Source organism: Dromiciops gliroides, chromosome 4 (genome assembly GCF_019393635.1).
Source record: "Dromiciops gliroides isolate mDroGli1 chromosome 4, mDroGli1.pri, whole genome shotgun sequence".
Lineage (NCBI taxonomy): Eukaryota > Metazoa > Chordata > Mammalia > Microbiotheria > Microbiotheriidae > Dromiciops > Dromiciops gliroides.
In genome coordinates this window covers 263,219,789-263,508,146 of record NC_057864.1, presented here as the reverse complement: position 1 = coordinate 263,508,146, position 288,358 = coordinate 263,219,789, and the positions used below count along the sequence as shown (strand labels likewise).

Here is a 288,358-nt window from a genome sequence, read left to right as displayed (position 1 = left end):
TACTGAGTTTGTTCTCTTAGTTCTTCTTACTTCACTTTGCATCAGTTCATATGTTTTCCCAGATTTTTCTGAAAATATTCCCCTCATCATTTCTTATAGCACAATAGTATTCCATCACAATCATATACCAAAACTTGCTTGGCCCAAATTGATGGACATCTTTTCAACTTCCAATTCCTTGCCATTACAAAAAGCTACTATAAACATTTTTGTACAAAAAGGTTCTTTTTCCTTTTCCTTTGATCTCTTTGGGGTACAGATAAATGTACATAGTATTCATAAACCTAAGTAAATAATTAACAAAATTATACAGTGATGGCACCTCAACATATGTAGTGCTTATGTATATAAAAATTGGAGTAAGACTACAAGGGCTATACAAATTGGAATAAGAAGAAAAAGATAGTATGATTTATATAATTATGGGACTAAATGCAAAAAAGCTAAATGTTTCCCATTCTCTTATCACTTTCTGGGACAGCATCATTGTTGCTGTTCAGTTGTACCAGACTCTTCGTATTCTTGGCAAAGATACTAGAGTGGTTTGCCATTTCCTTCTCCAACTCATTTTACAGATTAGGAAACTGAGTCAGGCAGAGAATTTAGAGGAAAGTTAGGTGTCATTTAAGACTTGCTCAGGGTCACACAGCTAGGAAGTGTCTGAGGTCAGACTTGAGCTCAACAACATAAGTTTTTCTGACTTAAGGCCCAGGTTTCTATCAATCGCACTTCCCAGCTGCCCTAGGACAGCATCAGAAAAGCATAAAATGTAAGAAAAAACTAGAAAATTCTTCAGAATTCATGGAGTCCAACTCCCTTATTATAAAGAAACCGAGAGTCAGAGAAGAAGTAACTCATCCAAAGCCAAATACCTAATTAAGAATTAAGAATTGTCCCTTGTTTTCTTATACAGACCTTTTCCCTAATTTACCCCATTGCCCCTGAGAAGGAAGTCACAGAGACAGAATATTAGATTGGAAGTGTCTCAAGAGACCCAGCAACCCTCACTTTCCAGATGAAGAGCTTAACCTTCTATACTTATCTCATGATTGTCATCCTGATTTCCATCAAATAGAAACACATACTGTAGGATGCTTTTTTTTTTTTTTTTTAGTGAGGCAATTGGGGTTAAGTGACTTGCCCAGGGTCACATAACTAGTTAAGTGTTAAGTGTCTGAGGCCGAATTTGAACTCAGGTACTCCTGACTCCAGGGCCGGTGCTCTATCCACTGCGCCACCTAGCTGCCCCTGTAGGATACTTTTTAATACCATCCTCCTACATTTTTTTGTGGCACCAATTTTACTAGAATAACAGGGACCCGGGTTAAGAAATATGTCCCCTGGGCAGCTAGGCGGCACAGTGGATAGAACACCAGCCTTGGAGTCAGGAGTACCTGAGTTCAAATCCGGCCTCAGAAACTTAACACTTACTAGCTGTGTGACCCTGGGCAAGTCACTTAACCCCAATTGCCTCACTAAAAAAAAAAAAAAAAGGAAAGAAAAGAAAAGAAAAGAAAAAGAAATATCTCCCCTGCAGTACATCACCTTGTCTTGCAATGAAACTGGAGGTATTTTTAAGAAAGTCAGCTTTTCACAGGTGGGAGTCACTCTCTTTTGAATATTATATATATATGTATGTATATATGTATATATGTGTGTATATATGTATATATACACACACATATGTATATATATGTACATATGTATATGTATATGTGTGTGTATGTATGCGTGTGTGTATATATATTTATTCTTTTTCTATTTCTCAATGGAAGTCACTCCCAGAGAAGTGAATGAATACACTTCTAAGAGGCTGTGGATAGATTCAGATTTTGGTGAATGCCTAGAATGTTACATCACCAGCCCAAAGTCTCAAAGAGAAAGCTGACTTACCTTCACAGGAGCACAGAATCATTATCCTGTACTTACCTGTCTTGAACTACAGGGGGAGAACTCTACCCAAGAAATGAGAGCCTGGGTGGAAGAGGCTTCTGGTTGCTGCAGGAGGGTTTGGAATCTTTTCTTAAAGCAACTAAGAATGACTGATTCTTTAATCCTGCTAATCTAATTAGGAACGACCCAAATGTTGCTGTTTTGCTCTTTATAATGAGAGGGATTAGGGAGTTGAGAACATAATGACTCCCCTTTCAGGATGGCAAACAGAAGGCTTGATTTACTGAGCCCATGTCAGAAGCTGCCAGGGAGTGCCAGGAAACAATGCCCCGGAGGTTCCAAGCAAAGCAGGAATGAGACTCTTTTCTGTCATGGGTTTCCACCTGTCAGAAAAAAAAAAGAAAGAAAAAAAAAGCCCAGGCTTTTGTTTGATTTTGAGCTGGGCTAACGGCATCATATATGATTGCAGCTGTCATTTTTTCCAGACTCTGATCCAAAAACTGATCTGAAAGATAGTCTGTCTTCAGAACCCATCACTAGAGGTTTTTTGTTTTGTTTTGTATTATTATTATTATTATTATTATTATTTTGCTAAGGGCCACTAAGCCAGGGTGGGACATTTCATCCAATTTGGACTGTTGCGCTTTGGGGGAAGAACAAACCAACCTCCTAAGCCCTGTTCTGTGTCCAGAGTTCTGAAATAAATCAGAGGCAGAAGAGAAAACAGAAATCTAGGCTCCTGACTCCCATTCTTGAGGGCATTCCTTGTCTTATCGCACCAGCTCAGTCTGGACTGAGTCAGTCTTGGCTTAAATCTTTGATTCTTATGCGTTGTTGCTCAGGTTTTTGGAAAGCATTACACATAGGCGTCAGAAGATGTGGGCCTTGGAGACAAAAGTTAGGAAAATTTGTCTTTCTAAAAATATCTCCCTGTGGAAGCACCCTTGGCATCTGAAATTCTGTCAGTAATAAATAATGATGATAATAATAACATCTATAGGAAAGTTAGGTGGAAAAGACACTTTTTCCTGAATTCAAATCCAGCCTCAGATACTTCCTAGCTTTGTGACCCTGGGCAAGTCATTTAACCCTATTTGCCTCCATTTTCTCATCTGTAAAATGAGCTGGAGAAGGAAATGGTCAACCATTCCAGTATCTTTGCCAAGAAAACCTAAAATGGGATCACAAAGAGTCAGATACAACTGGAAAAAAAAACTGAACTAAACATATCTAGCATTTATATAGCTCTTTTAAGGTTTGCAAAATACTTTCTAAATATTACCTCATCCTATCCTCACAATAATTCTGGAAGGTAAATGATATTAATATCCTCATTTTACAGTTGAGAAAACTGAAACAGTCAGAGGATAAATGACTAGCCCAAGGTTCATACAACTACTAAAAATCAGAGGTTAAATCTGAACTCAGGTCTTTCTGACTCCAAATCCAGTACTCATTACACCTTTCCACCTAGCTGTCACTTAGAGAGCCATTGCTTAAGATTAATCATTGGATTGTGCAGTTTACTTTTTTTTTTTTTTGGTGAGGCAATTGGGGTTAAGTGACTTGCCCAGGGTCACACAGCTAGTGTCAAGTGACTGAGGCCAGATTTGAACTCATGTCCTTCTGACTCCAGGGCCACTGCTCTATCCACTGCACCACCTAGCTGCCCCTAGTTTACTTTTAAAATGAAAACCTATTAGATGAGAAAAGCATTATATTTCATATACCCTAATATGAATAAGCCGATAAGATTTAGAGCTGGAAGGGATTTTCATAGTCACTTAGAACATCTGATTTTATAGATGAACAAAATTTCCCAGAGAAGAAAAGTTATTCACCCAATACCTTTCCATCTCCCGAGCTGCTTCCCCTCTGAAATCACCTTCAAGCTGTAAATATCTTATACTTAGTTATCTCTATGATGATTCCCTCATTAGGATGGAAGCTCATTGAAAGCAGGGTTTTTTTTTTCTTTTTCTTCTGAGACTCTCTTTATATCCTCAGTGCTTAACATGGTGTCAGGTAGTAGCAAGTACTTAATAAATGAACTAGCTGGCACAATCACATGACAAGGTGAAATTGTCATCTCTGGAACTCTTCATATGGTAAAGGTCAGGAGTGGTAGAAAGTAAAGAAAGATCATAGGAAAGGCAGGAATTAAAAAGACAGCTTCTGGAATTCAAGCCCCACTCTCAGTCCACCAGAGCATGCTGTGTCTGCCTGGAGTAGAGGTGTCAAACACTCTACCTCACCCCACAATGCTGCAACAACCAGATTAAAATGTAACTAGGAAATATTTAACAAAATAAATTAAAGTTTCAATATATTGTCATTTATTTGTTTTGGTGTCTTCATAACCCCATTTGGCAGTTACTGGAGTGGTTTGCTATTTAGTTCTCATTTTACAGATAAGAAAACTGAGCCAAACAGGATTAAGTGACTTGCCCATAGGTCACACAGTTAGGAAGTAGCTAAGGCTGGATTTGAATTCAGGAAGATAAGTCTTTGTAAAGCCTAAAATTCTATCTGTGATGTTTAAAATCTAATGTGTGGTCACCTGACCTGACCCCAGTGTGGGGGAGAAACTAACTAAGATTTACTGATCAATTCAATAAGAGTTTAGGCTTTAAAGTATTTATTAAAGTGTATTAGAAGTTAGTGAAGAGAGAGAGAGTTTGAAAATTTGAGATAGCCAGAGATAAAACCTTGCCTTTCCCTAACAGCCCATGTGAGGTTCTCTGTCTGCCACCAAACCGAAGTCCTGAACGAAAAGAGTGCTTCTCAGATGCTTCTCCCAGAAGCCCTCTCTGAAATAGGAAGCATGGCCGTCCACACACACAGCTTCAAGCTAATTGGCTGTTAGCACTGACTGACACAACTAACAGGCTGTAACTTGTGGATGCAGGCTGCTTTTGTATGCTAAGTCACATGTTTTCTTTTCAAGCCTGGTTCTCATAATGTCCCTCTCAGCAGGGGGTGGCATTCCAATTCTCGTATCTTCCAGATTCTAGGCCTGACACTCTATCCATTATGCCACCTACCAGCCCTAGGTTCAATATAGATTCAATAGATAGGTAATGTTAATATGCGGTTTTCTAAATCAATATGTAGCCTTCAGGAATCCTTACATGCAAGCTATCTCTATTTGAATTTGATACTATTGGTTTAGAGGAGACCATTCTTATCATCGCCAATCTTACCTCCACCCCCTTTATAGAACTTAATTCCTAGCAATATATCCAATAATAATAATAATAACATCTCTAATCAATTTGGTTTTTAAGACTACAATTTTCAGAATTGAATTCAGGAAGATCTGGCTTTATATTTTACCATAGAAGTAGATTATGTGAATGTATGCAAATTGTTTATCTCCTCTAAGTCTCAATCTTTTTTTTAACAATAAACATCTTTATTTAAAGTTTTGAGTTCCAAATTCTATCCCTCCCTCCTTTCCTCTCCTCCTCCGTCCCTGAGGCAGTAAGCAATCAGATATAGGTTATACATGTGCAGTTGTATAAAACATTACCATACTAGTCATTTTGTATAAGAAAATGAATAAAAGAAAAAAATGAAAGTGAAAAACAGTATGCTTCAGTCTGTGTTCAATCAATATCAGTTCTTTCTTTGGAGGTGGATAGCATGTTTCATCATTAGTCCTTTGGAATTGTCCTGGATCATTGTATTGCTAAGAATAGTTAAGTTATTCATAATTCTTTGTCCTACAATGTTGCTGTCCGTGTGCACAATATTCTCCTGTTTCTGCTCACTTCACTATATATCAGTTCATACAAGTCTTTCTAGGCCTTTCTGAAATTTTTCTCCTAGTCATTTCTTATAGTGCAATAATATTCCATCACAATCATATATCACAGCTTGTTTAGCCATTCCCCAATTAATGGGTATTCCTTTGATTTCCACTTCTTAACTACCACAAAAAGAACTGTTATAACTATTTTTGTACATACAAGTAGGTCTTTTTCTCTTTTTAGGATGTCTTTGGGATATAAATCTATCAGTGGCATTGCTTGATTAAAGGGTGTGCAGTTTTATAGCCCTTTGGGCAAAGTTCCAAATTGTCTGAGTCTCAATCTTACTATTTGTAAAATTATGCTAATACCTGAATTATTTATCTCAGCACATCATTATGAAGCTCAAAGGCAGCTAGGTGGCGCCATAGCGCTCAGACCATTTGGCTCAGAGTCCGGAAGACTTGAGTTCAAAACTGTCTTCAGAGTTAGTAGCTGTGTAAGCCTGGGGAAGTCACTTGACATGTTTGCCTCAGTTTCTTCATCTGTAAAATGAGGAACAGAATAGCATTAACCTTAATGGTTAAGAAGATCAAGTGAGATAACATACATAAAGTGTATTGCAAATCTTAAAACACTGTATAAATGAAAGGGTAGTAAATAGTAGAACCAGGAAGATGCTCCTTTATACCAATTCCACAATCTCTTTGACAATGAATGGAGGTCTCACTCCATCAGTGCCTCAAGAATAAGGTTACTCAGTGTCGTGCTTTCCCCAGTCAATTAGGATTCACAATGATAGCTTGCTGTTTGGCACAATAACTCTGTGAAACAAGGTAAATATATATTATTCTTTCCATTTTATAGATAAGGAAACTTAAACACTCATGTTATCTGAATAAATCTGGATACTGTGTTTATGAAGCCCCAACACTGTGACTGAGATTCAACACAAAGTAAACACATGAAGAAAGGAAATCCACAGTTTTTATTGGCATTGAGTTGTCAATGATGGTATTGTCTGAAAATGGGAGGACAGTTATAACATGATTTATAATCAGGGAGAGAAGAATGAAAAGACTGGGAATATATTGGCCTAGTCAGACCAATACCTAGAGCATTGTGTTCAGTTCTGGGTGCCACATTTTAGGAATTAAATTAGTGGATAGACTGGGAATCATGCAGAGGACGGTCTGGCCTAACTATCCCAGAGACCAAAGGTCATACAAGTGTAGGGTCTTACATCCAAACTTTTAGCTCTATGGGAAGAGCTACCATAAAGGGGAAACATACTTCCTTATCTCCAGGTAGAAAGAGGAGGCAAATGGTAGAGTCACCATAAACCTAAGTAGATGTACTTGAGGAATGCAAGGAGAGAGTGTCAGACCAGGCCTAGAACTACTGGGACCATGTACAAAGTACATCTTATGCATAAAGGGGATTTCTTCTAGAGTTGCAAACACACCAGGAGGTTCTCCTCATTTGGGCCAGTTTTAAGAGCTCTGGTCCCCAGGGAAGGCAGTAAGTCCCATCTGCTGGAGCCTCAGAGGAATGGCAGGTAATCACCAATAGTCAGAGATAGAATGCCCATCCTGCTGGAAATTTCTAGAGGGAGGTGGGTGGGAGGTAGGAATATAGAAGCCAGTAAATGAAGCTAGAGACAGCCTGATTATCCTTCTATTGGGCTAAAGAGAGTTCAGGAATGAGGACTATGGAAGATACAACCTGGAGGAGTGAGTGGAGAAACCAGCTGAAAAGTGCAGAAAAGAAGCAAATCTGTAACCTCAGCTCCTCCTGATGGAGACAAAACCAGCCATAGCTAAAGTAGTCCTGTAGGTTATTCTAAGGTACCTGGAGCAGAGAGTAGGTTGTTCACCAGTGAATGTTATCACTTTATTGGGCTCACATATAAGCTCTATCTGTTTGCATTAACCTGTAAATAAAGTTGTTCTTGGGTCAAGCCAAAGACAGAAAAATCTTTGAGAAGAAATTGGATAAGTACCCTTGGAGTATATTTCTAAAGAAGGGGGACCAATACTGTCTTAGGAAGAAAAGTATAATTGTTTAAGAAGTTTTACTTGATATTTATCCTAAACCCATTTTTCTGCAACCTCCACTCATGGCTTTAGGTTCCTCCTTTTGGGGCTAAACAAAGCATAACTAATCCCCTTTTCACATGATATATCATTTTAAATACTCAAAGATAAATCTCATATCATCTGGGTGGAGACAAAGAACCAGAGAAGTGAGGAATCCCTATGATGAATCTGAATCTTTCATTTGAAGAGAAATTGTCCAACACAAGGCTGAGAGTGGTTTCATTGACTTGGTCAGTTCCTTTGGGGGTAATGGAGGCTTCTTCCTGAGAAAACTGGAATAACAAGCACAGCATATGGATTTGCTAAGGTGCCATCCTGCTTGGCAGGTGTCCTGTACAGAACTCTGCCAACAACAACACCTACGACACATAACAAACTGTATGGCAATACCCTCTTTGAAATTTCAACCTGCTGCTTGAAACTAGAACGGATGACAGCCTCCCTCTGAAGTGCTGCCAAGGGACACATTGGTTCAGTGCAGAAGATTAACTCATTCTTTGTCCACAACTGCTTCACTCAACAGGGTGAAACGCAGGCAGCTGCGGGTTCTGTGACATGAAGCTGGGCACTGCCAAGGACAACTGTGGGCTGTATGAAAAGGCCTGTCTGGTGTAGGTGATAATGTGACCTTGGCATTCCCTGGGGGGATTTAGTGCAGCCCTTCCTGTCTGCTATCTCAGCTAACTGTGGAAAGTTTATGCAGAGAAAATAAGAAATTACAATAATATTAGATAAGAATTCTATAAATCTAAGGGACTGATTCTTTTCTAGACTTCTCATTTGGAATAATATAAAAATCTGGAGCAAAATAAATAATTTATGAAATAAAGTTTGTTCTGGCACAAAGAATGACTATAAGAGATTATAAAAGAGTGATGGGTGGAGGTCTGAGGCTGGATGCCATGCTCATTGTCTCTGATCTTTCTGAAAATTAGCCCACTTACTGAATTTTCAGCTGCCAAAGACAGCCATCTGTTCTGAATGGTAGACACCTGCCTAAGGGGTTAAAAGATCCCATGATGACCCATGCTTCATCCCTCAACTGCTATAATTCTGTTTTTTTAGGGCTAGAAAAATGTTAAGTCATTCCTTAACCTTTATTTTATTTTTTAATCTTGCCATCAGATTTCTACAATAGCCTAAAGAAACTGTTAGTGACCTTTGACAAGTAAGAGAAAGGGTTGGAACTCTCTCAAGTAGATTTCAGAGAAGGGATAATACAGGCAAAAGATAGACTTTTGCTTAAGAATATTAGTCATTCATTTATTCAGTTCACAGAGAAGCAATATGATAAAATGGAGGATGCCCTTGGAGTCAGCAGCTTCAGACTGACTTCAGGGCTTCAGGCTCTGACCTGACTACTAGCTATGTTGCCACAGGCAAACCACTTAAACCTTTCAATGTCCCTAGACAACTCTAAGGCTGCAAGTTGCTGAGCAGCCAGTATGTATGATATAACTCCAAATGTTAGTATAATCAGAAGAGAAAATCATTTTCATGATAAAAATTTGCCATTTAGCAGATCATAAGATTTCAGTGATCACCTAAAGCCTTATGAAATACTCTTAAATCTACAAATTCCAATAATTATATGGACAGCTAAGTGGTTCAGTGAATAAAGTGACAGGCCTGGAGTCAGAAAGACTCCATCTTCCTGAGTTCAAATCTGGCCTCATACACTTACTAGCTGTGTGATCCTGGGCAAGTCACTTAACCCTGTTTACCTCAGTTTCCTTAATTATAAAATAAGCTAGAGTAGGAAATGGCAAACTACTTCAGTATTTTTGTCAAGAAAAATCCAAATGGAGTCACGAAGAATTCGTTGGACCCAACTAAAACAATTAAACAACAACAATAACAACAACAAAATCATATGATCTTCAGGTCTCCTTTTTTCCTCCCTCTAAACTGGAAAGGTGTCTTTTCTCCACCTTGTATGTCCTTATCCTAACATTATAGATTTTGGTTTTATTTCAAATTTGATAACACAAGAATATGTATTTAATAGATTGTATAAAAGAAGCAATAGAATTGTAGTACAAACAAAGCAAATGAAAATTGATTGTCAAGTAATTAAAAAAAAGATTCTTTTTCAACAAAGACTGTTACTTCTACATCCAAATGAATGTTGTCTCTTTCAAAATTGCCTCTCATTGACTACTTACTCTAATTCAAACACTATTGTCATGGTTCAAAACATTTTTGGAGCCCCTATTTAGGAACTGACCTTTTTTTTTTTTCCAAGTGAGGCAATTGGGGTTAAGTAACTTGCCTAGAGTCACACAGCTAGTAAGTGTTAAGTGTCTGAGGCCAGATTTGAACTCAGGTCTTCCTGACTCCAGGGCCAGTGCTCTATCTACTGTGCCACCTAGCTGCCCCCTATACAAGTTTTATTGTTGTTGTTTTGTGGAGCAATGAGGGTTATGTGCCTTGCCCAGGGTCACACAGCTAGTGTCAAGTGTCTGAGGTCGGATTTGAACTCAGGTCCTCCTGACTCCAGGGCCAGTGCTTTATCCACTGTGCCACCTAGCTGCCCCAAGAACTGCCCTTCTTAAATACAACTTATGAGCAGCTGACCACATAAGAAATTCAGTCTTGTTATTTCATAGAGTTATATTTCATGTTTCTTTGGTTATCTGTGTTCAAGGTAAAATAGAATTTTTAGCCTGGTCACCTATCTTCTTCATCAAACTTGGCTTCCAATGACTTTTCACTATTTCTAAAGTTCAAATCCATCGTCAAAGGATGAAGATTTGTAGTAAATGATGATATTCAGAAAATGTGCCCTGGGATCTGAAGGCAAATCCAAGGGGAGTTTCCAAAATGTCTTCAGCAATATCAGCTTCTTCGGAATAAGTGTCATCTTCCAATGGGGACTACTTTAAAGAAGGCAATATGATAATATTCATGAGGAAGCATAAACTGTCATATGTCTGTTTAAAAAAACACTCTCACCTTATAGTCTATTTCATATACATTGTATGATATATAATAAGCACAAGTATGCATATGAAAGGGGGCAGCTAAGTTGCACATCCTGGCCCTGGAGTCAGAAAGACTGTCAATAAGACCAGCTTCAGGACACTTACCAGCTGTGTGGCCCTGGTCATTTAACCCTGTTTGCCTTAGTTTCCTCATCTGCAAAAATGAGCTGGAGTAGGAAATTGGAACCATGCTAGTAGCTTTGCTATGAAAACCTCAAATGGGGTCACAAAGAGTCAGACATGAAAAACAATCGATAATCTAGTTCAACACTTTCATATTATGTCAATGAGGAAACCAAAGCACAAAAATTTAAAGTGACTTGCCTATGTAACCCAAACATTTTCACTCTCTGTGTTAGTTATCCAACTTGACCTGTAGTCATGCTGGCTGATTCGGAGTTTCCAGAGAGGAATATGTTATGCTGCTACAATTGAAAACTCTGAGTTTTAGGAGTAACTCTGGTGTGTGAAGGAATACAGTTCTACTACTTGTCACTGTATCTCCTGAGCCCCCATCACAGTTTCCCATTTACATAAAATGTCACCATGATAATAGTAACTATTAAACCATAAAACATTTACTAAACAAGGGTGAAGAACTAGAATAATCATAGGATTTATTCAATAAAAGGCAAAAAGGAAGAATAATCAAAATATTAGTCCATCCCACAAACCTGTATCACTAATGAACCCAGGTTACGTGGATAACAGTAGGCATACATTTATAGAAACCCAGAAGGGAGGCATATGAGTGAAGAAACATTTGGATGTGTGGCTATTCATAACTTTAGACTATATCTTGATACCATTGGCCTCTTTAAAAACAAGCTGTATAAATATTAAGCCATTTCTCTGCCAGCTGCTCTCCTTCTGGTTCCCACTGCTCTCTTGATATACAAAGCTACTTAGGTAACTTTTTAACTCATGAGCCAAGGAAGCATTGGCAAGCTCTTTTAACTCATAACCACCCTTAACAAGGTACTGAGAGTATGTTATGTTACCATTATAAGAGAAAGTTCCCTTAAGCTAGAAAACTGCCAAGCTCCTTAGAGTTGTAAATAGCATAGAATTCTGCTCCACCCAATCATCTTTTCTCACAATAAAGCCTTTTCTCCAGTAAAGCATGGTTTATGGCAAATGAGATGCAAAGCCTTTCTTTCCTTCTGCTTATCCCTCAAAAAAAGAAAGAGCAGTAGAGACATAGGCACACCTGAGAAGTATCTCCTCTTCCAAATTGAAGATGGCATTAAAAAGCAATAATCCCTGAAAGTTCTTCATACAGCACCAGGATTTGGCTCTTTTTCAACAAGGTTCCAACAACTGCTGCAACATTTCTCCAATCAGCAAAGAGATGCCTCTCTTTTAATTAACTGGTTAATTAACAGTCTGATTATGTGTCTATCATGAGATGACTAGCTTAGCTAAGTATCTCTCTCTCTCTCACTCACTCACTCTCTCATTCTCTCTCTTCATTGATTCATTCAAGCATTTATTTATTTATCTATTCTTTCAATCATTCATTTACTTTTACATTTGCTTATTTGCTCATTTATTCATTCATTCATTTATTCCTTTCTTTGCTTATGCACTCATTTAATTTTTTTTACTGTGACTAATTCTGAAGACCATCTACAATTTTGAGAAGGGTTCTTGCTTTGATGGAAGGAACACGCTAGTGAAATTATTGATCTCTTTTATAGCCATGTAGACAGGTGGCAAAATGTAGAGTTGTGTGGAGAAATATGGGGTTTCTCATGAATTAAATTACAGACTTTATCATAAATGGAGCCAAAGCAGGCCTCAGAAGCCATCTGGTCCACATCTTTCATTTTAAAAATGAGGAAATCGAAGCCTAGATAGATAAGATGGTATGCCCTGTGTCATGTGGGTAGTAATTGCCATAGCCAGAATGATAACCAAGATGCTCTGATGCCATATTCAACACTCTTTCCTAAGATCATAGACCTAGCACTAGAAGGGGATTCAGAAGTTATCTTGTCCAACTTTCCTCATTTTACAGATGTAGAAACCGAGGCCCATGGAGGTTAAGTGACCTGCCAAATCAATTTACAGTTAGTAAGCATTTAAGTAAGTATTTAAACTCAAGTCCTGGGGAAGCTAGATGGCACAGTGGATAAAGCACCAGTCCTGGATTCAGGAGGACCTGAGTTCAAATCCAGCCTCAGACACTTGACACTTAGTAGCTGTTTGACCGTGGGCAAGTCACTTAACCCTCATTTTCCCCACAAAACCAAACCAAAACAAATAAACTCAAGTCCTCTGAACACTCCCTTTTTTGACTAAACTCCTTGAGAAAGCCATGTAGAATTAGTGTCTGCAGTTCCTTTCCTCTCTTCTCACTCTCTTCTTAACTCTATGGTCTGGTTTCAGACCTCATTATTCACGCGAAATTGCTCTCTCTAAAATTACCAACTCAAATGGGTTCACAAAGAATCATACAGGATTCTAAACAACAACTGAACAACAAAATATCTTCTTACATCGTTGTTTGCATCTTGCTTTCTCCATTAGTTATGAGTTCCTTGAGAGCCCGGAATGTGTTTTGCCTTTTTATAATCCCCAGTTGTTAGCACAATGCCTGGCACATAATAGATACTTCATAAATGCTTGTTGACTTGACTTCTTCCCCTGTACCATTCTATTTCTCCTGTTAAGAGAAAGTCAAGAACACATTAGATCATAAGACTGCTTCTTGTCCAATTAAATGCATCCCTTTTCTCCCTTCTCTTTGCAGAAGCGGGAAGCCATAATTATGGAATGTTCCATATGCTGTCAAACCAAATATTGATTAGCTTGGTTGAATTCCTTTTTCTTCTGTAGCCAGAGAAACTTGGGAGAGGCCACTCCCAAAGAGCAAGAGTTCAGAATCCAAAACAACAAATATATATATATATATATATATATATATATATATATATATATATATATGTGTGTGTGTGTGTGTGTTTCTCTACTCCTCTAAATAGAGGGAGGAGGGATAGGGCTTTGTTAGACTGGTAGAAGATGTACCCAGATCTCTCATTTGAACCTGTTCTCACCATTCTGGCCTTGTAGGCCCCTGGATCCAGGCCCTGCATTTGTAGAGATCTTCTGATCCACTATCATGGATTTTCTCTTGGCAAGTTCTCAGTTCTCTCTTCTTGCTTTTCTGGTTTTCAGTTTCATCTTCCCACAATTATTTTTTTTTCTCCCAAAGGAAAGAAACTTGTTGAGTTTTGGAGTCTCCTGCCCCCAAGTGTCTCTACCTCAAAGGCAGGCTACATTGTAAAAAAAATCTTGGTTACTGGAACTGATTCATTTGGCATGGGGAGGAATATATTCAGAAATGAAAGTGATGGGAGAAACAAAAAGGAATATAGAGAAGCATGGGAATACTAACAGGAACTGATACAAAGTAAAATAAGCAGGGAAATATTATATACAGTAACTACAGAAATATAAATATGAAAAAGGAAAAATGGAAAAAAGTAGAAAATAAATGTTGCAAAATTGTAAAAAAATAAGCATGGCTCCCAAAAAGAGATATGAGAAGACACCTCTCCCAAACTCATGAGCAAAGGTGGCTGGTCCAGGGCTGTGGAACATTGCACATATTGATAGATTTTTTAAATGGTTTGCTTGGTTTTGCCAATTTTTTTTTTTTGCAGGGCAATGGGGGTTAAGTGACTTGCCCAGGGTCACACAGCTACTAAGTGTCAAGTGTCTGAGGTGAGATTTGAACTCAGGTCCTCCTGACTCCAGGGCCGGTGCTTTATCCACTGCGCCACCTAGCTGCCCCTTTTGCCTATTTTTCATTTTTTTAATTTTAAAAAACTTGGTTTTTTAAACTAGAGAATGGCTTTTGAAAGTAGTAGGGGAAGAATATAAGGAGAAATTTAGGCAATGTAAAAACAAATAATAGCAATGACATTTATTTTGAAAAGATAGTTATCAAATAATGTTTAAAGATACTTAAAATTAAGTTAAGTGTGCATGTGTTAAATGAGATGACAAGGATTTGAAGGATAAAAAATAAGTCCCACTTGTCATCTATTCAGAGATGAAGGAAATAGCAACATTTCCCAACCAAAACTTTATGGTAGTGAATGTTTTTTTGGGCTATAGATAGGAAATGACATGTTTTGTCATTTAATAATTGTGTGACTTTGAGTAAGTCACTTCCTCTCAGCCTCAGTTTTACAGAATCACAGAATTTGGGAGCTAGAAGCACCTACCTCAGTAGTCAACCAGTGCACTTTTAAGTTAAAGGAATTCCCTCTGCCCCCCACCTCTACCCCAATATAATATAATCAGTCCAGCCTCTGTTTGAAGACCTCCAAATAGCAGTTTGGGCTGGGTAGGAGGACTCATAACTTTGATCATTTCACTATTAGATAGCTCTGATTGGAAGTTGGTCCTTTCCCCCACAACATCATGCCTAATTTTGTCTTTTTTCCAACTTCCAACATTTTTTTTTCCTTCTGGGACCAAATAGAATAAATCCAGATTCTTATTTCATCTGACAGTTCTTCAGATCCTTGAAGACAGCTATCATCTCTATTAATCTCCCCTCTCCCTTCCCTCACTCTCAGTTTTCTTTGCTCCAGACTAACCATTCCCTTTTACCATCCTTTACATAAACTTTACTATCCCTTTGCCTTTGGATAATCTCTAGCTCATCAACGACCATTTCAAATTGTGCCACCCAGATCAGAACATCATAGCTGTGGTCATTTATTCACCTTTAAAATGAGGGAGTATGACTTGGCCAACTCACAGGGTCTAATCATCTTTAAAATTCTGTAATTATGTGACTCTCAGGATTCATCTGAGGTAAGAAGCAGGGATAGCACTAGGCAAAACTGGAAAATTGATGAAAATGATCTTTTGTACCTTAGTTATCCCTATTCCTGGCACCCCTGGTATTTGTCCTGTTTCTCCTTCTCACAAAGTCTTGTTTTTAATTTAGCAGACAATATTGGCAAGCAAATAAACAAACTAATTCTGACACAGATGCTAAGAGATTTTAAAATATAGATTGTCTCTAAGTACTCACTCAGGTATATTTGCATTTCAATAAAAGATTCTCAAAGATTCAAAGGCCTTGAAGACCCAACAGGATGAATCTCTAATGATAGGATCAGTGTTGGTGAAGGAGAAGATAGTTCTGGGGTAGAGGATCCATTCTGCTGTCCCTTAAATCATACCAAGAAAAACCATCTCTATCTCCCTCTGTTCATAAAGGCAAACATGGTGAAAGATGACTTGAAATACTGGATACAGGGTTAAGAATTGAGGCTACTGATGGCTGTGTCTGCTCTGATCTTCAACAAGTTGCTTAATTTTGCTAAGTCCCATTTACTCACTTGTGTTTCCATTATTTCCCCTACCCCCTCCAACTACCAACCTATAACCATCCCAAATTTTTGAATATGCAATGACTCTTGGGAGTTGTGTAAGACATCTATAAAGCATACCAGTCAAATTCTCATAATATCAGGGCACTGGGCAATGTTTTCAGGTATGGAAAAACCACTCTTGTTTTTCCCTCTAAGAAGATACAAAAAGTCAGATAATTCCAAAGTCCGCCAAGAAAATATCCAATTATACTCTAGGACTATCTTCAGTATTGAGGAAAAGATAAAATAGTCTCAGACTCAGTGAATGCTCATCAAACATTACAAGATCACAGAGAAAATGAAGATAGAAAGGATGAGAGACTATGCTATAGCTGATGATATCACTGTGGATACACTCAAAACATTTTTAGGTCTCTAATTGGATCAGCGCTGATTGAGGAGATTGTTCCTAACCCTCAAGGAACATGCTTTTCAGTTTTGGGCCAGACCCTACTTAACTAGGATTCTGTTAAGAGTAAAAACAGAATCCAGTCTGGGTAAACCATTACCCTAGGGAAAGTAGGGTCTGTCCTTGATTTCCTCCATTAGAGTTTAGGGTGATCCTGCTTGTGAAAGACACAATCATCCAGAGTAGTCTGGACAGAAATGGCTTCCTCTGCCCAGATTGCTGGAGGCTTCTAAGACTCATGATCTTGCCACATTCACAGCAGGAGGAGCTGAAGACTTTTAGCCCACTTCCTCATTAAATGCCCACCAATCAAGGTTGGTGTTCACTTGTCAGGGGCATTCATTTTCAGAAGGGATTTTAAGGTATTTCAGGGTCTCCCTTGAAATTTTTGGTTGCCAAGAGAAACCACTGACCCATCAATTTACTGATTGCTGGATAGCCTAATTAATTAATTGACTGACTGATTACTAATTACCCAGAAACTCTGTCTCTCCCAGTTTTCATTCATCTCATTGTCTTAGAAAACTGGCATGGGGAGCAGCTAGGTGGAGCAGTGGATAAAGCACCAGCCCTGGATTCAGGAGGACCTGAGTTCAAATCTGGCCTCATTGCCCTGCCTTAAAAAAAAAAAAAACTGGCATGGGACACAGAGTCTAAGTGCTCAAGGTGACAGAGCAGAATGTATCAAAAATGGAACTTAAACACATCTTGGTAACCCTATCCCCTATGCCAATCAATCAATCTACCAAAGAGCCTTTATTAAATGACTTTAGTATCATTCATTGTTTGAGGTTCTGGAGGTATCACAACAAAAATGGCATAGTTTCTATCATCAAGGAGCTTATAATCCATGGTGGGGAAAAACATGTACATAAATAAATAGATACAAAATAAATATAAGATCAATCAATGAAAATACCCCTTCCCATTTTCTGGGGGATCAGGAAAGGTTTCACATAAAAGGCATCACTTGAGAACAGTTTTGAAGGAAATAAGGAATGCTAAGAGATAAAAATGAGGTGACTACATTCCAAGAATGAAGGACAGTTATTGCAAAAACAAGAGCATTATAGATGGAATAGTGTGTATGAGGAACATCATGAAGGCCAGTTTGGCTGAACCAGAATGTGGGAAGGAGAGCAATGAATAGGTTTACAAAGGTAGACTGGGGCACAGTATGAAGGGCTTCAAAAGGTAGATGAGCTTATACTTGATCTTAAAGGTAACAGGGAGCCTTCAGAGTTCAATTGAGTAGAATAATATGGTCAGGGGCAGCTAGGTGGCGCGGTAGATAGAGCACTGGCCCTGGATTCAGAAGCACCTGAGTTCAAATCTTACCTCAGACCCTTGACACTTACAAGCTGTGTGACCCTGGGCAAGTCACTTAACCCCAATTGCCTCAACCAAAGAAACAAAAACAAAACAAACCAAAAAGAATAATATGGTCAGATCCATACCTTTGTAAGATCACTTTGGCAGCTGTGTAGAAAAGGCCTTGATAGGGTATTTACCTACCTTAATAGGGCAGCTAGAAGGCGCAGTGGATAGAGCACTGGGCCTAGAATCAGGAAGACTCAACTTCCTGAGTTCAAATCTGGCCTCAGACATTACTAGCTGTGTGACCCTGGGCAAGTCACTTAATTGTATTTGCCTCAGTTCCTCGTCTATAAAATGAGATGGAGAAAGAAAAATGGTAAGTCACTCCAGTGGTTGTCAAGTGTGAGAAAATAATGGGTTTTAGGATGCCCAGAGACACTCCCCCCCCCCCTTTGAGGGGATAATATTAAGATTGATTGGGTTGATTTTGGCGATTGACTCACTTGAAGTTGTCTTAATTGAAACAATACCTCCCTGAGAGCTTGGCCCTCAGGGGGTGTGTTCTCTGAACCTCTGACCTCTGCACATACTGTTCCGGACCACCCTCAAATCCAGTGAACCAATGGATTTGGGTGAGGCTGGCCAATTAGCTTGGAGCAATGTGTAGGGGCTGCTTCTCCTCTCGACCCAAAGGTAGCTTCGATTCTCACATTCTCTCTTCTTTTTGGCTTGAGACTCTGAGGTGATAGCTTAACTTTCTGAGCCAGGTGTTCTCTTTTTACTGCTGCTTTAATAAATGCTTAATGCCCCAAAACTGGTGCTAAATCTTCTAATTTATAAATAACAACTACATTAGGAACCCCAGCTAATTTTCCCCAAACTTGAGATGGAAATAAAGAAACCACATATAGTTTTACTCGCCACACAAGAAAACCTCAAATGAGGTCATGAAGAGTTGGACCCTCCTGAAATGATTCACAACCACCACCTACTCCAATAATAAGAACTAGCATTAATATGAAGATTTACAAAGTACTTTTTGCCAAGAATGGAAAAGATTCTATTTGATCCTTAAAGCAACACTGTTATTATACCCATTTCACAGCTGAGGAAACTGAGCTAGAAAGATGAACTAACTTGATCATAATTCTAAAGCCCTTAGCATCAATACCAACTCAGATTTGTACACAAATCTAATATCCTTCTACTACTCTATGCTGTTCCTGTTATCGTTTCCTGAAGGGCTCATGGGACCAAACAGGTATGTCCACAAACCCAAAGGAATACAAAGCACTGATGTGAAGATTCTTTTGTTTATTTGACCAGTATTTTCTTTTTCTTCCTTCCTTTTTTTTTTTTTTTTTTGGCGGGGAAATGAGGGTTAAGTGACTTGCCCAGGGTCACATAGCTAGTAAGTGTCTGAGGTCGGATTTGAACTCAGGTCTTCCTGAATCCAGGGGGCCAGGGCTTTATCCACTGCACCACCTAGCTACCCCTTGACCAATATTTTCAGAGGAGAAATTTGACATGGGAAAAGTTAAAAAGAATGGCAGGAAGATGTGTTTGTCCCCGTTAAAAAGACACAAAATAACATGGCTAATCTTGGCTTTAGCACAAAGAATTTTATAGGATTGCAGGTCAATTTCATGCTATGAAATCACAACTCCTCCCATTTCCGCCTTGCTTTAATTTAGACACATCTCTCCAGCTTATGAGTCCATGCTTCCTGACAGCTGATGAGGTCCCTCAGATCTTGCTCCAGGTCCTACCTTCTTCACAGGCTACTGAAATGAAGCCAGTAAATTCAGCCTTGCCAGAAACTCAACTCCCTTCCACCTCATATACTGAACCCTTGGAGTTCACTGCTGTGAGAGGGCAACAAAGCAGTGAGTCTGTCTAGGCTTTTAAAGAACTAAACATTTTTATGACCTTTATGAACATTTGTAGTCATGCTAACCTTGGAATGAACAATCAAACTGTATGCCTCATAGGTTTAAGGAGGAAGTAAATGAGTTCATGAAGGGATAATTTAGCCCCAAGGACATGATCATCTAACTGGCAGGGTACAGCATGATAGTGTCAGCTCACACTAAAGGCTGAGGTCTTGGAAACTTAATATCTAAGTTAAAGTACCAATGGCCTGAGCTATTCCACGAAGTATTTCCCCTTCCCTTCATTCCCCACAGAACTGCAAGAGCAGCTCTGAACAAAGGCTGAGGATGTGAGATCATTTGGAATTGGAACAAAGAACCACTATATTATAGTCTTTTGAATTTCCCTCCCCAGCTCCCCAACCCCCCAGGACTGGTGAGAGTTTTTGACACTGTGGTAAAGAAGGCAGTGTAGAGTAGTGGGAAGGGAACTCATTAAGGTAGCAGGAGACTTGAGTTCTAATCCTAGGTCTGTCCCTGGCTGTGTGACTTTGGAAAAGTCAGTTAACCTTTCTGGCCCTCTATTTTATCATCTATAAAATAGTAGCTATAATTTCTATATAATTGATGCTACTTAAAGTCTTATAAAACCTTATGAGCCTATGAGGTAGGTGGTGCTACTACTACTACTACTACTACTACTACTACTATTACTACTACTACTACTGCTACTACTATCACTGCTGCTGCTGCTTCCACTAACATTCCTTCCTCCCTCCCTCCCTCCCTCCCTTCTTTCCTTCCTTCCTTCCTTCCTTCCTTCCTTCCTTCCTTCCTTCCTTCCTTCCTTCCTTCCTTCCTTCCTTCCTTCCTTCCTTCCTTCCTTCCTTCCTTCCTTCCTTCCTTTCTTCCTCTCTCCCTTCCTTCTTTCCTCCCTCCCACCCTCCATTTCTTCCTCCCTCCTTCCTTCCCTTCCTTCCTTCCTTCCTCTTCTCCCTCTATCCACAAAGGGAGTCATACACATACAATCATATTCTCTGTCCAAAGAAATATAAATTTTGATTGCTGAAATCTTGCAAGATATCTAAACATTTTTATGACCTTTATGAACATTTGTAGCCATGCTCACCTTGGAATGAATGATCAAACTATATGCCTCAGGTTTAAGGAGGAAGTAAATGAGTTCATGAAGGGACAGATTTTTTTTCCCTTCCCTACTTATTTATTCTATTTTTTTCTTCAAAAAACTGGGACAATTAACTCTTTTGTCCCATGGGGTTTCATTTATGATTTCTTGAAATAGAGCTCTAGAAAACCAGGTTTTGATAAAGTCCGTTGATATTCAAATGGAACTACTTGATCATGCCTTAAACCCAGCAGAAGCCTCACTTGGTCATTGTTTAGGTTTTGGTGAGTGTAAATAGCAATTCTTTCCTTCTCTCCAGAAATCCTGAAGGACCCCCCCCCCCCATGCATTGTTTGTTTGTTTGGGGGGGTGGTTTCTTCAAATCACTGAATCACTTAATGGGTATTGCCTCAGACAAAATGAGACCTGGGAAAGACCTTAACTTGAAAAGGTCAAGGTCTCCCACTGAATCTCCAATCTTCCTGACCTATTGCTTGCCACTGTACTCAGATGACTTTGGAAGAAACAGTGAGGCTGATGACTGCACACATCTGCCTTGCTTAAATCCAATTCACTTGCAAGATATTACCCTCCTAATGTCATTAGTCCTCCTGGAAAACAAAAGACAAACAACTACTGCTGCTGCCACTACTACAAATACCAGTACTACTATCACTACCACTACCACCTCTGCTGCTGCTGCTACTACTACTAGTCTATGCCACTTTTCTTCTTCTTCTTCTTCTTCTTCTTCTTCTTCTTCTTCTTCTTCTTCTTCTTCTTCTTCTTCTTCTTCTTCTTCTTCTTCTTCTTCTACTACTACTACTACTACTACTACTACTACTACTACTACTAAATGGCAAACTACTCCAGTATCTATGACAAGAAAACCCTAAATAGGTCAAGAAAATTCCAACAGTGAAAATTGTTTTTACATATAATCAAGGGAAAATAAAATACCAAATTAAAAAAAAAAGATTCCAATAGGACTGAAAAATGACTGAAGAACAATGGTGTAGTTAGTGCAGCAATGTCAAACTCAAATAGAAACAGATTCCTGAAGGCTACATAACAACTTGGAAAGTCACAAATTTATATTATTTCTGTTGTATTATATTTTTATTTATATTGTTAAACATTTCCCAGTTACATTTCCCTCTGGTTCAGGGTGCACTGATGAATTGGGTGACTTCCTTGCAGGTCTTCCAGTTTAACACCTCTGGCATAGTGGATAGAGTCAGGACTAGCTGAGAAAGAAAGAAATCATCATTTGTAAAACCGGGGTGATAATATTTGTACTACCTGAAATCAAGTTCTATCTCAGATGAATACCGGCTTTGTGAGCCTGGGCAAGACCTCTCAGTGCCTCAGTTAACTCTTCATGACTACTAGGTGTAGAGAAGATACCCACCTCCATTGGTAGAACTCCCCTCATCTGGGAGCTCTTCATAGCAATGAAACTGCAAGTTTAGTTCCCTCTCCCTAGGGCACAATAATATTCTCATACATTCAAATGACCACAGGTGGTTCAGTTACTCCCCCCAAAATGGATATTCAGTTTAATGTTACTATAAAAAATGCTATTAAAGATATTTTAACAATACAAAGAGTTTTCCTCACAACAAACTCCTATGGGCACTCCAGGCATTATTATAGTCATTTTATGGTGAAGGAAACTATCATAGAAGTAAAATATCTTGCCCATGGTCACGTAGTTAGTAAGTGTTACAGTCAGGATTCAGACTCAAGTCTCCTCACTCTATAATCTCATAAGGGTACAGATCATGTATAGTTGTTATTTTTCCTTCATTCTAAAAGAGGACCATGACATCAGGGTGATGTCATGACTTGCACTGAATTGGATTTAAGTGAGGAAAGGCTGTGCAAGGTCACCAACCTCATTCTCTGTTCCAGAACCATCTGGGTCCAGTGGCAAGATTTATACATCAGGATGACTGGAGACGGTCCTGGATGTTTAAAGCAATTGGGGTTAAGTGACTTGTCCAGGGTCATACAGCTAGTAAGTATCTGAAGTGAGATTTTAACTCAGGTTCTCCTGACTCCAGGGCCAGTGCTTTATTTACTGTGCCACCTCACTGCCCAGGTCATGTATTATGCTCTTTTGGTATCTCTCATCATGCCCATGTTTCTTGTTGTTCAGTCATGTCTGACTCTTCAAGACCCTGTCGACTACTACTCAGGGGGTTTCTTGGCAAAGATACTGTAATGGTTTGCAATTTCTTTCTGAAGTGAATAAGGCAAACAAAGGTTAAGTGACTTGTTCAAGGTCACACAGCTAGTAACAGTCTGAGACTGAACTTGAACTCAAGTCTTCCTGATTCTAGACCTAGCTCTATATGCACTGAGTCACCTAGTTTCCTATCTTGCCCATTAGTGATGAACATATGCTGGATGAGTGTTAAGATTCCTTTTTTATAATTAATCTAATTAGATGTGCATGCAACATTTGAGGCCTTGAGGAAATTCAGTGACTTGTTAAGTAAAACACATAATCCAGACCTTGCATTCTTTCTTTTCATCACCAGAATTTAGATGCATGTATGGGGAAAGAGGGTGGAAAAAGGTGGATGATTTTGCTTTGGTTTAGAGGAAGTTAAGGATTCTTAGGGTGGCATAATGGAGAAAGTACTGTGGTCTGGAGCCAGGGAATCGTCCTGAGCTCAAATCCAGCTTCAGACACTAGCTGTATGACTCTGGGGAAGTCACTTAATCCTGTTCTCATTTTTCTCATCTATAAAATGAGCAAGTCATTTAACCATGTTTGCCTCATTTTCCTCATCTGTACCATTCTAGTGTCTTTGCTAAGAAAACTCCAAATGGGGTTACAAAGAGTCAGCCATGGCTGAAATGACTGAACAACAATAAGGATTCTAAGAGGAAGCAATGAGGAGGGTGCATTTCAGATGTGGGGTGTAGCTTATGCTACACCAAGATGGGAAACAGAATTTTGTGTATAGGAAGCAGAAATCAGGCCAATTTGATTAGGATAGAGAAAGCCTGAAGGGAAGCAATATGAAATAAGATTGGATGGGTAGTGGGAGCCAGATAGTGGAGGATTTTAAATGCTAGATGGAAGATTTTAAGTTTTATTCTAGAGTCAATAAGGGAAAACGGAAAATGATTTTTCAATGAATAAATCACATATTTACTGGAGAAATGGAAACTAGAACCAAATAAATCACATTTCTCAAAGTCTAACTCGCCTCTCCCCTTTTTCAAAAAGAAAAACAAATTTCATAGGGACATGGGAAAAGACACTAGGATAATCTTCTTGTCATCACTGCCCCCTCAATAGCTTTTTGAATTATAGTACAATTAGGAATTCGTTCTCCCTCCCAGTTAGCAATCACCAGCAGAAAATCCCTATTAAGGCTTTCTGCTCTACCCAAAGCTGAGAAGATTTAGGAGCCAAAAGAAGACTGAGGAATGTAGGACAAACATGCCTTAATGAGTTGATGCAATAGTCTCACTTTAAGACCATTGCATCTTGATGGAGTGGGAAGAACTCTAAGTAGACCTAGGTTTAAGTTTTGCTGTTGTTTTTAATAATATTTGATCCCCCCCCCAATTACATGTAAAACAATTTTTAACATTCTTTAACATTTGGGTTTTTTTTTTTTTTTAAGTTTTGAGTTCCAAATTCTATCTCTTCCTCCCTTCCCTCTTCCCCAGATGGTAAGCAATCTGATATAGGTTATGCTTTTGCAATCATGTGAAACATTTTCATGTTGGTCATTTTGTGCAAGAAGAGAAAGGAAGAGAGAGAGGAAGGAAGGAAGGAAAGAAGGAAAGAAAAGAAAGAAAAATAGCATGCTTCAGTCTGCATTCAGACTTGATCACTTCTTTCTCTAGAGGTGTATAGCATTCTTCATCATGTGTTCTTCTGGGATTGTCTTGGATTATTGTATTGCTGAGAGTACCTACACTTAAGTTTTAAATGGCACATATAAGGTTTTTGACTTTTGGTAAAGTATTTCTCTTGCCTGGGCTTCTTAGTTTCTCCATTTGTAAATCACAGATAACAACATTTCCACTACCTATTTCAGAAGAGTGTTCTGAGGAAAGTATTTTATTAGTCTTATTGTACTACAGAAATGGAAGTGGTTTTTAATATCTTGCCCAAGGCCATTCCCCACCCCCAATTACAAATTGGCTAGTTTGTTATCAATTGCCATGTCTTCTGCCCCCTTACCCTACGAATTTTGGATGGACATATTTAGACCAAACAACAACCAACATTAAAAAATCACCCCCTCAAAAAAAGTAACAAAAAACCTTCCTAAGTGAAGCCCAAACAATTTTAAATGAAATTGGGAAATAGTTAATGAAATAAAAATAAAATAACCATATATAATGGTAATTTGTAGTTTTCTATGCCAATATAGGACCTATCAGAATCCATTTCCATTTGAGTTTGACACCATTCATGTAGAGAATATACAGAGTGCTAGACTTGAAATCAAGGAGACCTGTATTCAAATTCTACCTCTGAGCAAAAGATTGAAATAGTAGGGGTTTTTGTTTTGTTTTTTGTTGAGGCTATTAAAGGATAGGTACATCAATATGCTTTCATTTAATTTCATTCATTTATTTATTTTTATTTTTAATTTTGTTTATATCACTTATTTTATTTTTAAACTTTATATTATTTAGTAGATCTGTGACTTGGTTCAACCACTCTGGAAGGTAATTTAGCTCTATACCTCAAACCAAGTTACCCGGGCATATCCTTTGACCCAGTGATACCATTACTAGTCATTTTCCCTAAGAACATGAAACACAGAAGAAAAGGACCCACGTGTACAAAAATACTTATTGTAGCACTTCTTATTGCAGCAAAGAATGACTGAACAAATTGTGTTATATGAATGTAATGGACTATTATTGTACCATTTGACAAATAGCAAATATGAAGAATTAAGAGAAACTTGGGAAGACTTGCAAGATCTGATTCAGAGTAAAATGGGCAAAACCAGGAAAACAATTTATAGAATGATCACAAGGAATGAAAGGTAAATGACTATTAGAAACTTCAGAACTGATCAGCACAGTGATCAATCATGGCTTTAGAAGACAGACAATGAAGAAGGCAGATATTAGAGGTTTTGGGCTAGGGGTTCAGAATAAGATAGGCAATTGTAGCCATCCAATGTGTGGATTTATTTTATATGACAGTACTTAGTGATGGGTTACAGGGGAGATATAGGTTATGTGGAGGGAAGGATAGAAAGTTAGAGAAAAAGTTAGTGAGTAATGGTAAAGGTGCCCCTCATGCCACTACCCTTGACCCTCCCTCACAAAGAAAAAAAATAGTAAGATGTTTCAAACACATAGAAGAAAAAAAATAATGAGGAAACACAAACAAGACAATTTTAAAACCAACTTGTTAAATTTAATATGTACTAGATGAGATATTGAATAGAATGGTGGGCCTGAAGTTAGGAAGACCAGTTCAAATTCAGCCTCAACACTGACTAGCTGTGTGACCTTATGCTAGTCATTTACCCTGTTTGGCTTAGTTGTTTCATATGTAAAATGAGAATAGTAATAGTTTTTCTAGCTCCCAGGCTATTTTTGATCATCAAATGAGAAAATAACTGTAAAGTGCCTGGCACATAGTTCAATACTATATAAATGTAAACAATCGGTGGTAGTGGTGGTGGTGGTGGTGGTGATAATAGTAGTAGTAGTAGTAGTAGTAATAACAACAACAAATTGTATGGAATAGAACTATGGTGAACTATACAATTCTCCTTTCTTGTTCTTTATATGATGAAATGTTTGTGTTTGCTGATGATTAAGTTCATAATAAAAAAGAAAATTTAAAAGAAAATTTCACTTCTGACTCTTACTTTGCTATTCACTCTTTTTTCAGTTGTGCCCAACTCCTTTTGACCCCATTTGGGATTTTGCTGGAAAAAATACTGGAGTCATTTGCCATTTCCTTCTCCGGGTCATTTTACAGATGAGGAAACTGAGGCAAATGGAGTTAAATGACTTGCCCAGCATCACACAGCCATAAATGTCTGAAGCCAGAAAACTCAGGAAGATGAGTCTTCCTGACTTGAGGCCCAGCACTCTCTCCACTGTGTCATATACTAGTTGTTAAAAATCCTGGACAAGTTACTTAACCACTATAAGCCTCAACTAACTCCCTGAGTTTTAGCTAAGCCATAGGAAATGTATTTTCATTGACTGAGGGAATTCCTCAGGTTGACAGAGTAACAGGTGCTTCCTGTAGTCATTTATCTATATATACTACTCCTTTTCTGGTGTACCAAGAATGACCGTTATGAAATTATATGAATATATAAATATATTATATATAAATGAATATAAATTATAATGAAATTATAAGAATACAGCATGGTGTTGCAGAAACAACTTTGATTCCATAAACAGAAGACAGCTTCAAATCCCAGTCTTCTTTTTGATTTTGGGAAAGTCATATAATTCAACATCCACTGAGTTAGCATCTATTGTGTACAAGTACTGTGTTAGATTCAGAAAAAAACAAGACTGTTCCTGCTCTACTTCTTTTTGAAGAGTATAAACATTTTTTCTAAATAGGCTTTAAAATTCACAAACTATTTTTTGCATTACCTCATATACATTTTTAAATGACCATCACTGACCTCTCCCAGCTCATTTTTCCCATCTACAAATTTTGAAGTCCCTTTGTGGTCTAAATCCTATGACCCTAAATTCCTATGTGTTCATGTCTCTAAGTGATATGCCTACTTTACCCAGTTTTTCCCGGCATATGGGATAAAGAGCTTTTCACCTGGAAAAGCTATAGCTAGGAATTGTTCTCTTAGGGAAAGGGCCATAAACCACACCCAGGGAAAGTCTCATTAATGCCTGGCAGGGTCACCAACTGGCAAATGGGAAACCAAGATCTGAGTACACCAGAAAAGTCCACTGGGAGGGACACTAAAGTCTGGCAGAGGGGAAACAGTACATTGGGGAGGAGTTTATACTAATATGGAATCTAATTATTTCCTATTGTTGTTGTTGTTCAGTTGTTTGAGGTGTGTCCAACTCTTTGTAACCCCACTTGGGAATTTCATGGCAAAGATGGTGGAGTGGTTTACTATTTCCTTTCCAGCTCATTTTACAGATAAGGAAATTGAGGCAAACAGGCTTAAGTGACTTGCCCAGGGTCATTCCATTAGTAAGTATCTGAGGCCAAATTTGAACTTAGATTTTTGTGGCTCCAGGCCTAGCACTCTATCTACTATACCACCTATCTGCCCCCTATTACTGTGAAGATGTTAAAGGCTTGTTCCTCTTCAGAATGGACCTCTAAATTCATTGCCCTGGGGAAAAGCCCAAGTGATCTAACCTTGTTATGGTCCTGCCCACTAGGTGCCCCCAATTCTACCACCATTCTCTCAAACTTATGGTTTTATTAGTGAATTTGGAAAAATCTAATGTGAGGAGGGGAAGAAAAGAAAGACTTGGATGCATTAGGGAAAAAAGAGGTATGAGAAGATGAAAGGAAATTCTATTTATTTACTTTAGCTCTTAAAACTTTCTTGTATATACCACCACTGAGAACCCTGCACGTATCTTTTTTCTTCTTTAACACCAGATGAATGCTTTTAAGTACATTTCAAATATTTTTCCATCCATTGTTTGTACTGCTCTTGTGGAACAGGGAAAACAAAATGCCTTCCTCTCTGAGTTGCTGTTTGGTCTGTCTAGTTGGCTGACAATCAACATTTCCACCCACACCACTGTGCTCTGAATGGAGTACAAAATGCAAAGAAGAATTTTGTTTTTAAGTTAGTCATCCCCATGCTGACTTATAATGGTACAAAAGTAAATGCTTGTATCTCCACCAAAGAGAACCTTCTCATGGTCTGGATCTAGTAGCCAGGTGAGGTGGGGTCAGAGACAGTTTTCCAGGCATCCCAGGGGGACATGCTGCTGGGAGAATATTGGAAGATGTCTCATTTGTGTGAGCTATAGGTGGCACAGTAAATAGAGTGCCAGGCTTGGAGGCAGGAAGACTCATTTTCCTGAGTTCAAATCTGGTCTCAGAAATTTATTAAATGAGGGACCCTGGGCAAGTCCCTGATTGTCTCAGTTTCTTCAGCTGGATAAGGAAATGGCAAACTACTCCAGTATCTCTATTAAGAAAATCCCAAATGGGCCGCCAAGAGTCGGACATGACTGAAAGTGATGGAACAACAGAAATATTGTGAATACAGAAATAAAAGGAGCTGAGAGGATTTCCCCACAGATTCAAATCTTCTCCCTCCAGTGGATGGAAGAATCTATAAATGCATTCTTCATTCGTCTCCTAACTCTGCATAGAAGGTTAACATGGGCCAGGAGGTCAGAAATTCATCCTACTAGTGATTCTCCTCTGTATTGGAGAAAAGTTTTAGAATTGAGAGGTTGAATTTTGGCTGCAGGTGTTTGCTTTTTAACTAGACCTCTAATTTAATCCCTATAGGGAATTCATTTTATGGATAATGAACCAGCAAAATTTCTCTTATTGTTGTTTAATTGTGCCTGATTCTTGGTGATCCCATGAACCATAGCACACCAGTACTGTCAATGAGGTTTTCTTGACAAAGGTACTGGAATGGTTTGCTATTTCTTTCTCCAGTGGATTAAGGCAAACAAGAGTTAAATGACTTGCCCAGGGTCACACAGCTAGTAAGTTTCTGAGGTTAGATTTGAACTAAAGTCTTCCTGATTTCAGGCCCTGCACCCTATTCACTGAGCCACCTAGTTGCCTTAGGAGTTGCCTATATGGATTAAATTATAGGTCTAATTTAAAAACAACAACAACAAAAAAACCCAACAACCACCAGGAACCAAAATCCAATCTCTCCAAACCTCTACAGTCTTACAGAATTGCCTGGGGCTCCGAGACATTAAACTACTTGCCCAGAGTAGCAAAGGTAGAATGGATTTAGAAAAAGGACTTGAATCCATGTCTTCCTAAATCAAGGCCAGACCTTTAAATCCTTGTTACTAACAAGTGTCACTGTGGAGGCAAAGCTTTTGTCTGGGAACTCACTCCTTTTACCAGCTCCTCCTTTCATTAGGAAATGGAAAAAGCTGATTCCTCTCAAATTATGCCCTTTTCTTCCCAGTGGGTTGCCCCATGTCCTTTTCTTTTCTTTAGTCCCTGTCTCTATTTTATCTTCCATATCTGGGAGGCTAGAGAATTGCCTAGAGTACCCAGTTTCAAAGTACCCTAACTCTGGCTGCTACACAGGCCTCAAGAACTTTTAGCTGAGATATAAAGTGTCCCAGATCCAAAAGAATCCCTTTCACTGTTATCTTAGGAAGTCAACAGAATAGAGGTTATTAGTAAAAATCATCACTGTAACATTCTCTCATACATTGAGCCTGTCAAGTCCCCAGTTCCTTAACATTCAGAGAAAGATTGAGATCTCTGATATATTTAAATTCTTGTTATTGCCTAACTAGCCACTAGTGTTTTCCATTACCCTCCCTGTACATAAAAAATATGTATGTATACAATGCAAAACATTCATGATCAGTCATGAATTTTATGTTGGGCAAAATACATTTAAAGATAAAATTAAGTCATATCAGCAGACTGTAGTGACTAAAACAAAACTAGAAGGAACTGTCTACTATTTTTAAGATGAGAAATAGACATTTTTAACATGGAAATAGAAGAGGAGGGATGTCACCAGTTCCCTTAGAATCTCAGAGAGCAATAGTTATCAGGAGAGTTTTTGCAATAGTTGGAATAGTGGGCAAGAAAAGGGAAAAAGACCCACATGTACAAAAATATTTATATCAGCTCTCTTTGTGGTGGCAAGGAATCGGAAGTCCAGGGATTGCCCATCAATAGGGGAATGGCTAAACAATTTGTGGTATATGAATGTAATGGAATACTATTGTACTGTAAGAAACAATGAGCAGGAGGAGTTCAGAGAAACCTGGAAGGACTTATATGAACTGATGCTGACTGAAAGGAGCAGAACCAGGAGAACATTGTACAAACAGCAACATCGTGTGATGAACAATGGTGATAAACTTGGCTCTTCTCAGCAGTGCAATGATCTAAAACAGTTTAAAAGAACTCATGATAGAAAATGTTCTCAACATCCAGAAAAAAGAACAGTGAATTATGAGGTTATTTTCAGCAAGGCAATGGTCCAATATAACCCTGAAGGACTTATGAAATGGCAACCCATCTACAGAGAAAGAAGTGATAGTATCTGAAAATAGATGGAAAGACATTTTTTTTCTTTTTTTTTTTTGTGAGGCAATTGGGGTTGGGTGGCTTGCCCAGGGTCACGCGGCTGGTGGGTGTTGGGTTTCTGGGGCTGGATTTGGGCTCGGGTGCTCCTGGTTCCAGGGCTGGTGCTCTGTCCACTGCGCCACCTAGCTGCCCCTGGAAACACATTTTTTTTTTTCTCTTTGACAATTCCTCAGCCTGAAGTTTTGGGAGTTTTTTGACTGTTTTCTCTCACAACCTAGCTAATGTGGGAATGTTTTCCATGACTACTCATGTATAACTTATTTTGAAATGCTTGAGTTCTAGTGGGTGGGGGGTGGGAATGGAGGAGGAAGAGAAGTTGGAACAATTTTTTTTTTAAATTGATGTTAAAATTTGTTTTTACATATATTTTGAAAAATAAAATTCTATTATAGTTAGTTAGGAAAAAAAAGTTCCTGCTCTCTAGATGATGTTGAGCTGCATAATTTTAAGAAATTTTACAGGAGGCATTTTTGTACAGTGGAAAGAGCAGTAACCTGGGAGTCAGAGGGCTAGGTTCAAGTCCCATCTCTGATGCTTACTACTTATTTTACCTTGGCACAATGGATAGAACACCAGACCTGGGGTCAGGAAGACCTGAATTCAAATATGGTGTCAGACACTTACTAACCCTGGGCAAGTTACTAACCCTGTTTGCCTCAGGAAAAAGAAAATGGCAAACTACTCCACTATCTTTGCCAAGAAAACCCCAAAAGGGGTCATAATGGGTTGAACACAACTGAAAAATAAACAAAGTCACTTAACCTCTGTTTGCCTAGGAGGCAGCTAGATGACTCAGTAGGTAGAGAACTAGACCTGGAGGCAGTAAAACCTGAGTTCAAATCTGCCCTCAGACACTTACTACCTGTTTGACCCTGGGCAAGTAAGTTTTTAAAAAAATAATTAATTAAATTTTCCATATAGATATTTTTTTTATTTTCCAGTTAGAGATAGTTTTCAACATTTGTTTTTATAAGATTTCTAGTTTCAAATTTGTCTCCCTCCCTCCCCTCTCCCCCTTCCCCAAGACAGCAAGTAATCTGAAAAAGGTTATATATGTACAATCACATTAAACATATTTCTGCATTAGTCATGTTATGAGAGAAGAATCAGAGCAAAAAGGAAAAACCTCAAAAAAGAAAAACAACAACAAAAACCAATGGAAATAGTATGGCTTGATCTGCATCCAGATTTTTTTCTGGATTTGGAGAGCATTTTCCATCATGAGTCCTTTGGAACTATCTTGGACCATTGTATTGCTGGGAAGAATCAAGTCTATCACAGTTGATCAACAAGCAATGTTGTTGATACTGTGTACAATGTTCTCCTGGTTCTACTCATCTCACTCATCATCAGTTCATGTAAGTCCTTCCAGGTTTCTCTGAAATCTGCCTGCTCATGGTTTCTTATAGCACAATAGCATTCCATTACATTCATATACCACATCTTGTTCAGCCATTCCCCAATTGATGGGCAATCCCTCAATTTCCAATTCCTTGCCACCACAAAAAGAGCAGCTATAAATATTTTTGTACATGTGGGTCCTTTTCCCTTTTTTATGATCTCTTTGGGAAAAAGACCTAACAGTGGTATTGCTGAATCAAAGGGTATGCAAAACTTTAAAGCCCTTTGGACATAGTTCCAAACTGCTCTCCAGAATGGTTGGATCAGTTCACATCTCCACTAACAATGCATTAGTGTTCCAATTTTTCCATAGCTTCTCCAACATATATTATTTTCCTTTTTTGTCATATTAGCCAATCTGATAGGTGTCAGATGGTACCTCAGAGTTGTTTTAATTTGCATCTCTCTAATCAGGGCAAGTCACTTAACCCCAATTTCCTTCAGAAAGAAAGAAAGAAGGAAACAAAGAAACAAAGAAAACCCCATGAAAAGTATGGTTCACAGGCTCAAAAAGAGTCAGGCAAGACATAACAACAAGTAACCTCCCTCATCCTCAGTTTCCTCATCTGTAAAATAACACAGGCTAGACTAAATGCCCTTATATTTCCCTTTCAACTCTAGAACTGTGATCACCACTGTAAGTTTAATTTTTTTTTTATTTTTGTGGGGCAATGAGGGTTAAGTGACTTGCCCAAGGTCCCACAGCTAGTAAGTGTCAAGTGTCTGATGCCAGATTTGAACTTGGGTCTTCCTGAATCCAGGGCTAGTGCTTTATCTACTGCCCCACCTAGCTTCCTCTCGTTACTGTAAATTTAAAAAGGAAGAAGCTTAATTCTAGGCTCTGCCATTTATAAGATGGGATCTTGAGGGTAAGTCACCTCTCTAGGTGTCAGGTTCTTCATCTACACAATTAGGAAGCCAGGAAAATCTTTAAAGTCTCTTCCAACTATAAATTTCTGTGAACTTCTCCAAATAGTGATTGAAATAGTCCCCCACTAGTAGGAGATGAGGGCAGCTAAGTGGTGCCATGGAGTGCCAAGCTTGGAATCAGGAAGACTCATATTCCTGAGTTCAAATCTGACCTCAGACACTTACTAGCTGTGTGATTGTGGGCAAGTTACTTAACCTTGCTTGCCCCACTTTCCTCATCTGAAAAATGAGCTGGAAAAGGAAATGGCAAACCACTCTAGTATCTTTGCCAAGAAATCTCCAGATGGGGGTCGCAGAGAGTCAGATATTACTGAAATGACTAAATAGCCACAATACAGCTCCTATAGTTCAAAACTCTCCTGACCTCTGTCTTTAACTATCTTGTATTTATCTAGCATATGTAGATATGTGTGTGTGTGTGGTAGTCTTGTCTTCTCCAGCAGAATTCCAGCTCCTTGATAGACAGCATGTGTCATTTTTTTTTTTTGTCTTTGAATCCCCCAAACCTAGCATACTGCTTGGCACAAAGTAGGTGCTTAATGGATACTTGTTAGTTGATTATGAAATTTTTTGGTGTTAAAAATCTTCCCAGGCTTGATCCTGAAGAAGAGTGAGGAGAATGCACACCCCTCCCCTCTTTTGCTAGACTATGGACTTGGGCTGTTGCCTATTCTGTCAGACCCAGTTGATGGATTGCTGGTTTTGTTGAACTGCATTTCTTCCTACTGCTTTTCAATCTTTATCATAAGGTATGGCTGACTGGTTATAAGAGATAGGATAGATGCATACAGACATGAAGATGCTATAAAAACAAAAGATATCAATGAAATGAGATTAAAGATTTTAAAATACAACTTTTCATATCTGAAAAGGTTCCGAACCAATTATGTAGGAAGAGACTAGTCCACCATCATAAATGTATAAGAAAAGATTTATCCTGATTTATCAGATTTATCAGAAAGATGTTCCTTTAATCTCTAAGTCTAATGTGTTTCCCTGACTGGATTGTAAGTTTCTGCCTGAAAAGTCTGTTTTTGTTTGTTTGTTTGTTTGTTTTTTTACCAACCCCCTCACCCTGGGTTTCTTTCTCCTTCTGCTTCTATTTGAGAAGAGGCAGCTAATATTCTGTTCATCATGAAAAACTAAAGTACATTTTATGAGGCCCATTCCTGATGGGAAACAACTGTCTTAAAGTAAACACTGAACCAGATTCTTCATTTTCTTGAACAAGAGGGAGTTCTGAATTTGCCTCCTAGACGGCAGGGTGCCTATTTGCCATAACAGAAAATGTTATTTATTTGGGTTATGAGAGACCAGATGAGTAACTCCTCTGTCTTGGTTACTGTGTTGCCTTCAGGCCCAGTTCTTTTCTGGATCAGAGAGTTTGACTTCTGCTTCTAAATGGGTCGTGATGTTTTCAAACAATTTCATCTCAGGAGGCCTGACTGTCCCCCGCCTCTCCCCGCCAAGTTTCCAAAGGTCAATGTCTCTTGTCTATATCTGTCACACCTGACAGAACAGTCCTAAGCATGAAGTAGGTGCTCAATAAATATTTATTCTTGATTAATTGTATTCAAATCCTATATTTTCATAAAATAATTTGGATGAATCAAGGGTTTAAGAGACGTTGACTTAACGTTAAACAAGCTGTGATTGGAGGAGAGAGGCCAAGGTTTTGCTTCAAAGGCACCAAAATTCAGAAGCGGCAAAGGGAAAGGGAAAGTATTAAGTAAGTTCCTTGAGAACAGGTACTGCCTTTTGCCTCTTTTTGTATCCTGAGCAATTAGCACTGTGACTGGCACATAGTAGGTGCTTAATAAATGTTTGTTGATTAAGTGCCCACTATTCTGCTAGGCATTGTGCTAGAAGCTTTACAATTATAATCTCATCTGATCCTCACCACAACCCTATGAGGGAAGTGCTCTTTTACAGTTCAGAAAATTGAGAAGGTACTGATAGCAATTAATTTTTTTCAGAAGCTAAAAAAATATCTGAGCTTATCATTTAATGAGAAATAATCATTACGTGGGCAGCTCTAGGTGGCCAAATGGACAGAGTTCCAGTACTGAAGTCAGGAAGATTCTTCTTCCTGAGTTAAAATCTAGCCTCAGACACTTACTAGTTGTGTGGCCTTGGGCAAGTCACTTAACTCTGCCTCAGTTTCCTCATCTATAAAATGAGCTGGAAAAAGAAATGACAAGCCATTCCTGTATCTTTGTCAAGAACACACCAAATGGGGTCACAATAATTCAGATGCCACTGAAAATGACTGAACAACAGCAAATCATTACTTAAAATGTGAATCTATAGGATGGTAAACTTCCTGTTTTGCCTTTGAGTCTCATGTCCTCAGAATCTCCCAAACCTGACAAACTGAATGTGTCTTTAAAATTGTTTTGAGGATTGTTCTGGGCTAGGCCTCAATCAGGCCAGACCTTTGGTAGTTTATGTTCAGTATCAGAATGAAATAAGATACTCAAGGGAACAAGACACCATTAACAAAAGGAGATTTACTTAGCCATAGAAGGAAAAGGATATTCAACAAAGATTGACACTGAGGATACCCTAAGTTTATTCAAGAACCTCTTCCTGAATTGTCCATCATTTTCCACCAGACAAACATCAGAGTGCTCTTTGAGGTTTTTGTAGATGTTTTATGCTCAGGTGATATAGAAGTGATGTCAACAACTTTAGCTTTAGGCTCCTGAACCAATCAAATGTTCATTTTTTTTTTTTAAGAAAAAACAAACCAACCTAACTTGCATGGGAATAGGTGTTAAGATACTGCTCCCATAACATTTTTGTGAAGCTTGCCCCAGGCACCAAAATATCTACTTAAAGCTCTGGCCATCCTAAACTTCTAACCCAGAATGTGATTCCCATCACAAAGTTATTAGGTCAATAAACTTCCTTCCCATGAAGACAGTGCCTCTTCATATCTCTCACACTCCACTCAGTTATAAATCTAGTCTAATTTATTCTCTGAAATGTTGTTTTTATTACTAATACCCATTTCTCTTTGTTGTTGTCTATTTTACTTTTTTTTAAGTTTCATTTCCTATAAATTTTATATTTGATATATCTATTTTTGGGTGACCCAGCCTTCACAGATGCCCAGTACTTTACTGACAATTCTTTTAACTAACTAGCTTTAAGTCTACAATAGAGACTAAAACAGCACAGTCTGTTTTTACCTCTATTTGACTACTTCTGAAGTACAGGTCTCCTTTTCTTGAAATGTTCTTGTTATTCCAAATCCCCTTTAGAAAAGACAAGGCTCTTTGAAACATCAACACTCTTTAAGTTCTCTCATTTCATAGGACATTTAACTGATGAACTGTGGAAGAGTTTTGTTATGTCTCATTTAAAAACACTTCTCCTATAACTACTTGCTCCTGGGAGACCCACTTATGAGTGCTTTGAAGCACTTCAAATGAACCAATTCCAATCTCAAAGTAGCATGTCCTTCTTTCTAATCATGACTGAATTAAGACACAATAAACTATCTTCCTGTTGCCATTAAGGCTGGAGGCAGGAGAGGAGGTTCACCAGTTACTTTTTTTAAAGTATTTTATTGTTTTCCAGTTACATGTATGGATAGTTTTTAGCATCTGTTTTCATAGGATTTTTATTTCCAAAGTTTTCTCCCACCCTTCCTTCCCTCCCCCATCCCCAAGATAGAAAACAATCTGATATAGGTTATATATACCAGTTACTTTCAATGAAACACTAGGGGCTACAATATTTACAATGAAATAGAAAAATTCAACATTTTGTTGTTTTTTACTTCTTCCCCTTTATGAAGGGACTTCTTCCTCTAGGTTGTGAAGTAGGTATTCTAATCAACGCTTGAATTAGACCAGGGTTGGGTGGGAGGAAAAGATGGGAGGGGGTGGTAGCTTAGGAAGTCTTCCCACTTCTCTCTCTCTCTTTTGTTATCCCACTTCTTTTTAATAAGTGGGATCATAAGGTGTGAGTTGAATGTGAAGGGATGATGTCTATAAAAAAATTAAGGGGTGAGAAGAATGCACTAGGAGAAATGAAAAGGGAGAGGTGGAATGGGGTAAAGTGTCTCACATAAAAGAAGCAAGAAAAAGCTTATGGAGTAGAGAGGAAGATGGGGGAGTGAGGAAGAAGAGTGAGTGATCCTTACTCTCATCAGAATTGGCTCAAAGAGGGAATAACATACACACTCAATTGGGTATAGTAATCTATTTTACCCTGTAGGAGAGTAGGAGGGGAAAGGGATAAGGGGGGTGAAAGATGTGAGGGAAGATTGGGGGGAGGGGGCAGTCAGAAGCAAAACATTTGAGGAAGGATCAGGTGAATGAGTATAGAAAATAGAGTTAAATATCATGGGGAGGAAATAGGATGGAGGGAAACACAGTTAGCAATAGTAAATGTGAAAAAAAACTTTGAAGCAGAGGCAAGAGCAATGTAAGGTGATAATGAGGAGCAGGATAAGGATGCTGTTGCTGAAGAAGAAGAAGAAGAAGAAGAAGAAGAAGAAGAAGAAGAAGAAGAAGAAGAAGAAGAAGAAGAAGAAGAAGAAGAAGAAGAAGAAGAAGAAGAAGAAGAAACATATGGTACTTTGCTATTGTGAAGAAAATTCTTTGTCAGGTATAAGGTACTATATACATGTTATCTATTATTGTTGTTGCAATAATCAACATCATGGGTTCATTGTAAGGCAATCCCTCTTTAAAGTACTATATAAATGCAATTTAGTATAAAAATGATGAGGAGGATGCTATCAGAAAAACCTGGAAAGACTTACATGAGCTGATGCAAAGTACTGCATACAAAATAACCACAATATTGTAAGATGATCTGCCATAAATGACTTAGTTATTTTCTGCAATACAATGATCCAAGACAACTCTGAAGGATTTCTGAAAAATGCAATCCATCTACAGAGAACGAACTGATGATATCTGAATACAGATAAGTGAGATCATACCTCTTACTTTTGGTTGATTTTATTGTAAACTGAAAATACTTCCATTTCTTTGTTTTTCTCATTGAAAGGGATTCTAAACCATTTGCTTCCTTTTAATGCTTGTTTCAAGCATAAAATCTAATGATACTACTGTCAAAATGCCAAGGTACCATAGTAACAGATATGGCAAGGATCAATTAATCAATAAACATTTGTTAAGCAAATGCTTGTGCCAGGCACTGTACTAATCATTGGTGATACAAAGAAATGTCAAAAGACAGTTCCTGCCTTCACGGAGCTTCCAGTCTAATGGGGGAGAGAAATGCAAACAAATATATACAAAGCAAGCTATATGGTGGGGGGAGGGGTGAGAAATAATTAACAGAGGGAATGCACCAGAATTAAGGAAGGTACCAGACCTTCAAGAAGACTGGTATAGCAACAGAGATGTACAGCACTTCTGGTGGTGGGGAAGTATGCTGGGGAGCCCTGGGAAGTGGAGCTATGTCTTGTTGGGTATGAGGAAACTCCTCTATTTGAAGGCAGTGTGGTACAATGGAAAGAATATTGAACTGCGAGTAGAAAATCTGGATTATAATCATTCTGACACTATCTTTGTGACTTTGGGCAAATCATGTCATTTCTCATTTCCTCATCTATAAAATAATAAGTTTGAAAATATATTCTACTTTTAAAATCCTAGGATTTAAGAGGCTATGTATAGAAAATAAATATGGAAACTATTGAATATTTACAAATGCCAAAACTATCTGTCCTCCATACATACAGACAGATGTGAAACTAGAAGACAATTGCTCTAGGATATTCCCTTCTTTCACAATTTAGAAAGATCTCATGTGTAATCCTTCCACACAAAAATGCTACTCAATTCTCTCTAAAGTCACATCCCTCTTCCTCCAAACTTCAGCTATAGATTCATCTCCTTCCTGATGATTTCCTAAACCATCAGCCATTTTGGGGTATGCTTACTTCCAGTTAATAGTGGTCCACAAATTTAAATACCCTTTGCCCCTAAAGTAGATTCCTAACACACAATGATATTAACAGCTAACATTAGTAGCTATTATAACAATAGCAAAGTGTTACAATATTTATTGCATCTATAAAATTTTAAGGTTCACCAAAGTGTGTTACAATTATTATTTCCCCAAAACCCTGGGAGCTGAATGCTATTATTATTCTCATTATGTAGATGAGGAAACTGAGGCAGACAGAGGTTAAGGCCACACAGTTAAAAAAGTATCTGAGGCAGCATTCAAATACATCTTTTTTTTGTGGGGCAATGAGGGTTAAGTGACTTGCCCAGGGTAAATGTCAAGCTTCTGGGGCTAGATCTGAACTCAGGTCCTCCTGAATCCAGGGCTGGTGCTTTATCCACTGTGCCACCTAGCTGCTCCTCAAACACATCTTTTTAACTATAAGTCCAGTGTTCTATCTATTACACTTCCAAGTTGCCTCTAAAAATATGACTAAATGCCACAGAGTAGGTGGAAATGTCTTAACCTTATATTAGTTTTAATGGTCTTTAGGACCTCCTCCATGTTTATTACGAGGAGTCCTAATTTTCTGGAGTCAGGAAGATTCTTCTTCCTGAGTTCAAATCTGGCCCTCAGACACTTCCTAGCTATGTGACCCTAAACAAGTCACTTAACCCCATTTGCCTCAGTTTCCTCATCTTTAAAATGAATTGGAGAAGGAAAGGGCAAACCACTTCAGTGGCAATGGACTGGGAGGCACCGGATGACCTTGGAGTCTTCAATGCCTGACCAGGCTCTAAGCACTTCACAGTGCCTGCTTCAGAACCCCAATGGGGTTGTGGACCAGCCATTTAGCTTGGAGCTGTGTGTGTGGCCTGCCCTCTTCTAGTTCGACAGGGGGTTTCTGGGAGAACTGAGGGGATTCACTTTCTTGGATAGCTAGGTGAAGGCGGCTTTTCCTCTCTCTCTTTGCTAATCCCTAATATACTTTAATAAATGCTTAATGCCCCCAAACTGGTGCTAAAGCTTCTAATTTAAGGAGACCACACATTAAATTTTTAGACATCACAGTTAGATTTTTTAAGCTTCACAGTTATGAAGAATCATATGCAACTGAAAAACAACAAAAAAATCTTTGATCCTTTTATAGAATACAATGAACACTATCATTATTAAGAAATTCTCATCATATATAGTTCATGTAGAAATAGTTCAGGGCCAAATCACAATCCCATTATTATCAGTCACTAAACAGGTATTAATTAAAAGCCTACAGTGGCCTAGGCAATATACAAGGCACTCGAGATGCAAAAAAAGGCAAGTCCCTGCCCTCTAGGTGCTTATATTTCAGTAGGGGAGATAATATGAGCAGGTACATACATGATACACATAGAATGGATGGATAGTATCATTACACAGGTAGATAAAAATAGAATTTTTTTTGTAGTTGAAAAAAGTATTGGGAGGTAAGCCCATCTTCTGTAAACCTCTTGCAGGCATCCTTGGTACAACTCCAGTAGCAAACAGGAAAGCAGGAGGATTTTTACTTCCTCTGCTAGGTATCTATCTTTTATCACCATTATCAATAATAGTAATAATAATAACATTTTTATGGTACTTTAAAGTTTGCAAACCATTTTACATAATATCATCTCTTCGATACCCACAATGACCCGTGAGGTATTATTAATTTTCTCTCCCACTGTACAGATAAGGAAACTGAGGGTGAACAAAATTAAGTGGCTTACCCTATCTTATACAGCTTTAGGGAAACAAATCTGTGCATATATCTTTTCTGTTCTCTACTAGACTAAGAAAGTAAATCCTTTAGGATTCAGAATAAGAGGACATGGATTCAAACCCATCCCTTCCACTCACTATGAGTGTGTTCCTTGGATGAGTAATTTATCTTCTTTGTGCCTCAGTTTCTTTATTTGTAAAATAAGTGAAGTTGAATCAGATACCTTTGAAAGTCCCATTTAGCTCTAGATCCCTAAGGCTACAAATGGTGTTATATCTAGACTTTGTATTTCACACTTGTTCAGTCTTCTCAGTAACGTCCAACTCTTTGTGACCAGGTTTGAGGTTTTCTTGGCAAAGATATTGAAGTGGTTTGCCATTTCTTGCTCCAGCTCATTTTACAGATAAGGAAACTGAGGCAAACAGGGTTAAGTGACTTGCTCAGGGTCATATAGCTAGGAAGTGCTAGAGGCCAGATTTATACTCAGGTCTTCCTAACTCCAGACCTACTGTTTCACCTAGCTGCCCCTGCATTTCACACAGGAAGTGCTTCTTATATATATTCCATATAATATAAACTCTGTTAAGTGCAGAAAACCTCTATTCTCAATTCTCTGTGGGACATCTAGGTGCTACAATGGATAGAGCACCAGGCCTGGAGTCAGGAAGACCTGAGTTCAAATTCAGCCTCAGACACTTATCAACCCTGTTTGCCTCAGTTTCCTCATTTCTAAAATGAGATGGAAAAGGAAATGGCAAACCATTCCAGTAACTTTGCAAGAAAATCCCAAATGGTGTTATGAAGAGTCAGCAACAACTGAAAAACTACGAAGAAGAACAGATTCTCTGTCCCCCTTATTGTTGACTCAATATATTCTTGTTCACTGGCTGGATTTATAACTTCCTGCTGCCCTCACAGAAAACTGGGGAGAAAGGCTCCAGGGCTAAATTACTTTTTGCCACAATATTTAAGGGATTAAACAGCAAACAGCCTTTTGGATAAGAATAGTAACTTCTCTTAATAGGAGGAAATGTTCTGAACCCTGACATGTACCCTGGGAGATGTCATTAGAAATATGTAGGGACTGGTGCTGCATTGGGAAAGTGGGGAAAAGGGAAGGGGTTGATGTTAAAGGTTGGGGAGGGGTGGCCCTCTGAGCTCATCATTGTAACCTCAAGTAGCTTGTCTATGAGGTTCTCATGCCTAGGCAATATAGAATGGGGAACAGCTGTGGTAATTCACCATCTCCTGAATAACTGGAGTATTGTCCCTTGGGAAAAGGACATCCACCCCTATTCTAGGGATGTTGGAAGGACACCAAGTCTGGGGTGAATCTTTGGTCACCCTTCCTGAGAACATAGTCAATAAAAGGGACTTGATAAGACTCAAAAGAGTGGATAAGTGGATTTTGCCAGTGTATGTGGATTCTATTCCCATTCAATTTTCTGGTCCACACACATCTAGAGATGGTAAAGCTAAAGGGTGGCAAAGAGTGGGGACAAGATTAGCAAGATTAGGAAGGGGAAGAGAATAGGTGTTTATATAACACCTACTACTATGTGCCAGCTCACAGACAGGTCTGAGGTTTGTTGAATACCTTCAATTTGGTTTAGGTCATCTGCCAAAATGGTATTACTGGGGTATGACAACTGTGCATATCATAGTATTTTTTATTTATAGACAAATAAATTGAAAAAGCCCTAAATGAGTTCCCTAAGAAAAAATCCCCAGGACCAGATGAATTTACAAGAAAATTCTACAAATATTTAAAGAATAACAAATTCCAATAACATATAAGCTACTTGAAAAAGTAATTTCCAAAGGTTTGTCATACTCGGGTGGGAGTGGGGATAAACTCCCACTCTCTATAAAATGTTCCAATAGCGTGCATCTCAAATAGCCTCTGACAACCGAAGCCCAACTCCTGGCCTTCTCGTGGCAGAACTGTTTCCACTAACAGGAGAAGGGGCGAAGGCAAGTCACTGGCGCCTTAAACCAGTCACTTCGGGCAGGTGGGGCTTGTTAACCTTGGCAGGCAACCCGCCTAGGGGAAGGAAAACCCTGACTTTAAACCTCCGCCGCCTTGCGGCTATACCCATATATGGGAAAGGCTTTGGGAGTTAACCCCAAGGAAAAATCAGGAGTCGGAGTCCCTTAGGCAGTTGGATGTTGGACATCACATCCCTCTGGCAACTCCTGCAGCGGCACTGGTGACAAACTTTTTTGGCTCTGCCTCTCCTTTGGATCCACCAATGTTGCGGAGAGGGAAAACCTGCTGCATGGGCAACAGCTTGTTTTCCATATTGATCTGCCCAGGCCAGCGCCCTGGAGAGGACACTCCAGCTACTCCTCATGGGTTAGATACAACACGGGATGTGGCAGTTACCGGTTATAAGTCACTCAGGAGCTGTGGCTCCCATATCGGACTGCACAGCCACACTGTGGCCTGTGGCTCTTCAAGGTGCTAATCCATGGTCTTCCGAGACTGGTGGAGGCCTACTACTTGAAAAAAATAGGTAAAGAATGAGTCCTACTGAACATGTATATAAAACCTATATCCAAATGTTTGCCTTCTCAATGAGAGAGGGAAGGAAGGGAGAGAATTTGGAATTCCAATAAAAAAAGAATGTTAAAAATGATTTTACATGTAATTGGGGGAAAATAAAATATTAAATAAGTAACGAAGCTTGTGAAGATACCCCCCTTTGGAACAGGCAATGGAGAATAATTTGTTCCAATAACCATGAAAGTGGCTGAAACAGGCACTGTGGAATGAATGCTTAGAGCTTGGTCAGGCATTGAAGACTTCAAGGTCATCCGGTGCATCCCAGCCCGCTGACAGTCCTCTTGACTTGTGTCTTGCCACTGGACTTTGATGACTCTGGAAGAGAGAGCGATGACTTTATGCATCTCTGCTTTACTTAAATCCAGTTCTTGCACAACTCAAGACAATGCCCCATGATGTCATTGATCCTCTTTGAAAACAAAAGACAATAATAATAATAACAACAACTATGCACCAGGCACTGTGCTAAGCACTTTACAAATATCATCTCATTTGATCTTCACAACCATCCTTCGAGGTACATGCTCATATTATCTTCTTTTTACATTTGAGGAAACTGAAGTAAATAAAGATTAAGTGACTTACCTGAGGTCACACAGCTAATAAATGTCTGAGGTCACATTTGAACTCAGGTCTTCCTGACTCTAGACCCTGAACCATCTAGCTAGCTAGCTGCCAAATAAAGAGAGTGAATCACTAGCAAGCAGCCTCCTGTACAGGCCAACAAGTGTCTGTGGAAAGCTGTGGACAACATAGGACAACACAGGATTCAGGAAGGTCCTAAGACTTCCCCAGATTGAAAGGTCCGACATTAGGACTTTAGATGAAGAGGATGAAAGCCTGAACTAGGCAAGGACAAATGGAGAGACTCAGGACTTGAGATATACACCAGTGGAGCAGCTAGGTGGTGCAGTGGATGGAGAACTAGCCCTGGATACAGGAGGACCTGAGTTCAAATCTGACCTCAGACACATGACACTTACTATCTGTGTGACCCTGGGCAAGTCACTTAACCCTCATTGCCCCGGAAAAAAAGAGCTATACAGCAGCAATGGTAATACCCTTCAATCACCGGATCATCAATCAGGGTGGCAGCCAGAAAGAGGTAGGATTCATAAATTATAACACCACAATTTGGTGTTGGAAGGAACCTAGTCTAACTCCCACATTTTACAGGTGAGGAAACAGGCTCAGAGCTTAAGCTACTTGCCCAAGGTCATACATAAGATCATAGACCTAGAATTGGAAGGGACCTCAGATGCCATCTAGCCCAGGTCCCTCAGTTTACAGATGAAGAAATGGAGGCTCAGAGAGTTTAAATGACTTACTCACATGCAAATCTATAGTAGCTTCCTCAGTCTAGAGGTTAAGGTATTCATGATTCTAACCATTACCCCAGAACTGGAATTGACATCAGGATCTGCCCACTGTGATACTGAGGACTGCTGTGGTTTTCCTTTTTGCATAACAAAATCAGAGAATCAGAGATCTGGAGAGAGAAGAGACATCAGCAGATATCTAACCCAACTTTCTCTCTTTCATTATTTAATTTTTTGGTGAGGCAATTGGGGTTAAGTGACTTGCCTAGGGTCACACAGCTAGTAAGTGTTAAGTGTCTGAGGCTGGATTTGAACTTGGGTCCTCCTGACTCCAGGGCCAGTGCTCTATCCACTGCGCCACCTAGCTACCTCCAACCCCTTTACAGCTAATGAAAGTAGGGCCCAGGGAAGTTACGTGATATGCCAATGTCATGCAAGTGATTTGCCATCCTAACTTAAGTTTCTTTGGTTTGCTAATACGTTCCTTTCACTACAGTCTGGCTAGGGCAATGCTATATAGAGTAGGGCTTGTTAAACCTTTTCCACTTGCAACCCCTTTTTACCTTAGAAATTTTTACATGGCCCCCAGGGAAATAGGTATATAAAATACGTAGACATAACCTTTTACTGTTGCCAATTTTTTCACAACCCCCACTTTCAGTTAGTTATGAGATCCCAAATGGGGTCACAACCCACAGTTTAAGAAGTTTTGATATGGAGGAATGATCAGGACCCAGCCCAGAATCGAGGGAGAGGAGGTCAGGACTTTGGTCTACTTGGACCATCTCAAAAAGGCATTGAACCTAGACAGATTTTCTGAGAATGGAGATTCCTCTTAGTGAGACTGAAATCTGACCAGGTAACATCCCTGATTTCCAGAATAAACACTCATGAACTTGCTACTCTGTTAGCTACATACTAACTACTGACTGTGTCTGACTTCTGGGAGTTTTTATTTCAGAGCAATCAGAGATTACATTAACCATTTAAGGGTCTTTTACATTCAGACAGTCCTACTCTAAGAGGGTTGGAGATAACAAGCAAGTTGTTTAGAAATAAAAGGGTTCAGATAGACAAAGGATAAACTACCTGTTTTTATTATCTCAAAGATCCATTTTTTTCTAAGCACAGTAGACATGCTCCCCTCCCTGATACAGGAACCTATGGCTCACCTGAATAATGATAGCCCTGAGGTCCCTGGATCCTTTCCCATTCCCATGGGATGGTAGTATCATAGATTTGTTTCCATGTACATTTCCTGCCAATTAAGAGACATATATAAGGAAATCTGATTTTAAAAACATTCTATCCATTGAAAGCCCCGATTTACTCAGCTCTTCTGTACAGCCACTGTACAATGATATTTAAGCCAATTCATTCAAAGAATATTTTTTATGCATTTAAAGGTAGAAACACACCACAGTAGAATGTGTCCTGGATTTTGAGCCAGAGAACTTTGGTTCAAACTGGGCTCTATTGGTTTACTCCTTATATGACCTTGAGCAAATTGCTTAACCTCGGTAGGCTAACTCTACAAAATGAGGAGGGTGGACTTGACAATTTCCAGCTTGAAATCTATCTTTTTGTATTCCTACCATGTGTAAGTTACTTTGTTATGTATAAGGGATATAAAAACAGCTATGACATATCTCCTGTTCTCAGGAAAAGCTTTTATTTGGATTAAATATATAAAATCATCTGTTTGGTTTTTAAAGCCTTTCAGCACGTACCCCTTTCTGAGTTTTCCAATCTTCTTCCACCTTACTCACCCTCATATATTCTAAAATCCAGTGCAAATGGCTTCCTTGGTGTTTCTGAAACAAGACACTCCATCTCTCAACTCCAGGCATTTTCTCTTTTCTTTCTTTCTTTCTTTCTTTCTTTCTTTCTTTCTTTCTTTCTTTCTTTCTTTCTTTCTTTCTTTCTTTCTTTCTTTCTTTCTTTCTTTCTTTCTTTTTGGTTTAACTTTATTTAGAATTTTCCTAGTTACATGTAAAATTTTTTTTACTCACATTGATTTTTTTTAAAACTTTGTGTTCCAAATTTTCTTCCTCCCTCCCTCCTCACCCCTCCCTAAGAAATCAAGCAATTCAATATAAGTTATACATGTGCATTCATGCAAAACATCTTCACATTAATCAGGTTGTGAAAGAAAACAGACAAAATAACTTTAGAAAGAGGAACTAATGAATAAAATTATAGTTCAATCTGTATTCAGATACCAAAAGTTCTTTCTCTGTTGATGGTTTGCATTTTTCATAAGTCCTGATAGCATCCTGCTTATCATTTCTTTCATAATGACTATTGCTTACTGTGTTACCCTCCATTTTATTCCCTACCCTTGATATTTACTCTATTTTCTATCTTCTTTTACCCTATCCCTTCTCAAAAATGTTTTGCTTTATACTGCCTCCTCTCTCAATCTTCCCTTCCTTCCTTCACCTCTACCCCCTTATCCCCTTCCTTTCCCACTTCCCCTCAGGGCAAAATATATTACTATACCCACTTGAGTGTTCCCTCTTTGAGCCAATTTTGATGAGAATAAGGCTTACTCCCCCACTCCTTCCCCACCTTCCCCTCCACTCCATAAGCATTTTCTTGTTTCTTTTATGTGAGATACTTTTCCCCGTCCCACCTCTCCCTTTCCCTTTCTTCCAGTGCATTCCTCTTACCCCTGACATTTATTTTAAAGATGTCATCATGGGTCAGCTAGGTGACACAGTGGACAAAACACTAGCACTGGGACCAGGAAGCCCCGAGCCCAAATCTGGCCCCAGACATAAGCCACCCCACCCTGCCTGCCCCACAAAAAAAACAAGGATAAGCAAAAAAATTAATGTTTTACAGATATCAACCTTTCATATTCAATTCACACCTGTACCCTCTGTCTAATTATATTCCTTTCAGCTGCCCTAATGCTGAGAAAGTTCTTATGAGTTAGGAGCATTATCTTCCCATGTAGGAATGTAAACAGTTTAACATTTTAATATCCCTCATGAAAAAGTTTCTTGTTTACCTTTTTATGCTTCCCTAGGGTCTTGCATTTGAAAGATCAAATTTTCTATTCAGTTCAGGTTTTTTCATCACAAATTCCTAAAAGTCCTCTTTTTCATTGGCATTCCATTTATTTTCCCCTGAAAGATTATACTCAGTTTTGCTGGGTGGGTGATTTTTGCTTGTAATCCCAGTTCCTTTGCCTTCTGGAATATCATATTCCATGCCCTCTGATCCTTTAATGTAGTACCTGCTAAATCTTGTGTTATCCTGACTGTAGCTCCACAGTACTTGAATTGTTTCTTTCTAACTGCTTGCAATATTTTCTCCTTGACTTGGGAGCTCTGGAATATGGCTATAATATTCCTAGAAGTTTTCCTTTTGGAATCTCCTTCAGGAGGTGATCAGTGGGTTCTGTCAATTTCTATTTTACCTACTGCTTCTAGAATGAATATCAGGGCAATTTCCCCTGAAAATTTCTTGGAAGATGATGTCTAAGCTCTTAATTTGATTATGGTTTTCAGGTAGTACATTTCAAATGATCTCTCTTGGATCTATTTTCCAGGTCAGCTGTTTTTCCAAGGAGATATTTCATATTCCCCTCTATTTTTTTATTCATTTAGATTTGCTTTATTGTGTCTTGATTTCTCATAAAGTCATTAGCTTCTATTTGCTGTATCCTAATTCTTAAGCAATGATTTTCTTCAGAGAACTTTTGCACCTCCTTTTCCATTTGGCCAATTTGGCTTTTCATGACCCTCCTGCATCAGTCTCATTTCTCTCCCCATTTTGTCCTCTACCTTTTACTTTCCCCTACACCTCTCTTACTTTATCTTCTAAGTCCTTTTTGAGTGCTTCCATAGCCTGAGATGAATTCATATTTTTCTTGGAAGCTTTGGATGTAGGAATTTTGACTTTGTTATATTCTTCTGATGGTATATTTTGATCTACCTTGCCACCAAAGAAACTTTAGATTGTCTGCTGCTTTCTCTGCCTACTCATCTTGCCCACCTATTTCTTGGCTTTTAACTCCTTCTTAACATGGAGCCCTGCTTCCAGGATGCACTGTCCCAAGCTACAGCAGTCCCAGGTGGTATGATTTAGGCTTGTTCTCAGCCTGCCTGGCCTATAAGTAACCACAAGCCTGCTTTCTCTTTACCCTCCAAGCGGAAATCTGATTGAAATCTGATTCTCTATGGTCAAAAGCTTGTCATGTCTGTGCTCCTCCCCTGCTGGGCCTCTGACACTCAAGTCCTCTTTCTGGGTATCATGCTCCACCTCTGCTCTCTCACAGGCTCCACTAGTTCCCTCAGGACAACTGCTGGATTCCCTCACTGCTCCATGAGCAGAGTTTTAGAAGAAGCTGCTGATGCTGAAGATTACAAGGCTCTAGAGGCATGGCCTGCTGTGGGCTGGATCTGTGCTGTGAGCTGAGCTCCTCTCTCACCCAGGACAGCGGATGATCCTTGCCACCTATTTAAGCCACCTTTAGCTGGAAAATAGTATCACTCCATTCTTTTGTGGGTTTTGCTGTTCCAGAAGTTGTCTTATGACATTTTTTTGGAGGTATGTGAACAGATTTGTAGGGAGCTCAGAGAGTCACAGCCTTTCCTCTACCATCATGGCTTGGCCCCTGCAACTCCAGGCATTTTCACTGGATGTCCCCAATGTGTGAAACACTCTCCTTCCTCATCTGTTTCATGGCTTTCCTAGATTCCTTTTGTCACAGTAAAAATCTCATCTTCTATAAGAAGCCTTTCCAGATACACCTTTAAAATGGCTCCTTGACTCTGGGAGGATCTCTGATTTAGTTTGTTTATATCTTGTTTGTACCTGGTTGTTTGTACAATTTCTCCTCTATTAGAATATGAGCTCTGGGAGGGCAGGGACAGTACAAAAATCACAGTACAAACAAGCATTCACTCTTTGAGTGAATCAAAAGGGAACTGGTTGGACTAAAAATGGCCCACTTCTAGAGGGCTTTAAATAGCCAATCCTAGTGCTCATTCTCCTCTTTCCATATACAGCTCTGCTGGGTTTCAGATACCCCCAGTGTCTTCCATGACCCCTTTCCAGTTTGCTTTTATATATTGTCTTTTCACATTAGATTGTAAGCTTTTTGATGTTGGATACTTTCTTTTTTTAAATTTATCCCCAGAGATTAGCACAATGCATAGCACATAGCATGCACTTAATAAATGTGTATTGAATTTAAAAAAATTTATATAGTGCAATTATGTAAAACATTACCATATTAGTAATTTTCTATAAGAAAACTGGAAAAAATGAAAGTGAAAAATAACATGCTTCTTCTGTCTGTTCTTTCTTTAGAGGTGAATAGTATGTTTCATCAATAGTCCTTTGAGATTGTCTTGGATGCTTGTATTGTTGAGAATAATCAAGTCATTCACTTCTTCATCGAACAATATTGCTGTCTCTGTGCACAATGTTCTCTCGGTTCTGCTCACTTCACTATACAATACAATCGATATAATTAATTTTAACTATTAGAAAATGCTTAAAGGTTTGCAAAATGCTTTGCATGTGTAATTTCATTAACATCACTTAGTCTATCCCTTTATTTAACAGAAGAGGAAACTGAGGCTCAGAAAGATGATATGACTTTTGTAATGAGTGGCAGAGCCAGGGCTTGCACTTGAGTCTCTGGACTCCCAGGAGACCAGGTTTCACACACACACTCCTTCCCACAAAACTGAGAGGAGACAGTGGTACAGATCAAGGTTAGAAGGTCTTCACTTTGCTTTCTAAATCATTCCAGGTGTGTTTCACTGTTTTCTCTGTAAATATTTGGTGTTATACTACCAGTTTGTATTGAGTCACATGTAAATTACATAAGGATATGGGAGCCCAGATCCTTGTCTTTTACAGTCAGAAATGACAATTAGCAGTTAGTTCCAATACTGATTGATTGGGAGAGGATGTCGTTGTTGTTTTTTTAAGTTGTTGAGCAAAATATGTTTCCCATTTTCCATTCTTCCCAAGCCCTGATGTATTCTTTTAAACCAATAGTTTTATAACCAATGCTTTCTCATGTGATATCAAATCATACAAAAAATAGATTTTTGTCCTAATCTCAGCTTTATTTCCCAATATGCAGAGTAAATATTTGACCTTGTGTTTGTGAGGAATATGAAGAAAGTGTAGAATTCAACGAGTTTTTGCCCTTTATTTAAAAACTAATGCTCTCAGGAATCCTCAATGATTTTACTCCATTGGGTTGAAACCATGTTGCTCTCAAGGATGAGCTCTTCACTTACAACTGAGCGCATCAAAAGGGTTTAGACCCTTATTTGGAAGGGTCAGAAGAAAGATACTCACCTATTTTTTATGGAAGAGAAGAATGAATTCTCACTCCTGAAGGACATGTCATATTTATGGGTCCACTAGGCAGATTAGCTTTAGGGAAAGTGATCACTTCCACATTTCCCAGGCTTCTGCCTTGTTCTTTTTCCATCCTCTCCTATACAAGAGAACGTTCTTCAAGACAAGACACAGAGTCATCTAAGTATCTTAGAATGTTCCAATAGAAGGAAGCCTATCTTGACACCTTCAATTAGTTTATTTTGTATCTACCATGTATACATTTTATATTTACTTCTGTAAATACTTTTGTATTTTCTTTTACTTGTGCTTTGTTTCCCCTCAATAGAATTTAGGTTCCTAAGGGCAGTGCCTGATTATTTGTTTTGCTTTTGTAGTTCCAGTGCTTAGCATGGTGCCTAGCACAGGGAGACAGTAAATAAAGGCTGGTTGAATGAAGAGTGGAAAAAAAACATGCTCAGAGCAATTTTTTTTTTTATTGGTCATGGAAATAGTTGTGGTTTTCAATCAATGTGGTGTTCCATATTATTCAGTATCACAGCTGTCTCTGTTTGTTTGTTTTTTCCTCAAAGATGAGCCATTCTTTTTCCACCTGTGGTTTCAAGACCAGTGAGAATTGCAGAAAGCTCTCAGTGAAGTGCAATAGGTGTTTCTTTTGTTTGTGTTCTTAGAGAACCCCTATTACCTTGCAATGATAAACCTTCCTTCCTTCCTTTAGTTCTTTTTCTTTCCTTTCTTTCTTACTCGCCCCATCCAAATTTATGATTTCATCAATACAATAAACTCCATCTATTGATTCAAATTGGTACTTGCTCTCTAATTTATAATAGAAAATTGCCTAGGGTATCAAGAGATTAAGAGCCCCCAGCTCTGAGGTTCTTTGATTCTATAAATCAAAGGCAAACTCTTGACAGAGAGGTAATGGATTCAAGATTCAGAATGAGACAGATTTTTGGATATGAACAAATTAGACATGTATTTTACATCACTATGAACATTTGTTACAAGGTCCCACCCCTTACCCCCCATGCCAATTTGTCTTCTTTTCTACTTTCCCCCTTTCTATCTTTACTGTCTTCTCACATTTTACTCCTTTGCCCATAGTCTATGATCCAGTGACACTGGACATCTTGCTTTCTACACACACACACACACACACACACCACTTTATCTTCCCCCTCCAAACATTTGGGGGGGGGCAATGAGGGTTAAGTGATTTGCCCAGGGTCACACAGCTAGTAAGTGTCAAGTGTCTGAGGTCGGATTTGAACTCAGGTGCTCCTGATTCCAGGTCCTATGCTTTATCCACTGTGCCACGTAGCTGCCCCCCCACCCCCGCCCTCCATACCTTTTCTTTTCTTTTTTTTTTTTTTTAGATTTTTTTATATATATTTTTTGTGAGGCAATTAGGGTCAAGTGACTTGCCCAGGGTCACACAGCTAGTAGATGTCAAGGGTCTGAGGCTGGATTTGAACTCAGGTCCTCCTGAATCCAGGGCCAGTGCTCTATCCACTGCACTACCTAGCTGCCCTCCTCCATACCTTTTCATTGACCATCCCCCATGTTTGGATTCCTCTCCTCTTCACCTTCACCTCTTGGCTTCTGTGGTTGCTGTCAAGTCTCAGCTCAAATTCCACTTTCTGCAAGAAGCCAAATCTCCCTCACTTCTAGTGCTTTCCTTTTGAGATTATCTCCAATTTGCTCTGCATATAACTTGTATGTACATAGCTGTTTTTTATATCATCCCTAACCCCCCCAAAGCCCCATTAGAATGTGAGTCCTTTGAAGGCAGGGACTGTTTTAGTTTTTGTTTATGTTCCCAGTTCTTAGCATTGTGCCTAACACTAGTAAGTGCTTAATGAATGCTTGTTGACTTGATTTGATTTGACTTGTTTTTCTTTTCTTTTTTTTTTCATTGAGGGAAGGGTAGGGGGAGGTGAGAAAAACAGAAGCTACATCTCTAAGATACATTTTTGACTTATCAGATTTCCAAAGAAAGCACAAAGAAATGGGGGAAAGATCTGAAAGGTTGGGGATGAAACAGTGGAGTCCTAGAGATAAGAAGATAAAGATAATAATTATACTGGAAAACAAGGTGGGGAGGATCAAAGCAAGGCACAAGAGGCATAACATTTCACTTGTTCAAGAATTTCTGCATGTGACTAATGAGTAGAAGAAAAATATTTTCCAGATACAGGAAAAAGGCTGACTGAAAGAAGATTCAAATGGCATATTTACTTTCTTATGTATTCATTCATTCATTCGTTTGTTTGTTTATTTGTTTGTTTATTGCAGGGCAATGAGGGTTAAGTGACTTGCCCAGGATCATACAGCTAGTAAGTGTCAGGTGTCTGAGGCTGGATTTGAACTCAGGTCCTCCTGAATACAGGGCAGGTGCTTTATCCACTTTGCCACCTAGCTGCTCTGCCATATTTACTTTCAGAGGAATTCCATTTTCCCAGGTGCTGATGAAATTTAACTAAGAGAAGAAAAACTAATTGGAGAGAGTCATTCTTGAATGGACTCACTGATGATGAGAAAATAAGAATAAGAGAATATAGAATGCTTTGAATAAAAATCAGGTTGACGTTGTGAAATTGGTTATAGACAGTATAGAATATTACAGGAAATAACAAGAAACTTTTGCTATAGTATTGTGGGCTAAAGAAGGTGAAATGATAGCCACAGATTCCAACACAAAAAATCTTCCCATATATGGTGCTGTCCTCATATTTAAAAAATCATCCTTGCCTGGTAAAATATAGGAATTCCCTGTGTTTGTTAATCAATGATTAATTGATTTATCAAAATTGTATATTTAGGAAGAGTAGTTGCTGCTCTTCTCTCCACTTTGTAATTCCTCAATTCAATTCAATTGAACAGATCTTTATTTTTGTCATTGTTCAGTCATTTCAGTTGTGTCCAACTCTTTGTAACCCCATGTAGGATTTTCTTGGCAGAGATACTGGAATGGTTTTGCTATTTTCTGTCTCCAGCTCATTTTACAGATGAGAAAACTGAGGCAAACAGGACTAAGTAAGTTGTTCATGGTCACATAGTTAATAAGTGTCTAAGGCTTCATTTGAACTCACAAAGATGAGTCTTCCTGACTTCAGGTCCTGCACTCTAACCACTGTGCTACCTGGCCAGGCACCATGCAAGACGCTAGAAATTCAAAAGTAAAAATGAAAATAGTCCCTGTGCTCTAGGAGCTTACATTCTACTAGGGAAAAACCAAAATGTACTCAGATAATTAATTGAAAATTTATACAAATTCATTTTGATGAGAGAATTGTTAATAACTGAGAGAATCAGGAAAGTTTTCATGTGGTACCTGGAGTGATCCTTAAGTTAATCTGGGGGTTCTGAGAGGCAAGGATAATGAGGCAGAACAATCTGGGTATGGTAGGGAGCCAGCCAGTATAATGAGGTAAAGATGGGAAATGGAATGCTGTGTATGGGGAGCAGCAAATAGCTGAGTTCAGTAGAAAAATAAAGTACATGTAGGGGAATTATATGAAAACAATCTGCAAAGATGGGTTAAAGTTAGACTTTGAAGGACTTTTAATGCCCAATACATCAATAACCCACTCTCTCTCTCTCTCTCTTCACCCTGCCCAAACTCCAGCCCACTCTTCCCACCCCAACAACACAGTCATGCACAAATCACTTCCAAATACAACTGAGCTTGTCTCTTTCCCCACCGTCTCTTTTCTTCCTCAACATGAAATCACGAGCATAAAAATCTGATTTCCCCCACCCCCATTCATCATTCAGTCAGGCATCTCATCTTTCTCATAGGTATGGAATCCTTCTTAACACCTCTTTCAGTTTTTACCCAGTGTAGGGCAGAAGGGGAAGGAGCTGTTCCTAGGGAGTGACTCTGCCACATAGGAATGGCAGTTTATTGTCAGTTAGTCAGTTAACACTTATTAAGCGCTTATGATAACACCAGCTAAATTCTAAATTCTGTGGAAACAGAGAAAAGCAAGAAAGTCCTTGCTCCCAAGAAGCTCACAGGCTGATGGGAAGAGAACAACTGGGGACAGTATAGTTGTGTGAGGTACCATTGTCCCTAGCTCCTCAGGCATCATAAGGTTGGTGTCTCACATGTACAGCAGAATACACAGTCTGATGCTGGCACTGCCCAGAGCCACTAATAGCTTAATCTTACAGAGACTTTTTAGACAAAGAGCTGACATGGTATGAATGGTAGGTTACCCATGCACCAATGAGGCAAGGCAATGGGGTAATCTGAACCACTGAAATACAAATATTCTCTGAATTGTCTAATAAGGAAGGAGAAGCAAAAAACCAGAAAACTCAACTCTAACTGTACCACAATGTAAAATCAGCTGGCATGGGAGAGGTAGGTCAGTTAAGCCATAGCATTTGTGTATCATGGCAGCTAAGACTGAACCACCCCAAATTGTGTATATCCACTATTCACATTCAATTACTTTAGAATCCAGATGACTATTTCTCTTTGTCTCCCCCATTTTCTTGTTCCTGCTTTTTGTATCAAGAAACTACCTCTGTCTAGGCCCTGCCTAATCCTAGGTTCAGACAATCATTTTCAATTATTATAAGTGTAAACCTTCAAACTGGTGTTGGTATTAACTGGATTTAGCTCTTCTCAAAATAAGCAGAGAAATAACTAGAGATAAAGTAGGAAGGGAATGCCAAACCACTCCATTATCTTTGCCAAGAAAACCCTATGGACAGTATTGGCATGATATGGTTCATGGCGTCATGAAGAGTTGGACCAGACTGAATGACTGAACAACAACAAAAAATACCAAGGGCATTCAGGTAGTTTTCTTGTTGATACCTGTGGCTAAACTAAATTCAAATAAATTCAATACATATTTATTCAGTCCCTAATGTGTAGTAAGTGTTGAGAGATAAGCAGTCTGCTTGTTTACTGTCCTTGAAGGAGTCCTGCTTCCTTAGTTCCTGGAGATCTCTTGTTTTCTCACTGTTTTCTTGAACTTTTGAACCAACTACCTTCTGCCTTCAACTATCGCATATGTCCTGGCTATTGACTGCTGAACCACCTACTCTGTTCTTCTCTTCTTGAATGACAAAAATGAATGAATGAATGCATGCATGAATGAAAAAGCATTTATTATGTGCCTATAATATGCTAAGCGCTGGGGCTACAGACTTTTTTTGTTTGTTTGTTTTTTCTGGGCAATGAGGGTTAAGTGACTTGCCCACGGTCACACAGCTACTAAGTGTCAAGCGTCTGAGGCTGGATTTGAATTCAGGTCCTCCTGAATCCAAGGCTGGCACTTTATCCATTGCGCCACCCAGCTGCCCCCATATGGACAGTGTTTTTTAAATTATTGGTGCTAACTTGTACTTTCTAAAATTATTGCTACTTATATATTAATGACTATTGCACCTGCTTTGGCAGTAAATTTTATTATTAATTAATATTACATATTAGTAATGTTTCCCTAGCTTTCCCACCAGCCTCAGGCCTATAGGCCTAAATAATTACAAACCCCTAAAAGACAGCAATCCAAGCCAAGAGGGTGAGCAGAGAGAGAGCAATCCTCTCATGGTCAAAGTTTTTTCTCCTATTTTGGTAGAGATGGGTCACCATACATTCATCTAAGCTAATTGGTTATAGCATCATTCAGTTCCATTGATTGACATAACTTGAGGGTGGTCTAGAGAGGGCAAATTCCTGCATCTAGGTATGTTTCTTCCACTGGCTAAACAAAAGAATCAATCTGCATTCCTTTTGTTCACCTAGGCTCATCCAAGGCACTGAACTAAACTTTCTGGGGTGAAAGGGAGAGAGCAACTAGACTGATGTCTGGATTTTTCCTAGAAATTCATTATTAATAATTATTTTCTCACAAGACCCGGTAAAATATAAAAAGAACCCATACTCTGATCTCTAGAAATGGGTAGAGCCCCAGGCTTGGAGTGAGGAAGACTTAAGTTCAAATTTGGCCTCAGACATTTATTAATTCTGTGACCCTGGGCAAGGCACGTAACCTCTGTTTGCCTCAATATTCTCATCTGTAAAATGGGGGTAATAGTAGCACCCACCTCCCAGGGTTGTTGTAAGGATCAAATGAGATAATAATTGTACAGTGCTTAGCACAGTGTCTGGCACACAGTATGGGCCATATAGATATTGTTGTTATATCAGAGGGATCAGCTTCAGGGGTAAGGGAAAGGCAGAGAAGGTCTTAGGGTGCATCAGGGGAACCTGGAAGAAATAACCCACAAGGATCAGAAAGGGGAAGTAGATCTAAGGATCAATGTGATTCAGCGTTCCCTCTCTTAAAAGAGGAAATGAGTGTCCAGCCTGGAGGAAAAAGAAAATCGGCTTTGATTGGAAGGTTGCCAGTAAAGTTTGGGGAACCAGAAGCAGGGTAGAGGGAGAAGAAGCCTACTTGGCTCCACCTTCAAATGAGGCCACTCAGGATCCTGGGTGAACTCTAGGTATTCTAGCACAGGGGAAGGGAAAGATCAGAGACCCAAACAGCCAAGTGAGGTTGATATTACCCATTCTCAGTAGCTAGGTTTAGAGCATTTTATCCTATATATCACATTAATTTAAAAATGGGTATACATGCAGAATATTAAAGACTGATTTTTCTGGGGGTAGCTAGGTGGCACAGTGTTAAAGCACCGACCCTGGATTCAGGAGGACCTGAGTTCAAATCTGACCTCAGACGCTTGACACTTACTAACTGTGTGACCCTGGGCAAGTCACTTAACCCACATTGCCCCACCAAAAAAAAAAAAAGACTTTTTTGAACTATTTTTAAAACTTTTCTCTCAAAATTTTTTTTAATTAAATAAACATTTATTAAGTGCCTGCTAATCTGCTAGCTACTGTGCAAAGCACTGAGAATATACAAAGAGACAAAAAAACCCCCAACAGTCCCTTCCCTCAAGAAGCTATTAGCCTAATGGGGAGACAACATGCAAGCAAATCTATAAAAATCAAGCTATATGTAGGATAAATAGGAATTAATTTACAGAGGGAAGACATTGGGATTAAGAGGGGTTGGAGAAGGCTTCCTGTTGGACAGGGATTTTAGTTGAGACTTAAAGGAAGCTAATAGTTGGAGTGGCAGAGCAAGAGCATTCCAAGCGTGGGGGATAGACAAAGAAATGCCAGGAACTGAGAGATGAAGTATTTTGTTCCTGGAACAGCCAGGAGGCCAGTGTCTCTGGATTGAAAAGTACATGTTGGAGAGTAAGGTGTAAGAAGACCAGAAAGGTAGGAAAGGGCTAGGTCATGAAGAGTTTTGAATGCCAAATGGAGTAATTTGTATTTGTTCCTGGAAGCAATAGGAAACCACTGGCATGCATTGAGTAGGGGGCCAGGGTAACATGATCAGAGTTGTGTTTTAGGAAAATCACTTTAGTTCCTGAGTAGAAAATGGATTGCAATGGTGAGAGACTTGATTGAGAGAGAAAGACCCACCATCAGGCTATTGCACTAGTCAAGTTCTAAAGTGATGAGGGTTTGCACAAAAGTGATGACAATATCAGAGGAGAGAAAGGGGGCCTATTGGAGAGTTGTTGCAAAGATGAAATCAGCAGGTCTAGGCAACAGCTTGGATATGAGGATTGGGGGGATGGGGAGTAAGAGATAGTAAAGAATCCAAGATGACTCCTGGGTTGTGAACCTGAGGGACTGGAAGGATGGTGTTGCCCCCTATAGTAATAGGAAAGGTAGGAGGGGTAGCAAGTTTAGTGGAGAGGATAATGAGTTCTGTGTTGGACATATTTAGTTTAAGAAGTCTACTAGAATCTAGTTCTAGGTGTCTGAAAGACAGTTGATGACGTGTGATTGGAGGCCAGCAGAGAGATGGGGGAAGAAAGGAAGATTTGAGAATCATCAGGGTAAAGATCAGAATGAAATCCATGGGAATGGATAAGATCACCAAATAAAGTAGTATAGAGGGAGAAGAGAAGAAGCCCTAAGATGGAACCCTGAGGAACACCTATGGTTAGAGGTAGTGATCTGGAGGAGAATCCCACAAGGGAGACAGAAGGAGTAAGGATAAAAGCATGGTCATAGGATCAAGATAAACTTAAGCCGTGATTACATGGATTGGTTTGAATACATTCTACTTCCTCTCCTTTGTTTTTTTATTGTTGTTGATTTTTATTTGTTTTTCTATCACCTACATTTCACAATTTTATCCTTTTTGCCTTCTCAGAGAGTTATCCTTTTTGTGTTGCTACTCTCTCAATTGATCCTTGAAGTCTTTGGAAATTACTTTCCAAATGCTGGATATAGACTTCAGAAGGACCTAGAAACAGAGAGAAAGTTACTGTAGGAAAGAAGGAACTCCGGGGAATATGACCTCAGGTAGAAGAAAGGAGAGAAATTTAGCTGTTCAGAGTTGGGTTGCAGAGAAGACTACAAGGAGAGAAAGAGAGAGAGAGAGAGAGAAAGAAAGAGAGAGAGAGAGAGAGAGAGAGAGAGAGAGAGAGAGAGAGAGAGAGAGAGAGAGAGAGAGAAACTTCCAGGCTTTGCAGTTTAAAGTTTAAAGAGTTTAAAGTTGCCTCCCTTCTACTGTATTTTGTATGTTTCTGCTTTTCCCACAAATTCTGGGTCCATTTTTTAGTGTGTTAAACTCAAGTTTTATAGCATTGGTGTGGGAATATTATGTTATAGTTATTATCATCTTGATCAATCCCTTTGCTAAGAGTTAACTATATCTTCTATCTGATTGTTAAGCAGGAGAACCTTAGTGGGGGTTTGTGAGCTATAATAATTAATAATAAATAATAACAACAACATTTATATAGCTACTACTATGTGCCAGGCACTGTGCTAAGCACTTTAAAATATTATGTCATTTGATCCTCACAATAACTCTGAGGTACGTGCTAATATTCAGTTAGTGGTATGCCACCACCTCCTCCATAATTCCATGCTAGCTACTCTCTCACTGTAGAGAAACCTTTATGCTAAGATCCATTCTCCTGATTTGTGGCTCCCTACTCCTGACCACCATTTTGTAAGGAACCCAAACATGCTTACTTCACTCCCAATAATTCACTCTCTGTACTCTTAGAACATGAGTTAGTGATTAATCAATCTCTTACTCTTGTATCCTGAGTTAGTAATCATTCTCTTGGGACTCAACCTTGAATAAGTTGTAGAAGTAGAACCAGAGGAGATACTACACATGCAAAGTGTTTCAAGGAGTGAGAGAACCCCAGTTGGGATGATTAAGGACTGATCTGGAAGGAGGCAGCAAAAATGCCCCAAATTCTGGAGGGTTTTATATGCCAGCTTGATGGTTTTGTATTTTATACATAAGGAGGCAGTGAAGATTTAGGAAAGGGGAATCACGTGATCAGACCCATACTTTGGGAATCACTTTGGTGGGTGTGTACAGAATAGAGGGGAGTGGAGAGAGACTAGAATCAGGGTAAAAAATTAGGGAGTTACTACAATATTCCAGGCAAGAGGGGATAAAATCCCAAATTATGTTAGTGGCTATGTTGAGGCGAGGGCTGCAAGAGATGTCATGAAGGTTGAATCAACAAGTCTGAGATTATTGGAATGGGTTTTGGCAGCCATATAATCCATCCCAATATGTGGAATGAGGGAGAGGGAAGTGTCAAGGATGACTGAGGTTAGATTCCATCTAATTTGGAAGGCCTGGGGACCAAAGGGAGTTGGCTAATGCTATGACTTCTGGGGGTTGGTTTGCTCAACCACAGGAAGCATTGTCCCTAAAGAGCTGAGGTATTCTGACTGTTACTGCCAGAATTTCTCTCTAAATAGCTGGAGAAGACAACAGAGATCCTGAGAGCTAAGGCTGCTTATGAACATATCATATTAGGAGGGGGAAAAGGTTACTTTTCAATTGTAAGTATAAGAATAAGAAAACTGCTGATTTTTTTCATGGAAAACAAACAGTTCTATGTGATTAGAGGAATTGACACTTACCTAAGATTTATAGCAGCTTCATTATTATAAGGAAAGAGACAGCAAAGGGATACTTTAGGGGCCCTGAGTTGTGGTTTATCTAGGATTTTAGGACAAATGTCAACACCTCAAACTAGAGGAAATTATTTCAGTTACAAACCACAAAGTCAATTCTACTGGGGACTAAGTAGAAACTGATTTTTCATCTATTTCCTAAGACTTATTTCTTAATACAATGAATTCTTCCTCCCTCCTCCCCCCCCATATTTATATTATATCATAATTGACTTCTTGCTGTTTAATATTTACTGGATATCTACAATACCCTAGACACCAGTAGTTCTAGGCCTGTACCATCAGTTCTACTACACTAGCTCAGTCCCTTCCCCTTGGAAAATGCCTAATAAATAAACACTGAATTGAAGGCTTTCAGAGGAGAAAGGCCTCTAACACATTGGATGGATCTTCTGTGGGGGAATATGGAAAAAACATAAACAAGAATTACACAGGCTCTGAAGGCATGGAGGAGTTAGCATTTGTGTCAATAGAGGGAGGATCAACTCTGATAAAATTAATTCAATTCAATTCAACAAACATCTAATTTTTTTTTTTTTTTGGTGAGGCAATTGGCGTTAAGTGACTTGCCCAGGGTCACACAGCTAGTTAAGTGTCAAGTGTCTGAGGCCGGATTTGAACTCAGGCCTTCCTGAATCCAGGGCCAGTGCTTTATCCACTGAGCCACCTAGCTGCCCCCAACAAACATCTATTAATCACTCACTATTAACCTGGCACTGGGCTATACACACAGGGATATAAAAACTAAGATGAAAATAATCTCTGCTCTCAAGAGAGCTTGCTTCAAACAGAACACATTCAATTGTCAAAATATCAATTATTCCTATGGTGTTTTAGAGGTTTGCAAAGTGCCTTACAAATATTATATCATTTTGATTTTCATAAGAATCCTGGGATTTTATTGTTCTCATTTTATAGATAAGGAAACTGAGGCAGAGGTTAAATGTCTTGCCCAGGGTCACATAGCTGGTGTCTGAGGCTGGATTTGAATTCTGACTACCTGACTCAGGTCCAATCCTCTATGTACTCACCTAGCTTCCTAGAAACCAAGAGACCCTTAAAATGAGAACCAAATTTCCTATATAAGTTTTTCTGCCTCATGAGGAAGCCACCTGACTTTGGGCAGAGCAGTTTCCTTTGCTCGCTCATGGACAAAACTACAAAACTGGAATGACTCTGACCAGGGTCAGAAGCAGAGTATAGAAGCTATTGAGTATACCATGGCCACAGGCCTATTTAGTGACTTGAAGAGTCCCCAAGGCTCACACCGAAAATTTAACTATTGCTTCTCACAAGTAGATTTGAGCTGCCTCCAGCACACTACTGGGCCAGAGAAGCCTTTAAGTATTTTGCCCAACCAAATTAAATAATTTATCATAATCAAAAGGAAGAACCAGAGTGAGGTTTTGCATTCTCTACATATTCCAGTAAATTACATGACGCTAGAGATTTCAAATGCCTGCCTGTTCCTTGTTCTCTTATTGAGAATGCCCTTGATGTATATGTAGACAATATTTTAAAAATTACGTATAAAGGGGAAAGAAGGCATAAAGGCTGGTACCTGTCAATGTTCTTTGTCACTTTTTTCTGTATTAATAGGCCTTCAGATTTTCTTCACACCTTTGGTATCTTCCCCTCCTTCAGATACCTCATGAATCAATGACATAATCCTTTTCGATTGAATTGCTTTCCAGCATGAATCTCTTCCATATATATTTGGTCCATTCTGGCTGTTTTTCCCATCATGGATGCTTTTAGGACCATTTCTCTTTCTTCTTTAACCATTTATAGGATTCTGATGTAAGAGTCCAAGTTGTGATGACTCTAGTATCCTTGATGGTAAAAATGGTTTGTTATATGTATATGCATGTACATATATACATGTATGCATATATACATGCATATACATACATACATACATACATTACATACATACATACACACACATGTATACGTTATTAGAGCTGAAATCTACACTAAGACTTTTGGAATGCTATACACACAATCATACATATTCTTCCCCTCCCATATTGACATCTTTGGGATGGTAAATTGATCCATCTTTTCTGTCTCAATTCTTACCTAGCCCTTAGTCATTGAATAGGTGTTGCCTCAGACAAACTGAGACCTGGGAAAGGCCTTAATTTAGAAAGGCCAAGGTCACTCACTGCATTCTGGGCCATAGCTAGTTGTCTTGATCTTTGTCTAGCCACCAGACTCTGATGACTCCAGGGGAGAAAACAAGACTGATGACTACACACCCCCTGCCTCACTTAAATTCAATTCACTTGCTAGTCAAGACATCACCTTCATGATGTCATTGGTCCTCTTTGAGAATGAAAGATGAATAACAACATATGTATGTATACATATACATATATACATACATATACACATATATACAGATATGCATATTTTTCTTTGTTAGCTTCCTTTTATTTGCTCTCAGGATAATTTTGCTTAAATGTGGTAACAAGCTTTTTTTAAACTGGTTTTCTTCTCCATTGATTCTGTCTGATTTATGATTTCCTGGGCCACCTAGCTAAGGATGGTAATACTGACTTTATCTTCATATTTTTCCATCATCACAGCAAAATACAATATATTGTCTCACTTGATGCTCAAAACAACCATGAGGATATGGGACATCACCTCTATTAAAAAAAAAAAATTTGGTACAGGACCGATTGGTAGAAGGGCGGACTGAAGTCAGGGATACAAGTTAGGATGCTATTGCAAAAAGTCAGATGGGTGGTAGTCAGTGGCAGAACTGGATTAGTGAATTAATAAGCAATAATTGACAGGATTAAGTGACTGTACATAGGAGAGGGCTGAGGAAAAATGACTCAGGTTGACTCTGAGTAATTAGAAGGATTAATATGTTAAATATTATAAATGCAAAATTAAGGAGATATTTTCTTAGAAAAGCATCTGATCAACTTATCCACATTAAGGCATAAATGATGGCGAAATCTCCCAGATATATTTGTTAAATATCAAAAGCTCCAAGCCAAAAACTTAATCTCCAATTATGAAATTTTAGGCATCAGCTTCAATCTATTTTTGGTAAAGTAGTTGGGAAGGAGAAGATGCCCCTGAAATTACACAGCATAGAATTGTCTTGGCAACTAGAATAAAAACAGAAATGGGTCCAGAGTTCCAGAGTTTGTAACTCGAACTTTTGGCTTGAGTATCACAGAATTCCCTTGTGTGGAATACCACAAAATGTGCACAGAGTGAACACTACAAAATCTTCCTTCAACTTTTTTTTTTTTTTTTAGAACAATTCAGTTGATGTGGGATAAAAGATCTTGGACCACTGCATCCTCTAGTCGGGAGAGGTTCTAGAGATACTACTCCATGAAGGGAGACAGAACAGGAGCCATATCTCCATGTGTGAAATCTGGATACCCTGGGGCACTGCAGGATGCTGCTAGGGAGGCTGCTGTTTAGGAAAAAGAGCAAGGTGGTATTGGGCTGAGTAGTTCACTTTTAGTACTACTGAAGTAATTCTTTCCTCTCTGCATCCCCATCCTAAACAAGTACATCATTTGGTTTTGTTCAGTTGTTTTTCAGTCATGTGCAACTATTTGTGACACCATTTGGGGTTTTCTTGGTCAAGATACTGGAGTGGTTTGTCATTTCCTTCTGCAGCTCATTTTACAGATGAGGAAACTGAGGTAAAAAGGGTTAAACGACTTATCCAGGACACTAGTAAGTGTCTGAAGCCAGATTTGAACTCAGAAATATTAATTTTTGTGACTCCAGGCTTGGTACTTTATCCACGGTACCATCTTGATGCCCCTTCCCCCCCCCCATCATTTGGTAGCTTCTTGATTTAATTAGTTATATTTACTGAGTAGGTTTCTTTTCACTACTTAAGGAGTAGTACTCGTAAAAATCTCCAAGTTTTGATGCTTTGGGATAAAGTAACAATTCCTCTACATGTAGCTCTAAATGGGATTACAGTTACCCCTAGCCAAAGTGGTTCCCTACCTCATTGGGAATTCATAAAGATACAGTCAGCATTACTATCCTTAACTAGGTGGCACAGTAGATTAGAGGACTAGGCTTGGAGGCAAAGAAAACCTGAGTTAAATCCCAGCTTCAGACACTTATTTAGCTGTATGACATTGGGCCAGTCACTTAACCTCTGCCTGCCTTAGTTTCTTCATCTGCAAAATGGCAATAATAACAGCACCTACCACTCAGGATTATTGTGAGGCTCAAATGAGGTATTATTTGCAAAGCACTTAGCATGGTGCCTGGCATAGAGTAGGCACTTAATAAGTGCTCTTTTCCTTCTCTTTTTACAGAAGACAAAACTGAGACTCAGAGATATAAGATCCTATAGTTACTAAGGTGATAAGCTGAAATTTGAACCCAGCCTTTTTTCTTTTCTTTCTTTCTTTTTTTCTTTTCTTTCTTTCTTTTTTTCTTTTCGGTGGGGCAATGGGGGTTAAGTGACTGGCCCAAGGTTACACAGCTAGTATGTGTCAAGTGTCTGAGGCAGGATTTGAACCCAGGTCCTCTTGAATCTATCGATTGTGCCACCTAGAGACCATTTAGCTGTCACCTACCTAATCCAGGCTTTCTTAAAGGAGTCTTCAGTAGCTCTACTTTATCACTCTGACTTTCACTGATTGGTACCAGCCCAAGCCTCACTTGGTCATTGTTTGGGATTTGATGGCTCAGAGCAGCGCAAATAGCCATTGTTTCTGTTTTGTCCAGAAACTCTGAGGGCTTTCCACTCCCAGCTTAATTAGGTAAAAAAGGCCATTTTTGACCTCATTTCTTACTTAGCATTAATCATTGAATGGGTGTTGCCTCAGAGAAAATGAGACCTGGGAAATACCTTAGCTTAAAAAGGCCAAGGTCTTTCACTACATCCAGGGCCATCTCTGGTAGTTCTATATTTTGCCACTGGACAGCCAATGACTCTGGAGGAGAGAATGAGGCTGGTGACTTTACACAGTCCTGACTCACTTAAATCCAATTCACTTGCAAGTCAAGACATCACCTTACTGATGTCATTGGTCCTCTTCAAAAACAAAGGACAAAAACAATAACAATTTGAATCTTGAATAAAATGCAAACACCTTTGCCTGGTGTTTAAAGTCTTCTAACTCTCTGTCTCCAATGTACAAGGCAGACATCATACAGATCACGTGATCTCATGCATACATTCCAGTGTGCATTTTCACACACTGGAAGATTAGCTGATCCCAGAAGTGGGAATTCCACCTTCAACATTTCTGAATTTGCAAAGACCATTCCCTGTGGAATGCTCTGTCTCCTTTTCTCCAGCTTGAATAATACCTTCTCCAGGGTTGAATGAATGAATAAAAAAGATTCAATTCAGTTGTCTCTGTCTCTATTGATCTTTACTTCATCCCTGGAGCTGATCACATACTCTCTGTCTTAAAATTACTTTGCATTGACCAATCAGTTTATATGTTGTTTCTCTCCTGCTTCAATGTAAATTCCTTGAGGGCAGGTACTGGTTCATTTTTGTCTTTGTATCTTCACTGCATATATGATAGCAGTTGCCAAAGAATTACAGTTAAGGATCACCCAGAGGAAAATGGCAGACATGAATAGCGAGCCACGAATTATAAACAAAGAGCTATGCAGGAAAAGCAATGTAAGAAGGATATCAAATAAGCATATGACCAAAAAAAGAAGAGGGATTGGTCATATGGTGAGAACAAAGCCTCTGTGCTACATGGCATCTTCAAAGTATCAAGAGAGCATGAGAAAGGCACCCAGCACAATGGGTGAAGGAATGAATTTATGAAAGGATGCGGACACAAACCACACAGGCTGATCAGGCATGGCTGAGTTGGGATCTACATCATTGGAAGGAATAGCCACATTCAGTGAGCTCACAGATCCCTCAGGAGAATTAGAGCATCCCAGGTACCTAGTATAATGTCATACACAGTCATCGGATTCAACAAACATTTATGAAATACATACTTTGTATAAAGTACTGTGTTGGGCTTGGCATAGACAAAACCCAAACAGTTTCTGCCTCCAAAGATCTTACTTTCTCCTGGAGAACTACAACATGTGCACACATACATAAGTACAAGGTGATTTCAAGAGGGAGAGAGTGCTAAGAGCTTGTAGTGATGTTTGAAGTCATCTAATCCAACCTCCTCATTTTACAGATGAAGAACTTTTGCATTTATTCAAACTCTCTATCCCCCCACCCTTAATTTACATGTAATATATTTGTGGATTCATCCAGCATAAAATGATTAGTCTGTTTATGGAATGGACAGATATTTGATCTATTACATCTCCCGGGGAGTCTATGTTTTCCATCTTTGTGGAAAGTAGGGGCAGGGGGGAGGGCAGATATGTTTGACACCACCAGTAACTGACCAGGAGAAAGGTAGACAGAATGCAGGGCCACCGAGTGATCAATTTCATCTTTGTATTTCTATCTCCAAGAGGAGAATCAAGCTAGAATTATATCCATCTACCAAACATCAAAGATTTGAAGTCTAGGAATATTCTTTTGCAGTTCAAAATATAAGCCAATTTCCCTTTGTCATTTTTCAGGAGAAGCTTACTCTCACTAGCTTGGGTCTCTCCCACTAAAAGCTGATCACACATGCAAAAAAAAAAATCTCAAATAGCTAGTAAATGTCTTTATTAAAATATACAGTAAACAAAAATTGGAGAAGTTATATAGATTAGAGTAGATCAAAGTAAATTAGAATCCACAAGAATAAATGAGCTCTTTGATAGAGGATACAGGCCAGAATTCAGTTCAACCTAAAAGAGAGGAATGATCTCACCATGAGAGTCTGCTGTTAGCAGTCTCTGGAGTTACAGAAAACATTAATCTGGTGATATCTTGGGAGATGGACACATGTCTGCTTTTCCAGGCTTAGCTCCCACTTGTTTGTCTCTTGCCTGTCTTTCTCGAACTCCTTTCTCCCAGGGGTCCCTCTGAATCTGAAGAAACCTTTTCTCCATTCATGCTGGTGTATAGCATCACAAGCTCAGAGCCCCCTCAGCCAATCAGGAGTCATATCTTCTGCCCGCCCCCCCCAATCTTTTTCCCCAAAGCTGCAATAGCATGGAGCTGTCATTAGAAAACCACCCCGGCTTTGGAGTCGGGGTTGGGTTACATATATTAATATTTAACATGAATATACCACATTTAATATTAATCCACATATAAACTTTTTGTTTGTTTGTTTGTTTGTTTTTGTGGGGCAATGGGGGTTAAGTGGCTTGCCCAGGGTCACACAGCTAGTAAGTGCCAAGTATCTGAGGCCAGATTTGAACTCAGGTACTACTGAATCCAGGGCTGGTGCTTTATCCACTGCGCCATCTAGCTGCTCCCTCCACATATAAACTTTAAACCAGTGTCCTTATGCTAGTTTAGAAAAGTTGCATACATAGGCCCAAGAAGTCCAGGCTGCATCTGGCACAGCCCATGGCACAAGATAAACTACTGATGGGCCCTTAAAAGGTTTCCTGCCTTCCTTCCGCCCCATGGCTTCCTGTCCTTGACCTGCTTGCTCCTCCCGGATTCTTTCTGCTGTTCCTCATCCCTTTCCTCTCCCATTTCCTCTTTTCTCCCCTCCTAATCTGTTAACTCATCTCATTTCTCTCTCTCTCTCTCTCTCTCTCTCTCTCTCTCTCTCTCTCTCTCTCTCTCTCTCTCTCTCTCTCTCACTTTCTTTATTTATTCTTACCTTATATTAATGTACCTGTAACCCCTGCCCACTATTTCCTATCTTCCTCCTTACCCATTATGCTTGAAGGCAGCAGTTTCAAGAGAGCCAATCCTGGGAATGAGGAGGTTCCAGTCCTCAAGGACATAATAATTCTGTGACCCTTCACAAGTTACTTATTCCTTCCACACCTTGCTTTCCTCCATATACAAAATGGGAATATTACCCTAACCTCATAGAGCTCTTGTGAGGTTCAAATGGGAGCATGTAGGTAAAAGGCTCTGCAAGCATTGAAACAGCCCATGAGAAGTTCCCCCTAAGTTTTTTTAGTCTCGGGATCCCTTTATACTCTTAAAAATTACCAAAGACCAGGGCAGCTAGGTGGCACAGTGGATAAAGCGCCGGCCCTGGATTCAGGAGGACCTGAGTTCAAATCCGACCTCAGACACTTGACACTTACTAGCTGTGTGACCATGGGCAAGTCACTTAACCCCAATCGCCTCACCAAAAAACAAATGCCAAAGATGCCAAATAGCTTTTGTTTAATGTGCCTTATATTTACTGATATTTACCATATTAAGAATTAATACAGATCATTTAAAAATGTGTATTCATTCATTTAAAATAATAATAAACCTATCATGTTTACATAAATAATGTATTTTTATGAAAAGTAATTATTTTCCAAAACAAAAAAAGTAGTGAGAAGATCAGCATTGTTTTATCTATTTTTGCAACATATCTCTTTAATGTCTGGCTTAATTGAAGACAGCTGTCTTCTCCTATCTGCTTCCTCAACCAACCTGTTGTGAAATGTTGTTTTGGTTGAAATATATGAAGAAAATCTGGCCTCACATTAAATATAGAGCTAGAAAAGACAGGAGTAGCTTAGCCATTTTAGCATAATTATGAAAATGGCTTTGACCCTGAGGGAATTCCCAGGAGGCTGCAGAGAACTGCTATATTATATACACATTAGTTTTTGTTATTAAATCCAACCCCAAATATAGTTAAATGCCTGCAAAACATTTTGCTTCCTGGCCCTTGAGGTTTTTTCTAAATCTAAGCTTTGTGAGACCAGAGAATGCATATTTCATGTTCACTGTAAACACCACCTTGCCAACTGCAGCTGTTTCAATCAATATTCTATAATAACAACAATATATTCAGCCTGGGAAACCAGTCTATTCTCTCAGTCGATAACTGACAAGTTCCTCATTTGCACTGTAAACACACAAAGGTCATATCATGTTCTTTAGATGTTTTCAGTTCTCAGCAAAAGGGATGCCTTTATCAGAATCATATAATCAGAGTCTAGAATGGTAGTTAGACATTGTCTAAACCTTAGAGCAATCACCTAGTTCTACTGTCTCGATTTAATGGGTTGGTCTTCATGCAGCTCCTCTAATTACCAAAATTGGGAGATTATACAATAGAACCAGGTCACTTCTAGACCTTGCCACCACTCTGGTGTGGGCCCTCATCACCTCATACCTACCCATTGGCCTCCAAGTCAACTCCCCAGTCCAGCTGTTTTTTTCATTCAGTTGTAAAATTAAGGTTCCAAAGGTTTGCCATGCTGGGGTGGGAGTGGGGATAAGCTCCCACTCTCTATAAAATGCTCCAATAGCGTGCATCTCAAATAGCCTCTGACAACCGAAGCCCAACTCCTGGCCTTCTCGTGGCAGAACTGTTTCCACTAACAGGAGAAGGGGAAAAGGCAAGTCACTGGCGCCTTAAACCAGTCGCTTCGGGAAGGTGGGGCTCGTTAGCCTTGGCAGGCAACCCACCTAGGGGAAGGAAACCCTGATTTTAAACCTCCACTGCCTTGCGGCTATACCCATATATGGGAAAGGCATCGGGAATTAACCCCAAGGGAAAATCAGGAGTCGGAGTCCCTTAGGCAGTTGGATGTTGGACATCACATCCTTCTGGCAACTCCTGTGTCGGCACTGGTACCAAACTGTATTGGCTCTGCCTCTCCTTTGGATCCACCAATGTCGTGGAGAGGGAAAACCTGCTGCATGGGCAACAGCTTGTTTTCCATATTGATCTGCCCAGGCCAGTGCCCTGGAGAGGACACTCCAGCTATTCCTCATGGGTTAGATACAACATGGGATGCGGTAGTTACCGGTTATAAGTCACTCAGGAGCTGTGGCTCCCATATTGGACTGCACAGCCACACTGTGGCCTGTGGCTCTTCAAGGTGCTGATCCATGGTCATCTGTGACTGGTGGAAGCCTACTACTACTACTGTAAAATGAATCTTCCTAAAACTCAGGTCTAACCCATAACCTAATGAACTCTTGTAGTTCCCTGTCACCTCCAAGGTCAAACACCAATTCTTCTGTTTGGCATGCAAATCTTTTGATAAGTTGGCCCCCTCTTTTCCAGTCATTTTGCACCACAATCCCCATCCACTGGGCATCTTCCTGAATTAAAATCCAGCCTTAGACATTTACTAGCAGTGTGACCCTGGACAAGTCACTTCACCCTGTTTGCCTCAGTTTCCTCATTGGTAAAATGAGCTGAAGAAGGAAATGGCAAGCCACTCCAGTATCTCTGTAGAGAAAACCCCAAATGGCATCACAAAGAGTCAGTTATAACTGAACAACAACAACCCCTCCACTAACTTCCTTTGCTGTTCCTGGAACAAGACATCCCATTTCCTGTCTCTGGGCATTTTCACTGGCCTGGAATTCTCTTCCTTTTCATCTCAGCCTCCTGGTTTTTCTGGCTTTCAGATCTCAACTAAAGCCCCATCTTCTGCAAGAAGCTTTTCCCAGTCCCTATCAACATTAGTACCTGCCTGGTGAGATCATCTCTGATTTCGCCTATGTGTAACTTGTTCATATGTGGTTGTTTGCATGTTGTCCCCCCCATTAGAATCTGAACTTTGAGAGCAGGGACTGCTTTAGGTGTGTGTTTTTGAAATTTCTTTCTATCTCTGGAGCATAGCACAGCACCTGAAACACAGTAGGCACTTAATGAATGCTTGTTGACTTGTTAATTTGCACCTTCTGTCTTTTGTCATTCTCTTAGAACTGGCATTGATTTTTAGGTCCATTTCATAGGACACAGGCCTTCATCTACTGAGTTCTCTATATTAAAAGATTTCTTTTCCTAAAAGTTGAGGAGGAAGCACAGGGTAAGGGAAAGCACCCTGGGCGTGACATTTTAATAGCAGTAACACTTTATTTAGGTAACCACAATAGATAGAGCACTGGACTTGGAGTCAGGAAGACCTTTGTTCAAATCCAGACTCAGATTCTACTTGTGTGACTTTAGACCAGTCATTTAACCTCAATTGGAAATCAAAGAGATGCCCTCAGTTGGGGAATGGTTAAACAAGCTATGCTATATGACTGTAGTGGACTATTATTGTGCTATAAGAAATGACAAGCAGGATGATTTCAGAAAGTCCTGAAAAGGCTTATATGAACTGATGTATAGTGAAGTGAGCAGAACAAGGAGAACGTTATGCACAGTGGCAGCAATATCGTCCAATGAAGAACAGTGAATGACTTAACTATTCTCAGCAATACAATGATCCAAGACAATCCCAAAGGACCAAATATGAAGCATATTATCCACCTCCAAAGAAAGAACTGATATTGATTGAACACAGACTGAAGCATGCTATTTTTCACTTTCATTTTTTCCCTTTCATTTGAGTCTTCTTATACAAAATACTAATATGGTAATGCTTTCCATAATTGCACATGTATAACCTATATCTGATTGCTTACTGTTTCAGGGAGGGGAGAAAGAAGGGAGGGATAAAATTTGGCGCTCAAAACTTTAAATAAAAATGTTTATTTTTTTAATGGGAATAACAACAATAACAGTAATAATAGTACCTACTTCCCAGCGTTGTTCTTGGGATCAAATGAGATAATATTTATAAGATTTTACAAACCTTAATCCATTATATAAATGCTATTATTATACATATATCTCACTTTTATGTTTGCATAGCACTTTACATATATTATCTCATCTGAGCCTGGTGATAGTATATAAATGATATAGGTTTTATTATCAATATTTTTAAAAATCTCTCCTGTGATCTCATTTTTATAAGGACTTCCTGGTGAGAAAACTTCTGGGGCTCTGAGAGATGAACTGACTCACCAGGTCCATAGAGCAGTGGGACATGAATCCCGATCTTCCTGAATCTGAGGCTAGCCTATCATCTACTATATCATGGGAACCTATCTCCCCATTCTGCAAATGAGGACACATACCCATGGGGTTGATTCTCTCATATACACACAGTTATTGAGCTATCAAAGTCAATACTGTGTAATGCAGAAAGTCCTGGACTTGGAGTCAGGGTGGTGAAATCATTACTTTGCTATTCACTGTGTGCCTTTGGGCAAGTCATTTCATCTATGAACATCAATTTTTTCAGCTATAAAATCTGGATATAGGGGTTAGATTAGATGACCATTGGGCTCCCTTCTAACTTTAAATCTATGATTCTATCTATGGTGATTCTTAGTATCTTAGCAAGGATTTAAAGTCACCTCTTCTTGGTAACAGGTCTAGCACTCTGTTGCCTCCCAATACAGTGCCACTCCTCTAGGTTTAAGTCTCTCTCTGAAAGTCCCAGTTTTGCCATGAAGTAATAGTAGTAGTAGTAGTAGTAGTAGTAGTAGTAGTAGTAGTAGTAGTAGTAGTAGTGGCAATGGCTGTGGTAGTAGTGGTGATAGTGGTGGTGGTGGTAGTAGTAGCCAGGTGGTGAAGTAGTTAGAGTGGTGGGCCTGGAGTCAGGAAGACTTACTGAGTTCAAAACTGGCCTCAGATACTTACTAGCTGTGTGACCCTGGGTTACTTAGCCCTCTTTGCCTCAGTTTCTGCATCTGTAAAATGAGCTAAAGAAGGAAATGGTGAACCAATCCAGTATATTTGCCAAGAAAGCCCCAAATGGGATGATGAAAATCCAGACACAACTGCACAACTGATATGACTGAACAGTAGTAGTAGTAGTAGTAGTAGTAGTAGTAGTAGTAATAGTAGCAGCAGCAGGGTTAATATATAAAGTATGTGTATGCATATATACATACATACATATAACTTTAAAAGCACTTCTACCTTACAGTTACAGATCATTTTACATATTTTTTCTCACCTAATCCCTAAAACAAACCTGTAAATTAGGTGATATAATTATCACCACATTCAGAGGAAGAAACTTGGGTTCAGAGTGACTTGACCACACGGCTAGCAAATATCTGGGGCAGGATTCAAACTTAGATCTTCCTGACTCTAAGGACTAGATTCTATCAACTCCACCACTTTGCAAATTACTTTCTCTTTCTAGACCTCTGTTTTCCCATTTGTAAAATGAAGGCATTGGTCTAGATCAGAGGAATCAAACACGTGTCACACAGGGGCCACATAGAGCCCACAACACTCTCAAATAAGGTCTGAATCAGATTAAAATATAATTGGGAAATGTTTAACAAAATAAATAAAAATGCAATAAAACATAGCTAATATTAATAATGTTTTCTGAGTCAATGTGTGGCTTATAGAGAGCCTTATGTATGATGTAGTAGCTCCCATTTCTATCTGAGTTTGATACCACTGTTTTAGATGACCTCAAGGCTTCTTTCTGGCTCTAATATTTTATATGGATATTCCTCTTCCAAAAACCTTATTATAATTCCAAGGGATATTATTATAAACCCTTTAAGGTTTACAAAGCAGTTTCCTTAAACAACTGGGAGGTAGGTGGTGCATGTCTTATGCTCATTTTACAGATGAGAAGCCGTGTGGCATAGTAGACAGACCTGACCTTAGAGCCAGAAAGATCTAGGTTCCAGTTCCACCTGGGACAGGTACTGTCTGTGTGACTCTGGGAAAAGTCATTCAAATTCTCAGTGTTCCAGGCAACCCTCTAGGTCTACACATTTCAGTGAAGCTGCCAACTTTCATTAGTAGAGGTACTTCCTCCTCATCTGTGAGTATCTTATACCAATGGAATCAAAGGTCAAGATCCTATTCCTATTTTGTAGATGGGGAAACTGGTATGGAAAGAGGAGATAAAGTGACTTTCTCTGTCATACAACTATGAATGTCTAGAGCCAGCATCATGTGTGAGTGGGACCTAGAGGGACTTTTCTCACATGAGCAAGCAGAAGGTCAGAATCCCTCTCCAAAGACAGGAATCCCAGGGGTGTGGAAAAGGCTTTCAATAGTCCTATTCTAACCTAGTCCTCTGAATTTTCAGTGCTGGGATTTGAGCCAGGATCCCCTTCAGTTTCAAGGAAGAAGTAGAGAACATTCTTGAGTCCAGGCTGGTCAAACATTTGAAGAACCTTCAGGAAGGATGGTACTTGATTATAAGTCCCCTATGCTGGGGACTGTCAGTCTCTTTGCTTACTGTAGCTATCATGGATATTTCCTGGTGTTTATTCTGTTCTTTCCAACAGCCAAAGGAAAAAACTTTAAATCTGCCTTTTCCCTTGGGAGCCCTGAGAGAGACTCCATACACCAAATACAGGAAATCATGTGGAGAGGATTTCGTATTTATTACAGTTCCCATATTACTTCCCCTCCCCCTGCTTCCACCCCCACCTCCCCTCTGGCCACACATGAGCCACACTGGTCTCTTCACTTTTCCCTCCAGCAGGGAACACAAAGAAGGTAGCTCACCTCTCACATCTCAGTGCTCTCAGCATTAAAAGATTCAAAGAGAATTCCCAGGAGACTCCACCTACCCATTCTGAACAACTGCCTGGGAAACTGTTAAGTCCTGCCCTGAGGTACAAGTTATACTTTGGAGGAGTAGCCCATAGAGAGTGGAATCGAGGGAACTTATCAACCACAGCTGTAAGAGGTGGGTGTTACTAAATTGGTTTTTGTACTCATTTGTTGGTGAGCTTAAGATAAAAGATTTATGTTCAGTGAGAAATATCTTTTGAGATGGATCTCTAGCGCTGTCTTTCTACATGTATGTGTGTGTATGTATGTATCTGTGTCTATCTGAGTGTCTATTTATCTATGTTTGTCTGTCTATATCTATCTATCTAATCTATCTACCTATCATCTATCTATCTACCAACCCATCTATTCATTCAGTTTTCTACCTGTCTTTTTTTCTGTTCATGTGTCTTGGGGATGTCACTGAATTCAAGGACTGCTTTGTAGAGAGGATATTGTTCATGGATGTCTGTTTGTCTTTAAAGAAAGGATGCCAATTATCTTGTCCAGAGGCAGTAAATCTGAGTCTTATTTTGCTAGAAATTAGATTTTTGGTAGGATTATTTGGATTTTTAGAAAGGGTTTGGTTTTTGTCTCTCCCTCTGGGGATTATCTGTCTCAGCTCTATATCATGAGCTCTTTTCCCCTTTTTTGTCTTTTTTAAGCTGATTCTTTAAAGTTGCTTTTAGCTGAGAAGGTGCTAGGGCCATTTTCATTCAGAAAGCACAGCCCAGGAAGTTTTTTGAACAAGGAATACTAACTTAGTGATCATTGAAGTTCGATAGCATGAAGGTGGAATCAGTCCTACAGTTAAGGATAACAGAGATTTCTAAAGTCTTTTCTACAATACAAAAGTTGTTTGAAAGAAACCTCAGCGTAGTTGAATGTCTAGTTTTCCAGATAGCCTCTTACTGGGGACCAGTGATCTTTTATGGCAGGTAAATTGCTAAGAATGCTGATTTGATTTGTACTGATTTGTCCTTTGTGCTAATCTGTAAATCTAGTCCATCCCTTTTTGCATGTGGGTCATCAGGGGCTCTATTCAGGTCAAGCCAGTCTGATATTGTGGAAAGGGCTTTGGCTTTGGTATCAGAGCATCTGGGTTTAAATCCTGCCTTTAGCGGTTACTATTTGTGAGACCTTGGGCTCCTCATTGAATCTCTCCAGCCAACGGTGTGCTGGAGCCAGCTCAATACTATTAGGAAATCCAAACTCTGTAAATCAGCCTTGATTTATTGTTGTTGACTTTAGAAAGTAATGGAGAAAATGTTAACATTGCAGATTAAACTTTAAAGCTTGTTCTGCATACATTTTGAGAGCCAGTTGTCAAGCATTTACCAGCATGCCCCTTTCCTTAGCTCTTTGTTTCTTTACTTATAAAATTATTTTCTAACCTTTTCTCTCATTTTAAATCATATGGTGCTTGATAACTTGAAAACATGAACTAAGAACAACAGAATTTGATTTTAAAAATAAAAACACATTAGATATGTATCTAAGTTGGGAGTCTTGACCTAGAACTTGGTTTTCAAAAATATTTTGATAGGGTCAGCTCAGTGGCGTAGTGGGTAAAGCACTGGCCCTGGATTCAGGAAGACCTGAGTTCAAATCCAGCCTCATACACTTGACACTAGCTATGTAACCCTGGGCAAGTCACTTAACCCTCATTGCCCCCCCCAAAAAATTGATAACTAATCAATTTAATTATTTTCCTTTGTAATCCTATTTTACTTTATGCATTTAAAAACATCATTCTGAGAAAGAGTCTGTAGGTTTTACCAGACTTCCAAAGGGGCCTATGAAGGAAAGAAACAAATATTTATTAAGCACCTACTATGTGCCAGGCACTTTACAAATATTATCTCATTTGACCCTCACAATATCCTTCTAAAATGTAATACCCAGAATGAAACATAAACCTCCAGATATGGCCTGACTATTCCAGGACAGAGTAAATGCAACTATCATTTCCTTATTCCTAGATATTATGCTTCTTAATGTAGCCCAATATTGAATTATCTTTTGTGGCTGCTGTATCACACCGTTGACCCAAACTGAGCTGGTAGTCCTCTAACTAGATATTTTTCAGATAAAAATTAGCTATGCCTCCCCTGATTTGTACTGATGAAATTTATTATTTTTAATCCAAGTATATGACTTTACATTCATTAAATTTCAATTTATTAGATTCAGATCTACATTCTGACTTTTGCAGACTGTTTTGCAGCATGGCCACCATGGTGTATATCAGTTATTCTACCTAAGGGCAATGAAAATTCAATAAGCTTTTTGTCTATGCCTTTATCTGAGTTAGTAATAAAAATAGTATGGAAAATTAGAACAAGAATAGTTGATTAATGACTTCTCTTTCTTGTCATTCAGCCTATTATGAATCCATTTATTGGCTAGTCTATATCTCTCCATCTGCTCCACCATAATGGTATGAGACTTTGTCAAATACTTTGCTAAAATCTAAGTAATCTGTTTACTCATAGATATAGCAAACACCTAAGAAGATCTGATAACCCTCTTAAAAAGATTGAAAGGAAAAAAAATGAAGTTTTTTTGTCTTGACTTGTTCTTGATGAATTAATTTTGGCACTTTGTGATAATTTCTTCCTTTTCTAGATGTTCACTAACCGCTTTTTTTTTAAGGCAATTGGGGTTAAGTGACTTGCCCAGGGTCACACATCTAGTAAGTGTTAAGTATCTGAGGCCAGATTTGACCTCAGGCCCTCCTGAATCCAGAGGGCCAGTGCTCTATCCACTGCACCACCTAGCTGCCCCCCAACCACCTTTTAATAATGCCTCCTAGAATTTTGGCAGAAAGTAAAGTAAGGCCCATTAGCTTAGCATTTATTATCTTTCCTTTTATGAAAATTGGACAACATTTACCATTTTCCACTTTTATGATACCTCTCAACTTTTTTGTGGTCTTTCACAAATCACTGACTGTGGCTCAGCAATAATGTTTGCCAGTCCTCTCAGTACCCTCTGATATAGTTCATCACTTGAACCTGGTGATATGAGTTCCTTATGAGCAGCTAGCCAAGTCAGTCAATAAGCATTAATTGAGTGCCTATTATGTGCAATGAACTGTGCTAAGTGTTGGAGACATAAAAAAAGTAAATGACATTCCCTGCTCTCAAGGTGCTCACAGCCTAATGGAGGAGACTACATTCAAATAACTATATACAAACAAGATACACAAAAGAGAAATTGAGGATAATCTGAAAGGGAAGGAATTAGCAGTAAGTGAGATCAGGAGAGGTTTCTTTCAGAAGATAGGATTGTAGTTGGGACTTGAAGGGAACCAGAGATGCTACAAGATAGAGATGAAATTAGAGAGAGAGAGAGTTCTAGGCATGGTAGACAGCAAATAAAAATGCCTAGAAGCTGGGAGACAGAGTGTTTCATTCAGTAAAACCCTTTTGTGTCCATACTTACCTTAGCTTTTGGGCCATTATTAGACATTTTGTTCTGTCTTTTTTAATTTCAAAGTTTTGGGTTTTTTTCTTGATTAAAAGTCAGAAGAAATTTAAGAGTGAACAACTCTGCTCCTGCTCTCCCCCATCACTTATCATTGGTCCATCAATCATAAGCATTGGTCCTATCACTAATTCGAACCTTCTCTTTTCACTGATAGAGCTAATAACAAAGCAACAACCTTGTGTTGTTCTTAACTTTCTTTGTTAGTTTCCTTGTCAGTCTGAGCTTTAGAATTCCTGATGCTCTTCCAATGAGACAATGCTTAATTCATCCACCAATGCCTTCCCTTACTTCCATCCTCTGAGGGGGAGTCCTAGCAATTGGGAATTGCCAGAAAATCTTGGAGACTACCTTAATAAATCTCCAAGGCAGCTACCACTACCAGGCTACCCTCTTCTTAATATTAATCAATCCACAAATATAAAATGTCTATCATGTGCTAGGCACTTTGCTAAGCTCCAGCGAGACAAAGAAAAAGCCAAAATAGTCCCTGCCCTTAGGAAGTTTACATTCTATCAGATGAGATAAAATGTTCAAAAATAAAAACATATAAAATATATACAGTGTGTTGCAAAAGTCTTGGCACAGGTTGAATCTGCACTATGACTTCTGGGATCCTATGTAGATATTAAATTGAAGGTAAAAGTTTTTGGAAAGGTGTGGCATAAGCAACTGGAGGGATCAGGAAAGACCTCATGTGGGAGGTATTCTTCAAGAAGAGTTTTGGAAGAAACTAGAAATTCTAAGAGATAGAGATGTTGTGAGAACAAATTTTAGGCATAGGAAGAGTCAGGGTAAAGGTGAGGAGATGGGATATGGAGAACCATGTGTAAGAAATAACAAGATAGTCAGTTTGACTGAACTATAAAGTGTAAGAAGGGGAGATATTAATAAATAGACTAGAAAGGTAGATGGGGCTAGGTTGTAAAGGGCTTTAAAAACTAAACAAGACCTTATAATTGATCTGAGGTGATAGGGAGCTATTGGAGTTTATTGATTTAAAGAATAGCATGATTAGATTAGGTGGCAGAGTGAATAGAGTACCTGACTTAGAGTTAGAAAGATTCACCTTCTTGAGTTCAGATCTGGCCCCCAGACACTTAATAGCTGTATGATCCTGGGCAGGTCACTTAACCCTGTTTGCCTCACTTTTCTCATCTCTAAAATGGGCTGGAGAAGGAAATGGCAAACTGCTTCAGTATATTTACCAAGAAAACACCAAATGGGGGCATGAAGAGTCCAACATAACTGAAATGACTGAACAACAACAATGGTCTGACTTTCTTTTCAAGTAAAATACATTGACAACTATTTGAAGGATGGCTTGGAGAGTTTGAGAAACTTGTGGAAGGGAGGTCATTTAGGAAACCATTGACAATCAAGGGGAGAAGTAAGGAAGCCTTGATCCAAGGTGGGGGCTGTATGAACAGAGAGAAAGGGTTAAATGCAAGAAATATTGTAGACAAAGAAACAATAAGATTTGGGAACTGAATGAATAATTGGAATAAGAAAGGGTGAAAAGCTGAGGTTAATTCTAAGATTATGAAGTTAGATGTTTGGAAGGATGGCTGTGACCTTCTCCAAAATCTGTCACATTTCTGATGGGAAGGAAGGATGAGAAAGGACACCCAGCAAAGATATTGGACATTTTATAGACCTTACTGAAAAACAATGGCCTTAACTTCTCCAGGGGTAAAAAAAAAAAATCATGTGAAATATATTGTCGCTGTGATCTATCATAGAAAAAAATCAACAGCAATAAGAACACTATCCAAAAATCTGTTCCAATATCTGTTCTTCTGTGTTTTCTCCTCATCTTTTCTTTCTTCTAATTTAATGTTGGCTTTGACCTTTGCTTTCACTAGCTCTGATCTGACAGTGCCAAGATGCACAGATAATCTTGTTGTTTGTCCTTTGTTCTCGAAGTAGATAAACTCTGCAAAACGCTCAAAGGACCCCATTACACATGAACTGATAATGATAGAAATATATAAAGCACGTTACCTGGTCCTATGAGAGAAAGAACCAAAGTGGCTTTGGAAGATAGCTAGTCCAACAAAAGAAAATTTCTGCCTTTTGCATGATTTAAACACATACACACAGATATTATTTGCATAGTTGGTGCTTTTAAAAAAAACTTTGTAATTTTCTGTTGCCAAACTAGTCATATATCTTTTCATGAAATGAATGTTTCTAATTTGAGTACTAAATTGAGAGAAAAGAAAGGGATATATGTTATACAAGCTACATTATATAATGTACATTATATGTAATCAAATCAATATTATATTATATAATCTATAGCTACCGATATCTAATCTACAGCATATAAATATAGATCATACATATATATATGGATATAAGCATGGCTATAATAGTATATATATAAAGAAGATATAGATAGGTTTTTACATAGGTGACACACATATTGTTCCATAGAGAGATTTATATATGTAATCTATATAAACCTATTATCTAGACCTCTGTATAGATGATCTCTATATAAATATATCTTTATATCAACCTACTTATAATTATATTATGTAGATTAGCTACAAATAGACTTAGACATAGATTCACACATGGGCGTATAGCTGGAGATAAAAAAAGTTCTTTTTCACTAACTGCTATTAATAATTAAGCCTGCCCCCTCACCCCAAACCACTTGCTATCCTCATCCTATAATTTTGTAGTTATCTGTTTCTATCTCTCCATACAATAAAGATATATGTACACACATATACATACAATACATATATGCACATAATAATAAATATGATATGTGTATATAAAATCTTAGATTTAGAGCTGGAAAAGACGCTTAAATTCATAGAGTCCAGTCCCTGCATTTTAAAGAAAAAGAAGCTTAGTGATTTGCCCAAGGTCACACAGGTAAACAATGTCTGATGCAGAATTTGAACTTAGGTCATCCTGGTTTCAAATCCATTATAACATATATTTTTACACATACAGACACACATGCATACAGACACATTAATATCTTTTAGATATATGTATGCATATGTACACACATATGTGTGTGTACCTAGATGGCGCAGTGAATAAGGATCCTGAACTTGGACTCAGTCAGACCTGAGTTCAAATCCAGCTTCAGAGACTTACTAGCTATGTGATCATGGGTAAGCCACTTAACCACTGTCTGTCTCAGTTTTTTCCTCTGTAAAATGGGGTTGATAAGAGCAACTACCTCACAAGGTTTTTGAGATCAACTAAGATAACATGTTTACAGTACTTTGTCAACCTTAAAGTGTTTTATAAATGCTATTATTTAATTAGATTTTATGTAAATGAGTCTTATTGTAAGATAATATAAACATATAACTTTCAGAACAGTATTAGATCCATACTGCAGCCCAGAAAGAGAAGAGAAAAAGCTATAAGGGAAAAAGGTCAGTCTAAACATTCTGCTAGGGTTACTCTTTAACTAGATTATTAATTGCTCCTTTTGCCTCAAATACATTCCTAGTCACTAGATTTGCTGCCCAGCACAAACTTACTTCCTCATTTGGAGGCCATTCTAGGGGCACTGGAAGCAAGGAATTCAATAGAGAGGCTTAGAGCTCTTGGCATCTCTGACACTTCCAGCCCCTCCTTCCCCTTCCCTTGCTGCCTAACTTGGTGGGGAGATTAGGAGATAGAGTCGAATTTGGGGAGAAAGGCATAAATTTCTCACCTACTATTGTTTTTTCTTCAAAATTAAGATAGTCCTGTAGGAATCCTTATACCCATCCCTCAAACAACTAAATTCAGATAGGTTGCCTTTCCCATTCTTCAGTGGATAATAACTAGATGGCAGGTACTTTGCAAGGTGGGGTTACTTGTGTTATTGAGACCAGTGGAGAGAAAAGAAGTCATCTGGGATGGAGGGGAAATCTCTTTGCCATCAACTCATCCTTCTTTTCTATTTGCATTTCCCAAGAGCAGACCAGAGGCCCTGAAATAATGACCTCCCCACTGTCTGAATACCTGATTCCCTATACAGTATTCCCTCTTGCTAACTTAGCTGAGTTAATGAAGGTACATGTGTGGGGTGGTGATTTTTTTTTTTTTTTTTTTGGGCAGGGCAACAGGGGTTAAGTGAGGCCAGATTTGAACTCAGGTATTCCTGAATCCAGGGCTGGTGCTTTATCCACAGCGCCACCTAGCTGCCCCACTGGGTGGTGATTTTTATGTCCTCTTTCTAGGTAAAAGGCAATGTTTCCCCATAACTTTAAAAGGTTTTGATGACACTGTAAATATTACTCGCCAAATTAGAAAAAGCAAATCAATAAGCATTTATTAAGTACCTAATATGTGCCAGGAACTATGCTAAGCTTTGGGGTTTCAAAGACAAGCAAAAATCTATCCCTGCTTAAAAGAGCTCAGAATCTACTTGGGGAGACAACATACAAAACATTTTGCACAGAGTCCAAGAGGGATTGAGAAGTAGCTGGCTAGATTCTTGGGACTCTATTAACCTCTGGTGGTAGGAATCTTCTTAGGGGAAACTAGACCATCAGCTAGACCCACATTCATTTAAAATGTGCTTGGAGATCCCAAGTGCAAAGTAGCTATAATTTCCAGGCCCCAGCAGATATCAGGTGGGCAGCATCGTAGGATATCAATGGGGAGTCTGAAGACAAAATGCTAGTTCTACTTCTCTGAAGAAAATGCTGTGTGACCCGGGGCACAAAGTTCCCTCTCTGAGCCTCCAAGTTTCTTTATCTTTTAAGTGAGAGGCTTAGGTCCCGTGCTCTTCTAAGGCATCTTCTGTCTCTAACCTTCTGAGTCCATGATGGTTTTTCCCCTTCTGGTTTTACCTCCATTTTTTTAAACTACAAATTTCCTTGAAACTTAACTGGGCACACAAGGTGGAAAACATAAAAACTAGTTTATTTTTAGACACCCATCAGCCAAGCCAGCACCCAAAAGCCACTGTCGAATGTCCGAACTGCAGCCCTGAGAATTTCCTTCAACAATGTCTAGCTTCCTCTCATTGTTAAAATACAAAGGACAGGCTGAAACCCACTGGAGATCCCAGATTAACCCCTCCCACCTTGAAATCTGGGACCTACCACTCTATTGGTGTACACAGGCTCCAGGTGCTAGGGGTCAAGTAGGGGATGACCTGGGATGGCAGTGGCTAGCAGCAAATGGGTGCCCATTTCATCTAAAAATATACTGAAGTCTAATGAAGGTATTTCAGAAGTAAAGGTCTGACTCTTTTCTAGAGTTAAGCATCTGACCTTCACCCTTTGCTATATGAGCAGCTTCCTGCACAGCCCTGGAATAGGTCCATCCTAAATGATTCTCAAATGAGGAGTTTAGCCTTGTTTCCCAAGCATAAATTGTAGAAATTCAGTGTCATCAATAGGAAAACACACACACACACACACACACACACACACACACACACACACACACACACACACACACTGGTCCAGGCATCAGGAAAAGTATAGAGCTGTAGTGAAAAGATTTATAGGTAGATGACTTGAATTAATTTGCCATCTGTATCACCTGTGAGACTTTGTTGTTGTCATTTTTAGTCATGTTTTACTCTTCATGACCCCATTTGTTGGTGGGTTGTTTTTTTGAGGTAATTAGGGTTAAGTGACTTGCTTAGGGTCACACTGCTAATACATGTCTGAGGCTGGATGCGAACTCAGTTCCTTCTGGTTCTAAGGCTGGTGCTCTATCAACTGTGCCCCCTTGCTGCCTCCATTTGGGATTTTCTTGGCAGAGATAATGGAATTGTTTGGCATTTCCTTCTCCATCTCATTTTATAGATGAGGAAACTGAGGCAAACAGGGTAAAGTCACTTGCCCAGGGTCACACAGCTAGTTAGTGTCTGAGGCCAGAAGTGAACTCATGAAGATGAGTCTTCCTGACTTAAGCCCAGCACTCTATCCACCTTACCATCTAGCTGCCCTAATTGTAAGACTTTAGGTCAATCATTTATTCTCTCAGCCTCAATTTCCTCATCTGTAAAATTAAAGGATTTGCCTATATAACCTCCAAGCATCCATATAGCTCTGACTGTGATGCAATAAAATATGAATTATATGATCTTGCATAAAATTAGAAACTGAGGGTATGCCCATTAATTATATGGATGGCTGGAGAAGTTGTGCTGTATGATTATGATAAAATACTATTGTGCTATAAGAAATGACAAAGGGTATTGTTTCAGAACAACTTGGGAAAACTTGTGTGAACTGATACAAAATGAAGTGAGCAGAACCAGGAAAACATTGTACATACTAACAGCAATATTATAACAATGATCACCTGTGAAAGACTTGGATATTCTGATCAATACAATTATCCAAGACGATTCCAAAGGACTCATGATGAAAAATGCTATCGACTGCAGACAGAAAATAATGAAGTCTGAGTGCAGATTGAATCAATTTTAAAATTTTTTCTTTATTTTACTTGCTTTTTAAAAAGTATGGTTAATGCAGAAATATGTTTTGCATGACTTCATATGGATAATGGGTATAATATTTCTTGCCTTCTCAATGGGTTAAGGAGGGAGTAGAAGGAGGTCAAGTATTTGGAACTGACAATTTAAATTATCTACATATGTCTTATATATAGAAGGTGCTTAATGAATGTTCTCATTCTATAAAATAATAATTATCTAAAATTATCTTATAAAACAAGAATATCATGAAGGAAGTACTTAATGAATGTTCTTTGCATATCTATCTCTCACTCACTCTTTCTCATTTTCATCCTGGCTTATGCTTTAATCAACATACAGAACTTCCAATGAAAGGACTCTCTCCACAGTATGGTCTTAGGCAGTTGGAAGAAGAGAGACACTGAGCAGTTAAGTAATTTGACTATAGTCAAATGGCTAGCACATGTTAGAATCAGGATTTGAACCAAGGCCTCCCTGACTCCAAGACTACTTCTCCATCAGTCTGTCTCTCATCTCTCTCAGAACTATTAGGACACATGAACCACAATAGTAACTGATGCCAGGAAGTATCAGCTGCAATTGGTGTACAGTATAATGCACATACCCATTTGTGTCTAATGGTAACCATCTCTAGGGCGAGGGGGGGGCAGGGAAGGGAAAAAATGAATACACATGATAAATTTATTATATATTTAAAAGGAATTGTGAGTTGTACATAATAGATTTGCAGTTTCATATGCAATCATCTTTTTTCTATGCTATGGAAGTGCTTATTTTACTCCATAAATTTTTTAAAAATAAAATAAAAGAGGGAGCATGGCACAGTAGATAGAAAATCAGTCTTAGAATCAGGAAGACTTGGGTTCTGGGGCTGCCTCTTATAAGTCCTATCTGTATGACCTTGTACTAGTCACCTCACTTTTGGATGAAGCAGATGGTGTCCAAGAGAGGTGTCACTCTTCCCCCATCCCTCCCACCAATCCCTAAAACATTATCTACTACTAACTGGCTCTTTCATATGCAACAGCAACAACAAAAAGAGCATTGAGCTAAGACAGCCAGAGACCTGGGTTAGATTCTTGTTGATGAGTGTCAGTGGGCAAATCACTTAATTTCTCTAAGTCTCAGTACTTGAATGACTTATCTCACAGGAGCCTGTGAGAAAATGTTTTGCAACTTTTAAAGTGCCATATAAATGTGAGTATACTACAGTTTCCTTAACATAGCAGATTCCTTCATAACTCCAGAGGAAGTCAATTGATATTACTTCCTCCAGGAGAGTATGAGAACCTACCTGGGATGATAACACAGGTCACTGCAAAAGCATTGATTAGAGCTTATAGCCATTATATTGGACAGATACAGATAGAGCTGACTTGCAGGTGAGGAAAAAGCTCAAGCATCAAAATGACAGGTCCAAACAGATTTTGGTACTAAAAGGTATGTTAGAGATGACCTAGTCCCTTATTTTGGAGGTGATGAATCTTAGGTCCATCATTGAAGTGACTTGCACAAAGCCACATAGGTCATAAGCCACAGATATAGGATCTGAATCCACGTGGTTGACTATAAATTCAGTACAGTAACTCCATGACACTGACAAAGTTGTGCAAGATTTAAACCTAAATACACAGTTTCCAAGGCAGCTAGGAGGTGCAGGCCTGGAGTACGGAAAACTAATCTTTGTGAGTTCAAATCTAACCTCAGACACTATGTGACCCTGGACAAGTCACTTCACTCTGTTTACCTAAGTTTCCTCATCTGTAAAATGAGCTGGAGAAGAAAATGGCAAACCATTCCAGTATCTCTGCCAAGAAAACCCCAAATGGGGTCACAAGGAATCAGAGAACTGAAAAACAATGAACAACAAACAACTACAGTGTCCGAATCCAATGCTCTGTTCACCCTACCATCAATCATACAAACACCCTGGCCATTTCCAGGATAGAGCTTTGCATCCCTTCCTAAACCTTATGGAGGCCCAGAGGTCAGGGCTGAAAACAAAATCAAAGCCTGCAGGGTGAGTGGGTAAGAGGCAGATTTCTTTTTAGCATAAAGAGGACCTCAATGCCCCTTTGCCATTCAGAGATGAAGGAAAACCAGTGCTGGTGAAAGCTCCCCTCAGGTTCAGGGGAGCCTTTATTGATTGTTTTGTTTTCTAGTGTTTATTATCAAACACCCTGCAGGAGTTCACAGGGCACTTTTCTAATGTCCAAAGTCGGGCTCTGGGAATTTCCTTCCACAAAGGCAGAGCTTCCTCTCTTTGTTACCAGTTAAAGGACAAGCCCGAAGCTTTACTAGAGTTCCTTAACCCTTTGTCCCATCCCTGCCACCACCACCCTGCATGTCCCAGGTTGCATCTGAGATTAGAAAATTAAGTTTCTCAGGTTTCAAGGTTCCCTCCCAACTGGCTGTTAAGGGGGGTTTCTATCATTGAACGTGCCTACAAAGCACCACATTTCGTTCAGAGGACAGTCTCTGCTTTTTCTAGGACAGGAAATTTAACTCACTCGTATCATACACGTTAGAGAGAACATTCGTAAACTTGGCCACACTGTTCAAGACTGCATCCCGATTTAGCAACAGTAACATGTCGCCCACCCCCACGTCCTAGCCCTCAGTTCTCAGGGAGATGATATAATGTATATCCCCACCTCCCTTCCAATGGTGGCATGGCTTGTTATTGCTCAAAGAGGCCGACTAAGGAATTGAGAGATCAACATAACAATTTAAAAAAAGATTTCTTGAGCACACAAGAACTTGTCAGGAGTAATGGAAATAGCATTGAGAAGCAGAACCAGTGACTTTCATTGTGGCTGCAATTGTATAAAGGACGACCAAGAAAAAAAAGGCTGCAGAACTCAGATATCTGCAATGATTGGCCAATAGGACTGCTGGTGAAGCATGCCTTCCTACTGTCAGAAGAGGGGGTAAACTATAGATCTATTCTCTCTCAGTTGCCTACACTCCAGTTACCATCCTCATCTCCCCAAAATATCTGGACTCTGTCCCTGGGTCATGTAACTCTGGTAAGAGCAATGACCTTACCTTGCCTAGAAAGAGTTCTCTAAGATGCTTCCCAGCCATCTCCACTCCCATGCAGGGTCTATCCCCCCCCCCCCTTGTCCCCTTCTAGCTCCCTTTTATGTGTTATCTTGGGGTAGCTAGGTGGCGCCATAGTGCATTATAGTGCATTGAGCGCTGAATCTGAAGTCAAGAAGACCTGAGTTCAAATGTGAACTCAGATACTTAATAGCTGTGTGACCCTGAACAAGTAACTTACCCCTGTTTGCCTCAGTTTCCTCAGCTGTAAAATGAGCTGGAGAAGGAAATGGCAAACCATTCTAGGATCTTTGCCAAGAAAACCCCAAATGGGGTCATGAAGAGTCAGACACAACTACCCAACCACAAAAAGGTGTTATCTTTCCCCATTAAAATGTAAAACCTGTGAGCACAAGGACTGTTCTTTGGGCTTAGGTGCATAGCAAACACTTAATGATGCTCTATTTATATCCATAGCTCTCTGTCTGCTTCAATTTTCTCATTTATCAAAAGGGGCTAACAGTAGCACCAACTTCACAGGGCCATAGTGAAGATCAAATGAGACAATAAATTTAAAGTTCTCCAAAAACCTTAGAGTGTTCCATACATGTTCACTATATGCATCGATTTATTTAGCTTAGCTTTATTTCTTTGCTGCAAAGGAGGGTTCTATTGCAACAGGGAGGAAAAGTCATTGGGAAGTGACGGAATTTTTTTCTGAAGAGTATCAATAAAACATTTATTTAATGCTTTATTTTTTTCCTTCTAATATGGTTAAAGTTGGACACTGTCACATTTTAAAAAAGGGAAAAAGAAAAAAGAAGAGGAAAAAAGAGAGAGGACTGAATTTGAATTGGAAAGATTTGGGTTTGAATAACAGTATTTATATAGTGTTTAAGGGTTCACAAGACACTTTACAAATATGATGTCATTTGAGCCTCACTATTGTGAGGTGGGTGTCATTATTATCCCCATTTTACAGGTGAGAAAACTGAGGCTGATAGCTGTTAAGTGACTTACCCAGGGACATGTAGGAAAGAAATATCAGATGTTATATTTGAATTCAGAACTTTCTGACTCTAAGTCCAGTGCTCTATCTATTCCCCACCCTATGTGCCTCTGTACTAGTTCTACTGCCTTTGTGACTTTGGGTAAATCCTTTCCCTTATCTTGGCATAGATTCCTCGTTTGAAAAATTAGGAGGATTGCCTGAAAGATGATCTCCAAAGTTTGTTCCAGCTCTAAATTCTTTGATCCCACTATGTGCTAAGCACTCTATTCAATGCTTTTATGCCTACTAAGAGCTCCCTGTCATCTAGGAGGTCACCTTTCTCAGGGACCATCAACAGCAAAGCAAGATAAATGTCCACTGAATAGCATATCCAAGTATTCTCTATGGAAAAAGAGGCATGCATCATAGTGGGCTTCAGCGGTTTTATAAAAGAATGACAACTTGAATGGTGTTTTGAATGATGGATAGGATGACACAGGCATGGAGCAGAGGGAAAACATTCCCGGTTGTAGATGGTGGGAGGGGACAGCCAGAAGGGGAGGCCCATGAGCAAAAGGAGGGAAGCCCCACTTCCTGATGTCATTCCCCCCTAATTCTTGTTGGTCAGTCATTTCTGATTCTTCATGACCCATTTTGGGGTTTTCTTGGAAAAATACTGGAGTGGTTTGCTATTTTCTTCTCTAGCTCATTTTACAGATGAAGAAACTGAGGCAAATAGGGTTAAGTGACATGCCCAGGGTCACATAGCTAGTAAGCATCTGAGGCCAGATTTGAAATCAGGAAGATGAATCTTCCTGATTCTAATCCTGACACTCTATCCATTGTTCTACCCAGCTCCTAAAATGATCTTGTGTTTATTTTCTGTATATTTTGTATTGTGTTTACTTACACATCAGAATCATTTTGTCTCTCCCAATAAAATATAAGAGATTTGAGGATGGGGTTTGTTTCTTTTTTGTCTTTATATAAACAGTGATTTCTATACAGTGGACACTTCATAAATGCTTGTTGATTGGTTGATTGAGGCAATAAGGCATATGAAAAATTATCAGGGCAGAAAGGAGATTTGAAAGGTGAAATCTTTGGGTTTGTGTAGCACAGGAAATTAAGTCTGGGTAGGTCTTGAGTTTGTTTCTATCTGTGCCATAGAGTAAAAGGTGATGGTGATGGAGAGGGGTAGCTACCTTAAGAGGATTAATTTCCTAACTCACAAAATGGATTTAATATATTTAAAGAATTAAGAGAAGTCATTTGTCTTCTCTACCATAGCTCCTAGTAGTTGTAAATGTCCTGTGAACTGATGCATGTAAATGCACTTTGAAAGCTCTGAAGCACATTAAGATGCAAAGCAAAATCATGATGAGAGGTGGCCTGGTTTGGTGGATAAAGAGCCAGTCTGAATCAGGAAAGCCTGAGTCCAAGTTCTGTCCCTGCAACATACTGGCGGAGTGACCCTAGGCAAGACATCTGACTTCTCAGTGCTCAGGAAACTTTAAGGCTGTAAGTTGCAGAAGAGATGCTTATCTACTTTGGTAGAAGGGGTTTCCTTGTCATTAGTTACCTCCAAACTGGTGAAATCACAGGTCTAATAAAAAAATAAACCATAACTCTTGGCTTCAACGCTTTCCACTGATGTGGCATTGTGGTGGGGTAGGGTTGGTTTCTACAGTCCTATGGCTAAAACAAATAACTGTCCACAAGTTAAAAAGATAGACTGAGAGGAAGACAAACATTGACAAACTGAGAGACAGACTAATAGACAGTAAGACAGATTGACAGAGTGACCAACAGTCTGACAGACTGATGAACAGCCTGACATAGATCTATATCTTTATTTCTATATGGGTCTACATAGATCTTTATCTATCTACTTGGGAATGCATGTATGGTTGTGTATATGCATATATGTGTATTTGGGGGACTATAACTTGAAATTAATGCATCAATTTCTAATTGAAAATATGAGAGTATTTTTTATTCTTTTACAGGTTTATTGTCACTTATTTATAAAGACTCGCTTTAAAAGATCACAGGGTCATGGATTTAGAGCTGGACTGGACCTCTGAGTCCAAGCTCCATCATTTTACAAATTCTTTTGGTTTGCATTCATTTCTGGGGGCATTTCATTTTTACCTACCCCTGTGGGGACTCCCGGCTATCTTCAAACTTCAGTGCCATCTTCTAGATGAGAGCATCCCTGTATTAGTGTCCTCCTTTCTTATCCCAGATTACTTTGCATTTGATTTGTATACATCTTGCATTTACTTATTTGTCTACATGCTTCCCACCCAAGTAGAATATAAACTACTTGAGGACAGGAACTGTTTTCATTTTTGTCTCTGCATCTCTAGCGCCTGGTTCATAGTAGCTGCTTAACAAATGCTTGTTAATTTAAATTAATGACTAGGCAGCTAAGTGAATAAAGCATTAGGCCAGGAGTCAAGAAGATCTAAGTTCAAATCTGACTCTGCCCACTTACTAGCTGTGTGACCCTGGGCAAGTCATTTAACTTCCCTTTTCCTAAATTCACTGGAGAAGGAAATGGCAAACCACTCCAGTATTTTTTTTTAGTGAGGCAATTGGGGTTAAGTGACTTGCCCAGGGTCACACAGCTAGTAAGTGTTAAGTGTCTGAAGCTGGATTTGAACTCAGGTGCTCCTGACTCCAGGGCCCCTGCTCTATCCACTGTACCACCTAGCTGCCCCACCACTCCAGTATTTTTGTCAAGAAAACTCCATGAATATCATGGTCCATGGGGTCATAAAGATGACTTGGATGCAGTAACAATAATAAATTTAAATTGGTATGCAAAGTGGTTTTTTAATTCTCAGAATCATAGATACAGAGCTAGAAGGGACCTTGGAGGCCATGTAATGTGATCCCTTCATTTTATAGAAGAGGAAGCTAAAGTGCAGAGAAATTGATAGTACTTTTTTTTTTTTTTGGTGAGGCAATTGGGGTTAAGTGACTTGCCCAGGGTCACAAAGCTAGTAAGTGTTAAGTGTCTAAGGCCGGATTTGAACTCAGGTCCTCCTGACTCCAGGGACAGTGCTCTATCCACTGTGCCACCTAGCTGCCCAAAGCGCAGGGAAATTAAAGTAACTTGGCAGAGGTGGGATTTGAACCTGGTCAGTAAGGTGGTACAGTAAATAAAGTGCCAGGCCCATCATTTGGGAGATGGATGAACAAGTTGTGGTATATAAATGTAATGGAATACTATTATGCTGTAAGAAACTATGAGCAGGCGGATTTCAGAGAAACTTGGAAGGACTTTCATGAACTGATGCTGAGTGAGATGAGCAGAACCAGGAGAACATTGTACACAATATCAACAACATTGTATGTTGATCAACTGTGATAGGCTTGACTCTTCTCAGTAATACAATGGTGCAAGATAGTTCCAGGCAACTCATGATGGAAAGTGCTCTCCAAATCCAGAAAAAAGGGAACTGTGGAGTCTGGATGCAGATTGAACCATACTATCTCTATTTTATATAACCTCTGATTCCAGATCCATTCTACCTACTATGATTAAAGGATTGTGCTAAGCAGTGGGGCTTCAAAGATTAAAAGCAACCCATCCCCTGATCTTAAGACACTTACCATCTATTGCAGAGTGAGAAAGGACACATCTACACAAATAAATTAATATATATGATATAGGAATATGATATAGCAAAGGGGCAGCTGAAACAAAAGAAAGACCATTAAAAATTAAGGAAAGAAAATTCACTTTTAAGTCGGAAGATGAGGAAAAACTTCATGGAGAAGGTGGAAGCAAAATATGCTTTGGAAGGTAATCTGGGGCCTTATTGTAGAGTGCCTTAAGTGCTAATCTAAGAAATTTCTATTTTATGCTATTGAGTTCATTATTGTTGTTGTTCAGTCATCTTTTTCAGTCATGCCTGACTCTTATTGCCCCCATTTGGAGTTTTCTTGGGAGAGATACTGGAGTGGTTTACCTTTTCCTTCTCCAGCTCATTTTATAGCTGAGGAAAGTGAGGCAAACAGGGTTAAGTGACTTTCCCAGGATCACGTGGTTAGTTAGAGTTTGGGACCAGATTTGAACTCAGCAAGATGCTTTTTCCTCATTTCAAGATGCGCGCTCTATTTACTCTGCCACGTGACTGTCCTTTTGTCCTACTGGGAACCATGGCATGTTTTTGAACACAATAGTAACATTTTACATTAGGAAGATTATTTGGCTAGCTGTGAAAAGAATGGGTTATGCGAGGATAAAGAATTTTTATGCTTTCTCCAAATCAAAATGGATATATCGCAGAGTGCCTAAATTTTCCCATTTTTAAAGCCAAAGTGAGAATTTGATGACCCAAAAACCTAGCTGAACTTCAGAAGATTTATGACTATATTTAAAATTTCTAAGAAAGTAATACTTAAGATGGGATCTTTAGAATCTCTCCAGGCTTCCTTTTTTTTCTTCTGTGAAACGTGGTTGCTAGGTGTAACAGAACTAATATTTTACCAAGGAAACCACTTCACTATGGGCAACAGGGTCATAGAAATTGTACACACTGCTCCACCCACAGAACTTGCCCAAGCCCTTTTTGATGCTGCTCTGGCCAATCTGCTGAACTCTCAGAAGGGTTTACAAACCAACCACTAAAAGAGTAAATCTGAATCCCTGGGTCAGTTTTAGGAATGCTACCTGCCACAGTTTCCTCATCTGTAAAACAGGGGTAATAATAACACCTAACCCCTACTAGGGTTGTTGGGAGGATAAAATGAAATTATATATGTTAAGTGCTTTGCAAACCTTAAAATGGTATGTAAAATTATAGCTATTACCACCACCACCACCACCACCACCATCATCGATAACCTCTATCTTCTGGGAGCTAGAAGATTTAGTACATTCTTCATATTCAACTTTCTTGTTCAGGCATTGTTAATCTTTAAAGCATGAGCATTTTGTCTTATATGAGTACACGATTTCAAATTTCTATGGATTTTATGTTTTGCAAAGAGCTTTATCTTGAGGTGTTTAAGTGTGAACTGACTGGGAGTTTAAGGAGCACCTTTGGTATTTGTTTCTCCTTGGGAAGGCTAACATTGCTTCTCTATTTCATAATGGCTTCTGTTATAAAATCCCCTTGAGAAGATTTACAAAAACAAAAGTCTTGTAAAACTGAGATCATTTAGAATTTGCAATAGTGTGTGTTGACAGATTGGGCTCAATAAATCTCCTAAAGATTTCTGTTAAAGAAAAAAAAAACAGGTTTATTGTACTGAACATACAGAAGCAAAATACACACTCGTTAATTCTAGGAAACTTTATAATAATTGTTGTTGAGGTTTTTTTTCCCAGTCATATAGAACTCTCTGTGACCCCATTCAGGGTTTTCTTGGCAAAGACACTGGAGGACTTTGCCATTTCCTTCTCCAGCTCTTTTTACAGATGAGGAAACTGAGGAAAACAGGGCTAAGTGACTTGCCCAGCTAGTGTCCAAGGCTGCATTTGAACTCAAGTCTTCCTGAAAGCAGGCTCAGGGCTCTATCCACTGTACCACCTAGCTGCCTCTCAATCATGTCCAACTTTTTGTGACCCCTGTGGGTCGCCCCTGTGTACCTTATTGTCCATAGGCTTTTCTTGGCAAGGATACTGGAGGGCTCTACCATTTCCTTCTCCAGTGGATTTAGGCAAACAGAAGTTAAGTGACTTGCCCAGGGTCATACAGTTAGCAAGAGTCTGAAGCCAAATTTGAACTCATGTCTTCCTGACTCTTGGACTGGCACTCTATCCACTGCGCCACCTAGCTGCCTCCTAGAATAATAACATATATTCTTAATTATGTATATTACTATAATAGGAATACTTAACACTTCCACCTACTGGGGTAAAGAACAAACCCTAAGGCTCCCCACTAAAATCCTCTTCTAGCAAGAACAACTATCTCTAGAAGACACCTCCTTCCATCCCTCCTTTTTCCAACTACAAGGATATAACAGCAAGAGCTAAAGGGAGGGCAAGAATTGTATAAAGCCCTATAAGATGGAAGAGCCCTGAAGTGGCACCTTACTTTATCATTCAGTTTTATCATAGCAGGAAGCCTGTTTGGACACACTGAGCACTAGAGTGGTGCATTACTTTTTTGTTGTTGTTGTTTTTTGCAGGGCAATGAGGGTTAAGTGACTTGCCCAGGATCACATGGCTAGTAAGTGTCAAGTGCCTGAGGCTGGATTTGAACTCAGGTCCTCCTGAATCCGGGGCTGGTGCTTTATCCACCGCACCACCTAGCTGCCCCCATTACTTTAAAAAAATAATATAACTGAGGAGGAGGGAGGGAAGGGAGGGTGGGAGAAAAATTTGGAACTAAAATTTGAAAAAAATATTGAAAACTATCCTTATAAAATTATCCTTATATGTAACTGGCAAATAATAAAATACTGAACAAAGATTAAAAAAATTAAATTTAAATGACAAAAACACCCTACTAATTACTAAAATTACTAATAGGAAGGACTCCTTATGCCAAGAAGTGGAATGTTGTTATCTTTTTTTAGAATGTAAACTCCTTGAGGATAAGAACCATTTTCACCTTTTCTTGTCTTTTGACCATTGATTTCTATTTGCATTTCACCTATGCCCATCTTATTGCTTTGTACCATCAATAAATAGGATCCCCAAATTCCAAAGACTAGTTTTAACAAAGAAGGATAAACAAATTCCTGCCCATCCTTTCCAGTCCTATCCTGAATTTTATAGAAGGAAGCAGTTTTGTGAGGTGGGAAGAGCAATGGGAATGGGTTTTAAGAGAGCTAGATTTTCCTGACTCTGACACTAAATAGCTGGAGTAACCTCGGGCCACTAACTTAACCTTTATAGGCCCCAGTTTTCTCTTCTGTAAAAATGAGGTTGGATTGAATGAGATTTCAGGTCCCTTTCCACCCAACACCCATTCTTTCCTCTATTTTCCAATCTGGGCATGCCTAACCCACCTAAGATGGCAACCCTCAGTATTGTGATGTCACAGGAAGAGATAAAGAGAAGTGGTAAGGAGGGAGAGGAGAGATGGAAATAAATAATGGAAAAGGTCTTCAGTCTCCTGATATTTCACAGTTAGTTCTCAGAAGGTAAGATGAAAGCTGATAAATATGGAAAATGAGGAAAGGAATTTATTTCATATCCATTTGTTTTGACCATTGGATTTCTATTTGCATTTTACCTGTGCCCATTTTATTCCTTTTTCTGTGGTCTTATGTCTCTGATAGGAGTAGGGGCAAAGGGAAGCCTACTTGTTTTAGCAAGCTCCTGGTCCAATCAAAAGGTGAGAAAAATCCCCTTTTTAAGGCAGTGTATTATTTTTTTAAATCAATCAATTAATTAATTTTTTAAAAATTTAACTTGATTTTATTTTTAAAATTCCCCCCTCCAATTATATGTAGAGATCTTTTTTGGGGTTCCAAACTTTTCTCCCACCCTTCTTTCCCTCCACCCTCCTGAAACCAGAAAGCAATCTGATATAGGTTATACATTAAAATCTTGTTAGGGGGCGGCTAGGTGGTTCAGTGGATAAAGCACTGACCCTGGATTCAGGAAGGCCTGAGTTCAAATCCGGCCTCAGACACTTGACACTTACTAGCTGTGTGACCCTGGGCAAGTCACTTAACCTCCATTGCCCTGCAAAAAAAAAACAAACCGAAAATCTTGTTAAACATATTTCCACATTACTCATGTTGTAAGAGAAGAATCAGAACAAAAGAAAAAATGAAAGAAAGAATAAACAACAACACCAATAAAAAAGCAACAACAAGAGTGAAAATAGTATGCTCCAATCTGCATTCAGACTCCTTAGTTCTTTTTCTGAATGTGGAGAGCATTTTCTACCACGAGTCTTTTCGTACTGTCTTGGATCATTGCATTGTTGAGAAGAGTCAAGTCTGTCACAGTTGATCATCACATAATGTTGTTGATACTCTGAACAATGTTCTCTTGGTTCTTCTCATTTCACTCAGCATCAATTCATGTAAGTCTTTCCAGGTTTTTCTGAAATCCATCTGCTCATCATTTCTTACAGCACAATAGTATTCCATTACATTCACATACCACAACTTGCTCAGCTATTCCCTAACTGATAGGCATCCCCTCAATTTCTAATTCTTTGCCACCACAAAAAGAGCTGCTACAAATATTTTTGTATATGTGAGTTAAGGCAGTGTATTCTTAAACCCTACACTAAAACTAGAAGTATAATATACACAACGACTAGAAAACTGTAAATTAAAACAATCAACTAGCATTTATTAACATACTTACTATGTGCTCAGCACTGTTCTAAATGCAGGAAAGACAAAGAAAAAGCAAAACTATCTCTACCCTCAAGGACCTTACATTCTAATGTGTGAGCCAGCATGTACAAATATAATTATGGACAATATACATATAAAGTAGATACAAATACTTTTTTTTTTGAAGGGCAATGAGGGTTAAGTGACTTGCCCAGGGCCACACAGCTAGTTAGTGTCAAGGGTCTGTGACCAGATTTGAATTCAGGTCCTCTGAATCCAAGGCCAGTGCTTTTATCCACTGCGCCACCTAGCTGCCCCAATACAAATACTCATAAAGGAGAAGGTACTAGCTGCTGGGAGGGACCAAGAACATCCTTCTTGTAGAAGGAGGAATTTGAACTAGAGCTTAAAGGAAATCAGAGATTCTAAGCAGCAAAGGTGAGGAAAAAGACATTTCAGGCTTGGTGGATAACCAATAGAAAGACACAAAGATGGTAGATGGGACATTCTGTATGAGAAACAGCAAGTGGGTCTATAGTACATGGAGGGGAATAATGGCAGAAGACTGGAAAGATAGGAATGGGTTAGGTTGGGAGGAACCTCGAATACCAGACATAGAGTTTAATATTTGATCTTTGAGGTAATAGGGAACTACTAGAGTTATAGAGTTGGCAGAGTGGCATCTAAAAGGTATCAGAAATAATTTTAAATGTAATAATAAATTTTGGTTCCAGAAAACCCATGGCAAAACAAAACACTCTTCCCTCCTGTAGGTAGACAGGTAGTGAGTGGGGCCCTGGGGAGGAGAGACTGTTAATAGATTATGTTACATACATTTTCAGTTGGTTTTGTTTAACTATTTTTCTTTGTTAATCAAGGAAATTTCTGATGGGGAGTAGAAAATGACTATTGTCTTTAAAAAAGCCAACAAAAAGCATCATTAAAATATTTTTTAAAAATTCTACTCCACCATTAAAAAAATTGTTTTTCAATTGAATTATGCTATTTATGGATATCTACCTAAGATTACATTTTTGCTTCATTCATCATACCAGGGGGTACTCCATTAAAGCAGCTAGAATACAATATATTAACTAGTTTACCTCATAACCCAAATATATATGTGTATACATATATACATACACATATACAGTACACATTTATATACATATAAATATACATAGATATATATACATATATACATATGCACATACCTATATACATGCCTACCTACCCACATACATACATATGTGCTTCTGAATTATCTGAACATGGTATTTTTATTGAGTTTTTGGTACTTCTTGCTTCAGCTTTGGTGCTTAATCAAATCCTGCCTCACAGCTTATTTTCTCTGATATTATTTGACATCTCTTATACATAATTCTTGTTTCTCTAACTAGGAAATAAACTCTTTGAGGGCAAGAATCCTGTGTTAAAGATGAGTGTGCTCCTCATGACATCAAAGGCAGTCTGATGAATGTAGTAGGCACCTAATCAATATTTGTTGGAACAATAAATCATAACATTTCCAAGTTATCATTTTCAGGAAGTAAAAAATTATACATACTTTACTAGATAGACCAAGGATCGTCGCATCCTGTGAGCCTGTTTTGTCTAATGACCTCAAGGGCTATAGTCCCCTAAAGAGGAAACTCTTAAAACTCTAACTCTATTTTTACTATTAAAAATGCTCTAACTGGGAAATATTTACCTGAGTACTGTCAATTTAAATTGTTGCTGCTATTGATTGGTCATTTTCAGTCATGTCCAACTCTTTGTGACCCCATTTGGGGTTTTCTTGGCAAAGATACTAGACTAGTTTGCCATTTCTTTCTCCAGCTTATTTTACAGATGAGGAAACTGAGGCAAACAGGGTTAAGTGACTTGCTAGGACATGCCTGAGGCTAGATTTGAACTCAGGAAGTTGAGTCTTCCTTGACTCTAGGCCCAGCACACTATCCGCAGAGCCATCTACCTACTCATGTCAATTTAAATAGCACCTTTAAATGAACATGTCCAAAGTTCAACTGGGTCAATTTTGCCTATCTGCAATTTGTTTGAATTTCACAAATGGATATAAACCACACAAATTTGACTTTGCTTAGCCCTGGGGCACTGCCTTTTTTATGGATCCTTAGGTCCAACTCACTAATTTTGCAGATAAGGAAACAGGTCTAGAGAAGTTAAATGATTTTGCCCACACACACACACACACACACACACACACACACACACACACACACACACACACACGCAGAGTTAAGTGTCCAGAAAATAAAGGATTTAACTTGGATTTTTTGATGGCATTCAGTGCTGGTCCATCGTGGATCACAATAGCAATATTTGGTCTCATTCTGTGAATTTTAAGTATATGGGGTTTTACTTATGATAAATCATTCTTTCAAAAGTAGGATAATTGGGGTGGCTAGGTGGCGCAGTGGATAAAGCACCAGCCCTGGATTCAGGAGTTCCTGAGTTCAAATCCGGCCTCAGACACTTGACACTTACTAGCTGTGTGACCTTGGGCAAGTCACTTAAGCCCCATTGCTCTGCAAAAAAACAAGCAAACAAACAAAAAACAAAAAACAAAAAAAACCCAAAAACAAAAATAGGATAAATAATGAACTATCTATTTACCAACATTAGACCACGTTCTATCATTAATTGATCATATATACAGTCTGACCTCCACCTTTGACTTCGCAAACCAAACCACTTCTCTGCTATATGTGCTGTCTCACTTAAATCCAATTCATTCTCAAGTCAATCATGATGTCATTGGTCTTCTTTGAAAACAAAGGAAGAATCACAAGACATATGATGGGGGAGTGTTAGAAGTCTAGGATGACACTGAGGTTGCAAACCTTTTTGGCTAGCAAGACAATGGTGCCCTAAACAGTAATAGGAAAGCTTGGAAGAAAGATAGGGTTGGGGGAAAGATCATGTAATGAGATCCAATTTGCAGATTTCAACTCATCCATGCCTGTTTATTCCATTTTGTGTTCTCTGTCCTACCCAAAGGAAAAACAGGAGTGGGAGGAAGCTCTTACCATATTCTACTGCAACCACAAGGTCATCTTGGAGGCATGGGGTAGGTATGCAGGGGAACAGGGATTTTCCTAGTGACACCTACACAACCACCATTGTGGGTACCTGGTAGATAAAATGATGTTAGAACTGACCTCAGCAGGGCCAACTACTGGCTCATCTTGGGAGAGGCTAGGAGCTTATATAGGAGAAGCAGAACAGTGCCAAGAAGGAAAAGAGAAGGGTAGGTGTGGTTTATTTTGGAGACATTTCTCACAATTGGTTATTATGCATAGTATGGAATACAATACATATTTCCACTCCCTACTGAATTGGGCAAATACTTATCAGGGTTATATCATTTACTGCCAGAGAACCATAAGGATTTCAGAGCACCAAATTGACCCCTACTTTGCCACCACTCTGGGGTTGAGTGATGGGGTTGCTTATCTAACAATGAAATATTTACATATTTTTAAAGAGAGAAATCTTCAGCAGGTAAATTCTGCCTCTAGACTTTTGCCTCCCATATATTAAGAAAATTTAGCAAAACTGTTTCCAGTTTTCCAATTGCAATTCTTTTTTAGGTTTCAAGTCATCTAACCCTCATCTGAGTCCATGGTGTTCTAGAAAGTTCTTTAATCAGCATTTTTAAGCTTTTACAACTGCTGTTGGCAAAGCAGGAAATCACGTTATCCACAGCACAAACACTTGACCAGTCAAGGGCTCCTACCTTGTAGGTACTTCAGAATAGGCGCTTTTGAGCTCGTATTAGATCTCACTTCTCTTTTAAAATGGGCCAGGAATCTGGAAACATGGAGTCTGTGGCCCCATTTATATAAATATGGTAGAATTGACTGACACTAAAACACATCCTCAGAGCTTGGTACTTCTTTTAGTAGAGGGGCTAGGAAATTCACATACCACGAGGAAGACAAGATAAGAGGAATAGAAAAGAATTAAAGATGAACCCAGTAGTATATCTCTGCTTCCTAGTAAGGTCCATTACTCATTCTTCTAATTATTATCTGTCTCTGATTGGATCTTTCACATTAAAATTACATGCATGTAAGTCTGGTATGAAACTAACCCATAGTCTTTGTTTTTGTTTTTGTTTTGTTTTGTTTTGTTTTAGATTATGGGGCTTAAGGGACTTGCTCAGGGTCACACAACTAATAAATGTCTCAGGGTGGATTTGAACTTAGGTTTTCCTGATTTCAGGCCTGGTGTTCTCTCCATGTACCACTTAGCTACCCCAAGGCCCATACTCTTTTACTAGAAGACAACTTAGCCCAGGGATGTGTGGTCATGTCTCAGTTAACCAGAAATCTATGAAATAGAACCTTCAAATGACTGGAATTATTTATTACACACCATTTTGGGGGAAAAAAGCTCTATCTTGAGGAAACATGGACCTATGTAGGATCTATTTAGTTATTTTAATATATTTAATATATTTTAAGTTATTATTTTAGTTTAAAATTCACCAAGGTTAATATCAAGTTAAGTACCATCTCTTACATTTATCTTCTTCTTCAGCATATAATTACTCAAAGAACCAGAATTCAGAGTGATAATGTAGCACAGCATGATCTTTAGTTTACAAAAGCAAGATTAAAAATTGTTCATTATGCTTTCCTTGACATGGCAGAAGGAGGGATATTTCAGATATATTTTGATGACAACAGATTGAAGGAGGGATGTTTTGTTTCTGTCTAATTAGCTTATTATGAAATTTCCTCAGTTCATCGTTGTTGTTTTTCCTGGATATTCAGGTTCACATTCAGAATCTAGTCCCTCTGGAAATTGGCAGATGGTTTCTGCCCAAGTACTAAAGAAACTTGATTCAAGGTTTAAAAGTCAATTTAATTCAGCAAGCATTTATTAAGCACCTTCTGTGTGTGATAGATGTGATGCCAAGATGCAAATCAAAAAATGAGACTGTCTCTGTCTTCAGGAAACTTACCTTTTGATCAAGTAAAAAACATGGATGCAGAGAAGTGAGTCAGTAGGGTGATGTGGTAGCCACAGGGGCTCTTTTGATCATGGACTTCACTAGGAGAGAAATATCTTCCAGCAAAAAAGGAAGTGATGATTCTTTTCATCTGTCCTAATTGGACTACTTCTATTACCAGTATTCCTACTATTTCTTCCTCTTCTTCTTCTTCTTCTTCTTCTTCTTCTTCTTCTTCTTCTTCTTCTTCTTCTTCTTCTTCTTCTTCTTTTCTTCTTCTTCTTCTTCTTCTTCTTCAGTTGTTTTAAGTAGTATCTGACTTTTTTTTTTTTACGGGGCAATGGGGGTTAAGTGACTTGCCTAGGGTCACACAGCTAGTACGTGTCAAGTGTCTGAGGCCGGATTTGAACTCAGGCACTCCTGAATCCAGGGCCGGTGCTTTATCCACTGCGCCACCTAGCCGCCCCCTCAGTATCTGACTTTTCTTGACTGCATTTGGGGTTTTCTTGGAAAGAATACTAAAGTGGTTTGCCATTCCCTTCTCCAGCTTTGTTTTACAGATGAGGAAACTGAGGCAAACAGAGTTAAGTGACTTGCCAAGGGTCACACAACTATTAGGTGTCTGAGGCCAGATTTGAACTCAGAAAGGTGAGTCTTCCTGACTCCAGTCCTGGCGCTCTATCCACTGCACTATGTAGTTGCCCTAAAGAGGGTATGAATTAAATGGTTGCTATGGGAATGGAGAGAAGGGGATGGATACAAAAGACTTTGTGAAGATGTAATAAATTGATGAATTGGACTGGGTGAGAGGAGATCTTTATTCTAGTGACAATTCTCCAGTTAACCTTTGGCAAGACACTCCACTCTATGGCATTCCACTCCTTACCAGTAAACTGAAGGAGTTGGACTAGGTCATCCCTAAGGTTCCTTCTGGCTCTGTTATTCTGTATAATTCTACTTCATTAAGTACTATGTGAGATGAAGCATTGTGTAGTATTGCATAGTATCAAGGAAAAAAGAGAAGGAAATCTGTGAAGCCAGAAGACTTCTTCTCTGATATGAAGGAAGACCCAAAAAGTTTTACACAGATTTCCCAGATCATAAAGGTGCTGTGCTCCTAACCCCCACTGAAAAGATAAGTATACTGGATTCTTCCAATCTCCCAGCAAAGGACTGAGATATAATATGTCATAGTTTATTCTTTAGGTTCTCCAGGGACTACAGAGAATACATTCTATACAACAACCACACTTACAGTGCAAAATATTTATGTTGGTTGTTCATTTGTGTAAATACTTACAAAATGATGTAATGCATCAGTTTCTAAACAATGCCCTATTAATCACTATAGTTTTAAATACAACCAAATGATGAAGTCTTCCATAGTTCTTTTCTTCTCTTCCTGTCTTTGTGCCTCTCTGTCTTTCCTCTCCTCAATCTCTTGTTTCTCCCTCTCCCCCTCCTTCTTCTCCCTGTCCCCTCTCTCTTCTCCCTTCTTTCTACCTCCTTTTCCCTTTTCTTTCCCTTCACCTTTCCTCCCTTTCTTCCAACAGTAGGGTATATTGACAGACAAAACACTGGATCTAGAGGCAGATGACCAATATTCAGATTTCCAGCTCTCTTAATAAATAAGTTGAATGACCTTAGGTGAAGCCCTTAACTTTCCTACACCTCAGTTTCTTCATCTGTGAAATGAGGGGGATGGACTATATGATCTCTTACATCTCTTATTAGCTATCTATTTTGTGATCTCTTCCAACTTGGCAGTCACTCAAAAGTTGTGTTGTTGTTGTTTGTTCTTTATTCTCAAAGGGGACAAAGACATTGGGGTGATATCATGACTTGCATCAAATTGTATTTACGTGAGGTAGAGCTGTGCAGGGCCATCAACCTCACTCTCTCCTCTAGAGCCATCTGGGTCCAGTGGCAAGATATATATCAGGACAACCGGAGATGGCCCTGGATGTTTAAAATTGGAGTTAAAGGACTTGTCCAGGGTCACATAGCTAGTAAGTATCTGAGGTGAGATTTGAACTCAGGTCTTCTTGACTGCAGGACTAGTGCTCTATCTATTGAATCACCTAACTGCCTGCTTAAAGGCTGTAAGAATTCTAAGGTCATATATTCTGCCTGTGCTTTTAAGTGCCAGAGTCACCTCGAGGTTTAACCACAGATGTAGACTACCTTCATCTATGGTTCCTTTTGTGAAACAGTAAAGCACTTCTATTTTGGGTATAGTGAAAGTAGGATGAAGGGTATGAAGCACCTTAGAGTAATAAACAAACTCAGTGATGTTCAAGGGGCCAAACCAAACAATTAGAAATAGACTAAATATATGTGTCCAAGCTACAGTCTCCTTTTCTCCTATACCACTCTTGAAGAGTTAGTGATGGTATAAGGCAGAAGTCTGATTTTGCAGCTCTCACACAGAAATACCTAATGGATTCTGGGACAGGGACAGGACTTGCTAGTATGGCCAATATGATCAATAAGACTAAGTAAGATTTCCAAGAATTGGACTCCAAATTCTTGAAATGCCACCTACTCCATGAAGCTTCCCCTATCCTCATTCACTAGCCAGAAGTGATTCCCTCCTCACTTTGATACAGAAGCATCATGACACAAAGAATGGCATCAAGGATACCTAGAGACTCAAATAAGTTAATAGATATAAAGCTTTGCCAACCTTCAAGTACTATATAAATAGCCATTATTATTATTATTAATTGCTGTAAAGGCACCAGCCTCCAGTGTGCTGTTATTTTCAGTCCCTGAGCCTTCCACTACGCTCTTGCTGAATTAGAGACATGTTTATAGAGCATTATAGGGGTGTGCTGATAAATATTTAACAAGGTCTCCAGAAAAAATGCATGTGCACACACTTTTATAGTTTAATTTACGTTATTTATACTTCCTTAAGTCAAGACAATCAGCCAAACTATAAATCAAGCCTTGATTTGTAACAACTGTGAATTTCTGAGGCATAAATAACTGGTACTGAAAATTTAACAGTGGATTCTACCAAGTGAATAGAGTTGACTCCAAAATACCACATCCCAGGATAGCATATTTAGCTTGCAGTCAAGAAGAACCGAGTTCAAATTTCTGAACTCAATTTCCTCTTCCATAAAATAGGAATAAAATGGTTTCCACCTCACAGGGAAATCTGAAAGACCCAATGAAGTAACACATATAAGACCCTTTGTAAATCTTAAAATATTATGTAAATGAAAGCTTTTATTATTTGACTTCCAGAGTACTTTAAGCTTCTCCTGTAGCATTCTACCTTGTATTAGAGTTATTTGTGCCATTTCATAACTCTCCTCCAAGATTGTAAATACACTCTGAGGGTAGGGATCATATTTTATTCATCTCTGGTTCTTCAAAACCTAGCATAATTTCTTATAATAACACTCATGGATTTAATTGTGTGTGTGTGTGTGTGTGTGTGTGTGTGTGTGTGTGTGTGTGTGTGTGAGAGAGAGAGAGAGAGAGAGAGAGAGAGAGGCAATTGGGGTTAAGTGACTTGCCCAGGGTCACACAGGTAGTAAGTGTCAAGTGTTTAAGGCCGGATTTAAACTCAGGTCCTCCTGAATCCAGGGCTGGTACTTTATCCACTGCGCCACCTAGCTGCCCCTATTTAATTTCAATATTTTCTAGATGTCAGACACTATGGCATAGTGCTTTAAAGTGTGTGTGTGGGGGGGTGTGGGTGGGTGGGTGTGTATACAAAATGTTCAATATTTTCTGAATAAATTAAATTAAATCAATGTCTCTTTCCACAGTACCTTGCACAATGCTTTGTATATATAAGTCCTCAATAACTATTTGCCAATAGATTAATTGAAAGAAAACCTTGTGAGAACCCAATAGAAAGACCCCTGCCTTCTGCAGGAAGTCATTCTCTATGTGCCCCACTCTACAAAGAGATTCTACTTGGACAACACCTTGTTCCCATTCTGGGATCCTTATTGTACCACTCTCTAGCCAAGGAGTAGACCAACAGGTGTTGTCAAAAAACCAGTCCCAGACTCTGCAGCTTCCCCCTGTTGAGGCATTTCCTGCTTCCTTCCTTCAAGGCTGAGTGTAGCCAAAGCACATTTCCCTTCTGACCTAGGGTCAGCCCACCACACCGAATGTTCCTTATAAAGAACAGAGGATTCCTAGGCTCTGAAATATGCTGAAGGAAAGGAACTTGCTTTTCACCTTGAAGGGTTCTTCCTTTGTAGGGCATTGAGAGGTGTCCCCAGATGCTGAAGACAAGAGTCCACATAGGGAAGTTGTGGGGGGAGGGAGAAGATAAGCTTTGGTTTTCTCCAAAGAAAATGAAGACTTATTCAATGATTTCCATATTTCATAGGATGAATTTGACTCTGGTTCCTTGGATTTTCTTTTCTTTTCATTCAGAAGAAATGCCCACCTTCCTCAAGGCTTTTCTCTATTCAGAGCTACAATTAGATAGGAAGTGGTCACTTAGGTGAGATCATAAATAGATTGATGGCAATTGCAGCATGGGCAGCTACACAGTCTAATTATACACAGGAATTGGAGCTCCTGTTGAGCATTTATGTGTATATATGGCTTTGGGAGACCACCTAAGAAAACTCTCTTGTCTCTTGCCACAAGAAGACATACTGGCAACATCTTAAACAAACCTACAATGACGTCTCAGAATAGGACATTTTAATCACAGTCAAATCTACAAATTTAATGGGTCATATCATTGATCATAAAGATGATTTTAAGAAAATGAATTGAAGATTGGCCCCAAAGAATAGCTATGAGAATACACCTCCTCCCTATTCCTTTGCAGAACTAGGGAACACTGCATATAACATCAGATTTTTTTCAATATGTTAACTGGTTTTTCTGATGTTTTTTTTCTCACTTCTCTTTATTAAACAGTTTATTATTATCAGGGATGGCTTTCTGACAGAAAGAAGGAGAAGGTTACAGGGGAAAATGTAGGCATTTTGAAAACAAGTTATTGTTTTTCTTTCCCCTTTCCTTTATCAATAATTTTGTTTTAAATTTTAAAAATAAAATTATACAGCCTTGCTGGATTTGATTGTCAAGGGCCACATAGATATAATTGGTCAACTAGGTGGCACAGTGGATAGAGTGCCATGCCTAGAGTCAGGAAGACTCATCTTCCTGAGTTTAAATCTGGTCTCTGACACTTAGAAGCTGTATAACCCTGAGCAAGTCATTTAACCTTGTTTGCCTCAGTTTCCTCAGCTGTAAAATGAGCTGGAGAAGTTAATGGCAAATCACTCCAGTATCTTTGCCAAGAAAATCCCAAATGGGGACACAAAGAATTACTATCGAACAACAACAGTAACACCACAACTTTAAAAAAATACTGAGAAGTGCCCATAGTAGCAATAACTTCATTTTCTAGAGATTCAAATAAAGAGACCCAGACAAGGGGCTTCCAAGAGACATACTATTTCCTTACCTTTATGTGTTGTCTCTCCCAGTTAGCACGTGAGCTACTTGAAAGAAAGGTCTGTCTCACTAGGCATGTAGTAAGCACTTAATAAATAATTTTTCCATTCCATTCCATTTCTATTGTATGTCCTTGCTTACAATGTGAAGGCTAAGGCTAAGGCTGCATGACCCCAAATATCTATGTAATTTAGAGAAAGAACAAAAACTGACTTTCCTCTCTAAAGTGTCCAAATAATTCAAGCAATAGCAAGAAATATGGGGACATTGAATGGGTAAGAAATAGAAATGTTGTGGCCTTGACTAAGTATTCTCCCTGTCAGATCTATTAATAGCTCTTGTGGTCCCTGGAGACAGCTTCGGATAAATAGGAGGCAATGAAGGAAAAGCCCAGAATTTTGGAATATGTGCCACCTCATTGTGTTGAGATGGCCTGTCTTTACTATGAAGGCAACTTCCATAAAGAAGCCTGGCAAGTTTCCACAGTGCTAAACCCTAAGCAGGATATCCATAAACAGCTGGTTATTACTAATAGCTAAGTAGCTCAGTGACTAGAGTGTTGGGTTTGGTGTTAGGAAGTGCCGGGTTCAAATTCAGTTTCACACACTTATTATTATTTAGTTGTTACAATTGTGTCCAATTATTCTTGATTTCTTTTTGAAGTTTTCTTAGCAGGGACAGAATGGCTTGCCATTTCCTTCTCAATTTGAGGAAACTGAAGTAAACAGTATTAAGTGACTTGCTCAGGGTCACACAGCTAGTAAGTGTCTAATATTGGATTTAAACTTTTGTTTTCCTAATTCATACAGTCCTCAATTGTATAATTTGGGGCAAGCTCTTAATCCATCTATGTCTTAGTTTCCATGTCTGTGAAATGGAGACAATATCATTTACCTCTCAGGCTTATAATAAGGATAAAAATGAGATAGTATTTGTAAAGTTCTTTACAAACTTAAATACTTCATATAATTGCTAGATATTATTATTATTATTATTATTATACCTTTCCTCTTCCTATCACTTATAAAATGCAAAAAGAGGTAAATATATAGACCATTTGCTACATGTCCTCCATTACCAACACTGTCTCCAGGTTGGCTGGATGACCATTGGAATGAATGGATTCATTTTGGTGTAATGATCTAAAGTAATAATACCAGACATTTCTGTAAAGATTCAAGGTTTACAAAATACCTAGCCAGCAGTGTCAAACTCAAACAGAGATGGAGACCAGTAATCTACATACAAAATTAAGTAGTTGGTACAGTGGATAGAGCATCAGGTCTGGAGTCAGAAAGACCCAAGTTCAAATCTGGACTCAGATACTAGCTGTGAGAGCCTGGGCAAGTCACTTAACCCTGTTTGCTTCAGTCTCCTCAGCTGTAAAATGAATGGGAGAAGGAAATGGCGAACCACTCCAGTATCTTCGCCAAGAAAATCCCAAATGGGGTCATAGGAAGTCAGACCTGACTGAAACAATTCAACAACAAATCCATATATATAAGGATCTCTGTAGGCATATAATGACTTAGAATTAAAATCTAATTTTACCTATGTTTAATTATATTTTTATTTATTTTGTTAAATATTTCACAATTACATTTTCATTGGGTTCAGGTTGAATAGGAGTGTTTTGATCTTAACAGCCCTGGGAGGCAACTGATACAGGTATTACTATCATAGATAAGGAAACTAAAACTGAGGAAGGTTAACAAGTACTAAGTGTTGGATAGAGACTTTGAACCCAAGTCTCCTTGACTCTAATTCCAACACTCTACCCACTATATTAAACTAGAAGTAGGCTGAATAATAGAATATGTGAGAAGTCTATACAGTAGCATAGAATTGTTTCGAGGAGTCTTCTGGTCAGAGAAAAATCAATCGATCAAGCAAAAAGCATTTATTAAATGTATGTTTTGTGCCAAGACAATATACTTGGCTTTGGGTATACAAAATGATCATAAGTCAAGGGCAGGTCAGTGGAAGGGAGCAATGAATGATGTTTTTCAGTGTTAGAATGAACAATTAGTGCTTTGGGGAGTTAAATCCTAGGATCATAGCTCTAGAAAGGATTTTATGGACCTTCCAATCCAACCCCCTCATTTTACAAATGAAGTAGATGAAGATGAAATGTCTTACCTGAAGTTGCACATGTGATGAGAGGTGGTTTGCCTTGTGGTAATAGAAATGTTATCTCTAAAGTACATCACTAGCCAGAACTCAACGCTATTCATCTAGAAGGGGTGTGGGGGTTCAGCCTCAGCAACATTTAATTCTTTTTTTTTTTTTTAGTGAGGCAATTGGGGTTAAGTGACTTGCCCAGGGTCACACAGCTAGTAAGTGTTAAGTGTCTGAGGCCGGATTTGAACTCAGGTACTCCTGAATCCAGGGCCGGTGCTTTATCCACTGCGCCACCTAGCCACCCCAACATTTAATTCTTTAAAAGCTCAAGTATATTCTTGTATTTTCTCAGAACAAATCTTTGTCTCTCTGAGGGACTGAAGAAGTGGTCACTCTTTTCCCCCAGGAGTTGAATTTTAGGATTTTTGATTAATTTTCATTTGTTCTGTGATTCTTTCCCCCACCTCCCCCATTTTACAATGTTCTCATAAATCTTTCTTTGAGCTCATTGAGCACTGGTTCCATTTCACAGTGGCCTTCCAAAGGCATTGTTACTCTTCAGTAACATTGGCATCATCAAGCTGGTTGCTAATTTTATTCTGAAGCAAACGTCATCCTTGTCTCTGCATATTGTGTACATGTTTTTTCTAGAATTCCTCAATCCACAATGAAGGGACTCGGTGTGTGTGTGTGTGTGTGTGTGTGTGTGTGTGTGTGTGTTTATCTATGTCAGTTACAAATGATAGTCACCCTGAATGAAAACCTGACTGGTGGTTGGAAGAATTGAAGAACAAATATAAATTAATCAAAAACTAACTAAAATTTAACTTCTATAGGGAAAGGAGTAGGAAACCTTTCAGTAGCTTTCAAAACAGAGATTTGTTCTGAGAAAATATTACAAATACTTAATCCAAAAGCTAAGAACTGAAAGAGGTACCAGTGGCCACTTTGTCTGCTTCCACCCTAAATCTTGCCCCTAATAATAATGCATAGTAGATAACTAGCCAGAATCTATGAATTTGTGGTGTGTGGGGGCATTGTTGATGATGATAGGACACTAATAGGTCAGTAGAACAGAAACTGGATTAGGATAAGGAAACCTGAGCCTCATCCCAGATCTCCCATTAACCCTGTAAATAGCAGAGGCTGGATTCTAACTTAGGACCTCTGATTCCAAATCTAGCACTGTACTACAAATATATTAGTAATAATGGCCCTATTTTTTATTTTTTGGGGGTGGGTGCAAGGCAATGAGGTATAAGTGACTTGCCCAGGGTCACACATCCAGCAAGCGTCAAGTGTCTGAGGCTGGATTTGAACTCAGGTCCTCCTGAATCCAGGGCTGGTGCTTTATCCACTGCGCCACTTAGCTGCCCCCTGGCACTATTTTTAAAATATGAGATTCCATATTTAATGCATAGCCCACAAAAAACCAAGATCAATCAAGATGTTTTTCTTTTTTTTTTAATAATAAACATTTTTATTTATAGTTTGGAGTTCCAAATTTTATCCCTCCTTCAGTCCCTCCCCTCCCTTGAGGTGGTAAACAACCAGATATGGGTTATACATGTGCAATTATGTAAAACATTACCATATTAGTCATTTTGTATAAGATAACCTGAATAAAAGAAAAAATGAAAGTGAAAAATAGCATGAGTCAGTCTGTGTTCAATCAATATCAGTTCTTTCTTGGGAGGTGGATAGTATGTTTCATCGTTAGTCCTTTGGAATTGTCTTGGATCATTGTATTGCTGAGAATAGTTAAGTCATTCACAGTTCAAGATGTTTTCTGACTGAACATTTAGTATAAATTAGTCAAGGGATCATGGGAAATATTACCCAGGTTCTACCCATTGATAAGCTGTCTAACTGCTATATGTTTTCAAGGCTCATACTAGGTTAAAAAAAAAGGGAAGCAATAAAAATTTGCTTTTGATGTTTCCCACAACCTTCTTCCATCCTCATCATTTGGATAAAACTTTGTGGGTCAGTGAAAGGAGTATTGGACTTAAAGTCATAGGACCATCTCTCTAAAGCTGTAAGGGATAACAGACTAGTTTATCCCCTCATGATTCAATGAGAAAATTGAGGCCCAAGGAGGTTAAATGACAAGTCATTTAGGGGCTGCTAGGTGGCACAGTGGATAAAGCACTGGCCCTGGATTCAGGAAGACCTGAGTTCAAATCTGACCTCAGACACTTGACACTTCCTAGTCGTGTGACCCTGGGCAAGTCTCTTAACCCTCATTGCCCCACCAAAAATACAAAACAAAACAAAAACAAAAACAAACAAACAAAAAACCCAACAAAAACAAACCACAACAGACAAGTCATTTAACCCCAGGTCACAGGGAAGGTGACTATCAGAGGAAGGATTTGAACCCCCTTGCCTTTGATTCAGAGTCAATACTATTTATCCTGTCTTATGCTTCCAAGGGAGCTAGGTAGTAAAGTGGCCTGAAAGTCAGGAAGATTCATCTTCCTGAATTCAAATCCAGCCTCAGACATTTATTAGCTGTGTGACCCATGGCAAGTCACTTACCCTGTTTGCCTCAGTTTCTTCATTTGTAAAATGATCTGGAGAAGGAAATGGCAAACCACCCCACTATCTTTGCCAAGAAGACCCCAAGTGGGGTTATGAAGAGTCAGACATAAATGAACAACAACATGTTCCCAAAGACTGGAAATCAAATTCGGCTAACTGCTGTCTGAACGACACTGAACAAGTCACTTCCTTTCTCTAGCCTTCAGTTTCCTCATATGGAAAATAACATAACCTCCTAATTTCTTTGTAGATCTAAATGTTCTATGGAAGTCAAAGGGAAGAAGGTCAAAGAGCAAGCAGATACTGATGAAATAAAACCAAGGGGCACAGACTATTCTTTCTAGAAGTCTGATGCCAGAGGAGAAAGATAAAGGTCATTAACCTGAGGGGGTGTCAGGGAAAGTTTTTTTTCTTTTTTAAACTCTATTGGAGGCTTAGTAGTAGTACCTTCTGGTGAAGTGGAAGTTGAAGATGCAGAGACAGAAAAGCACCTATAGCGTAAGATCTCTGTGGGCTTGATCTGAGTTAGGAGTTCTTCAGGAATCCTTAACCCTGCATAGAAAACTTGGTTCTGGGCTCCTGCCTGGTTCTTTCCTACTTGCCTTTGCCCCACCCCTACCCCCACCCCTCCTCCAGCTCCAGCATCACCTCATGTTCTGGTTTCTGTTTGTTCCTATGGCTAACGGAGGTTTTTCCCATCATAATACATGATACTATTCCATCTGGTAGAGTAGGAAACACACACCAAAGGGGGTGGGGAGAGGAAGAAGAAGGAGGGGGAAAGGAGGGTTTGCTCCTTGAACATGTAGATGTGATGGGAATTCTTGTTGTTTGTTGACTTGTTGAGAGGGAGCAATGACTAAAGTTTGTTTATGGGTGTAGGCTATTGAAAAGGAAGCTATGGTACACCACCACCCATCATGGGGCTCTGCTGACCTGAGGATTCCATTCAAGTCCAGCCCAGTGGAGGGGCGGTGTCCTTAAGATAGAGCTTGCCAGAAGGAGTTCTGGCTTCCTTACAAGAAGGAACAGTATTTTGAGAAACCAAGATTTTTCTGCTACAGACTTCTAAAAATGCTTGACTCTTTTTTTTTTTTTAATTTTAGAGGCAATCAGGGTTAAGTAACTTGTCCAGGGTCACACTGCTAGTAAGTGTCAAGTATCTGAAGCCAGATTTGAACTCAAGTCATCCTGACTACAGGGCTAGTGCTTTTCCCCACCTAGCTGCCCCCTTGACTAATCTAAATAGATTTCATTGCATCCCTAGAGCTTAGCATACTGACTGGCCCATTGTGGGCACTTAACATATGCTTGTTGATTAATTAATTAGCTGAACTATAAATATTTTCTCGGGTCAGTTAATAATGGCTCACATTTGTATCATGCTTTAAGGTTAACAAAGAACTTCATGTACCTTAGCTCAGGGGAGCCTTATTATCACCTTTGTGAGATAGGTGTAAGTATTATCCCCATTTCACAGACAGGAAAAGTGAGACTCAGAGAGATTAAGTGACTTGATCTTGGTCTCCCTTGCAAGTGTCTGAGACAAGATTCAAACCCAGATTTTGCTGACTCCAAATCCAACACTGCTCAGTCATGTTCACATAGAGCTTGACTGAGTATATGCTTCTGTACAAACTTGTTCCAATGGCCATGAAAGGCGACTGAAGCATGTGCTGTGGAGAGCTTAGAGTTTGGTCAGACATCAAAAACCCCAAGGTCATCCACCGCATCCTGGGCCATCGTCAGTCATCCTGACTCTTGCCTTGCCACTGGATTTCGATGACTCTGGAAGAGAGTGAGGCTGATGGACTGGAGCAACACTGTCTCACTTAAATCCAATTCATGCTGTAATGATTGGAATGACGCCACCTGCTGGAGACTTACTGTAGGAAAGCTCCGCCATGAGGAGAAGGCATCTGAGGGCAAGACCTGTGGCTTTTCTTTGGCATCAGGAAGTGACGTTTGCTTGTGGGAGGAAGAGGGGGTGAGGCTGGTGCTCTCAATCTCTTTCGCCAGGACTCTCAGGGAGAGCAGAGCAGGAGAACTGTAGCTCCCTGAGATAGATAGATGAATCTAGGCCTCTTTCTCTCTCTCTTCACCAAATTCTTATTCTCCTTAATAAATGCTTAAAAGTCTAACTCTTGCTAAAGCTTATAATTTATTGGTGACCACTCATTAGATTTTAGATAGTATAGCTAGAATTTTAGCCCCTTACAATGCACAAGTCAAGGCATCACCAGTGATGTCATTGGTCCTCTTCTGAAGCAAAGGATGAACAACAACAGTTCTGTACAAGTATTTTCATCTTCATTTCGGAGATGGAAAAACTGAGTCTTAGCAATCACAGGTTTATAGACTTATGTATTTGAAGGTGGAAAAGGCCCATTAAGGATTCTTGTCCATTACTAACACCTAGTAATTATCAGAAATGGGACTCTTCTGTAAATGGAGTTTGACCAGATGATCCAGCTCTATTCTAGCTTGTGAGTCTTTAAGGCTTTCTAGAAAGCCTTTTATGTTAGATTTTCCCCAGCTCCCCCTTCCCTGTCCCATGAACTGCTCTAGTGTTTTAAATCTTTGAGGTCAAGTTCTTCTTTGCATCCTGTGGGATTCAAAGCCAGGCCTTTTCCCATTATACCCTGCTTCCTCAATAAAACAACAAGGTTAAAGTGGACAGATATTTGAATGATATTACCCTCAGTATAGAAAAGGCCTGGCAGGACCTGAACTTTATGAAGGTTCAGAATTTGAGTTTGAGTTTTGGATCTACCACTTAGTAATTATGTGACTTAAACCAAGTTACAAAATATCTTTTCACCTCAACCTTCTCATTTATAAAATAGGTATAATAATGCTTACGCATTATTATTTTATTCACTTCTTCTCCATAGCTTCTCAGGGTTCTGGTGCTGCAGACAGAAGAAGATGTGGCTGGGGTCTTGTTCTCTTTGCTGTTCCAGCTATTTTATGATCCTTTTCCAGAATATCTCCTTGGCACTGTATTCATCATTTGTTCTGGTGGCACTTTTGCTTAGTGAAGCCCATTTCCTGTCAAAAGCAAGTTGGCTATCTGCCCTCTTCCTTACTGCTCCCAGGAGACCCACCCTCTTTGCCCAGGGACTCCATATGGCTGCAAAAAGGGCAGAAAAATGCCTAAACCCCTCACCCCCATGAAGCTCTCCTCTCCCTCCCTCACCTTCTCTTCAGCTCTTCTGGTATCTTGGCTTTATTTGATTCAGCCAACAGTATATTGCCCAGTAGGTCCAGTTGGTTGGGACTAGAAAAGCAAAAAAAAAAAAGTTACCATTTTACCTTTTCAAAGTATGCATCTCGGGTTGCCAATCTGTAATCTTCATCTCTGGCCCTTCATGTTAAAGTTGAGAGCTAAGGAAGTTGGGTCCATTAGCAAAGATCCTTTATTGCTCAGCTAAGCCACACTTTTAGCTAAGGCTTAAAATATTGTCCTGTATGTTATGGAGAGGGGAAAGATTTAATTCAAAGGATCTCTATGCAAAAGTCATATTTTTAAAGCTTTCAAAATTATTTTTAGTTAAATTTTATTTTGATGAACAAAGATATGTCCTTTATGACTTGAGTATTTGATAAATGTTTAAAATGAAACCATTAAAATAAAATTTATAGAGCATACCCCCTAATGAAATGTGTTGTGTACACCCATGAATATAAGGGCAAGAGCTCTGGACTAGGAGTCATGAGACCCAAGTTCTAATTTTCGTCTTCCACTAACTAGCTGTGAACTCTAAGTAAGGCATGTTTAAACAACATACCACCATATAGGGGATACTCAAAATCTTGATGATTAATGGATGCATTGATTGGCCCATATAGATCCCCAACAAATTGGACCACAATGACCCTCATGGGACATTTGTAGTTCTAAGGTGAGTAAGATGAATAATGAGTTAGACCTGAGCATTTGTCAGTCATGGCTCCAAGGTCAGATGGCAACAACTTTTCAACAGTAAAGTTTCCTATTAGCCCCATTTTTCTTTTGTGTCCCACAAGCTAGGGAATTCCTTGCCTTTCACTGTCAACTATTCCAAATGGTAGGGAGGTAGCCATAGTGCTAGTAAACTGGTGTGCTTATTGGCTGGTTCCATTCATAAGAGGTCATGATTCAAATCTATTATTTTCTTTTGTATCCTTTTCTTTTCCATAACCATAGGATCTAGAACCAGCATCATTTTAAAACCTTAGGGAGTCATCTGGTTCAATTTTTATCTATTTCAGCTCATTTTCTTTCTTTCTTTCTTTCTTTCTTTCTTTCTTTCTTTCTTTCTTTCTTTCTTTCTTTCTTTTCTTGGTGGGGCAGTGAGGGTTAAGTGACTTGCCCAGGGTCACACAGCTAGTAAGTATCAAATGTCCGAGACCAGATTTGAACTCAGGTCCTCCTGAATTCAGGGCTGGTACTTTATCCACTGCACCACCTAGCTGCCCCCTCATTCAGCTCATTCCAAATAAGTTTGCCTCATTTTATAGATGGAGTATACCTGGCACATAATAGGTGCTTTTTTTTTTCACTTAACTTGTGACTTAACTTGTCTTAAGTTAATGCTACTTAACTTGAAGAAATGGAGGCCCAGAGAAATGAATGAGACTTTCCCACAGCCACACAAACAGCCAGTGATAAGACTGGTTTATGGGACAACTAGGTGGCTCAGTGGATAAAGCACTGGCCCTGGATTCAGGAGGACCTGAGTTCAAATCCAGCCTCAGACACTTGACGCTTACTAGCTGTGTGACCCTGGGCAAGTCACTTAATCCCAATTGCCTCACCAAAAATTTTTTTAAAAATTAAAATAAAAGAATTAGGGTTATGGTCAGTGAATATAAATCCTCTAACTTTTGGACTCTTTCCACTATTAACATGCACGGAAAAGGCAAAAATGGTAGGATTGGGAAGACAGTCAAATCCTGAACATAGTTGGTCCCATGTTAAACATGTAACCCCTCCTCCACTTCCTTACTGAGGTGCATATGTACATCTATACATAGATTCACAAGTAGACACTAGTGCTTAGGAAAAGGGATGGGGGCCCATGGTAGAAGTCACCTTCACATTCCAATCACACTGGGAAAACAGCATTAAGTACAGTGGGTGAAACTCTGGATTTGGAATCCAAGGATCTTGGTTCAAATCCCAGCTCTACCACTTGGACAAGTCTTTTTATCTTTATTAGCTTTGGTTTCCTTGCTGGTAAAATAAAGGGGCTGAACCTGATAATGTCTTTGGGCCCTTCCAGCCATAAATCTATTCTTTTATTAGTGATCTAAATTTTGAAAGGGGAGGGGAGGGGAGTGCAGGACAAAAAAGAAAATGGAATGTAGGAGAGAGAAGAACAAAAAAGAGAAAAGAATAGGAGAATAGAAAGTAAAGAAAAGAAAGAAGAAAAGGAAGAACATCTTTTCGGCCTCAGTTTACTCTTATATAAAATGAGAGGGTTGAATTAGATGGTTTTTAAGGACCCTTATGGTTCTATGCCTATGATCCTCTGAAAATGAATCAAAGTAAAGTGAGATAAAACAATTTAGATAAGAGTTCTGGAGAAAAACGCATACATGCTCAGAACAATGCTCAGCCTGTGTCAATGGCACTGGTCCAGGAACGGTGTGTCCAAGTCAAACCTAGGCTGCTGCAGTCTCACAGAAATACGACTGATCCCCATTAACAGAGGCTTTTGCCAAGATATACACATGAAAGATAAGAACAAGACTGGATACTGTAAAAACTGCTGAATTATTTGCTGGTTCCTTCCTCATGTAACATCAGGTCAGTGCCAGATGAGAGCTTTCTGGGCCTCAATATGGTAACGTCACAATAAAGCTGACCAAAGGTCTTGGTGTCATAAGGTTATCAGCATCCATCCATATACTTGCATATCCAGGCCAAGGTGGTTAACTGGACGTGCAGAGGTTTGGGAGGGTTAGAGATCTGGCCTGTTTAAAGGGCTATACATTTTTCATGGACATACCTGATAAACTATTATTGCCTTTCACATCTATGCAGACTTATACTTTTGTGTGTGTGTGTGTGGGGGGGCAATGAAGGTAAAGTGGCTTGCCCAGGGTCACACAGCTAGTATGTGTCAAGTGTCTGAGGTTGGATTTGAACTCAGGTCCTCCTGAATCCAGGGCTAGTGCTCTATCCACTGCGCCACCTAGCTGCCCCTAGTAGAAAGAACACTGAAGTTCAGAAACAGACGATCTAGCTTCGAGCCTCGGTCCTACTACTTACTAACACTGTGACTTTAGGAAGTCACTTTCTCTCTCTGGGACTTCCTGCTAAAATGAAATGATTGGACTAAGGCTCTTTCCAAGGGCTGAAATTCTGTAAGTCTATGGAACTCGATTCAACTCAACGAATGCTTACTGAAAGCCTATGTATCAGACCCTGGAGATATAAAGGCAAAACCCCCAAAGCTATTTCTTCCCTAAAGGAGATTACATTATACTGGGTAGAAATAATATTCACATGAATAGTAAAAACAATGTAAATATGAACTAACTCTGATGGGTGGAAGAAACACTAACATCTGGGATGATCTGGAAGGGTTAAGTGGGTTGCACTTAATCTGAACCTTGAAGGGACCAGGGATTCCAAGAAATTGAGGTTGGTCAGTCAGGTTATTTGTTAAGCATTTATTAATACCTACTATGTACCAGGTATTGTGAAGGAACTGGGGATACAAAGAAAGACAGGTAAAATTCATCCTTTGCTTTTAAGGAGGTCATAATCCCATGAGGGAGACCACATACAAAACACTATGTACAAAGATGCAATATACAGGACATATTGAAGACAATCAGGAGAGGTGAGGCACTAGTAGTAGGAAGGACTGGGAAACCTTCTTGCAGAAAGTAGGGATGGATAGCATTCATGCATACCTTTGCCAAGGTACAGAAACAAGAGATAGAATGTCATAAGGAAGTAATATGTAAGCCATTTTGGTTGTAATATAGGGCACATGAAGGAATGTTTTGTATAATCAATCTGAAAAAGCAAATGGCAGGGGCAGCTAGGTGGTACAGTGGATAGAGCAGGGGCCCTGGAGTTGGGAGTACCTAGGTTCAAATCCGGCCTCAGACACTTAACACTTACTAGCTGTGTGACCCTGGGCAAGTCACTTAACCCCAATTGCCTCACTAAAGAAAAAAAAAAAAAGCAAATGGCAGCCAAACTCTAGTGAGCTTTGAATGTCAAAATAGAAGAATGTATATTTTATCTCAGAGTCACTCAGGATAATAATGCTTCTAGGCATCATTAATTAATTAATTATTTTTAATTAATAGCTTACCTCATGGGTTATGAGAATCAATAATATATGTGAAAGTATCTTGCAACCATAAAATCCTATCTAAAAGCAAAATATCGAATGGATCAAATGAGATAATAATGGGTAAACATTTATTAAGCTCCTACTATGTACCAGACACTGTGCTAAGCACTAGGGATACAAATACAAATCAAAACAGTCCTTGTCCTCAAAGAGCTTACAGTCTAAGGAGGGAGACAATATACAAAAGGAGACTGAAAGGGGGAAGGTGGGGAGGTGAGATATCTGTCAGAGGGGCATGATGGAGAGGTCCAAAGAAGTTTATAAGCAATGTAGTTGGTGGAAAGTGGGGAGAAAATTTGTGTTAAGCCTCACTCTTTAAATAGAGACCCAGGAGTCCATGGTGCTGCCTTCTAATCAAAGAGTGCAATAAGAAGGACAGAGGGTACTGATAAAATGTGATTACCAGGCAGATTCAATCTTGCAGCACAAGATAATATTTGTAAAGCAAAGTGCTTAGCACAATACTTGACACATACTATGTGCTTAATAAATGTTTATGCCCATTCCCTATTTTCATAAAACATTCTAAAATCATAAAAGATATTTGAACTCTTATATTATACTCATAGTCTTCATGTGAATTAAGCTATTTCTTTTTAAATGCTTCTGGGGAAGGTTGATTCTAATATATTTCAGCAACAGGAATAATTTCTGAGGATAGCTATACAATAATAGAGAAATAACTACAGTTGGAATAGAAACAGAAGTTTCCCAAATGGATATCATCTTGAATTTGCTATTAAGTACCAACCTTAGATATGAATTAGAGGTTGGTTGCTTTTGTCCTTGTTTATTTATTTATTTTTAATTTCAACTTGATCTGAGGGTAAAAATAATTATGAATTCTTTTACCAGTGAATAGGGAGAACTTCTCCCAAAAGAAGTAAAAGACCCTGACACCAATTGATTGAAACCTTCAGAACCTTTCTTTTCTTTTTTCTTTTTTTTTTTTGCAGGGCAATGAGGGTTAAGTGACTTGCCCAGGGTCACACAGCTAGTGTCAAGTGTCTGAGGCCAGATTTGAACTCAGGTCCTTATGAATCCAGGGCCAGTGCTTTATCCACTGTACCACTTTGCTACCCCTAGAGCCTTTCTAAGTTCAAACTGCTAATCCTTAAACGGTGGCTGGGGAAGGTGACATAAATAATACATAAATCAACAACTTATCATTCAAAATATTTTTGTGTGTTTGTCTTGTGTAAGATGCAATTTTATTACTTTATCAACTTTCAGGGATATTCTTTTCCTTTTTCATAGACAACTGTCATCCTAATTCTAGCTATATCTGTAAGAAAAATTTGTTAGGCACTTTCTAATAAAGCACCATTTTGTCCAAATTTCCAAATATTTGTTTAAAAAATGACAAAGAATATAGAATTGAATTTGCCTCTTCTATTCATATATTTTTTTAAAATTCCTAATCTTTTATTTTCAGAGAACAATTCCATAAAGTAAAGGAATAAAAAAGAGTGGGGAATCTGTTCAACACAACTAACCAACACATAAACAAAATTATTTAATATTACATGTAATGTTCCATACAAAATGTCCCACCTCTGCTAGGAAGGGATTGAGGAGCATTTTCATCTCTCTTCTTTGGGGCCAACCTCAGTCATTATAATTTCACAGCATTCCATTTCAATTTTGGTATTGCCTTTTCCCATTTGTATGGTTGTAGTGATTGTGTAGTTTTTCTTATTGCACGTACTTAACTTTGCATCAGTTCATATATGTCTTCCCATGCTTCTCTATATTCATCATATTAGTGTTTCTTACAGCACAGTAGTGTTATATTATATTCATGTACTGCAATTTGTTTAGTCATATTTTTATTTGATAATCAGCTACTTAGTTTCTGTCTCCTCAGTATTACAAAAAAACAAAACACTAGTATAAATAAATATTTTTGTGTAGTTGGACCTTTTTTATAATCATCTACCTCCTTGAGGATATATGGTTAGCAATGGGTTCTGAGTAATGCCAAAAAATGGTTCAAAAGGTATGTACATATTAGGCATTATGCCTAACTCCAAAGTGCTCTGCAGAATGCTTATACCAATTCACCAATTCTACCACGAGTGTATTAGTGTGTTTATCTTTCCACAACTTCTCCATAACTAATCCCTTTTTTCATCTTTCCCAATTTTCTGAGATATGAGTAAAATTTCAGAGTAGTTTTGATTTTCATATCTCTTATTTGTAATGCTTTGTAACATTTTGACATGCTTTTTTACTAGTTTGCAGTTCTTTTTAGAACTTTTTTTATCTTTTAACTCTCATCCCATTGGGAAATAGATTTTGGTTAGATAGTTGTGCTAGTAATTTATATATTATGTTATCATATCATTATCAAAAATATTTGATGCAAATTTTCCCCATCAAAATTTTCCCTTCTCATTTTAGTTGTGTTGATTTTATTTGATCAAAAGTTTATCAATTTCATGTCATAATAATTAACTATTTAATCTTTCGTGGTTGCCTCTATCCTTTGGTCAACAAGTTTGTATCTGTGAATGGTACCTGATCTGGTTCTTCTAATTGTTATGTTTACTATTCAAATCAAAATCTGTTTGGGGGGGGGGTGTTGTGCTATATTGTGTAAGAGGCTAGACTAAACATGATGTTTGCCAAACTGCTTTCCATTTTTCCTAGCAAGTAATTTATGTTTTAGGATTAATTAAGGTTATATACATACATACATACACACATACATACATACATAAATGCATACATACATACCAGTGTCTTCATTTTATGTCAATATAGCCTACATTCATCTCAACCTTTGGTGCTACCATGTCTTACTTTAGACTCCTATTGAGTTTTCTATCCAATGAGAAGAAATGATGAAGAGGGGCAGGTTGGTATTTGCAAATGGGTCTTTATGGTAAAATCATCATAGGTTTTAAAACTGAAAATTCAAATGGCTTAGACATCATTTAGTTCAAATCCCACATTTTATAGATGATTCTGAGAGAGGATAAAGGATTTGTCCAAGAATACACTGGTAGTTATGACACAGGCAGAATTTAAACCTTTTAACTGAATCTAAGACTCTTTCCACTGCATTTCCCTCTTTCTTGCTTTCTCATAAAATATCATCAAAAGAGTGCATGCCTAGAGTCCAGTGATGGCAGGCAAATGTAAAGACGAGTCCAACACACTGGTAGCTGACTGGGAAAGCCCAGAAGTCAGAAAACTCAACAAGGTAGTTGGTTAAAGCCTTCTGCAGTAGCACTGACACCTGGTTAAGTTTTTAAAGACAAAGGACTTTAAATATACCTTTGAAAGATTTTTACCTGCAAGTCTAACAATTCAGGAGGCATTAAACAAGTTCTAAATTAAACAAGTTGATAGTCTCATTGATCCTCATCTCACACCCTGCCAGTAAATGTAATTTAGGTCAAATAGAGATTAAAAGGAGAAGTAAGAGAGGCTCTTGATTGTTTAAACCTAACTCATAAATTTGATTCTATCAGCTTCAGTGGGGAACTCTCTTTTGTTGGTCAGCAAGCATTTATTAAGCACTACAATGTGCCAGGCACTGGTGAAACAAAGAATGGCAAAAACAAAACAAAACAAAACAAAAAAACATAAGTCCAGGCTGTAAGCAGCTCAATTCCTCTCAATGTGTTCTCAATGTGTTTTAAATGTATTTTAATAGTGGTTGGCAATTCTGGTTAATGTTTGCAATGAATCGTTGTAGTAGAGAGCTTTATATCCCTATATAACAATTTATTTTCTTTATGTAATTACCATAAATCAAGTCATTCATAGAGGAAGCTGTTGTATAGTGATTAGGATGCTGAATTTGAAGTCAAGAAGACCTCTGTTCAAATCTAATCTCTCTGTGACCCTGGGCAGATCACTTAACTTCTCTTTAGTTCTCCTCTATTCTAAGTCACAGACTTGATAGAAGGATTTCCCTAAACTGCCCAATTCACAATTTTTTCCCCAAGTATTCACATAATAACAATTCTTGTCTACAGAGGGTATTCCAAAAATCTTAGTGTAGTTAAAAGCTATAAGCTTAATAATAATTAGTTTGATTCTTTAGGAATAATTAAAAAAAAACATTTCCCTCACAATAATAACGTAAGCAAATGCAAATGTATATACCCATTTTACAGATGGGAAGACTGAAATACAAAGAGCTTAAGCAACTCGACCAAGGTAATTAGCACAGGTGGTAAAGAATGGAAGCCTACAATACACTCCCTCCTCTTCTCCATTCTTTGTATCCCCAGCATCCTTCAGAGCTCAATTCATGTCAGCTCCTACAGATCTTTCTTGATCTCTCCCTCCTCAAATGACTTTATATTTCATTATTTGATCATGTTCTATGACCCCAGAAGCATGTTAGCTCCTTGAGGGCCGGGTCTATTTTTCATTTTGTCCCTGTGGGCCCAGGATGTAGCATATGTATATGTATATATATATATGTGTGTGTGTGTGTGTGTGTGTGTGTGTGTGTGTATTTGTGTGTGTATATACACACACATAATATTGGGCTACATGCTGGGCCCAATATTATGTATATATATTAGTAAATTGTTGTTGGAGTAGAGCTAGGGTTTCCATTCAGGTCTTTTTACACTGAAACCGGAGGTCTTTCCATTTCACTCAGGCATTATTACTCATATTTTACAGATTTGGAAACTGAAGCAAAGATTGGAAAAGTGACTTGCCCACAGTCATACAACTAGTATATGACTATGTGGTAGGGGCAAGCCTTAAATTTAGATCTTCTGACCCTAAGTCCAGAAGGGTTTTATTCAGTATGCCCATAAGTTTTCATTGTTATTGGGAGGGAGGTATTAAGCAAGCAGATTGGAGACTTGGGGACATTTGGCTATGTGTATCTGCATATGTAATTCTGTGGTGTCAGCAAAGAAGCATTAAGAAATTTGGGGTCTTGTCAGGTTTATGCTGGAGCCAACTCACACTGGCTTGTGATTGTTAAATATTCAGGGTGGACATTTACACTTCAAAAACTGCCAAAACACTATAAATAAGGACTTGCTTTATCATTTTATTCATTTTCTAGACTTAAGGTGATGGAGAAAATGTTTATCCCACAGATTAAACTTTAAAATGTGTCTAATGTCCATTCTGCCCCCCTCCCCCCCAGGCTGTTGGTTATTAAACATTTACCAGCATACCCTGGGTTCTTTTCCTATTTCTAACAGCTTAAGGCTGGTTATCACCTTGGGTAAGTTACTTCCTCTCTCCTGGCCTCAGCTTCCTCCTCTGAAAAATAGAAAATTAGATCAAACAACCTCTAAGACCTCTTTGCCTTCTAAAATTCTAGACCTCTGTGATGGAATGACAGCATTTCCCTGTCTCTCCAAATATATGGTCTTGTGTTAGTAGGAGTCTCCCTACTGGAATGATCTCTCTTCCTACACATTGTCTAATGCGCCAGAAAACAATCTGGCCATGGTTTTGAACAAATAACTGTATAACTCTGGCCCTTGGATTCCTCATCTATAAAATAAAGGTGGCTTGATGATTTAGATTCAGATTCTTTAAAAACAACAAAAAAGGATACAAATTGATGGAAGCTTACCAACTCTTTACCACGATACCTCCTCATCATTCAATATCAATGGCGAGCAATTAATTGGTCTTTCCAATCCAAGCCGGTTTCCAGTCTCTTCCCAGGAGACCTCAAAGAAGAGACCCTCCTCCTCTGGTCCAGTTTAGGGGCCATTCTACCTAGAGAAAGGGGACAAGACTAAGTGATCACTGTTTCCTCATACATCTTGCTATTCATTCATTCTCTGTGAGCCTGCAGAATGAACACGTTTATATGTGAGCATAGGGCAGCCAGCCAGCTTTGCTTTCTCATTGTTTTTTCCTCTTTCTACCTCCTGGAAATCCGAGTCAAAGTTAGGAGGCATCACTTGACTTAAAGCATCCTCCACTGAACCTCTCTGCCATAACCCAGACCTCTTTTGTTTTGGGGGAAGGTGGCCTGGGTTACATTCTTCTGACATTTTACTTGGAGAGAGGAAAAGTAAAGAAAAAGGCATCGGCTGAACAAGTCGAACCACTCACTGGAAGAGGTTTTGCAGATAAGAAAAAACTGAAGGACTTCCCATAGGCGTGAGGGAAATTGCATACGCCATCCGGAGAAGGGGGCCAGGAAATGGCTTCTTGTTTTCCAGACAGCTCCTAAGCTCTCTTCAATGGCACTGTGAAAGTTGGAGGGCTTGGCTGCACAACCAGGGGAGGCACCCACTTTGAAACTGGTTTTTTGCTGGAGGAGTTTTTTGCCACTAAAAGTTGAAGCCATGATCCCTACAAGGTATTCCTGTTGTCAGTGATTTCCTCTGAAGAGGAAGCAAAGCAAATGACATCTTAGCTGAAAACAGGATTTTTACCAGTGAAGATTAAGATACCCATTGGTTCCAGTGACAGCATTGGACAGGTAAAGTGAATTCCTGTTCTTTTTCTACTTGTTTTTTTTTCTTCCCAAAAGAATCTAAGATGGGTCACAGTATTGGTGAATCATAGGATGTAGAACTACAAGGGTTGTTAGAGATCATTTAATCAAGTGCCTTCATTTGATGGAGGAGGAAACTGAGGCAGAGAGAGGCAAATAGTTCCCCTATGATCATGCAGCTTGTGAATAATAAGTAGAGGGTTCAGCAGAAAGTTATTCATTTTAAAAGTAGTCCCCCTTTGATTTGCTTATTTGTCTCAATTAATTTTATTATGACCTTAATGGGAGGAGTGAAAACTAGTTGAGTCTAATATGTTGTATGGCAGCACAGTGTAATGGATAGAGTGATGTACCTAGAATTAAGAGTTCAAACCTTGCCTAAGACCCATAATGGCTATGAGACCACAGTCAAATTATTTAGTGCTAGAGTATCTTAAGCAACTCTCTCAGAGTGTGGACATTTGCTCATCTGCAGTTTCAACACTGGGAAATCCCTATACTGATGAAATCATAGGTCTGGAGTGCATTGCATTTCCTGCCTGTGAGACTATACTTGTGGTCATTTATTCTTTGGGGGTTTTCTTTGGATTGACTAAATAGTAACAAGGGAATAGGTAATGAAGGGATTTTGATCATAGTATCCTAGACCTAGATCTGGGAGGGACCTCAAAGGTCACTCTAGTCCAACTCTCTCATTTTACAGATGAGGAAACTGAGGTCTAAGGAGATTAGTGACTTGACCGAGATCACCCAGATTCTAAGTAGCAGTGGTAGGATTTGAATTCGGGTTGTCTGATTTGGGAACCAGGGCTATTCCTATTGTATCACCTCAGTGTTGAGGGTTTCTCAATAGGTCAGTGGCATGACAACCTCAGCTAGTGGCCAGGGTGCAGAGAAAGAATTATTTGCAGAAACAGAAGGACTCAAAGTCAGTTCTGAAATTCAGTCCTGGAAAAAAAAAAAACTGTGGAAACTAGATGCAGATTGAACCATACTATTTCTGCTTTTTTAATTGTTGTTTTGTTTTCCTTTTTTGAGATTTTTCCCTTTTGCTCTGATTCTTCTTTCACAGCATGGCTAATGCGGAGATATGTTTAGTGTGATTGTACATATATAACCTATATCAGATTGCTTGCTGTCTTGGGGAGGGGGCAGGCAGAGTAGGGAGGGAGAAAAGGTTGAAACTAGAAATCTTATAAAAACAAATGTTGAAAACTATCTCTACATTTAATTAGAAAAAAAAGAAGAAGAAGAAAGAAAAAAAAGAAAAGAAATTCAGTCCTGGGACAAAGGATGAGACTTGGGATGAAAATTCTATCCAACAAAAATTGTTTGTCCAAAATATCAAGTGCAGACTGGAGCTATTCACCTTTGACCAAATGGAGAAGGCATGTGTAGATTGAAATGAGAAAGGTGCTAGGAGTTTTTAGAAACTAAGGACGATTGCCTCTGTTGGAACTAGTATGACTTTCATGTTGCTCGTTTTGCCCCCCTGTCCTTGCTCTTTGTAAGACTTGACTAAGTCCTTTGAAGGAATGCTGAATTTGGAGTCAGAAATGTGAGTTCAAATCCTGACTCTGCCACTTGGCTTAGGTACTTAATCTCTCTCTGTTCTCACTGTTCTCATCTATAAAATGAGAAGGGTATACTACATGATGGCAAAGTTCTTTTCAAACTCTAAATCCTGAGCCACGACACATAGGCAGTATGTGCGTATGTATGTATATATGTATAAATGTATGTGTATATATATGCATATAAGTATGTATCTCTATATAAGAAAACAGTTCATATATATAAAAAGTTCATATATATATATATATATATATATGTGTGTGTGTGTGTGTGTGTGTGTGTGTATGTGTGTGTATATGAACTGTTTTTTTTTAATCCTTCACAAAACCTATTGTAGGATTGGGCACACAATGGATGCTTATAGTTTTATTGTTACATTTAGTTAGATTTGAATTGAGGTCTTCCTGACTTTGGTTCTCTATCCATTAATCCAGGCTGCTCCAAACACTATATACACCCATATGCAAGAATATATCCTCAACAGTAGATATGGTGGTGGCTTTAGCTTTGTACTTACCTGATTCTCTTTAAAGGCTGTGACTCTTAATCTTGCACTGAGAGACCCCGTTATCATCACTGATAATGGCTCACATTGATTGTTACTTCATCATTATTAACAACAGCTAATATTTATAGAGACCTTTAAAGTTTAAAAGGCATTTTCTTATTCAAGAGCATCATGAGGTAGATACTACAAGTATTATCATACCTATTTTATAGATAAAGAAACTTAGGTACAGAGCGGTAAGATGACTTGTCTGTGGTCATTAAACTAGCCAGTGACAGAGACAAGACTCAAACTGAACGCCCTGACTCCAAGTCCAGAGGGGAATTATTCATTATAGCCAGCACTTTCCATTGTTAACTTTTTGGATGCCATTTTGAGAAGGAAACTCAAGATCCCAGTAAGACAAGTGGATGGGGAGTATTTCGACAATTGAGACTCTTCTTATTTATCTTAGGGGTAGGAGGGATTACAGTAGAACAGATTCAAAACCTACCTTGAAGGGCTAGGAAATTTTTTTTTAAGTCAGTCACTAATATGGAAATATTTTTGCATGACTGCTCATGTGTAACTATCAAATCACTTGCCTTCTCAATGATGGGGGGTGAGAGGAAGGAAGGGAAAGAATCTGGAACTCAAAAATGAATGCTAAAAACTATTTTTTCAAGTAATTAGGGGAAATATAAAATATTAATTTTTTAAAAGTCATTCAACATTTTGTCTAAGCCTTTTTTCTACTGGTCCATAATATTGTTTATTGTTGTTCATCCTTCATTCTTGAAGAGGACCAATGACATCAGGAAGGTAATGTCTTGATTTGCAAGTTGATTGGATTTAAGTGAGACAGAGTGGTGCAAAGTCATCAGCCTCACTCCTCCAGAGCCATCAGAGTCCAGTGGCAAGACATAGGGTCAGGATGACTGGAGATGACCCTAGATGCAGTAGGGAACCTTGGCCTTTTAAAGCTAAGGTCTTTCCCAGGTCTTAGTTTGTCTGAGGCAACACCTATTCAGTATTTAAAAGCTAGCTAAGAATTAAGGCAAAAGATGGCCTGGTTTGCCTTCACAAAAATCAGTCTGTGAGGGGAAGACCCACACTTCAGGTCAGAGGAAGACCCACACTTCTGGTCAGAACAGAAACAAAACTCATACATAATATTCATGGAATTGAAAGAGCTACTGGACAAAGGGACCTCCCTGCAAGGACACTCATGGGAGCTAAATTAATGTGACTTTGCCCACTCAATACTACCCAATAGAGTGTGCAGCACCTGGATCACCTGTCCCCTAATGTTGCCCCTTCCACCAAACAGCAGTTGCAAACTTTGGCAAGAACTATTTAGTGGGGAATAGCCTAAGCAGGAAGAAATCTTTTTAGCCCCACCCAGTACTAAACAGTGTTAGTAGCTTTTTAAAAGGAAAGAGAGCCCTATGTCCTACACTGACTTCATCCTTGGCCCTTTGGAGCCCTGTTACTTGCAGATTTTACCAAATCAGATTAAATGTTCTTTGTAAACAGGATATGATCAAAGAGTGCCAAATAATTCTCATATAACAAATGAAACTCAAGGTCATCATTAACATCTTTACTTCCCATTTCCTGGGGCAAGGGGAGCCCTAATCTATGAGAAGGCAATGGAGTAGAGCAGGCTAAATTTTCACTCCAAAGTCAGAGGAGCTGAATTGGAATCTTAGCTCTGCTAACAGCTGCCTTTGTGACCTTGGTCAAGTCATCACTTTAAGAGACTCAATTTTCTCATCAGCAAAATGAGGGGGTTGGATTAGATGGTCTCCGAGATACTTTCCAGTTCTGAATTGATGACCCTATAATTTATGAATCTTTCTAATCCTGGAAGAAATTGTTGTTAATGGAAGCATTTTTATTGTAAACTACCTGGTGGTACATCTGCACAGCTTGGATTCTCTAGCTAAATTGGCAGCTCATCACTTGATTTCCTATTGCACAGACCTGGCCTTGTAAAGAATATCGGAGATGGGGATATGTTCATTCACTTAATAAGAAGTTACTGAGTGCCTACTATTTGTAAAACACCATGCAGAAGCATGCATAAGTTATAGAATCATAGACTTTCAGAACTAAAAGAGCACTTCCACATTGTCATCTGGTCTAACCCTTTCCCCTTCCAGATGAAGAAACTGAGGTCTAGTAAGGTTAAATAATTGCCTAAGGTTGAACAGCTAGGGTCAAAACAGGTACATAAGTCACGGTCTTCCAACTCCAAGTCCAGACTTTCTTCTACACATCACTTTATGTCCTGGGGACAGATTGCAGATAAATTTGGCTGGAGTTGTAGACAAGGGAGAAATAGGAGATCCACTTGGAAAAGGAAGTTGCGACCAGATTGGGGAGTACCTTAAATGCTAATCTAGACTTTATGCAATAAGTACTGGGGAATCATTGAAAGTTTTGGAGGAAAGTTTTTTTTTTAAACTGGTATTTTTTAAAAAGTTTAACCTGCTGAGCAATATGCAGAAAGAATTTGAGGGGAGAAGAAACTAGATATAGGAAAAACAATTAGGAAACTTTTGTATCTTCTGTTACAGAGAGTAAATAAGGCTAGAACTAGGGTGGTTGCAGTTAAAATGAAAAGGGAGAGGAATGATATAAAAGGGGAATTGATGTAACTTGGTAACTAATTAGATATGGGGAATAAAGGGAAGGGAGAAATAGAAAAAAGAATTCTTGAAGTTCAGAAGCTAGGTGGCTAGGGAAATGATGCTTTTGAGAGGACTTTGGAAATCTGAAGTAACCAGTTTGAGAGGAAACATGATGACTTGAGTTTTAGACACTTGAGTCTGTGGCAAATGAAAAAAAGTCCAAGTGGAAATGTCTAGCACATTCTTGGATGTACAAGCATATAACTTGGAAGAGAGGACATAGCTATGGAGGTAATTCTCATTGAAGTTATGGATGAAACTATTGGAGTTGATGAATTTTTTAAGAAAAAGAGTATTAGGAAAGTAACACAGAGTGACCATAATTGGGGGAAGAGGCTGAGAGGAGCCATGGAAAGAGAGAGAAAAGGAATAATCCCAGAGGCATGGAGAAAAACCAAGCTACTGTAGAGGGAGGATATCACTCAAAAAGGAAAGGAGGGGAGCTTCAACCAGGAATCTTGACTCTGGGCAAATTCATTTGAGGGTGAATAGCTGGGGTAGGGGCTAATGGGACTTGCCAGAAGCAGCAATAGATAAAATTGAACTGGGAGAGGGTGACCCATTTTTCAGAGGCTGTGCTCCTTGCTGTAATAGTGATTAGAGTGGAGGGTGGGACCCAGGACAGTGTGTGATGTTTATAGGTTCCTAGTGGTAACTCAGTAGAAAGATGGTCATGCCATGCAGCGATGCAGACCAGTTGAGAACTACAAAAAGTAAACAGTCATTGGGAAAGGAAATAAACTCCCCTACTGTTCCCCCTACTCTCTATACAGGTTCTCTGGATTAAAGTTCCATTCACCCTGAACATTTAGAAGAGGGTTAAAAATGAGAACTGAGAAGAGGTTACTGGATTTGCCAATCACGATTTATATCCTTTGAGAGTTCAGTTTTAGTGGAGTACTGAGGACATTAGCCATATTGTAGTTAACAATCTCTCTGATGTCCTCTACTAATATGTCTTTTAAAAAAAAGAAGAAAAAAGTTGAAATACATTTGTATGCCTCATTTTTTGGCAAGATTAAGGGAAAACCCACTGAAGGGTATATTCAAGCACGGAGATGGATTGATAAGAGTAGACTTAGGAACTTTCTGTTTTCATGAAGATGGAAATCTCTTGCTCAAAGGTTAAAAGTCCCCAGTGAATTACAGTGGGAGAAAGGAGGATAAAATGTTATCAAACTAACACACATGTCAGTTCTGTTTTGGAAAATGTGACCCCATTGTATACAAACAAATGTTCTGCAGTAATCTGATAAGACTGGGATACCCTGACACAATACTGAGGTTGACCACTTTTTCAAGGCAAGTGAAAATTAAATAGGAGGGGCGTAAAGACAGTTTATAAAATTAGCATTGTGTTGTTTGTTCCAAATAAACACGAAACCTGCTATACCGCATGTGCAAGTGACAGATTATTGAATTGAGAACTGCAAAGCTAAGTCTTCTTAAGTCTTTCACCAATGTAAGGAAAGGCTACCTCTCGAAATTTAAGGTTTTCTGGCTGTGCATTTGGGCTCCAGGACTTGATGCCATAAATTATGCCACTTCTTCCTCATGTAACATTCTATTTTATCAGGATGAGAGGAAAATAGAGACATTGTTCTTGTTTTTAAAAATTTTAATTTATTTCATTAAATATTTCCCAATTACAAGGACATCATTCTTATTGGAAGGAAATATAAGGTACTTTCTGTATAGAATATGGGTCAAGTTCACTTTCCAAATGTAGAACTGCATGGTATCACCATCCAGTCAGTCTGGTAGTTAATTAGTCAATAAGCATTTACTAAAAGCCTGTAATTTGCCCTGCACTGTGTTAAGTGCTAGGGATACAAAGAAAGGCAAAGAACCTCCCTTTCTCACCTATTCCCTGACAATAATAGCAAGAGAGTAAATGTCGCTCTTGTTCTGGGATTATCTACAAAGTGTTTTTGTATATGGAGTCTTATTTGGTCCTCAGAACAATTTTTAGGAAGTAGCTAAGACACCCATTATTATCCTATTATACAGAGAAGGAAATCGACTTTCTGAGGCCACTTATTTTGCCTTTGGAGCCTCTAGTTATTTTGTGCCACTTTCCAGAAAAATACTTGAAATCTTTGCTAGACACAGTGAGAGATGAATGAGGGTAAGGGGGTAATAAAGAAAGACAGGGAGGAAGAGACACACAGAGAAGAAGATATATATATATATATATATATATATATATACAGAAGATGGAAATAGAAAACAAAAGGAAGAAGAGGAAAACAGAGGAGAGGGTAGGAGGAGAAAGAAAGGAGGGGAGGGGAGGGGAGAGGAGAGGAGAGGAAGGGAGGGGAGGGGAGGGGAGAGGAGAGAAGAGGAGGGCAAGGGAGGGGAGAAGATGAGAGGAAAGGCTAGGAGGAGAGAGGAGAGGAGGGAATGGGGAGAGGAGGGAGGGAAGAGAAAAAGAAAGGAGAGCAGAGGAAAAGGAAAAGGGAGAGGAAAATCCAAATTTGACAGTTTCCATATTCCCAACAGTCCGAAGCCCTGATGTAAACTGGAAATTCTACTCTGCCTTGGTTCTCATAGCAGTCTTTCTAAACTATTGTGATTTTGGTTTTCCCAAGTCTAGTCCTCCATCCAAAAATAGCCTAGGCAGGATGGCTGTTCTACATGGTTAGACCCAAATGATACACTTTGGGTTGTGCCACTGAATAACCACCTGGCTTAAAAAAATAATCAAAACCAAACCAAACAAAAAAACCTCCTCCTTCTGCAAACCTGTCATGTGTTTAAAGTTGACATTAATGGAGTCATTACTCAGGTGAACGAGGCTGAAGACCCCTATTAAAGGATGAATATGTTAACTGGAAAGATGGCAGCACAAATTAAATTGTCAGATTAACCAATTATCACTACCAGAGATAGAGGAGAATCAAGTGGATTGGGGAGAACACCAAACTTGCAGTCACAGAGTCCGTATTCAGGTCTGGCCTTTGCAACTTTCTATCCCTGTGACTTTGTAACAATCATTTCCCCACTTTAAGCATCAGTTCCCTCATATGTAAATGACGGGTTATTCTAGATAATCTCTGTGGCCCCTGTGGTCTCCAAGGTCCTTTCCAATTCTCACATTCTATGATTTACTCACATTACTACATAGATCTTTTTCATTTCTATAAAAACAAACCCACATAATAAATGCTCAATAAAAACTGGAGAGGCACCATGGCAAAGTAGATAGGGCACTGGACCTTGAGTCAGAAAGACCTGGTTCAATTCTCAACTCAAGCACTTATTAGTAGTAAGTCACTTAAACTCTCTATGCCTCAGTTTCTTCATCTATAAAATGGGTTGGGGAATGTGGGGGTGGGAATGTTGGTCATGATAACCTCTAAACTCCCTTCTAGCTCTAAATCTATGAACCCCTGAACTACTTGGATTGAATAAAATAGACTTAAAAAGGACCAGTCAACCCTCCCCATTCTTCATTCTAAAGATAGAAACCAGGGACTGTCTCATATGTTATTTCATTTTTTTCTTTCCCAAGACAAGGTAAAAATAGTTCTGACTTCTTTGGTGGCACTCAGGAAAGGTTTCAGGATATGAAGGAAGTTTTCCTTCCAGTCTAGTCCCTAGGGGTACCATGGAGAACAATTCACTTCCCCAATACCATTATATGGGATGGCTGAAAATTGGGCTGTTCCTTAATAGAGAATGTTGGGGATTATACAACAGGTAGGGAGTTGGTGGGTAAAGTGGGATTTCAGGTCCTTTCTCCATTATTAAAATTGGCTTCGCCCTAATAACCTTTTAAAGTGAGAGAGAAGTGCCTGAAATGTCTTGTTCCCATCCCAATGCTGCCTCTACTTTAATGCCTAGCTCCAGTCCCCCTCCCATGCAGCCTTGCCTGCTCACTCCAGGCCAGGCAGGTTTCAGTCTCCCTTCACTAAACACCTACAGCATTTAGTGCCCAAAATACACCATCTGTAGCAGGGCACAGTAGAGAGAGCTGACTGGTCTCAAGGTTAGGAAGACCTGGATTCAGGTCTCATCTCTGACATGGGCTGTGGGGCTCTGGACAACTCACCTAAACTCTGAGAAAGTACTCAGCTGCATTGGGATAGTTTTCTCTTTGGGGAATACCCTATATCAATGAAATCACAAGGCTAATCTTATGCTTTCTATATACATTTTAGCACTGGGAGTGATCTGTCAAACTTGGAGTCAAGGGGCCAGATTTGAATTCTAGCTTAAACACAAACTCTGACCCATCTAGACAAGTCACCTAAACTCTCTGATGCATACTCCCTCCCTCCTTCCTTCCTTGCCTTTTTACCTGCTCTCTTTCCTTTCCATATATCAAGCACTGTTACATGCAAGATTATGCAAAATGCAATATGGTGAACAACCCCCCCCACACACACACACATATACACAGAGAAAGAACACAGCTATGAGGTCAAAGAATATTACAGGAAATAATTTAAGTGTTAAGTGCTTGGCACAGTGCCTGGTACATAGTAGGTGACTAATAAATGCTTGTTGTTTTTACTTGATTTTACCTTTCCTGCAAGATTCCTGGGCTTTGGAGTCCATATAGGTCAATATATACCTATGTTATGTAATGATTGGAATGACGCCACCTACTGGAGACTTGCTGTGGAGACCTCCACCATGAGGAAAATGCCTCAGAGGCATTGTGGCTTTTCCTTGGCGTCAGGAAATGACGCTTGCTCATGGGTGCTGTCTATCAAGTCTACCAGCCAATCAACTGGAGGAGCCTCCTATGGTCTGGGAGGAGACAGGAAGGAGGAAAAGGGAGCCTGCGCAGAGAGCGCGGGCCTTTTTGGCTTCTGGACTTGATGGTGGTGGAGGCAGAGGACTTCACAGGAGATTTGAGGAAAGATAGGAATGCCAGGCTGTTAGAATTCTGTTCTCAATCTTTTTCTTTCTATTTTCCAATAAACCCTTAAAAACCTAAACTCGTTTTATCAGTGATTTTTAGTCAGTTTCCCCCAAACTGGGGGAACACATTAGAATCCACATTTAGAATCTTAAATTACACAGTTAAAAGCTGCATATCTGTCACTGTCATCCACGGTCTTGCTAGTTCTCAGAGCCAATATTTGACCTTACTCTGTGCTTGTAAGTGATTTTGCAAGGCCCGTCTCTAAGTAACTATAGCACTTTCTATGAGTTGAATGACAGGGTACATATGGGTGTCATTATTGGATGACTCAAGGAACAATAACATTTGTCATCAAAAGCTGGTGAGGCTGAGAGCATTCCTGCTCATTCCTTGCTTATGATGTCAATATGTTCTCCACCTTCCTCTCCTCTCCTTCTTAATTCCCAGACAGGAAAATGAAATCAGAGAAGATAAGGAAGTTACTCCAAGTCACAGACAGACAGGTTCTTAAACCAAGGATGAGAAATCTTATTTCTTTGCTCTGAGGAGTTGGGGGTGCTTTGAGGCTGCTGTGGCTCAGGGTCGCCATTTTCCTGTTTATAAAATGGCAAAGGACTGAACATATCTGAAGCTAGTTTTCTCAGAAAAGATCCTTGCCTATTGATCTGAATAACTGAGTAGTGGGACCACAGTGATCCCCCTATAACTGGCCCAATTTCATTGTACAAATATATCCTGAAAGCATTTTATTTTTACAAAATATTTGAAATAATTATTTTTAGGTTTTTTGTGCTCTCCAGATTTTGGCAAAGCCAAAATGTAGTCCTAGTTACTGCTTTGTGCGATTCCAAGCATAAAAGGTACTCTATCCACTTCACCACCTAGCTGCCCAATTACCAGCACACCTCTATCTCTAAGTAAGGGTTGAATGATTACTTCTCTAGTACATGTTAGAAGAATTTCTTGCTCATGTATTGATTGGACTATATGGCACGGGAGGTCTCATCCCAAGTTTCTCTGATTCTATGAAAATACCCTGGTCCACCAAATATGTACTGTCTCCTATGGCTCCCCACTGCTCCCATACTTTCCTTGTACAACTCTTTCTGAAAACCAACAGATAGTGCCCCTGACTCCAACACTTTCCCCTCCTTAAGTAATTTCCCTAATATAATCCTGATGTAAAGGAAAGCTGTCAAGAGGCATCTCTGGTTCACAACTTCACCTGTGGTCTTTCTGCCTCTCTCTTCTATTCCTTTGTGATGATACAAGGTCAATGACACCTCTATTAACCAGGATACTCAGAGAAGAGGAAATACACATTAGTTGGGAGTTTGTGGTGAACTGAAATTGGTATGGTGGAAAGAGCACTGATACTGGAGTCAAAAGATCTAGGCTTGAGTTCTGATTCTACCACTTACTGATTTCTTTGGGTCTCAATTCTCTGTAAAAAAAGAATAGTAATTTTTATATTCATTATCTCACTTGATTGTTGGGAAACTATCAAAGGAGATAACAATTGTGAAAAGATTTCACAACCATGAAGTACTATCTAAATGTTAGTTCTCAATTTTTGAATGAGAAATATTTTTAGTTTAACTCTTAGTGTTAAAAATAAAAATCTAAATAATTAGTTCACTTTCCTGCTCTTGTAAGTATAACACACTGAATATAATGGAATCACTGTTTGATGAATGAGGATTTTAAATGATACTAGACTCATAATTCTGAAAGAATTTGTCATAACAGGCTGGTAGAGAAGAATTAGAGAAGTCACCCAGGTGACTGACTAGTTTGGCTGACACATCAAACCTAGTGAGGTATTAGCCAAGCACAACATGGATGTGGAAGAATTTGTTTAATATAGAAGCTATGTTGATCAAAGAACTTTTAAGGACAGTTCCTGAGAGAGGAAGAAGACACAAAAGTTTGTGGTTTCTGAAATTTGAGTTATCCTAAGCATGTGGGTTTTTGCCACTCATGTACCTTTTTGGAAGATTTCTATAAGTTTGTTCCCACTCTCCTCAATAGATACTGAGTTTCTTTAGTGAGGGAGTGTGACCCAAGTCCTTATTAATCTTTTGCTTTTTAAACCTATGTGGATTGTAATGTAGTTACTATTCTTGCATTTGTTTTAATCTATACATACCTGTAATATTATTATTTTGCCTTATTTCTAAGTAAATGGTTATGTTTAAAATACAAAGATTTCATCATTGTGAGTAACTTAATTGAATAAATGGAAGCACACTGGTAGGGGCCTGAGAGCTAACAACATAATGAGTAGGAGTAGGGAGAGTGATATTCCCCCATAACAGAATTATTTAGAGGATCCTGGTAACCATTCAGTGATCAGTGATGAGCCTTCTCTAAGAATCTAGTCCTGCCACTGAGAGAGCAGAGCAAAGTTAGAGAGTCAACCCAGAGAATGAGTAGATATGAATATTGAGTGGTAGTGAGTAGTCCAGACACATGACAGAAACATGGAACTCTACAGTGTGGCTGGCCACCCCCATGCACCTATTACACAAAGTAGTAATTAAACAATTTTCTTTATTGATACATTAATATTTTAAAAGAAATGTATGGATTCTTGCTAAGCCTAATTGATTCTCTATCTATAGTATCTCTCTTTGGAGCTTTACCAAGCACTATCTTCTCAAGTCTCTCACCCCACTTCCTGATCCCTCCCCCCTCCAAAAACCATTTCTTATATTTTATTGAGAAAATAGAAGCCACTAACTTCTCCTCTCCTCCATCTCATTATCCCTATCCCCCCTCCTTTACTCCTAGACTCTGATGAAATGATGGCCCTTTTCCTCAACAAGGCCAATGTCCCTTACCTGTACTCCAATCCTTTCCTCTCCCATCTCCTCTAGCAGCTTGGCCCCATCTGTATTTCACCCTCTACCTGTGGGTTTGGTACAAAGCCTGTTCTTGACCCTATTTGCTCCTCTTTCTACAATCTCTCTTTTGATGACCTCGACAGTTCCTTTGGGTTCAACTCTCAGGTTTACAAAGAAGACATGAAAATTGATATAATGAGCCCCCTACTCTTTCAGGAGCTTCAGGACCACATCAACAACTGCCTGTTGGGCATTTTAAACTGGCTCCCCAGTGGCTAGATTAAACTTAATATGTCCAAAATAAAAAGTTCTACCCTCAAAATACCCACGCCTCTTCCAGACTTCCTTATTTCTGTCAAAAGCAAAAAGCAATTGATGCATACATTTAGATGTGCACATATAGTTTCCCCTGATAAAATATAAGCTCATTCTAACTCAAGAGAGGGGGCAGCTAGGTGGCACAGTGCATAATTCACCAGCCTTGGACTCAGGAGGACCTGATTTCAAATCCAGCCTCAGACACTTAACAATTACTAGCTATGTGACCCTGGGCAAGTCACTTAACCCTCATTGCCCCCCACACACAAAAATAACTCAAGAGAGGTTGTTTCATTTTTGTCTTTATATTCCCAGCATCTGGCATAGTGTCTGATACATATGTATGTAATATATATGTATATATACAGATATATCATATATATGTATATGTATGTACATATATATTGTAAGAGTTTAATAGAAGCTGATTGATTGATTGACTTGCCTAACCTAGTACCTAATAAAAGAAGTCAGAGTTTTAGAAATCCATACTGATTCATATACATAAATATATGTATATACATAAATATATATATCCATATTCATATGTGTATATATATATGCATGTATGTATATATGTGCATCTATATGGACAGATAGATAGATGAATGGATGGATGGATGAATAGATAGATAGATTATAGATAGATTTTAAGAGTTTAATAGAAGCTGATTGATTGATTGACTTGCCTAATTGAGTGCCTAATAAAAAAAATCTGAGAGTTTTAGAAATCCATACCTAACATCGTTGTTAGTCATTTTCAGTTGTTTCTAACACTTCATGACCCCTTTTGAGGTTTTCTTAGCAAAGATACTGGAGTGTTTTGCTATTTCCTGCTCCAGCTCATTTTACAGATGAGGAAAATGAAGCAAACAGGGTGAATTGATTTGCTCAGAGTCACAAGCTACTAAGTATCTGAAGCCAGATTTAAACTCAGAAAGATGAGTCTTCCCCACTCAAGGCATGGAACCCTAGATGCTATGCTATGTAGCTACCTGAATACTGAGCATTAGTGAGTAGCAAAAAGTTGGGGTGAACTCACCTTATCCTGTGCTCAAGTTTCTCCTTGGTGGCAAATCAGAAGTTTAGGATGGTTCAGCATTCCTTCAGGTCATCAGGCTGGGTCTCATTTAAAGTCTGCAGATTGACTTGTCACAATAGAGTAGACCATGTTGAAGGCCTGAAAAAAAATTTAATTACTACCCTAACCCCCTGATTTATTCCTAAGCACAATTATCCCAAAGGACTAAGAGGGAAAGAGAATTGAGCACTAACAAAGAGAAAACAGTATGTTACTGATTTTTAGATGCAACAGAAAATCTGGCCACAAAAATCTGTTCTCTCAATCAAGCATCACAAAGATTTTCTAAAAATCATTAGGCAGCCAAAAAATATTTGTTCAGTTTCCAAAACTACCCTAATATTAGTGTCTTTTAGCATGGAATGGTGGAAATAATTCTGGATTTGGGGTCAAGGAGTCTCTTTCAATCCCATACTGTCTTCTTGCTATATATGTGGCATTGAGCCAGGGACTTCCCTACTATGGGACTCAGTTTCTTCATGTGTCCAATGCGGAGCTTTAGCTAAATTTTCTCCATCACCAAATCTGTCTATGACTGTGTGCTATCCTGCTGTCTTCTCCTGTTTTCTCCTCTACTTTCAAAATATTCTACTTTTCTGTATCCCAACAGATGAATTTACCAAGGTAAGAGTCTAGGAACCTAGAGTGACATTTTTTTTGAGACTTTTCTTTTTCCCATCTCACTTGAAGAAGTCCTTCACCATTGCTGCTTTTCAAATGGGATTTGTTCATTTTTTTTCCGTCCTATGAATAAGCAACAAGTTTATCAACCTACTGCTCTACAAATCATGTTATTTCATTTCAGGCCATACAACAAACCTGAAGACATGAATTCCCCAGGGAGAACAATTTTCTGTTTTGTGTTCCTCATTGTGACTTACTCCTCTCAAGCTACACTGAACTTGAATATTGAGTCCATTGTCCATTCTTCGGTGAGTAAACCTAACCCCAGTCCTTCCCGTCCCCTGTTTTTCTGGGAACTTCATGTATTATAAATATCTTTTACAAGTTTCAAAGGCACCAAGGGGGCATTGGGAGGGTTGAATTTGTTGCTTATAGGAGGAAACGGTAAGATAAGGGGAAAGTGATATAAGCACATTAGATGGCTTATTGTTAGGAGTGTTTTAATATCAACAATAACCAAAAATAGAACACATTCCCCACACTGAGTAAAGTGGTCAGTATAAACTCAATTCACTAAGAGCAAAAAGAAAACAGAACTGAGTGCTTCCTCAAAGGACAAATTATTACAGATGCCTACTCTGTGTTAGTTAGGGTGTGGACCCAGGAGGTACTTCTGGGCCAGAAGCTATTGCTAGCACCTCACACAGGGACTCTACACTTGTGGAATTCATGCAGGGGGTTTGACTTTTCTAAAGAAAGTGCTAAGTCATAGCCTGTTATATTTACCAAAAACCAAAAAACAACAACAACCCCCTCTCAAAAACAAACAATCATTAGCAATCAGTTGTTCAGAGTTTTAACAAACACTGGTTCCTCCATCCCAGCATATTACCAGTCTGCAAAAAGGTTACTCCCAAAGGTCCTCACTCCTTCAAATCTAAAATCTTTCAATAGAATATAAGCTCCTTGAGACTGGGGACTACTTTTTATTTTTTTGCCTTTTTACCTTCACCACTGATCATAAAGCCTTTCAATTCAACCAGTATTGGATAAATGCTGGGATACTGTTAGATGGGTTTTAGTATTTGATAAATTTGATTCAGTCAAATATTTGATTCATCCATCATTTCTTTTTTTGTTGTTTGTTGTTTGATTTTTGGTTTTGTTTTGTTTTGTGGGGCAATGAGGGTTAAGTGACTTGCCCGGGGTCACACGGCTAGTAAGTATCAAGTGTCTGAGGCCGGATTTGAACTCAGGTACTCCTGAATCCAGGGCCGGTGCTTTATCCACTGCGCCATCTAGCCGCCCCCATCCATCATTTCTTAATGCTGATTGAATGGAATAGAATGGAATCAAATAGAACAGAATAAAATTGTATTGAGACTTGTCTCAAAATCACAGTTCAAAGTCTGAAGTGACCTTATGGTCTGAATCATGCAGGGGGAGAAAATGTTTCCTCTGTGATATAGGCAATGAGTAGTCACCCAGTCTTTGTCAAAATCCTCCAGTAAGGAAGAACCCATTATCAATCAACCAATAAACATTTATTACAGACCTGCTATGTGCTTAGCACTACTTCTTGAGACAGCCCATTCCCTTGATAACTCTGTCACTTTCTCCATGACTCCTTGCCTTATCTCAACAATCAGTGGGGATCCCTCCCTCAGCAAATCTCTCCGGCCCCTCTGTTAGAACCTTTTTATGCCCTCCTCTCATAACTATTTTCATGATAGGTATTTGTACATATGTCTCATTTTCTAAAGAGACAGTAAGCTTCTTGAGGGCAGGGACTGTTCATTTTTCATCTTCACCCTTAAAGTGGCAAGCACATAAATTAGTGTCATGATAAAAGTCTGTCAAATAGAAATAAAAGTCCTTTTTCCTCTGCCACTAACTTGCTTCTCCCACCCTTATTTCAGTTACTTCCCCCCTGAACCATCAGGAGCCACTCTGCTGAGACATCTATGCCTAATAAGTTATAAGGCCAGTTCTAGAACACAAATTGTTTGTATCACAATCGAATGCTCTAACACTTCCCCTGTTCATTAGAAAATTAAGTACAAATACCTACATATAAGACAGGCCAACATGTTTATCCAAATACTCCTGAGAAAAGGATATCAGATTTAGATTTGTATATGGATAAAACTTAATGGTTCTAGAATCAAAGTTGGTTATGTTAATTATGTAATGGGATTTTAGAGCTTGAAATATTAGTTACATCCTTAGCTACAGCTCAAGGAGCTATTGAGGAAGCCCTGTTATAGTGAATAGAGACAGCCAGCCTCTGAGACAGGAAGACTTAATAAGGAACTTAAGAGCCTGAAGAGTTGAATGACTTGCTTGATGTTACACATTGCAAAAGGAAGAGCAGGTATTTGAATCCACTTGTCTTCAAGGCATTTACATTCTAGATAAACAAGTAGGGGGTGGAATCCAAAATCAGATGTAGTTTAACATCTGATACACCCATCTACTGGGGTGTGAGACATGAGGGACAATTTCTTAATACATGGCATTTAAGGTTTGAAGGTGCTTTTCTCATTTGTTTTATCTTATAGCCACCTTTTAAAAATATTTATTTATTTATTTTATTTATCTCATAGCCACCTTTTGACTTACCTAGGGTCACATAGCTTATAAGCTTCTAAGGCAGGATTTGACTTAGAGTCAAGCACTTCTTGACTTAAACTCTAGAACTTTATCTGCTATGCTGACTAGCTGCCTTTCTATACCAAGCATCAAATAAAGTAACCCTCTTAAAATTGGCCTACCTATTTCTCGATATAAGAAATCGACCTCTCATGACTGTTAAGCTTCTGCTTGAGATAACTTTCAAACTAAAATAATGTTTTCACATCATCTGCAAAATTTTCACCTGACCTTTTTAGGTCAGTTGGATAAACAATGGTAACCTCAATGTGTATTTTTATAAATGAGCATCGTCTTTTTTTCAGGGCTTCCCACTTGAAGTACTGCTCTATTGTGAACTATTTTTCCCCCAAATCCATGGAACAAAACATTACAACATGACTCAGCGTCATTTATGCATTTACCACTACAGTGCTCAGGATTTGATATTTTTGCACTCATTGTTGACTGTAATTTAAGAATAAAGGCTTAGTCATAGACAATTAGAACTCCTTGAAGGTCATCTAGTGCTAACTCCCCACCCCCTCCTTATTATAAAGGGGAGAGAGGAATGAGATCCAGTAAAGGGTTCAGTGGCCATGGTCATTTGGCAAGAAAGTGGCAAAATGGCAACTTGAACTCTTCTCTCCAGACTGAGTCTAGGGGCTCTTTCTATCATTCCATACTTGGGTTGAATCTTTAAAATATATTTTCAAATCTATAAAACGATGAATGAGTTTCCACAATCCTACAAGCATTTATTAAGTATCTACCCTGTACTAAGTACTATGCTAGGCACAGTTGGCTTTGGTTGTTAATACCAGGGATTAGGATCTCAATCCATCCATGCCTACCCATCCTGTGCAGCTCTTGCCCATGATCTCTCTTGAATTTGTCACAGAGGGTCAAACCAATATTCTAGAAGGCTTTCTCAATAGCTCCTGATATCACAAGCACACCAGAGGAGCACTCCAGTTATTTACCTGTTTAACAGTGAAGCATTTACAAAAGGAATGTTTAATTCAAAAGGTATCACCATAAATATGCACATTTACTCCTCCCTGGGGAGGAGAAGGAGATTAGGTCCATAACTTTGCTCAGTTCCCATTGGACACAGACCCAATCCAAAGTCCAAATCTCAGTTTCAAGTCCCAAGTTCTCTGACTTTTCAGAGTTTCCATGCTGGGCCTTCCTGAATGCATCATCTTACTATGGCTTGAACTCCTGCACCCATGAAGATCACCTGTGGCACCTGACACTGAGGACAAACAACACAGAGCAGAATAAACACTCCCAAACCCATTTCTAGGAGCTGGAGTAAAAGGGAGGGAGTGGAGAAAGTTTTCCTTCTGTTCTTGCTGGTTCAGTTTGTGGTGCCCATGTCCATGCTCACTGGGCATAGATAAAAGATGGTAGAAAAGAGCAGGGCCAAAAAGAAAGGGAACAGCTCAGCCTTGCCAGTTTTTTTTTTTTAATTTTTTTTTTCTGTGAGGCAATTGGGGTTAAGTGACTTGCCCAGGGTCACACAGCTAGTAAGTGTGTGTTAAGTGTCTGAGGCCGGATTTGAACTCAGGTACTCCTCACTCCAGGGCCTGTGCTCTATCCACTGTACCACCTAGCTGCCCCATCAGCCTTGCCAGTTTTAAATATGCAGAGTTAATCAAAAAGCCACACATGTGACAGGGGGACACAGTGGACATACCATGTCCAAACTGGGAATGCTCAAAAGGCCTCTCAATGACACCCCCCATGAAAGAACCGGGCATGCAGAGAAGCCCTGGCTACACCTGTTATCTCTCATTCTTGACAATTGCCTGCTTTTTGCATTCATACATTTTTCCTGATGATATCCTTTGATACAGGTGTGTTTCTGCAAAGTTCCTTATTTGTTGTATCATTGTTGTTCAGTTGTCTTTCATTCGTGTATGACTCTTCATGACCCCATTTGGGTTTTTCTTTGGCAGATACTGTAGTGGGTTGCCATTTCCTTCTCCAGCTCATTTTTACAAATAAGGAAACTGAGGGAAACAGGGTTAAGTGACTTCCCAGGATCACACAGCTAGTCAGTGTCTAAGACCAGATTTTAATTTAGGAAGAAGAGTCTTCCTGACTCCTAGTCTGGTACTCTATAAACTTTGACACCGAGCTGCCTTCCTCCAATCCTTGTTTTCTGCACCTTATCCATACCTACTCTGCACTTCTCTATTGCCATACCAATGATACTAATTTTCAGTTTCACAAAGACTGGAAATGTTCCATTTTTTCGTGTCCTAACATGGGTAAAATAATGGTATTAAAAACATGGGCTTTTTTTTTTTACAGGAGAAGTTTAAGGATACATTAAAAAAGCTTTGAAATTTCTCTCAGGCTATCCTATTTAATTCTGGGCCCAACTTGACAAAATGAACAACAGACCCTGTTCTCAAAGAACTTACAGTCTAATGAAGATCTCTATTATACAAGACATAAATTCAATAAATTAAGTCAATAATGTTACCTTTGAGCTAAAGATAATAGGTCAAATTCTTAAGTTAAAATTTACTTAAAAATACTTAATTCTGAGGAACAACAACAACAAAAATAAACCCCACAAAACTCAACTTACAAATAATATTTTACTCTTCTTTTTAGTATACTCAAGGTCGTCAATGTTTCACCTAAATTTTAAATGTGTATCCAAAGTTATGAAAAGCTTCAGTGACTCACCCAGTCAATCACTTGTACAGGCAGAAATAGAATTCCTGAATCTCAAAATGGTGCTTTCCCCACAAGACTACTTCCTTTCCTGAACTAGGAAAAAGGGCAAGGTCAGTAACTAACGAGAGAAATTTTTTCACTCAGGAGCCTGCTCAGTATGATTTGCAGTTTTGGTAACCTGTGTTCTAATTCCAGGTATTCTGTCAACCAGTTAATGTGATTTTATTTAAATCCCACAATCTCTCTAAATCTTATTATACTAACTTAATGTGGGGGTGATTTAAAAAAAAAACACGCTTACTCCTTTCAGAGTTATTATAAGGATAAATTAGAGTATGGATGGAAAGAACTATGCAAAGAGCAATGTTTCACATGCAGTCTCGTTGCCTTTACATTTTGACAAAAGACAGGTATAAGCCAAATAGCTACTCAGAGTACAATATCTGTGCCAACCACTAGGGTGCATTCCATAGCCTGGGTTATAAACAGTTAACTGCCTACATGGGCAAGACCTGCCACTGCCTGGTCTTCTCAGCTTTTCCCCTTTCAGTTCCACTCTGGGTTCCTATCTAGTCTAAGGGTATAATTAATACTCATCAATAATTCATAATCTATCAAATTGTTCTAACCCCTACTCTAACAAGATTTTCATCTTTTCCCCAACTTTACATGACTTCCAAAGGGAGTGTAGATGTGTATATTTACTAAAACAAAATCAAAATCAGAAAACCATTTTGTATTTTTTAAAAAAGAATTACAAAAGCAGTGTAGCTCTGCCAAACTCCCCCACCCTCTTCTTGAATATGTGGCATTGCTTTGTTGCTCTACTGGGAAGGGGTAGAGGAGAATTTCTTTTCTTTTCTTTTTTTGGCCAGGCAATGAGGGTTAAGTGATTTGCCCAGGGTCACACAGCTAGTAAGTGTAAAGTGTCTGAGGCTGGATTTGAACTCAAGTTCTCCTGAATCCAGGGCTGGTGCTTTATCCACTGTGTCACCTAGCTGCCCTGAGGAAAATTTCTAGGTCCCCATCTCAGATCAAAGTCCAAGTGGAAGTAGAATTCACCTCACTGCCCTCAGCACTCAATCGGACTGCTCTCTACTCCTAGCTGCCAGTCTGATATTGGATACCTCAGCCAGCTGCCTCAGGGAACATAGAGCAGTATCTTTCTCGCTTTTCCTTAAGAGGTCTCAGCATGGTTCCCCAGATGGCCCAAATTCAAACATGTGAGCAGAGCCCCTTGCTCAGTGTCTTCATGGACTGGTCGCCTTTCTACTTAATCATCAGTCCACAAGGGTGACCACCCTTTGGAAGGCATACTGCTAGTTGGAAACCCTGGAAGAACAAGAAACAAAGTCTCCTAAAAGATAGAGATTGTCCAATAGATTAAATGTCTCTCTATCCCAGGAAAACTTGTGTGACCTCTTTCCTTCCATTTACTCTAACTCCCTAAGGCTACTCAGCCCCATATGTCCCATCTCTCTATAGCTTCCAGATGTGGATACTGTAGGGTAATCAAGCAAACTAACAAGTATTTTTGTTAGTTAGCAATATGTACCAGGCAATGTACTAAGCACTAGGGATACAAAGTAAGGCAAAAATAGTTTCTACCCTCAAGGAGTTTGCATTTTAATTTAAACATACACACAAGAGGGAAGCTAGATGGTTCAATGGATAGAGCCCCAGGCCTGGAGTTAAGAGAATTCATCTTCCTAAATTCAAATCTAGCCTCAGACACTTATTGGCTGTGTAATCCTGGGCAAGTCACTTTACTCTGTTTGCCTCAGTTTCCTTATCTGTCAAATGAGCTGGAGAAGGAAATGGCAAACCACTCCAGTGTCTCTGCCAAGAAAATCCCAAATGGGGTCACAACTGAACAAGACAAGAGTGTCATATGTATTATTATATTTGTAAATGTAAGCAATGACCAACTACAAAATAAAGAAGAGACAGATTTAGAATCTCACAAACACCTTGATTTTTTAATTAAGTAAAGGTGGGCTAACTGCCTTCTGGATCCATCCCTACCTAGTATCCATCTTTATTAGTGCTTATGCTTCTTTAGAAATTCCTTCTTTGCAGGAGTACCATCCCAGGGACTTTCACAGCCACAGTGAGAGGAGACATCTGTCCTTAACTGTTGCATGCTAAGGTCACTCCATGACGTCTCTAGCACATTAGGCACCATGCCTAATTGTGAAATTGTGAAATGTGACATTTGTCTTCAGCATCTTTCCCTTCTTGCTCAATGCCCAGTATTCCTACTTGGATGTTTTTTACTATGCTGTCTATATGCCGTCTTCACCCAAATATAGTCTTCCCTGCTCTCAGGGTGATTCATCATCTCAAATCAGTACTCTACGACCCTATTTTATTCCCCTGATTTGAATTATCTTTATATTTCTTCTCTGGGGCATCCGCTCTCTGTGCCTTTCAAGATGATAATTAGCTAATGCGATCCACTAAAGAAGATTTTGGCTCCTAGCAATTAGAATAATTCAATATGGAATGGGTTATTCCCCTGTAGTAGTTAGCTCACTATTATTGGAGGTATCCAGGGTTGTTGTAAAAAGGAGAAGAGGGAGAGAGGAAGGGAAGCATTTATAAACTCTCTACCAGGAACTGTGCTATGCCCTTTACAGATAGGACTTCATTTATTACTCACAAAATCCTGGGACAGAGGTGCTATTATGAGCCCCCACTTTACAGTTGAAGAAACTGAGAAAGACAGCGGTTGTAATTTGTTCAGGGTCACACAGATAGGAAGTGTCTGGGGCTAGATTTGAACTCATGTGTCCCTGACTCTACAGTGCACCTTGTTTTGGGCAAGGGTTGGACTAAAGTTCCTTTCTGGTTCTTAAGATCCTATGATTATAGCCAATAAATCAGCTAGGAATGTCCTTGGCAATTGTCCAATAGTGATGTATAGAGAAGAACGAAGTGTGAATTTCAAAGCAGATGGAGCAGGTGCTGCCAAAGCAGGTGAAAGGATAGAGAAGGAGGATACTTGGGGGGCATATAGGACTTTTTGGTGTAATCCTCTGAAATCACACATTTGAGAGTGTCACTGCTCCATTTCGGGGCTGGAGCCATGGGACTTTTCTCTGTTTCTTCACTACTTTTGTCCCCCTACAATCCGTAGAAGCCATAATGTCCAATAGGTGGGACATTTCCAGGAATTGAAGAGCTTGTCTCTTCCAGCTGATAATCTGCCATCAGGAAATCCCCACCCCTGAGCAGGACATTGTCACTTGAGATATCCATCTAGCCCAATCTACATGAGACATGTGAAGGGAAACCTAGGCTGGAGGCACAACTTTATTGGCCACAGTCCATACATCAAAGAGTATTATGAGCTCACCAGCAAGGAATGGTGTGTCCCCGTATGTTCTGTTCAAAAACACTAAGCACAAGTTGTTGGTGTGGCCCACCAGAAGGATAAGCATCCCGATTCCCAGAATACTGCACTGACACCCTATGTGCTCCGAGGCCACCAGCAGGCAGTGCCTAAGCACATCATGATAGACCATTCTTAACAATTGATTGGTATTGGAGAATAATTGCCAGCCTCATCCCAACTCCCATTTCTATTATCAAGTGCCCATGAAGTTTAACCTGACTCCCCGTGGCTCCAGTCCAATCAAAGCCTATAAGCATTTACTTTTTGTAAATAGTAGTGTGTGCCATAAATATTGTCATTTACATTTGTAATCCCCTGCTACTAGGGAGGCTGAGGCTGTTGGATTTCATATGCTCAAGAGTTCTAAGATGCAGTAGGGATAAACTCATCAAGTGTCAGCACTAATTTCCACATTACTCCAAGAGCTCCAAGTGAGCCCTTGGCAGTGGGGGGCCTGAGAAGGGCCAGCTTAGATCAGAAACAGAGCAGGTTAAAGTTTTCACTCCAATCCCCAGTGGAATCAGCCTCTTGCGTGACCACTGCACTTGCAGACTGGATCAGATGGGGAAGCTTAGGTTCAAATAATAATGATAATAACAAATCAAATAAAATAGTAGCTTGTTAATTTTGATTCTTTTTTAGCAAACATGCATAGTTTTATGTGAATGAGTAATCCTTTCAAAGTTATACAAAGTTTGGAAAGAGATTAAAACCTTGTGGGATTGGGAGCTAGAGCCATTAAGACTGGGAAAAGTTGAAAAGACCTGGCAGGAAAGGGGTCTTGTCTGTTCAGAAGCTGAGTTGATATACAGGTTCATAGAGTGCCATCTCTTGGCTTGCACAAGAAATGGAATCATAGATTTTGAATCTTAGTACAACCTATTCACAAAATGGATACCCATTATTGGCTGGTTGGTTGGTTAGTGGTTGTCTGTGCTCAAAGAGGACCAAAATGACAGAGGCAGAGACGGAGAGGGAGGGAGAGAAAGACAAATGCGGGGGGGGGAGAGATAGACAGAGATGAAGAGGGAAAGGAGAGGAGACTAGAGGAAAGAAAAGAGAGAGAGAGAGAGAGAGAGAGAGAGAGAGAGAGAGAGAGAGAGAGAGAGCTTCCCGTTTCCTATACTCCAACTGCTTACCCAGGAGGAACAGAGGAAGGAATTCAAAGCAGCCTTGTGTTCTGTCCAACTTGGGAATTGGAGCCAAAGGGGACAGGAAGTAGAAAATTAGTAGCAGTATGCATCTCCTCTTTGTCCTCGTTGGCTCCTAGAAATATAAATAAAATCCAGCATGAGAAGACCAACAGAGCTATGAAGACCTTGTGGTATTATGGAAAGCAGGCCAAGATTGTAGTCAGAAGAGCTGGGTTCAACTCTCAGTTCTGCCACTTGCAATATCTGTGTGACCTTGGGCAAGTCACTCTGGTCTCAGTTTCTTCATCTATTAGGGCGAGGAGTTGGGCAGGATGATTTCCAAGGATCTATGTTCCTCTAGCTTTCAGATTTTGATCATCCATCATTCATTCCTACTCATCCCCAAAGCATTTATTAAACACCTACCGTGTGCCTAGGTGTCTCAGATCTAAGAAGAAAAAAAGGAATGCTGACAGAAAGTACCTGTTCCACCCTGTACCTGAAACTCTTTTAATGTGGGGTTCCTTAATTTTGTGTGTGTGTGTGTATGTGTGTGTGTGTCTTTGGCAGTCTGCTAAAGAAGTCTAAAGACCCTTACCAGAATAATGTTTCAGGTCCCCTCTTCTCTTGTGTCTTCACATGTATAGTGAGAACAGTCTTAAAATGGAAACACCCTAGGGAGGAGGTAACCTAAAAATCACATTGAGGTATAATTGACAGATATCAGGTTCTTTCTTTTCTTGGGGACAGAATGTTGGGTGGAATTATGCCCTTGGAGAAAAGGAAGGGAAAAGGATTTAAAGGAATGAAAAGGACTAGATGATTGACCAAAGCAAACATTTATTCAGTTTTACAATTTGTTTTAGGACTAGACCCGGACAAAATGAAGTAAACAAAACAATTCTAGGTGATTTGTAAAGGAGAAATGCTGTGGTGTGAACTGAATATGTAAGGGGTTGAGTCAAGGAAAAAATTATTTTTTAAGAAAGTAGACTCTATATTTGATCCTGGAGATAATGGGGAGTTAACTGGAGTTTTTGAATAGGGCAGAGCGATATGTGACATAGACAGATCTGCATTTTAGGAAAATCATTTTGGCAGCTGATGCATGGCAGAAACATGGATTGGAGAGGGGAAGACTTGAGGCAAGGAAGCCAACCAGCAGTAGTTCAGGTGAGCGGTGATGAGGTCCTAGACCAGTGTGGTAGTGGATGGTACCTGATGAGAGTCTGTATCAGACTGTCATGGAGAGAATGGTATTTAAGGAAGAGTTATTTGATAGCAGATTTGAGGGTGAAGTCTACCGGTAAAAGACTAGAACCAGGGAGAAAAATTAAGAGGCTATTGAAGTTACTCATATGTGATAAGGTCTAGTTTCTAGTACCTATTGCTGTGCTGTCTATATGACAGACATTCAATAAATATTTAGAGATTAAGCACTGGTGCACTGGCAGTGAGGCTAGAGAGATAAATGAAAACATCACAGACATTCTGAAGGATGGATCGAGAGAGCTTGGTGATTGATTGACTACAGAGGTTGAAAGGAAGAAGACTGGCTCCAAGGTTTCAAGCCTGGAGAACTGGGGAAATAATTGTATCATTGATAGAAAAGGCAAAGTTGGAAAGGAGAACATTTTGGAGTGGGAGAAGCTAAAGATCAGCAATTTGGTTTCATATTGAATTGATACGTGGCACTCAAGTGGAGATATAACTATCCATTGCATAATGTTTTGTGATTTTTACAAAGAATGCTTTATAAATATTATCTCATCTTCTTCTCACAATCATCCTGGAAGGTCAATACCATTATTATCTCCATTTTACAGATGAGGAAACTGAAGCAAACAAGAAATTAAAGACTTGCCCACAGACAATGAGTGTCTGAGTCTCCACTTGACCTCAGGGTCCCTGTCTCAAGTTTCAGTGTTCTATATAGACTGAGTTACCTAGCTACCCTAAAGATATATGGAGAAAGGGAACTAGAATTCAGGAAAGAGGTAAGGAATGACTAGAGATGTAGGTTTGAGAGTCATCTAAATAGAGGTTATAGGGGCAGCTAGATGGCGCAGTGGATAGAGCACCGGCCCTGGAATCAGGAGTACCTGAGTTCAAATCCGGCCTCAGACACTTAACACTTAACTAGCTGTGTGACCCTGGGCAAGTCACTTAACCCCAATTGCCTCACTAAAAAAAAATAAAATAAAATAAAAAATAAATAGAGGTTATAGTTGAAGTCTCAGAGTAGATTAGCTTTCTGAACAAGTGAAAGAGAAGAAAAAAGAGTTTGTGAGGATTGAGTCTTGGGAGACTAACATTTATGGTGAAGAAAAATATTAAGGGTCACAGAAAGGACAATCAGAGAAATAGAAGATTATAAAGAGGACAGCTTCATAGAAGCTAAGAGAGAATGAAAGAATGAAGGAAAGAAGAAAGGAAAGAATTTTAAAAAGCCAGTCTCAGATAGTTACTAGCTGTGTGACCCTAGGTTAGTCACTTAACCCTGTTTGCCTCCATTTTGAAGAAGGAAATGGCAAACCATTCCAGCATCTTTGACAAGAAAACCCTAAATGGGGTCACAAGGAGTCAGATATAACTGAAAAACAACTGGACAACAAGAAGAGTTAAAGTTACTTTGAGACTGTAACTCACATTTCTCTACCAACCATTCCAAATGCATTTAGGAAATGCCTCTATGTGCCAGATATTCCCCTAGGGATTATAGACAGAGGGCATTCTGGCACTTCCCTCTTGTAGGAGTTGGCAGTGGGAAGCCACCAGGATGAAGAAATTTCCGACTCTGGTTCTTTATTAATTTTCCATTCTTCTTTCAGATCCACCAAAACCATGGACAAGAATGCAAAAACTCCAGGGAAGAAGAGTCACTTAGACACAAGCGAGCTGGTAAGTGAGCTCTTTTGCAAAGGTATACCTCCTCGTAATTCTAGTCAATGGAATCTATGGAATTTGTGAATACTTATTGACCAACTATGATAATATGTGGAGAACCAGCACGACTTAGTGGGTAGAGTCCTGGGCTTAGAGTCCAGACCTTGTATAGCTAACCTTTACTTGGCACTCTAAGGTTTACAAAGCATTTTACAAATATTTTTTCATCTGATCTTCATATCAATCCTGGGAACTGAGTGCTAATATTATCCTGATTTTACAGTATAGGAAATTGAGGCAAGAAAAAATTAAATGACTTGCTCAGCCAATAAATGCTGGAGGCTGGATTTGAACCCAAGTCTTCTGACTCCAGGTTCCACTTGCTAATCCACTGTTGCAATTGTGTCCAATTAGTTATGACCCCATTTGGGGTTTTCTTGGCAAAGATACAAGAGTGGTTTGTCATTTCCTTCTCCAGCTCATTTTACAGATGAGAAAAATTGGGTTAAGTGACTTGGCCAGGGTCACATAGCTACTAGGCATCTGAGGCCTTATTTGAACTCATGAAGATGAGTCTTGTCTGCTTCCAAGCCCAGTGCACTATCCATTGTACAACCCAGCTGCCCCTGAAGCAAATCTGTCCAAATGTTCACATGTGCCTAAAATGAATTGTGTTAGGCCATAATGGTTACACTGACTTGTGATCTCTCATTTTGTTCCCTCATTGTCTTACCTCTTAGCGGCATTTAAACCAAAACAACAAGGTTGCTGTCCAGCCTTCTGACTTTAAAAATAAAAGTTCTCCTCCCCAGTTCCATCCCACGACCCGGTTATCCCATGACAGGAAAAGGATAAGAGAGGGGCCCAACATGGTATTTTCAAACATCTTTGCTTTCCAAATCAAAATATTTGAAGATGAGTTCCTGCTTCAGGTCTCTGCCAAGGCCTTCTTGGGCTCAGGATCCCTGTTTCCTCTGAAGCAGTTGGTGACCTTACAGCTGTGAAAGTAATGTTTTCCTGAACTTCCTGTTGAGAATGTTGTTTTTTTTTTCTTTCTTTTCCCCCCTGACTGACACTGTCAGTGAGAGATGTTAGTTCTCCCCATGGAAGGGAAACAGCTCCTTAAGCTAAGGATTTGACATCCCCAAAGTTTTCCTGCAGCGCCGTTATCAAAACCAGTAATTTTAATGATAAATCAGTAAGAAAAAAATATTATTTCCACTTGGTATTTACATATAGTCCCTTTTGCTCTTGGGACTTTGGATGGATTAGATTAAGAATGGGCGGCAACAGCTCTAGGAAGACAAATGAGCTTTGTTGGGCCTTAGTTTTTTCACCAGCTCCCAGGAATTAGAAGAAGGCCAGACATTTCCTCTGAGATACATAACACATCAAAAGCAAGCCTGGAGCAAAGGTGGAACTTCAAAGAATGGGAGAAAATTGTAGAGATGTTCCATTTAGCAGGGTCCCAGAATAAGTCTTCTGGGGTTGATGCGAAGCACTGTTTATAATTTTGCCAAGGGTTCTGATGATGCATCCTAAATCTGGAGCAAAATATACAAATCCCTAATGGGCCACTGATTACACTGAGCTTAGATTTCCTCATCTGCAAAATGAGCATGTTGAACTATGCAATCAATTAATCAGTCAGGAATCATGTATTAAGTACCTACTATGTTCCAAGCACTGTGCTAAGTCACGGGGATATAGGAACAAAGTTGGGTCCTTGCTTTCAAGAATCTTGCATCTTGCATATACATCAAATATGTACATGTCTTTATCTATGTATATATATAGTATATATATTAATATATATATATTATATATATATATTAGTATATATATAATATATATATATATTAAGTAGAGAATATAGGGGCAGCTAGGTGGCACAGTGGATAAAGCACCATCCCTGGATTCAGGAGGACCTGAGTTCAAATCCAGCCTCAGACACTTGACACTTACTAGCTGTGTGACCCTGGGCAAGTCACTTAACCCCCATTGCCCCACAAAAACAAAAAAAAAAAGAGAGAGAGAATATATACAAAATAGAGGCAGGTAGGTGACACAGTGGATAGAGCACTGGGAGGGAGTAAGGAAGACCTGAGTTCAAATTTGTCCTCAGACACTTATTAGCTATGTGACCCTGGGGAAGTCACTTACTTAACCTCCGTTTTCCTTAATCCACTGAAGAAGGAAATGACAAATTTGCTAAGGAAATCCCGTAGACGACATTGGCATGCCATGGTCCACAGAGTCACAAAAATCAGACATGACTAAACAGCAGCAACAATATACAAAATCATTACAAAGTAGTTTGGGGAGGCTGGCTCAAATAGCTGGGGAAGAGGATCAAAAAAAGACTTCAGGTAGTAGGTGGTGCTAGAGCTAAATTATGAAGGAATAAATTTTTTTTAAAAAAAATTATAAAGGAACTAGGCATTTTAATAGAAGAAGATGAGAGAGGAGAGGAAAGGAAAAGGAAGAAATCTGGAGTCTGGGAAATCAGCCAGGAGGATGTTGTAGGGAGTTGAATTGTCTAGGGTCACATGCAGCACTTGAACTCAGATCTTCCTGAATCTCAATCCTCTATTCTAAGGCTCATAATCATGCAATTTTGAGTAATAACAACATCTTCTTAAGGTGGCACAGTGGATAGAACATTGGACCTAGAGTTAGGAGGACCTGCCTCAGGCACATAACCAGCTCTGTGCCCACCGGGCAAATCACCTAACCCATGTCTGCTTCAGTTCTGTCGTCTGGAAAATGAGGATAATAATAGCAATTGACCTATTAGGGTTCTTGTGAGGATTAAAGGAAATAATATTTGACAATCCTTTTGCAAATCTTAAACTTCTATATAAATGCTAGATATTGTTAGTTATTTTTATTAAAAAGGGGGACTCATCATCAATTGGGGAATGCCTGAACAAGTTGCGGTATATAGATGTAATGGAATACTATTGTGCTGTAAGAAATGATGAGCTGGCCAATTTCAGAAAAGCCTGGAAAGTCTTACATGAACTGATGCTGAGTGAAGTGAGCAGAACCAGAAGAACATCATACATAGTAACAACTACACTGTGTGATTATCATCTATGATAGGCTTAGCTCTTCTCAGCAATACAATGATCCAAGACAATTCCAAAGGACTCATGAAGGAAAGTTATCTGCATTGAGAGAAAGAACTATGGAGTCTGGATGCAAAATGAAGCATACTATTTTCATTTGGTTTTTGGTTTTTGGTTTTTCGTGGGTTTTCCTTTTTCTTCTCTTTATTTTTACACAACATAACTAATATGGAAATATGTTTAACAGGATTGCACATGTATAATCCATATCAAACTGCTTGCTTTCTTGGGGAGGGGCGATGGGAGAGATAAACATTTGGAACTCAAAATCTTGTAAAAATGAATGTTGAAAACTATTTTTACATGTAACTGGGAAAAATAAAATACGATTTACAAAAAAGGGGGGTGCCCTGCAAAAGAAATATGCACAAAGTAAAGCAGAATAGTATAGTAGAAAGTACTTGCTCTTAAGTCAGAAAACATGGGTTCTAATGCCACCTCTGATTCTTACTATCTATGCAACTTTGGCCCAGTTAGCTAACCTCCCTAGGCCTCAGTTTCCCCCTGTGTAAAATGAGGGGGTTGGGTCTGGGGTCCCTTCCAGATCTCCATCTAACCCAGGGCTTCCAAAACTTGTATTAGGTGGAGTTACTACTTAATAACTAGTCAAACAAGAGCAAGGTTCATACCAGCCTAAAGTGGCCCAAAACAAACTGCATTCCAAGTCCTTTCTGCCAACCTGGCAACCTTAATTTACTGGCACTGTCTGACCCCAGTCCAGGAAACGTGATCTGCTTGTGAGGCTGCCAAGGGAATCGTTGTGTTCTCATGGCTATTATCATTGTTACAATAAAATGCAGTGCCTACTGTTGTCCTCACAGGCTGTGGGCAGTCACAGGGGTTGGGAGGGAGGAGGCAGAGGGAGGGTGGTTCAAAGGGCTGCTGTTTTCTAGGCTTGTTTCTGGGCCTGCAGTCTATGCTTGAACAGGTCTATGATGTGGTCACTTGTTCCTTTACTTTGCCAAAGGAGGGAACCTGAGTATCAGTGGAAGAAACTGAGTGTTTTCCTCTCCCAGGTGGTCATAACGGTGCCTCAAAAGCAACCACCCACTTTGCCATCATTATCTTCTTTCATCCTCATAGATACTGGGTTCAAATCCCATTTCAGAAGCTTTCTACCTGTATAATTTTGGACAAATCTTGGACTTTGGTTTCCTCACCTTTAAAATGAGGGGGTTTGACCAGATGGCTTCCTCTGCTCCATACAGCTCTGAAAATAACCGTAGTGAGCATCTAACACTGTCTTCCTCCTCCCCCCCATTTTGCAGATGAGGAAACTGAAAACAAGAAGAGTTAAATGACTTATCCAGGTTTATAAGGGTAGTAAATCTCAGAGCCAGAGGCAACTTGATACACTGGAAAGACCGAGGTATCTGGAATGAGAGAGCCTGGGTTCAAATCCCAACTACGCCACTACTACCTATGCGACTTTTACTTTTCTTTTTTTCACTTTTTCACTTTTTACTTTTCTGGGCCTTGTCTTCCTAAACTATAAAATAAAGGGGTTGGATTGATGACCTCCAAGGTTCCAGGTCCAGAATTCTTTCCTCCAGACATTCCCATTTGAGATGCAAACGGTAGGAAATGTTACCCTAATTCTACAGGTGAGAAAACCAGAGCTCAAAGATAGGTGAGATGTGCCAGAGTTCACATAATTAGTCATTGATCATTGGAGTCAAAAAGGTCCTATGAAGTTATCCAACCCAATGACCTCACCCTATACATGAGTTGGGACTAATATGCAAGGCTCCTGACATCTCATTCAAGGCTCCCTGACTGCTCTCCCATGCTGCCTCCAGCCCCCACAGGTAAGCCAGATGTCTGAGGAGTTCCCTCTGCCAGACACTTTCAGTCTTCACACCTGAATATGGGTCGGGTTCTTGGATCATGGGATGGGGTAGAACTGCACCCAGGGTTTCATTATCATGGAGGACTTCTATTGGGGAAACTCCCCCTACTAATACAGACCTGCAGTTGCCTTGCAATTAATAATCTGTGAGATTTCCCCTGGGACACTGAGAAGTTAAGTTATTTGCCCAGGATCACACAATATATGGTAAAGACAGCTCTAAGTGCAGATAGAAACATATTTTTCCCCTGCTTCATTATTCCTGCCCACTCCCTTTTTGTTTTAACATGGCTAATATGGATATATATTTTTCATGACTTCACATGTATAATGGATATCATATTACTCGCCTTCTCAATGAATGGGGGAGTTGTGCTGGAGAGAGGAAGAGACCTTAGAGCTCAACATTTTGAAAAATCAATTATTTTTTTCTTTTTATTGAGCTTTGCTTTATTGTGCTTCATGGATATTCCTTTTGATTTCAACATTTCCTTTCCTTTCCTTTCCTTTCCTTTCCTTTCCTTTCCTTTCCTTTCCTTTCCTTTCCTTTCCTTTCCTTTCCTTTCCTTTCCTTTCCTTTCCTTTCCTTTCCTTTCCTTTCCTTTCCTTTCCTTTCCTTTCCTTTCCTTTCCTTTTCCTTTCCTTTCCTTTCCTTTCCTTTCCTTTCCTTTCCTTTCCTTTCCTTTCCTTTCCTTTCCTTTCCTTTCCTTTCCTTTCCTTTCCTTTCCTTTCCTTTCCTTTCCTTTTTCCTTTTTCCTTTTTCCTTTTTCCTTTTTCCTTTTTCCTTTTTCCTTTTTCCTTTTTCCTTTTTCCTCTTTCCTTTCCCCTTTCCTCTCCTCTCCTCTCCTCTCCTCTCCTCTCCTCTCCTCTCCTCTCCTCTCCTCTCCTCTCCTCTCCTCTCCTCTCCTCTCCTCTCCTCTCCTCTCCTTTCCTTTCCTTTCCTTTCCTTTTCTTTTTGCGGGGCAATGAGGGTTAAGTGACCTGCCCAGAGTCACACAGCTAGTAAAGTGTCAAATGTCTGAGGCTGGATTTGACCTCAGGTCCTCCTGAATTGAAGGCTTTTGCTTTATCCCCTGCACCATCTAGCTGCCCCATAATATTTGTTTTTATAATATTTTGAGTTCCAAATTAGGTGCTTAATAAATGTTTGTTGATTTGAAAAAATTGGACCCAGGCCTTCCTGGTTCTGAGTTTGGCTTTTTATCCACTAACTAAAGCTGTTGCTCTTCCTTTAATCATATCAATGAAGAAACTGATAGGACTGGACCCTGTCAAATAAAAGATCAGTATTGAGAATTTCCCTCCACTGAGAATGGTTTCCAGAAGGGAAACTGGAAACATTCTGGTTTGGATGGGTATTCACCAAAGGGAGAAAAGGGGAAAAAAGAACTAATGTTGATAAAGACTTATCTCCCTCCCTCTTGTCCACTCTTCTGCACCCTAGGACATCATATACTAAATGAAGTCAACATGTTTATGTTTCGTTGGGCTGTGGAGTGGAAGTTTAATTGATGCCTACCTTTCCTGGATATGACTGGAAGCAGAGGCTCTTGTCAGGACTGCCTGGCAAAATAGTTTTGTTTGCTTAATACTTTACAAGGGAGAAGCCAACCTCACTTATTAGAGTTTGGGGCCAACTTTCCAGAAATGTCCCTTCAAGATAAGTGTGCTACGTGGGATAGAAGAAGGGAAGTCATTGTTTGCTTATTCCTTCTGGGCCTAGTGATAGATCCACCCTCTCTGGCACTGATGCTTCTTGGAATAGACCACATTCCAGATAGGGCATCAAAGTCAGAAAAATTCAGAGAATAGTGATACTTAGGAGGTTGCATGGTACAGGGGAACACCTCTAACACTGGAGTCTGAGAAACTGGGCTTAAATCCCTGGTTTGATCTTTCCAGTGATGCTATCTACCTTTGCGATCTTGGGTAAGTCATTCAACTAGGTTGGGTCTTATTTTCCTCACCTGTGAAATGAACAGATTTGACTAGCTAGTCTCTGAGTCCCCTTCCAGCTCTGGATCTATGGTCCCAAGTCTAGTCCTGGCTCTCTTGGGCAAGTCATTGAGCCTCAGTTTCTTCATCTGTAAAATGAGGGGCCTGAATTAAATTACTTCTAAGATCTCTTCCAGTTCTCAATCCTATGAAATTGGCTTGGCTGCCTTCAGAGTCAGTAAAGAAGATGCCTTTGACCATAGAGCATTTATAAGAGTTAAGTGGTTAACATATACTGAATAACTATTGGCACCTTTGTTTCCTGGGGTCTAAAATGGATATATTAATGACCACACACAGTCAGAGATTCAATCATTCCTAACTCACCTGAAAGTATTCTTGCAAGAGCTAACTACAAACCAGGTATTGGAAAGTAAAAGGCAATTCTCAAATGCTAATCAATACTAGCCCTCCTGCCAAAAATTTTCAAAGACCTAGGTCCAAGAAAGGTAGAGAATCAAATGGAGACTCTCCGTTGTGGCATCAGTGGGAGTGAGGTTGAGCCAAATTGGGCAGCTAGGTGATTCAGTGGGTAGAGCTCTAGGCCTGAGGTCAGGAAGACCTGAGTTCAAATTCTGCTCAGACACTTCTTGGTTGTATGACCCTGGACAAGTCAATTAACCCTGTTGGCCTCAGTTTCCTCATCTGTAAAATGGAGATAATAATAGCATTCTACTTTCCAGGGTTGCTGGGAGATAATGTTTATATAGGGCTTAGCACAGTACTTGGTGCACAGTAAACAAATGTTAGCTATTATCACTAGGACTTATGAAAGTGTTCTTCTCTTGCTTAGAGGTGATTACTAGTAGAATGCCAAACACTGAGCTCCCTCTTTTCCTATTAGACTGGTAAAGGGGTGTTATACACAAAGACAGGGAATGTTTTATCCCAGGTCCCACAAACAGGGGTAGGATTTGAACCCATTTCCTTTGACTCCAGAGCATGTGTTCCAATGAATAATATTTGCAACTATGAGTCAGGAGAACTCATCTTCTTGAGTTCAAATCTGGCCTCAGATGCCTGCTGGCTGTGTGACCCTGGTCAAGTCACTTAACCTTGTGTGAGTGTGTCCTCACTGATAAACTCAACCTGACTCAAGACATAAGCAGGAAGGCAATTTATTGATCAATTTTGCAACAAGAAAGGGTGTCTCTATGGGGGAGGCACACCCTACCCACAGACAGACAGCCTACCCTATGCCCAAGTCCAAAAATCCTCCCCCCCAATCTCCCATTGGTTGGTTCTTGTATAAGGTACAGTGTTTCCACAGAAGTCCACTCACATTCTCCATAACATGATCTCCCTTCCCATTACATATATATATATATGTATATATATATGTATATATATATATATATGTATGTATGTATGTATGTATGTATGTATGTATGTATGTATGTATATGTGTGTAGAGCCTGGTTAGAGCCTGAGACCAAGTTCTTCATATAGCATTACACAACAGCTGTGACCTACCCACTCCACTAAACTCTGCTGACTATGAATAATATTCCACCCATCATTCCCTCTCTCACTCCTAATATGTTTATTTTCATATTTTCTTTTCAGTGGCCACAAGCAGTCCTGAACCTGAAGAATATTATATTGAGATTGAAATAAGTTTTGAAAACACATCCCTCCTGGAGCCTTTCAAAGCTTACTTAAAAAATCTCAGCTTTCCAATCCAAGTGATAAATGCCAACCTAAGTACTGACATTTTAAGCATGAAAGTTACAACAGGTAAGTACTAAGTCACTTGTTGCATCCTTAAAGGGCATATGTACATTAGGAGACTTGTACTCAAGAGCTCTTTTCAGTGAGAAAAATAAATTGACTTAATAGGTAAGTTCCCCTCAAAGACTGAGCAGAGACATAGCTATCAATCTTGGGACACAGGTCAAGCAGCATGAAACATGTCTTCAAATCAACTTTTAAAAACAAATTCAATTTTATGGGATAGGGATTTGGGAATGCAGGGGACCATGTGGGGAAAGACACCAAAACTCCACCCCCTTGGGCCTTCAGTACCTAGGGGCAGAAAATTCAGGAAACCATGAGATTACTTCCTGGAAGTCTGTTTTAGAATCAAAGTGAAGAAGAAGGGGGTTAGACCAAAAAGGAAAGTTCAGTAGCTTCTCATTTTTTATGAAATATCCTAAGAAAGGACAATAGAGGTATTGTGCTGTAATATTTAGAGAACTCGCCTTGAAGTCAATAAGACATGGGTTCAAGTTTTGTCTCTGACACATATAGGCTATACAACGCTGAAAATTTACTTCATTTCCCAGTCTTCTGGGAAATACTCTAAGACTTAAGTTTCAAAGCATGTACCAATCTGCATTCTTAGAAAGTTTCTCACTGGGAGCTCCCTCTGCCAATGAAAGCACAAGTGTAGTCTGGGAACTATACTGAAGAAGGAGCATAACTGCTGTCAGGATCTACAAAATTCCAGAACCCTAGTTCTTCCCTTCCCCCCACCAGTTATGGTGGTGATTTTAAGGTGGTAACAACTTGTTTCAGTCATGTCTGTCTCTTCGTGGTGCCATTTGGCCTCTTCTTGGCAGAGGCACTGGAGTGCCTCTTTCTTTCTGCAGCTCATTTCACAGATGAGGAAACTGAGGCAAGCAGGGTTAAGTAATTTGCCTGGGGTCACACAGCTAGTGTATGAAACCAGATTTGAACTCAGCAAGATAAATCTTGACTTCAGGGCCTGGCACTCTATCCACTGCATCATTTGATTGCCCAAGAAAATCTTGGTACTCTTCAAATTGTACCTCCTAAGTAAATTTTTAGATCTTAGCCTAAGGGAATAGTTGTTTTGATTTAAGGGAAGGAGGGATAGAAGAGGGAAAGGAAGATTATGGTTGGTAGGGGCCTGTCCTAGGAAGGGAAGTCTGGGTGGGGCATGATACTTTGAGGTGCTGGTGACAACCACTGTTGACACTGCTGTGAAGCCACCTTGTTCCCTGTTAAACACTATAAGTCATCGCTGGCATGCAGTTCACTCTACCAGACAATGTGGGGACTTTTCAGGATCTTTTGCTGCTAGTAATACTTCCTTATTTTGAAATTAAGTTTTCTTTAGGTCAGCTTAAAAGGCATACTTAGTTTTGATTTCTCCATCCAATAGAAAGTAGAGACAAGGTTTTCTTAGAAATGGATTTCACAGGAGCAGCTAGGTGGCACAGTGGATAAAGCACTGGCCCTGGATTCAGGAGAACCTGAGTTCAAATTTGACCTCAAACACTTGACACTTACTAGCTGTGAGACCCTAGGGAAGTCACTTAACCACCATTGCCCCACAAAAAAAGAAAAGAAAGGAAAGGAAAAGAGAAGAAAAGAAAAGAAAACAAATGGATTTCATAGCTTTGGGTGGCACTTTTTTTTTTTTTGCTTTTTGGTGTTTCTTCCTTCACTCATCATAGATATATAGCTGAAAGACCCAGATACTCCAACCCCTTCATTTTACAGATAAAGAAACTGAGGCCCAGGGAGGTTAAGTGACTTGCCCCAAAAGCATTAAAAGCAATATTTCAACTCAGGCCCTCTGACCAGAGTTAATGTACTTAGAGTTAATGTACTTAAAAAAAACCCCACGATTATTATGAATTTGTTATCACAAGCATGAACACTGCCACAAACAAAGAGGATTGCATATTTTGGGGGAGCTGCATCTAGGTGGCACACTTGATAGAACACTAGGCTTGCAGTCAGGAAGACTAATCTTCCTAAGTTCAAATCTGGCCTCAGACACTTAATATGTGACCCTGAACAAGTCACTTAACTCTGTTGGCCTCAGTTTCCTCATCTGTAAAATGAGCTGGAGAAGAAAATGGCAAACCACTCCAATATCTCTTCCATGAAAACCAGAAATTGGGACATGAAGAGTCAGACATGACTGAAACAGCTGAACAACAAAATATTTTTTTAAACAGTCATCAAATTTCACATGGTAGTACCAACTTTCCCCTTCTTTTCTCTTTCCTCTTCTAAACATTCAGCATACTTTCTAATGTTCTGAGTTAGCTCCTTCAATATATAGGAGTTCTTTTCATGACCTTAATGCAAAGTACAAACTACATGGGATAGGGCATTTGCACAGACATCTGGGGAATTCTCTAGCATACTACCACTCTGAGAATTATTATACTTACACAGAGAGAAAGAGGTAGTGTGGATAATGGATAGCTTATAGCATCAGAAAGACCTCAGTTTAGATCCCACACTTACTAGCTCTACTACCCTGAGTAAAGTACTTTAACCTCTGTCTGCCTCAAGCAATTCCCAAGGATTTATTAACCAAGTCAGAGATGGGCTCTGTTGGCAGATAGAGTTTCAACATGTTGCCAAAATTACACATCCTTTGTATACGCTTACATACAGTGGATATCACTGTATCTCTGAATGCATTTTAACCAATTACAGTTTAAAAACTTTCTATCTGTTGCTTTTTTTTAATCACCTTCATTTCCATGCATGTTCCTACCTTTCTTAGACAGTAATCCCTTATAATAACAATTGTTTTAAAAAGTAATTCAACAAATTTAATAAACATATCTATCAAGTCTGACAGAACATGCAATGTTCCACACTCATACTCCCCCATCACTGCAAAAAAGAAAAGGAGAGGAATTTTCCCATTTTTCCTTTGGAGCCAAACTTGATTACATGGTATTCAGTTTGGTTTAGGTTGTTATTCTGGTTGTTTAAATAATTTCTAACGATGGAATTTCAGGGCAGAGGAAAGGAATTTTTGAACCTAGGAAGAGGTGCCTTCCCACTGCCCCTCAAGTCACTCCTGGCAACCATTCATATTCAACCTGTCCACTTCCCTTCCAGAACAAAGAGCTGATTCCTTGGCTTTGTTTACTAGGTGATCATGTAAAGCCTGGACACATCTCCTACCCTCACAAAAGGCTGCAGCACAATCTGAGCATCTAGTAAGAGCCCAGTTGTTTTTCTCATTTCACAGAAAGCTTTGAGGCAATATTTTACCTGGGGACCAGCCCTAGGAAAACTCCAAGCAGCTTTTGTTTGAAAGGCTCCTTCAACACCCTTCCAGTCCAACCCTGTTCCAAGGAACTGGCCAAGTTTGATTTGAAATATGCCCAGCACAAACCTCTTTACACTTACATCCAGGAAGTCATTTATTATATTAATCAGGATGGGAAGCTGGTGGGAAGGATCACAGCATGATCTTTTAGAACTAGTACATAATTCTATAACAGTGGATGATGTTTGTGATGATAGAAATTTTAGTATTAAGACAAATTATAAAAGTTCTGACAAAGTCCAATTTGGATTTCCTACAACTCTGGAAAATTATATATAATCAATCAATGAATCAATAAGCATATATTAAGCACCTGCCTTATACCAGGCACTTTACCAGGTGCTGCAAAGGAAGGAAGGAAGGAAGGAAGGGAGAGAGAGAGGAAAGGAAGAGGGAAGGAAGGAAGGAATAAGGGAAGGAAGGAACAAAGGAACTATAAGGGCCAGATTTAGTTATGATAAGAGTTAATTGGGTGACTCATCTTTATATTGAAGTAAGAAAAGAAACAACCTCTTTCAAAAATAACACAGGTTTATTAATGGGAACAAGTTTAAAACACTATCTCTGAATCACACAAGTGACATTAATAGAACTAGAAATAATGTATAAACAATGTATACACCTCTGGGGTAAAAAGAAAACTGCAGGCACCTGAAACTGCCTCCAGCCCAGCTAGCTCTGCCTAAAAACAAAACAAAACAAAACAAAAAACCTTACTCACCACACCTGAAATCTGTAGCCCTAGTTCTTCTGTTCTGGTCCAAAGGTCAAACACCTGCAGTTCCTCTAAAATGTCTGCCTTTCTTCCCCGTTTACCTCAGAATTCTCCCTAACTTTTTCTTCTAACTCCTCTAAAACTAACCCCCAACTCCCAACCCTAACTGAACTCCCAACTGTCTTTTAACCATCTCCCTCACAGGAAGGGGAGGGGCCATTCTTAGCCCCTCTGAGTCTCCCATTGACTCAGCACACCCACATGGTCTGTCCCCATTATAATCTAGCCAGACCCACATGGGCGTTGGAAAGGTATTAGAAGGAGGCTTTTGAAACAATGTTTCAATAAATGTTCCCTGTGGTCAGAACTCCTCTTGTTTGTTCAGTTATCTCCCAAAACACACCCATCTTCTCTTAGGCTTTTCTTTCATCCTGACCATAATAAATCAAAGATAGTGTCATGAAAACCCCCAAAGCACAATTAAATCCTTACATTCCCCCCTTTGCTTCCTTAAGAAACATGGAGATGGGAGTGTTTCCTTGATGAAGCAGTAAAAAATAACAGAATATCATAACCTATGCTAACAAACAATATGCTAATAACAATATAGGAAAGGGAGAAAGGGAAAATTTTGTCCAGAGGGGCAGTCCCTCACGGGCTCACACTTTGACAATTTCTACAGAGGGAAGGGCTTTGCAGAAAATACATCTTACAGATGATGCATATAGTAACAGAAGGAAAAAAAACAAAAATGTTCATTTAAAGTCCTTGAAATATTCTCTTCATTGAGTGTTAAAATACCATCAGGACATCTGGATCCTGGTCTGCATTCTGGTTGTCTCTGGATACTTCTACTCCTTTAGCTGTTAAACTGCTGGATTTCCACTAATCTTTAGTATAGCATTGTCAATGATCAAGTTAAACAGTGAGAGTTCTTCAAAATATAACTCATATAGAACAAATTTAAACTTGATACATACAGCATATTACATTCTTTTTTTTTTTTTTTTTTGCGGGGCAATTGGGGTCAAGTGACTTGCCCAGGTCACACAGCTAGTAAGTGTTAAGTGTCTGAGGCCGGATTTGAACTCAGGTACTCCCGAATCCAGGGCCAGTGCTCTATCCACTGCCCCACCTAGCTGCCCCATATTACATTCCTATAGCATATTGCATACCCCGCCCCCCTGCCCCATGGAGGATACTTATACCCATATGCAATACAAAGTTGAGGCAGTTATGATATTAATAATATTTATTACTACCATGTGTCTAGATCAAGGTCAAATTTAGTAATGTGTCTGTGATGACACCTGAAAATATTATGGGAAGGTTACCATACCAAATCTTGTGGTTCTGTAGACATCCAGTAATTGTGCTAGGCCTCAGGTGGATGGATTCTGACCATGCCACCAGACTGAGTGAAGAAACCAAGTTAAGTTAAACAAGGTGCATGTGTTGGAGCTTCTATGACACCAGTCCATTTTTGGAGGGAGAGAGGAAAATACTGGACTATATCCAGCAATTGTGCTTTACATAGTCACTATCATCAGCCAACTATGGACTTCCTGAATGTATTTGGACTAAGGGAATCCTGCCTCCAGGTTTCACTGAATGGTTTTTCTCTCAGCCATGGCTATACTCTCAGCCTTCATCAGGGAATCTTACGTGTACCTGTCTCTTCTCCTGTTGTACATATATTCTCTTTAGGGCCTGCATCATAGAGTTGAGCCATCTCTGGTAAGCTCATTGTAATAGCAATTAGTCTCTAAAATGGTAAGTTTCCATAATTCATAAATCTCATATTAATTCCACCAAAGAAAATATGATGGTAAAAAGGCATGTTATGCTGCATAACTCAGTATATACTTGTAATATATGCAGTAATCCCAAACCATACCCAGAGTATATAGTCACAATGACATATAAATGATAAATGAATGTAAATGGCTGATAATATTAAACATTATTACAGAATCTTCATTAGGCAAATAAATCACACCATCTTGTGCATGAATTCTTTATCTAGTACAATGACAATAACAAATACTTGAAGTGATAAACAATTTATCAAAAGGAAATAAAACATCAGCGAGACTCAGTATGTTCATTAATTGCCTTACAAATGAAGCAATAAGGTTCAATAATGCTTTCTAGAAGTTAGAGCCATGTGCTCTTGGTGGAGAAGTTCTTCACCTGTAGAAGGAAAAGCTTGTTCAAGGTAAGAATTCATATTGCTAGAATTTGGGGTACACCACATTTTTTAAACTGGTTCCCCAATTCTCTGCATGCCAAAGTGACAGGAGTTTCTGAATTATCATTAATTCTTCTAATACTGTCATAATGATCATTATGGTAGAAAATATGGAGTTCTTTAGCGTTGGCTTTGTCTGTGCCACAAATTTGCCATAGGGGTTTATTCAACTGATGAATGATTACATTCAGTTGGTTATGTTTTGCAAAGGCTACAATTGCATCATTCCCAGCACAAGTACCAGCTTTTTCAAAACAGCAATATACTTTTCAAAGAGAATATCTTTTTCTATAAAAGTCTCAAAGTCTATTTTTTATGACTGAGCATATAATTAGCAGTTTCTTCTCTTTGTTTTATATGGTTTCTTGAATGACCTTCTAACTGGTCTCCAAGGGCTCTAAAAAGACAATTTCTATCTCCTGATACCTTACAGAGTTTGAGTCTCAGGGTTTGCAATTGAGTGATAATGTTATATGCTATATGAATGCAATATGCTATATTTATCAAGTTTGAATTTGTTCTATATGAGTTATATTTTGAAGAACTCTCACTGTTTAATTTGATCATTGACAATGCTATACTAAAGATTAGTGGAAATCCAGCAGTTTAACAGCTAAAGAAGTAGAAGTATCCAGAAACAACCAGAATCCAGACCAGAATCCAGATCCCCTGATGGCATCTTAACACTCAATGAAGACAAGATTTCAAGAATTTTAAATGAACATTTTTGTTTTTTCCTTTTGTTACTATATACATCATCTACATACCTTTCCCAAATCCTTAACCATTTTACACAGAATCTTCTACTGCCTTAATGATGGAACAAAGGAAGGACAAAGGAACAAAGGGAGGGAGGAAGGAAGGAGAAAAGAAAGGAAGCGAGAGGAAAGAAGGAAGGAAGGAAGAAATTAAGTCCCTACCCTCTGGGAACTTGCTTTTTATAAAATAGACAAATTTGTATTTGCATTTGTATTTGTACTTGAGTAAGCTTATTGAAATGTCTGACTTACTGCCAAAAAAAAAAAAAAGAGTTAACAACTCTTTATCCTTTGTTTTTTTGGCTGATGCTAGTATGCAGGCCCAATGGAAATGAGACTTTTTGTTCTTGTGAAAGTGGATATAAGTGGCTCCCAGAAGTGTGCCTTAGTAACCTCACTTGTCAAAGCAACCACAGCTCAGCCCCAGAAGACTGTAGCTGCCTCAAGGAAATGCCTGCCAAGGGACCCTATTGTCAGAAAGTAAAAGGTAAGCTGCAGCTCCATGTGTATCTTTGCTATTTCTTTTGTTTTGGCTAATGTCCTGAGGAATTCTCGAGTCTGTTTAGTATTCTCTATTCCTGTACTGAAGACAATTCTCTTGAGATTTTAAAATGACTGCTATGCCACACCACCTCCACCATTCCTGCTTTATTCATTTTTAATGTAACTTTTATTTTATTTACCTTTTTTTCTTCTTCAATTAACAAGATATTACGCTGAAGATGTCAGTTAGACTCAAGATGGAGTTTCAGGATGAACTCAAGAACTCCTCTTCTGCCCTGTATAGGTCATACAAAATGGATTTCGAAAGCGCGGTATGTGCCTGCCATTACAGGAGCCTTTAAAACAACCAATTCTCTCTCTTAGTCTCAGTTATCAGTCCGAGTGAACAGGACAATGTAAACATTCGATAACTCTGCCTTAAGCTAGGGCTGCCCCCTCCCTGTGCACTAAGATCATTTTCAGATTCTCTTATAGAGAACAGGCTTGGGTATTGCTTACAAAGGCTGAGGCTCAGGAGATAAGCTCCTTTGAACCATATAGCTATACAGTATAGCAAGAATATAGAACATACATGAATTTAAGACTGGACTTAGGATAGAAGGCACAAATTCTCAATCAGTATAGGCAGAGACAAAAGAAAAGGGTGGAGCTACAGGTGGGAGGAAAACTGATGCAGACAAAAAAGTTAGTGATTCTAATTTACCTCATTAAAGCTACATGGAGGGGGCAGCTACATGGTGCAGTGGATAGAGCACTGGTCCTGGAGTCAGGAGTACCTGAGTTCAAATCCATCCTCAGACGCTTAATACTTACTAGCCGTGTGATCCTGGGCAAGTCACTTAACCCCAATTGCCTCACTTAAAAAAAGCTACATGGAGGCACAAAATGACAGGCTGTCCAAAACCTCTGGCCCCTGACACTTATTAGGTATCTGTTATCAGAGCCAGATCTGGCAATTCTAGTGCCCAGGGCAAGCAGCACAGAAAGCACTCCAAGTCACCTTTTTTGGACAAATTTATTTAGGAATAGGATAGAGACCTCAGAGAACAGCTGTTACTTTGGGATGAACTGGTCCCGTGAGGAGTAAGATCCCATCACACAGCCAACTCCTCTCCTCCCACTGTCCACTCTACATACAGAGAGATGCTGGATACAATGCTGTATCCAGAGGGATGCATCCAAAAATTAAAAAAAAAAAACAACAGAGAGATGCATCCAAACAAAGAGATGGATGCTGGAGAGATAGTCAGTGAGAAAGGTACATGGTGAAATGCAGATGGAGGACTTACCTGGGGATAAATTAGTAGCTAACTATCTCAACAAAGTTTTTCTATTGAATGCTAAGCAGTTATTTCTGGCTGCTGAAGGAATACAAGCATTGTAAGGATGCTCTAAATTTTGATACCCTAGGGCAAAGCCGTGGTTGCCTCAACCCAGCTATACCTCTAGTTTTTGCATACCCTGCAAATTGGATTCACAAGATCTTTTGGTGAGAGCATTTCTTTGCATCCTAATGCTACCTCATCCTAGTCCATAATTAAGAACAGTATCTTTGGGCATATTCACTCAAGCCAGGTGGAGAGTTACTCCATTAATTGAATATAAGGCTTCTTCAGAGCTTGATGAGCTCAGGCCATCTGAAGCTTCTCTAGCGGGGGAAAGTTGGTATTCAGAGAAAGAAAGTTTCTCCAAAGGCATGGGCAAAATCTGCAGAGACTTTGCAGGCTCCATCAGAGATTTAAACCTTCTTCTAATGAAGTTAGAAAATCTTGGTTATAAGTCATTAAACCAGCCTTTTTCAATCTCATAGCAGGGCTCCCCTAATTAAAAGGGGGTTCCTTTACTATTGACACTGAAAGTTAGAGATTACTGTGAGATTTCTATAGCTTGAAGTTGCTCTATCCAAAGTGTCTCATTTTAGGAAAAAATGCAGTCCAACTCCTCTTCTGACATCTCTTCCAATTATTTTGTTTTTCAGTTCAGGAAAGGCTACAGTATTTTACCAGGCTTCAAATCAGTGGTGATTACAGGCTTCAGGTGAGCATATTATTATTCTCTTGTTAATAAGAAGAACAACGGACTCCGAGATAGTATAGTTAGGATTGGATCTTAGCTCCAACATTGATTAAGTGTGTCTTTAGAAAGGCATTTAACTTTGCTGGGCTTCAATCTCATGTGGAAAATGAGGAGAATAATTGAAAACCATACTACAATGTAGAGCACACTGAATCTTTTTTTTAGGAGGCTTAAAGTTTGAATCCTGGCTCAGACTCTCCCTAGCTGTGTGGCCATGGGCAAGTAATTTCCTCATCTGGACCTCCATTTCCTTATTTATAAGATAGATGGATGGATGGATAGAGATAAGTAGATAGATAGATAAATAGATATATAGATGATAGATAGAAAGATAGATAAATGAATGATGGATAGATAGATGAACAGACTTGGCATGAGAAGATCTGAGGTCTAGACCAGGTAGTCACTTATTATATGACCTCAGGAAATTCTCTTCACCTCTCTAAGGCTATAATTTGGCATCTGTAAAATAGCAATGATAATAGCCCTATGATTTAACCCCCAGAGTTATGAGAGTCAGATGGGATGATGTATGTAAAATGATTTGTTAATTTTAATGTGCCATATTAATGTCAGCCATTATTATTTTTTTTATCATTTTGGTATTTGTGCAGGCAAGGAAGTATTGTTGTTTCCTACAATGTCCAGACAGCCAAACCTGCACCAAGAGAACTGAATGAAGCAAATGAACTAGTTAAGACACATGTCAATGCAACTTATAGAATGGATGCCCTCTCCTTTGAAGCAGCTCTTGATAGTAAGACTTCAATTCTTTACATTTTCTTATAAACAGAATAAAATTCTGCCCAAAATACAAAACTGTATAAATTAAGATCTGGAGAAGTTCCTTATATGGAGCCCCACATACCAGATCCAGCTCTAGGTTTGTGATCCTCTGATCTAAAACTTATTTAAATTAAGTATGATTTTATGAAGAAACACTATCATCATGATTCCTCTCAACACCATAAACTTCTATTGATTTGAAGCCCAAATCACAATAAACTCAGATCACTGGCACTCTATTTTCTTGCTCTGCTACTTTGAGAAAGACAAATGTGTGGGTGGGTAGAAGTTACAGCTAATATAAATATATTTTATTATTTAATATAATTTATTCACAAAAGAACACCCTGTGAGGAAGACCCATTCAGTCCAATCTCCTATACTTTCCATATCAGCAATAATATAAGAATTAATATTCAGAATGATGATCCCTTCCCCAAAGCATTATGAGGCTTACAAGCCATATTAAATCAGAATGGTAATGGCTATCATTTTGTTGACTATAATATGATAGTAACAATAACAATGAGTAGTATTCAAAGATAGCCTCTTGCTTAAGTAACTACATGCCTAATTTTAAAAGTATGTTTTAGTGCTCTACAAAAGAACATTTAATGATATTTAGAAAACATGCTATTATAAAGTGGATATTATGTCATCTTGCTGTTTTAAGTTGTATTAGAATTCATGGTCAGAAGTGTGTCAGGGAAGGATCGAGGATGATATTAAGATCACAGTCCTTAAAGCTTTGAAGAACCTATGTGGAAAAATAAATTAGATTTCTTTTGGGTGTCTCCAAAGACAAAAAGTTGAAATACACACATATATGCATATGCATATGTATGGATAGACATATATATACATATGTATATGTATATATACATATACATGCACACATATCTCTCTGTATACATAGATATATTTGTATGTATGTGTATCTCTATCTCTATCTCTCTATCTCTCTCATCTATCTCCTATCTCTATTTCTAACTCTATATCATCTCTACCTCTACCTCTATCTCTATCTATATATCCACATCCACATCTACATCCATATCTATATGCATATCTCAACCATCTAACAAATATAACTATCCCAAAATGGAATGGGATACCTAGTTAAGGAGCATTTGATATTTATAGTCTATCAAAGGTATTATAAGAAGAGGTTCCTACAGTGGATAGGAAATTGAACTAAACTAATTCCAAAGTCTATCCTAACTAATATTGTATTACTTTTAAAATTTATTTTAATGATTTTGTTTAAAGTTTCATCCTTGCAAGATGATAAATGATAAATAGTTTAATGTAAAAAAGACTGATCAGGACAACAAAGACATCCATTGCCTGGTCTTTGCCACCCTTCCCTTGACTTTCATTGAATTCAAAATCCAAGAACAGAATACAAGGCATAAAAGAAAAGACAAGTTATATACTGCAAACAAAGGAACAATAAGTATGAGGAAAAACAATAAATTAATTAGTGACTTTGATTTTATCTGTGAGATACTTTGATGTATATATCCTCCTACTACTTTTAAGCACATTTATTACCATTTGGCGCTACAATTATAGCAGATAAAATGAGGAATGTGTACCAAATTTGCCTCATCTTTTCCATTTGTGATGTACCACAAAGTTATGAGAGAGGCCTTTTGGTAGTTGTGACAGCCATGATATCCCAGGAAGGTACTCATTGAATTGAATTGAATCCATCTAGCATCCTTGCTTTTCCTTGTGTTTTGATTGGGACATCTTTTCTTTTGATTTTCAGATGAAACAAAGTTCTCCATTGTCCCAGAAATCATTTATGAAGGGGACACAGTGATGATGAAGTGTGAAAATGAAGTCCGATCAACAAACGTAACCTGGCGCTATGGTGAAAGGGACAGAGACATTCAGGACATTCAGAACAGCAGTAGATTCATCATTCGTACTTACCTGAGCCCTCAAGCTTCAATATCAATACTCACTATTCAGAATATTACTCTGAGTGATGCTGGTATGTTTGTTTTCTTCTTAATCCATAAGCTTATTATGGTGGAAGTGTGTGATGAAAACTGATAAATAAGAAAATTCTTCAAGCCATCAAGAATGAACTGAAAATGAAGCTGGAATATGTAGAAATCAGGCAAATCTGTTGGAGATCCTAAAGCTTCTTCACGGGTTAGATGGTTTTGAGTTGATTGGTTGGCAGTTTGTTTTTTGATAGAGCTATGAAGTTAGTTCCCAGAAAGTATCACTTTCATTTTGTAATTTAAAATATAAAACCAAAAACTTGTAGTAAATGTTGTATGTTTCAATTCAGTGATCTGGTGTTGTGATCATCTACCTACTTATCCCCCCCCCCAAATCCCCCTCCACCCCAATTGTATATTCTTCTGATGATACTTTTTACTTCTCTGGTCTAAATTCTTACTTGTAATGAGGTGTAGCCTAGACTCATAAGTCCCAAATCTGTCATGTAAGTATAAGGCTTTCTTTCCAAAGTTTTCCATTTCCCCAGGGCTTTATAACTTGCCCCTTTTGCCCCTTTTACTACACATTAATCCTTATTGCTCACTTGATTTATGTCCCTTCCCCATCCTATTTCTCTACCTTTTCCCTTTTCCCTTTTGGTATCCAATTGTTTTGGCAGACCAATTGTTGGTCTGCACCACTCCAAATTTCCCCAAAACTAAGGAGCCCTTCATTTTCATTTTTAAAAAACCTATCCAGGGGGCAGTGGATAGAGAACTAGTCCTTGAGTCAGAAGGACCTGAGTTCAAATCTGGTCTCAGACACTTGACCAGCTGGGTGACCCTGGGCAAGCCACTTAATCCCGATTGCCTTATGAAAAAAAAATCCTATCCAAAGGTTTAGAATTGTTTTAATATTTAAGTATTGATGTAACGTGACTAGTGACTACAATTATTTTAAAGGTTAATAATAATAATAACCAATAACATAATAAAATGACTGATAAGATATTTTTTTAATTTTTTTCAGGTAATTATGTTTGTACTCTAACGTATGACATTTTTGAATATGAGGGTCAGAAAAAGATCCATGTGATTGCCACAGAAATTGAAGCATCAGAAGACCTGAAGGTGATGTGTGACAACAATCCTGTATCTTTGAGTTGTTGCACTGAGAAAGATCTTAATTCGAGTAATATTGAATGGAATCAGGAGGGACTAATAAGCATTCCTGGTAAGTAGGAAGGTTCATTATTTTCTAGGATATGACCAGTGTAATTTACAAATAACTTGACCTGTTCTTCTAGGACAATACAAAAACTCAACTTTATACAGCATCTCTCTCTCTCTCTCTCTCTCTCTCTCTCTCTCTTTCTCTCTCTCTCTCTCTCTCTCTGTGGGGCAATGAGGGTTAAGTGACTTTCCCAGGGTCACAAGCTAGTTAAGTGTCAAGTGTCTGAGGCTGGATTTGAACTCAGGTCCTCGTGAATCCAGGGCGGGTGCTCTATCCACTGCACCACCTAGCTGCCCCCAACAGCATTTCAATGTTTACAAAAAACACCTGATTTCTACCCAACCACCCTATTAGGTAGAAAGTTAAAATGTTATTACCCCCATCTTACAAATGGGAAAACTGATGCATAAAAAGCGTGAATGATTTAGACAGAACCACATTTCAAAAGCAAGTTTCCTGATTTGAAATTCCATCCTTCAGCTGAACTTTTAGGTGTTACAGAGAGGTGGCACAGTAGATAAAGTACCAGTCCTGGAGTCAGGAAGACCTGAGTTGAAATCTGACGTCAAACACTTACCAGCTGAGTAATCCTGGGCAAGTTATTTAAACTATTTGCCTCTGTTTCCTTATCTATAAAAGGGGATAATAATAGCATTTACCTTCCAAGGTTATTGGAGGCAGCTAAGTGGCACAATTGGATTGTATGCTGGGCCTGAAGTCAAGAAGACTCATCTTCCTGAGTTCAAATCTGGCCTTAGATATTTAACCCTTTTTACCTCAGTTCCTCATCTATAAAATGAGTTGGAAAAGGAAATGGCACAACACTCCAGTATCTCTGCCAAGAAAAACCCAAATGAGGTCATGAAGTGTTAGACACAATTGAAATGACTGATCATCTAGGGTTATTGTGAGGGTCAGATGAGATAATATTTGTAAAATGCTTGGCACAGTACCTGGTTATATAAATGTTAGCTACTACTGTTATCTCTCCCAAGAACCATGTGAGCTGCTTTCAAGGAGGAACTGTCTCACTTTTCTATTTGTATCTCTAGAGTTCAGCATGGTGCTTGGCAACAATCAGGGCTTAATAAGTGTTTTTTAATTCATTTGCTTGTTCATTTCTGCTAAACCTGAATATTGGAATAGATAATATTGGAATAATATTGGAAGGTGATATTTTAAATACCCTTTTCTTTCTTTCCATATTTTCCATAGAAAAGTAGACTAGCATATTCTTTTTTTTGTTTTTAGGGCAATGAAGGTTAAGTGACTTGCCCAGAGTCACACAGCTAGTAAGTGCCAAGTGTCTGAGGCCAATTTTGAACTCAGGTCCTCCTGAATCCAGAGCCAGTGCTCTATCCACTGTACCACCTAGCTGCCGCCAGCATATTCTTTTTTAAAGTAATAATTGGTGTGTGTAGGCATGTTTAAAAAGCAGTCCTGGGGAAAACTTTCAAAGTCTTTTTGTTACTGGACAATTCCTTTTACATGTCTCAAAAATCATGAGTTGAATCTAAGTTCTTCCACAAACTAGTTCTTTGGGTAAGTCCCTTCCTCTCCCTAAGCCTCAGTTTCTTTTTTTTCCCGTTTTTTGGAGGGTCAATGAGGGTTAATTGACTTGTCAAGGGTCACACAGCTAGCAAGTGTCAAGTGTCTGAAGTATTTTGAACTCACATCCTACTGAATCCAGGGTTGGTTCTTTGTACACTGTGTTACCTAGCTGCTCCCAGATGTTTTTGTTTATTTTTTTTAATGACAACCAAGTATGGTGATTTTTTTAAAAGTTTGGAATAAAAACCATGGATTTTTCCCCACCATGTTATGCCAAAGGGGATTCCTGAACTGGGTGAATGCCCTCTAAAATCCTTTCCAAATGATTCTTATAATACATTCAAGTCCAAAGCTAGAACTGTTTGGTCTCTGTCTCCAGAGATAACAGTGGCAGCAGCCTTAAGAGGAAGAGGTCAAGCTGACTAGAGCACAGGGGAACTCCTAAACACCAAAGGAATACCCAGATGTGGGGAGATGTTTTTCCCTCTTCCTTCCCTATCCTTGGCAAGAGGTTAGGAAGGAAATCAGAATAAAGCATCTTTCTGTGTATTCATCAGTGGAAGCTTCACATAGCAGCTTGAGCACTGGGTTGGGAGTTAGGAAAACCTGAGTTCAAATCCCACCTCAGATACTTACAAGCTTACTCTAGACTAGTTTTAGCCCCAACCTCAGTTTCCTCATCTATACAATGGGACGTCTTTCTCAAAGGGCTATTGTGAAAATCAAATGAGATAATATATATATAAAGCTCTTTTCAAACCTTAATGTGCTTATATAAATGCCAACTATTGTTATTTTCTATCCTTTGTGGTCTGACAAGGTGTTTCCCATTTCTGGGTCCTTCTTTTGCTAATTTCTCTTTTCTTGTTTCTTATCTGCTTCTGTATTGATTTGTATATTTTTATTCCTGATACTTCTGCTATGGAGTAGTTAAGCAGTTTGCTCAAAATTACACAAGTAGGAAGCCAAGGAGTCTTAGCACTCAAGTGTTCTGACTCAGAACCCAGAGCTATAGAAAAACAGTGTAACAATTGGAATGACGCCACCTGTTGGAGACTTACTGTAGAAAAGCTCTGCCATGAGGTGAAGGTCTCTGAGGGCAAGACCATGAGTTTTGCCTTTGGCATCAGGAAGTGAGGTTTGCTTGTGGGAGGAAGAAGGAGGAGCCTGGCTCTCTGACTCGCTCTTTCCTGGGGACTCTGGTGGAGAAGGGAGCTAGGAATGCTCTCTCCCTTTAATAGATAGATGAATCTAGGCCTTTCGCTCTCTCTTTACCAAATTCTTATTCTCCTTAATAAATGCTTAAAAGTCTAACTCTTTCTAAAGCTTATAATTTATTGGCGACCACTCAGATATTTTAGACAGACTAGCTAGAATTTTAGCCTTAACAACAGAAAGACACTAACACAGGGAGAAACACAAAGCCACAGAGTTGGGGAAGAGTGACAGAAACAGGTGAGATGAGTGGCCCTGTTCTTCTGGTCTCCTCTATCCTTCTACTACCAGTCAAACTGAACCAACTCTCCCTTCTTGATTAACCAGAATTTAGGTAGATGTGGTTCATTGAGATAGAAAGAGATAAGGTTAGGAGTGGGTACAGGGATAAGAGTCTTCAAAGTTTTGGGGCAGAGGCCCAATATTTCTTGTTATATTTATTAAACCCCTACTATGTGCCGTGCACTGTGCTACACACTGAGAATACAAAGAAAGGGGGAGTGGGAAACAGCCCCTGTTTTCTAACAGCTTACAATCTATTGGAAGAGACAGCATGCAAACAGGTAGGTACAAATAATCAATTGGAGGTGGTGTCAGAGGGAAGGAAGACTTAAGAAGACCTTGTAAAAATAGGATTTTAGCTGAGACTTAGAGGAAGACAGGGAAGCTTAGAAGCAGAGATGAGGAGAGAGAAAATTTCAGGCATGGGGAAGAGCCAGTACAAATGGTCAGAGTAAAGAGGTAGAGTGTCACATGTGGCAAATGGCAAGGAAACCAGTGTCACTGGACCTTAGAGTGCCTGTAGAGAGATATAAGGTATAAGATGACTGCAAAGACAGGAAGATGTCAAATTATGAAAGGCTTTCCAAGGCAAACTAAAGATTTGATCCTAGAGACAATAAGGATCCACTAGAGTAACAACATCATAACAGATCCATCTTTTTCCCAATAGAAAAGCTAAATGATTTATTTTTAGTAGGTCAAGACACATGTGCAACCAAAAAACTTAAACAGGCATTGACAGGGTGGGAATATGAAAAGGGAAGGTTCAAATGGAGCCAGCCGATATAGACTTTCTCCCCTTAGAAGACTCTGAAGACCTCTCCCTTAGATATACAAAGAATTCTTGAAATAGAATTGATTTTTGCCCCTTTTATCCAAGTCAAAGAGACATGGTGGTATAACAGATAGAGATCTCAGCTCACAACTAGGAAGAAAAATTCAAGTCCAACTTCAGACCCAAATTGGCTGTATGACCCTGGTCAAGTCACTTACCCTCTTACTACTCCAGACAATTCTTTAAGAGTATGAGTGACAGAGAAGGTTCTCACCTGCCTTCATAGAGGGACCTTCCTCATCTGGGAGTTCCCTATACCAAGGAAATGACAGGTCTAGTCCCCATCCCTTATTAGAAATAAACCATCATTAGTAACAGCAATACAATTATTTCTTTGCAGGAATCAGCTCCACAGATTCTAGGTGCAGTAAATATACCATCAAGGCTGACGGAACTCAATGTCTAAGTGGATCAGCTGGAACAGAGGTATTTTACATATGCAAATTCCGCAGTGGCTACGGAGCCAATAGCAGCAGGAAGATAAAAGTCACATTTACATCTGTGGGTAAGAATTTGTTCTTTGGAGTGATGGGAATTCCAGTGTAGATACCTTACAATGTCACGTGAAATAATGTTCCAGTTTTTTCTCTAAGAAAAGAGATGAGGAAAGCAATCCACACCTTCAGGTGTAGGAAGAGGGAGTTATAGTCTCTTTGATGCTGAGTCAAATGGTATAACATTGGAGTTCACAAACTTGCAACCAGTCTTTAGTTCTGATATAGACAGTGGAAAGAGCAATCAACTTGGTGTCAGATCAGATTTGAATTTCTTTTTTTTTAATTTCATAATCATTTTGAAGTTAAATGCAAAAAAATCCATGTAAGTCACACAACACAAAAAGGATTCAATATGAAACCATGAATCTCCATTTCACACTGTTTATTTTTTTTAAGTTTAATAAATACTACTAATCATTTTCAAAGCTACCCTGCATTTTTGTGCTTCCTCCTGCATTTTTGTTTATTTTCTGCTGTGTATTTTTTTCTCACTACCTCCCCACCCTGCACTAGAGAAGGCTACCATTAGACACAGATACATGTGTATATATACACACACATATGTGTGTGTGTGTGTAAAATCATACTATACAACTTCTATTTATCAGTTCTTTCTCTGAAGGAGGATAGCATCTTTCATAGATCCTTTGTCACTGATCTGAGTATTTATAATACTCAAAATAACTAAGTCTTTCATAGTTGTTCTTCAAACAATATTGATGTTCTGTTTCCAGAATTTTCTTGGTGCTACTCATTTCACTCAGATTTGAATTTCATCTCTGTCACTTAACTACCTTTAAAAGGTAGCCTTGAACTTCCCAGGTCCTCAGTTTCCTCATCCATAAAATGAGGGGATTGAATTAGATGACCTTTGAGTTCACTACAGCTATAAATCTATGATTCTATGTTAATGGCATTCTTGCAAAGCAGTGTTGGTCAAGGCATTGTTTTGTGGGCTGTGCCTATATTGGGATGTGTTGTTAGAAACACATGCATTATTCATTTCTTCAATTAATAAAGACAAGACTATGTCTAAGGGGAAGAAGTTCAGACTGAGAAAAATCTTATTATGAAGTTTAGGGCTGGAGGTAAGGGTAGGAGTAAGGCTGCTCAGTTGGCTCTGAAAGAATCTACCAAGCTAAGAAGGTTTCTTTTATTTGAAGACCTCACTACCTTTGTACAGAGAAGCTCCTAATATTTTTATCCAGGTAAAATCTGATTAAAATAAAGAACAAAGGGGCAGCTAGGTGGCGCAATAGATAGAGCACTGGCCCTAGATTCAGGAGGACCTGAGTTCAAATCTGGCCTCAGACACTTAACACTTACTAGCTGTGTGACCCTAAGCAAGTCACTTAATCCCAATTGCCTCACCAAAAATAAATAGTAAAAAAAGAACAAAGACAGTAGAATAAAAGAGAAGAAGGCAGTGGGAGATTGAAGTTACCAATGGACAAAGGTCCCAGGGCCTATCTGTGTTACCTTGATTAATCATCTTTCAATAAACATTTTTTCCTAATTGCAACCTATTTATCCCCATAGCCTCTGGGCCTATCTTTTAAAATAATTTTGCTGATATCTTTTATTTTTATATAATTTGCATCACCTTGATCCATCAATTATCCTTCAACAAACATGTTCTCCAAGTAGTACCATTTATTCCCACAGTCTTATACCTCCATTTAAAAAAAATTATTGACATCTTATGTTTTTATATTACCTACACATCTCACTATATTTCTCCTTCTTAGCCCCTCCCAGAGAGTTATCTCTTAATACTATTTATATTTTTAAGAAAAAAGTTTTCCCAAACTAACAAACGTATCAAAACAATTCTTACATTACTTGTAGTTTTCCACAGTCATGGATTCCCTGCTTGTGTAAAGGAGCAGAGAAAGCGGGGGTGGGGGTGAAGGGAATCTTGTTTTCTTTGGGATGAAGTAGGGTCATTAAAATTTCACAGCATTTTTAGTAAGCATTTATTAAGTGCCTACTGTGTACTAGGCACGGTGTTTATTGAAGCCATCTTGGCTCTCAAAGAGCTTACATGGTGGGGTGGGATAGGGGGAAAGGGAAACAATATAAGAGGAGGTAGAATCCAGGGTGGGGGGAGGGTTTCGGGAGAGGAGAGATCAAAAAGGCTTCCTTTTAAAGGTATTATAAAAAGTGTCATAAAATGAAGAGGTTCAACTCTATGGCCTCTGAGATTTAGTCATTTTTCAGTAATATCCAATTCTTGTTAACCCTGTTTCTGGTTTTCTTGGCAGATATACTGGAGTGGTCTACCATTTCCTCCTCCAAGTTGAGGAGACTGAGGTAGACAGGGCTTAGTCACTTGTCCAGGGTCACACAGCTAGTATGTGCCTAAAGCTAGATTTGAACTAAGGAAGATGAGTCTTCCTGACCTGGCCAGGCCTGGCTGCCCTAAATTGATAATCCTCCCTAAAGTCATAGTCCCTTCACCAGAGGTTTTTCTGAAACCATCCACTTCATCATTTCTTACAGCACAATAGTATGCCATTATATTCATATACCATTACTTGTTCAGCTATTCCCCAATTGATGGGTATCCTCTGTTTCTAATTCTTTCTTTGGCCCCACACCTCTTTTTCTTTTTAAAAAAGTTCTTTATTATAAAGAGATAGCAGGGGGAAGCTAGGTGGAGCAGTGGATAAAGCACCAGCCCTGGATTTGGGAGGACCTGAGTTCAAATCCAACCTCAGACACTTGACACTAGCTGTGTGACCCTGGGCAAGTCACTTAACTCTCATTGCCCTGCAAGAGAGAGAGAGAGAGAGAGAGAGAGAGAGAGAGAGAGAGAGACTGAGAGCTAGCTTTCTGGGAGGGAGTATGGGTTGCAATATGAGTAAAAATCTAGGTGAAATAAAACAATTTTTTTAAATCAAAAAATAAAACCTAGTCCAACTGTAAATATAAAAATAAATTCCCTCCTCAAAAAATCATAAGGGATTCTTCTTAAATAGGAACAAATTGAGAAAGGGATACTGAGAACTACATAGAAAATTTCACTCTTTGCTGAGGCAAGTCTGTTCCATTTGAGGATCATTGTAATTGTTGGGGAGTTATTCCTTATGTGGAACTGAAATCTTCACCATATACTTCCCACATTCAGCTGTAGCATTCACCCATTGACTCGAATTCTCCTCTCTGTGGCCAAACAGATCACTCCTCTTCCACATGATGGCTCTTTAAATATTTTAATAACATGATCGTCTATCTCCCCTCCTCCACCACCACTTAACCTCACCCCCAGCCTTCTCTTCTCCAATCCCACAACCACTAATTCCTTCAGCTTAACCTAATAGAGTTAAGAATTCCCTCACCCACATACTTTGCCTCTTCCCTGCTCCAATGTATCCATGTTAGGATGTTAGGAATGAACGGGACAGCAGTGGCTTGGGTTAGAGGTCAACACCTGTGAATATTCAACCTTTTGTCACTGTTGATTATCAGGATATAATTCTAAGCTACAAGAGGAAGTGAACAAGTTCCGAGGGGATGTGATGGAAATGTGTGGCTCAAAGCACCATGAGCAACAGCCTGGAAACTAATCAAACAATGGAACACCGAGGACCCCATCTTGTCCAGACTAAGGACAGGATGGTCCATTGTATACATCTTTATCCTAAGATTCTCTCCCTCTGGATATTACCAAAAAAAGAGTGATCTTTTTGGCATTGTTTGTGATTTGCTTTTTTTTTCCCCCAGCTAATCTGACAGTAACCCCAGAACCGATCGTTATTTCTGAAGGACAGAATTTCTCCATAAAATGCATCAGCGATGTGAGTAGCTATGACTCGGTATTCTGGAACACTTCAGCTGGAACCAAAATAGACCCAAAGTATTATGTCACCAAGAGATATCCTGATAGAGCTGAATCAGTGCTTACTGTACAGACTGCAACAAAAGCTTGGAATGGTGAGTGGGAAGGCCAGATATGAGATAACAATTGTAAAGGGCTTAGCAAAGTGCCCTGCACAAAGATATCCTCAAATCAACTATTACCAGGGTGGGTTGTGACCTCTAGGAAAGACCTATGGACACAAGGCCCTTCAGGGAGACAGAAACCCCATAATACCATCAGAGGAGGAAAAAGAATCCATTTGGACCAGGGAAGAGTAGACCTGGAATATTTTCTCCTCTGATTGTTCCTAGGTCATCTCTCTGATGTCAAGTGCCCTCTGGCTGCCTATTAATTTTCTACTGTAACCACCCTGGGCCTCAAAGAACAGTTTTGGATAACTTCTTCAGAGAAAAGGAACTCAGAACGAACTTTTCACTTGTGTATTATTGGTCATGATATCTACAATATCAATGGGATAGGTGAGGATAGGATTTGGATAGGATGCCCTCACCCAGACACACTCCTAGCAAAAATCATCTTTCCAAATTAAAGCTGGGAAAAGGAAGTGATGTTAGGAATAAGATTCAGAAGGAACGACACATTCAGAGACCTCCTTTCACCTAAATATATCATATCAATATAATAACTGATATTTATATAGTATTTATAAATGTTCAAAAAAAAACCCCTTAACATACATCATCTTCTTTGAGCCTACTGAAATCTATAAGGTTAATACTGTAAGTATTATTATTTTCATTTTACTAGTAAGGGAATCGAAGCTCAGTGAGGTTGAAGGACTTGCTCAAAGTCATACAAGCAATAGAGACCAGGATCTGATCTTGGGTCATCCTGCCTTCAAGTTTAGCACTTTATAGTTGTCCCTTCCACATTATGGGGGGTGGGGCATGGTGTCCTTGGGACCTAAAAAATCCATGTAAAATGTTTTGTACCAGAGCAGGCCTGACTTTTTTTCCTTTTTTATGTGGTATTTACAGTAAATTATTGTAAAATTTGGGTTAAGTATTTGGTGCTAGGCTCTGTGTCATCTGCTGCCCTTTGTGTGTCATTCATGGCTTCCACAAAACTGTCCCAAAATTCCAGTTTAATTTCTTATGCTGACCCACCATATATTGAAACCACAATGGGGGAAGTTGTGATGTGGAAGGGATAACTGTCCGTGTGATTCCTGCTTGTGAGGAAGTATTCGAAACAAACTGGGAATCAGGTTCTGTGAGTTCTCATCATGATTCTGCTGGTTGGTGTTTGATATTTGTGTGACCAGCTCCCTCATTGGTAAACTAAAAGAAATTACAAGTAACTCAGCTCTTCTAGCTGGGTAGTCTCAGGGAGTAAATGGCTGAGCAGAAGCTTCCAAAAGCAAACAAACAAACAAAACACCCAAGGTGCATGCTACCCAATGCAGATTCTGGTTGGTACTTTAGTTGGGGGAAGGGGAGAGATAGGGAATCTCCTGGGAGGAGTCTCATACCTCCTGCCCCCAGATTGTGGGAGACTGTCAAGCCATCAATCATATACATCACTGGGTAAAAGTTATTTGGGCTATAATGGCCAAACAGCAAATTTACTTTAAACTCTCTGTAGAAAGGTACTAAAAACACAAACAAGCAAACAAAAGTAGTACAGCAGAATGAAAAATTCATTGGAAAATTCAGCGGGAAGACCCGGATTCCAAGCCTAACTCGCTAATCTACTAGCTATGTGACCCTGAACAAATCAGTCTCAGTTTCCTCTTCTATAAAATAGGGCAATAATCTTATAATACTACTAATTTTATACTCTTATAGTTGTTATGAGGCAAGCACATTATAAACTATAAAGCACTATAGTAATGTGAGTGGTAATTATTTTTATTATCTCATTCTTCATATTTTTCTCAATGTTGTTCAGTCATTTCACTTGTGTCCAACTTCATGAAGTTTTCTTGGCAGAGATACTAGAGTTGTTTGCCATTTCCTTCTTCAGCTCATTTTACAGATGAGGAAACTGAGACAAACAGGGTGAAGGGACTTGCCCAGAATCACACAGCAAGTAAGTGTGTGAAGTCCAATTTGAATTCGGGTCTTCCTGACTCTAGATCTAGCTCTTTATCAACTGTACCGCCTTGTTGCCCTGTGACACCTAGCTTTCTCAATGACCCTCAGATAAAAAGAGTCTAGGGTCAAGTCACTATCCTGCTATTATTCCTACATATTCAATGTTCTATAGACCATTGCAGTAGTGGATAACTGCTTTTATAGTTTAAAAAAGTACTAGGATGTAAACTTACCTTCTTTAGGTCTTCTGAAAGCATCTTTGGTACCAATCCATTAGCAGATAGGACAAGAGGGATTAAATATAGCTCAACAAATTCCTATAAGATTTTATTCTTCTCAGCCAGGTCTATATACATCCAAAGTTTTTGTGTTGTATGTTCCTTGGAAATCATGAGAATCTGGAATGGTGTCATTTATTAAAATATTGTACTTCCATTTTTGGAATCAATGTTATATATAGGCAAATATAGGTATCAGTTCAATGCATGATAACGGTCTAGTTCCAGTGTTAGTTGAACTCTCTAGAATATTTTAAAATCTATCTTTGTAGTATGGGGAACTTTGGTTTGTTAGTACATGAAGGGAAATGAGAATCTGATGTATTATTCTAGCCACTAGGTCATGTCTCACTAGTGATTTGATAGGTGCTAAATTTTACGGGCTGGACAATTTCTGTTGCACAATTTCTACCATCTCCTTGCTTAATCTATGTTGATCACTAATCTCAGTTCTTTAAAGACTGCCCTACTGTAGTCTCCATGGCAATGAAATGACATTCATTATAACATCCTACTGTTCCTGCAAACCAATCCTTGATGACTCAGACATTTGTTGGATGCTTCTTCATCAGCATAATGTTGACTGGATTCATGTGGATGGATCCCATGGAGGGCTTATTGGTCCTTTTTTTGGATCTTTGTAGTTCTATATTTTGTATTCTGAAGTAAGGAAGCAACTTTCAGTTATAGTTGATGATTCTGATGGCATATACCTGGTATGAGCATTTACTATTCCTCTATGATGTTTACTTATTCCTAGAGTACTTCTGATAGTTTTTTGATAATAAACATTTTTATTTAAAGTTTTGAGTTCCAAATTCTATCTTTCCTTCCTCCTGTCCCACCTCCCTGAGGCAGTAAGCAATCAGATATAGGTTATACATGTGCAATTCTGTGAAACACTACCATATTAGTCATTTTTTACAAGAAAATTCAAATAAAAGAAAAAATGAAAGAAATAAAGTAGAAAATAGCATGCTTCAGTTTGTGTTCAATCAATATCAGTTCTGTCTTTAGAAGTGGATAGTATGCTTCATCATTGGTCCTTTGGGATCATCTGGGATCATCATATTGCTAAAAATAGTTGTCATTCACAGTTCTTCATCAAATAATATCGTTGTCACTGTGTACATATGCTCACTTCACTATAATCATATAAGTCTCTCCAGGCTTTTCTGAAATTGCCCTATGTGTTATTTCTTATAGTACAATGATATTCCATCACAATCATATGCCACAGCTTGTTCAGCCATTCCCCAATTGATGGGCATTCCTTTGATTTCCAGGTCTGATTGTTTTTTAAACCAGTTTGTCATGATATTATAATTATAATTAGAGTGATTTTTATTGTTATTATCATTATTATTAGAGACAGAGTGCTGGATTTAGAGTCAGGGGACACCTCAGTTCAAATCTCACTTTGGACTTACTGGCTATATGTACATGGGAAAGTAATTTAACCTCTCTGAGCCTCAGTTTCCTCATCTGTAAAATAGAGATAAAGTACTTACTCCACACTGTGGCTTCATGGTTCAAATAAGGAAATGCATGGTATCCCAAAGGTCTTAGTGAAGCTTTAAGCTATGAAAGCTTTAAGTTTCCATAGCTTAAAACTTCACTAGTCCTTAGGGACATCATGTATGAGTGAAATTATTTGTAAAGTGTTATGTAAATGTCAGCTTTCATAACAACAGTCTAGTAAAATGGACATGTATCTTTACTCCTAAATTTATCCAATGGGATATGATCCACATTGATAATAGATATTATGAAATGACTCTAGTATAAGAATGATTGAATGGATGTTTTTAATAGCCTATCACTGCTTCCTTCCATCCAGGAGTTTATCACTGCATATTTAGATATAAGAGCTCATACAGCATAGCCACAAAGAACATTACCGTTTACCCGTTGCCCCTGAAACACGACATCCTGCTTGATCCTTTGGAAGCTGACATTCCCTGTGGAGGCATCTGTCACTTACAGTGCTGTGTAAATGAGGCTGTAAACTACAGAGTTACTTTCCAAATTGATGGCTTGTCCTTTCCTGCTGGTAAGAGCAACTGCTACGTCATCTGATCATACTGCTTCATGCATGTGGATATAGGCAAGACACAGAGATAATGGTAAGACACCAAGGGAGGTGGGCGAAAAGAACAACGACAGCAGGTTCTGTGATCCTGGGCTACCACCCTATTTTTCTTCATACCTATATGGAATCAAGGCCAGAATATCCATGTCATTAATGGTCATCCCTGCATGCCTCTCTCTCATCTCTAGGCAAATCTTTGTCACTGGAGGCTTGTGGGGCATAGAGAAATTCCCAAGAGTCAATTTAGGGGATTGCCTCTATGTGCTTTAGTGTGTCTATCTATAAAATGATGGGTGTTGCATCGGATAACTTTCCTGGTCCTGTGGGTTCTAAAATCTTATATCTCTAAAGGTTTCTAATGGGAAAATCTCTCAGATCGTCAGGAAGGCCATTTATTTGTTCACCAAGTATAGAACAATTGTTTTGCATTTCTCATTCAATCAACGAGCATTGATTTAGCACCTACTACATGCCAGACAGTGCTAGATGCTGGGTACACAAAGGCAAAGAATGAAGAAATCCTTACTTTCCCCATTTGATGAGAAAGGATATAATGAAGCCTGAGGTTCAGAGTTTAAAATTGATTTGGGGAACAAGATATATATGTATAGAATAGTAAGAAATTATACAAAGCTGTAAGTGAATAAGTACCTTATTAATAATAATATAATTAGTAATGATCAACTGATAATAATTAAACTTAATTTATATTATTAGGATGGTCAATTAATAATTATTTATAATGATCAATTATTAATAATCAATTATAATTACATAACAATGTATAATGCATAATAGTATAATACAGGGTGGGCCAAAATAATGAATATTTAATCATTCTTTTTAAAATATTATTTTATAATACCATAGCATCATATGTAGTGTATATATAGGAAATTGATTTCTATTATGTATGAAAAATAAAATCTCATAAATGGTAAAAAATGTAGAAAAAATAATTTTCAAAAACTTATTAAAACATAAGACCCCTTCATGACTTTTGGCCCACCCTGTATAATAACAATATATAATAAATAATATTATTAATAGTCAATGGTAATAAAATAATAATAAAAGCAAAATACTTGACAAATATTCTCTCATTTTATCCTCATAACAAGCCCAGGAGTTAGGTATTATTATTGTTTCCATTTTTCAGATGAGAAAATTGAGGTAGAAAGCATTTAAGTGATTTACCCAAGGTCACACAGCTAGTAAGCATCTCAGGTTAGATCTGAACTTGGGCATTCCTGACTCAATGCCCAGTACTCTTTCTACTTTACCAGGTAACTATAGAAAATATAAATAAAATTAAAAATAAATAGAAAATAAATGTTATTTGACTACAATGGGACTTTATGTAGGAGGTAGGAATTAACAGACCCCTTAAATATGGAACCATAAATAGAAAATCAGACTTGGAGTCAAGAAAACCAAAGTTTAAAACGTACCTCTAAAACATAGTAGCTCATGATCACAAGCAAGTTTCTTAATCTCTCAGGATCTAAGGTACCTCTCTGACTCTGAAGGAATATCTTAAGAACTGGAATGGGACCTTCATTTGACAGATGAGGAAACTAAGGCCCTGAAATGTTATGTGACTTGCCCAAGGTCATATAGGCATGAGAAGTTGGATTCAAACCCAGATCCTTTAACTCCAGCAATCTTTCCACTATACTCGATGATTTACTTCTGTAGAAGGAATTTCTGCCCCAGAAGTTCCCACCACCAATGAAATCATCCATCCCAAATTCCCCAACCTCTCCCCACCCACCACAGAAAAAAGTGATTCAGTTAAGGCAAAAGGATAGAAAGGAACATTGCAATAGAACAGAGAGTATAAGTTTTGGTTTGGAGTCAATAATGGGCACATTCCTGGGATAATGAGGGGAATGACCTGGTTATAGCAAGCTTTTCTCATTAGAGAAATGGCTAAATCTCATCCACCTGGGGTAGTGGGGTGCTATTGGAGGAAGACATGGTGTTAAAGAGGAACAAACCCCTTTCGTGTTTAAGGCTCCACTGTGAACCTCTGTAAATCTCCTTTTCTTTAGTAAAAGAAGCTCAAGGAAATAGAGTCTGCTATGAATACAGTTTAATTGCAAACACAACTGCCTGGTGTTCCAAAACAGTTCAGGCATCTTGTATCTTCATTAACTCATTCAATGAATCAGTCCAGAGTGAACCACTGACACTTCGCCTGGTTTCCGGTAAGGGCTCATTTCATTCCTTGTCCAAATTGCAGCCAGGTCACCCAGAGCCAACATCTCATCACTTCTATAATGCTGCCGAAACATCAATCCAAATGCTGCTTTTCTATTAACCCTTTTGTTGCCTAGTATAGTATGTTGTATGTGGTGGGCACTTAATACAATGATTAATCAATGGATGGATGGATAGATGGATGGATGGATGGATGGATGGATGGATGGATGGATGGATGGATGGATGGATGGATGGATGGATGGATGAGTGAATGAATGAATAAATGTAGCTGGTGCTGAGCTGAAGCATTCTATTGATAGAAGATTTTTGGTGAAGAAAGCAACCTACCAACTTTCCCAATTATTGTGATCAGGGCTCACAGAAAATCACCTGTTATTCAGGAAATAGATAAACTTTCTTCTAACTCCATCCCAACTGAACATAGTAGGTAACCATTCTTTCCATCCACCCTCTATTCACAAAGTCATTAATGAGTCAGTGTCTTCTTAAGATCATGCTATCATCCTTTTTTTTTTCAATCTGTTGGGATGGGAGTGGAGGATAGAAAGCATGATACAGTAAAAATAATGTTGGATTTGAAGTCAGAGGTCCTGAGTTCAGGTCTTGCCTCTGTAGCTTACTGCCTGTGGGACCTTGGACATATCATTTAATTTCTCTGAGCCTAAGGTTCTTTAACTATATCTTTTCCCATCCTGTCAACCCCCCTTCCTATCTTAAAGATGAAATGGCCTTTCTCCCTGACATAGCTCATGTCTTCCATCCCCTCCAGTCTCCTCTACATCTTTGCTTCATTGAAAATTCCCTCTGTTTCTCTATCTAAATTATTTTGTTTGCAATTGATACTTTTCTGGGTGACAGCACTCAGTAATAGAAGGAGCACTTGCCTTAAAGACAATAGACATGAGTTTAAATTCTAGATTTACCACTTACTTTCTGAGCAATACCCTTCTCCTTTTTAGGTTTCCAAAATGAGGCAATTAAAGGGAGTGACTTCTCAAGTCATTTCCAGTTCTAAGTCTGAAGTTGTAAAAATCTTTTAAAATTCAATATTCTTTTTTTATTATGAAGTTGACAATTATCCACAAATGCAAGCATTTCAAAGTACAAAGAAGAGCATGAAAGGGGCTTTTGATAAGAAACTATGAACTTTTGTTGCATAGTTTGTTTTTAATTATATGTGCAAACATATAGAGATGCATACTTTCTCTTTTCAGCCTACAAACCAATTTTCTAGAAAGAGCAGTTTACAGTCACTGTCTCTACTTACTACTCAACCCTTTGTAGTCTGAATCTCATCCCCATCACTGAAACTGCTCTCTTTCTCAGGTTTGAAATGACCTATTAACTAACTGTCAGATCCAATGACTTTTTCTCAGCCTTTAGCATTTCTGCTTGGGGTGACATTACATACCATGCCCACTTGCTTGATGCTTTTTACCCCCTTTGTTTCTAGAACACTCTTCTATCTCTCTTCATTCTCCTTCTGCCTCTCTGATGGCTGCTTTTCATTCTCCTTCGTTTCAACAGAGTTCAGTCACACAGCACCATGACCCCATTCCCTCCTTCCCTCCTGCCCTCTCTTGCCCCAAGTTTTTGTGCAGACTCTCTTCACTCACCTATCTACCCGAATGGAATATTCTCTGCCCAAATATTTGATGATTTGATTCCTTCCTTTCAAAGCCTAGCTCTGATTCGAGCTTCTCCATGAAACCTTCTCTGATTGGACCACATGAAAATGATCCCTTTTCATCTTTTTACAGGACTTTGTTTAGGTCAGCTAGGTGGTGCAGTGGATAGATCACTGGCCCTGGAATCAAGCATACCTGAGCTCAAATCTCACCTCAGATACTTACTAGCTGTGTGACTCTGGGCAAGTCACTTAACCCCAATTGCCATCTCCAGTCATCCTGATATATATCTTGCCATTGGACCCAGAAGGCTGTGGAGGAGATAATGAGGTTGTTGACCTTGTACAGCCCTCCCTTACTTAAATTCAATTCACTGCAAGTTATGACATCACACTGACATAATGGTTTTCTTCCAGAACGGAGGACAAAGACTAGCAACACTTTGTTTAGACCCCTTATTTCCCCTTTTTTGCATTCTTCTTATATTGATTTTGTGTATATATCCCATGTCCCTTAAGATTTAATTTCCTTGAGGACAAGGATTTGTTATTATTTATCTCAACTCAATTTAAAACATTTATGAAGCATCTTCTGTGTGCAATGTGCTGAGGGTACAAAGACAAAAATTAAGAAGTCCTTGGAGTCTAGGGGCATACATCCCTCCAGAGATACAGCAAACATCTAGACAAGAAAATACAAAATAACTTTAGGAGGGGGGAGACAGAGACAGAAAGGGAGAGGGGGGAAAGAGGGAGAAGGAAAGAGAGAGAGGGAGAGAAGGACAAAGAGAGACAGAGACAAAGGGACATGGAGAGGGGGAGAGGGAGAGGGAAGGGGAGGGAGAGAGACAGAGAGTGAGGAAAAAGAGAGGGGGAGGGAAGAGAAAGGGAGAGAGGAAGAGAGAGAGAAGAAGAGAGAGGGAGGGAGGGAGGGAGGGACGGAGGAAGGGGAGGGGAGGGGAGGGGAGGGAGCTACAAATGCACTTAACAAATATAGGGATCGGGAAGAGATTAGGACCCGTTTTGGTTTTGTCTTTGTGATGAGGGTCATGTTCAGAGTTAATAGTGGCTAGAATCCATATAGGATTTTAAGGTTTGCAAAGTCTTTTATAAATATTATCTCATTTTACCCTCTCAACAATCCTGGGAGGTAGATGTTATTATGATACTCATTTTATAGCTGAGGGAACAGGCAAACAGAAGTTAAGTGACTTGCTCAGGATCACACAGTGATAAGTTTCTGAGGTTGAATTTGAACTTGGGTGTTGCTGACTGCAGACCCAACACTCAGTTCACACAACATCCAGCTACCCTTCTTGTCTCTGTTGGACTGAATAAGAATTTTGGGAGCTGCTTCTACCCATACAGTGGTCCAGCACTAGGAGGACTTGCATTTAGGCATGACACAGTAAGCCCTGAATGCACTCTTAGCCCTCCCTCCACTCTGTAACAGCAACAGAGGGAGGGAAAAATGAGCACTAAAACCTTGCCTTGTCATACTCAAAACTCCAGTGGAACCCTGGTGCCTAGCAGAGTGCCTTACACATTTGTTGTTGTTGTTGTTGTTGTTCAATCATTTCAGTTGTGTTTGACTCTTCATGTCTAACTCTCCTACTGGAGCTTTTCCTGGAAAAGATGCTGGGGGGGGAGGGGGGTGTTGCCATTTTCTTGTTCAGCTCATTTGATGGATGAGGAAACTGAGGCAAACAAAGTGAAATGACTTGCCTGGGGTTACACACCTAGTAAATGTCTGAGGCTGGATTTGAACTCAGGAAGATGAGTCTTCCTGACTACAGGACCAGGACTCTTAGAATGGATTGGAGCTTGAAGAAAGATGAAGATTCTAAGAGGAAAGGATGAGAAGAGAGCACTCACAGTGCCTAGCACATATAGCAAGAGTATAATAAATACTGAATGGAATTGAAATGTACTGACAAATATCACTACTTTACCAAAGACCATTCCTATTATCTATTCTTTTTCCCCCATGGCTTCATTTTCTTTCCACTTCAGAAAAGAACATCACCTGCCAAGATCCCATCATAGGCAATGGTGAGCCAGGGAAGATGATTCAGAAATTGTGCCAGTTTTCAGCCGTTCCTAACAAGTCCAACCATCAAGTGGGTGGGACCATCACTTATATATGCGAAGGTTCCACATGGAAAGTAAAGAGCAACAACTGCATTGCTGCACCAATCAATAATCTGCTTGGCCGGACAAAGGTAATTCTCCAATGTTTATGCATGTCATCCGCATGTGTGTGCATGTATGTATGTGTGTATGTGTGTACACACATTCCCATATTATAGATAACATTCTATATAATAATTATATTTATAATTATATAATTAATCATTATATAACCATGGATTATATAATTATGTCCATATATTCATATATACTTATATAAGATTATTATATATCACATCCCATCATATCATGTTAATTGTATATTCATTCTTATATATATTATATATTATATTGCCACATACATAATATCCCCATATCACATGTAATGTCATTATATTATATATGATATACTAGATATTTGGTGTATTAAACATGATGTGATATATTGTATATTATATTATAAAGTATATGTATATGTAAATATAATAGAAACTCTTTTACTACATCTGGAAAAGCCTTGGCAAAAGTTCCCTGGAAGGAGGAAAACCTGCTTGATCCATTCTTTTTTTTCATTTTAATGTTTCTTGATAACATTTATTTCAATATCACCTGCAGTTCCAAATACATCCCTCACCCTCCACAACCCAAAGTCACATGCTGTAACAAGGAATAACAGACAGACAGATGGAGAGAACCATTTAGCAAAACTAACCAACATATTCACCAATTTTGATAGTATGTGCAATGCTCTGTATAGTACTCTAACTCTACAAAGAAGAGAGAGAGGTATATTTTTTTCAATCTCTTTTCATGATCAGTCTTTGTCATTATAATTACCCAGTATCTTCTTGTTCTTGTAGATTTTTTTGCTTCCATTTTGGTATCCTTGATGTATTTTCTTCTTGTTTTTTCTTACTTCTCTTTGCACCAGTTTATAAAGGTCTTTTTATACATGTCTGTACTCCTCATTTATTCAGGTGCCGTGATTTCCATTACATTTATAGGCCACAATGTGATTAATCATTCCTCATACTATGGGTATTCCCTTTGTTTCTAGTTTTTGGGGTTTTTTATGACTACAGACTATGCTCCTATAAATATCATGGTGCACATGGGACCTTTCTTTCTGTCTTCATTATGTAGTCAGTTCATGAGGCTCAAAAATTTTGCCTTTAAAAAAACCTGGGGGGCAGCTAGGTGGCATGGTGGATAAAGCACTGGCCCTGGATTCAGGAGGACCTGAGTTCAAACCTGGCTTCAGACACTTGACACTTACTAACTGTGTGACCCTGGATAAGTCACTTAACCCTCATTGCCCCACACCAAAAAAAAAAAAATCTGAAGGATAGATAATGTTTAAAATGCAAATAACTAATATGAAACTATGTGACCCATTAGAGGATTGTCTTGGGAGAAGAGAGGCTCACTGTTGGTGTGACCTTGAAATATTTCTCAGGCTCTTAGTGTGTGGCCTTTCTACCCTTTACAAACCCAATAGGATAAGATCCCTCCTTCTTTCAAATCTAATCAGATTCATTCCTGATATGTCCCCAAAGACAGCTCTATTCCAGGAAAGGTTCTTTTTATCACAAACATGCTGTAGACCTATTCTTCCAGTTTGGGGGAGAAATAAAGAAAATTGCCTCTCAGAATTCAACTATATAGACCAGCTCAGAACAATTTTAATAAAATTACTCCTAGTTGGATATGTCAGCATACATTTTTATAATGAAAAGAATGTTGTACTTGGAAGCAAAGAGAGTCATGGGCTAGAATCTGACCTCTATTATATATTAGCTGTGTGATTGCTAGAAAGTCACTTAACCTCTCTGAGGTTATTTAACCTCTCTGAGCCTCTGTTTCTCATCTGTAAAATAGAGATTATAGTAATAGAGTCAGTACCTCCCAGGGCTGTTTGTGAGGGTCAAATGAAATTATGCATGCAAAGTACTTTACCCACCTTGAAACACTGTATAGACACTAGCCATTATACTTATTTAGACCAGAGCTAGGATGTCATCAGTATTAATTCCATAGGAAAAGATACTCTAGTTGAAGAAACTCCTTCCAACAATGCAGATCAGCAGCTATTTTACAATTTACAGCATTCTCAAGTATCCTGGGGTTTTGTTGTTGAATCGTCTTGGTCACATCTGACTCTTTGTGACCCCATTTGGGATTTTCTTGGCAAAGATACTGGAGGGGTTTGCCATTTTTTTCTCCAGCTTATGTGACATATGAGGAAACTGAGTCAAATAGGGTGAAATTACTTGTCCAGGGTCACTGAGTTAGTAAGTGTCTGAGGTTGAATTTGAACTCATGAAGATGAGTGTTCTGACTCCAAGCCTAGTGCTCTGTCTACTCTGCCACCTAGATTAATTGACTTGAATAGGATCACACACCCAGGATGTATCAGTAGGAATTAAATCCACCTTAATTAAATTAGTTTAAATTCATCCAATTCCTGATCCTAACACTCTCCCTGTTGCCACTTACAAGTTGCTGATACTGTACCCGTCTTCTTCCTTTCTACATTCATTACCCTATTTCAGTGCCTCAACTTTTCTCACTCCAACTATTGAAACTGCCTCCTTACTGAACTCTCCTTCACATGTCTCTTCCACAGAGCCACCAAACTGAAATTTCCCAAAACACAGGTCTGGCCATGCCACTTCTTACTTGATAAACTCCAATGAATCTCTGTTACTTCTAGGATCAAATATAAACTCCTCTGTTTGACATTTAGAGCACTTCATGAACTGCCCTCATTCTGCTTTTCCAGCCTTAATACAAATTGCCCAAACTATTATGGGCAGCTTATGTGATACAGTGGATAGAAGGCCAGGCCTGGAATCAGGAAGACCTGAGTTCCAATCCAGTCTCAGACACTTACTAGCCGTGTGACCTTAAGCAAGTCACTTAACCCTGTTAGCATCAGTTTCCTCATCTGTAAAATAGCTGGAGAAGAAAAAGGCAAACCACTCTAGTATCTTGGCCAAGAAAACCCTGAATGGGGTAATGAAGAATAGAGCACAACTGAAACGACTGAATAACCACAACCAAACAATCAATCATGGGGCAGCTAGGTGGTACAGTGAATAGAGCACAGGCCCAGGATTCAGGAGGACCTGAGTTCAAATCCGGCCTCAGACATTTAACAATTACTAGCTGTGTGACCCTGGGCAAGTCACTTAACCCCAATTGCCTCACCAAAAAAAATCAATCAACAAATATTTATTAAGCACCTACTATGTGCCAGGTGCTGGAGATATAACTATTAATTTTTAAAATCATAAAATAACATACACTTTGGGTGGAATATACTGTATATAAAATTCAAGATCACAATACAAAGTGATCTCAATCCTCTCTAAACTAGTACTACAGTATTCTGTAGATATATTGTCACTGATAACAGGACCTACTGAAAGCAAATGTTCATAACTAATGCAAAAGTGGACCGTTTAATGAAACAGTTTGTACACAATGAGAGTATGAAATACTTCCTTCAGTGAAAAAAAAATTTAAATTTCTACTGGCAAAGGACTTTATATCCCCTTCATTTACTCTACAGTCTAGTCAAACTGGCCTTTTCTTAGATCCTCACTCATGACAATCCATTAACCATCTCCTCTAATTGTTTCCTGTGCCTAGAAGGCACTTCCTCTTCATTTCATTCCTTTTCATTGCATTCACTTCCATTTCAGACAATCCCAAGTCTCCTTCAAAACTCATTTCAAGCATGACCTTCCATGTGAGACCTTTCCTATCTCCCCAGTTAGCAGTTCACTCTCATCAAAAATAGTTTGTACCTATATCCCTATACATGTGCATGTTGTCTCTCCCATGGAATGTAAGCTCTCTGAGGGCAGGAACTATTGCCTCTGTATCTTCAGTACCAAGTACAGTGGTTGGCACAAAATAGAGGCTTAATAAATGTTTGGTGATTGATCACCATTGTTGTTATTATCAGAGAGACAGTGTGGTTTAGAGGATAGAGGACCAACTGGACTCTGTGTTCAAACCGTACTCTGTCCCATGCTGACTACATGACTTTGGGCAAGTTATTTAATCTGTTTTAATACTCTTTTAATACTCTTAATTCTAGAGCAGGTGCTACTCTACATTGGTAATGGGAATTAACTTATCAGAAACTACCCATGTCACTAAAGTAATGATTTCATACCAAGAAAAAATGAAAGGAAATTATTATTTTTGTTTTGTTTTGTTTTGTGGGGCAATTAGGGTTAAGTGACTTGACCAAGGTCACACAGCTAGTAGGTGTGAAGTGTCTGAGGCTGGATCTGAACTCAGGTCCTCCTGAATCCAGGGCTGGTGCTTTATCCACTGCGCCACCTTGCTGCCCCCCAAAATTATTATTTTTAATCAAACAGATAACTCAATCCATCGACAAATATTTGTTGAGCTCCAGCTATGTGTTAGTGTGCTAGGTAAGGTGGGGGAAAAAGAGAAATGGAAGTGTATGTCTTCTTGCCCTTAGGGAATTTTTGTCCAGATGAGAAGATTAAACAAACATAAAAATATTAAATAATTACAGATAAGTAATGAATGAGTGCAACATAAAAATAATCTCACAAAGACATGTCTAATAGAATTTAATTTTTAAAAAAGTCTATCACCATATGAGAGATATCTGGGAAGTCTTCATGAACAGAAAGAATTTAAGCTGAGTTTCAAGGCATGAACAAAGTCTGAACTGAATATATAGAAGAAAGTTTCTAGACAATGAGCAGATCATTTTGATTGAAGGGGAGAGCAGTTGGAGGTATATCTGGAAAAATTTGGTAAAAGGGATTGTGGGGGACCTGGAATGACAGGATAAGGAATTTGAACTTATTCTATAGACCAAAGATTCTTTACTTGGACTCCATGAACTTCATTTTTTAAAATATTGTGATAATACTACTTCAATGTAATTGCTTTTGTTTGTAGTCCTGTATATTTTAGGAACTTAAAAATATTATTTTGAGAGGAAGTCCATAGACTTCACCAGATTGCCAACGGGGTTCATGACACAAAAAATGTTAAGAACCTCGGCTTTGACAATGGGGAGCCATTGAAGGTAGTGTGGGAGTGTGTGATATGATCCAAAAAATGCTTTTGGAGGCTTAACCCAGCATGATGTATTGTAGGGATGGAGGGTAAAACTGTAAGCAGGGTGAACCAGTTAGGAGACTAGTTCAGTAATCTGAGCAGGACAAATAAAGAGTCTGAGCCGGGATTGGTAGCAGTGGGCATGTTAAACAGAGGCTTTGTGAAGAAATATGACTTGTTCATTAACTGGCAACTTTTCTCACTTAGGCTTTACTTTTGGGCCCTGAGCAAGAAGAGAAGCTCTCAACTTACCTTGAGGATCTATCCAGTAGTACCCGGCAGGTGCAAAATGAGATCAAATCATCCCCTGAAAACCTGAAGGCCATTATTACCATCCTAGAACTACTGTCAACAGTCCCAGCTGAAGTGAATACAGATATGATGATAGTAAGTTAAGCTTACAAACTCTGAGAGCTTTGTTTTCATGTCCCCAATCCATATGGAATGCTTGCTTCTATCAATTAGGTAGCAGTGTGGTACAGAGAAATGAAGTCTGAGGTGCTGGGTGAAAATCCTGTCTTTCCTAGCAGCTTATTACCAGTAAGACCTTGGAAAAGTCATTTCTATTCTATTGGCCTCAGTTTCCTCATCTGTACATAGATGATACCTGATATCATCAGGTATCATCAGGCACTGTGCTAAGGGAAGCTAGATAGAGCACCAGGTCTGGAGTTAGGCATTTACTAACTGCATGACCCTGGGCAAGTCACTTAACCCAGTTTGCCTCAGTTTCTTCATCCAAAAAAAAAAAAAGAACTGGAGAAGAAAATGGCAAACCACACCATTATCTTTGCCAAGAAAACCGCAAATGAAGCCATAAAGAGTCAGACAAGAGGGCAGCTAGGTGGCACAGTAGATAAAAAGCACCACCCCTGGATTCAGGAGGACCTGAGTTCAAATCTGGCCTCAGACATTTGACACTTACTAGCTGTGTGACCCTGGGCAAGTCACTTAACTCTCATTGTCCCAGTCAAAAAAAAAAAAAGAGTCAGACATGAGTGAAATGGCTGAAAAACAGCAAAGCTAAGTGCTTCGCAATTATCTCATTTCATCCTTACAACAATGTGGGAGGTAATTATTATTAATAATAATAATAACTGATATTTATATAGCACTTACTATGTGCCAAGCATTATGCTAAGTTCTTTGCAATTATTATCTTATTTGATCCTTACAACAACCCTGGGCGGTAGGTACTAGTAGTATCCCATTTTGCAAATGAAGAAACTGAGGCACAAAGAAATTAAGTAACTAGCCCAGGGGCACACAGACGGTAAGTATCTGAGGCAGGACTTGAAGTCTAGGTTTTTGGACTCCTAAGTCTATTACTCTAAAATTCACTATGTTCCTACTATGATTGGGAGTCAAAGCAAGCAAGTAACCAGCCATGCCAAGACAATCTATGTGGAGATGTTGAAGCTCATGGACTTTGCAAAGACAAAGTGTCACATTTGAGGATCACAAGGGAAAGGACAGAGCTCATGAACAGGGAAACAAGTTGCATCATACTTGAGGTAAAGAGAGCCTTAACATACCTAAGAGGAGAGGAGAGAACTAGTTATCAAGGGACTTGATGGGGTATTTTAGTTCTAATCTTCTAATTCTTCACTATTTCTTCTACCTCCATTTCTTTCTTTTTTTTCTCCTCCTGACCCCAAGGCAATGAGGGTTAAAGGACTTGCCCAGGGTCGCACAACTAGTAAGTGTCAAGTGTCTGAGTCCTGATTTGAACTCAGGTCCTCCTGAATCCAGGGTTGGTGCTTTAGCCACAGTGCCACCTAGCTGCCCCCTACCTCCATTTTCTTCTTCTCACTTATCACTGACTCAAAAAATTTCAAGGTTCTTATCCTGGTGTCCATGGACCCTCAAAAAAGTCTGTGGTTAGATTTCAGGTTGTTTGTGAACTCAGAAGGGAAAAAATATTTATTTTGATATAATTGTTTTTCTATGTAATATTATAAATGTTATTTTGCACTTAAAAATGTAATTCTGAGAAGGGTTCCGTAGGTTTCTCCAGCCTGCCAAAGGGCTCCGTGACAAAAAAAAAGCTATGAACTCTGGTTCTAGAGTAATGTTCTTTTTCTTCCTAACTGTGTATTCATTTGAATTGAAGTCCAGTTATCCCTTCCACATAGTTAGGGTTAGGGGTATGGCACACCTGCAATTTGGAAAATCTACATAAATTTTTGTCCCTCCCTTTGTACCGGAGAAGTCTGAATGATTATGTTGATATTATACACTACTATACATATATTTTATGCATTTCTGAGTTTCTAAACTTTATCTATGTCTTCTTCTGGTGTTTACATGTCATTTACGGCTTCCATAAAACTCCCCCCAAATTCCCACTTAATTTCTTATGCCAACCCACAATGATGAGGAAAGTTGAGATGTGGGAGGGACGACTGTATTTGTTAAGGACCTATTATATACTATACATTGTAGTGGGTATTGAGGATAGAAATTTAAAAACTAACCCATGCCTGACTTCGAGAAGCTTACACTCTGCTGTGCTGTTTTTGTTCACAAGACTGTGCTCTATCTCTTTTGCAGGATGTGCTCTCTACAGTCAATATCATTCTTAGTAAACCCATACTGAGTACCTGGCAAGTTCTGCATCAGCAACAGGCCAATGAAAGCTCTCGATTATTGGATTCTGTGGAGAGATTCTCCAGAATGCTGCAAGAGAGAATCAGTGATATCCCTTCTGTCACTCAACCCAATGTGCAAATGAGGGGCCTCATGATTATGACTGGACATGTGACAGACTACGACCAGCACTTTCTCTTTCCCAATTCCAATCTCTGGGGCCAGGTAATCATCGACAGGCATCAGATAGAAAGCCTGAAGCCAAATTCATCCATTGTCACAGTGGCATACCCAACACTAAAAGCTATCCTGCCCCAGAGTGTCCAGGACAGGAACTTTGTGAATGGCTTGGTGATGACAACCACCGTGAGCCATGGTGTAACAACACCATTCAAGATTTCAATGAAGTTTAAGAAAAATGACTTGTCATTGGTGGCACCCCAATGTGTCTTCTGGAACTATAGCCTCTCCAACTATACAGGGGGATGGGACAAAAGTGGGTGCTATGTTGAACAAATAAAAGAGGACAGTGTCTTCTGCACCTGTAATCACTTAACATCATTTTCCATTCTCATGTCCCCCGATTCTCCTGACCCCAGCTCCCTCCTAAAAATACTGCTGGATATAATTTCTTATATTGGTCTAGGTTTTTCCATCTTGAGTCTAGCAGCCTGTCTCGTTGTTGAAGCTTTTGTCTGGAAATCAGTGACCAAAAACCGGACCTCTTATATGCGCCATGTTTGTATTGTGAACATTGCAGCTTCTCTCCTGATTGCTGACTCTTGGTTCATTGTATCTGCTGCCATTCATGACCAGCGCTACCTATTCAGTGAAACAGCTTGTGTGGCTGCCACCTTCTTCATCCACTTCTTTTACCTCAGTGTCTTCTTCTGGATGCTGACCCTGGGCCTCATGCTTTTCTACCGCTTGGTCTTTATCCTACATGACACGAGCAAGTCTATCCAGAAGGCAATTGCCTTCTCCCTGGGCTATGGCTGTCCACTGGTAATCTCTGTCATCACAGTGGGGGTCACCCAGCCAAAGGATGTGTACATGAGGAAAAATGCCTGCTGGCTCAACTGGGATGATACCAAGGCCCTCCTGGCTTTTGTGATTCCTGCGTTGATCATTGTAGTGATAAATGTGACCATAACATTCGTGGTCATCACCAAAATCCTGAGGCCCTCCATTGGGGACAAGCCAAGCATTCAGGAGAAGAACAGTTTGTTTCAGATCAGCAAGAGTATTGGTGTCCTCACTCCCCTCCTAGGACTCACCTGGGGGTTTGGACTGGCCACTGTGTTCCAGGGAAGCAGTGCTGTGTTCCACATTGTATTTACCCTACTTAATGCCTTCCAAGTAAGTGCTTTATTGGAGGGAGCTGGGAGGGTGGGGAGGAGGTGGAACCACATTTTACTGTTGTAGCTTATTACTTTATTATGAGACTTATTGTGATTATTAAAAAATGACAGATATTTATGTAGTATTTTAAAGTTTACAGAGCATTTCACATACATTCTTACTGGACCTTCGCAACAACCCTTTGGGTAGAGGCAATTATTACCCTCATTTCATAGATGAGAAAACTGATGCTCAGAGAGGTTGTACTTCCAAGTAATATAACAAGTCAGGGACCAAAGCCTACTTTAAGCATAGGTTCTTCTTTTCTCCATTCCATTGTGATGCATTAATGACAAAACCAAAAACAATATTGGAAATTGGGAAGGAGTATAGTCCAGGGAAATTGTCTACCCCAAACTGCCAGAATCCCCAAACTCAGGAAGCCCAGAAGAATTCATTCTAAGAGCGTAGATTCATGCTCACTAGAAAGTTCCTTTTCTATTCATGTTACAGAAAAAGGAAACCCTTTCTCTTATCCAGGAACCTACCTTGCCAATGTATTTACAAATACCACCTAGGCCAATTTCATGATAAAACTGACCTATCTATCTATCTATCTATCTATCTATCTATCTATCTATCTATCTATCTATCTATCTATCTATCTATATGTATGTGTATATGTATGTGTATATGTATGTATATGTGTATCTATCTATCTATCTATATGTGGATGTACGCATGTGTGTATATATCACTTTTATGTTTGTAAAGCATTTTATATACCTTACCTCATTTGAGCCTCTGAACAACTCGATAAAATAGGCCCAAATTCAGAAAGCTTAAATAAATGGTTGGTCCAAGGTCACACAACTGAAAAATAAGAGGCAGGGTTTAAACTGAGACCTCCCTGACTTTAAGTCTAGTATACTATTCAGTATACCATGCTGCATTATTTGACCTGCCTCCAACACATACCAGCTAAACAACATTAAGCGTCATTTAACTTCTTTGTGCCTCAGTTTCCTTATCTGTAAAGTGGAGATAATGCTTACATTATTGCCTCACAGAGCTGTGAGGAATTTATATGTATGTAGTACATATATATATATATATATATATATATATATATACATGTTTATATTTATGTACATATATATAGAGACACATATACAATTATGTCTACACACATCATTTAGCAAACTAAAACACTATATCACTATCAGTTATTATTATCCCCAATTTACAGATGAAGAAACTGAAGCTCAGATGCTAAGTGATTTACCATGATCAGATGACTAGTAAGTGTAAGAGTCAGAACTTGAACCCAGGCCTCACTGATTCCAAATCTAGGATTCCACCCATTAAGCCACATTCATCTCTCTTCTTGGTGAAGAAAAATAAAGACTTTGAAAAAAGCAGCACTATGCAAGAGTACCTACCAATTAGCAGAAAATTCACAATGCCTCTATTGAGGCCATGCCTGCTATCCCCTTATAACTGAGGAAAAGCAAATCTATTTTTCAAATATTTTTTTTTCCTCTAGGGATTGTTCATTTTGTTGTTTGGATGCCTCTGGGACAAGAAGGTAAGTGCTCTAGTAATTAAACCCCCGAATTTAGTATATCCTGTGATGCTTAAGACTTTGTCTTGTTTAAGCAGTTCACTTGATGACTCTCTCAAACAATATAGGTACAGGAAGCTCTGCTGCATAAATTCTCCCTCTCCAGATGGTCTTCACAGCACACAAAGGTAAACTATGGAGATTTTTGTTTGCTTTTCACAGGTAGCCCCAAGTGACTAGTGGCCTAGTAGAGAGCTAAGCCATGGCTTTGATCCATGAAAACAGATATTATAGGATCCCCCAAAACAGTCTTTTCAATTAACAAGCTTTTATTAAGTACCTACTAAGTTCTAAAGGCTGTGCTAGACACTAGGGGTACAAAGACAAAAATGAAAGTCTCTGCCCTCAAGGAATTTACACAAAAATCAATGAACAAGATAATTGCTTTAGCCACCCCTGCCCCCCATTTCTTTGGTCTATGTAAGCACAGCCACTGAGTTTTAATTAGTATGAAATCAGGAGATATTTAGGCTGGGCTATCATGAATGTGGATAGCCTAAAACAACAATTTTAAATTTCAATTAAAATTAAATTGAATTTCAAATAAAATTAAATAATTTAGTCAAAATTAAGAAATCAATGTACTAAAACCCAAAGAATTAATTTGACCCATAACAGCAATAGTTCTTTCTAGAAAAACATATACATCAATATAATGTGCTAACCTTCATACACAAAGAGATTCCTGGTGGCCACTATCAATAAGAATTATTTCTCTAGTGTCTTATGATGGATGTCTGGTAACTGATGCTACACTTTTAAAAAAATTGAAAAGTATACCTATCCCCACTTTCTCTGCTAATCCCCCTTGTGACTAAGTATATATACATTTGCTTCTTTGGTGGTTGGGGCTAAGGATGCAGCTGGCCGAGGTTACTGAGCAGACAAAAGCTAACCCATCAGAATTCAACTCCGGACCTTGGCCTTACCAGTCTTGAGCTCTAAACAAAATCGCAGTGCTTCTAAATGATGCTTTTTTCTGCCTTCTAGTCGACATCTCTGGCTTCATCCACTCCTGTATTTTCCATGAGTTCTCCAATATCGAGAAGATTTAACAATTTGTTTGGTAAAACAGGTATGCAGTGACTTGTAGGTATTCTCAAGTTAGTTAAGCAGATGAGTTCCTTGTCTTGTGATAATTTCCTCGACACTTTTAGGACATTTATGTAAAGGGTAATGACTTTATTTGCCTAGGGGTGGGGATGGGGTGAGGGGCTCATTTAAAAAAAATCAGGTAAATGCCTAATTTAAAAATATCTAAGAGTTAATATGAAAGGAAATTCCAGTTATCAGTTATTTACAATGTAGCAACCCCCTGCCTCGTAGGCATAAAATAATGTCTTGGGATTCTACATATGATTTAAGAAAACTGTAACTTCAGCATCACAGCCACACACACACACACACACACACACACACACTGCTTCCTCCCAATTGATTCTACTTATAACCCGAAGGGCACTTCTGTGTTACATATTACATATTCATGTGAAAATCACCTTTGTAAGCTTCAGCGACATCCACTTTGAGCTCACTTAGATGATTGCCTCAAGAGGATCTGATTCTACAGCTTGGAAAAAATGACATGTATCCATCTGGGATCCATATTTCTGTTCAGGCTTGCAGTTTAGATGCAAACGTGAAAATCTGAATGCTCAACTTTTTCAAGATACACAAAGTAATCTGAGTTGCACAGGCTATAATGGCATTCCGAACATGTTCTGTCAAGATAAATGCTTAGTACTTTTATCCTGAATCAGGTCCTTTTCCAAAAAAGGAAGGACAAACAACAACATGGGTAGAGAGCATCTTCAGAACTCATTAATACCCCCCCTCCTCCTTGCATCTGACAAAATACCATTTGTTCCCAAGTCTAGGAAATTGCCAGTGGAGTTCATGCTGTGATGTTTTTTGGAAAGCAGGTCCTGGAAAAGCCTTTTATTGACAAATAGTTCTAGAGAGTGCAGTGTTTTCTATATACATTTTTGACGGATTATTTGTGTTGCTTTTTAAAAAGAGAGAACATCCAACCTTCTACTGTGCAAATAAACCATCCTCATAGGTTTAAATAGAAATGACTATGCTCTCTGAAGATATTACCAATAAAACACTTTGCCAATATAAAGGTATTCATTCATATGAGTAAGTACAGTCACTGGAAGCAAGGGAAACAAAATGGGTAGATTGTCCCATTTGATATTTAAAATGAAATTCAAGGAAATCTGTAAGTCAGGTCTGCACAGTTGCAAATATGCATATAATTTAGACCAAAAAGAAAACCATTGGGGCAGCTAGATATCATAGTGAATAGGGTATGGGCCCTGAAGTCAAGAGGGCCCAAGTTTAACTCCAGTCACTTATTAGTTGTATGACCCTAGGCAAGTCGCCTAACGCCAATTGTGAAAGAAAGAAAGAAAGAAAGAAAGAAAGAAAGAAAGAAAGAAAGAAAGAAAGAAAGAAAGAAAGAAAGAAAGAAAGAAAGAAAGAAAGAAAGAAAGAAAGAAAGAAAGAAAGAAAGAAAGAAGGAAAGAAAGAGAAAGAAAGAAAGAAGAAGGAAGGAAGGAAGGAAGGAAGGAAGGAAGGAAGGAAGGAAGGAAGGAAGGAAGGAAGGAAGGAAGGGACAGACTGACCAGACAGACAGAAAGAAAGACAGAAGAGACAAAAAGAAAAAAGAGACATACAGAAAGGCAGAAAGACAAAGACAGACAGAAAGGCAAAAAGACAGACAGACAGAGAGAAAGAAGGAAAACAAAATTTCCCACAAGCTTTTATTAGAATTATCCATATTAAATCTTGGTTTGAAAGTTGAATGTATGGATGTGGCTGTAGTCAAGACAGATTATGCAGGACAAGTCAAGAAGCTGCTAGAATTAATGGAAAATTCACATGACCAATGACTGCCTGAAGTTCCCTGGATATTTGCACAGAACTCTCTTCCATCATTTATTCCATTGGGGTTTTGGTGTTCTTTGGTGTTCAGTAATGACTATTACTTTGGTTTATGTCATCAGCAGTCACAAAGGGCCCCTCATGCAGTGATGGAAGCCTTGTTGGCTGTTGCAGTCCATGATTTTGATGGTAGGGTGGGCACTTTGTCCCTCCCCTCTCCAAACACACATGTGTGTCCTTGCACTCGACTCCAACTCCCATTCTCCCACCCAACCACCCACCTCACTCTCCCCTAGCAGTCCTTCTTCTGCATCCCTCCTTCACACTTCCACTTCTTCCCCAACCTTACCTGGATGTCCCCTTTTCCCTCCCCTCCCTTGTCTTTCCACTCTTTCCTTCTCACTCTCTAGTCCCTTCATCAATATCTGTCTAGGTCACAGAGACCAAAATGGGAAAAGGGTCAGCTCGGATCAAGCCTACCACTTACTGCAAGCATGGGAACTCCAGCCCTTCCTTTCCTGTGCATGTAGTGGCTTTGGATCAAGCTTGTGGGGGTGGCTAGCTACAATCAGAGCTTTGTAGAGATCTGGCTGCTCCTTGGCTGCTAGTGTGGCATGAAGTAGAGTTGGGGCTTTTCTGCTGCCATGCATGCTTGAGAGCAATACACTTGTCTCTGGTCTAGAGTATTCTGATGGTTGGGAGGAGCACCAGGATCCATCAACTTATATTAAGGCATGTTAGAGTTTGCCCCTCCATTAGAGCAGAGCTCCCCCTGGTGGGCAATATAGGAAGCACCTACTTTCCATCTTGAGAACATCTTTCTGACCAGAATTGTTTCTACTTTGTCTTATAGGAACATACAATGTATCGACCCCAGAAACAACCAGCTCATCCGTGGAAAACTCATCCAGTGCTTATTCTTTGCTTAACTGAAAATAGAAAACCAAATTTACGCGTCTTCTGGGAACAGTGGACTTTACCACTCCTTGACAAGATCCAGAAAGGGAGACACCTGCAAAATAGGCATCTGTGAGGCATCCTCTCCCTCAAGGCCTTATAGCACAGACTTTTGCACTAGGGAAGAGGCCACACTAAATTGTGTAGAGACTTTGACTGCAAGTTGTTTTATTGTTTACTTTTGACTTTTGTTCTTCTTTGGAATGATTCCCAATGTGTACAGTATTTAAATGATTGCATATGGTCCCCCAAACCGAGTTTCTTCTCTGGCTTGAATGTGAATTAAGGTCTTGCAGAGACATTGTCATGGTTCCCAATTTGGACGCAATGCTGTTTTTCTTTAAATAATAGGGTCTAAAGGGTTAACACACAAAAATTTGTCACCTTAATTTTTTTTTGTTTTTTAATCAAAGAGGACCTTATATTCCAGTGATAATTGTCCAAGGTGGGCTATTCATACACTGCAAACAGTGGAGATACCGGAAGAATAGAAGCTGAAAAATGAAAGGGAGACTCAGTTAAAGCTATTCCAAATCAGTTGCTGGTGCAGCCTGAGCAAAGCACAGAAAAATGGCGAGGAAGCAGGAAAGGTAGAAGGGAAATGACATTGCAAAAGATCATTTCATTTGGAATATCTAATTTCCCAGAAAAGGAGGAGAAATGTATGACTCCCCTAATAGCCTTTTCCTTGTGTTTTGAGGTTTTAGCTATGAAGAGAAAGAGGCAGGGGGAATTAGGAGAGTATTCCTTTGCAGACCCAAGCACAGAACTATAACTAAGGCATGGTGACTGGAGCTTTGTCCCAGGGTGAGAAATTTAGAGAATTCCTAATGCATCATCTCATGGCAGGTTTTCCTACCCATTCCCTTCCTGACCCCACTCCCAAGGTTATAGTTTCTTGTCTTTCCTCCCATTTCAGCAGCTTAGAAATCTTGTAACTTCCTTTCCTCAGGAGCTGTACACCAGGTGAGCATACCCCCTTCCCATTTGTCCCAGGTACAGAAATGACTAATTATAGCTTAGCCCAAGAAAAAACTAATTATTGGTCAAATTAAGTAAAGCTTGTAAGACAAGTCAGGTTGTTAAGTTTGCTCATTGAGACCTTTCTTTGAAATGTTTCCCCGTGATCTGGAATCTTCTGATTTCTAAATTATATCTATTGCACTGGAAATAAATTCATATTCTGATTATTTAAGAGCTTTAGCCAGGTACTTCTCTGTGCATTATATAATAGGTTTTCATAGTGTTATTGCTCTTTAGATGATGATGATGACGAATGATATAGGTGACAGTTTCTCTTGGTATATCCCACAGCAGTGCATTCTCTACCCTAGACCTCTCATCATTCATAGACCCGTTTGCATTAAGGTGTTTCATGTTGCTTAAGCTAATTAACTTCAACCCCTAAGAAAATCTTCCACAGGAGTTTTATTTTATATCTGGCTTCTCTATGCTCCTAATGACACTTCTGTTTGGTGGATGGAGCCTTTCCCGAGGTTTGGGAAATATTTCCCCCACCCTGTATAGACCCCATTTTAATGATTATCATCATCCATAAATATTTATTGAGACACTTGCCTTTTTGCCAGGCACAGTGCCTATATAGAATACATAAGGGTCCTACCCTTACCCTCTAAGAAGACTAGACAGATAAGTATAGATTTTCTTTTAATATTTCAGTTTTCTTTCATTTTCTTATTTAATCTTGGCCTTTCCTTTTATTTTCTCCCCCTTTATTTCTATATTTTCTCACAAGGTCTGGAGATGGAACAGGGAGGGCTGCCAAATTATGCTTAGCGTTTGGTGAACTCCTTATTTTTATCCAATCACAAAAATGCAGAAATTTACCCTCAAGTGCATCTAAAAGTTGCATAATAGATGGTCCAACTGAAGATTCCATGGCAAAGAATGCATTTAACAACCATGGCTTTGGAGTCGGAGAACCTTAGCTAAAATCTCAACTCTGACACTACTTATGTGACTTGGAGCACCCAGAGCTCTGTTTCCTCATCGGGAAAATGAGAGAATAAGATTTGATGGTCTTTAAGGTTCCATCAAGTTCTAAATCTGCGATCCTACTGTGTGATCCTATAATAAATGAAAGCAGCCTAAGAGGTCCAGATAGCCTGAACTTCCAGGGAAGTTTTCATTGTCATATACTTAGAGTTAGATGGTACCTTGTGAATCACCTAAGTTAGCCTCTTTGTTTTAAATATTAAAAAAGGAGGCCTCGAAGAAGAGGTTCGATGATGTGCCCAAGATCACACAGATAGTATTTCTGTGCTCCAAGGCTGAGAAGCTTTTTGGATGACTCTAGAACAAAGGATGCCTAACAAGGAGTGAAGTGGTAGGTTATTTTGCTCTGGAAACATGAAAAGAACTCAGATGATGCCTTCAACTAGAAAAAAGAGGAGCAGAAAAGATTCCCAGAAAAAAATTAGCTTAAATTCAGGGAAGGAAGCTGGCAAGTGAGGAAGACTGAACCAGGGTAGATGGTGATTCTCACATGTGGATTTTTTTTTTTTTTTTGGTGAGGCAATTGGGGTTAAGTGACTTGCGCAGGGTCACACAGCTAGTAAGTGTGAAGTGTCTGAGGCCAGATTTAAACTCAGGTCTTCCTGAATCCGGGGCTGGTGCTCTATTTACTACACCACCTAGCTGCCCATTCGCATCTGGATTTTTAATGGAAAGAGAAGGGAATCCCTAGATCTACATCCTGCTGTTAATTTTGTATACTCTGCTTCCACCAGCTTCAATGGAAACCCTAAAGAGATTATTGTGCCTCACAGTGTGAACAAGACTTGTGGAATTTCAGGAAATTTCAATAGGATTACATAGGATACGATACTGGCACCATGCCCAGACTCCTGAATGGAAGCACGTTCTCTGACTTCTACATGACAAAATGCATACACACACATATGCAAACACACACACACACATGCACTCCTTCAATGCACTCAAAAGTCACTCCTAAATTAGATCAAGAAATGCAGTTCCAGATTCCCCAGGGTAATAAAAGAAAAATATGATTTTCTGATTTCTCGGTGGTAGTCCTAGATGCAGAGGTCAGTCATTGATGTTTCCATTGGGTCCTTTATTTCCCAAGAAATCTCCAAAGAATTGAGGAATGAGATCCCCAATTCTATGAGTTCATGACAAGAGGCCTAACACATAGGAAAGCAGAGCTCCATGGCCGACCCTGTGGTGAACATTTTTCCTCTTAAAATGTTCAGGTGTACCATAGTAATCCTGAGGGATAGGCTAAGATGATCAATGGAGGATGTTAACTGAGAGATCTAGTCCACTTTATTTGCAGAGAGGGAGGGTGTTTGCTGTCTCTGTTTCTGCTCTCACTCTTGATAGGACCACCTGTGAAATCTCTAACAGATGTTTGAGAAATGAAAGTGAAGCTAACTTCTTCTTCTTCTTCTTCTTCTTCTTCTTCTTCTTCTTCTTCTTCTTCTTCTTCTTCTTCTTCTTCTTCTTCTTTTTAGTGAGGCAATTGGGGTTAAGTGACTTGCCCAGGGTCACACAGCTAGTAAGTGTTAAGTGTCTGAGGCCAGATTTGAACTCAGGTACTCCTGACTCCAGGGCCAGTGCTCTATCCACTGCGCCATCTAGCTGCCCCGAAGCTAACTTCTCTCTGTAGAACACTGTGCGAGGCATTAAGACAGTTACAGAGAGAAATAAATATCCCTGGAACTTAGCAGCTTTCTTAACATACAGTAAGCATTCAATAAATGTTTGTTGACTGACTTACTAAAATAAGTTAGGGTCCCTGCTTTTAAGGTTCTTATGGTCTAGTAGTGGTACTGCTGACATTTGAGAAACCAGCAAGAGAGATTAAGGTTTGCCATGGTGGGGTCATGGAAAAGACAACATGATACAGGGGATTTAGAGTCAGAGGGGCTGAGTTTAAACCCCAACTCTTCTACTTCCTTAAATGACCTTAGACAAGTCATCTAACCTCTATGAGCCTCTGTTTCCTCTTCTATGAAATAAGGTTGAGCTGGATGACTCAGTCTGATGTCTCTTCCAGGTCTAGATCAGTGAACTTATGATTATAGGGATCCCTAACCTTCTGTGGTTGACCAGGAAACATTATAAGGATGAGAAGTATAGCTAGAATAGGAAAAGGACTAGGCAGTAATGAGAAGGTAGGAGAAATTGGCGTAATGAATAAGGTAGAGAGGTAGGAGATGAATTCTTGGGAGAGGTTTCAAGGGGAAGGGAGTTGAAGGCTGTGATCTTTTGTAAGGTAGACAGAAGGCAAAAGTGTGCTACTAGAATTATTTTGAAGCAAGCAAAAACCAAAATAAACCCTAACTTTTCGTTTGCTGTGAGATTGGAGAGCAGGGAAATTTGGTTGTGATCTCAGAAGGGGATGGGCAAATTCAATCCGGTGACCAGACCTTCTTGTGTCATTAATACATGTTTGGGACAAGCAGCAACTGATCAGAAAAGGAGGAACTCCGGTTTCTGTGGCCTGTCTAATGTTCAAGGTGCTATAATGACAATGCCTCATTTCAGAGATAAAAAGAAAGACTTCATAGGGCTTCTTATCATGAACATAGTCTCTGTAATATCATTTTCAATCATATGCTGCTTAGGATGATTGGAGAGCAGACTTTTTGATCCCTGTTTGAGGACAGGAAAACAATTAGAACCTTCCAAAGTCTTTTTAAATTTTCCTTCTTTGGATTCAAAGATTCTGTTGTTACAAATTAGGTCCCAGTTTAGACTTTCTAACTTCAACCAGACTTCTCAACTCGCAACCAGTGATGAGGTCTTATGTTTCACTCACCTACTATCCCACTCAAATCACTGCAGCCCTCCTGAGGACCCAAAGAGGAAAAAAAAAACCTTGAGAAATATTACAAAGATCAAATTTGATGTCCCAGAGCCAAAATTTCAGGTATCCCTTTGTGAATTATGAGAGCACTAGGTGTCTAGTGAATTAATTTCCTCCTTTTAGGAACTCCCCTTCTCTTATATTCAGGAACTATTGGGGTAGTATTTCTGCCTTTGCTTAGAGATGGTTCTAAGGGAGCTCTTAGTAACAAATGATTACAGTTCTGTCATAAAGTCTAATATTTCCAAGCTCTGATTGCAGAGAAATCACTATCTGCTTCATGTGACATGCTATCAGTAGTTCACGTGTATTTTAAGTAATCACATTTCACCTGCTACAAAATTCTTCCTTGCATATTGACTAGTTATGATCAGAAAGGACATTGGGGATGAGGAAGTTTACAGTATTCAGAGATTGCTTGGTTTCCTCTAAGGTAGAGCTGTGGTTGGCATGATTTCTAGGGAAAAAGGACTTTTAACAAACTTCCTGTGGATAGATTTCAGAAGATCTGTGAACTTGGACAGGGAAAAAAGATTTCTGTCTTTATTTTAATATAATTGGTTCCCTTTGTAACTCTACATATTTCATCTTATGGGTTTAAAAATATTATTCTGAGATCATTAGGCTTCACTAGATTGTCAAGGAGAGCCATGTCAGAAAAAAATTAAAAACTCCTGCTGCTCCAAACCATCTTTAGGATGCTTTCTTCCAGACAGAATCCCTCACTTTCTTTGTTCAGCCCACAGTGTCTCTATGATGGAACCAGTAGCAAAGGTTTCCCACTGTAAATAAAGAGGGCTCTTTAGGGCAACTGGGTCCTGCATTTCTTTTGCCCTATGAGTAAAAGGGAAAGAAGTCATGCTTCCAAAAAGAAAAGAGGTCATCCAGCTGTTACAGAAATCCACAAAAGGGATGACATTTAGCTATGGTATATGAATTCTATGAATCAAATGTCTCTCGATATGACTTTTCTGGCTAGCATACCCTTCACATGTGGACCAACATCTGAAGATGTTTGCGTGGGCAGGCTGACATCTGATCCTTCCCCTTAATACTTACACTTTTGTTCCCAGTCCTTCAAAAACTTCTCTTTAGTTTTACCATTCCCCATTCTTCCTTCTACCCCTCCCCACCTATCCCCTATGTAAAGCGTTGCCTAAATTTCATTCCCCGGATTATGAGCATTTTCCTATTTCCGTGGCCCCATGGGCTTCCTTCGAGGTTATTCTTTCTCTCTTGTTAGAGATCTCTGTACCATATTGTCCCGTCTGTGATTTTCAGCTTGTTTTCAAGTACTCTGTTATCTGTAAGATAATGTATACTGTCATGTAAGAGGAAGACATTTATTTTTGTATTTCAGAGAGTTGTTTTTTCTGTGCCTCATAAAATTCACACCTCAGATATATAAACAGGAGGGGAAGTACTTGTTCTTGCTTTCTATGTGTATTTCATCACCAAGTTCTCTGTCAATAAAAGCTTCCCACACAGGTGTGATGGGGTGACTGCTTATTCTAAGCATTTACATGAGATGAACTGCTTTCCACAAAACAAAGATGTGTTGTCTATGGATTTAATTATTTTTGATATAATTGAATGCCTTTGTAATCCTATTTAGGTCTTTTTTATTTTGTTTTTGTTTTTTGCAGGGCAGTGAGGGTTAAGTGACTTGCCCAGGGACACACAGGTAGTAAGTGTCAAGTGTCTCAGGCTGGATTTGAACTCAGGTCCTCCTGAATCCAATACATACATACATATATATATATGAAAAATAATATATTATTATAAGTTATAAGATATAATTAACAGAGGGAAGACACTAGAATAAAGAGGAATTAGAAAGACTTCCTGTAGGATATGGGATTTTAGTTGGGACCTAAAGGAAAAGAGAAAAGGTAGAGCTATTCGTTCCATTTTGCACCTTTCCCCAACATGGTCTCCATATATTGTGGGTCAGCATAAGAAATTAAAAGGAAACTTTGGGGGTTTTTGCTGAAGCTGCAAAAGCCAGCAGACAATGCAGAGCCTGTGACCAAATACCCCGGATTTTACAATAAGGAACTGTAAACACCCCATAAAAGAAAAAGGAAAAGAAATCAGACTTCTCTGGTATGAATGGGAAAGCCAAAAAAATTTTACACAGATTTTCCAGATCACCAGCAATGTGTAAGGGATAACTGTAATAGGTGGAGATGAAGAGGGAGAACATTCCATACACAGGAAACAGCAAGAGAAATACTTGCAGCTAAGAGATGGAGTGTCTTTTTGTTTTGTTTTGTTGTTGTTGTTGTTGTTGGTTTTTGTTTTTATTTTTTTGGCAGGGCAATGGGGGTTAAGTGACTTGCCCAGGGTCACAAAACTATTAAGTGCCAAGTGTCTGAGGCCATATTTGAACTCAGGTCCTCCTGAATCCAGGGTTGGTGCTTTATCCTCTGTGCCACCTAGCTGCCCCCTAGAGATGGAGTGTCTTGGTTGTAGAACAGAATAGGGCCCAGGGTCATTGGATCTAAGAAATCTAATGATCTAAGAGATCCAATCACAAGAAATAAGGCCTAAGAAGACTGGAAGAGTAGGAGAGTGTTAGGTTTTGAAAGGTTTAAAATGCCCAAGATGATCTTGGAGGCAATTAAAAGCCACTAGAGTTTATATGGGCAGCTAGGTGGCACAGTGGATAGAGTGCCAGGCCTAAAGTCAAAAAGACTCATCTTCCTGACTTTAAATCTGACCTAAGACATTTACTAGCTGTATGATCCTGGGCAAGTCACTTAACCCTGTTTGCCACGGTTTCCTCCTCTATAAAATGAGCTAGAGAAGGAATAGCAAACCACTCCAGTGTCTCTGCCAAGAAAACCCCAAATGGGGTCATGAAATCAGACATGACTGAAAAATGACTGAACAACAAGAAGGCACTGTGCTATGATTTGGTGATACAAAGAAAGGCCAAAAAATAATCCTTGGTCTCAAAGAGATCACAGTCTTACAGGATGTGTAAACCACCATGTACAAACACAAATTGGAGCTAATCACTTAGAAATTAATTAGCCCAGCCCCTTCAGGCACAATGAGGTTAGATGACTTCTCCAGTCACCCAGCATGATGCCTGGCTAATACGAGGAAAGGCTGATTTAGTTACTAAATGGCAAAATCCAAGAATGCTTTTAATTATTTCCTTTTGAGGAGCCAGTTCCTTACACCCATAATCCCAGCCAGATACTGATGGGAAGATATGGATTTAATGCAGGGAATGTGTACCATCCTTCATTGACCTTTTAAGTTTGTTTTCCCTGGAACAGGGAGTTTTTCCTAGACCTCAGATGGCTGTTTTGGTGGAAAGAAGCTCAAGCAGTTGTCTCCAGCTGCAAGTGTGAATGGGTGAGTGACATTCTGACCCAGCTCAGCATCCATTTCTAAAATCTCTCCTCCAAGCTTCACTGGGTCTCCTGTGGCTCTACCGCCATCTGGTGGCCATGTGCAGCATAAGGCTGCTAAAGCCACTGGCATGATCAGAAGCTGCAAGTTTACGCCAATGGAAAACTTTCTATGGGTTAACTTCCAAGATCCAATGCGGCGAGAAGGGGGTAGGGGAAAGGAAGCCTGATATATGTTCATGGTTCATTGATTTATAGCTGGTCCAATTGCCTTGTTTTACAGATGAGGAAACTGAGAGGTAGGGAATGGATCAAGCATTTATTAAATGCCTACTATGTGATAATCACTGTGCTACTTGTTTTACAGAAATCTCACAACTCTGGAAGGTGGATATCATGATTTCTATTTTACAGTTGAAAAAACTGAGGCAGGCAGAGGTTAAGTGACTTGCCCAGGGTCACACAGCTAGTATGTTTATGAGACTAGATTTGAATTCAGATTTCTGTCCCAGTGATCTATCTACTTCATCACCTAAGGGAACTTATAAAAGAGCCTAGAACCAGAGGGTAAAATAGAAATTAAAAGAATCCACCAATTACCTCCTGAAAGGGATCCCCAAATGAAAACTGACAGGAATATTATAGCCAAATTTCAGGCCTCCTAGGTCAAAGAGAAAATATTGCAAAGCAGCCAAAAAAGAAATAATCCAAGTATATGGAGCCATGGTTGGGATAACACAAGACTTAATAGCTTCTGCATTAAATGACTAGAGGGCTCGGAATGATAATTCTAGAGAGCAAAGGAGCTAGAATTACAACCAAGAATCACCCACCCAGAAAAACAGTCCTTTAGGGGAGGAAATGGGTATTTAATAAAATAGAGGACTTTCAAGCATTTCTGATGAAAAGACCAGAGCTGAATAGGATATTGGACTTTCAAATACAAGATTCAAAAGAAGCATAAAAAGATAAACAGGAAAGAAAAACCATAAGGGATTCAATAAGGTTGAACTGTTTGCATTCCTACATGGGAAGATGATACTGTAACTCCTAAGAACTTTATTATTCTCAGGGCAGTTAGAAGTATACATAGACAAAAAAAAAGAAAGAAGAAAGGAAAAAAGAAAAGAAAAAGAAAGCAGGGGGCAGCCAGGTGGCAAAGTGGATAAAGCACTGGCCCTGGATTCAGGAGGACCTGAGTTCAAATCCAGCCTCAGACACTTGATACTTACTAGCTGTGTGACCCTGGACAAGTCACTTAACCCTCATTGCCTCCCACAATAAAAGTATACATAGACAGAGGGCAAGAGTGTGAGTTGACTATGATGGAATGGTATCTGAAAACTAAAATTAAGGGGTGAGAAAGAGGAATGCACTGGAAGAAGGGAGAAGGGTGAAGGGAAAGGTAGAATGGGGTAAATTATCTCACATAAAAGAGACACTAAAGAGCTTATACAGTAGAAGGAAAGATTGGGGGGTTGGCAGACTCGACTGTGTATAGAAATCTATCTTACCTTACAGAGAAGTAGGAGGGGAGGAGAATAAGAGGGGAGGGGCTAATAGAAGGGAATGCAGATTAGGGGAGACAGTGGTCAAAAAATGAGAGAGAGAGAGAGAGAGAGAGAGAGAGAGAGAGAGAGAGAGAGAGAGAGAGAGAGAGAGAGAGAGAGAGAGAAACAGGAGGAAAGAAGGATAAAGGGAAATACACAGTAATCATAACTGGAAATTTTGTTTTACAGCAAGTTTCTCTGATAACAGCCTCATTTCTCAAATATATAGAGAATGGAGTCAGATTTATAAGAATATAAGTCATTCTCCAATTGATAAATGGGCAAAGGATATGAAAAGGAAGTTTTCAAACAAAGAAACCAAAGCTATCTGTAGTAATATGAAAAATGCTCTAAATAACAATTTATTAGAAAAATGAAATTTTTAAAACTGAGGTTTTTAACCACACCTATCAGATTGGCTAATATGACAGAAAAGGAAAATGACAAATGTTTGAGGGGTGTTGGAAAATTGAGACACTAAAGCATTGTTGGTGGAGTTGTGAACAGATCCAACCACTATGAACAATTAAACATTCCCAAAAGGCTATAAATCATGGATACCCTTTGACTAAGCAATACTAGTACTGGGTCTATATCCCAAAGAGATTATTTTTTTTAAAAAATGGACCTATATGTATATATATACACACACACACACACACACATATATATATATATATATATCAGCTTTTTTATGGTGGCAAAGAATTGGAAATTGAGGTGTTGCCAGTTGTGGCAGATGATTATAACAGAATACTATTGTGCTATAAAAATGATGAGCCAGATACTTTCAGAAAAAAACTGGAAAGGCTTACATGATCAGAACCATGAGAATAGCATACACAATAACGGCAATATTGTATGAAGATCAACTATGAATGACTTCGCAATTCTTAGCAGTACAATGATCCAAGACAATTCCAAAATCCTGAAGAAAAATGCCATCCACCTCCAGAGAAAGAGCTAATGGAACCTGAATGCAGATCAAAGCATATGTTTTAAAATTTTGTATTTCTTGTTATTTTTGTGGGGAGGTCTGTGTTTTCTTTCATAATATGACTAATATGGAAAAAATGTTTTGAACAACTGCACATGTATAACCTATATCTATTTGCTTGGCTTCTCAATGAGGGTGGAAGGAAAGGAGAGAATTTGGAACTCAATTTTTTAAAAAAATGAATGTTAAAAATTATTTTTTGTGTAATTTGGAAAAATAAAATATTTTAAATGGGGATGGAGGGAGGAGAATTGTCTACCTGGATGAATATGCCTCTGTCCTTTTTTAGCACCAGCTGCTGAAATCACCCGCTTCTCGAGCTATCACCTTGAATTGTTGCCAGTGCAAAGTGGAAGGAGGTAGGGGGACAGGGCAGGGTAGGGAGGGATGAAATACAGAAAGGGGCTGTAACCCCCATTAACTTCTTTTTTTTCTGAGTGATTTAATTGATATCTTTTGCTTGTTACAATACCTACATTTCATAATATATCCCTTCACTCCTAGAGATGCATCCCTTACAAGTAAAAATTAAAAAGAGGAAAAAATTGTTTGATAAAATGAATCACCATATTGACCAAGTATGATACTGTATGCTTTATTGTATATGCATAATTGCTCACTTCTGCCCAAAAGGGAGGAAGGTATCTTCTCTTATCTCTTCTGTGGAGCCAAGTTTGATCATTATCACTTCAGACATTCAGTATTGATTATTTTGTTGTTGTCCTTTCAATTTACATTATTACAATTGTATATATTGTTATCTGGTTCTGCTTAGTTCACTTTGGATCAGTTCATATGTCTTTCTGTTCTGTATATTACTCATAGTCATTATTTCTTATTTCATTATTTCAGTAATATAAAAATAGCATTTCTATAGTGCTCTAAATAGAAGTATTCCATGTATATTAACTCTCTTGATGAAAATTATTTATATTCTTGTACAACAATCTGTTTAGCATGTTGTAGTGGATAAAGCACTTGACTTGGAATCAGGAAGTCTTGGATTTAAATCCCATTTCTGCTATTTATTACTGGTGTGGCCTTGAATTACACATATAACCTCACTGGGACTCAAATTTCCTTATCAGCAATATAAAGAATTAGGCTAGATAATAGAAATATCTCTTCCAAGATCTTAAAACAAGTTTAGACTTCAGGAAGCAAGCAGGAAAGAAACTGACATAACACACCTGTTCTGCATAAGTATAAGGCTTGTATTTCAAAGGTTTAACTTCTCCTTTTCCCCTGTTTTGCAAAAATCGAGCCAACCCAAGAAGGACCAACTATTCCCTTTGTGTTTATTTCCTATCACTTTTTTTTTTTGCAGGGCAGTGAGGGTTAAGTGACTTGCCCAGGGTCACACAGCTAGTTGTGTCAAGTGTCTGAGGCTGGATCTGAACTCAGGTCCTCCTGAATCCAGGGCTGGTGCTTTATCCACTGTGCCACCTAGCTGCCCCCTCCTATCACTTTCAAGGGTGGCTAGGATCATGACTTACTCAGACGATAGGTGGGCAGAGAAACCTGTGCCCAGAAGCTGGACTAGAAACTTTCTAGCTGGTTTAAGCAGCGTTTGAATCCCGAGAGCTTATGTGCTTAGTTTCCTTGGCACAAACTGCAGAGTTGCCATAGATTGCATAGAAAAAAAGTTGTATGGGAAAGCAAGTTTAGCAATCTCCCCAGGCAGATGACTCCAAAGATAGGGAATGGAATACAATTGGATGCCTTTAAAATAGTGTTGGTTGGGGAACAGAGAGCTAAGGAACCCTATAACATAGAGTGACTCCTCTTCAAATGCCTAATAAGTAGTGAAATGGGCTGTGAATTGGCTCAAACAATTCTGGAAAATAATTTGGAATTAGATTCGAAAATGATTCAAATGTTCATACCCATTAACCCACTACTGGAGATAGATCCCAAGGAGGTCAACGGTGGAAAGTAAGGTTGTATATGTGTGTGTGTGTGTGTGTGTGTGTACACACATATATACATGCATAATACATGCATACATGTGTATGCATGTGTATATGTATTATGTATGCATGTATGTATACAAAAATATTCATAGCAAGACTTTTGTGTAGCAAAGAAGTGGAAACAAAGTAATTGCTCATTAATGGCAGAATGGTAGAGGAATGTACATTTAGAATGATATAGGGAGGTAGTACAGTAGATAGAGGAATGGTACTGGAGTTAGGAAGACCTTTTGTAAGATAGACTTTAATATGCAAATACTTCCAGGAGGGTAACATTTTGACTTAAATAATAAGTAAGGTGTAAATAGCAGATAGCAGATTCTTTTCTGAAAAAAGTTCTAGATAGAAGAGAGAGAACTGAGTGCCTATAAATGGGGCTAGGGCTCAAAGGGATAATGGAGGGAGAAAGAGAAGGGAGAAATGAGAGGCTGGACCGTTGACAAAGTTTACCTACTTTACAGTTTTCTTGGATTTACTCAGAACATAAGAATATAAGAGATTACCATTTGGGGATAAACCCTGAGTCCATCCAACCTGAGGTTTTATGTCTCAAAATTATACCAAGGAAGCAATAGTAAGATAGTCCCCTTTCTTCTTTCCTGTTTAGTGGCTATAAAAAGGGCCTTTTCTCCATTAAACTGCTCTTTTGGTTCTCTACATAGCTGCTAGGAGGTACTGGCCTGGGAAGGAAAAAGGCCAGAATTCAAATCCTCCCTCGGATGTTTATTAGGCATATGACCCTAGGTAAATCACTTAACTTCTGTCTGCCTCAATTTCTTCGTGTATAAATTGGGAATAATTATAACATGTAGCTCATAGGGATGTTGTGAAAATTAAATAAAGTAACATAAAGTAAAATGCTTTGGAAATTTTAAAGTACTATATAAATGATAGATATTGTCATAAATTTAGAGCTGGAATAATAGAGAAGGAAATAGCAAACCAATCCACTATATTTGCCAAGAAAACCCCAAAAGGGGTCACTAGATTGAGACACAACTGAAAACCAATTGAGCAACAGCAATAAAAAAAGCTGGAGAAATCTTAGAGGTCACTAGTCCAACTTCCTTTTTTTAACAGATGGGGAAATTGAGTCACAGAGTAGTTAAGTGATTGCCCAAGGTCAAACAGATGGAAACTAACAAAGCCAGGATTTTAACAGATTCTTGGACTCTAAACAAAGCTATTTTTCACATAGTACCCTATGGCATATGTCCTTCTTTTGTCTTTTTTTTTAAGTGCCATGAAGGTGAACTTCCATTTCTGTTTTCATTATCTGTTCATGCTATTCCTACTGCCATTTGGTATTTATTAAGTGCCTTTAGGATGCTAAGTGTTGGCTGGATCATGTAGGAGGGTCCATGTCTAGGTCCTAAGCACAGAGAGAGTGTTCAAAAGCTGGCTACAGAAACATAAAGCATTTTCTAGATCATCTCAACAATTTTCACTACAACATTCTATAATAGAAAATAAACTTTGGGGTTGAATGATATGGAAATCTGCCCGGAGTCTTTATTTCATGTTATATGTATAGACACAGATTGAAAGAGGCATTTTGTCAAATGCTTAACGTTAAGGTAACTAGGTGGCATAGTGGATAAAATGCCAAGCCTGGAGTCAGGAAAAACCTGAGTTCAAATCCAGCCTCAGACACTTATTAGCTGTATGACCCTAGGCAAGTCACAGTTTGCTTCAGTTTCCTCATCTATAAAAAGAGTTGGAGAAGGAAATGAATGGGGTCATGAAAAGTTGGACTTAACAACAATGTTGGAAGTAAAGTATTTATAAATAATCAGACTTGCAGAGGAAAATGGATGAAGGCTTTTTATTGCATTCTTGTGAGAATGGGCATGCCTGCTTATGCTCAGAAGAGTGTGTTTGAACAAAGCAAGCCACAGACAAGCTCATATCCCTTAAGGCCTCTCTCCTCCTTCCCCCAATTGGATGGGAGGTTCAGTCTTCTTGGAAGTCTACCTATGTAACTTTTTAGTATTTTCCTCCTGTTACATACATTTCCATACATTGCAAGTTCAGAAAATGGCTATCAAATCCGGCCCAGAGGTGGATAAGTTAATATTCTTGAATTCATTAATATTTATTAAGCATGTGCAGAAAGAAGTTGGGTTTACTAAAGTTCACTTAGCACACCTCAACCAGCACCAACCAAATCCAGCCAGGTTTTTTTGTTTGTTTGTTTGTTTGTTTTTTGTTTTTCTACTTTAGGAAGGTTTGAGGAGGGGCCAGAAAAATTGCTTCTCTGTCTCTCTGAAATAAGGGACACAGGATTCTAACTTCTCACAAATAACAAAAAAACTTAGTTTGCATTTTATTTAGTATTAATAGAGAATCAACAATTTGCTGGGTGCTGCCCAGAATCCCTACTTTAGAATCAAGAAAGGTCAAGGAAATGCCAAGGGCCTGATTATCTTTGTCTCCTCATTCTCTGTCACCACATGTGTCCTCTCAATGACCAGAACTTAGCATTTCCATCTCCGTAACTCTCTCTGGCATTCATTTTCTTTTCATTACTCACACAATCAACTCCCTCAGTTCAGGACCTCAACACCTCAGTCCCTGAATTATTCCAAGGGCCTCCTGATTTATCTCCCTACCTCAAACCTCTCCCTGATCCAATCCACTCTCCACATGACTGCCAAAGTGATTTTTCATTAAGCAGAAATCTGACTTTGTCACTCATCTAGTCAGTGAACTCCAGTGGCTCCCCACTGGCTCTAAAATAAAAAGTAAACTATTTATTTGCCTTTTAAGGAACTTCACAGCAAGATCCCAAATTACCTTTCCAGTCTCAATATACATTATTCTCTAATCCATACTCTTCAGTCGAGCCAAAATGGCCTTCCTGCTATCCCTCACGCATGAATCTCATTTCCCATCTCTGCCTTTGCATTGGCCATCCCCCATCCCCACAATGCTCTCTCTCCTCATTCCTACCTCACAACATCCTTCTCCTCCTCCAAGACTCAGCTCAAGCACTACCTCTCAGTCAATAATATTATTCACCACCCCACAACTGCTAGTGCCCTCCCTATCTAAGCTACCTTTCTTATATTCAGGTATATATCTGTATATGGGCAGCTAGGTGAGGGCCAGGCCTGGAGTCAGGAAAACTCATCTTCCTGAATTCAAATCTGGCCTCAGACATTTAGTAGTTGTGTGATCCTGGACAAATTACTTAATCCAGTTTGCCTCAGTTTTCTCATCTGTAATGTAAAGAATTAATTGTTATTTGAGGTGTTTATGCCTCGGCAATCACTGGCCTGGGGCTCCGCAAACCTCACGGTGCTCCACCCACTGGTTGTAGCCATTGCCAGGGCTTTGGCACCTCACCTCATCACTACTCACCAATGCCTACATGGGCCTGGCAAAATTATAATGATTGGAAGCCTAGTGAGGGCAGTCATGTGACTGTCAGAGCGGCCATCCCATTGGCTGGGGCTGTGTGGGGGTTTCTAGGTTTGGGGGAGGAGAATTGGGCATTCTAGGTGGAAGCTGGAAAGCAACAGGCATTCTGCTGCGTATTTTCAGCTGATTCCTGGGCGGTGGTATTTTTTTCAGGTATTATAATTTCCCTTTCCCCATTTTATTTCCTTTCCCTTGATCCTACTGATCCTGTTTGTGTTGTTTTTTTTTAAGTTCATTCTTGTTAAAATAAATCTTGTTCTGTTTTGAAGGAGGCTGCCGGTCTCCTTCCTTGCCCCAATATTGCGGTGAGCCGCTTAGCTAGCACTCCCCAATTAAAAATTGGTCCCGACAGTAACATGAATTAGAGAAGAGAATGACAGACAACTTTAGCATCTTTGTTAAGAAAACCCCAAATGAGGTCACAAAGAATCAGATAGGACTGAAAGATGACTGAACAAATATATCTGTATATGGACATGTTGTTTCTAAGAAAAGAAGGGAAGCTATGAGGGCAAGGATTGATATCATTTTTATTTTTATTTTTTTATCTTTTCTATCTTCAACCCCTTACTCTCTGTTTGATTGATTGGTAGAGGGAATTTTCTCACCAGGAATTATCCATACCAGTAAAAGCAGAAATCCAGTCCCCTCCCTGCACCCCAAACAGTAAAAGCATCTTTAGATGGGCTCAACTATAAGTTTGTGAAACTAGGCCTAAAGGCCTTAGTAAGAATTCATAGCACCTTGTCCCTAGGGTGTGGTGAGTTGGGGCTGTAGGAGTGGTTTTATTCATTTTGTTTCATTTTGTTTTGCTTTGGAGGAGCATGGAAGATGGCAAGGTTGCTATGGCAATATTTATTTATCCATGAAAATTCTAATGCATGATTAACACAGACATAAAATGATATTGTAAAATAAAACAATGAGATTCTTGCATTATTCCCATTAGCTTAAGTGCTTATTATACTTTTTTATTTTTGCATTTAGTAGTTATTTTATTTTATTCTAGTTTCAGATTCACATTATCTCCCTCACCTCCCCCAATGAGGAAGTAAGAAACCTGTTATAAACATATATAGTCAAACAAAAAACAAATCCCTTCATTGGCCATGCCCCGCCCCCCCCCCCCAGTCTCTCACCTCTCTATCATGAGGTAAGTAGGTGCTATACTTTAAATAGCATTACATCTCTGACTTACTGGAGGAGTGTAATCATCTTTGCCATTAGCTGATTGTATGACTTTGAGCAAGTCTCCAGGATTTGGGGTCTAGGAAGTTTGCTTTCCTGATCTTCAATTTTCTTCATGTATACAATGAAGGGCTTGGACAGATCTCTGTTTTTCAATTTAAATTTTGCCTTTGACAGGTAAAGCCATCTACATTCTCAACAATGAATGGTTTAGACCTCCTTGGTTCTTGTTATCTTGAGGAATGAAGACCTGGAGCTGGCAAATGGAGGGAATAAGAGTAGAGGAGCAAGACACACAGAAAATACCTACCACAAGTTTTTGATTGTATTCATTAAAAGGCAGCTAGGGGTAGAGTAGATCAGGTGCCAGACCTGGAGGCAAGAAAACTCCTCTTTCTTAGTTCAAATCCAGCTTTAGATACTTACTGGCTGTGTGACCTTAGATAAGTCACTTAACCCTGTTTGCCTCAGTTCCTCATTTGTAAAATGAGTTGGAGAAGGAAATGGCAAACCATTTCAGTATCTTTGCCAAGAAAACCCCAAATGGGGTCAAGAAGAGTCAGACATGACTGAAAATGACTATAAACAACAACAAAATTCATTAAAAACATAAAGAGGCATCACTTGAGTTGCCTTTGCTTACAAAAAGAAAGAATACAGAGCACCTTATCAACTACTTGTAGTTGTTTCAGAGGTGGGGGACTATGGGTTTGAAACAGTGTATATACTGATAGATACTATTGAGGTGCTAGTTTTACTTTTTGGAAGATCCATTATGACATGTACCTTCAAATCCACAGAAAACATGAGGGTGCCATCTTGAGTAAAACACTGCCTTTGTCGCTGCTTATGAGAGATGAAGCTGACCCAGCCCTCACCCAAGCCTATATAACAGTTACAACTGCTTTCATGTATCACCACAATGGATGGTCTATACCAGATAACAGAATTATTTACTGCTGTAAATAGAAGAGAACGAATATATATTTTTTAAATCAGCTGATGTTTTCTAATAGAACTTTTCTCACAAGAGAGTTGTCAGTATTACATACGTGAATGACTCTTAGAATAGCCAGATACTCTTTTGGAAGCAGTGTAGTGTAGTGGAAAGAATATTGGATTTGAAGTCAGGGGACCTTGGTTAAAATCTCACCTTTGTCACTTGCTATGTGGGTAAATCATTTAGTAGCTCTATGCCTCAGTTTCCTCATCTGTAAAATGAGAGTCTTGATCTAGATGAACTTCTAAAATCCCTCCCATTTCTAAATCTATCCCTGATTGTCTTATCCAATAAATTAGAAAAGAATGACACAAAAACTTTATTTTTAAGAGGTAAGCCAAACCCTTATAAGGATTGGATAGCACATTTGCCCAACTATCTTTACTCCTAAAAAGAAAGAAAGAAAGAAAGGAAGGAAGGAAGGAAGGAAGGAAGGAAGGAAGGAAGGAAGGAAGGAAGGAAGGAAGGAAGGAAGGAAGGAAGGAAGGAAAGAAAGAAAGAAAGAAAGAAAGAAAGAAAGAAAGAAAGAAAGAAAGAAAGAAAGAAAGAAAGAAAGAAAGAAAGAAAGAAAGAAAGAAAGAAAGAAAGAAAGAAAGAAAGAAAGAAAGAAAGAAAGAGAAAGAAAGAAAGAAAAAAGGTGGTTTGTTTTGTGGACATTCTGATGTCACTGAGGTTATTTCAGGATTATTTCATTGTATGATTTTCCACTTACATAATCAAACCTCTAAAACAAGAAGATCCTTACATGTCCTGAATAACACATGACAGGCTATAGATCTTTCAATAAATTTGCAAGAGCAGAAAGAAAAATACAGCTGTCTCTGGCTTGTACAAAGTTAATGAAAGGGAGTCATTGGCATGAGATGTAGTTGCATGCAATGGAAAGGTAGCTAGAGGGGTAGCTAGGTGGTGCAGTGGATAAAGCACTGGCCCTGAATTCAGGAGGACCTGAGTTCAAATGTGACCTCAGATACTTGACACTCACTAGCTGTGTGACCCAGGGGAAAAAAAAAAAGGAAAGGTAGCTAGACTTGGCAACAAAGACAAATGTTCAAATCAGAGTTCTACCACTCGCATATTGTGTTACCTTAGGCAAGTTATTTAACTTTCCTGAGTCTCAGTTTCCTAATTTTTACATTGGACTAGATGACCACAAAGGTCTTTTCCAGTTTTGGGTTTTTTTTTTTTGCAGGCCAATGAGGGTTAAGTGGCAAGTGCCCAGGGTCACACCGCTAATAAGTGCCAAGTGTCTGAGGCAGGATTTGAACTCAGGTCCTCCTGAATCCAGGGCTAGTGCTTTATCCACTGCACCACCTAGCTGCCCCTCTTTCCAGCTTTAACTCTATGATTCTAATACCAAATAATATAAAATTCTCAAATCACTTATTCTGGGTTTTTATTGTACCTTGTTTAAGTCATGCTTTGGATTGGTTTTTTCATCTATTTTTATACCAAATTGACTTACATAATTATAGATTTGCTTTTCTCAGCCTAAAATTATAATTAATTTGCATCTTCTAAACCCCCAAGAAATAGCTAAATAGAGAATTGTAAAATATCCCTCCTGGGATTCAGGGGGAAGGCAACCAGGATTGAAATTTGCTTTAATAACTGGAAACAGTATGTGCCCATTAATTGGGTGGAGAACAGCTGAACATATTGTGACAAATGAATGTAATGGGATATTATTGTGCCCTTATTTAAGTAATCTGTTTAATCTAAAGATCTCAGCTATTATTTCATTCCATAATCCTTCCTGAATCTAAGTGTCCAGCTTTCTGTCTCTTCTCATTCAGTATTGAATGGATCAAGGTTCAAACAGAGCTGTTAAGCAGAGATAAGAATGAATGAAAAACTCACTATGTGAAAAGCTGAGTCAGTTAGGGTCTGTGTAATTGTTGTCTTTCATCCTTTGTTCTCAAAGGGAACCAATGATATCACAAGGGTGAAGAAGTCTTGACTTGCAGGTGAATGGGATCCAAGTAAGGTAGAGGTGGTAAATTGTCAGCTTCACTCTCTCCTCCAGAGTCATTAGAGTCCAGTGGCAGGACAAAGTCAAGATGACTGGTGATGCCCCAGGATACAGTGAATGATCTTGGCCTTTAAGCTCTTTCCCAGGTCTCCGTTTATCTGAGGCAATGCCCATTCAGTGACAAGGAGAGGGTTGGACTAGGGAACCTCTTAAGTCATTCAACTCTGGAATCCTTATTAAAAAGAGGGGGTTGGATTAAGGAACCTCTGAGGTCACTTCTTAGTTTGGGGTTTATAATCCTATGATAATCTTTTCCATAAAATGAATCAATCTTGGAAGACAAGGGAACAGGAAAAGTTAATCTACTTTAAGTGGTTAATCAATTAACAAGCATCTACTTAATTCCACCTACATGATGGGTACAGGGAACATAAAAAATAAACCATCCCTTCCTTCAAGAACCTTACAATTTTTTTTTTGTGGGGTTTTTTGCGGGGCAATGGGGGTTAAGTGACTTGCCCAGAGTCACACAGCTAGTAAGTGTCAAGTGTCTGAGGTCAGATTTGAACTCAGGTACTCCTGAATCCAGGGCCGGTGCTTTATCCACTGCGCCACCTAGCCGCCCCCAAGAACCTTACAATTTTAATAACATTAAGGAAAGAAGAAATCCCTCCAAAGCTTCTTCCCCCACCCCACAGAATCTCTCTTTTCTTACCAAAACCCCATCTGGGCAGCTAGCTGGCACAGTAGAGAGAGAGAACACTGGGCCTCAAGTCAGAGAGACCTAAGTTCAATTGTTATTGTTATAAAAACTATTAGAGATTAATTTAGATTCATCAGTATTTTGGGGCAGCTAGGTGGCGCAGTGGATAGAGCACCAGCCCTGGATTCAGGAGGACCTGAGTTCAAATCCGACCTCAGACACTTAACACTTACTAGCTGTGTGACCCTGGGCAAGTCACTTAATCCTAATTGCCTCAACAAAAATAATTAAAAGGCAAAAAAATTTTTAAAATAGATTCAGTAGTATTTTAAAAGATTAAATTTCATATCATGCTGCCAGTGTTAATCTTGTTGGTCATTCATATTTTAATGTGAATGAGTCCAAGATTTTTTGTTTCTATTCTGTAAGTGGAAATAGGAGTTTTGATTGAAGGAGTCAGTATTTATGTGTATGTGCATACATGTCTAACTATGTCCATGTTTATGTCTATGCATATGTATGTGCATGTATATGTATGTATACATATGCATGCTTAAATGAGAAAACAGGGGCCCAGGGTAGCTATTTCACTTGCTCCAGGTCACACAGGGACAATACGGGAGAATCAATATTTACAACCAGGTCCTGTGATGCCAAATTCAGAGTTATTTCCACCATACCAATATTCTTCTTTCATCCTTCCTCTTTCTTTCTTTCTTTCTTTCTTTCTTTCTTTCTTTCTTTCTTTCTTTCTTTCTTTCTTTCTTTCTTTCTTTCTTTCTTTCTTTCTTTCTTTCTTTCTTTCTATCTTATTCCTTCCTTCCTTCATTCCTTCCTTCCTTCCTTCCTTCATTCCTTCCTTCCTTCCTTCCTTCCTTCCTTACTTCCTTCCTTTCTTTCTTCCTTTCTTTCTCTCTTATTAAAAACAAAAATCCAGAACTTAATCATTAAAATGAGTATTTCCACCAACTAGTAAAAAAAAAAAAGGGATTATAGATGAAACTACAGGTTGTTACTGTGCCTAAGCAGAGTCTGTTTTCTACTTTAAATCTCTAAATCCAACCTGAAAATTGTCAAAACTTTCCTGCTTGTCTGTGATTCACTGGGCTGTTTCCTAATTTTGGTCATGTCACCAAAATGGGATATTTCAGCAAAGAGCAGTCCTGAACTGGAGGAGTTTTAGGCCACTAGAGGTCAGTATAAGGATGGTTATTCTGACTCGCACAGGAAAGCCAGTCATTTAAAGGAGAGGAAAAAGCACCAAAAACAAACTTTTCTACTTCAAAAACCTAGTTCTCTGAGGGGAGTGAGTTTATGTATGTGTGTGTGTGTGTGTGTGTGTGTGTGTGTGTGTGTGTGTGTGTGTGTGTATGGCTGTGATGGATGTGGGTATGTGTGTGTATGTATATGTATATGTTTATATATGTGTGTATGCATATGTACACACACATATATACACACACATATAATCTCATGTTATCTTCACAATCACAACAATTTTGTTGTTGCTGAGTCGTTTCCAACTCTCCATGACCTGATTTGGGGCTTTCTTGGCAAAGATACTGGAGTCGTTTGCCATTTTCTTCCCTAGCTCATTTTACTGATGAGAAACTGAGGCAAACAAAGTGAAATGACTTCCCTGGGGTTACACAGCTAGTAAGTGTCTAAGACTACATTTGAATTCAGGTCCTCCTGACTCGAGGGCTGGTGCTCAAACCAAAATAGGTAGGTGTCATTATGATCATCCCTATTTCGAAGATAAAGAAACTAGGGCTGAGGGACATTAAGCTACTTGCCTGCAGGGTCACGTGGATGGTAAGCATCTCAAGGAGATACTCTACCATACTGCTGCTATGAAATCAATATGCTTATTGTTGTTATAATAATAACAGCACTTGGTTGTTGAAGAAAGAGAAACTGTATTTTGATGCCTTGATGGATATGCATTAATGTACCAGCCCCACAATAAAAGCAAAAGATAAGTGAGAAGGGGGTAGCTAGGTGGCACAGTGGATAAAGCACTGGCCCTGGATTCAGGAGGACCTGAATTCAAATCTAGCCTCAGACACTTGACACTTACTAGCTGTGTGGCCTGGGCAAGTCCCTTAACCCTCGTTGCCTCCTCCCCCCAAAAAAGAAAAAAAGATAAGTGAGAAAGCAAATACACAAAAAATATATGTACTTCTCAGACTAAGGAAGGCAGGTGGATAGACATATATACTTATATATCTTCAAGTGATACTATACATGAATCTAGAATGGGAGGAAGAGAGTAGGTCATATTGTACCTGGGAAACTACACAACACTTTCAACAACCATAAGCTGTGCCCTCTTACAGAAAACCTGAACTTTTAAATACAAATATTTTCCCAGTAACACTATGTCATAGTGTCATATAATCAGAGAACACCACAATCTCTGAAGGATAAAAATTATGCTTTTCTCAAAGGATAATGGAGAGCTGTATGATAGGCCCAGGAAGGTCATAACACGTTCCCATAAAATCGTGTAAAATGTACATGAAATAGTGCAAAAGACATCATTCAGGAAATGTAGGATTGGAAAAGGAAGTAAACCAGCAATATGACAAGAGTCAGAGTGAATCAATGGACAGACCACTGTACTTTTCAGTTCTAGGGACAGGGAGTGGAGTTCTCTATCTGGGAGAAGAAACAAAATAGGCCAAAATTCCAATCCCATTTCTTGGGGGCCCGTGACCTGAGGGATGGGAAGATGAGCCTCAGGCCCTCCCCACTTAGCACATGGTATCAAATCCTGTGAATGGAAGAGTCTTTCACCCTTAGATGGAAATGCAGGGGAAAAGGACAGACTGTTCAGTCAGAGAGTTCTAAAGATACAGATGGTTCTGGCTTTGTAACCATTGGCAAATGGCTCCTCCCAACCACACAGTAGGTCAACTCAGAATGTTTATAAAAGTGCAATTTCTCCTATATCCCTCAAGTAGGTCTCCTTGCACCTCCCAAATAGTTAACTCCATCTTAAGTGATCTGGGCATGCATCAATATATGACTGTAGTAATAAATAGGAATATGTAAGATAGATAAAAATAGATACAAAGTAATTTTGAGGTTAAAGCCTTCATGTAGAGGATATCCATCAATATCCCTTTGACCATGCTAACTCTTGTGTTTGAGACATATTTGAGCTTCATCAAATCAATTGAAACAATGATTTTTGAATCACTAATCAAGAAGGCTCAGTTTATAATGTAATACCTCCTCACTTATGTTAGAATCCCTAGTTTCCTTCAAGGAAGAGAGTCCAAGTTCCATCCTTAATTCACAGATGAAGAAATTGATACCCAGAACAGTAAAATGACTTGCCCAATTTATAGTCTTAGAGATTAGCCTGGGACCCTCAGAGATTAAGTGACTTGCCTATGGACATACAGCCAGTATATGTCAGTCAGGACTTGAACTCAGGCCTTACTATCTCTACATCTGTGAATTGATTTGGACTATATGTTTCTTAAGTCCTTTTCATCTATTGATCTATCATCCTAAATTACTGTTCAGTTAGCAATCAGTATCAATGGAGGGATTTTCCATACCAGAATGTCCCTATGCGGATAAAATCACAGGCCAACTCTGTCTCCAGATGGTCTCCCCTTGTCTCTACCTTGACCAGTTTGTAGACATTACCAGTACTGTCATCCTTCTTGACCCAGAGAGCAAGTCTAAGAGGCTTCCCTTTATCTTGTAGCAAAACTGGAGACATTGCCATTTCCTCTTGGGGTAAAGAATCCTTGACTTCAGAAGAGTGACTTCTTCTGTCTTCCCAGAACTAGTATTGAGGTGCATGAAGTAACCTGCCTTGGACGAGGGAAAAGAACAATGCTTTCTCCCAGGTCCTTCCATTCTGAGCTTTATTTCCATAGCTCAAGTTAAAGTCACAGTTAGGGCAAAGACCAAAAGAAGGATAGAAAAGGAAGCTAGATAGATAACAGGAATGAACACTGATGACAGTTATGTCAACTGAATTGGTCTTCCTCTTATTGGGGGACAAACTTATTAAGTTCTTTCAATGCATAGTTACATATATAAATATGTACATACACATATACTTATAAACACATGTATACACATGCATATATACACACCTGCATGTATGCATACCCATACATAGCCTGTATATGTACACATATACCTATACCTATATACATACATACATACATGCACAAGCCATGTCACAATAGGCATGTGTTAAGGGCAGATTAAGTGTACAAAACACAAGAACTCCAGAAACTGCAATCAAGTACAACTCTAAAAAATATACAATAAAGTTTACCATCCACCCAGTGGATCATACTTTCAAGGCATTCACTTAGTTCACCCTTTGCATTTTTCTAAGCTATTCATATGAACTTTCATTTTCACCTTAGTTCCCTGAGAGATGGATATAATGCCATTTGTTATGGCTGAAATGTAATGTAAAGGCATTCCTCAAGTTCTCCGTAAAACTACCAGGATAAAACAGTTGGATGGCAATCCCTGGAAGGCTGTTTAAATTACTGACATCTTTATGTTTTCTGGGAAGGTATGGGAGGGGGCAAAAGCCTAACACTAGTCCAACTGATGGAGCTACAGCAATGGAAGCTACTTCCAGCTGGCTTTTATAAGGGACTTCCTTCAAGTGAAATTACTATAATGGGGCAGCTAGGTGGCACAGTGGATAGAGCGCCAGCCCTGGATTCAGGAGGACCTGAGTTCAAAACCAGCCTCAGACACTTGACACTTACTAGCTGTGTGACCCTGAGCAAGTCACTTAACCCAAATTACCCTGCAAAAACAAAACAAAAAGAAAACAAAAAGAAAAAAAAACGATAAAGAAAAGAAAAGGAGACACCTGCCATATTTTTTTTTCCTAAATGGTTAACTCAACCTTGCTATCTTAGATTAAATGGACTCCTTTAACAATTGTAAACTCATCTGGTCACCTTTTCTTCTTTCTGTCCTTGAAAAGGGAATGTTTTCTCATTCTAGTAACAAACCCTGCCAGCTGCCCAGTAAATATTCTCCCACAAACACCTTTTCCCCCATTGTCTGATTTCCCCTTTCTTTACTCTGCCCATTTCTATGAAAAATATTACTTTTCCTACATGAAACCCATCAGAATAACAAAGATGATTTCTTAAAAAGTTACAATTTTCAGAAGCAATGTGGAAGAAAGAATGGGCATACCAATGCATTGTGAATTGGTCCACTCATTCTCAAACCAAAAAGTCACCAAGCTTTGATCCATGTGTGTGTGTGTGTGTGTGTGTGTATTAATGTATGTATAGGTGTGTGTGCACATGTATATTACTTTCTTGGGGTAATGAAAAGAAATCCAGCAAATAGCCTTAGTGTCTACTTAATTTAATTTGTTTATCTTCTTCCACTGACCAGAATGGGATCTCTCATGAACCTAATCAGCATCATCTCTGGGGCCCTGGATAATGCCACATATGCTTTGCTTCTCAAAAGCACACTGGTCCAGAAGGGTATGTGTTGCTGCCAGAAAGAATTTATGTAACAGAGACTCATGGTTCAAAAGCTCAAGGTGTCCCATTCCAAAGCAATTAACTTCTAGACAGCAAATAATGCCACACACATTTATCACTTTAATTTTTATAAAGCACTAACAACCTTATGAGGTAGGTTATGCAAGGATTCATACATTCCATTTTACAGGTGAGAAAATGGAAGTACTAGATTAAGCTAGAATTCAAATTCAAGAATCCTGAGTCCAAGTTCAGCAATCTCTTTATTTCAACAAAGACTAATGTTAGGAGGCCTTTGTTTCTGAGCTTCCATATTTACACCAAATTCTTGAATCATCACTTAAATCCTAGGGGCCATCTATTTACATTTGTTAGACCTGAGCTGAATAGGGAATTTATAATGTGCTATTAGGAAAGGCTTCATCCCACAGACACAGACTAGATCATTTCTAGTGTGTCTGGCCCTCTTTGTTTGAACTTCCCTTCAAAGAGAAGCAGAGGAGGATGGGGGATAGGATTCAGGTAAATCACAAGTAGCTGTTGGAAATATAATACACAGAGTAAAGCTGGCAAAGGACAACTAGGTGGTGTAGTGACTAGAATGCCAGGCCTGAAGTCAGGAATACTCATCTTCCTGAGTTTAAATCCAGCCTTAGACACTTATTATCTGTGTGACCCTGGGCAAGTGACTGAACCCTGTTTGCCCCAGTTTCCTCATTTGTAAAAATGATCTGGAAAAGAAAATGGCAAACCACTGTAGTATCTTTGCCAAGAAAACTCCACATGGGGTCCCAAAGAGTCAGACATGACTGAAATGGCTGAACAACAACATTTTAAAAAGAAAGTGACATAGAATGTTCCTTTCAGCCTCATTGTAACTCACTGCACTTGGACATGTGATTAAGCCTCTGTAAGTCAATTATACTTAAATCAAGGCGCTGCACACACACACACACACACATATGTGTGTGGTTTTAATCATAAAAATATTTTATTATTTTCCAGTTACATGTAAAGATAGTTTTCAACATTTCTTTTCATTAGATTTTTAGTTCAAAATTTTTCTCCTTTTCTCCCTTCCCTCCTCCCTCCCCAAGACAGAAAGCAATCTGATATGCAGACATTAGTCATGTTGTGAAAGAAGAATCAGAACAAAAGGGGAAAAAAAACTGAAAAAAACAAAAACAAAACAAAAGTAGAAACACTATGGTTCAATCTTCATTCAGAATCTACAGTTCTTTTTCCCGGATATGGAGGACATTTTCTATCATGAGTTCTTTGGAATTGTCTTGGATCATCGTATTGCTGAGAAGAGCTAAGTCTATCACAGTTGATCATCGCATAAAGTTGTTGTTACTACATACAATGTTCTCCTGGTTCTGCTCACTTCACTCAGCACCAGTCCACTTAAGTCTTTCCAGTCTGCCTGCTACTCATTTCTTACAGCACAATAGTATTCCATTATATTCATATACCACAACTCATTCAGCTATTGCCCAATTGATGAGCTTTTCCTCAATTTCCAATTCTTTGCCAACACGAAGAGAGCTGCTAGAAATATATTTCTACATGTTGGTCCTTTTCCTTTTTCTATGATGTCTTTGGGATATAGACCTAGTAGTATTACTGGGTCAAAGGATATGCACAGTCCCATAGCCCTTTGGGCATAGTTCCAAATTGTCATTATAGATAGATAGATAGATAGATAGATAGATAGATAGATAGATAGATAGATAGATAGATAGATAGATAGATGTTATGCTCATAACATTCCAAAAGGATTAGAATGAAAGTTCTTTGAAGGAAACATCTATTTTTAGTTTTGTTTTTTATCTCCAGCATCCAATACAATACTTCATTGGAAAATACAGACTTAGCTTTCTTATAATGAATTGTCTTCTAATAAGTCACAGGAAAGTGTCTGCAGCTATATCAGTTATTAAAAGGAAACAGAGCAGGGCAGCTTAGGTGGTACAGTGGATAAAGCATCAGCCCTGGATTCAGGAGGACTTGAGTTCAAATCTGACCTAAAACACTTGTTACCTACTGGCCGTGTGACCCTGGGCAAGTCACTTAACCTTCATAGTCCTGCCAAAAAAAAAAAGAAAAAAAAAAAGGTGCCAAAAGGAAACAGAAATAAGAAAAAGAAGGAAAGATTTAATTTAAGTATGAAGTATGAAATTCAAAATTGTAACTCAATTCATCTTGGGATTGAATCAAATCAAATACTAACAAAAAGCACCACTTTTCCAGAGTGTCCCCAGACCTCCACTCACTCTGACCTTGGCCTTATTTCCTTACAAAGTCTTCTTTCAAGGGGCCTCCTACCAGGATACTGGGAGTGACCTTTGCTTTAGGCCCCATCTCTTTTTATTATCCTTTATGGAATGAAGGAGCTCAGTGGTGTTTTTTTCTTTGCCTTTGTAGTTTCACAAGGCACTCTTCTTTGCTGTTAATTATTCATAGGATCATAGATTTAGATCTGGAAGGGACCTTAGAAGTCATCAACTTCAACTCCCATATTTTAAAGATGAGACACTAAGACTAAAAGAGATTTTATGACTTGCTCAGGTTCACATAAATGCTAATGATCTGAGGAAGATTTTAAATCCAATTCTTACTGACTCTATACCCAATGTCCTATGACATAAGCATCTCAAAAGTGGTATCTGCATTCAAGTACTGACCCCAGGGTCAGTGCTCTTTCCACAGGATCTTGCTGCCTAAAAGGCCATTACAAATCTGAAACTCTGTGATTTTGTGACTAGCAGGGTTCTTGTGGAGACTGAACTTTAAAGTTCTAAAAGTATTCCTGAGGTCCTGAAAGAAAGGGTATTAAAAGGGGACCTTGATACAAGCAAACATTTATCTGAAAATTTAGATTTATAAAAACAAATAAATTAGGGAATCAACCTTTATTAGAAGAATGAATCTAGAATTCCTACAGACTCATGCTAACGGATTTTAATTAGAGAACACAAAGAGTATGTTGTCAAACCACAAATTAAATTTTCCCGGTCCTGACCTAATCCCTAGCTATAACTCATACTTCTTCAGAAACTTCTGGGTCGACTCTCAGAACACTACAGTAGAAGTCACTGCTCTGGAAGAAATCCAAGCAATCAATAGCCATGTGGAGAAAAATGCTCTAAATCACTAATAATTAGTAAAATGCAAATTAAAATAACCCTGAGGTACCCCCTCATACCTCTTAGATTGACTATAATGATAATAAATAAAATGATAAATGCTGGTGGGGCTCTGGAAAAGTAGATATACTAATGCACTCTTAGTGGAGCTGTGAATTAGTTCAACTACTCAAGGAAGCAATATAGAACTATGCCCCAAAAGCTATTAAAATTGCCTTTGACCCAGAAATATTACTACTAGATCTATACTGTAAAGAAATAAAATATAGAGGGAAAGGACCTGTGTGTACAAACACATTTATTGCAGCTCTTTTTGTAACTGAGGGGATGCCTATTAATTAGGGAACAAGTTATGGTATATGAATGTGATAGAATACTCTTGTGCTATAAGAAATGATGAAGTGGATAGTTTAAAAAAATACCTAGAAAAACATGTAAACTGATACAAAGTGAAATAAGCAGAGCCAGGAGAATAATTTATACAAGGGTAGCAATTTGTAAAGATAATCAACTTAGATTTAGTTATGCTGATCAACATAATGACCAACTATAGTTCCAAAGGCCTCTTGAAGAAACATGCCACGTACGTGACTAATGTGGAAATGTTTTGCGTGACTACTCATGTATAACATATTGAATTGCTTGAGTTCTTGGGGGTGGAGTTGAGAGGGTAGGAGGAAGAGAATTTAGAACACAAAGTTTAAAAAAAATTAATGTAAAATTTTGTTTTTAAATGTAATTTGGGAAAATAAAATTCTAAATAAAAGAAATAGAAAAAAGAAAAAAAAGAAACATGCCACCTACTTCCAAATAGAAAGCTAATACACTCAGAATAGAGATTGAAGCATATTTTCTCCCCTTCCCTTCCCTTCCCTTCCCTCCCCTCCCCTCCCCTCCCCTCCCCTTTCCCTTCTTTTCCTTTCCTTTTTATGGACATCGGGGGTTTTTTTGTTTGTTTTCAGTGTTTGGGGTTTTTTTGTTTGGTTGTTTGGCTGTTTTTCTTTGTGGGGCAATGAGGGTTAAGTGACTTGTCCAGGGTCATACAGCTAGTGTCAAGTGTCCGAGGCAGGATTTGAACTCAGGAGCTCCTGAATCCAGGGCTGGTACTTTATCCACTGTGCCACCTAGATGCCCCTATGGATATTACTAATGTGAGAACATATTTTGTATGACTGCACATGTTTGTAATGGATTTTGTTTTTCTTATTTTCTCACTGGGTGGTGGAATAGGAGAGATGAGGGAGAGAATTTAAAATTGAAAATAAAATTCAATTAAACAAAAGAAAAATAAAATAAGATATTGCTCCCATATCCTTAGTAATACCTAGTATAATTAATGTGTTATAGAATCTTGTAAAGTTAGATGATAGGGAAATCTGGCATTGTAATAGTAATTTAGATTGTATTCTTTTTTCCCTATCAACAGAGGCAATAAAAGATATCAGAATAAACTAAAACTTCGCAGTAAACCCCACACGGGGGTCAGAAAGATTAGGACACAATTTAAAAAAACTACTAAACAAACCTGTACACTCTAATAGGAAAAGGACTACCTAAAATTTCTCTATTCCTCATTGTCTAGCAACATATAATGCAATAATAAACACTTGGTAATGTCAGTTGAATTTAACTTATGTTCATCAACCTTGCTTAAGTGCCATTTGAAGTAGTATGTGGTAAGGATGGGACAGTGTTGGGCCCTTTTAGAAAACATTTTCTTTCAGGGATTATATAAAAAGTCTATCAAAAGCAGGGGTTGTCAAGCCCAGTTTGGGGTAACCTCAAAAATTATGAGAAGTTATTTCACACATTGTTATTTTTAGTTATTTCAGTCTCTTTGTAACTGCTTTCTGGGGTGGTTTTTTTTGTTTTTGTTTTTGTTTTGTTCTGTTTGTTTGTTTGTTTGGGTTTTTTTGCAAAAATACCAGAGTGGTTTACCATTTCCTTCCCCAGTTCATTTTACAGGTGAGGAAACTGAGGCAAACAATATTAACTGACTTGCTCAGGGTCACACAACTAGTAAGTGTCTGAGGTCAGATTTGAACTCATGAAGATGAGTCTTCTTCTGTCCACGCCCAGTTCTCTATCTACTGTGCTACCTAGCTGACAATCATTTCAAGGAGATACCACTTAAAAATCTAATGGGGGGAGGGAGAGGGAGCAGGAATGAGGCCTCTTAAAGATAAGACTTTAACATGTAAAGACACAGAGCCTCTTAAGTCTTCCTTAGTGGTCAAGCCTAGCAATAGGATTTTTGTTTCCTCTGTAGCATCCTGCTACATAATCATGTTTCTTCTCTCTATTTGTGACTCATACATATGAAAAGCAGGGGAAAAGGGGAATTGCACAGCAGTACCTAGGGGGGAAAGTCAGATAAGAAAAGTTTCCTGGAAAAGCCTGGGGTCATCATACTGGCCTGAAATTCTATAACTTTGCCACAGAAAAGATTTTATTCCAACCTAGTACTGACAGTAAATTAGAAAGGCATCTCCTCATCAGGGAAGATGAAATCCTGATTTGATTCCACACCCAATGGGTGCAATGGCTGGTAGGGAAATAAACATTTACTATTTAACTGGCTAGACTAAACTAAAGAAAAAAGTTCAAAAAAGGGGATTAAATTGTAGCTGTGTCTATTTTTTTAGATGCGTACCATATGATATTATCTACCTTAAGGCTTCCTGTGTTTATCTGTTTTATTGAATGAATTTGATTGTTGGAAGTGAACTAAGTAGAATCAAAATCTTGGAAAAGCTATTCATACCCAGAAGAGTACTATGAACATAGACAGAGTAACATGTGGTGAAGAGCTAAATTTGGAGTCAGAAGACCCCCCAGTTTAAATATGTATTGAGTACCCCGGCATAGAGAAGACACCTTGTATATAATGCTAAATAATTAATTAACTCATAAGCATTTATTAATCATTCACCTGGTACTTACAGGTCAGTTAAATGTCTCAATGAAGAGAGTGCTCAGCTTAGAGTCAGAGCTGAGTTCAAATCTGTTCTCAGACACTTACTAGCTATGTGACCCTGGGGAAGTCACTTAACTTGGTTCCCTAGGAGGCAATTAGATAGAGTGGGGCCTGGGGTCAGGAAAGAAAAAAAGAAAGGAAAAAAGAAAAAGAAAAAAGAAAGAAATTTAAAGGATAATATATATATAAAAGGAATAGCAAGTTATACATAATAGATTCGTAGTTTCATGTGTAATTTTTTTTAGTATTATACTATATTATGGAAAATCTTATTTTATTCCATAAATGAAAAAGAAAATAAATGCAAATCTAAAAAAATAAATGCAAAGTAATTTCATGGAAATACTAGAAACTGGTGGAGTGCAGAAGAGTCCTGATTAGGAGATGGTGTTTGAATCTAAGTTTAAAAGAAGTTGGGGGGGTGGAATTTGAAAAGGTAGAAATGAGGAAAGAACATTCCAGGCATAACAGGGATAGCCCATATAAAAGCATAAGGGTGTTAAGATGAAATGTTATGTTTCTCCTAAAGGGAATAGTCTGAGATAAGCCTAGAAAGATAGACATGCTGGAACAAGACACTGAAGACAAAGAAATATTGATCAATATTTCAATCAATATTTATCAATATTGAAACATCAGGGTACCAATGGAACTTCTTGAGCAAGAGTGACACTTCAGACTTGTGCTTTAAGTGCATCACTTTGGCAGCTATATTCAAGATGGATTTAAGAGAGAAGAAACTAACCCTAACCACCTGTGAAAATTCATAAACATGAACATTTGTAAAAAGCAGACTGACTTGGGAGGATATACCATCTAGGCTTTAGATGTCACCTGCCTGGGGAAGACAGACACATGAAATAATGAGGTCCTTATCCCCATTCTTCTTGAAATTGTTCCCATTCTGAATTATGCTATTACATATATAATTTCTAATAGGATCTACTAGAAGGGATATGTAGGTCTTTCCAATTATAATAAAGGTGGAATGAAAGAAAAATTAAACTCCACCTTCCAAATGATTATGACAATTTAGTCATAAGTTAGGAAAAAGTGGAAAATAATCCACAAGATTAAATTCTACAAATATTTATTGTTTTCACCATGCCGAATTAGGATTTTCAACAGATTCTAAACTGTGACCCCTCAATTTGAACTTTGGAGTCATTCTCATAGAAACACACTCATAAGACACTTTACTATAGGTCCGAATCCAGTTACACCTGGTTATAACTACACTTAATGTAATGACTTGAATGTAAAAGCAAATAACTCCCTTTTAAAATTTTTTTTGGCAGGGCAAAGAGCAAGGAGGGTTAAGTGATTTGCCTAGGGTCACACAGCTAGTAAGTGTCCAGTGTCTGAGGCCAGATTTGAACTCAGGTCCTCCTGAATCTAGGGTCAGTGCTTTATCCATTGTGCCACCTAGCTGCCCATGCAAATAACTCCTAACTAAATAAAGCATGAAGATTTCCATCAAGAGATTATAATAAGAAGAAATCAACAAAAATTAAGCATCTACTACGTGATAGGCTTAGCAATAAGTACCTGGGGTTCGTATCTCTTATTCTGTATCACTAGACAGGTATACCCTGCCTAACATGCTGCACAAACACAATATTAGGTGACATAATACTACAAGGGGCAGTTAGTGCCATAGGAGCAATCCTTAATCACCGAATGGGTGTTGCCTCAGGCAAACTGAGACCTGGGAAAGACCTTAGCTTAAAAAGGCCAAGGTCTCTCACTGCAGCAGGGACCATCTCCAGTCATCCTGATCTATATCTCGACAGTGTACTCTGAAGACTCCAGATGAGAGTGAGGCTAGTGACTTTGCACAACCCTCCCTCACTTAAATTCAACTCATTGCAAATCATGGGATCACCTCCCTGATGTCATGGTTCTCTTTGAGAACTAAGGACAAACAACAACAATAAATGAACAATCCGGGGTAGCTAGGTGGCGAAGTAGATAGAGCACCGGTCCTGGAGTCAGGAGTACCTGAGTTCAAATCCGGCATCAGACACTTAACACTTACTAGCTGTGTGACCCTGGGCAAGTCACTTAACCCTAATTGCCTCATTAAAAAAAAAATAATCCATCAAACAACATCACAATAGGGTTTCAAGATTTTCTACTGGGGTGTGGTTATAATGTTATAATTAATAAAATATTTATAAGATCATTGAAGGAAGCACATTTGTTCGCATAATTGAATGAAATGTATGCCTGTAGATACAATGTAACTTGAAGGCTATCTGAAGAATATGATGAATCATCAAGTGTAAAGTCATAGTGTAGGATTAAGGAACATGGATCAATTCATAGGACTCAAGTAAAGAACAATCAATAATCTTAGTTTATCAGCCAAAATGTAAGGAATGGGGAATTTCTATCTTGTTATTGGATCTCTCAGGCCATTTCTGGTTTTCTGTTGGACAAGAAGATGAATAATTCACTATGATCTCTGACAAGAAGACAGAATTCTCTAAGTAGCCTTCCCTGATTACTACAGTCTTCATTAATCTCCCTTACATCTAAATTCTTGCAGTACAGATAGTCTGTGCTACATTATTTAATACATAAAGACTAGACTATTGTGTTCAGGTCTTTGTACCACGTTTTAGAACATCAACAAGTTGAACAGTATCCAAAAAAGGGTGGCCAAGAGGATTGGTTGAAAGACAGACCAAGGCAGGTGCTCACATAGAGGTCAGAAGAAACAATACAAGGACATGCTTAGGGTGTCTGTGAGGAACTTTGGATTTGATTGTGAAACATGGTTAGATACTGGCACAGGACTGCCCAGCATGGCATGCCTGCATGAAAGAAGATGATACGCCCCATGAGAAAAGCAGAATTTCATTAACTCAAAAGAAACATGAGATGCACAGATTTAGAGACATCTCAATTCCAAATGTTTGTGTGGGCTATTTGTGCCTGTCCTGTGGTAGAGCCTCCTGAGCTCATATTGATCTGATCAGCCACAGTTGGATACATTGTACATTGACCCCAACATTGTGATGTCATTTTGGTCCTCTTTGAATGGAAAGTACAACCAACTGATTCCCAATTGCCCAAGTCCAAGTCCTAAGATAATTAGTAGGGAGTCCTCCCACCCACCTCCCTCCTGAGGTCTCCTCTCCCTACCTGATAGTCCTTCTACTATCCTGTCAAAGAGTCACCTGGTTTATGGTTCATTCATTCAGGACTTTGCTCTCAGTTATATGTCAACTACTCTCTCTTAAAGTGGTAATAACCTGATAAATATTCCTTCTAGTTCTGTATCTAAAGAATGAAAACATATCACATTATATTTAGGGACAAAAGACCATGTTTCAATCAGCATTCAGACTCCATCAGTTCTCTCTCTGGAGGTGGATATCATTTTTCATTACAAATCCTTTGGAATTGTCTTGGATCATTGTATTTGAGCAGCCTAGTCTATCACAGTTGATCATTGCTTCAATATTCAATGTTCTACTGGTTATGCTCACTTTACTTAAAATGTGCAAAGGCATTCTGGGTAACTGGTTCTATGACCTATGCAGTCAGTGACAATCTATTTTAAAAACTATGGTTGTAGACGCTCATCAGTCTTGGATTCTCTCTTGGTTAGACCACTTCTCTTGTTTAGCCTCTTTTGCTGATGGCATCTGGTGAGAAACAATTATATAAAGGGAAAAGGCCTTAGGCCCTCACCCTCTAAGACTGAAATGTTTCCCAGTGAAAATGGGCCTTGATAACAAATACCTTTTGTTTTGCTTGTTCTTTTGCTTTAGGTGAAGTAGATTAGTTTGGAAGCTATGCTCTTGTCAGTTTTGAAAGGTCAGAAAAGTGAGCTTACTGAGGTCTAAAAGTCTAGGGAATCTGGGAGTCAAATTCATGACAGATTTTGCATCCAGCACAGCATCAATGACTCAAAGAGAAATCTTCAGGACTCAGGCCCAAAGTATCAATTTCTAATTTAGGTGTCAACTTGGTGGACCAATGCTAGGTAGAAACGGTTCTAAGTCTGGCCTACTCTCTCCAAAGATCCAAGTGGCGTAGGGCAGGGGGTTAGCAAATTACAGCCCATGGGCCAAATCTAGCCTGCCTCCTGTTTTTCTATGACCTGTGAGCTATACTTTTACATTTTCAATAAATCATATTTTTGCATTTTCAATAAATTATATTTAAATACATTGTATTTTAAAATAAAAAACCCTACCTTTAGCTTACAGGTCATACAAAAACAGGGAGCAGGGTAGGATTTAGCCCATGAACAGTTTGTTGACCCCTGATACAAGAGAAACTGTATCCTTAACTGGGTCTTAATTACAAGCTATTCATTGATTTTTTTTTTTTTTTTTTTTTAGGCAATGGGGGTTAAGTGACTTGCCCACAGTCACACAGCTAGTAAGTGTCAAGTGTCTGAGGCCGGATTTGAACTCAGGTACTCCTGAATCCAGGGCCGGTGCTTTAACCACTGCGCCATCTAGCTGCCCCTATTCATTGATTTTTATAATTAAACTCCCAAGAACAGAATTAATATTACCTTGGGCCTTACTATCCCATCAGACCACAAGCATAAACTTTTTATACAATATACTTCAAAGGTCTGACTCACTAAGATTATACTTTATATTCATTCTCCCAGGGGGAACAAATCTACTAACTACATGAATATATCTAAAAATAACTCATAATAATAATCTGAGAATGGATTTGCCACAAGGATTCAAAAATATAGAGTAAGTGCAATAGGATAGTAGAATTCTTTATTCTTTGCCTGACCAATTCTGATAAAACCAGTTTTTTACTTGTTTTATAATTTTCAATATTAATATTTATTAAAATTATATACCTAAACATTTAAAAGGAAACTGAAAACGGGTGTTTTGTTTTGGGGGGAGGTTGTGTTTTTAAAGGAGTTGAGTTATTTCAGGGTTTATTGGAAATGATAAATCCTTATTCTTGAAATTATAAAACCTCATAATATTACATTTAATCTTATTAAATATATTTGATAAATATACAAAATTAAGTTAGTTATGAGTTCCCCACATAAGAAAATAAATATATTTCAATTAATCACATAAGCTTTTCTTTAGAGGTTCAGGTTTTTAATTATACTCTTTTTGGACTTATCTTTTGGACTTTATCATGTCCTTTATCAGGTACCCTTCTTCCTTCCTCTCCTCCCTACCCCACCTTTCAACTTTATATATCTTCCTTCAATGGACTGAAAAATAAATGATTTTTTTTGCCTTCTTTGTATCCCCAGTTCCAGGGACATTGTTGGTTAGTGGTACTGGTAGTAAGTTGTTTGCAACTCTTCATGACCCCATTTAGGGTTTTCTTGGCAAAGATACTGAAGTGATTTGCCATGTCCTTCTCCAGCTCATTTTACAGATGAGAAACTGAGGGAAACAAAGTTAAATGCCTTGCCCAGGGTCACACAGTTAATAAGTGTTTGAGGACAGATTTGAACTCAGAAGATGAGTCTTCAGGCCTGACATTCTATCCAGTGCACCGCCTCGCTGCCCCTGGAACTTAGTAGACACCTAATAAAGGCTTATTGATTGATTCACTGCACCACATTTAATTTCATAGTGCTTTGGCTCTATAGAAGTCCTTGAAAAATCATGTTGCTCAGCCTTATAAATAATTTTATAAGAGTATTTGGCTGAAAAAAGTACAACCCCCTAAGTAACCTAATAATTTGTCCTTAGTCTTCCACATATTTAGCTACTCCTCTTAATCTTTTCACCCTTTATTCTTCTAATGAACAGGCCACTCCCTCCCAATAATCATAGAAAACATCCTTGGAATATTGTGAAATCCTTTGACCATTTTTAGACGTGAGAGAGGAGGTAGCAAACTGGTAGAGAAAGCAGGCGTTGGACATGGAGCTATAATGCATGCACATATAGATATTTATATTAATATTGACCCTATAGGAGAAGCATCATGCAGAGAACTGGCCTTGGAGTAAGGAAGACCAGTATTCAAGATCCATTGTTGACACATATATAGGCTGTATGATCATCTCAGTGACCTTTGTTTTTATTTACATTGATTCCCTTTATATATGTGTGTGTGTGTATGTGTATGTATATATACATACACATACATACATATACATACACATACACATACACATACACATATACATATACATATACATATACATATACATATACATATACATATACATATATACTTTTTTATATGTACTTGCTATTTTCCCAGTTCTACTGTAAACTATTTGAGAGTCAGGATTATTTCATTCTATGTAATTGCATCCCCAAAATGTAGCACATGGCACATAGCAGATGCTTTATAAATGATTGTTGAATGATTTATAACTGTGTTAACCTCAAGAAGTTAATTGCCTCTATGAGCCTCAATTCTCTCATCTACAAAATGTAGATGATCTACAAGGAGGAAATAAAGTCAGTGTAAAAATTTAAAAATCAATAAAATTTTATTTTGTTAATCTCTTGGTACAAGGGCCCTTTGGGAGTAAAACCAACTAAGTAGTGCAGTGGATACAGCCCTGGGCCTGGAATTGGGAAGATTTGAGTTCAAATTCAGCCTCAAATACTTACTAGTTATATGATTCTGGGTAAATCACTTAAACTCCATCTGCCTCAGTTTCATCATCTGTAAATAGGAAGTATAATAGTATGTAGCTTGCAGGATTGGTGTGAGGATCAAATGGAATAACATATGTAAAAGTGCTTGCAAACCTTATAGAACTATATAAATGTCAGCTGCTATTATTATTATTATTATTATTACTAAGGATCACACCTTAAGTTTTGCCTACTGCCAAGAGAGACAAAGGAGATTTTAAATTTTATAGCTGAATTCATCCGATGGATTTGATTGTGTAACTTGTACCTCTAGTAAGAGCCAAATTGCTTCTAAATCATTTAGTGCAGGACTTAAATTAGGGCATCAACAGGTAAGAGAAACAGCCACTTCAGAGGATGCCAATTTAAAATGAAGGTGGTAGCAAGAGACCTAGTCTCTACTAGAAGGAGAGAAGGAAAATTCATTGTGGGGAAGTAAACCAGAGATCTCAATAGGCTGCTCGTGATGGCATCCCTTTGGAAAGCATGGAGATGATCACAATAGTCAACACAATAGTCCCAGCAACTCCTCCAATCATCATTCCCAGGAGGCTTCCATGGACCTGCATAGCCTGACATCGTTCTCCAGTGTAAAAGAAGGCATGTCCAGAGGCACACCTGGGGAAAATCAACAGAAATGCCCAAATGTGAGAAATGATCAAATGTTAATAGATTCACAGATTTTTGGAATGGAAGACATCTTATCTGACTCCCCTTTTTTCATTTAGAATATGTGGTATAGAGGAATAAAGTTATCTGTCAAAGACCATATAGTGCATCCATGGCTAGACTAGAACCCAGAACTCCTGACTCCCAGATCAATGCTCTTCCCACTTTACTATGCTGCCTCCCAATACCTGGATGGTCCTCAGGTGAGTCAAAGAAATACAACTAAACAATGTTTCAGAGAACTAAGAGGGGGTACTTAGCCCCTCTCAAAACTCAGAGATATTAAGATGAGTTCAATGTAGAATCAAGCAGTAGGGTGTGGGGGAAGGGTATGCATGTATGTAGAACTACAAGACTTGGCCATTTGTTTGGCACTTCTTTGTAGGGCACTGAGTTTATGCTCATATGGTTCATGGAGCTTCTGATTAAATTCTCAGATTTTAAGGGTTTCATAGGTTCCATAGCCCCTTTGGGGTACATTCAATAGTGTACTTGTGAGCATTTATACCTTGGAAATCAGCAAACACTATAAATCAAGGCTTGATTTATTATTTTTTTCATTCTCTAGATGTAGGAAAGTAATGGTGTATATGTTAATAAGACAGATTAAATTTAAGAGTATGTTGTGAGGAAAAAATGTGTGTGTATATATATATATATATATATATATATATATATATATATATATATATATATATATATGTGTGTGTGTGTGTGTGTGTGTGTGTGTGTGTGTATATGTATATGTATATACATATACACACCTAGAGAGCTATAGAGCTATCTATATCTATATTTATATTTACATAGCTATTTGTAGAGATCCAGTTATTAAACATTTATTGGGACACTCCTGGTTACATTTGTGATGAATCCAATCATATTTCCTTGTTGGATCTTGACTCCTACTCAATGAAGTTATGTCTACTTCTTCCCAAAGAATTTCCATACATCTTTTTTTGTTTTTGTTTTTTTTGTTTTTTGGGAAGGCAATTGGGGTTAAGTGACTTGCCCAGGGTCACACAGCTAGCAAGTGTTAAGTGTCTGAGGCTGGATTCGAACTCAGGTCCTCCTGAATCCAGGGCCCGTGCCCCACCCACTGAGCCACCTAGCTGCCCCTCCATACATCTTTTTAACCTGTTTGTCATGTGCTCTAAGAATGTCTATTGTCACAACTGCTGGTGTTCTTTCACTATGAGTCCTCATGCACACTCCCAAGCTTTATAAGTCATTCTTTTGATTCTAGAAAAGATATTTTACCCTGCCTCTAATGAGAGATCATAGCCAAGAAGTCTCCAAGTTGGACAAAAGGTCAGAATTACAAGAATTCTGGAATTGTGTGTTTTTTAATCAACCCTGGTGGCTATCCGGTTCTAACTCACAAATATCCACTGATCCTCCTTCTCCTCCTCCTCTTCCTCTTCCTCCACCACCACTAACATGACCACCACCACTATCAGTTATCTGAGGATCCCAGTACCAATTGTCTTGGGGACACACTGAAATTGGAAATCAACCTAGAGACCTGGTCTTACTTTCCTCATCTGTAAAGTAAGAAAGTTTGGCAGGAGAGAAAGAATGTTGCAATTGATTCTGAATGAGAGGGCATGAGTTTGAATCTCAGCTTTTATTAATCTGAGTGTGACCTTGGACAAGTCACTCAACCCTTCTGAGCCTCAATTTCCTTATCTAAAAATGTACTATTTGATGGTCTCTTGGGTCAATTGCAGCTCCAGACTCTAGGATCCTTCCTTGGGAAACCATGTCAGTATTTAATGACATGAGTTCTTCATTCCATGTGGTAAGATTATTATCACAGAGAAATCTTATTTCCCTTTCTTTGTATACACTCAGCGTCATTTGTTTTAGAAATATTTTAGTGTTGGGAAGTTGAAATCTTGCCTGATCAGCTAGGAAGAGTATATAAGATGATGGTAAAACACTGACTTTTCTTCTAAGCCACAAGGAAGAGGAACTAACCTGAAATACAGGCTGAAATATAAAGGCTATAAATAGTGGTATCACTATTTGAAACAATAATAATAACTAGCATGTAGATAGCACGATTTAAGAAATTCCAAGCAATCTGCTTATGCTATCTCATTTGATACTCATGACAGAGGTAGAAGTTTCATAGCTAACTTTGAGTACTTTAAAAAGAATTAATCTGGAGAGAAAAAAATAAATGAATCCTGGTTCAAATTTAAAAGTCAAACTATAGGTACTGGGGACTATTCTTTCTGGGGTGATTGATGCACCCTGTTAATCAGACAGAGCATTGGATTTCAAATCAGAAAACCTCATTCATGTTCTGACTCTGCTAAGAATCATCTGTGTGACCTTGGGCAAGTCACTGCCCCTGTCCCCATTGGCTCAGCTTCCTCATCTATAAAGTGAGAAGCGTCATCCACATGATCTCTAAGATTCTTTCTAGCTTGGACAGAATATGATTCTGTAAAATTGCCACATTGCCATGAAAAATATAAATCATAGGAAGGGCTAAGAAACCCTTGTAAAGGTAAAAAGTGTTTTGTTTTATTTTTTAACCTACAAAATTTGTCTGGAATGCTACATGATCGTAAGTCCTTCCAGGCTTCCTGGAGTCCCCCCTCCCCCCAGCACCCACCTGCAGCTTGCCATTCCTTTCACGTTCACACATATCCCTTCATTCTGACAAGGGTTTGGTTCACATGGGTCTCTGAAGTACTGTGGCCAGTTGTGATCCTCCAAAGGGCCCGTGTTCTCCACCGAACGCTTCTGCCGAGCAGGTCTAGCCTCTGGGCTGCTAACTTGGACTTCTTCCAATGCCACTGTCTTGGAATCCTCCTGTGATGTTTGAAGCTCCTGACTGTGGAGAATCAGACCTGAAGAGCTCTGTCTCATGCTGGTGGTAACAGGAACTTCAGTCTGATTAAGGTGTGTGATATCTTCAGGGAAACAGATAAAGAAAGGGAGAAGGGGGATGACTCATGTTAAAACAGCAAACACAATCAGTGTTCATTTCCAAAGACCTCTAGATAAAACTAAAATTTCTGTGGCAGATTTACTCTCATGGACAGAACTTTCAGAGACCTGTCCCAGCATTCTATAATACCCAGGATTAGATGGTCTATAGATGAACTGCTTGTTCTCATCCAGGCCCAGTTCAAATATCCTGGGGGATATCTGGGGCAAACTCAACTCCTACTCCCGCAAAACATCTTAATTCTAGTGCCTTCCCCTTGCTAACTATCTCATTATATATATACACACACACACATACACATACATATATATACATATATGTGTGTGGTTAGATACGTGTGTATATATATATATCTATATGTGTCTGTGTGTATATATATATATATATATATGTATATATACACACATATCTTACTTTGTATGTATTTATTTGCATACTGTCTCCTCCATTAGACTGTAAGCTCCTTGAGGGCAGGAACTGTCTGTTTCATTTTTTTGTAAACCCAAGCCCCCCCCCCCCGCCTCCGGGCATATTTTTGTTGTTGAATCATTTCAGTCATGTCCAACTCTTCAAAACATGATTTGAGGGGCAGCTAGGTGGCACAGTGGATAAAGCACCGGCCCTAGATTCAGAAGGTCCTGAGTTCAAATGCGACCTCAGACACTCATCAGTTACTAGCTGTGTGACCCTGGGTGAGTCACTTTTAACCCTCATTGCCCCCGAAAAAAACAAACAAACAAAAACCTATTTGAGGTTTCTTGGCAAAGATACTGGAGTGATTTGCCACCTCTTCCTCTAGCACATTTTATTTATGAGGAAACTGAGGCAAACAGGGTTAAGTTACTTGCCCATGGTCACACAGTTAGTAAATGTCTGAGGTTGGATTTGAAATCAAGAAGATGAATCAATGTGACCCCCAGGTCCAGCACTCTATCCACTGTACCAACTCACTATCCTTCCTGGCACATAGCAGGCACTTAATAAATGCTTGTTAATTGATTGATTAATTGCTTCCTTCAATATTAGAAGAAGGTTTGTTGACCACCAGATTTGTTCCACATTAAGAGACTTTTCTGGGCACAGAAGCCTGGCAGGGAGCAAGACCAGCAAAAATAGTATGATGACAACACCAGAAGATATTGACAACCCTGAAATATTGGAGACACTAAGCCTATCCCCTGTGCGTGTTCTGGCCAAACATCATCTCTACAAATGTTCTTCTCTATTCATGTAACCTGGCTATATATATATGGGAGTGGCCCAAATCTATATCTACTTTTTGCACTAAAGTGTATACCTTCATAAGATGTGCTCCAGATTTTGGGTGAGGAGACTGTTCTATTGCTATTTTTCTTACTAAGATAATTCATTAAATGCCTTTCCAATGAGCTAGCTGTATCCTCTGACTGACTAGTAAGAGTCAACTTAGCCATCAGGGTGTTGCTTGTCTGAAATCCCAGCTACCAGAGAGGCTGAGGCTGAGGTTGAGGCTAAGGCTGAGGCTGAGGCTGAGGCTGAGGCTGAGGCTGAGGCTGAGGCTGAGGCTGAGGCTGAGGCTGAGGCTGAGGCTGAGGCTGATAGCTTGAGCTCAGGAGTGCCAAGACAGGGAAATCTATGCCAATAGAGTGTTTGTGTTAAGGTTGGCATTAATACATGGAGCCATTTGGAGTGGAAGAGCTAGTAGGTTGTCTGAGAAGAAGTGGAATGGGCTCAGATTGGAAACAGAGCAAGTCCCCATACTGAGCAATAGTGAGATCAAGTCTGTGAATAGCTTTTGCACTTCCATCCTGAGAGAAGTGGAGACACCCAAGCTTTATTTGCTTTAAAAAAAGAGTAAACCCATCTGAAGGGGCTCCTGAACTATTATTTTAAGTGAGTGCTGATCCTTGAGCAGCTTGTCTGGGGACCCTATGTGCAAAAAAGGTTCACCTCAGATCATGGACTCATGGACTTGTGGAAATACCTCACTTCACTTTTCTGGAATCTGCCCCAAATGTCCCAAAAAGGATCCACTGACTTCCTTGTCCTCCCTCATGATAACTGAGATCTCTTTTTTTTGGGGGGGGGGGGAGGCAGGGCAATGAGGGTTAAGTGATTTGCCCAGGGTCACATAGCTAGTAAGTGTCAAGTGTCTCAGGTACTCCTGACTCCAAGACTGGTGCTCTATCCACTGAGCCACCTAGCTACCCCATAACTGGGGTCTCTTTTGGCTGAGAAATCCATCTACTTTAAGAAACCAAAATCTGTCTAATTTTCTAGGTTAGCTCTTTCCCCCCTACCTCTCCTTCTTGGAAGTCCTAGCTTCCCTCTTTTAATATTCACCTCAAAGGTTTGTTACTGATTTCCTTAATATTAGTGCTCCAACCCCCTAACATCCCACTTCCAATTACTTTGTATTTATGTTACATATATCCTATATTTCCTTATATGTGAACAAGATGCATCCTCTCAACAGAATATAATCTCCTTGAAGGCAGGCACCCTTTCACTTTTGTATTTGTATTTCTAGTACCTAGCATAGAGCCTGGCATATAGTGAAAACATAATAAATGCTTATTGAATGACAATGTCATGACCCTTCTGCCAGCTCTGATATTCCTAAATTGAATTTCAATATGAGGTTCAATACATGCCTGCCCCAAAGGATGGTGGTAAAGGATAGTGGATATAGGACTTGCCTTGGCATCAAGAAGCTCTGGGTTCAAAATCTGCCTCTACACATATTGACTATATGATCATCCTCAGGTTGCTTAACCTTGAGTGATGGGACCATTCTCTAATACTGTAAGTTACAGATAGACAAGTTGCCCGCTTTCATCAGTGGAAGAAGCTCCCCTATTGAGAGTTCACCAAACATTTCCATAATATAATAAAATAAAAAGATGATTATACATGAAACTACAAGTCTACTATGCACAACCTGCTATTCCTTTCAAATATACAAGAAAATTATGATGTAATTTTTTTCTTCCCTCCATCCCACAACCCCATTCTAGAGATGGCTACCATTAGACAAAATAGGTTTATATATAAAATTATTCTATACATACTTTTATTTATTAGTTCTTTCTCCAGATACAGATAGTATATTTCTTCATAGGTCCTTTATAATCAATTTGGGTATTAATAACAGAAAAAATGACTTACTGGCTAAAAGTAGTTCTTAAAACAATATTACTATTACTGTATACAGTGTTCTCTTGGTTCTGCTCATTTCCCTCTTCATTATTTCCTAAAAGTCTTTCCATTCTTCTTCTTACTATTATTTGTTTGGGGGGAGTGGTTGTTCTCAGCCTTTTTTTTTATACTAGGTCTCTGTCACTAACCTAGGCTGGAAGTTCAGTGGTCACTCATGGGCCTGGCCCTATTGCTGATCAGGACAGTAATGGGCCCCATTACTAACTCAGGCTGGTTGGTCCCCTGGTGGGCAGGCTTGTATCCCCTCCTACCTCCCATACTGAGAGTACTGAGGACACAACTGACTTTAGTTCTCCTACAGCTCAGAACTGCCCAGCTCCATGATCACTCCACTAGCCTCAGCCTTCCCAGTAGTAGAAGCTATAAGCCTGTGGCACCACTCTGACTCACCCAACATCTTAATAAATCCCTAAAAAGGGATTTGAAACAATTCCTTCCACCTTAATATCTCAAAAATAACTCAGCAGTTCAATGTGGGAAGAACCATGAAGCTTTTTGCTAAACAAGGAAAAGAAGGTTCACAGTGTTTATGATTACTTGAGGCAATCAGATAAGACAGGTACCTTCAAAGTCCACAAAAATGACAAGTGTGTCATCTTTAATGAAATTCCGCTTTTGTAGCTGCCCGTGAGAAATGATGGCGCTCCAGCCCCAGGAGATGCTTCTGTAACAGTCACAGCTATTCTCATAGGTCCCCACAATGGATGGTCTGTCCCAAATGTTGGAATTATTTATGGCTGCAAAAGTAGAAATTTTTTTTAACTGATGTTTTCAAATAAAATATATTTTCCCCCCAAGGAATCAAGGTAGGGAGAAACCTCAGAAGACTCTTTAGAAAAGCCAAACATCTATCCCTGATTATCTTCCATTTGGATGTTAACATGTTCTGTGCAGCACCAAGCTGGGAATATTTAATACAGTTAAAATTGACAAGGAAAATGCAGTCAGTTCCTCATTAACCAAAATTAATGAAAGCATTGGCTTAGACAATCCTAATTAGCAGATGACTGGCAGACCCTTTATTTTTAGCTTTTTAATAAATGATATGGTAGCTTGAAGTTTGGAGTGGTTTAGGGTTTTGTTTTGTTTTTGTTCTTGTTTTGCTTTGTTTTTGGTATTTCTGGTTTTGTCTGATATTTTACCTTACTCATTATTTATTTACTTTTCCTAACCTAATATTATAATTAATTTGCACTCACTGAATGCTCAGGCACTGAGTAAAAATATCCTTTCCCTAGCTGAAGGCAAAATATAAAAGGAAACTGAAATTGTATGGCCAAAAAATGGAAATAAAATAAGGGTCCATCCATGAGAGAACAGTTTGATAGACAATGGTATTCAAGCATACAATTGTGCCACATTGTTGTTTGGTCCTTTTTCAGTTTTGTCTGACTCTTCTTGACCCCATTTTGGTTTGTTTGGGGGTTTTGGGGGGATATAATAGAATGGTTTTCAATTTCCTCCTCCAGCTCATTTTATAGATGAGGAAACTGAGGCAAACAGGGCTAAGTGACTTGCCCAAGGTCACACAACTAGTAAGTGTCTGAGGTCAAATTTGACCTCATGAAGATGAGTCTTCCTGACTCCAGGCCTGACACTCTATCTACTGTGCCACTTAGCCCATTTATTGTGCCATAGGAAATGATAAAAAAGAATACTAGAACAAACTGCTACAAACATTCTCAAGTGATGTTACTAATTTATTATTTTTGCCTAATTATTTTCTTTGTTAAAAAAGAGGGAGAAAGTTGAAATTGGGTCCCAGGAATGACCACGATGTTTTAAAAAATATACCAATTTAGGGGGCAGCTATGTGGTGCAGTGGATAAAGTACCAGCCCTGGATTCAGGAGGACCTGAGTTCAAATCTGGCCTCAGACACTTGACACTTACCAGCTGTGTGACCCTGGGCAAGTCACTTAACCCTCACTGCCCCACAAAAAAAAATTACCAGTTTTAAAATAACATAGGAGGAATTCAAAGAAACATAGGACAATGTATACATGAACTGATGCAGAGCAAATAAAATAAAACCAAGACTATACACCATGACCACACTAATGAAGCTTTAAAAAAAGAAATCATTAAATGATATCCAAATTCAGCTGAAATTCAATGATCAATCAGTTTCAGAGAACATCCATTCTTAGCAAAGAAGTGGTGGTTTACAATGTAGGATGTAGCACACATGGTGAGATAGAGTTACTATGCTGGTTAGTTTACTTAACTGTTTTTCTTTATCAAAAGAGATACTTCTGCAGCTGGGGAAATTTAGGAGAATGACAGCAGTATTTTTTAAAAAGCATAAATAGGGGCAGCTAGATGGTGCAGTGGATAGAGTACTGGCCCTGGAGTCAGGAGGACCTGAGTTCAAATCTAGCCTCAGACACTTAACACTTACTAGCTGTGTTACCCTGGGCAAGTCACTTAACCCCAATTGCCTCAACAAAAAACATTACAATTAAATTTTTAAAAAGCATAAATAAAACTTTAAAAAACCCAATTTGCTGCAAAGAATCATAAATAGATAAAACAGGTCACTGATATGCCTGTTGAAGAATATAGCCTTGTTATATTGTTTTTGTTGTTGGGGTTTTGTTTTTGTTCTTAAAAAGAGAAAGTCACATCTTTGTCAACCCTTTCAAAAGCTTTTGGTCACAATTATGCCAAAAGCCACCTACCTACCTGCAGACGTATGGTCTTTGGAGGTGGTGAACACCATGCTTGATGACATTCTCTTCTGGACATCAGGATCATTATCAACAATTGTCATGATGACCTGCCTATTTTCCACTGGCCACTCCAAGATAGCATCATTCTCCCCACTGTAGAGGTGAAAAGCAAGTCCAACATAACCAGAGAGTCTAGTACTATTTCTGCCATGGGGGTATAAGGTCACCCCATAACCGTATCCCTCTGAACTGTAGAATCGAGGGCTTAAGAGACCTTCACCTTTCACTGTGTTTTGAAGGACCTGAGAGAAATTTCGAATCATCCAGACCCCTCTGGGGCAGGGAGTTTCAGTCAGAGTGATGTCATCCAGGAAAATCCCCCCAACAGAGTTCTGGGGGTCTCCCTTTGTGCCTTGGAAGAGGTAGCGAAACTTAACTTCCTCTCTGAGGGTCACATGTCCAATTTTCCAACCATGGTCGTTATCACCTGGAGCAGAAACAAAGAGCTGGTAATGTCACTCAACCATGTGTTTTCATTCAAATCAATTATTTATTTATCTCAAGAATTATTTAATTCCATGATTTCCTTTTTGGGGCTCAGTGCCAGGATTTCTATTTCCTCCCACCCACAATATTGAATGCATTAGTGTTCAAAATGAACTAATCATTAAAAATATGGAGTCACCAATCTGTACTTGAGACTTATGGAAGTGGGAACCTCCCACAGATATTCCCCATCCCTGCCCCCCCCACCCCCACAAAACAAATCTTTTTGCTGTTTGAAATTAGAACATTTCATTTTCTCACATCGTCAAAAGTTCTACCTTTTAGAGATTTACTTAAATTAACAAGCATTTTCTTAAAATCCCAAATAACGAAGGTAAGGTTAAGCCTACTGGTCCTTCCTGCCTTAGTGCAAATTAGTTGTAGAAGCTTATCTCTGCTCTGTTTAGGGAAATCAGTCTTTTGCTCAGAGGAGGAAGAAAGGAAGAGAGGTGATGGGATTATAGAATTTAGAACTGTAAGGGGACTTAGAAATCATCCAGTCTAACTCAATCATTTTTTTTATAAATGAGAAAACTAAAGCCCATAACTTCTAAATGACTTGTCCAAGGTCATACAAGCATTAAATAAGAGAAGCAAGAGTTATAGCCAGATCCTCTTATTACAAATCAAATGATCTTTCTGCTATATTGTCTGGGCCTGGCCCTAACTTTTGACCTATAAAGTAAGAGAAACTCCATAGTCACGCATCAAGATAACTAAGCATAAATATGCTAAAGTGAAAATGTCCAATTTAATTTTTTTCCTTTTTTTTTTTTAAGTGAGGCAATAGGGGTTAAGTGACTTGCCCAAGGTCACACAACTAGTAAGTGTTAAGTGTCTGAGGCTGGATTTGAACTCAGATCCTCCTGACTCCAGGGCCGGTGCTCTATCCACTGTGCCACCTAGCTGCCCCCAATTTAATTTTAAATTAAATTAAGTAATTTATAGAGTATTAAAGATTATTTAATTTAAGATGTTATAAATTAAATATACCATAATGGGACTAAAATGATAAATTTTAATTGTCATATATAACAAATATTTACCTAATTTTAAAAATAAATTTATCGGGGACAGCTAGGTGGCAAAGTAGATAAAGCACTGGCCCTGGATTCAGGAGAACCTGAGTTCAAATCTAGCCTCAGACACTTGACACTTACTAGCTGTGTGACCCTGGGCAAGTCACTTAACCCCAATTGCCCCACCAAAATAATTACTAAATAAATAAATAATTTAAAAAAATTATCAAAGGTCACAATGGTTATAGCATTATATATTTATATGTAATTATTAGGGAACTCTTTTCAAGAAGTCTTAGAGACTGGTCTACACACAACAGGTGCTAAATAAATAGTGATTAGATTCTATCTGTAGATCAAGAGCTCTTTACTTTATAATTGTATAAACTCTTGACTTGGGAAATCCCTCCACTAATGCAAAATACATGGTCTTAGAGGCTTCTCAGGGGTATGATTGAGTCAATAGATACATTTTTCAGAGTGAACATTTATACCTCAAAAATGGATAAAGTCTACAAGTCTTTATGGTTTTGTTGATTTTGTGGATGTAAAGTGATGAAGAAAACGTTAATAATTCAGATTAAACTTAAATCTATTCTGTGCATTTTTTCCCCAGGGAGATGATTGTTAAATATTTACCAACAATGTGAATTTATCTCAAAAAAACACCAAAATCAATCATTTTAATTGATCAAATCAATCACAAATACCTGGTTTAAAAGGTATACTGTGTACTTTTTTTTTCAAAAAAAAATTATTACATTTCTTGAGTTGAAATAAGATTATTTGTGACCAAGTACTCTCTTATTAAAGAAAAAAACCCTGATTTTTCTTCATTAGAGATTCAAAAGCTGTGGTTTCAGTGGATTTGATCAAGTTCAATTTGGCCTTTTAAAAAGTACCTTGAGGGGCAGCTAGGTGGCGCAGTGGATAAAGCACCGGCCCTGGATTCAGGAGTACCTGAGTTCAAATCCAGCCTCAGACACTTGACACTTACTAGCTGTGTGACCCTGGGCAAGTGACTTAACCCCCATTGCCCTGCAAAAAAAAAAAAAGGAAAAAAAAGGAAAAAAAAAAGTACCTTGAAATGTTTCTATCTTGACCAACTTGCGGACATTGCCAGTGCTGTCATCCCTCTTGACCCAGACAACGAGTCTGTCTAAGGGGCTTCCCGTCATCTTGTAGTGAAACTGGAGACACTGCTGCTTCCTTTTGGGGTAAAGAATCCTTGACTCCAGAAGAGCAGCTTCTTCTGAATTCCCAGAACTGGTGTTGAAGTGCATGAAGTAACCTGCCTCTAACAAGGAAAGAGAACAATGCTTTATCCCAGGCCCTTCCACTCTGGGCCCTATTTACAAAGCTCGAGTTAACCACAGGATCAGGGCAAAGACCAAAAGATGTTCACCAGGCATCCTTCCAACAGGCTGCCTAGACCATGACAGAATTCACTGACTTGTCCCACATTCCATTTCTCTTCCATTGTGAAAATATACCCTCCGTTTCCTTCATTCTCAGATTTGTGAATGAAAGACATTCCCTCTTTGCTGTTGAGATTCTGTCAAATATAAGTAGAGGCAGAAGCATGGATTGGGCATTTTCTCTTGCCCACAACAAAGTGCTGTGAAAGCAGCAGGCTAATAATAAGCATTTTGTGGGATTTGTATAGGGAAAAAGGACACTTTATAAGGGAAAATTTCTTAACAATGAGAGCAACCTACAAAAGAAGTAGGCTGGGGGCAGCTAGGTGGTGCAGTGGATAGAGCACCAGCACTGGAGTCAGGAGGACCTGAGTTCAAATCCGGCCTCAGACCCTTGACACTTACTAGCTGTGTGACCTTGGGCAAGTCACTTAACCCTCATTGACCAACCCCCCGCCCCCCAAAAAAATTTTTTTTTAAAAAGAAGTAGGCTTCCTCAGGAGATAGTAAGTTCCCCTTCGTCAGAGGATGTTACTCAGAGTTTAAATGATTGATTGTCAGAAGTAAAGTAAAATATTTTCCTGTTCAGGCTTAGACTAGCTGGCCTCCAAGTCCCTTCCAACTGGAGATTTTGGGAATCACAAAATGTTGCCTACTTTCTCTCCTGTCACAGGTGTACCTCATTATGCTGTGCTTCACTTTCCTGCCCTTTGCAAATATTGCTTTTTAAAAAAAAACAGATTGGAGGTTTGTGGCAACCCTATGTTGAATAAGTTTATTGGTGCCATTTTTCCAACAGCATATGGTTACATTGTCTCTGTGACACATTTTTATGACTCTTGAAATATTTCAAACCTTTTCATTATTATTATATCTGTTATAGTGATCTGTGATCAGTGATCTTTGAAGTTACTATTGTAATTGTTTAGGGGTACCAAGAATTGTACCCATAAAAGACACCAAACTTATTCAATGTGTGTGTGTTCTGACTGCTCCATCAACCTTCCATACCCTGGCTCTCTCCCTCTCCTGAAGCCTCCCTATTTTCTGAGACCAAACAATATTGAGATTAGGCCAGTTGATAACCTTACAATGGCTTCTAAGTGGCTAAATAAAAGAAAGAGTAAATCAATGAGGCAAAATTCATTGTTGTCTTATTTTAAGAAATTGCCACAGCCACGCCAACCTTTGGCAACCACCTTCCTGATCAGTCAGCAGCCATCAACATCAAGGAAAGACCCTCCACCAGCAAAAAGATTATGACTCACTGAAGGCTCAGATGATGGTTAGCATTTTTTAGCAAAAAAGTATTTTTAATTAAGATATTTACATTATTTTAGACATAATACTATTGCACACTGTGGTAAAATAATGGAATTTAGCAGACTCCCAGGGGTCCTATTTGATTGACTTAGTAGTGTTTGAATTGGGTGTGAATGAGAAACTACTAAGTACCCACTTAAGATGATTAGATTTTGAGCCACACCTGGCCAACCCTGTTAAACCTAGTTTAAACTTGGCCAACCCTGAGAAGGCATGTCCTCAGAGGCTTTGCGCTGCGTCATCAACAGGGAAGTAGTCCCAGCCACATAACTTGAAGGACCTCCCCTTTGGGGGAGGGAGAAAAAGGTAGAAAAAGGGACCCCCAACAGGAAGTGGCTCTCTCTCTCTCTCTCTCTGGCCTTGGAGGAGCTTTCAGAGAGGACTGGAGACTGGCTGTGCAAGTGACTCCCATAGAAATTACAGACCCCTGGTGGTGAGTTAATAAAATCCAGCTCTTTGAACTAGCTGAGCTGAAAGTGAGTTTGGGGATTGTACAGGCCTTTGCTAGAGTTAGAGAGATTATCCATTTTCCTCTTTCCCTATTCCCTTGTCACTGGCTTAATTAATTTCACCTTTGCTGTGTATTTTATTCCCATCAGTAAAACCTGATTTGTTTGTGGAAAAGAGGCTGTCTATCCCCTTTCTTATTGGCCTGAGAGAAATAACTAAAAAAAGCAGTTCAGAGGGGAGAGAACTTTGGACCTAGAGGTCTCTCATTATTTTCTGAACCCCAGTATTTAGTGAGCCATCCAATTAACTCTCCCCATATCAAATTTACCACTGACAACACTTAATCGACTACAGTATAGTGTAAACATAACTTATATACACAGGGAAACCCAAAATTTTATGGGACTTATTTTATTGCAACATTCACTTGATTGTGGTGGTCTGAATCTGAATCCACAATATCTCCAAGGTATGCTTATATACATTTTACATTTATTTAACCTGTATGCATTTTATTTTTCCCTAATAGAACATAATCTATTTGGAGATGGAGATAGTTTCATTTCTGTCTTAGGATCTCTAGTACCCAGCACAGTGCCTAACACACCATGGTACAGTGAAAAAAAATACTCCAATTGGTTTCAGAGGACCTAGGTTCCAATCTGGTTCTGCCCCCTTTCATGTGTATGATCTTGGGCAAGTCATTTAATTCTGATGGTACTCAGTTTCCTCATATGATGCCCTATAAGGTCCCTTTGAGCCTATGACTCTATGCTAATATTAAGCAACTGGTTCCCTGTCAGACAATTAGTAAGGAGCCAAGCTGGGATTAGAACCCAGGTTCTCTGACTCCAGTGTCAAAGCTTTTTTCTACTTATATCCTGCTACCTACATATCCTTTACTTAAGGGAATAAATGTGTTCAGGCAAAGTTTTCTGAAATCAACTTCTCTGAAGCAAATCTAGTTTCCTCATTAACTTGTATTATAATGTCAGTGGTGGGTTCAATAGAGAGAATATTTATATTTCTAAGGAACCCTGGGAATTCATGGAGTCAAATACAGATATGTCTATATCTACATGTCTATATATCTATTTATATAAAAATATACACATATACTACATATGTATATTTCTTACATATACACATATATGTCTATATATAGTTGATATTTATATGTTGGGCTGTTGTTCAATCATTTTTCAGTCACATCCAACTATTCATGACCCCATTTTGGGGTTTCTTGGCAAAGATACTGGAATAGTTTGCCATTTCCTTTTCCAACTCATTTTATAAATGAGTAAACTGAGGAAAACAGGGATAAATGATTTGCCCACTTAAACAGCTAATAAGCATCTGGGACTGGATTTGAACTCATGAAGAGGAGTCTTACTGACTCCAGGCCCCATGTTCTAAGTATTGTGCCACCTAGCTGCCCATATGTTACATAAAAGTGTATTATGCTGATATATATATATATATATATACACATATATATATATATATACATATATGTGTGTGTATGCATATACATCATTTACATAGTACTTTGAGGTTTGAAGAGAACTTTACAGATATTATCTCATTTTATCCTCACAACAACCCTGGAAGTTAAGTGCTACCCCTTATTTTTAAAGAGGAGGAAACCAAGAGAGGCCAAGGATCATGCCGCTAGTAAGTGTCTAAGGCTGAATTTAACCAGATTCCAGGTCCAGTGCTCTATTCACTGTATCACTTATATGTTGACCAAAAAAAGTGAACATCATTTTAACTAAGAAACAGATTACAATGGGATCCTCTATCATATGAAATCCCTAGAATATATTCCTCAGGAAAAGGCAGACTATACCATAAGTGGCATTGCCACATAGAATGAAAACTCCATGAGGTCAGGAATAACTTGTCTTAGCTAAACTTTGCACTTTTTCCAGCCCTAACACACTGCTCTATACATGGCAAGCCTTCATTACACATTGAACCACTGTGAGAAAAAGAATGCTCAGCCAGGTAGGAATCAATCCTGGGGTTGCCATCTATATGACCCATGGTGAGAGATGATGTTCTTTAGTGTCTCTTTTAGCTATATGGCCTATGATTTTTTCCTCAATTGTCTAAAAACTAGCTAACAAACATCAGAATTTTACTTTACTGAAACTACTCCTTCCCATGAGGAATAAAAGTTATAGAACAGAGTCTGATAAAGCAATTTCAGATACTTATTCAAAGCCAGGATGGTCTTTTCCTTTTTTCAGTAACATACCCACTCTTACATTCTGAGCATTTCAAACAGTGTACAAAAAAAATTCATCCTGTTTAAAGATCACTTTTATTGCTTCCTTGAAAATCAAATATTAACCTATAAACAATCATGATTCAGTCCATAGATTTATTATTATAATTGGGCTTTGGAGATATCTTCAGTATCCCTAGGAGATGACACAATGTTGTCTTAATAACCTTGAAGATACCAAAGAGATCTTTTTCTGGGATATAGTAGAGGAAATCTGCCTTGTCACAAGGCAGCTGGGTGTTTGTCCAACCTGCTTTGGTGAGAAAGCCTAACCCCAGATGTTGTGTCTACCTATTTACTCCCAGGAAGATATTGAGCAAAACCCTTAAAAGACTATATTTTAAATACCTAAGTTATTCATATGAGATGACCTGGTATAGTAAATAGAGAGCAGTACTCAGTCAGGAAGTCCAGGGTTCAAGTTTTATTTCTAAAACATACTGTCAGTGTAACTGATTCTGGACAAGTTGGCAACTCTCTATGACCATACTTCGCCCAATAGCTGCTAATTTGCTTTGAGAGAGAAAAATCTGCACACTGGAAATTCCTTATACTAAGAAATAACAGATCCAGTCCAAAATCCAAAAGAAGATATTCATAGTCAAAGACTCTCAGAGTTAGAAGGATCTCAGAGGTCATCTAGTCTAGTCCAAACCTGCATAAGAAATCCTTTGACATTATCCCCAGCAAGTGGTTACCTAGCTTTTACATTAAGACACCAAATGATGGGGGACTTACTAATTCTCAAGGCAGCACATTCTACTTTTGTATAATTCTCATGCTCTAATTGTTAGGATGTAGAAAAATTGATAGATTAGATAGATACATAGATAGACAGATAGACAGGTAGATAGATGATGGATAGACAGATAGATGGACAGATACATAGATACATAGATGATAGGTAGGTAGACAGATGATAGATAAATAGACAGGTAGACAGACAGATAGATACATAGATACATAGATAGATGATAGGTAGACAGATAGATAGGTAGATAGATAGATAGATAGATAGATAGATAGATAGATAGATAGATAGACAGACAGACAGACAGACGGCCAGGTAGATAGATGATAGATAGATGGATAGATACATAGATAATAGGTAGGTATGTAGGTAGATGATAGATAGACAGGTAGACAGACAGACAGACAGACAGATAGATAGATAGATAGATAGACAGACAGACAGGTAGATAGATGATAGATAGATGGATAGATACATAGATAGAGATATATAGACAGATAGACAGATAGATGGATAGATACATAGATAATAGGTAGGTACGTAGGTAGATATAGATAGATAGACAGGTAGACAGACAGACAGACAGACAGACAGACAGACAGACAGACAGACAGACAGACAGACAGATAGATAGATAGATAGATAGATAGATAGATAGATAGATAGATAGATAAATAGCTGATAGATAGACAGATGGATAGATACATAGATACATAGATGATAGGTAAGTAGGTAGATAGTTGATAGACAGGTAGACAGACAGAGAGAGAGATAAATAGATGATAGACAGATAGATAAATAGATGATAGACAGATAGATAGATAGATAGATAGATAGACAGATAGATAGATAGATAGATAGATAGATAGATAGATAGATAACCAAGCTGAAATTTGCTCTGGGACTTTTTGTTTCCAGTTCTGTCCTCTGGACCAAGCAGAATAAGTTTATGAGAGCCCTTTGAATGCTTGAAAACAACTATAAAAGTCTTCTCCAAGCTAAACATTGCCAGAGATGTTTAAATGAGACCAGTATGGCAAAATCTTAAATCCTCTCACCTTCCTGGTTGCCCTCCCCTGGAGGCAGTTCATTTTGTTAATGTCCATCCTAAAATCCATCTCCCAAAACTAAATAAAATACCACACATGGTCTGAACAGAAAAAGAGTACAGGGAAAATCCTCTCCCTGGTCCTGGATACTATTCCTTTCTTAATGAAGTATGAGACTGTATTAACTTGCCTTGCTGTCACATCTTACTGTTTTTCATGTTAAGAAATTGGCCCCTGGAAACATAAACATTTTTCAAACAGCTGTCTAGCCATATCTCCCCATCTTGAACTTGTTGAAGCTGATTTTTGAACCTGTGAATCATCACTTTCTTCTCTTGTTGCTCATCACTAATCCTCTCAACTTTCCTATCACTCAGTTTATCTTTTCTTTGTGCACACTGTCCTTGAGTGTTTTTAATCAGTTAATGCTTAAAGTATAGATATAACATGTCCTTTGTCCTCTTTCATATTCTTACATATAAAAATATCTAGATGCCAAAAATATATTGACTTGAGGCAGTCAAAATCACCCCAGTAAACAACCTGACTGCCCCGTTAATTTCCCTTGTTTATCTTGTTCCACTGACCTTTGCATTGTCCAAACAGAGTATGATCCTCCTGTCCAGGGCTATCACCTCTCTCGTGAGTCCAATCAGCATCATCTCTAGTGCCCTGGATCATGCCACAAATGTTTTGCTTCTCAAAAGTACACTGGTCCAGAAAGGTATGAGTTGCCGCTGGAAAGAATATGCCATATAAATTCATGGTTCAAAAGATCAAGGTTTCTTCTTTCTGAAGGCAATTGATTTCTAGGCAGAAAATGTAGAAGTTGTAGTGTATTTATACTTCACTTTGAGTTTTATAAGGCTATTATAAATCTCCCAACAAACTGGGGGGTGGATAATACAAGGATTTGTAGGCCTATTTTATAAATGAGGAAGTTGAGATTCAGAGAGTTTGAACAACAGTCAAGGCTTGGATATAAACCCAGATCTCCTGACTCCAAGTCCGACAATTCACTCTTACCATTTCAGGAAGTTATCCTGATGTATTAATATCATGAGGTTTAGATTTCATAATCTGAGTTCCTCTATCAACACCAAATCCTGGTATCCTCAATTAAGTCCCAACAGGCCCTCCATTTACATTTGCTAGACATGTTGATATAGATGAGTGCTTGTTCATGCTTGATGAATGAAATAGTGAGGTTATTAAGGATGCTAAAGAGAGCTTACAAAAAGTTCCCTTCTAGAGCCATAAACAAGATTAGTTCTAGTGTGTCTAGGCCTCTACCCTTCAAAGTAAAGTGGAAAGAAAAGAGAATACCACAAAGACAGAGTGCACAGACCGAAGGTGAGCAGGGAGATGACAGTTTCAAAATCTCATTGTTCAGCTTCATCATAACTCACTGCAGTTGTACATGCGATTAAGCCTCTCTAGGTCAATGGTGCTAAAATCAAGGCGCTGCCCAATGATGTCATCAAATGCAGGGATCTTGGCTGTGATGGTGGGTGTACTCTCATTCTTGTTAAAAGAGAATGGCTCATAGTGCATCAGAGATTCATAGTCATAGGGAGTGTTGAGGTCAGTTATGTAGCTGTCATCATAAGTATTGAAGTTGTGCTCATAACCTATTAGAGAGAGAAAGAACTGATTGTTATCCTTGAAAAGTACACATCTTGCCCACAATGAAACATCACCTGGTACATGCCAGGGAAGAGGGTCTTCCCACATCAGTCATTAACAGGTAGCCGATAATGGGAGATAAGTCAGAAGTTAAAGGGGGATGAAAGATGATTTAAAGCATGTAGACCGTGAGATCCAAATTAATAAATAAAATTAGTATGGGCATTTTTTTTTTAGAAATCATGGCACACTTTCAGGATTTCTTCAATGATTGCTTAGAAAACTAAATCACCTATGGCTCCATTTTTCCTACAGAATGAAATCCAAGCTCCTTAGCCTGAAAATCTGCCCACAACCTTGCCTTCATCTCCTTTTCCAGCTTTATCTCTATATGCTCTCTGATGTGAACTCTATGCTTTACTCATATGGTTCTAGTCTGGTCTCCTGTGCTTGGCCATCTCTTTACTTTTGCTCATGCTATTATTGTTACCTAGAATACCCCCATTCCTCCTCTTTACCTACATACATCTTATCCATCCAGCTAAAATCCTTCCTCTTCTAAGAAGCATTCTCTGACCACCTCAGCCCAAGAGGATTATTTCTCCATTTGAACTTCTACAGTATGTGGTTTGTAGATTCCAAAGCACCTTATAAGATCTTGCACCATTAGTGATCTTTTTAGGTGTTTATAACTTCTCTTTCCAATGGGCCTACAGAGCAGGTACTATGACAGTTCCTTTAGCACTGTCAATAGATACTTCTTTTCAAATCCCATCTCCACTAGTTACTAGTTTTGTGACTGTGGACAAGGGACTTGTAATCTTCAAGACTCAGTTTCCTTATCTGTGAAACAGGTTAATAATACCTGTCATTACCTATGTCACAGGGCTGCTATGAGGATAAAATGAGATCATGTATATAAAGTGCTCTATAAACTTTAAATCATCATATAAATGTCAATTAGTATTTTTATTTTTTCTTTGAATGAATGAAAAAGCACTTATGGAATACTTGATATGTATCAAACATTTGTATCCTTCATGGTAATGAATAAAGCAGTTTGTATATAGAATGTATTTAATAGATGCATATCTATACATATATATGCAAAATATGCATGTGTGTACAAAATATGTATATGCATACTTACAAAAGGATAATCAATAAAGTACAATATTCTGTCATTTTAATTGGCTACTTATTGCTTCCTATAATTGAAACTATAATTGAATCTCTGTTATCTGGTTGAGTCCATATACATAATAAAATTTGTTCTTAATAATAATGTTCACCCATACATTTATACATGCAAATATATTTCATATATGTATATATGTATGTGTGTATAAATACGCAGTATACATTCATATATGTATAAATTTATATATAATGTATACAAATAGCTACAGTCTAGTTTGTTGGAGCTTTGTTTAAGTAATCAACTATATATGTATGTATAAATTATATATGTATATAATAGTCTTGAGCTTGTTGTAACTTTACTCAACTATATATGCCTATAAATGTATACTCACACACACATATATATGCACATGCATATTACCATCAAGAACAAATTTTATTATATATACTGACTCTACCAGATAAGATAAGCTCAGAGGAGGAAATAAGGACTGTTAATTTCAATGATAGGAAGTAATAAGTAACCAATTTAAATTATAGAATATTAATACATATTTATTGATTGGTGAATATTTAATTAACACTTTTTTATATTAGTACATGTAGTTCATTGATTAAAAAATTAATCTGACTGCCCCTTTAATTTCCCTGGTTTATCTCTAGGGATATCTATTTTGATTCAGCTCATATGTTCTCTAGCTCCCTTCAGAAGACTTTATTCACTCTTCTATATTTTTCTGGTGTATTCTAATCTGTATAACTTCTCTCATTTCTGTTTTCTGTTTTGCTTCGATAAAGCTCTTTTCTATTTGGGATGGCCTTTTGTATAACGAGCATTTATGGGGAAAGTTCCAAGTCAGTGGGTGTAAGTTTGGGCTTACCCTATCCAAGGAAGTGGCAAAGGAAGCAGCTCTTGTTTTGAGTTTATTGCACCACCAAACCAGCAATATTGGGGGAGGGGAGGGACAGGTAAATATAATTCTAGTATAGTACCCCTTTCAGAGATTGGTGAAAAGAATGACCAAACCTTGTAGCCTTTCTCCTGCTCCTCTCAAAGCAGGAATCATAGTCTCACCTAAGCATGGGCAAAATTCCAGAGGTATTGATCGACGCACAATGATTATGACAAAATAATTTAAAAGAACAAAAACAAATGAAACTTAATTTTGAGAAATTATAATGCCCACTCAGCATCAAAGACAATATATATGAGTATGTGCTTCTTCCTGCTTCTTTTATGGGTGTGACATATTGTTGGACTTTTTCAAGATTTTGATTGGTTTCCCTGAATTTTGTTATAAGGATCCAGAACTAGGAAAAGGCTTTCAGTTGGGGGAACAGCTAATGTTGGAGGCATGATATGAACCCAGGTCTTTCAAGAATCAAAGTCCAACACTTTTCCACTAAATCACACTGGGAACATAGAGAGAAATACATTCTCAATGGTTCTGCATTTAATACCCTTATCTTAGGAAATGCAAATCGCAGACTCTGGAAGGCTGAAGGAAAAAGATTACATATTCTTCTGGAAGGGCAAAACTTCAGCCCAACCATAGGAACATGGTCTGGGCTTTGCTGTGAAAAACACGTTGCTGAAAATGATTGAATTGATTGTCGACAATACTGAAAGACTGTTCACACTTTGTCTGAACACAATCAAAGGCCCTGTGAACCTTAGCAGCATATATGCTGCGACATTAATAGCTTCACAACAGACCAAAGATGAGTTCTACAATAAGATGGAAGCAATGCTAGGAGCTATCCCCAGATATGAATTCATCATTCTTCTGGGTGATTTTAATGCAAGAGTTGGCTCTGACCATGTGTCCTGGCCAACATGCCTCAGGCCATATGGCATTGGAAAGATTAATGAAAATGAGCAAAGACTGTTGGAATTTTGTGCTTACTACAATTTGTGTGTATCCAACTCATTTTATAAGTCCAAGCCACAGCACAAAGTATCATGGAGACAACCCAGATTGCAACATTGGCACCAATTGGACTTAATAATAACCAGGCAGTCTACTCTCAAGTGCATTCTTAACATGCAATCATACCACAGTGATGACTATGACACTGATCACTCATTAGTTTGTTGTAAAGTGCAGCTCTAGCCCAAAACATTGCATCACCTCAAACCAACAGGGCGATCTTGTATTGACACTAGCAAAACCATGAATCTCAGCAAGGTGGATCAATTTTTGAGATCTCTCAAGAATGCATTGATCATGTCTTCTCCTGTTACATCAACTGCTGAAAAATGGAAACAGATACATGAGAGTGTCCACAGACTTGCTCTTGACGTCTTTGGGAAGAGGACCAGCAAAACGAATGGCTGGTTTGAAGCCAAGTACAGTGAAATGAATCCCATCATTGAGGCCAAGCACAGCGCACTCATTGAATACAAACACTCCCCAAATGAAAGTGCTCTTCAGAAACTACGTGCTGCAAGAAGAAATGCTCAGCGAATCGCAAGGCAGTGTGTGAACAAACATTGGGTTGAACTCAGTGAGGGAATACAGGTTGCTGCTGACACGGGAAACATCAGAGGAATGTATGAAGGCATCAAGAAAGCTTGTGGACCCATTCAGAGCAAGACGGCTCCCCTCAAGTCCAGCACCAGAGAGTACATTATGGACAGAGTTAAGCAAATGGGAAGATGGGTAGAGCACTTTTCTGAGTTGTACACCATCAGAAATTCTATCACAGAATCAGCTTTAAACATCATGGAGTCCTTCCCTGTACTACAGGAGTTGGACAAGGTACCCACACTTGAGGAACTTGAGAATGCAATTAGCTCCCTAAGATGTGGAAAAGCTCCTGGCGTAGACAGCATTGCAGCTGAATTGCTCAAATGCTCTAAAAATGTTCTCTTAAAACCCCTGCATGAATTGTTGTGCCTGTGTTGGAAAGAAGGTGAAGTGCCACAGGATATTCATGATGCCGTATAATTACTCTTTATAAGAACAGTGGAGACAGAAGTGACTGTAACAACTACAGAGGAATTTCACTTTTTAGCGTCATTGGGAAGATGTTTGCCAAGGTCATCTTGCTTAGACTGTGTAAACTTGCTGACTGTGTTTACCCCAAATAGCAATGTAGCTTTCGAGCAGGGAGGTCAACTATTGATATGATTTTCTCGCTTCACCAACTGCAAGAAAAGTGCAGAGAACAAAGAAAATCCCTCTTCATTGCCTTCATAGACCTGACCAAAGCGTTTGATATGGTTAACAGAGAAGGTCTTTTCGAAATTCTCTTGAAAATTGGTTGCCCTCCGAAACTCCATAGCCTCATTTGCTCCTTTCATTGCAACATGCAGGGTGTCATACAGTTCGAAAGCAAGACCTCTGAAGCATTCAGCATAAACAGCGGAGTCAAGCAAGGATGTGTGCTTGCTCCCATGCTGTTTGGAATTTTCTTCTCCATGCTATTACATCATGCTTTTGGTTTGTCAACTGATGGCATCTATCTGCATTCCCTGTCGGAGTCCTGTTCAATGTTTCATGTCTGAGATCCAAAACTAGAGTGAGAGGTAGCACCCTTAGAGACCTGCTTTTCACTGATGATGCTGCACTTTCCTGTCACTCAGAGTGTGAATTGCAGACCTTGATGGATCGCTTTTCCCAAGCTTGCCCAGACTTTGGCCTAACCATTAATATTAAAAAGATGAAAGTCATGTGTCAGAGTGCTATGTCGCCTCCATTGATCCATATCGGTAGCTACCAGTTGGATGTCATAAGCCAAGTCTCGTATCTTGGCTCTATTGTCAGTGACAATTTGTCACTTGATTCTGAGATCAATCAGAGGATTGGGAAAGCTGCTTCAAGCATGTCTAAGCTTGTCAAGTGTGTCTGGGAAAACAGTAAACTTACAAGACACACCAAATTTGCTGTCTATAGAGCATGCGTCCTGAGTACCTTACTGTATGGCAGCGAAACACAGACTACATACACTAGACAAGAGAAGAAGCTTAACAGCTTCCACATGTTCTGCCTTCGGTGCATCCTTGGCATATCTTGGTCAGATAAGATCAACAACACAGAAGTGCTACAACACATGCAACTTCTGAGCATCTACATGCTACTGAAACAAAGACAGCTACACTGGCTCAGTCATGTGCACCACATGAAAGACAGGTGCATTCCTAAAGACCTATTCTATGGTGAGTTAGCCTCAGGCCAAAGACCTGCTGGACGCCCCCAGCTTTACTACAGAGATGTATGCAAGCAAGACTTGAGCGCTCTGGGAATAGACACCAGCAGCTGGGAGGAGATGGCCAAAGACCGAGCCTGATGGAGTTCAGTACTCAGGAGCAGCTTGTGCACAGCTGAGATGGGCCTCCAAGCTCTGGAGGAAGAAAAACGAATGAGATGCAGGAATCGACGGGCAACAGAGAGCTCAGTTTTCCAATGACCTCATGGTGGTAGGAGCTTTGGCTCCCGTATCAGAATGCACAGCCACACTGTGGCCTGTGGCTCTTTAAGGTGCTGATCCATGGTCATCCACGACTGGTGGAAGCCTACTACTACCCTTAGCTAGCACTAATAGGAGAAAGACATTTTTAGATTACTTCTAGACTATCCCACCCAACTTCTTCCCAAACTTCTTTGGCTAACAAATTCATTTTTCACCCACTTTACTCCATACTGAATTTGGTGGGAGGAAAGGAATATGACAGGACAAGTCACACAACTTTTCTGTGCTCTAGACAAATAAGGTAATAAGTTGTGAGTAAGGTGCCAACCTCTATTGGTAGAGGGTATTCCTTCACCTGAATGTTCCCTATACCAGTGAAAGCACAGCTTCAGTCCTTACTCTATTGAATTCCCTTAAGAATTGTCCCATGTAACCTCTATTCCATAGAGTACATATAGGGCTGGGCCTAGAGTCAGAAATACCCAAGTTCAAATCTGGCCTCAGTCACTTCCTTAGCTGTCTAAGAAATAATGGGCTTGGGGCAGCTAGGTGGCCAAATGAATAGAGCACTGGCCTTGGATTCAGGAGGACCTAAGTTCAAATTCAGCCTCAGACACTTGACACTTACTACCTGTGTGACCCTAGGCAAGTCACTTAACCCCAATTGCCTCACCAAAAAAAAAAAAAAGGAAGAAAGAAAAGAAAAAAGAAATAATGGGCTTTTGCCAGTGCCCAAAAGCCCCAGATTGATTTGGACTGATTAGATTGACTGCAAGTGATTGACCCACTTAAAGTTAACTCAGCTGAAGCCACACCTGCCTGACTCTGAAGAGGGTATTGTTCTCAGCTAAACTCAAGAGAAACCACCCTCAAATCCAGTGAACCGATGGATTTGGGTGATGCTAATCAGTTACCTTGAAGCAGTGTGTAAGGACTGCTTCTTAATTCAGGTCTCTCAAACAGCCTTTGTGTCAGAAGAACCAGGTCAGCCTAAACTCTTATCTCTCCTCTAGGGTAGATAGGTTTCTTAATTTTCTGAACTCCACATGCTCTCTTTACTCTTTAATAAATGCTTAATACCCCCAAAACTGGTGCTAAAACTACTAATTTATAAGTAAACCCTACACTGGGGACAGAAATAAGGTGACCACACATTTAGTTTGACTTGTCACAGCTGCATGACCCTGGGAAAGTCACTTAACCCTGTTTGCTTCAGTTCTTCATTTGTCAGATGAAATATCAAACCATTCCAGAATCTTTGCCAAGAAAATCCCAAATGGGGCCACAAAAGGTCAGACATGGCTGAAATGACTTCACAACAACCACAAAGCCTCCACTCCTATGTCAAAGTGATCTTCCAAAATAGCACAAACTGACTATAATAAACTTCCCTACTCAATAAGCTCCAGTAGCTCCCTAGTACTTCTAGGAACAAATAACTTTAAAATCTTCTGGTTGGCTTTTTAAAAAAAATTATTATGTTCATTTATTTATTTTGTGGGGCACTGAGGGTTAAGTGACTTGCCCAAGGTCACACAGCTAATAAGTGTCAAGTGTCTGAGGCTGGATTTGAACTCAGGTCCTCCTGAATCCAGGGCTTGTGCTTTATCTAGTGTGCCTCCTAGCTGCCCCCTCCTTGGCTTTTAAAGTCTTTCACAACATAGTCCCTTCCTACCTTTTCCATCTCCTTACTCTTTTATTCCTCTCCTTGTAACATACAATATGGGGACAGTGGCCTCTTTGCAGCCCATCTCCCAACTCACTGGTTATGCCCTTTGCCTGGAATACTCTCCTCCCACTCCTGGCTTCCTTGGCTTCCCTGAAGCCTCAGCTCAAACCCTAACTTCTGCATAAAGCCTTTCTTGGCCTTCCCCCCTTTTTGCTTCTCCTCACTCCCACTGCTAATGTCTTCCCTTTGAGATGGCCTTCCATTTTTGTTGTTGTTGTTTAGTTGTTCATTTGTGTCCACCTCCTTCTTACCTCATTTGGAGTTTTCTTGGCAAAGATACTGGAGTGGTTCACCATTTCCTTCTCCAGCTCAATTTACAAATGAGTAAACTGATACAAATAGGGTTAAGTGACTTGCCCAGGGTCATACAGCTAGTAAGTATCTGAGACCAGATTTGAAATCAGGAAAATGAGTCTTCCTAATTCCAGGTCTGATGCTCTATCTACTGCACCACCTAGTTGCCTGGCCTACTGTATATATCTTGCATATACATAGTTATTCACATGTTGTCTCCACCCTTAGACTATGAGCATACCATTACTGAAGATGACAATTCAAGATTTACTACAATCCAGTTGTATTTTCTTGTAATTATTATTTAGCATCATCAGTCAATAAACATTTATTAGGCACTTTTTATCTACTTTCCTAGACAGGAATCATCAGTTAGGAACAGGTGAAAAGAGCGTGCTCATTTAGCTCCACCCTCTTTGTACAGTGTTGCTACAGGATTGCTGAAGTCCATGAACATTATTAATTTGGTTACATATAATTTATTAGGGAAAGGAAGGTGGACTGTGCTAAATTTGACTTACCAATAGTGAGATTAACACCCACCTGGAAGAATTTCATCCCACCAAATATTCACATAATCATCCCGGTCCGACCTTGACTGTTCATGATAAAATCCCAATGCATGTAGTATTTCATGCTCAATAATAGCTTTGTAATCACAGCCTGCACCAATGGAAAGGTTCTGCCCTGTATGTTGATCTCCAACCATAGACCAGCACCTTCAAACAAAGACAGAAAGGAAACTTTTCCCCAAGAATTTGCAATTCCCAAAGGCTTCTTCCCCTACACTGAATTTAAGAACAGGAATTATAGGAATGTTGAGGATCTTAACAAAGATTAGTAAAGTCACCTCTGGCAACTGGAAGGTGTGTATCTCATTCAGAACAATGAGAAAAACACCAGCATGTTTAAAAGACATCACAAAAGAGGATTCCATAACCTCCCTGCAACAAATATCCTTCTATTCAGGACTTTCTTAGTACATAAAGCTTAGCTCCCTCAGGGTATAACATCTTTCTTTTTTCTTCTTTCTGGTTATTATGGTCTTTCCTCATAGATTTTCCATTTTTTCCTTAAGGATTTATGTAGCTTTCCTCTTTCCCATGTCTTCCCATGATAGAGAATGTAGAAAGAATACTGGATTTGGGACCAGAGAATTCCTGTGGTAGAGGAAACAAATAGCTGTCCTATACCTGAAATCCATATTGTACACTGAAATCCTGTTACTTGCATTTACTGGAGACCTTAGATATAAACCCTACTTAAACTTTGCTTTAGAGATTTCCCTGTAATTTTACTCTAAGATGGGGGCAGAACCAGAGAAATTAACCTAACAGCCACATTGTTCTCAGCACCACCTCCTCCAGGAAGAATAAACGTATATGGGAGTCTGGAACTCTTTGGGGGGGGGGGGGCTTTGGGTAACTCATATATTCATCAAAGGCAGAATTTGCAAAGTTTCTATAACACAAACCCATCAAACTTCTGAAATATGATGTAACTTTCTTCTCCTTCATAGGGCTTGAAATCCACACAGGATTTGAGACGGAACATTTCAAAGGCATAAAGAATGGCTCCTTTCGCATTCAGTCCTGGAAAACACAATGTACTCATTTTAAACACCCACTTGAGAAAATGTTTCCTGTATTGTGGTAAAACAAGTCTGGCTTCCTCTTTTCCAACTCTCTCTATCAATAATGACCTTCCCTATCCTAACTAGTATAGCATTCTGTCTTATACCTCCTGAATGCACTTTGGAGTATTACAGTTAGCTGGATAATAGAATTTAGAACTAGAAAGAGAATATTTTTTTAGACCATTTAGCCCAACCCTTTATATCATTTGTAAGACAACTGATGTCCTGGGAAGAGAAATTACTTGCCCAAGGTTATACAAGCAGAAGAAGTAGCAAAGTGGAATTTGAACACAGATCTTCCAACTCCAAATCTGCTGCTCCTTAAGCTACATATTGTTTTCTTCCCTACTAGGTCAGGGACCTTCTAAGCTTTCTGTCTTCCCCCTGCTTACCAGAGAACTGTGTCTATAGCAGAGACTAAATGGATATTTGTTTAATTGAATCTATTCTTTAAAAACTTCATTAAGTATTATTTAAAACAATATTTTAGAGAAAACATACTGGTCCTTTAAAAAAAAAACGGTTTCTAAGAATGTTTCATGGTAGGGAATCTGGCAAAAACTGGTGTGCTTAAGTCTTCCTTGGAGTAATGTTAGTAACTAAGTGGGGGATCATTACAAATAGAGGTAAGTTAAATCATTAATGAGGGGGGAAGGAATGGTAACTCTCAAATATCAGTCTAAAATCTATGACAGGAGAAACAGTAGATGTGTTGGTTGATCGTTTTGAATTATTTATTTTATCCCTTTAGAAACAATATTCAGGGGGCAGCTAGATGGCGCAGTGGTTAAAGCACCGGCCCTGAATTCAGGAGGACCTGAGTTCAAATCCGGCCTCAGACACTTGACACTTACTAGCTCTGTGACCCTGGGCAAGTCACTTAACCCCCATTGGCTACCAAAGGAAATAAAAAAGAAACAATCTTCATTACAGGGGATTAGGTAAGAAGGGACACATTAAAATAACAAATATGGTATAAAAACTAAAGGCACCCATAAAATTAAAATAAAAAAGATAAAATACCTAAGAAACTCAGAAAAGCTTTGCCAGAAGATCTTTCCTAGAACTTTACCTTGGATTTTATTCCAAGATAAAATTGAGAGTAAAGTTATTCTTTCTACATCAAGACTTTATCATGGCTTTGGTTTATTGCAGGTTGATATAAGAAATTAAATGGGAATTTTTTTTTTGGGGGGGGGGGATGTTGTGGAAGCTGCGGATGAAACACAAAAGCCAGCAGATGACACATAGTCCATGACCAAACACAGCCCAAATGTTATAGTAACATATGGTAAATACCCCATAAAAGAAAAAGGAAAAATTCAGACTTCTTCTCTGGCATGAAAGGAAGGCCAAAAAAATTCACATGGATCTTCCAGACTTCAGGGGTACTGTGTCCCTAACCCCCATAATGTGGAAGGGATATTAGAAGCTAAGTAGGCAGCTAGGTAGTACAGTGCATAAAGCACTAGTCCTGGAGTCAAGAAAACCTGAGTTCAAATCTAGCCTCAGACTCTTTACTAGCAAGTCACTTAATCCTGTTTGCCTCAGTTTCCTCATCTGTAAAATGGGTTGGAGAAGAAAATGGAAAACCCCTCCAGTATCTTTGCCCAAAACAACAACAAAAAATAGGGTCCTGAAGAGCTGAACATGACTAAAAAGACTGAACAACAACAAACTGCAGGGAAAAAAACAAGCCTTTCTATTCCGTATCATGGAATAAGAGGAGGATTTGATAAAATGTCTAGTACTACTTGTCATTCTCAATAAGCATTTGTTAATTAAGTAGCTAAATGAAGCTGTGATAAAAGAAAAAGGTTACAAAGGAAAGGTACAGAGCCACTGTTATTTTTGGAAGCTTATTCTATGAGATTCTTTATCTTATTGTTCCAGGGTTGCCCTGCTTAGCTGTTTTATTTACTATGTAGTATTTATGTAAATTAGCTGCATATGATATGTAAGGTTATCATCTAGAGCTGGGAAACTATATGATTATTGAAAACAGGTGGTCATAGTGAACAAAGATAACGAGAAGTAGCTTTTTTTTTTTTTTTTGCAGGCAATGGGGGTTAAGTGACTTGCCCAGGGTCACACAGCTAGTAAGTGTCAAGTGTCTGAGGCCGGATTTGAACTCAGGTACTCCTGAATCCAGGGCCAGTGCTTTAACCACTGTGCCATCTAGCTGCCCCCGAGAAGTAGCTTTAAAAAAAAAAAAACCAACAACAATACTGAATTGGGAGTCAGAAGATCTGAGTTCAAATCCTGACTAGCTGTGTCACCTTTTTAAAAGTTGAATCAAACCAATAAGCATTTATGAAGTACCTATGATGTGTCCCCACAATGCTCAGTCCTGGAGCTACAGAGAGAAAAAAATGAAATAATCTCCTGCCTCTAGGAACCTGCATTCTCTTGGGGGTTAGGTTTAGGAGGAAAAAAATATGCATACATATAAATAAGTACAAAGGGAAAAGAACAACCCATGATATGGTGCCCACTGTGTGCCAGGTGCTGTACTAAGCACCTTATATATATATATATATATATATATATATATATATATATATATATATATATATATAATTTTACCCTGAGTTTTAATCTTATATTAGATACTTATTAGCTAGTATGATCTGTGGCAAGTCACTTAACCTCTGTCTGCCTTAATTTCCTCACCTGTACAAAGGGAACAATAGCAGGACCTACCTAGTAGGGTAGTTGGAAGGATCAAATGAGATAATAAAACATAAAGTGCTATTAAATTTTAGCTATTATTAGTAGATATCGTGCAATATCTTTTCTTTCTTTCTTTCTTTCTTTCTTTTTTTGTGGGACAATGAGGGTTAAGTGACTTGTCCAGGGTCACACACATTGCTAGTAAGTGTCAAGTGTCTGAGGCCGGATTTGAACTCAGGTACTCCTGAATCCAGGGCCGGTGCTTGATCCACTGCACCACCTAGCTGCCCTCATGCAGTATCTTTTAATAGACATATCCTACAGAACAAAGCTTCCACACAAATGTAATACTAGCTAAAATAACATTACAGGAGGCAGTTCATTCCATAGGAACAACAGGTATTTTAACAATGTTATTGAAAACCAAATTGGTTGGTGCAACATAATGCAGGGTATCCTTTTAAAATGCAACATGGCCTAAATGAAGTTCTCTTGGGAATTTCAGGAATGACCATGTCTGACACGATCATATAGAACAGAAGAAAATTAATCAAGCTAAGCCATGAGTGCTCAGCTGAGAACAACCACTGTTACCCAGATTATCGGCCAGAATGTAAGGAATTGGGAATGTCCATCTTGCAGTTGGATCTCTCAGTCCATTTCGGTTTTCCTTCTAGAAAAAAAGAAGATAAATAATTCACTAAGGCCCCCGTGAGGGAACGAGAAGCCTTCCCTTAATTCTCTAGTGTTTAGGAATATTTTCCCCTGTCACTGAATTCCTTCATAATTTATTCTCTGTACCACAACATTTAATGTATATAGTCTGTAATATTGTGACCAGTTCTGGTCACCATATTTTTAGAACACTAACGAGTTCACTTGACATTTACTAGCTGTGTGACCCTGGGAAAGTCACTTAACCCTTGTTGCCTCACAAAAAAGAAAGAAAGAAAGAAAGAAAAGAAAAGAAAAGAAAAGAAAAGAAAGAAAGAAAGAAAGAAAGAAAGAAAGAAAGAAAGAAAGAAAGAAAGAAAGAAAGAAAGAATACTTATGAGTTACAGAACACAAGTTGCATAGGGGGTAACCAGTATATTTTTTTTCTTTTTTTATTACATGAATACATCTTAGGGAATAAAATAAGCATTTCCATAACATTGTACAATAGAAAAGATGATTACATGAAACTGCAAATCTACTAAGGACAACTTGCTGTTCCATTCAAATATACAACAAAATTAACCAGTATGAAGAGAAGACTATAGACCACACTCTATGTATTCAGTTGAAGGAACTAGAGGAAAGAAGGCTTAAGGAGACCATAATAGCTATCTCCAAGTTTTTGAAAAGATACCACATTAGACTGTCCTGCTTGGCCACAGAGGCCAGAACTATGAGCAATAGGTTGATGTAGAAAAGCAGATTTTGAATTATGTAAGTTAAATCTGCTACACTGTTGAATGGATTGTTTTTGGAGGTAACAGATTGCTTATCATTGGAGAGCTTCAAATGGCTAGATATCTATGTACCAGAGGATTGTATAGACAGGATTCCCACTGAGGTATAGGTAGGTCTGGCTAACTTCTAAAGTCCCTTCCAACTCTAATATTTTATGACTGCCATCTGTAGGTGACTAATTGTGTCATAATCTTATCATCAACGCTGTTAGAATTGCCTTAATATCAAGGATGGGCCTCTTAAATTTGATAAATGCATTATAAATACTTGATTGATTAAGCAAGTCAGAAGTATTTAAGCTAATAAAGTTACATGACTTTGCTGACAAGAGTACCCACCGGTAATAAGATGTCTCCTTCGAAGAGGTCCAGGCCAGCATCTGGAAATGGGTTAGAGAAAGAATATTTGGGTGAATAGGATTAAACAGCAACATGGAATGAAACAGAGATTTCCTACAGTTAAAAGAAAAATTCTTTGGAAACAAGGAAATCCAAAACAATTCTCACCAATCTAGAACAGTTACTCACCAATCTAAAACAACAAAATCTAGAACAAAAACTCACCAATCTCTTAAGCAACTAGTAAATCCTACAGACTGGTATGCATTGTTATTTTTCTGAACAAATATTAAAAATTTAAGGGTGTTTTGCCCACCAGTGGAGTTCTATCTAAAACTGATTAGCTTCCTTGGTTAAAGTACAACCCCAAGGAGAACAAGGTTAGGACTCAGTTCTTAGGATCACAGCAACAAATTCATCCCAGCCTTGAAATGCAGGCTCTTAGTGATAATGGGGAAGCAGGGAAGAGTATGGGGATAAAACATTGCAAATCTACCTCCACTATTGCAAACACAACCCAACCTGTTTGTTTGGGGGGTTTTTTTGGGGGGATAGGGTAGAAAAGTACCATCACTTCTCAAAAAAATCAGAGTGGCTATAATTTAATCCCAATTGTTTCAGCTTTGTGTTGGTAGCGTGGTATGGGGGAAAGGGTATAGAAACCACAGAGTGGTTAGTTGTCTGACCGTGATATTGTCACTTAACCATTAGGAGTCTCAGTTTCCTCCTCCATATAATGATGATGCTAATACCTGTAGTACTTACCTTACAAGATTGTTGTCATGATCCATTGAAATGCTTTGGGGGAAAGTGCTTTGCAAACCTCAAAGCTATACATAAATATGAATTACTTTTATATATACAAGGTATCCCAAAAGTCTTTGTACAACTTTAAGCTAGCTTAAAGTCTTAGTGAAATCTTAAACTATTAATGTTTAACTCTGCACTAAAACTTTTGATACGGTGTATCAAAGGGAAGAGAACGGAAGGGAAGGGGGGGAGAAGGGAGGGGAGTGAAGGGGAGGGGACGGGGAGGGGAGGGAAATAATGACACCAACTGATACTTCTATATAACTTTAATGTGTATAACTATACTGTTTTCTCATGTTTTTTTATGGAGTTCAGAAAGAGTCTTGGGACACTTCACTTGTCTGCTACTGCTACTTTCTATTCACTGTTCTACTGTCTATTACACAAGTGGCTAAAATAATTGCTTTTTGTAGTTGAACGAAAGTTTTAAGTTGTAAGTTCATCTCACATCTTACTTACTGAAAACATTTTCATTACAATCATAGTAGCAGATAGAATGACAGTGATGACATATACCTTGTCCTCCTCCCAAATGGCTTAAATTTCTTCTGCTATTTCTCTATATATTTTGAAAGCTTTTCATTCCATGTACACTGGAGATTATGAATACTTGGTATGGTAATCTACTAAAATAGTAAAAATTTTGTGGATCAGTGTAAGCAACCACTCTATTATGGTGATCCAGGTCATTTTCATTTTATTTCAGCAAATTTCTCATTTGCTTAATTTTCACAAAATTTCGGTTTGAATTTTTAGCATGGGGGTAGGCTATCTATGGATTTATAAAGGATAGTGAGCTTCCGTCATAAAATTCAACCTACCTAATCATATCTTTCTAGGTATCTGGTCAATGCTAAATTTTTGCAGCTTTTAGTGATACTTGGCACAGTTTCCACCACTTCATTGCATAATCTGTATCAAGTAATGAGTTTCAGCTCCTTAAGAAAAATTGTTCTATATCTTCTAGTAGCAATTACATGATTCTGAATTGCTATTATAAACCCCTTGGATTTCTATAAAAATTTTTGCATAACACTATTTATTCAACATTTAATGTCAGACCTTTGAATTAAGGTAGATGATTATGGAAGCAGTTTGAAAGTTAGATTATAGAGGAAATGCTAGTACCTTCTCTCTCAGAAGACCTCCAATTTATCTCATATATATCTTGTTTTTTCATAATTATTTGCATCTTGTCTCCCCATTAGACTGTGAGCTCCTTGAGAGAAGAAATTATTTTCTGCCTTTCTTTAATTCCCCAAAGCTATGCCTTATTTGTTGACTAACTGACTGACTATTGACAACTTTTGATTCCCTTTTTGTAATTTAGCTGTTTTATAGGTTCTAACCAGAGCTAAATCACCTTTGGCTACATTTGACAAATCCAGTGGTTATTCCTACTATTATTATTTACTACTTCTTTGTAAAATAAGGTCTGTTTGTTCCAAAAGTATTTCTGTAAATTTTTAACTTGTTTTATTGCATACAGCTAGGTGCCAATTAGAAATAATGAGTCCCCTGCAGTGGTCACATATATCTGAATTTGTTTTTTTTAATATTTTTTTTTTAGTGAGGCAATTGGGGTTAAGTGACTTGCCCAGGTCACACAGCTAGTAAGTGTTAAGTGTCTGAGGCTGGATTTGAACTCAGGTACTCCTGACTCCAGGGCCAGTGCTCTATCCACTGAATTTGTACTAGTAAAAGTCATAATGTGGAAAAGATAGTAATTGGTTCCATCCCACTGGAAATACACAGTGCAAATTCAAATAATTGATAACATCATAGGATATAATATTTTCACCATAAGTATCTAGCTCTACTCTAGATCATCTATCAATAATCTGCCTTTTCTTTTCTTTTCTTTTTTTCAGGGCAATGAGCGTTAAGTGACTTGCCCAGGGTCACACAGCTAGTTAAGTGTCAAGTATCTGAGGTCAGATTTGAACTCAGGTCCTCCTGAATCCAGGGCTGGTGCTTTATCCACTGTGCCATCTAGCTGCCCTAGCTTTTCTTTTTTAAATGAAGATTATTGAACCACTCTATAGCTGCCTCATGGTGGTAATAAAGCATTTGCTTTGTTAACATGACTTTTTGTGGGGCTTCTTCTAAATCCAATGTCAATCCTTTTGCCAAGCCAGGAGTCTATAGTAAGACAAGCACTGCATAAATATAATTTACTTTGGGTTCTTCACCTCAGACTTTAGGACACTAATCAGCTTTTTAACATATAAAGTCTCAGCTTTCTCCTTCATAACCTTCAGTTTGATGTGTCTTGGTATTTCTAAGTGTTGCTGTCATTCACTGGTGCATTTTGACCTCTGGATTCAAGTACAAAGCCAATCTCTAAGTAGTAGAATGGAAATAACACTGGATTTGGAGTCAGAAGGTATGGTTGGAATCCTACCTCTCTGTCACTAGCTCCCTGTTTGATCTTGGGCAAGTCACTTAACCTCTATGTGCCTCATTTTACCTATCTGTAAGAAAAGAGAGTTTCACAAGATAACCTCTAAGGTACCTTCCATCTCTAAGTCTAGAATTCTGTGATTCTACTGACACAGATCTATATATCCTGTTATTGGAGAAAGTTTAGAGTCCTAGAGCTTGATGTTATCCAAGTATATCAAGTAACTGATATAATGTTTTTGTGTGATTCCCTCTTTGACTTGAAATCTCTACTCAGTTCTGTTTAGCAAGGATAATAACAAATTTAAGGTTAGGCATACTCATAGCAGACTTAAACTATCACCCTGAAAGATGTTATTTTGTTGTTGTTGTCCAGTCATTTTTCAGTCACATCTGACTCTTCATGACCCCATTTGGAGGTCATGAAGTATCTTAACAAAGATACTGGAATGGTTTGTTGTTTCCTTCTCCAGCTCTTTTACTGATAAGGAAACCAAGGCAAACAAGATTAAATGACTTGCCCAGGGTCACAAAGCTAGTAAGTATATGAGGTCAGCTTTGAATTCAGGAAGATAAGTCTTCCTGACTCCAGGCCTCAGCACTCTATATCCACTGTGCCACCTAGCTGCCATGCTTTATATCAATTGTCCTTGATGTTGTTATGTGACATATTTTAAATAGAAAATTTTCCTATATGAACATAAAATACCATTATGGTTATCATTTTTATTTTTAATACTGTTAGTATTACTACAACTACTACTAATACCACTACCATCACCACCACCACTACTGCTGCTGCTACTACTGTTACAACTGTTGCTGTTGCTGCTGCTGCTGCTGCTGCTGCTACTACTACTACTACTACTACTACTACTACTACTACTACTACTGTTACTACTAAGGTTACCTCTGCTCTTACAGAGATATTTTTACAAATTAAATCCCTGTAGGAAAAATTTCCTAAAATCAAAATTTTCTTTATCTTTAGAGAACCTTCCTCTATAGAACTCAGAATGTTTGGCAGATATTCTTCTCCTGAAGTTTTACAATATGCTACGAAAATAATGTATATATCATATTATGACTGAAAAACACTACAACATGATTGAAAAGATCACCAAAATGATTGGAAACTACAGGAATAGAAAGCTTGCGCATTGGCAAAGAGTCACACTATTGATTTTCTTTGTTGTAAGGAATGAGTCAATTGGGAAAGAAAAATATATGCACAAAGTAATGTCATAAAGTATGGCTAGCTTAGTGTCACAGTGTAGGACATGGAGTCAGGAAGACCTAAGTTCACATCTGCCCTTAGCCACTGACTAGTTTTGTGACCCTGAGAAAAACACTTAACCTCTGTATTCCTCAGTTTCCCCATCTGTAAAATTAGTACAATAATAGCATCTACCTCCTAGGGTTGTTATGAGGATTAAATGAGATAATATAGGATGGGCCAAAAGTCACAGAGTTTCAATATTTAGTAACTCCTTTATTTTTTGTTTTTAATTTACAATACCACAGCATCATATGCAGGATATATAGGAAATGAATTTACATTATGTATGAAAAATCAAATCTCATAAATGATAAAAAATAAAGAAAAATAGTTTTCAAAAAGTTATTAAAACATCATGTCTTTTGGAACACCCTGTATTTGTAAAGCACTTAGTATAGTGTCTGACACACAGTAAGTTCTTTGAAAATATTGTCCATCATTATTGTTGTCATTTTATAAAAATAAAGCTTTTTTGAAAGCAGTAAACAGAGAGAAAATGTAACTTACCTAGATTGATTTCTAAAATATCTTTCCTCTGATTGCTGGCCTTTACATCTAGGGTAAAAGGAGATATTATTACTAATATTATTGAAAAGAGACAGTAAAGAAGCTTTCTCTGAACATTGTGTGAAATCCTTACCGTTTTCCTTGAAGGAATGGTTGATCTGCAAAGAAACATAAATTGGATAATATGCAAATAGGAACGAATTGTTCTCAATAATAGAGGAGAATGGAAAGTCACTTACTGATATGGAAGCAGCAAAGGTAAGCAACAAGGTGAAGGAGAGGCTCCAGGTGCAAAGCATTGTGTCAAGTGAAACAAACTTCCTGGAGGTACCTCATAATAAATGTCTCCTGACCTTTGCCCTGGCTATCCATTTCTGAACTTTGACCCTCCTCTCCATACTTAACTGTAGGAATTTTTTGAAAAAATATGTTAAACTAACCAGATTCAGACCTTACTAAGTCTCTCTGTTCAGTAGAGAACCTGGGATGGAATTCACTTTTCATCAAGAAAGCTAAATAGTGGGAATGGGAATGGCACCACAATCATTATCCTTTCTACAAAAGCTAGGCACTAGGATTTCCAACAGGGTTTTCCCAAAGGATAGGCACATTTTGGCAATATAAAGTCAGGTTAGAAGAAAAAGGGAAACCTTTACCCATGTTGTACACTTTTAATCCTTAGGTCAGGTGCTCTTTACCTGGAGTTCATGAACTTGTTTCCTTGTATGTTTTTTTAAATATTTTGATTAAACAACTGTTTTCCTTTTTAATCCTATGTATTTTAGTTGTCACATTTAAAAAAAAATT

At 38.8% G+C, this 288,358-nt stretch overlaps 2 protein-coding genes and 1 pseudogene across 3 annotated transcripts; 1 reads left to right on the top strand and 2 right to left on the bottom strand.

Moving 5' to 3' along the window:
- Positions 1 to 39,880: 39,880 nt before the first annotated feature.
- Positions 39,881 to 39,991, bottom strand: LOC122727181 (annotated as a pseudogene).
- Positions 39,992 to 75,646: 35,655 nt separating this feature from the next.
- Positions 75,647 to 212,633, top strand: ADGRF5 (adhesion G protein-coupled receptor F5). 2 transcript variants are annotated; one of them, XM_044003872.1, is made up of 21 exons: positions 75,647 to 75,909; positions 141,581 to 141,707; positions 154,089 to 154,158; positions 162,685 to 162,855; positions 170,206 to 170,379; positions 170,601 to 170,707; positions 172,375 to 172,433; positions 173,087 to 173,229; positions 175,033 to 175,260; positions 176,247 to 176,450; positions 180,674 to 180,838; positions 184,557 to 184,766; positions 188,868 to 189,080; positions 191,174 to 191,329; positions 194,986 to 195,194; positions 200,425 to 200,604; positions 202,771 to 204,165; positions 205,694 to 205,735; positions 205,840 to 205,899; positions 206,762 to 206,846; positions 209,514 to 212,633. In XM_044003872.1, exons 2-21 carry the CDS (start codon positions 141,603 to 141,605, stop codon positions 209,591 to 209,593), a joined length of 4,056 nt encoding a protein of 1,351 aa, XP_043859807.1. In that variant the 5' UTR covers positions 75,647 to 75,909; positions 141,581 to 141,602; the 3' UTR covers positions 209,594 to 212,633. The 2 variants fall into 2 exon arrangements, with proteins under 2 accessions (XP_043859807.1, XP_043859808.1); XM_044003873.1 differs by lacking the exon at positions 75,647 to 75,909 and adding an exon at positions 126,379 to 126,881.
- Positions 212,634 to 249,342: 36,709 nt separating this feature from the next.
- Positions 249,343 to 287,850, bottom strand: MEP1A (meprin A subunit alpha). Its single transcript, XM_044003415.1, has 14 exons — positions 287,791 to 287,850; positions 287,685 to 287,709; positions 287,552 to 287,599; positions 282,553 to 282,593; positions 281,354 to 281,429; positions 277,925 to 278,042; positions 276,994 to 277,169; positions 268,652 to 268,873; positions 267,830 to 267,979; positions 261,043 to 261,258; positions 258,410 to 258,883; positions 256,289 to 256,462; positions 252,189 to 252,489; positions 249,343 to 249,511 (listed from the first exon to the last, which is right to left on the bottom strand). Exons 1-14 carry the CDS (start codon positions 287,848 to 287,850, stop codon positions 249,343 to 249,345), a joined length of 2,250 nt encoding a protein of 749 aa, XP_043859350.1.
- Between the last annotated feature and the right edge of the window lie 508 nt (positions 287,851 to 288,358).

What these genes read in the sequence shown, in the direction of transcription:
- ADGRF5 (XM_044003872.1), top strand. Translation starts at nt 141,603, where the DNA reads ATGAATTCCCCAGGGAGAACAATTTTCTGTTTTGTGTTCCTCATTGTG. An exon ending in AAATGGATTTCGAAAGCGCG is followed by an intron (nt 170,708 to 172,374) that starts GTATGTGCCTGC and finishes TTTGTTTTTCAG; the next exon opens with TTCAGGAAAGGCTACAGTAT. An exon ending in CTTTGAAGCAGCTCTTGATA is followed by an intron (nt 173,230 to 175,032) that starts GTAAGACTTCAA and finishes TTTGATTTTCAG; the next exon opens with ATGAAACAAAGTTCTCCATT.
- MEP1A (XM_044003415.1), bottom strand. Translation starts at nt 287,850, where the DNA reads ATGCTTTGCACCTGGAGCCTCTCCTTCACCTTGTTGCTTACCTTTGCT. An exon ending in TATTTTAGAAATCAATCTAG is followed by an intron (nt 282,594 to 287,551) that starts GTAAGTTACATT and finishes ACCCATTTCCAG; the next exon opens with ATGCTGGCCTGGACCTCTTC. An exon ending in CAAGATAGAAACATTTCAAG is followed by an intron (nt 258,884 to 261,042) that starts GTACTTTTTTTT and finishes TTTCTGCTCCAG; the next exon opens with GTGATAACGACCATGGTTGG.